The following is a 288,358-nucleotide window of genomic DNA, read 5'->3' on the forward strand; positions in this document are numbered from 1 at the left end:
CAGTTGACAACAGGTTTGTCCAGCCACAACCATGAAGAGTTGGAGTTTCCAGAACTCTTTCCATTGGAGGACCATGATCTTTTTCATAAAGATTCTAAGACATCTAAGTCAAGGAGACAAAGCAGACAGGACAAATACACCTGTGCTGCTAATTTAGAGGCAGCCAGGGAGGAGGATTCGGAGTTGGAGGGAGAACAACCACCCACCCAGATGCCTTATCTGGCCCCTTGTAGTGGGAAACCGGTGTTGATCCGGAAAACTTTAGGCAGGATCAGAGGGAAGATGAATCAATTAAGTGGTTGCAAAAGCATATACAAAGGGTGGATGGAAAGGTAGTCCTGGGAGCACAGTTACTTCTGTTTCAGCTTTGGTCCTGATATACCTGGATCCATCACCAACATTTGTGATAGACACAGATACTTCCAGGTTGGTGCTGTGCTGTGCTGTCACAATGTCAAGGAACCTGTGGTCTGCATTATCCCTATGCCTATTACTCATGGAAATTCTCTCCAACTTAGTAAAACTGTGATATGTGGGACTAGGAGCAGCTGGTGATTAAGGTGACTTTCAGGCAAAGGTGCCATCTATTACAAGGCACATATTTCCCACTACAAGTTTTAATGCCCATGGAAACTTGGAATATCAAATGATTCTTTAATCCCAGGCAAATTTTATGATTGTTGCTCTTTCAGTTTGATTTCACGATGTCTTACCATCCATATTTACAAAATGGGAAGGCAGATGCTCTGTCTCAGAAGGATGAGGAAGACTAAGTGGACAGTTCTCCTCTAAGCTCAGTACTCAGACCACCATCTATTTGGTGTTGATTACACATAGGAAGATATCTAAGCCAGACTACTTTGTGCCTTAAAAAAGTACAGTTATTATTGAATTCCAGTGCAAATAGGGACACCTGCCTGCACCCCAAGGATCACTTGTACATCCCAAGAGGTCCCTTAGATTGGAGGTTTTTCAAATTTGCCAACCATTTTGAGATTTAAAAAACAGCTAGCTTCATCAACCAGTTTTCTAGTGTCCAGGATTGAGTACAGATGTTAAACAAATATGTACTGTCCTGTGAAACCTGTACTTGTTCCAAGGTACCATGAACCAAACCTCATGTACTGTTAATGCCATTGCCAGTTCTGTCTTGTACTTTGTAGGTTTTTAAAATGGATTTCAACATGGAATAATCTTATCACAGGGGAGTGCCACAATATTTGTCACCATGGATCTTATCGCCAAAATGGCACACTTCATTCTGGCCTCAGGTCTTCCTTCAGCAAAGATGATGGCTTGCTGTTCATGAATGATTTTGTACAATTTCATGGACTTCCAAAGGACATTGTTTCATATGAGGGATCTCAGTTTGCTTCCAAGTTTTGGTATGAACTAATGACACTCCTGAAGGTACGTCTGCATTTTTCCATAGTTTATTAGTCACTGGAAAATAGCAGAGAGCAGATGAAATGAGAAGTGAATAGCAGTTTTCATTAGGTAGCTCATTTTCCCCTATGGGGTATGAATGTGGTGGCTACATTTTACGGGTTTATCATTAGTGGCAGATGGCCTAGATGTATATGAAGATATAAGTGCCAGCATGGTAGCCATGTCTGAACAGAGTCCTGAAGGGTAGATACGGCAGAGATAGATGCCTCGTGTAGGGCTGATGAGAATCCCTTTTCTTCTTCCATTTGCCTCAGCTTTGTTATCTTTGGTTATTGTTATGAGCTGTCAGGCCATAAAAGCAGTGCTGGATTTTGGGCAAATGGTGCTCTGAATGAACAGCGCCCATTCCCCCATCTGATGTCACCCTCCCATGGCCTCTCTTTGGCCATGGCAGGATGGCATTTGCTGCAGCCACTGGACCTCTTTTGGCTCCTGTAGGATGGGATCCACCATGGTCATGCAGCCATGGGATGGATAATGACGGTGACCAGGGTGCCCCCAGCTCTCGGAGCCCTGGGCCACTGCCCTGCTCACCTGCCTCAAAATATGGCCTTGCATAAAAGCATAGTAAGGGTTGTCTAATGAAAGTTCTCAAAGTGAAAGATATAGTTTGCCACCTGAGCAGCCAGGCATGCATCTTTGAGTAGGGACATGGTTAAGCAATAAAGGAATGCAAAAAGGCAGATGTCCCTCAAATGAAATTTAAAACCCCCCACCAAAAAACAGGATATAAAAAAAATTTGTATTTATCACAAATTCATAAAAAGATTTTTTCATAGAAAAGACTGAAACCTATCAAAGAGAACACGACATCAGAAGTAAATGGTATCAATCGGTGTACATCCACTGCCTATCGCCACGCAATGGGCTCTAAGCGGTATCAGCTTACAACACCTGAAATTTCATTACTTTGCTGGTTCTGTTAACTTATTCTACTCTAAAACATCATTCAAGACTCATATACTGTTTGAAACAAAATATGTATAAAAAATGCATTCAGCCCCACAAAAGATGAAAAGAAATTACTTATCTGACAATATCAATGGAACTTGGAAGCAACTCAAACACAGCAATTGTTCCTTTCAATTGGCTATTCAAGAGCTCAAAATGCCCGACATGAGCCCATGTTTTGGCGGACTACACCACCTGCTTCATGGGGCAAAGTGAACAGGAACAAATGTTTAAAATGCCCTGAAAAGTGGGTCAACAATCTGTAAGAAAAGAAAATGAAACACAATTAGAATGTATCTGTAAATCTCAAGAACCAACACTTACACAAAAGAGATCCACCTTCAAACAGTCAGGAGCTGTGTATCACAATGCAATAAAAATGGCGAAAAAAAGCTCAACCCACATCAAGAAAAATAACATCATTTAGGGGGTCATTTTCTAACCATATTGCATGCAAAAAGTCCCTTTTCGGTGCGATAGCTTGATAGGGGCGGAGTCGGGGCGGACTTCGCTGGCGGAAGCTTCACTGGCAGCGATAAGGTAAGACCTGTTATTGCCGCCAGTAGCGCATCCAATAGCACCACCTTTCACGGTGGCGCTATTGCGTGAGAAAGCCGGCAGCGATTACACTGCGGTAGTGTGATCGCTGTCGGCTTTCGCAGGCCTGCCCCCCACTTCACCCTTCCGCCCCCCGTTATCGCGCGATTCAAAGAGCTCTGCAACATTAGAAAATTCAGCCCTTAATTAGAAAACATTTAAATCCAGCTAGTCAATCAAATCAAAAGGAAAAGAACTAAAAAGAAAATAAAAATGGACATGAAAGGAAACTACTCATAAAAAATTAGACCCTGTGAAAGTAACAAGCCAATAAAAACGGAGGCAGAAAAAAACACAACTAATTCTGTGGATGCGAAAGAGAACTAAAGGAGCACGGGAACTATCATTTCTCCCACACTATTTCATTATTGTGACCACGTGGATGAAACCGGTCTGTATCCAAACAGTAAATTCATCATTGTTCTTTATGAGTGAGAATTAAAGCAAGGTCCCTTCTGTGGGTCCCACCCTCTAGAGCCTCCAGAACTGCAAAGGTAAAATCTGTAAAAAATATGTCCTTTTTCCAAACAATGAACAACCAATGGAGCCTCAAGATGTTTAAGTTTGATGGTACTACAGTGCTCAATCATAAGGGTATGCACAGGGTGTGTGGTTTTACCCATATAAATCAGTAAACAAGTATACCACATAATATAAACCATGTAAGACGATGCTCATGATGCAGTTGATTTAAATGTAAAATTTGATAGACATTCCAGTGGTAAAGAATCTTTAATAACTGAGTGCTCCCACAAGGATAATGGCCAAAACGTTCTTGAGGCCCTTTTCAAAATCTGAGTTAAGCCACTATTGACATTGTTTCTTTGTATATCAACGTCGCACAGAAAGAAGCTTTATATATCATCAAGGCTACCTTAGCCACAAGTACTATATGTGACCGTGTCTTCCGTTCTTTTGTTCTAGATTTGGCTGCTATAGCTATGCAAGAACATTTTTTTCTTTTCAATGGCCAAATTTATAAACAAATTAAAGGGATGGCCATAGGGATGACTATGGCTTTGGATGTCGCCAATTTGTATGTTGGGGACTTTGAGTCCCATTGGTTAAGGGTTAATATCTTTTGCTTTCATGTTGTGATATGGCGCAGATTCATTCATGACATTTTGGTAATTTGCCAAGGTAGCCAAGAGGAATTTAGCTCTTTCATGGAGTGGTTGAACAGTTTGGACAGCAATTTACAATTTACTTATTCTTTTGATTCTCATAGTGTATCTTACTTGGACATTAAAATTTCCCTTACTTCTGAGGGTTTCTGTTTTTCACTTTTCAGGAAACCAACTGATTGTAATATGCTGTTGCATTATCATAGTTGTCACCCTCAGCATCTCTGTGACAACTTGCCAAAGGGACAATTTCTCAGACTGCAGAGGCTTTGTCCGTGCCTCTCTGACTTTAAAGAGCCTGCTTAAGGCATGAGTTTATGTTTTTTGAGATGCGGATAAAACCTTTCAGTTGTGTGGTGGGCTTATAAAAGAGCTAGATGAGCCAATAGAGACTTGTTCCTACTCTCTCATTTACGTGAATCCATCTCTAGTGTTGAATGTGTTTTACCTTACTCCCCATATATTCACAAAGTTCAATGCATCATTAAGCGGCACTGGCGAGTTTTATGTGTACTTCCCCTTTTTCAAAAAAGCAGTGTTTGCCTTGAGAAGGGGCAGAAACATTAGAGATATGGTGGTTAGCTTGGAGTATGTAAGTGCTAAGAAATTGACCATCCGGCCTCAGAAAGGTTTTGGCCATTATCCTTGTGTTCATTGCTCCATGTGTGAGCAATCATTTAGTGGAGTTTCTTTAACACTGGACTGTCCATCAAATTTTATATTTAAATCAGTTACATTGTGTGCATCGTTTACGTGGTTTACATTATCATACCCGTATGATTGAGCACCATAGTGCCATCAAACTTAAATGTCTTGAGGCTCCATTGGTTGTTTATGGTTTGGAAAAATGACATACTTACACAGGTTTTATCTTTGTGGTTCTGGAGATTCTAGAGAGTGGGACCCGTTGAAGGGACCTTGATTTAATTCTCTCTCATAAAGAACAACGATGGATTTACCATTTGGATACGGTTCATCCATGTGATCTCAATAAGGAAATAGAGTGGAACAAATGCTAGTTTCCATGCTCCTTTAGTTCTCTCTCACGTCCGCACAATTGGTTGTGTTTTTTTTCTGCGTCTGTTTTTATTGGTTTGTTACTTTCACAAGGTCTAATTTTTTTTATGAGTAGTTTCCTTTCATATCCATTTTGATTTTCATTTTCGTTCTGCCTTCTTTTCCTTTTGATTTGATTGGCTATCTGGATTTAAATGTTTTCTAATTAAATGGTGTTCTTTTTTTTGATGGTGGTTGAGTGGTTTTTTGCCATTTTTATTGCATTGTGATACACAGCCCCTGACTGTTTGTTGGTGGGTCTCTTTTGTGAAAGTGCTGGTTCTTGAGATTTACTGATACATTCTAATTGTGTTTCATTTTCTTTTCTTACAGATTGTTGACCCTCTTTTCAGGGCGTTTTAAACATTTGTTCCTGTTCACTTTGCCCCTTGAGGCAGGCGGTGTAGTCCGCTGAAACATGGGCTCATGTCGGGTATTTTGAGCTCTTGAATAGCCAATTGAAAGGAACAATTGCTGTGTTTGAGTTGCTTCCGGGTTCCATTGATATTGACAGATAAGTCATTTCTTTGCATGTTATGGGGGGCTGAATGCGTTTTTATAATATTTTGTTTTATTGTTAGTGGTGGATGACATATTTTGGTTTAAAAAATATGTAATGAGTCTTCAATGTAGTTTTAGAGTAGGTAACAGGACTGGCAAATGAATGAAATTTCAGGTGTTGTAAGCTGATACCGCTTGGGGCCCATTGCGTGGCGAGAGGCAGTGGATGTACACCGATTGACATCATTTTCTTCTGATGCCTTGTTCTCTTTGATAGGTTCAGTCTTTTTTTTTTTTAATCTTTTTATGAATTTGTTATAAATACAAAAATTTTTGTTTATATCCTGTTTTTTTGGGTGTTTTTTTGGGTAAGCAATAAAGGAGACAGGAGAGTACAGATAAAAGAAAACTTTTTGGGGTTTGGATAGATTTATTTTCCTTGGCTGCAGTTTTGAATTCCTTCCTAAGTGAATGAAAATGTTTTTTTTATATATCTTTTCCAGTTGGTTGTTAACTCATTGTTTCCTATGGTGTAGGACCAATGTGTTTGAGAGTTTTGCTTTGCTTAAGTGAGTCAGAACTATAACCCAATGCTTGCAGTGGGGAAAAACCAGGACTGGCTCAGTCTGTTTGGGTAAGTTGGCAACCCTAGTAAGGTCCATATTCTGCTAGCAGCCACTGTCCAGGTAACTTTGTCTGGATATTCAGCTCAAATCCATATTGGCTGAGTAACTGAATAACCATTGATCTCATGGACAAAGTTAGCTGGTAATTTTAGGACAGCCATTTACCTGGAGAGAGTCACCTGGGTAACTCTGGGCAGTGCTGAATATCAGTGCTGCCTGCAGAAAGTAAAACCACATCCCAGGAATGCCCCCTGCACCTTCTCTTTTTGTCTGGATATATCCTTTAAATATGGATTTTTGTGTGTTTAAGAAAAGGAGTCTGTGTGTGTGTCCTTACTGATTTCCGTCTGTATACTTTTTCATCACATGCATGTAACTTTCCAATACATTTTACATGCATAAGTTCAATGGTACAGGAAACATATGTGCTTTAGAGTAACCTTCTCAAGGCTGGGTATATAGTCTATAAATTAATTAAATAAACAAACATTGTGAACTTGGGTACGGGAATGGATACTATCTTGCTACATCTGAGATAATTGACATGTGCATCTATTTTTCTGATGCCATGGAATTTATATATGTAAATTTTGCTGGCAATAGAAAGTTATGTGCACAAGTTGAAAAAGGACATTGACTGAAATCATCATTGCTATAAGGCGTTCTCCAACATGTCTTGTAAAGAATACCTAAAGTGATGCACCTGGGGCCCAACAACATATGATAGCCATAAATACTCTAAATGTAACAGCAGTATGACTATGAGCTTTTTATCTTTCTTAATCAGTTTTAGTGTGCAACTATTGAGTGAAATATCTAATTGTTAATTTATGAGTGGAGTACTACTAGAAAGTTGGGAAAAAGCCAATGCTAAATATTACTTACTGATATTAAAAAAGGGACCAGGGAAGGATGCCGGAAATTATAAACCTGCAGTTTTAACCTTAGTGGCAGGAAAGAGTGTGGAGTCTGTAATTAAGGGCTGAGTAATGGAACAAGAAAGGTATATACTGATAAGTTACAATCCAACCAGGGTTCATAAAAAGAATGTCTCATTAATGGGAATTCCTGCTTGAGCAATGGACAAACAAAATGAGAAGAGAAGTGAACATTAGTTTTTTGGATTTCACAAAGGCATGAAACCAATATTCTATAGTCTATTGTCTGGTCAGGAAGCCTGGAGGTTAAATATAGAAACATTGCTGTGTTCTGGTCTGGACTGCTTAATGGATTTGGGTTTGATTGCTGACTTGGGATCTTATTCCATAGACTTGTGAGAGATAGGAGAACTGCTGAAATCATTTATTTGGACTATGCAATAAATGGAAGGAGACACAGCAATGATATTCGGGCAAGGCAGTATGACTCCCTAGTAAGAACTAAAGGAGAAGGAGTATGGAAAAAGCTGCTATAGGAGAACATTAAAAGAGAACATATTTGCACCTACTCACATGAGAGTTAGAGGTATAACATTATAGATGGTTATAAACTAATTATTTAGTTATGGTAAGGCCCCATCATAAAGAGTCTGCCATGCAGTCTGAAGAGGAACAGTGAACTGCTTTATTATTGCCCAGAGCAAGCTCTGCTGATTCACCTTTGCTAAAAAATTTTAACATAGAAGTTGATATTTTGAAGTTAGCTAGGCAAAAGTCAAGATTTGAATTCCGCCCCCTCCACCAACCAGCTATATTTTGTGGGCCCAATATTAGCAACGGTAACATGGAATAGACTTAGTTTTTGGGTACTTGCCAGGTTCTTATGGCCTGGATTGGCCTGGGTTGGCCACTGTTGGAAACAGGATGCTGGGCTTGATGGACCCTTGGTCTGACCCAGTATGGCATTTTCTTATGTTCTTATGTTCTTATTCAAAACTAAAAGTTTATTTAAGTTAGCTGGATAAGATTTATCTGAATATCCACACTTATCTGGTTAAGATAACCAGATAAGTAACCCCGCCCCGATCTGCCCTTTGCCCTCTTCCAACCTATCAGGTCAATACAGTACAGTGTGCTCCGGCGGCGTGCACTGTTAACCTGCGTTTGGACGTGCTAGCTTTAACCCTTATTCAGTAAAGGGTAATAGCGCGTCCAAAACGCGCATCCAACCCCCCCCGAACCTAATAGCGCCCGCAACATGCAAATGCATGTTGATGGCCCTATTAGGTATTCCCGCGCGATACAGAAAGTAAAATGTGCAGCCAAGCCGCACATTTTACTTTCAGAAATTAGCGCCTACCTAAAGGTAGGCGCTAATTTCTCCGAGCACCGGGAAAGTGCACAGAAAAGCAGTAAAAACTGCTTTTTTGTGCACCCTCTGACTTAATATCATGGCGATATTAAGTCAGAGGTCCCAAAAGTTAAAAAAAAGTAAAAAAAAAAAAGAAAAAAAAAATTGAAATAGGCCTGCAGCTCACGGGTTGAAAACCGGATGCTCAATTTTGCCGGCGTCCGGTTTCCGAACCCGTGGCTGTCAGCGGGCTCAAGAACCGACGCCAGCAAAATTGAGTGTCGGCTGTCAAACCCGCTGACAGCTGCTGCTCCTGTCAAAAAAGAGGCGCGCCGGGAGAGTGGGCCCGCTTTCCCGCGATTTTACTGTATCGGCCCATATCTGGCTAAGTGGTGGTCACCGAACATAGCTGGATATTCAGCGACCACCAATTAACTGAACAAGTTGCTCCTTATTATCGACTTCCTCATGAACAATTCATGTACACAAAAGAGGTAGTATTGGAGGCATGGACTGCTGTCCATCTAAATTTATGAGTGTAAGTCTGGTTGGAGAAATAGCTGTCCTAAAGTTTTCTGGGTAAAAATATGTATGCAAATTTATTTGGGCATATTCGGCAGCAGACGTATCTGGCTATGACCCAGTGGATATGCAGATAAAGTTAAATGCATAACTGTACCTGGATAACTTACCCTCTCACTGGTTCTCTGAATCTCAGCCTCATACCTTTATCAGAACATTACACTTGCTGAACTACTTGAACATTATACTCCATATCATATCATCCCCCTTTTCTATCATGAACACTTTCACATACTTAAAAACAAATGAGCGTTTCTGAACAACTGTAGGGACAATGAGTAGACTGTCATATACCCTTGTAGTGAATGGGGGATTATTCTGCCCTTAGCTGTCTGCATTCAGACTATAAATTGAGTCTGGATTAGGCCTCATTATTTGGCTTGATCTAGTGGTCACAAAATTTTATGGATTACTGGTCCATTTAATTTGGAGGGTCTGGTACAGTCTCTTGGACAAATGCAAAATTTGCTTCTTGAGTAATGAGCTGAATATGCTGTCAATTATGCCTGGCCAATGATCCATCTGAGGTCTGGAGTACATACAAAGGCAATGTTTCATGCAGCCCTGTAACCATAGCTGTCTTGTCCAAAATCTTCTTGTCATCTGTCTTGAGGTGATCCAGGCCTCCTGGAGTGAGAATTGGTAGCATTTTCACTGTATAATATTTTTCATGATAGTGAAATCAGGCCATTGCGGCACAATTGTGGTTAGTAGAGAAGTAAGGTTAGTGGATGCTCCCTCATTGATTCTGTTGGCGTTATGTAGTTGCTGAAAAAGGCAGTGTAAGGGTCTGGTTAACACAGGAACATTTTTGCAGTAGCTACCTTTCGTTTCAGGAAATCCATTTTTTTTTTTTTTTAGGAAAACACAAACTCTTCATCATATGGTAGACATTATATTGAGCTGAAAAGTCTGAAAATGATTGGACTTTGAATTGTGGTCCATTGTCAGTTTCTGGGGTCTTAGATGAACCAAATTGGGTGAAGAGGCTCTTCAGTATTTTGGTTACTGCTGGACTGTTAAGAATGGGTAAGTGCAGGATCTTGATCCAGTAAGAGAAATAGTCAACAACCACTAGGTACATTTTATCTTTAATCTTATATTGGTCAGCTGCCATCTTCTGCCAAGAGAGGATGGACACCTTGGATGTGAGGAGAGGCTCCTTGCCTTTTCTAGGCCTATGAATGAAGAAGAGAAAGCATTCTCTTTTAGCTGGTGTCCAGTGCCTGGCCATTAAATGGTTTCTTTGTACATCTCCCTGCATTTGGTAAATAGTGCAGAAAATATATCTTGGCTATCTCAGCTCTTAATCTTTTGAAGACTAATACCCAGTCATCATATGTCAAAACCCCATCTGACTGACTGAAATGTTCCCTGGATGAATGATATTCTTTTGCTATATTCAGTATATTTTCATTTCATTTCATTTAATATTTATATACCACCCTTACCAATCTTACAAAGCAGACCAAGCGGTTTACAACAAATAAACAGGATAAAATACATTAAAACATATGAAACATTTGAAAACACCCTATATAACCCATATCCACCCATTCCTCTTCCTCCCTCCTCTCCCCAAACACTTTACCACTTATCCCATACCAAATCCCACCATCTACTTAACCCAACATTTTGAACACAATCTGGCTAGCCCTTGTCTAGGTACTTTTGGACAGTCCAGAGCTCATCGTCAGTTTGTGTCACTGCCATGGGACGACCATTAGTGCACTCCTTACTGGTCTTTGATTTCCTGGACATTGACTGAAACTTCCTGGTCCAGTTCTTATGGGTCAGTGTTGTGGTTCTGCTACTAGCAAATCCTTCCCAGACATGTACTCTGCCACTGGGTCGAATTTCCTCAGTAAGATGAGAAATCTTTAACATCATAAAGGTATTTTATCCTGGTCTTTGCTATTGATGAGTCTGACTAGTGGCTTATGGTCAGTCACTAGTCTATAATCCTATAAAGTGCAGATCTATAGGATTTCAAGCTACAACGATACTGATAGAATCTTTCAGAAGCCCAGACATTTGCCAAATATTCTTTTTCTATTTAGGCATATCACCTCTCTGCCTTTATAAGAGTGTGGGAATAATGATACTGGTTTAAAGATGCTATTGTTCTAGGGGTGTGTTCAGAAAAAATTCTCAGTTATGTTCAGACTTTTGGTTTAGTTCCTGTTTTGTCTGATTTAGCTGGTTTGGATCAAAAGCTCATCAATTTCATTCAGGTCATTTGTTTCATTTGTTTCCATTAAAATCAATGGGGGAAGCAACACATCTATTTTTGACTCTAACTTTGGGGTTTTGAATCCGATGTTTATGAAACTTGCTGGCAGGCATCATCATCAGAGGCAACAGCACACAAAAACATTAAGAATGGCAAGAACATCCCATGGCAACAAAAGAGGGGCAAAGATCATCAACAGTACAAGCTACCACGAGAGGGGCAAACCAGTACAAAGAGTGGAATGTACACTTGAAGGCATAAAGTGAAGGATATGGTAGGGCGCTCACTGACATAAAGACCCCAAGGCATAGCGTGAGGGATATGGCAGGAAGAAGAGTGGCATGAATACCCCAAAGAATAAAGTCAGGTGTATAGCAGCAAGCACAGAGGCACCAACCATCTTAGGCATGTATACTAAAAACTTAGAGTTAACATTTGCCCCTTCTATGTAAGGTAGGAATTCATGTTCTTATGTTGTTGTTATCTTTTAACTATTTTATTTCTCAGGTTCCATTAAGGATTATTTTGTTTTATTATAGAGTTCATCCCTCCTGATGCAGCTGGATTATAAATATAGTCCATTTCGGGGGATTGTTTCTTATATTATTACAGTGTTGAATTTTAATGCTATAAAACAGGAGTGCTGAAACCAGTCCTCGCATCCACCCCCCCACCCCCCACCAAGCAATCAGGTTTTCAGGATATCCCTAATGAATATGCATGATAAATATTTGCATACATTGGAGGCAGTGCATGCAAATAAACCTCAGGAATATTTATTTATTTACTTACTCAAATTTATATCCCGCACATTACATTAGGGATATCTTGAAAGCCTGATGGGGTGGGGGTGGGGACCCAACAACCGGTTTGAGCACCCCTGCTATATAATAAAGAAGTTTTGATAATTTTTTTAAAAAACGTTTTCCGATCGGGACTTTGTTTTGTATACTTCCCCACTTGTTTTTTGTAGTTTTACTTTGATTGTGGGGTTCTTTTTTCTCCTTTTTTTTGTATACTCCATTAAGAATTTAGTACAGGAGTTATGCACAGAAGAATTAGCACATTGGCACAGTGACACTGCCTCTTCTACATCAGTCACTAGCCATTCTGAACAAGTTGCAAGAGAATACCAATCTCTCTCTCTTTATGTTTCTTATGGACAGTTGTATTTACTACCTGTCTGCTGTAAAAGAGAGGTGCAGTCTTAATCTTCTGAAAGATTATAATTTCTTCTCCTACTAGCAGCACAGCTAGGACAAGTAATAGTTGTTATACTAGCACACTTGCTTTATCCTCTAAATTTAAAGCATTATATAAATAGAGACACCTCTGCATTGTCTTTCATAATGGAGATCCCAGGTGGAATTCTTATAATATATGATATATATAATATATAATGCTTCAGAGGCTAGTAAAGCAATAGTCAGTAGAGATGTGAATCGGAATCGGTTCGGATTCTGGTTCCGATTCACATGTGGGTTTTTTTCCATTGGGCCCGATCACGGTTTTGTTTATTGGCTGCGCCCGAGCCGATAAACAAAAAACCCACCCCGACCCTTTAAAATTAATCCCTTTGCTTCCCCCACCCTCCCGACCCCCCCAAAAACATTTTACAGGTACCTGGTGGTCCAGTGGGGTCCCGGGAGTGATCTCCCGCTCTCGGGCCATCGGCTGCCACTAATAAAAATGGCGCCAAAGGCCTTTGCCCTTACCATGTGACAGGGTATCTGTGCCATTGGCTGGCCCCTGTCACATGGAGGGAGCACTGGATGGCCGGCACCATCTTTAAAAATGGCGCGGGCCATCCAGTGCTCCTACAATGTGAAAGGGGCCGGCCAATGGCACGGATACCCTGTCACATGGTAAGTCTAACTTCAGTTAGTCAGCCAGAGTGACTCACTGCTCTCTTGATTAACAAATGTTGGTCCCTATTCAAACCCAATCACACTACCTCAACACCTTTCCAAGGTGAGTAACTGAGCTGAACTATTCAACTTTTTTACTTAGGTATACATTGCTCCTAGCTTATTTCTAGCTTCTGGCTACTTTTTGGGGGGTTATTTTTTTTGTGGTTTTTTTATTCTCAATACAAGCACTCAGTTCTGCAGACTTTTAAAAATAAACACTGCTTACTAGCTACCTTAAAAATAAACACTGCTTACTAGCTACCTTATTGACTGATTATTTAAAAATACAAACAGTCTAACTTGTTTATTCACTGCCTTTCTGACTATTAAAGGTACAAAGACACAAACACACTAAATAATATTCCCAAATAGTTAACTTTGCCCCAATACTTTTAAAAAAGACAATGTCCCAAGCAAAAACTTACCGATTCCTTTCAGCCACCAGCAAGGTGATCCTCTCCTCTCAGTGTGCAAGTTGCTGCTGCTCCAGCGGTGCATCTGAGTGCATCATAGGACATAAAGTCGATTGGGGCAGGTTTGTTATATTACGGTATGCTTCACTGACTATTTAAAAATTACGTCATTGATATAAAAAGTTTTGCTTGAGGTCAGGGGAGAAATTATTCCAGAAGGGCTCACTCATAGCATATAGGAAGGAAGCTTAAAGCCAATCTTATGATTTCCCAGTTTTTCAAGATTATTTGCTCTGCTCTGACAGGTTTAATAGTGGTTGTTGACACTATCAGTGCAAACAATAGAAGTTTGGAATGCTGCAGACCTTTTCCCCTATCATATTCACCTCACCAAGTTTATAGGGAAACTTTGTTTTTTTGACTTAGATTTTGTGTTTTACAACCAGACAGTACAGACTGCGATGCGTGGAAAGATAATAGGGGAAAATAGAAGATTTCAAAAGGAAAAGACATAAAAAAAAAAAAGAAATAATGTAAGATGCTAGAAATAAAAAATGCCATCATAGCCATGATAAATCTCATGCATGACTCTATTTAGAGAGCATGTTTGATTTTCCAGTCACTTGCAAGATAAAAATATGCAGTCTGGACTGGGAGCATTCACAGACACCATGAGTAAATGATTGATGTGGGACCAATGAAAAGATAAAACTGATGTTTTAAATTAACTTGAAAAATTGGCTTTAAGCTCCTGTTTACAGAGGCACTTTTATAATTAAGAGGGTATGATTCAGTTCTGGTTCTCTGAGCACTTCAAAAGGTAAATCAACCAAGTTTCAAATTAAAACATTTAAGTATAATTGGCTGTTCTGTGATGCTCTCAGCTTTACACTCAGTTCTTGTAAAGATCGGGCATTCATACAGTATCAATTTTTACCTGAAAAAAAAGCAACTTGCTTGCATTTCTCACTGCACATTCTAATTTGTGGACCAGTTGTGATATGTCAGGACTATGAGAAAGATTTTAAGAGACCTCTGCAGAAAAGATACATAGAATTCACTCTCTTTCTCTCTCTTTCATTATCATCTTACTTTATTATCTGGTTCTTTTCAATTTCTGTTTTACATTTCTGGGAATGCTGTGCAGTCCCACAGATATCAATGTTGTTTTTTAAGAAACCAGCGGTCCAGTGAGTTGAGAAAGTTACCCAGATATTTAGTGGTACTTATCTGGATAAGTTTGCCACTATACCCGGCTAAAATTATAAAGATGACTTTAAGCCAGGTATATTTCTGACCACACTTAATGCAATATGGCCGCGCTAAAAATGTGCATCCAAACGCATGCACGCACAAATGCCTCTCCCAGGCACCCGATGCAATATGCAAATGAATTGCCATGCTAAAAAGGACGCGTTAGTGAATTGTGCATCCCTAGCGAATCCATGGCATGAGGCGCCCAGGAGAAGTGGCTGTGTGCATCTGTTTTTTTCCCATGGCAGCTATTTTTACAGCACAATATGCACACACAATATACACAGCCAGAGCGTGTATATTGTTCGTGTATATTGTGTGCCCTGAAAATTTTCTTTCTTTACGTCAAGACTTTTTTTTTGCAAGGTGCTGCTTTCTTCCTACTTAGTATCCTGACGACAAGTGACGATACTAAGTAGGAGAAACCACAGAAAAGCAGGGATTTTGTTGCACTTGGAGGTGGACCCTTGCCCTGGAGCAGTGTGGCATGGCTTCCTGGAAGGGACCAGGAAGCACCTGCCCCCAGGGGGCAGAGCACAGGAGGAGACAGAGGCTAGGATGAGCTTCACCACTGGAAGCCTTCGGTCCTCCCAGGTGGAGCCCGTAGGGACCCGGGCTACTTGGACTTAGGTGGGCCTCGCAGGGTCTCCTGGAGAGGTAGTAGAGAGGCGTGCCCACGAGCAGCAAGGGAGCACGGTCGGTCACTAGGCTGTAGGCCTGGAGAAGCAAGGAAAGCCAATACAGCATAGGCAATGACAAGGCAAGGGACAAAGCCAGTATCAGAGATGTGGTCAATGGCAGCTGGGTTCAGGTTCCGAGGATCAGCCCGAGGAATAGTCAATGAAACAAGGGTCAGGGTTCCAGAGGTCAGAGAGGTCACAAGACAGGCAGAGGTCAAGATCCAGGCAGCGAGCAGAATGGTCAAGGAACAGGCAGAGGTCAGTACCAGAGAGTCAGTCCGGAGGTACTACCTGGGGAGACAGACAGACACTGGAGCAGAAGGAAGCTGGAACAATAGGACGCTGGAACAATAGGACGCTGGAACAATAGGACGCTGGAACAGTAGGACGCTGGAACAATAGGACGCTGGAACAGTAGGACGCTGGAACAAGACTGTGAATGCGGAGGCAAACTAGTACACTTGCAGTGCCGACCTGATTGCCAAGGCAAGGAAGTGCAGGCAGCAACTTCCTATATCGTACGTTCAATCAGGGCGTGCTGTGGAGCTAGGACCCACCCCTGGCCCTACAAGAGGTCGGGCGGTCCGCGCGTGCATGTGTAGGGGCATTGCCAACGCCACTGGGGACACCAAACTCTGGCGTGAGGCCTGGTGCACAGTGGAAGGCCCGGCGACTGCCGCCGCAGGATGCCGAGGCCTGGAGGAGCTCGCGGCTGCCGCTGGGGAGGCCGACCCGTGACCTGCAAAGGAGTTAGCGAGGTGAGCAGGCCCGTGCGTGGGCCGGGTGCGGACGGGGCGCACAACAGTTTTTTTGTTTTTGAGTTGAGTCCTTGACATGTGGGAAAACGTTACGCCTACTCCAAGGTGCACGGGGATTTTTTTGCATTGCGGGGTAATAACAGTCTCATCTACATGGCATTTACATGTGATGAGCACTATTAGCTATGCTTTTGTTTGGACGAGCATTTTGGACGCGCTGATCTCCTTATTGCATCGGGGGTTATGGACATGCATCCAAAACTTGCGTCAAGCTGTGTGCTAGGCTGTGGGCACTTTATTGCATGGGCCTGTAACCTGGCTATCAGCACTCACCAGCTAAAACATAACCATGCCCTTGGAATGCCCCATCACTGCCTCATTTTATTCGGGTGAAGCGGGTGCAGGTAATGAGTTACCTGGATAAACTTTAGCCAGGGAGTGGGGGAAAGGGAATTTTTCAAATCTTGACTTTTGTCAGGGTAATTCTGGAAATTACCTAGGCAAAGCCTTTGGCTATCAACCTCTTTGAATTCTAGCTCACTTCAAAATTGGTGCCATGTTCCCTTACTCCAAACATGCCCCGAGTCCAGCTTGGGAATCCATCTTCTCAGTGTGCATTTTAAGAACATATTAGACAGCATAAATCAAGTCACACAGGAAGACAGAACTATGAACCTTTACTTGGTAGCATGCTATGAGAAAGATTCCTTATACAAGCAGGTGCTGTCAGAGCTTGAGTGTGCTATGCTTACTGTATGAAGATCTTTCAGTCTCTGCATGTATTTATGACATCTTCGGTTTGTAAGAACTTGTCCCATTGGTTCAGACATAATCACATGAGCAACAGAAAATGAAGTATTGCCCCCTAAGGCTATCAGTAATTCATATACCCAGAGATAATTATCATGATAACTACAGATGGTTTGAAAAATTCACCCACCTATAATCCAGGGACTTTCCTCTGAGCAAGGTTTATCCTATGATCTATAGATTGTGATGATAAAATCCCTGAGAACTGAGGGAAAAATGGCAGATGTCTTGTTCACATCATCATGCTTCCTTTTGCTGCAGTTTTTACACAAGTATTGTAAAACAAACATAGGGGGCTGATGTATCAAAGTAAGTTAACATTTGGCCACTGATGTGTGGAAATGTGGTGCTCATTGCATGTATTAATGGCCCATGTTAATGAGATGCAAATGAGAAACATATTGCCACAGGCACGCAAGTATGCACATATATGTGGATGGTATTGCAAAAGCTCCCAGGGTTGTGGTCAACTGTTTTGAGTTAATGCCCCTGTGAAACAAACTGCACACAAATCTTTTCAATGAGCTGATAGGTAATGAGTTACTTTGCACAGTTTTACATTTTATTACCTTTTTAGCATACATTTCCCATTAACACTATTGCAAGCTGATTTTTGTGTGCTAACAGTGCTGTCAATGTGTGTTAACCATTTGCTATAGCATTTAACGCAAGTTAATACTTTAGTATATTGGCCCAATAATATGCCATTTCCACTAATAATAAAAAAAAAGTGTTAGCCCCCAAGAAGAAGCTGGTGATTTTGAAAAACAATATTATTTAATATAAATTTAGTTTGGTGTAGGTTACTATTTTTCCATCTGGCCCAATATTTGCATTATTGACAGATCTGGCATATTGATGAATGAGCTGTCAAAAGATGTAACTTCACTTAATGTGGTGTAAGATGACATAATGCCCTGCCCTTGTTTATATGTATAATATTGCATGAGAGGCCTCCTCATCATTGCCTTGTTGCCTATTGTTTTAAAATACAATAAAAATGAATACAAAAAATCTCAGCTTCCAGCACTACTATTGCATTTTTCAAACTCCATAGAAGTGTAACACTGAGACCTTGTTCTTGAGCTGTTTTCTTGCAAACAGATTTTTCCCATCATCTGCAGTCTGTCATCCTTCCTCCAGTGCTGGTAAGCTCTGCTTACCTGTTTCATCCCTTCAAAAATATTGGGGGTTCCTCCTTCTTTTATGCTCTCTCTTAATCTTATCTGATGTGCCCTCTTGTCAGGCAAACACGTTTTGTTACAATTTATAGCACATTCTTTAAATCTGCCATGAAGGGAGAGTAATTTTGTAACATCACAGATGAATAATGCGGCAGCTGCACACAAAAAATTATGTCAATTTTCAAAGCATAAATTATGTCAATGTTATATGCATACGTTTGTTTGGAAAATTACGCAAACGTGCGCAGCAGAAACTCAGCCGCACAAAGTTACATCTGCTCCTTGCAACACTGGACTTATGTGTGTGGATTTACAGGCATACATTTTAAAATAAAAGAGATGCCTTTAAATCCAAGATACACCCCAACTCCGATTCCCCCAACCCCTGGAATGCGTCTTTTATGTTGTGCGTGAAAGTATGCATGAAATCAGGTTTCACGCTTACTTTTTACATGCAGAAACCCCAAGCAATTTTATAAAAAGCCATTTACATGTATAAAGTAATGTTTTATGCGTGGAGATGCCTTTGGAAATTCACCCCTAAATGTATCAATGAAAAGCGGATGAGAGGAAAAGATAGCCCAATAGTCAGTTACTTATAGGCAGCAAACGTGACATATTTCAAATCCAAGCAGGTAAGCAACTCCAGCACGTAGACTCAGGTGCACTGCAGTGTTGCAACCTCAATCGGCACCGCCCTCTCATTAGATTTTCCCTTGAAGGGGTTCCTTCTTTAAAGAGGGAAATTCCTGAACTTCAGCAAAAAAAATAAAAGCTCCAAGGGGCTGGGCAAAAGATAAAAAAAGACCTTGACAAAATCTCAGCTGAACTCCACCTCTTCACAATTGACTTCTCATTTAAATGTCTGGAAACTGGCTCTTGTGTTTTTTTTCCCCTTCTGGTTGTCAGTAGTGGATTATTCTTTAGGGATGGGTGCATTGCATTTCTTACAAAAATCAGCCAAAGCAGGGAAAGCAATATTGTAGGTCCTTCTTTTCCTGTTTTTCTTAAAAGATTTGGATATTTGTTTCTCTGGTGTCTTTAAACATAACAGTTCACGAATGAATTATAATAGGTCGAAGAGGGGACGAGGAAAGATGTATTAGATCAGCCCTGTAGTTATAGTGCAATATAGATGTAAAATTAAGAGGTGAAAAAAAGAGCCTTTAACTACAAGAATCAACTTGACAAGGAATTTTCTGAGCAGTAGTTGAAGTTTGGAGCTTCTTAGTGTGCAGCTGTGGCGTTCTGGACTGCTGGATGAGTTATCTGGAGATATCTGGAGGGTTTTCTCTGAGAGGTTTTCCCATCACCTTGAGGACATCCAAAGCAAACGATGTGATTCTCAGATCTGGTTTGCCTCCTGAAAAGAAACATGAAGCATTGGACAAAGTTTCCGAGTAGTATGTTGCAGGTCTGGCATTTGGAAAGGTAAGGACAGGAAGGGTTCCTGCCTGTGGATGGACCAGTCTGAGAGTGTCCCCTGATGTCGGCTTTGCTTCTGACCTGCGTCCTGCTCCTGCACTCATGGATTGACACCTGTCTTGCTCGAGGATGGAGATCATGGAAGCCTTGCACAGGTACAATGACAGTGACAGTATTTGCTAGACAATTCAGTAAAGTGCTCGCTTAAAAAGCATTGATTCCCCTTTTTAAAATTAAGATTTGTATTGTAGGTCTGGTGACATATTGGTATTTAATATAATGGGTTGCGCAGTTGTTTTAATATGACGGAAATAATGACATTTCTTGTTTCATTGTATGTTGTTTCCCATCTGAAACACAAAAAAACAATGAAGTCTTGTTTTGTTTTTTTTTAATTTTAGCAAGTGCTAAATTAATTTAGCACACACTAAAATGACTGCAAACAAATTAAATGGGAATAAAACAAAATAAATGGAAAACAGAATGAAAAGTGAAACAAAACGAAAAATGTTTTACTATTGAATAACTTTGGAAGCTGATTGTGAATGTAAGAAAATTGGGGCACTGCCGTGCTGGTCCTTTTCAGGACCCCCAGGCAGGCATGATGCATATGATGTATGATGCTAAACATAAGTCTAAAAAAAGTCCAATAAAATGAAGCAAAGGGAATAAAAAAAGGAGACCTAAGAATAAAACCAAAAGAGGAATCAGACACACAAATATTCTGAAGATACCACAGTATGGTCCCTTAATAGATTCTTCCTAACACCTCAGAAAAATGAACTGTTATTCAGGAAAAAATAACATTTTACCAGGTTAACAATAGTCTGTGACACTAAAAAAATGACTGATCTTACTAGGTCAGGTATAACATTTAGACCATGATAAAAGGTAATGTACAGTTAACAATATCTCAGTATATTCTGCATTCTAAAATGTTTACCTTCTTAAAAATTTGCGGCTTTTAAAGTAAATACTGAAAGGTGCTCTTAGCTCTCTTAAACATTAGCCTTTCAGAGCAAACATTATTAAAGCAGGTAAGGGTACAATTGATCTGTATTACAATGTCTGATTTGTGAGTGTAATTTCTAACTAGTTGATGTGGCTAAGGTTAATAATGTAGCACTTTTATAATAGAGAGGACAAATAATTGAAAAGGTTTTTTAAAAAAATAGCTTTTCTCATTCAGAATAGCTTCTCTCATCAGAGAGCTTGCTAAGTACCTATAAGAACTGGGACTCTTTTCCTCCCCCCCTCCACCCCCCAGTAAGACTGTTTTCACCTCCCCCTAACAACTCCCTCCTCCCATTGGCACGATCCTCTCCCCCCCCCTTCCTTCCACTGGCAGAAGGACAGAGCTGATTCCTACCTGTGTCTGCTTCCTCCTCTGCCGGCTTCGACCTGAAACCTGAACGTGCAGTGCTGTGTCAGGTCCTGTGAGACTCTTGGGGGCCCCCACACATTTCAGACTTCAGATGGAAGCCAGCAGAGGAGGAGGTGAGCCGCAGATAAGAAGAGAGGCTCTCTTCCTGCTGGTGGCAGGGAACATTAGGAGAGGACTGTGCCTGGGGAGAGAGACAATTAGAGGAGGAGCATGCCAAAGGAATTTTCCTTACTCTAGGGACAGTCCTGGATTCGGGGCTGTGTCAAACAGAATCAGAGTGCGGTCTCCATGTGCCAGTGATTTGAAGAAGTTTGTCACTTTAATATTTATTTTTATTTATTTATTTTAAGCATTTTATATACCGAGATACATTGGGAACATCATCTCGGTTTACAGGTAACTCAACGTAGCAACAAGCTTCACAGAGGAACAGTCAAAGATAAAATGGGTATAAACAAGAAACCATTCAAATAACATAGGGTAATAAACAAGCAACCGTTAAATAGGATGACAACAGTAACTAGGATAGAGGGAGGGTAGGGGGAAGTATTTACTAATTTACTAGTAATTTACTAGTATTTACTAATATAATGTGCAAGAGAGCTCCATTTCTAAAAGGGCAGGCTGGGCCAGTCTTGGATTTACCCTGTGGCATGTATGGACCTCTTTTTCTTAGAATTGAATGAGGTTAAACCCCAGAGTTGGCTCAGTCTTTTCCACAGGACATGAATCTAGTCATCCCATGCTAAAAGCTAATCTATTAAATGCCAGGTTGGACAGAGTCAAAGTATCAATAAAACCTGACACCTTGCAATTTACAGCCTACCTTGTGCATCAAAGAACACACGCTTGACTTACATTGAAGGAAATCAACACATTCTCAGAGCTATAGTATAATAAGTCCTAAGAAGCAGTATTTCTATCATGAAAATAAGTTCCTTTGCCGGGTGCACAAATGGATGTTCGTGTGAGTAGTATTTTCATAATGAGAACTCACTCATTGAAATTGGATTTCAGAGAGGCATTCTTGGGCCTTAAGTAGGCAAAATTAATTCAGCAGGAAGGGGCATGTTGCAAACATAGAGGTGTGCTCATAAGGGGGATTGTTGCATGGATGCTGTGTTTCTGTTGTCTTTGAATACACACACTTTTAAGAGTTAAATCTTCTAGGACTATCCCAATGGCTCAGGTGGTAAGTCTTGTGTCTTGCTATATGAAAAATCCCTGGTTCAATATCTAGGTTGGATCTTGTCCCTGATTCAATACCTAGGTTAGGTCTTCTGCTCTCTGGGTTGGCTGAACCTGTAAATGCTAAAAGTGAACATTATTTCCCAAAAATAAAATCCCCAAACCAACAAAATCTTCAAAACTGAAAACTTCTGCCTGCACATATACTCCATACAACTAGCACTAATAAAGATAAGAACATAAGAATTACCATACTGGGTCAGACCAAGGGTCCATCAAGCCTACTACCCTGTTTCCAACAGTAGCCAATCCAGGTCACGAGTACCTGGTAGGATTCCAAACAGTAGATAGATCCCATGCTTCTAACACCTAGGGATTAGTAGGGCTCTCCTAAGTCTATTTGGTTAATAACAGTTTATGGTCTTCTCCAGGAATTTGTCCAAGCCTTTTAAAATCCATCTTTTATCACATCCTCCAGCAATGAATTCCAGAGTCACTGAGTGAAAAAAGAATTTTCTCTTATTTGTTTTGAATGTGTTTCTAAATTCATCTCTAGTTTTTGAATTTTTTGAAAGAGTAAATAATTGATTCATATTTACACATTCTATTCCACCCATGATTTTATAGACTGCTTTCATATTTATACCCTCTCATCCTTCTCTTCTCCAAACTGAACAATTCTAACCTCTTTAGCCTTTTCATATAGTGGAGCCATTTAATCCCCTTTCTCATTTTGGTCACCCTTCTCTGTACCTTTTCCAGTTCAACTATATATTTTTTAGAGAAGTAACCTCAGAGCCATGGTTACTTCTGTTAATACTCTTATTCAACCTTAAGGGGTTCTAAGTTCACATTTTTATCTTTCAGTTGTTTGCTAACTCCGAATTCCTAAAACTCAGGGGGGCACTCAGGGGGCACTCAGGGGGGCACTTCACTCACATCTCTAGGTTCATAGCAATTTTATATGCCTTCCAAGACATTATCAGGGGTGTCACCTTCCCAGTCTGGAGTCTGTGGTAGCCCTGCCAGGACGTTAATCAGGAGTGACCCTGTCCATGCTGATTAATCCCTTCCCCTCTCTGCAGGCTTCCTCTTGTCCTCTCTCTGAGGAAAGATTATGGATCCTTCTCTCAGACTACCAGTTCCACCATGGACCCAATGTCAAGGGGTCTTCTGTCTATGGTGCTCCTCAGTATAGCATTACTTAGCTATAGTGTTGCGGTGCCGGCCGCGCTCTTCGCGACCGGCTCCTTACCTTCTCCCGGCTCTTCTTCGGGGGAACAAGCCAGCCCCACAAGGCCGCCGCTGCGGCCTACCCGCGGCGCTCCCACGAGGGAGACGCCGTCGGGAATCACCAGCCCCACCTCTAGGGCTCTAGGGGATTTAAACCCGGCGTCTGATGTCCTTCCCTGCCTTGCAACGTGGTCGCTCTGCCGAGTATCTAGTTGCTGTTCCTGCCTGCTCGTCCCGGATCCCTGCCAGCCTGCCTGCTTACCTGCCCGTCCTGCTGTTCCTGCCTGCTCGTCCCGGATCTCTACCTGCCCGCCCGCCTGCCTGCCAGCCTTGATTCCGGTCCGTCTCTTCGTATCTGATTCCTGCTGCCTGCCTTGACTCCGGTCCGTCTCTTCATATCTGTTTCCTGCTGCTTGCCTGATCCCAGCCTGTCCAGATCCATGGTCCGCTCCAGGTCCCCTTCCCACCGGACTTTCTCCTAAGTCCCAGCGGTCCGGGTCCCTATGGGCTCCTCCTGGGGGGACCGCGGACTTCCAGGGCGAAGACACCTAAGTCCTAGCAACCCGGGCTTCAACAGCTCCTCTGCGGAGGTCACGGGTTTCCAGGTGAAGTCTCGGGACCATCAGTGTGTGTTTGCCTCCCGACCGTCCTCATTCTTCGGTTGGCCCAAGGATCCACTTCCGGACTACAACATATAGAGCTATATATACATGTTTTAAGCTATTGACAAACAAATATCAGGGCTAGGGAGCTCACACCTTGGTACCCAGTTAGCCCCTTCTAAGATCCTCTTCGAAAAGGGTTAGAGGGATGTCCACTCATTTGCATCCAGGTGCCAGCACTTTAAAAATGTTGCCATCTGCATGGAGGATTGCACCACAGATGATCCCAGTATAGCCAGCACCATTTTGATGTATGGATGTTACAAATGTATGACCATACATCAAAATGGCATCAATCATATCAGAGGAAGGCGCCAAAGTGACATCAGGCAGATGATGTCGCCAGGCACATGGTACCATTTGTAAAGCACTGAGACCAGGTTGGAAGCAAATGAATATTGCTCCTACCCTTTTTGAAAAGAATCCAGGAAGGGCATAAGTGGGGGCCAGGATGGGAGCTCCCTGGCCCCTGCACTTTTAAAGAGGTGGAAGGAACTTGCCCCGGTGCCAGGCCAAGTCAGTCTTTTTGGCCTGGAAAGCAAAGCTATGGTCACCAGAGGCCCGTTTTCTTTCTTTTTAATCATTTTTTTGTTTTATTTTCATGTTTAATATTGTTTTGCAAATGAACAAAACATTAAACAAATGGAAAAAATGAATCTCTGAAACGAAAAAACAAACCGAAATAAAATTGGTGGCTACACATCCCTATGTTGCATGCATATTTAAGATTATTTATATCTGCAGGCTGACATAGTCATGTTGTGTGGATAAAAATGTATGCTACATGGAGTTCCCTGGAAACATGATATTGGCCTTTGATACAAAATTGTTTCAAAACACGGGCATATTCCGAAATGTCCTCTATCCAGTTTCCCCACTGAAATTGATGCATCTGTGTGGATTAGCTCACATTACATAAGAACATAAGAAATTGCCATTTCCCGCCTCCTTTCACATGCTCTACTGCTTTTAGAATATAAGAGCACAAGAAATTTGTTACGAGCGCGAGAAGCGTGGTCGCCTCTAGAGCAGGTAGAGTGAGCCCTTGGGCCACGGCAAGATTCAGGGAGGAGCCCCAAGCCACATCGTGGGAGGTGAGCCGATGCAGGCATGGAGGGCCAGGCAGGTACTGAAGCAGGAATAAGGAACAGAGTCTGACCCTCAGCCGGACTTGCACGCCCATGGCAACCAACAACGCAATGTTGATTGATGAATGGTCCTCCGACTGTTCCAAGCCCTTTCGGACCTGCTACTGGGTAACGGCATTGGGCAGCAGGCCGGACAGAGGACGAGGGCAGACAGAGTCCTTAGAACACTGAAGACATCATAGATGAGGGCTGAAGACATCATAGATGAGGGCTGAAGCAAGACATCATAGACATGGGCTGAAGCAAGACATCAAGGACGAGGGCTGAAGCAAGACATCATAGACGAGACAGGAACGTGGGCAAAGGACATTGTCACTGTCTCTCAGGGCGCCCTACACAGCCAGCACGGCTGGACTGGTCACGGACCACCCTGTCCTACAAACACAGGAGCGGGATGAGCACAGGGAAGAGGAAGCGGTGGGTTACTGCACTCCCGGCAGTCTAGGGCAGGTTGCTGCTCTTCTGGCAGTCTAGGGCAGGTTGCTGCGCTCCTGGCAGTCTAAAGCAGGTTGCTTCACTCCTGGCAGTCTAAAGCAGGTAGGAACAGGAACTGGATCAGGAACAAACATCAGGAACAAACATCAAGGCAACAGGCAGAGACAGGACACGGAGCTGTCAAGACAAGCGAGACCACGGAGGACCTGGACTGGTTTGAAGACACAGACAACTGTGAACCCCAATCCGAAGGCACCCAGGAACTGAAGTGAGAGTCCTTTTTATACTGCTGTATGCGGGCAACTCCCTGGGAGGAGTTTACCTGGACTGCCCCTCGCTGGCCCTAAAACTGAGGTGGAGAGCTGCGGGCCAGCCCCTAGGGAGAAGGGCATGGCCGAACCAGGAAGTCCAAGCAGAGCCAAGCAAGCCACATGCAGGCCTCAGGAACAGCTAGGTCTCCCAGGCCCTGGAGCAAATCCTGGATGGAACACAGGCGAGGCCCTGGCTTCGGAGTGGCCTCCAGAGGAAAAAGGTGAGATACCTCCTGTAGCGCAGCAACAGGGGGGATCGTAACAAAATTTCCATGCTTGGTCAGACCAAGGGTCCATTAAGCCCAGCATCCTGTTTCCAACAGAGGCCAAACCAGGCCACAAGAACCTGGCAATTACCCAAACACTAAGAAGATCCCATGCTACTGATGCAATTAATAGCAGAGGCTATTTCCTAAGTAAACTTGATTAATAGCCATTAATGGACTTCTCCTCCAAGAACTTATCCAAACCTTTTTTGAACCCAGCTACACTAAGTGCACTAACCACATTCTCTGGCAACAAATTCCAGAGCTTAATTGTACATTGAGTGAAACATAATTTTCTCCAATTAGTCTTAAATGTGCTACTTGCTAACTTCATGGAATGGCCCCTAGTCCTTCTATTATCCAAAAGTGTAAATAACTGCTTCACATCTACTCGTTCAAGACCTCTCATGATCTTAAAGACCTTTATCATATCCCCCCTCTGCCGTCTCTTCTCCAAGCTGAACACTGACAGCCCTAATCTCTTATCCTTTCCTCATAGGGGAGCTGTTCCATCCCATTTATCATTTTGGTTGGACTAACATCTTTTGTTTGCTACAGGGCATTAATCAGCTTTATGCTTAAGCCATTCGAACCCTTAAGGCTGTGTCTTTATGAACTTATGATTCTGTATATATGCTGCATAAAGCATGGTTAAAGACTCCCGCAGTTATGTGAACTCCTGTCCCATCTGTGCACAGCAAAACCCCCCAACTGGCTGTCCATGGAGATTTCTCCAACCTCTTCCGGCTCCCACCGAACCCTGGTCAAGCATCTCTACTGACTTCATTGTTGATCTGCCCCCATCTAAGGGTAACAGGGTCTTTGGGTTATTATTGAACGCTTTTCAAAAATGGCCCATTTTGTCCCACTACAGAGCCTTGCCTTGGCTCCTGAACTGGCGAAACTCTTCCTCAACAATGTCTTACATGGATTACCTAACGAGATAGTTTCTGATCATGGGCCACAATTCGCTGCCAAGTACTGGGAGTCACTCTGTCAAAATATTTGACATCACCCTGAATCTGACGTTGACCTACCACCCTCAAGCGAATGGCCAGGCCAAGAGGACAAACAGCTCCTTGAAGACATTCCTAAGATCTTACTTCAATGATCAGCAGGATAACTGGGCCGACCTCCTGCCATGGGCCGAGTTATGCCACAATACTCACCTCGCCTCTGCCACTGACTTCTCACCCTTCTCAGTGGTATTTGGTCACCAGCCACGCCTGCCTTTACCAGTGCCACTTTCCGTGCCCTTGCCTGCAGCCCAGTCTATGGCACAGATGATTCGCCATCTTTGGAAACAGGTCAAGGAGAGATGGGTCAAGCTGCCGAGAGAGCCAAAAGCTTCATGGACGTTCATTGTTGCACCGCACCCTTGATCTGGCCCGGCAAGAAAGTCTGGCTGAACACTAATGCTTTTTTCTATGTCTTTTTCTCTATGCATATAAAATAAGTAAAAAAGAATCACTTCCCTCCACAGAGATCACTTTTTATTCTTTATAATGGAGGAGTGATGATTAATACACATAACCAATGACAGATATCCCCAAATAATTACAAAAAATGTAAAAAAATGTGCAAATTTTATTACAGCATCATAGAAAAATAGAACAAAGCATATCCTGATGCATAAATATACATATAAATATGCGGTTACCTACCAACTGCAGCTTTGGCAACCACAACACATTCCATGTGTCCCTATTGAAGCCATTCATATTGTCCTGGCCCTCTCGAAGGCCTCCTGAACCTACACAGCTTACTGCTGAAACCAAGGACATCCTCCAAGTAAAAGAAATACTGGATGTCCGGCGCCATAGAGGCCATTGGGAGTATCTCCTGTCATGGGAGGGCTTCGAGCCGGAGGAGAACTCATGGGAGCCCTCCCACCACATCTACTACAAAGACCTCCTCGCTGACTTCCACTGGACCCATCCTGAGAAGCCCAGGCTGGTAAGGGGGAGGCCTAGAAAGGGGGTTACTGGTGCGCGTCCCAGCCGCGTCTGCTCCGCAGCCGGCCCTGCTCACCTTGCTCTCCTGTCCACGAGCTCCGGGCTCTCCTCCTCCACAGCCACAGCCAGTTCATGGCGTCCCCGGCTTTCCCGCTCTCAGTCTCCCATCCAGGCCTCAGGGTGGGGCTCAGCATCCTCCATAGCGTCGGCCCCGCCCCTAGACGTGCACGCGCAGACCTCCCAGCCTCTTAAAAGGCCAAGAGTGGCTCCCAGCTCTGCGGCGTACCCTGATTGACAGTGGGATATAAGGAAGTGGTCAGACACCACTTCCTTACCTTGGCAATCGGGTCGTATACTCCGGTGTCTCTAGTTCGCCTGTTCCAGCATCTCCTGTTCCAATGTCTCCTGTTCCAGCGTCTCCTGTTCCTTTGTCTCTCCATTCCTGGTAGTACCCTTCGGACTGATCTCACGGTACTGACCTTTGCTTGCTCCTGACCTCGTCTGACTGCTGCCTGGACCTGACCTCTGCCTGTCCACTGATTACTTCTGATAGCTGCCTGGAACTTGACCTCTGCTTGACCTGACTACTCCCGGATTGACTACAGGTACTGACCATTCTGGACTGATACTCTGGCCTTGATCCTCGCTATCCACTCGGACTCTCTGTTCTGGCCTCCTGTAACCTCTGGACATTCTTGCTTGGACATTGACTGCACACCCTTGTTCATGGTGGGCACTCCCCTGTGCTTCCTCTCTAGGAGACCCTGCGAGGCCCACCTAAGACTAGGCGACCCGGGTACCCAAGGGCTCAACCTGCGGAAAACCCGGGTTGCTATTGGTGAAGCTCCAGCTAGCCTCTGTCTCCTCGTGTGCTCCGCATCCTGACCAGAGGGCCGTACCAATCCTGCACCAGACCAAGGGTCCACCTCCAGTGCAACAATTGTCTTTGTTGGTTGGTATATAATGTTCATTTTTGGAATATTATTAATGCATTATAGGGTTGTAATGTAATCAATTTAAAAAATAGAAATACCCAGATTAGTCACCACAAAAGAGTTAATCTGTTCATCTTCATATGGTTGCTAAACAACTTTTTCCATGTGAGAGGGGAACAGATGCCGTTTCAGTGAAATAGAAACATAGAAACATAGAAATGACGGCAGAAGAAGACCAAATGGCCCATCCAGTCTGCCCAGCAAGCTTCCCTCTTTCTTCTCCCATACTTATCTGTTTCTCTTAGCTCTTGGTTCTAATTCCCTTCCACCCCTGCCATTAATGTAGATAGCGGTGGAGGAGCTGCATCCAAGTGAAATATCTAGCTTGATTAGTTAGAGGTAGTAGGGGTAGTAACCGCCGCAATAAGCAAGCTACACCCATGCTTATTTGTTTTTACCCAGATTATGTTATACAGCCCTTATTGGTTGTTTATCTTCTCCCCTGCCGTTGAAGCAGGGAGCTATGCTGGATATGCGTGAGGTATCAGTTTTTTTCTTCTCCCCTGCCGTTGAAGCAGAGAGCTATGCTGGATATGCATCGAAAGTGAAGTATCAGGCACATTTGGTTTGGGGTAGTAACCGCCGTGACAAGCCAGCTACTCCCCGCTTTGTGAGTGTGAATCCTTTTTTCTTCTCCCCTGCCGTTGAAGTTATGCTGGATATGCGTGAAGTATCAGTTTTTCTTTTCCCCTGCCGTTGAAGCAGAGAGCTATGCTGGATATGCGTCGAGAGTGAAGTATCAGGTACATTTGGTTTGGGGTAGTAACCGCCGTAACAAGCCAGCTACTCCCCGCTTTGTGAGTGCGAACCCTTTTTTCTTCTCCCCTGCCGTTTAAGCAGAGAGCTCTGCTGGATGTGTGAAGTAACAGTTTTTCTTTTCCCCTGCTGTTGAAGCAGAGAACTATGCTGGATATGCATTGAAAGTGAAGTATAAGAATGGAGTGATCAAGCTAGTTGAAAGGCATCAGGAATAGAGGAAGGTGGAGGTAGTAATTTGGATATTTGGTTTGGGGTAGTAACCGCCGTAACAAGCCAGCTACTCCCGTCTTTGTGAGTGCAAATCCTTTTTTCCACATTTCCTCTTGCTGTTGAATCTTAGAGTGATGTTGGAGTCACAGTAACCATGTGTATGTTTATTGACTAAGGGTATTGTCTCCAGGCAGTAGCCATCATTCTGGTGAGTCACCCACTCTTCATTGGCGGCCTCTTGACTTTATGGATCCACAGTGTTTATCCCACGCCCCTTTGAAGTCCTTCACAGTTCTGGTCTTCACCACTTCCTCCGGAAGGGCATTCCAGGCATCCACCACCCTCTCCGTGAAGAAATACTTCCTGACCTTGGTTCTGAATCTTCCTCCCTGGAGCTTCAAATCGTGACCCCTGGTTCTGCTGATTTTTTTCTTATGGTAAAGGTTTGTCGTTGCCTTTGGATCATTAAAACCTCTCAAGTATCTGAAAGTCTGTATCATATCACCTCTGCTCCTCCTTTCCTCCAGGGTGTACATATTTAGATTCTTCAATCTCTCCTCGTATGTCATGCGATGAAGATCCTCCACCTTCCTGGTCGCCCTTCTCTGTACCGCTTCCATCTTGTCTTTGTCTTTTTGTAGATACGGTCTCCAGAACTGAACACAGTACTCCAGGTGAGGCCTCACCAAGGACCTGTACAAGGGAATAATCACTTCCCTTTTCTTACTCGATATTCCTCTCTCTATGCAGCCCAGCATTCTTCTGGCTTTTGCTATCGCCTTGTCGCATTGTTTCGCAGACTTCATATCATTAGACACTATCACCCCAAGGTCCCTCTCCTGCTCCGTGCACGTCAGCCTTTCCCCCCCCATCGAATACAGTTCATTCGGATTTCCGCTCCCCATAATCATGACTTTGCACTTCTTGGCATTGAATCTCAGCTGCCATATCTTCGACCACTCTTCCAGTTTCCTTAGATCCCGTCTCATTCTCTCCACTCCTTCCGGCGTGTCCACTCTGTTGCAGATCTTAGTGTCATCCGCAAAAAGACAAACCTTACCTTCTATCCCGTCCGCAATGTCGCTCACAAAGATATTGAACAGGACCGGTCTCAACACCGATCCTTGCGGTACACCACTTAAAACCGCTCTCTCTTCAGAGAAGGTTCCGTTTACCATCACACATTGTCTTCTGTCCGTCAACCAATTTGCAATCCAGGTCACCACCTCGTCACTCACTCCCAAGCTTCTCGTTTTATTCACCAGTCTCCTGTGCGGAACCGTATCAAAAGCTTTGCTGAAATCCAAGTATATGACATCGAGCGCTCTTCCTTGGTCCAATTCCTTGGTTACCCAGTCAAAAAAGTCAATCAGATTTGTCTGACAGGATCTTCCCCTGGTGAATCCATGTTGCCTCTGGTCCATCAATTCTCCGGACTGTAGATAGTTCACTATTCTCTCTTTCAGCAGAGACTCCATTACTTTTCCCACCACCGAAGTGAGGCTAACCGGCCTGTAGTTGCCAGCCTCCTCCCTGTTCCCACTCTTGTGAAGCGGGACCACCACCGCTCTTCTCCAGTCTCTCGGCACCACTCCCGTTTCTAGGGATCTATTGAACAGGTCACACAGCGGACCCGCCAGAACATCTCTGAGCTCCCTCAATATCCTTGGATGAATCCCATCAGGCCCCATGGCTTTGTCCACTTTCAGGTTCTTTAGCTCTTCCCACACATTTTCTACTGTAAAAGGATTTTCATCTATTCCACTTCCCTCCAGTTTCTTGTTGTGTAGAGATGGTCCTTCTCCAGGGTCTTCTTTAGTGAACACAGAGCTGAAGTATTCGTTTAATATTTCTGCCATTTCTTCGTCTGTCTCCACACATTGATCATTACCACCTTTCAATTTCACTATACCACTTTGGACCTTTCTCTTTTCGCTGATGTATCTGAAAAATGTTTTGTCACCATTTTTTATCTCCTTGGCAATCCTCTCTTCTGCTTGATTTTTTGCCAACTTGATTGTTTTCTTCGTCTCCCTCAGTTGATACAAATATTCTTCTTTGTGCTCCTCCCTTTGGGATCCTTTATATTTCTTGAATGCTGTTCTTTTAGCTTTAATTTTGTCAGCCACCTCCTTTGAGAACCAGATAGGTTTCAATTTTCTTTTGCTTTTCTTTATGTTTCTAACATATAGAGCAGTTGCCTTGGTGATTGCTCCTTTTAGATTGGTCCACTGCTGATCTACATCTCTCTCGTTCTCCCATCCTTTAAGTTCTTCCTCCAGGTACTTTCCCATTTCCTCAAAGTCTGTGTTTTTGAACTGTAAAACTCGGGTCTTTGTGGTTCTTTTCCCTATTCTATTAGTGATATTAAACCATACCGTTCGATGATCACTGCTGCTGAGGTGGGCGCCCACCTGGACATCTGAGACATTATCTGCATTATTGAGCAATAAGTCGAGTATAGCACCTTCTCTCGTGGGTTCCAACACCATTTGTTTGAACAAAGATACTTGCATGGCATCCATTATTGCTCTACTATTTTAGTTTCTGCAGAGGGGATTTTCCAGTCTACATCTGGCATATTAAAGTCACCCACGATCACCACTTCTCCCTTCTTACCTATCTTATGGATGTCTTCAATCAGATCTCTGTCCAGCTCTTCCTTTTGATTTGGAGGCCTGTAAACCACTCCAATATAAATGGACACTCCGTCATCTTTTTTTAGGTCGACCCATAGAGCTTCTTCTTTACCCCAACTTCCTTGTAGCTCAGATGCTTGGATGTTGTTTCTGACATAAAGAGCCACACCTCCCCCTTTTCTATCCTCTCTGTCCTTCCTTAACAAGTTGTAGCCTGGTATTGTTGTATCCCATTCATGAGATTCTGTGAACCATGTTTCTGTGATAGCAACAATGTCCAATTCTGCCTCAGCCATTAGGGCCTGCAGATCTGGGATTTTATTTCCCAAACTATGAGCATTTGTGGTCATAGCCTTCCAGGTACTCTCTTTAAGGTTATTGCTTTTCCTGGACTCCTTATGAGATATTAGTTGAGATTTGTTATTCACTTTACTCTTTCTGTTTGTAGTTGTGCCACTGTTGACAGAGTTATCCATCTCAATTAGATTTTTCTTTTGGTTATGGATCTTGAAATACTGCATGCATTGTGTTTTTTCTCTCTTTTCTGGTAATACTGCAATGTTTTTCTCAAGAACTTCCTCAGTTTTTAATATAGAGAGGGCTTGTTCTTTTTGCATTTGGTACATTGTGTGTCTCCTTATCACAGGTCTAATTCTACCAGAGCCCACTGTAATCCTGGATTGTAAAGAATTTCTTAATGAGCTGTTTGAGTGGGAGGGTGTACCTGTTGGCTGCTCATCTGTCAAGAATGGATGACTTTGGGTCCTACCTGAGCGTAATGGATCTCCTTTTCTTGACTCCTGGTTTTTCCGTGATATTGGGGAATTATTATCTGTGTAATGCAATGTGGGTGTAATACTTTTAATTGAAGCTAATTGAGCTTTTATCTCAGTCAGCTCCATTTTCAAGGAAGAGAGTTGTGCACAAATTGGGCAAGCTCTAAGTTTCCAGATGCTTTCCCTCAGAATAAAGGCTCTACAGCAGTTACATTGGATAGTCCTCATCTTGGTAGTTTGTGATTTGTATTTCCTTGACTGTTACCAATGTACTAATTTATCTCGCTGCCAATGGGAAGTTAGGCAGTCTTTATTAGAAAACAAGCCCCAGGGGTGGGTGGGTAGAGGGGTAGGGAGAGAGTGAGTCAAACAGTTTAGCCTGGGACAAGCTGGGTAAAGTAGGGCACTTCTGGACTGTTGCCTTTGCTTTTGGTCAATTGTTTTAAAAAACAGTCTTTATGCCCCAATTTTTAGTTTGAACCGATTTTTTGTGCCAACTAACTCCAAGGGAGAGTTTAAAAGGTGTTTTAAAAGCTGGAGAGCTGTCTACTTGGAGGTTTCTTTTTTTTGGGTTTTTTTTTTTTTCCTTCTAGCTTTATTCAAACAGCAAATCAACTTACTAGATTAAAAACTTACTATAAAGAAATGAAACACAGACTATAAAGAAAATTAAAAACAGACAGGAATAATCACAGAACCTTTCTACAGTAATAGTAATTACTTTCTACAGTAATAGTAATAACTATAAAGAAATGAAACAGACTAAGAAAATTAAAACCCACAGGAATAATCACAGAACCTTGCAATAATCAAAAACCTTGCAATAATCAAAAAATATACTTAGCCACAATGCAGAGTTCACAATGTAATATACACGTCCACCAGGAGAAAAACCCTCCAACTTGTGCTCAGGAACACAATGGCTCCCCTCCTCTACGAATACCTTGCCCAAGTTCTGGGACACACCCAATTCAGTTAGATTACGCCACTTCTGGACTGTTGCCTTTGCTTTTGGTCAATTGTTTTAAAAAACAGTCTTTATGCCCCAATTTTTAGTTTGATGGAGTGATCAAATCATCACCAAGAGTGATCAAGTCATCACCAAGAAGAAAATGTGTATAGTCCTTTACAGCTGCAACTTTCAGCTTATAGATTCAGAGGTTTCTCCTGGCTTCCAATCTTGGAACCATGAAAGAAATTAATGAAAAGAAAAAACATTTGAAAATAAACCTGCAGAATACTTAACAAACAGGATCTGTTTGCCGCATGTTATAAAATAGCCGCGTCCATGTACGAGTGCTGAGAAGCGCACACATGTGTGGACTTTTGAAAACCATCCCCTATATGTATAATCGCTTCTAGGAAGGTATTCTGATGTATTAACAGATAAAAGAAATGGGTGCTACATTTTAGATGTTGAGATATAGTTTTTATGTCCTGAGTTTTAATGGTATGAATGGGAGTTGGTTTGTTGGGTTTTAGAGTGTTCACTGATGATAAATTAATATATAATAGTGTAATTATAAATAGATGAGAAATTATTGTGTAATAGGTTTATCATATATTGTGAGATTGCATCATTGCCTTTTAGTTATTTGTGTATATTTATGCATCAGGATATGCTTTGTTCTATTTTTCTATGATGCTGTAATAAAATTTGCACATTTTTTTACATTTTTTGTAATTATTTGGGGATATCTGTCATTGGTTATGTGTATTAATCATCACTCCTCCATTATAAAGAATAAAAAGTGATCTCTGTGGAGGGAAGTGATTCTTTTTTACTTATTTTATATGCATAGAGAAAAAGACATAGAAAAAAGCATTTGTGACCATAGACCAATAAGCATATGATTAATTAATCAGCTTTTAAGCTTACGGGTGTTATGATGGTCTTTCAACATCTCTGTGCTGTCGTTTGTGATTATGAAGATAATTAAAATGTTTTGGTGAATGCCGTTTTGTTGAGAAAATTGATAGCCATGGTCTTATTTGTCACATCTATGCAGATATCATCTAACTATATATCTCAGTTGGTGAAAACCAAGTACCAACAGTCTCCAAATTCAATGATTACTTGGATAGGATAGCAACCTGGCTCAATTCACAGATGTTATGACTTAATCCATCTAAAGTAGAAATTGGATTTCTGGGAGGATCAGAAACTTCTCAATTTTTCCCTCAGTGTTGAGCATGGAGTTAAAATCAAAGGAAGTTGTTCAGAGTCTCAGGTTTTATATAGACTCCAAGCTCTATCTGATACCACAAGTGTCATTGATAGCCATTCATGTTCCTAAGCTACATTAAACATTCAAGAGAGATGCAGTAGAGTACAAAGTCCTTGCATCTAGAATCAAGTGTAGATATACGTGTAGATATAAGCTTTATTTGGCATGGCAGCTCCGCTGTTTAATAGTAATAATAATGCTTCAAATGGGTTCCCCGACACGGACCCTATGTTTTGCCGAAAGGCTGCGTCGGGAGGGACACTTGTTCAGGGAGCTTACGTTAACATCTATTGAGATTTGAAACTTGCTGTACAATTGTCCCTCCCGACGCAGCCTTTCAGTGAATCACGGGGGTCCATGTTGGGGGACCCATTGAAGCATTACTGTTGCTAATAAACAGTGGAGCTGCCATGCCAAATAAAGCTTATATCTACACGTATATCTACACTTGATTTCTAGATGCAAGGACTTTGTACTCTAGTGCATCTCTCTTGAATGTTTAGTTGATCCTTGAGTGCAGCTTTACTGTCTGTTTCTGCTTGTGGATTTTTCCTAAGTTACATTAGATAACTATGCCCTTATCACTAAAAAAAGTTGATTACTGCAATTCTCTGGACTCTATTAGGCCAGTAAAATCTGTATTATATGCATAATGGAGAATTGTCCAGTAAGGGGAGGTTCTAGGAGGTGTGTAACTAGTGTTCAGTAATGGTTGGTCCCTTCCCCCAAAATGGGATGGGAGATTTATAAAAGTGCCTCTTAAGAGGCCAAAGGAGGATTTATGGAAGTCTACTTGTGAATCTTGAGTTGTCTTGAAACTGAGGAGTTTGCCTCTTGGAATTTAGCCTATGAGGACTTCAGGGCTAGAGAGCTGTTGAGGAAGTTTCTGGAGGATCAGTGGAGTATAGCTGTGGGTTTTGAAAGAGAATAAGGACCCCCAAGTCTGCAGGGACACCAGTTCTGCCTGAGGGAGCCTAAAGTTGGAGAAGTGCTGAAATGAGAGAAGGTTGCATGTTTGGTTCTGCAGTATGGTACCAAGGAAGATAGGTGAGGAGCTTGAGAAGGATCAGTATCTAGAGGATTTTTATTGCAGTAACTGAAAACAAACTCTAACAAATTTGAAAGGTTTTGTGACTGGACTGGGAATCTGTCATTGAACTCAAGTGCTGGACTGTGTTCTTCCAACTTTTCATTTACTTTTTTCTGATTTTCTGGACTTTGAAATTGGAACTTTGTAATAAATTCTATTTTTTGCAACAGCACTCTTTCTGTGGAACTTCTGTTTTTTGTGTTTGAGTCCCATAGAAATAGCTATTCCCCAGTGGTAAGAACCCTATGCTGGGGCTGCAGAAAATATTTCTCACCCCTGCAGTACTCGAGGGTGACCCCCGGTGAAGGAGGGGGGTGGTGGTGCTTATAATTCACTATATCAGGGCTTACCACAGAATGCTTTAAAATAGTTTCAGTCATACAGACTATGTTGGCAAGGGCTGTCACTGGTGCTAAGACCTATCCTGAAGGAATTGCGTTGGTTGCCATTGAGGTGGCAAATTCAATACTGTTCTTTGTTTTCCAGTTCCTCATCCAGATGGGACCAACCTATTTGATAGAATTACTAGTGCCTTATTCACTGAGTAGAACTCTCCATTCCTCACAACAGGGAGGAATGTCTGTTCTTTTACTTTTAAAGGCAAAACTGACCTCTACTTGACAGTCAGCATTCAGTTGTGTGGTTTCCATATTGTGGAACGCCATTCCAGTTGGTATCCCATCAGGAACCAAATTACCTATCCTTTAGAGAGCAGCTAAAATTCAAGTTTTGCCAGCAGTTATTCTCATGGCAATTACCAAAAAGTTGAATGAATCAATTTGAATAGGACTGTAGGAATCTTTTATTATTTATTAAATTTAATATAACACTTGTAAAACAAATATCCAAGCAGTTCACATAAAGCAACATGCATTCTCAGTTGAAAAATTAACATAAAATAAACCAAAATAGACTAGCACAAAACTAATAAACCATAACACATTAAACTAGACAGCAATATAAAATAACAAGAATGCTCGTAATGAACTACTCAGAAGTCGGTCCTACACAGGGTTCTAAATTGTTCAACCATGGGCATCTCCTTTCCTAGAAAGGAGTTCTTCTTTCTCTTATTTTTTTGGGCTTCCCGACCTAACCCCTCCCCTTTACATAATTTACATGTTTAAGTCGTGATGCGGCAGTTATTGCATGCATTAGGGCGTTATCGTGTGCTATAATGCCCTAACTTATGTGATAAGGCCACATCGCGATTTGATGAATGACCCCCAATCATTAGCTGCTTTACTTTCAAGAAGGATAAAGATTGTCTAAGAGAAAGTGAAGCAACCTTTTCCCCTTATTCTTCTCTTTTTATCTCTTACTGTGTAAGACATTCCCGATTTATTTATGTATTTTTTCTAGGGTATATATTGTATTGCTGAGCAATTTTAGGACTTAGGACTAGCACATTGTTCATATTTTTGTGTTTATGTATGAAATGCACTATTTGTCTCTGTTATATTTTATTTATAACTCACTTTGGGGTCCCTAGAAGATAGGCAAGGAATCAAGTTAAACCAATTGAAATAATGAATAAAATGAAAATTGTAACACATATGGAATATGAACTATCTAACAGCTCCTTAGCAGTACCTTTTCTGACCATACAAGATCAATAGCATGCCATAGCTGTGAGTACTGTAATATGTTGTTAACTGTTAAGACTGCTCAAGGAAAAAAGCAAGCTCTGAGACTATGATAAAGCCATCCGCTTACAAAACCCCTTCAGCACTATATCTCAAATCCTCTTAATTCCTGCAGAGTTTCTCCAATGCAAGTTAGTGAGGCCATAATTAAATTACTAGGCATGAAAAATGTAAAAAATGCCCAAAATGACAAGGTTTTTTTTAGGGTTATCTGTGATTGATGGGTAGAGCTTTGTAGGTTTATGCTAGTGTTTTATATTTTTTTTTTAAACTTTATTTTTGAATCACACAGACATTTCTAATTCACACTTATAGAAACATAGAATTGACGGCAGAAGAAGACCAATGGTCCATCTAGTCTGCCCAGCAAGCTTCATACTTATTTTTCTCATACTTATCTGTTACTCTGACCACTAAGGTCAGGGCCCTTATTGGTAACTTTTAGGTTCTAATTTCCTTCCACCCCCACCATTGATGTAGAGAGCAGTGCTGGAGCTCCATCAATGTGAAGTATCAAGCCTAATTGGTTAGGGGTAGTAGTAGTAGTAGTAACTGCCGCAATAAGCAAGCTACTCCCACGCTTATTTGTTTACCCAGCCTTTGCAATTCAGTCCTTGTTGGTTGTTGTCTGAATATAAATCCTCTTCTTCATTCCCTCCTGCCGTTGAAGCAGTGAGCTGCCCTGTATATGTATTCAAAGTGAAGTAGGCATGATTGGTTCAGGGTAGTAGCCGCCGCAAAAAGCAAGCTACTCCCATGTTTATTTGTTTTTCCCAGTCTGTGCAGTTTAGCCCTTGTTGGTTGTTTGAATATAAATCCTCTTTTCTTTAGTCCCCCTGCCATTGAAGCAGAGCGCTGCTTGGATATGCATTGAAAGTGAAGTATCAGGCTAATTTAAGTTGGGGTAGTAACTGCCGCAATAAGCAAGCTACTCCCTCGCTTATTTGTGAATACAGATCCTTTTCCCCACATTTCCTCTTGCCGTTGAAGCACAGAGCAATGTTGGAGTCACATTAACCGTGTGTATGTTTATTGAGTAAGGATAGTAGCCATCATTCCCGCAAGCAACCCCTATTGCCTCTTCTCTTCATTTCATTCACATCCTCAAGACTTTACTTCATTTCCCCCCTGCCATTGATGCAGAGAGCTATGCTGGATATGCGTGAAGTATCAGTTTTCCTCCCTTTGCTTGTTGAAGCAGAGAGCTAACTTGCATTGAAAGTGAAGTATCAGACTTCTCCCCTGCCGTCGAAGCAGAGAGCTATGCTAGATAGGCATTGAAAGTGAAGTATTGGCTTATTTGGTTAGGAGTAGTAACTGCCGTAACCAACAAGCTACTCCCCGCATTTTTTGTGACTGGGAATCTTTTTTTATTTTTTTCCCCACATTACCTCTTGCCGTTGAAGCTTAGAGTAATGTTGGAGATACATTAACTGTGTGTATGTTTATTGAATAAGGGTATTATCTCCAGGTAACAGCAGTCATTCCCGCGAGCCACCCATTCTTCATACACATCCGCTAGACTTTATAGATCCACAGTGTTTATCTCATGCCCCTTTGAAGTCCTTCACAGTTCTGGTCTTCACCATGTCCTTCAGAAGGGCATTCCAGGCATCCACCACCCTCTCCATGAAGAAATTCTTTCTGATATTGGTTCTGAATCTACCTCCCTGGAGCTTTAAATCATGACCCCTGGTTCTGCTGATTTTTTTCTGACAGAAAAGGTTTGTCATTATCTTTGGGTCATTAAAACCTTTCAAGTATCTGAAAGTCTGTATCATATCACCTCTGCTCCTCCTTTCCTCCAGGGTGTTCATATACATATACATATACACTTGTATAAGTATAGAAGACAGTATATCAATTGTAACATAATGAATGAACATCAGTGTTTCAAAACCTTGTTAATTACATATGGTAAATCTAATACACTTATGATGGCATTCTATGTTACAGTTTTATCTATTGATCATAAGATTTGCCATACTGGGTCAGACCAAAGATCCATTAAGCTCAGTATCCTTTTTCCAACGGTGACCAATTCGGGTCACAAGTATCTGGAAGGATTCCAAAAGGTCAATAAATTCCATACTACTTATCCCAGGGATAAGCAGTGGATTGTCCCAAATCTGCCTTAATAATTGTTTATGGACTTTTCTTCCAGGAACTTGTCCAAACCTTTTTTAAACCCAGCTATATCAACAGTTTTTAACATATCCTCCAACATCAAATTGCAGAGTTTAATTATGTGTTGAGTAAAAAAAAGTCTCCTATTTGTCTTAAATGTATTACCTAATAACTTCATTTACGTCCCCTAGTCTTTGTACGTTTTGATTCACGTTTACCCATTACTATCTACTCATTACTTTATAGACCTCCATCATATATCCCCTCAGCTATATCTTTTCCAAGCTGAAGCATCCTAACCTCTTTAAATTTTTCCTCATAGAGAAATCATTCCATCCCCTGTATCATGTTGGTTTCCCTTCTCTATGCCTTTTCTAATTCCTCTATATCTTTTTTTTAGATGCAGTGACCAGAATTATACTCTGATTCAACAGGTAGATCTTTTCCATGCCTAATAGGTACTCCCAACTTTCTCATCTTCCTCTTTTTTATCTTTTAAAACATATGAAATCCTTTCTAATAGTGTGATTTAATTCATAACATTATGACAAATTATTGTTCCAGCTTTGGAGATGTTTGTCAAAAATGTGCTATAGTTAGTCTTGTTGCATGCAAACATAATAAGAGATACCTTGTAACGTTACTCATAACATATTTGGAGTATTGAGGGGGTCATCATTTATACAGAATAAAAAGGTAGCTCTTATTAATAAGGATACTTTACAGCTTCCTAGAGAGAGTGGAGGACTGGAACTGACAAACTTCTATGAATATTATCTTGCAGTCAGTCTGGGGAATTTACTTGGATGGTTGGGTTCTGATGCAAACTAGGGATGAGGCTGAATTGGAAGAAGCTTAAGAACATGGATATAGTCTGACAGTAGTACTTCACTACTCAGCTGTCATAAACAGTATAAATAACATCTGTAGATCAAGTCCTAAAATTATACATACATTGAAAGTATGGCCTTTGACTAACAGATATGTGGGTAACAATAATGAGAGATACTTTCCAATCACTTCTCTAATAGCTAATGTTCACATATTGCCAGTAACTTTTCCCCCCAGTATGGCTAGTTGGCAAAAAGCTGGTCTGAAATATTTAGGGAACATTTAGAAGGGATCAGTCTTTAGCTCCTTTCAAGAACTAAGAATTGAATATAAATTATTTATACTAGCATGTCTTTTTACACTTTGATTTTATTAAACCAATTGATAATGATACACAATCCAAGATTATATTCATCCATACTATCAACACAATTTGGATAGTAAAGGCAACAGATTCTTGGTTTATATTCTTTAAAAAAAAAATCTTTTTAAATTAAATTTTAATGTACAACAAATCAACACTGTGCAACAATATTTCATATGGAGATCTCAATCTCACATTATGCCAACTTTGAGGGAGAAAGCCATTACACAATTTTATAGTACAAAAATCATTAAATCAAACTATTAAATCATACTCCCTCTTAATCACAAACCACAATTATTTGGTAGCACCATAAGAGCAAAAGAAAGAAAATTTACTCTTTATTGCCATTATGTTATTTGTTATGTTGTTTTGATATTTATGAGTATTTTCTCTGTACCTCTCATAAGTAAGTAATAGATCTTGTTACTTAGATGTTACTGTTCCTCTCGTTTCTCTCCTCCTACTTGTTGGGGTCTCCTTCCGACCCCCAGTTACTCTTAACCTCCCATCTCCCCCCCCCCCCCCCCCCCCCCCCCCCCCCGTTATTTGTAATTTCCATCTTTTTGTTATCATGTAAACTGACATGATGTGTATTTTAATGTCGGTATAGAAAAACTGTTAGATAAATAAATAAATAAATGTAACCCACCCTCCTTCCCATCCCTCCCTGGCTGCTAGTGTTATCTTAGTTTAATGATGGCACTTCAGTTTAAAAACGTGTGGTTGTTAATTAATGAGCCAAATAAATGTTCCTATTCTTGCTTAACCCTCACTTTTTCCTGGCATTTCATGGTAAAAAAAAATATGAAAATTTTAGCATGAAATACATATTTAAGAGCATTATTTTACTAATTCTGACTTCAGAATATTTGTTATTCTCCTAACTGCTATATCAAGTACCTATCTGACATTATTACCAAGGAATGATTATAAACACTAAGCAGAATATGCAACTCCTTTTGTAAAAAACTTCACCAAGCAGGAGCCAGGGATTAGCATTTAAATATGATTATTCCCCTATAGTATACGATCACGCCAATCCCTGCCTTAAACTGGCTACATGATGCTGTCAGTCAGAATCAAATGAAGCATTTATCTTACAAAGTTGTCACAACATCAGATATTCAGTAACAGATCCAATTTATTGTTTAGTGGTAGAAAAAGCTATTTTGAAAGTGCTTGTTCTTTTATTTTTTTGTGGCACTACCATTGTAATAATGATTACTTCTTAGTACAATAGCCGCAGTTGATTTTGGGAATAAACATCTCTACTAGTTTTGCGCATAGCATGACAGGCATGAACTTTACTCTTAAGTCTATGGAAGATGTATTTGTGTTTGTATTTGAGAATGCAGGAGTCATATTTATTGTCTCCTGTACTGGAAGTGCAAGTGAGTGAGTAATGCATGATTTCTAAATGGCCATGTTCAAGCATGGATTGAGGTCCCAAAATCTATATTTGGCCTACATGGCTTCTAGTAACCTTAACATGTGTTTGACAGAGTGTTTTTTCCAAGCCCCAGATGTGTACTTACAGGGGCAGATTAATTTGGTGTGCCATGAGAAACAATCTTTCGGTTGACAGCTGCATTCAAATCAGAGCTTGTGGTAACTGTTACTCATTAACACAGAGCTGCTTCAATAAAAACCCATTATGTGATAAAAAAAAACATGAATTCTTAAGTGGTAAGCATAATTACAAGCTAAATAGAATGTTCACTTCAATTCCAAACACCCTGATTGGTTGTAATACAGGGTTTTAATTCTCTAGAAGTGCCCTGTTTCACACACTTACAGAATAATTCCTGTGAATGTATGTCTGACTTATTCCTCTCTTGTAGTATTAAATTCTATTTTAAGCCTGAAAATAATAGTAGAACTGAATCATCAACTAAGTTGTGGTTGTGGTGGTTTAATCATAAAAAAAATCTAAGGAGGCTAATAATATTTCTGTAGGTACAATATATAGGCCACCATTACAGAAGGAAAAAGGGAGATAGGGACAATTGGACATAGTAGAAGTCATGCAAAAGACAGCGTACAAAAGGAAAGGTGCTGTTTAGTGGAGGACTTCAGCCTTCCAGATATCAATTAGTGAATACTAGTTGCATGATCAAATAGAAGTGGAAATGTATAGGACTCATTTCAGAGGACATTTCTCATACAACTTGTTGAGGATTCCACGTATAAAGAAATAACACTGGACCTGGTATTGGCAAATGAAGATATCACTGCAGTTATGGTAGGGGACAACCAGTGGTTCAGTAATCACGATACGTTGTGCTTCAATTTAAAAAAAAAAAAAATGGGCTTGAATGATAAAATACTAAGGCATGGATCCTGAATTTCAGAAAGACCAATGTCAAGAAAATGAATTGTTTTAAGGAAACTCTGCTAAGTGTGATTTAGGGTAATAATTCCCAACAGTGTAATCAAATATTTATTTATTTAAAAGATGTATATTCTGTTTAAATGGACCAGCCATTCTGAACAGATTACAAGATACATACCCAAGGCAAACAAGTACCACAATATAGCAAAACGTTATCAGACGTTAACACAATGTTATCAGTTTAAGCTACTTACAATATATAACAGGACTTTCAGAAACTAGACCACTTTAACTTAGCTTTTTGGAGGTTTCCTGTTTCAATCAGTCCATCTATCCATAGGCCATCAGAAAAGTGGGTTGTTTCTTAAATACATTTTTTCTTAAAATTTTCAATGCATTTAAAATCGCTTATCTTAAGCAGGAAAAAAAAGACCTCCCGACACTGGCCATATTTCAATATTTCTATGTCATGGAAGTCCTCTCTGGCAATACAACTAACAAAAATAGGCAGCCATCTTGATAAGATTTTACCAAAGCATTAGATAACTTGGGCCTAACTCCATTACTGGCACAAAACACCAAACATATGACTTTAAACTTTATCCTGTAAAGGACTGGAGCTAATTTATTATGGATAACATGAAAACCCGACTGCTGGATCAACATTGAGGAATAGGTTGTGAGCTATTTACTTAAGGGGTACAGAGGAACTATGGAAAGCAATTAAAAAAGGAATATTGAAATGGCTGCATAATTTTGTGTTAGGTAGGTTAATGAAGAATAGAGAACTATGGTTCAACAAAGAAGTAACACAAAACGTAAGAGCAAAAATCCAACATTCAAACAATAGATACTCAAAAGGTGGAGGATGTGAAGTTATTTGATGAACAGTATGAATGAACCATACAGTCTGGTACTTACACTTTCTAAAATATCAAAATAGTAGGAAAATAATCATTTCATCCGGCTCAATGTAACCAACGTAGCTTTGTATTGAATGTGGAGCTTCACCAAATCATTTTATGATGAATCTATGCACCCCTTGTCATCATATGCCAGTTTATAAATCAAGTGAAATTAAAATACTTGCAAAATTTGTGTATACTTTCTTTCATTTTAATATGCCATCCTGTCAGTCATATGGGTACTTTTAATAGTTCAAGATGCTTAGCTTATTCGAACAGTTTAAAAATTCCAAATTCCTTGAAGGAAGCTCAGTAGATCCTGACGTTGTTGTTTCATTATCACTTCACAACAGTCTCTCCTGAAGAAGTGATAACGAAACATTGATGTTGGGATCCATGGAGTTTCTCTTTGGAAATTTGAAATTTTGAAACTGTTCAAAAAAAACCACAAAAACTAAGTGCTTTGAACTGTTAAATGTTCCCATATGACTGACAGGGTGGTATCACTATAATGAAAAAAGTATCAAAAACCTTTGCAAGTATTTTTAATTGTACTTGATTTATGAACTGGCATATGATGACAAGAGGTACATAAGCTTCAACATAAATTGATCTGGTGAGGTTCCACATGTTACCACTACATCCAACCCACAACCTCCCGCTGTTCTTTCAAAGGCAACACCTAACAGATGCTACCAAGGTTTGCAGTTCACAGATACTGCCTACTATTCCTTAAAGATCCTTAAAAAGGAATAACTGTCTCTTAATTAGCTTCTGGAATCTCAAATAGTTCATCTCTAACAGCAACAGGAATTCCAAACCTGTGGCACTGGAGTAGTATAGACCTGGGTGTATTCTCATATCTTCTCAAGGCTTTCTTTTGGGTTCTGCCCCGGAGTACAGGTTTAAAATCAGTCATTGCTCCAAACTCCTCAGCTCAACGGCCTTTCTCCAGGAAAGGCCGTTGAGCTGAGGAGTTTGTGAGGACATCCCCTGATGTAATCCTGTCTTCTCTCTCCCTTCTCCTCCCCTCCCAGATGCAGACTTCTCTCCTCTCTCATCATGAGTTCCTGACTCTATTTAGCTGGTGGGCCCTGGAGAACCGTGCTAGCCATGCTGCTTTGGCTATCAGCTACTCCAGCCTGACCCTTTGTCCATCTGTTTTAATCTTATATGCATAATTTTCCTGTTACTGGAGTAGTATAGACCTGGGCGTGTTCTCATATCTTCTCAAGGCTTTCTTTTGGGTTCTGCCCCGGAGTACAGGTTTAAAACCAGTCATTGCTCCAAACAGGCTTTTGCAGCTGCAGTGCCACAGGTTTGGAATTCCTGTTGCTGTTAGAGATGAACTATTTGAGATTCCAGAAGCTAATTAAGACACAGTTATTCCTTTTTAAGGATCTTTAAGGAATAGTAGAGTTTGTGAGGACATCCTCTGATGAAGGCATCGTTGGATGCTGAAACATTGCCAAAGTTGGGATAGTGTTATTTGAGCACTTGAGTGTGGCAGGAGTGGATTACAAAGAATGCAAAGATAAGTAAAATATTAGTTAATTAGGAACAATATAGATTTTGAAATAAAGGTTAAAGAACAAGTTTGTTGGAAAAGGTATGTGTTGTGAATTCAGGTGCTTATCTTTATGATAATAGTTGAAGCCCATTTTGGGCAAGAGCCTGTAGATTAAAAATTTGCAAGCACGTTAAAATCTAATACCATTTCCTTTTCAAATTAAAATGTTTATAAAAAAAAATTTTCAGTAACTATTGTGTTCTCGAAAACATTTTTTGTTCTATAATAGTATTTGAGATTTTGATGCTCTGATTTTGTGGGGAGTTGTGACATTCTTCAGCTTCATATTTGCAGGGATATGAGCCCTACAAACACCACAACAAAATCTTCCCTGCTGCGGACATCCAACCACATTCAGGATTCCATTTCTTGAAACTTCAAAACATACTCCAGACAGACAAATACACACAATCACCGGCTGCCACACACACACACACACACACACATATACAGGATGTGCATGCACACACACACACACACACACACACACACAGGCTCCCACTCTCACACAGGCACTGCCAGACCCCCTTCTTCAGCCACCAGGGGATGGGGTCTGCAGCAGCCTTCTCCTTCATTGGCCACCAGGGGATGGGGTCTGCAGCAGCTTTCTCCCACTTTGGCCACCGTGAAATGAGAACCGTGGCGGCCATCCTGCAAGTCTCTTTCTTTGAGGTCGGGCAGCACCAGTTGCAGGAGCCTGTGCCCTAAGTGGGTGGGTCATGACCCACCCAGGCTCACCCATGGTTACCCCACTGTTGTGGATTGTGAACTGATTAAAAGACAGGAGACAGTAGGGATGTGAATCGTGTGATCGATCTTCTTAATGATCGATTTTGGCTGGGGGGGAGGGAAATCTGATCGTCATGTTTTGGTTTTTTTTAAAATCGTAAAAAATCGTAAATCGGGGGAGGGCGGGAAAACCGGCACACCAAAACAACCCTAAAACCCACCCCGACCCTTTAAAACAAATCCCCCACCCTCCTGAACCCCCCAAAATGTTTTAAATTACCTGGGGTCCAGTGGGGGGGTTTCAGCATGATCTCCCGCTCTCGGGCCACAGCTGCGTTAATAGAAATGGCGCCGGTGGCCCTTTGCCCTTACCATATGACAGGGCAAAGGTAGCGCCGGCGCCATTTTGGTTCCTGTCACCTGACGTCACGAGTGCAGGAGATCGCTCCCGGACCTCCGCTGGACCCCCAGGGACTTTTGGCCAGCTTGGGGGGGGGGGCCTCCTGACCCCCACAAGACTTGCCAAAAGCCCAGCAGGGGTCCGGGAGCGACCTCCTGCACTCGCGCCGTATTGCCAATATTCAAAATGGCGCCAGCGCTACTTTTGCCCTCACTATGTCATACGGGTCAGGAGGCCCCCCCAAGCTGGCCAAAAGTCCCTGGGGGTCCAGCGGGGGTCCGGGAGTTTGCAGGATAGCAAGGAGATAAACTTCATAGGCATTTTTGTATTTTATTCCTTATACTTACTGAGTTATGCACATAATGGTTTGTATTTATTTATTATTGGCAAGCTTATCACAGGATGTGTGCTTATACTAAACTTGGTAGAGATATTATTGTTCGTTTACTTACAGTCAATACAATTAGGTACACAGAGATACAGGTCCATTTTCAAACACCTGATCAGATGGAAAGATCATTTTACCTGGTTATCCTTAACCAGATTTTCAGCCAGACTTAACTAGCAAGGATTTTGGCTGAAAAGGTTTCTAAGTCTTGCCAGACAAAATTTGCCCTGCTAGATTTAGGCCTATCATTTTTCCACTTAGAGTTAACAGACAATTTAACCGAAGAGCACTTAAAATCAGCTAAATCCATCCCCTGACCTAGCCATGCCTCTGGTCCCACCACTCACTTGTAACTGGTTAAATTTAGGTGCTTTTCACCTTTAGCCAGTTAAACTTTGCTGGCCACAATGGGAAAGTTTTAAATTGATTAGGCTTAATCAGCTAGCTCCCAAAGTTAATTGGTTAAGCGTTTTAAAAGAATTGAAAAAGACCTTGGTATCTACCTCTGTTGTCCTATGTGGGTAAATTTATCCAGGAATATTCAATGAAAGGGATGAGTCCCAACCCATAAAGAGATTTTATATACTGAACCCATTACAGGTGCCTGCTTAGCCTGGTGCAAATAAGAAACAACTTCCGTAGTCCTCTTAGCTTTGTTGAAAGCGCAGAAATAGTTTTCCTCTGCCAGCTCTTTGGTCCCAGCAGTACTCTAGATCTACTACCAATTTGTGCTACTTGCAGTTTCTCATGCATTAGCACAGCTGGAGTCTCCCTGTACCTGTCTGCACCCTCCCATATCATTACAGCAGCAGCAGCAGAGCACAGTCTCTGTCTGACTGCAGCAATAGCTATCCCAGAAGTCACTGTTCCTTCCAAAAAATCAAAAGAACAGGGCCGGTGCTTCCATTAGGCAAACTAGGTGGTTGCCTAGAGCGCCAACATTTGGGGGCGGCAAAATCCCACCAGCACAAGGCCCAGAGGGGGAAAGCGAGTACTGCCAAAGAAGGGAGCGCCGTGCTGGAGCTCTCGCCAATAGGTAAAAGCTGGGTGAGGGGTGCATGACCAAAGCCTTGCCTCGGGCACCAAATACTCTTTCACCAGCTCTGCAAAAGAACCCACTGGGTGTACTTGACTCCTCCCACCAGCGGAACCCGTCTTCATATTGGTGGGGGCGGGGAGAAATTCAAACTGTCTGCATTGGGACAGGGTCCATAGATAAAAGTATTTATGGACTTTGTATCACTTTTCAAAGAGAAAGTCTGCATTTCCTTTCTCTTTGAAACTTCTCAAGCTATCGCTGACATTAGCACCAGCTTTTTGTAGGTAGATTTTCTTTGGAAAATAAGACATGCAGACTTGAAAATACAATCTTTATGCATGTCATTTTCTGATCCCTCCCAAAGTGTGTAATCCACGGATGCTCCCCCAAATATGGCTACAAATGCACACACAATGAAAAAAGTGCATACTTTCAGCCATATTGAGAGAGGGGAATGTTCAGACAGCCAATTTATGCCTGTAGATTGCTAGTTATCCAAATAAATGTCTTTGAAAATTGACTTGCCTATGTTTAGGGGCTCTAAGCTAGATTATTTTTCTATTTCAAGTAGTAAGGGACAATAGAACAATAGCTAAAATAGTAAGGGGCAATAGATAATAGCTCAAGAGAGACTGAAAACTGGGGTAGGGGAGCATGAATGGGTTTTATGCCTTTTTTAGAAATTTCCATGCAACCTATTCACTTTAGCATGTGGTTTATTTTTGCTAATACTGCCTGATACCACTACGAGTGCCTTGAAAGTACTGCTATAATTTTCCCTAGATTTTTATTTATTTTATTCTGAGTTTGTTGTTATTGCTACATTCTTTTTAAATGTAGTCATTACTATTGATTTATTTCAAGTTTAGCCTTTACCTGTACCTTATTCAGATTATAATTGTAAACCGTTGCTGACCTCTAATTGTATGCTACCAGTCTAATATTTGAGTAAATTTCCAATTCAACAGGGCAGGTAAAGAATCCAAATAATAAATAAATAATATTTCAGGCACAGTTCAAGAGGGGGGGAAAAAATCCTCTTGTCTGCTTGATATTGTGACCTCTCTAGTATACTGGTATGAACCTTTCTTTTGTGTCAGAAGGAGAATGCTTGTGTGTAAGAGGTGCACATTCTGCTGCCATTTTATAAGGGCTGAGGAGGAGATCCAAGAGATAAAAGAGAGCTCAGCTCCTCCTCCTTCACAGGTACCTCTTAGGCTCAGAGAAGCAGCAGGGCCTTCTTTTCAAAGACACCACAATTCAACAGACGAGCTATTGATGTTCCTTTTTACAAGGAGAATAAAAGGGTCCTAGGGAATGTATTGTCTGAAAAGCAAACACCGAAGGAAGAAAGAAAGAGGTTAACAATGCATCTAAGTGCAACGTGGGAAGTACAACATTTCTTACTGTGATTCAGTGCACACTGAGTGCAGTTCTGTCCCCAGAGAAGAGCAGCAAAGCCAAGGAGGCTTCTGGTGAAATGTCGCAGCAAGGTAAAGAAATTAGAGACAGGGACCAGGATCAAATGGAGGTCATGGGAAAAGGCTCCTTTTTGTAGCCTGAAAGCATTTGGCCTGACATGAGGGAGGGAGAGATAGTCCAGACCCCAAGTCCTGCTCTCATACCTCATTTCTGCGAGCCTTAAAGGTGATAGAGAAGATGTTTTGGTTTTAAATACTTCCCCCCCCCCCCCCTTAGCATTGATTTTCTGACTGGTATTATACAATAGGGGAGTGCAGGGAAACAACATTTCATTCACTTCAGACCTTTTTGTTTCAGCCCATTTCCAGCCAAATTTTGTTTTGGAGGGGTGGGGTTTTTTGTTTTGGTTTTTGGATTATTCATTTTGGCAAACAGAGCACATTATTTGTCTAAATGAATGATCCAAAAGTTTTTGGACATTTTCAGGTGACTCAATGTTTGTTTGCTTGTAACAAACTGAATCAAAAAATCAACTCATTCGATGAATTTTTGCACCCAGATCAGCCAAATGCACATCCCTAGTAAATGGTACTATATGGCCTTTTATAATAAATCAAGCTTTCTGTCTTTCTTTACTTCCCCTTCTGCTATTACTCTGAGTACTTCTCATCTGAATGACTCCAGGGGCAGGGCTGTTCATGGGAGAGGAGGTTCAGGGGGCAAGAAATTCCCCCATGATACCTGACAGAAAGTGAAAGGTTCAGTTGGCATAGCTAGCGAGCATAACATAATTTTTCTGTTTTATCTGCATGTCAGATTTTTATCAACTTGCACAGTAAAATTTTGTTGAATTCAGGTTTTATTGCGTACGCACTATAGCTTGTAGAGTCCTAATAGTTGTATTGATGCTAAAGAAAACTGGACTTCTAACAGGATGCAATAACTTTTATTGGCCCAACATGAAAATTATCCAGTGAAGATGATATATTTGTTTTCAAGACCATGCACGTTAGGTTTCTTCTTCAGCTTTAGCCTGGTCACATCTGAAGAAGGTAGTTGCATAGTTTGCAAAGCTCATGTGCAACAAGATATTTGGATAATAAGTAAGCAAATGATATAAACACATGATATGCATTTCCCTAGAGAATTGTTTTCTTTATAGAATGTGATATTTTCTATGGAGCCAATATAAAATTAGCCTAGATCAAAAAATAAAAAAAAATATATAAAAAACGGAGGGTGGCCTGGATAGCAGATGTAGTTGTAGTGTAATGCAAGGCTGGATTTAAAATTACAGCACCGATAGGCAAAGGACTTTCTGTGGGGGAAAGCTGGTGCTTGTGGCCCAGTTGGTCAGGTGACTCCCTTTTCTGTGTACAGCTATTTCTAGTGGTGGTGCTGTAGCAAAGATGAAAAATTCCTTTACTCTACACTGATCTAACTGCTAGGCCATAGTACTTAGTAAAGATCCCAGTGGGGGCCCTACATTCATATTGGACATTTTCTTCAGTGAAGTTTTATCTAGGAATACCATCTCAGTGTCCAGCTTTTTTATTGGCACACTGCAGAAGATAATATACATAACAATCAGGAGCTTGGAGATTTATCCTTATCCCTTGTAGAGGACCTGCATTTTGGGTTTAAAGAATGTGTCTAGGACTTAGCCATGGAATTGAGTGGGCCTGGTTAGGATTACATTTGTAGCAAGCTACTATATTCCAGGTTCCTGCCCTTACAGGCTTATCATGTGTTGGAGCCTGACAATGTGGACCAAGCAGCATCTGGGTCTGATTGATGTATTTTGGACCTGTCAAAAAGGGGCTTTCTACCCTGCAGAGACTGCAATCCACTGCAGCCAAGTTAAAGGAATATAAAAATATGTCAAAAACCTCTGCATGCTCTCCTATGAAATTCAAATGTTCTACAAGAACCAGCATCTAGCACTCACAGTGTTAAAAAACTGGATAAAGGTCTGTATTGTTTAGTCTGCCCAAAGAACAGCACTACATAGCCAGCAAAGGAGGAAGCCAAGGAATGCTGGAAGTCCATTCAAAGTAGTAAAGGTAATTTGGCTGGCTCTGTCTGTGTGTGCAGGGTGAGGACAGCCAGGATCTAGGAAGAGAGGAGTGTATCTGGCAGCTCTGAAATCAGTTCTTTTCCTTAAGAGCTAATTATCAAGAGGGAGAGACAGAAGTCTGTGCTCTGGGGAAATAGAGAGAAAGACAGCCGTTCTTGCTTCATAGCTGAGCTACATGTAAAATCCCAACAAGGATCAGAGGAGCCAGAAGCTGAGAGACTGAGAAGACTGCCTTTCCAGAGATATCCAGGCCCAGGAGCACATGGATGGATCACCCTCCTAAGAAAATGAGATAAGTAATCTATACTTTGCACAGAGAGCATCTTAGCAGATGAGAGAGAAGGTTTATTTCCTTGCCTTTTGTCACAAATTCAGTATCTTATCTTAACAGCCTCAGCTTTTCAGTCAAAGTTAAGCATAAACCCTAGCTGGCAGGTACAGGCACATGAGATAGCACTGGGAAAGGGAAGCTTATGGACCATGGTCTTTCTGTAAGAAACTGAAACCAGGCCTGCTTTCTGTTTAGTACAAAGTAAACCATTTGGGAAAGTTGCCTAGGAGAGAGAACTTTTACACACTACAGTGCTTATCTATTTGGTTTGTCATCTAGCCAGCTTCACCATCAAAAGGGACTTCTTCATTTTCTTGATTGTTTATTTTTTCCACATAATTTTGTGTTTAGGACAGGGTGCACCCTTTACAAACTGGTCACATTTGGGTGGATCTGTTTCTCCCCCTGACTTTTTTGAGTACTCAGGAGTAAAGACAATTTTTGAAAGCTGTGTACTTTTCTGCTTTTCCCCCCAGCTTTTCTTTATTAGTGTTCCTTACTTTACTTTACTGTCCATATGAGTATGTTGATTGCCCAGGCTAACAGGCCATACCCAGTGTTATTTTTGCATTGCTTGATTTAAAATAAGAAAGCTGCAGGTTTATATTATACTTTTGTAACTCTGTGTTTTAAAGTTGATATATTTTTCCAGGGCACACAAGGAATTTATATATGTCTCTGGAGCTGATTTCCTCTGCCACTGATCCCCTCAGGGATGGATTGTCCTTCTGGGGCTTCAGGCATGCTCTGGTGGGCCGGTCAGGTCATTCACGTGACTGGTGTTGATCACAGTGGCCCCATGCCTGCAGAGCTGCTGCGATCAATATCAGGCCCTGTAGTAGTTCATTTGGTAGAACGGGAGCCTCCCCTGAGGCTCTCCGCTCAGTTCCTTAATTTTGTTTTTTTTTGTACAGCTAGAGCCACGTCTCCATGGGTTTGCACCTCTTTTTTAAATTTTTTTTCACCACACCCATGGTTACATGGGCCTGCCGTTTTTCTAAACCCATGACATCGCTGATGTATTATGCAATTGATTCCGTCATCACCACAGTGGTGGGAAATCATCCCGCCGCCTCCCTTCACACCATCTGCGGGAGGCCTCTCCATGATCTCTGCTGCTGCCGTGGCTGGGCACCCCTTACACTGGGGCTGTGGCAAAACATTATAACCTTTCCTCAACTACCTCCTTGCATTGGGGCCTTCCTGTCCACCTCTTCCCATTCCAGGCCCATCAGCAGGTATCCCTGCCTAGATTCCCCCTGAGCTCCAACGTAAGTTAAAATGTTTTGTTATTTATTTAGAGGTTGCATGGGTGGAGAGTGAATGAGTGTATGTCAGTGAGTGAATGTGTGCGTGTGTTTGCGCATGTGCTTTTGTGAGTGAGAGGACCATGTGTGCATGGGAGCATGTGTATCAGCATCAGTGTGTGTGAGGGAGCATGTGTGTGTGTGTGCGTGTCAGCAGCATATGTGAGGGAATGTGCATGTGTATCAGTATGCGCGATGGAAGCGTGCATATGTCAGCATGTGTGAGGGAGTGTGTGTATGTATTTGAAATGGGTATGTGTCAGCGTGCGCAAAGGAGCATGTGTGTGTCTGAGACCCTGAGGAAGCATGTGTATACCAGAGCATACATGTCAGAGACTCTGAGGGAGCATGCGAATGTCAAAGACTGTATGTGAGGATGAAGAAAGTTTGTGCACCCCGTATCTCCAATAATCCACAACAATCTCAAAATGACTGGAAATTAAGTTCCCAAGTATATAAAGTAGGGGAGTTGAATTGTTATTGGTTCTAATTATTGGGAGTTAGTTGACGTGTTCGCTGTTTTAAAACATTTTATTGGTGTTTGGCAAAATTTAAAAAAAGGTTTGTTTTTAATTATAGGATGTTCTATTCATCATCTGTTTTGAAATATTTATTCTTTTTATTATTATGGTTTCACTTTTACTGATAATTTTTATTTCTTGATTTCATTGTTTGATGTTTTATAAGAAGTGGTGATGTTTTTATTTTTCCATTGTTGCACTGCATATAGAGTCTTACTTGTTGAGGTTTCCAGCTCAGTTTTTGTCTGCACATTTCTGTTTATATTTTCTTGTCTCTTTATTCTATATTTAGTGAGGGTCTATCTGTGTTTTGCACATGTGATCAAAGTGAGATATTCTGCTTAGAATGGCATTTCTATATAGGGATTTATAATAACCTAGCTTGTTCTCTTTCCCAAATAGGAGGTGCATTAGTGTTTTAGGGTCTGGTGTAATATTTGCAGTGTTGCCTTTACATATGTAAGTTTATCACTGTTTGAATTCTGGCATTTAGTGCTGTTTTGGTATAGTAGGTTTACTATATTGTAATTGTAATTCAGTTTACCCAAGAATGTGTGAGAGCCAAGCTCACACCCAACATGTTACAATAGGCCTAATGCAAGTTTTTTTGTTTGTTTTTTTTTGCAGAGCTTTCTGGTTGGCACTATAGCAGTGCATGTAAAAATAATGTATATGTTATAAATGATATGTTTACCTCATAAGACTGTACTTTGAATGTTCTTTTGATGTAAAATCTGTTGTTATAAATGCATAATATTAAATTGTGTGTGGGGAGGGAGGGGCTGGGAGGTACAAGGCTGTAAGGTTCACCTATGGCACTTAATAATCTGGTATCAGCCATGGCTGCACTGGCTCCTTGTGGGAAAGCAGGTTCTGGAGCTGTGCTGCTTTGGCTCTGTGGCTATTCCCAGTGTTGGCACAGGACTTAGTTTTTTCTCTTTTTTTTAACCCCTGGAGGAACAACATGAATCACTTCTGTTCTCCTCTCCCCAAGAGTAGGTGAGAAGTGCAGTGTCTAGGGAGCCATAAAAGCAGCCTCTGTACCACACAGTCAGTGGGAATGTGGTGAAGTGGAGTCAAGCAACAGTCCCAGAAAGGGATGGGGTGAGCCAAGCGGAAGTGCCTGTGTAGTTTTGGAGAGGCTCCTGGCAGCTGGCTGTGGAACCAGTGAGTCTCCTGGAGAGTGGGGTTGCCAAGAAGGGATGGGAATTAGAAAGGAACAGGTCTGCTACAGACTGAAGAAGAGCTGGCAACAAGCAAAATACCTAATGATGTAGTAGGCAGCACTGGAATGGGGGCACTCACTGTGTGAGCACAAGCAGCAGACACACACAATGACGGAATGCGTGTATCTGAGAGAATGTGTGTGGGGGGGTGCCTTTCTGACACAAAGACACCCACACACTCCTAATGTGTAGATTTGTTTTTCCTGTTTCACTGAGAGAGTTTTTGTGTGTGGATGGGTGTCTTTCTATGTCAGAGAAAAAGGCCCCCTCCCACACACACGCTTTCAGACACAAGTGGATATCTGAAAGAGTATGTGTGAGTGTAACTGTCAGTGGCTGGCAGTGTGGTTGTCTCATTACTTGGCAACTGGTTCAAGAGCTGCTTGGTTGGCAAAAGATTTTAATACTAGACCAGGAATCCAGGATATATACACTGTGATTATACTAGAGATGTGAATCGTGTGATCGATCGTCTTAACTATCGATTTCGGCTGGGGGGGGAGGGAATCGGATCGTCGCAGTTTTGTTTTTAAAATATCGTGTAAATCGTAAATCGGGGGAGGGCAGGAAAAACCGGCACACTAAAACATCCCTAAAACCCACCCCGACCCTTTAAAATAAATCCCCCACCCTCCAGAACCCCCCAAAATGTCTTAAATTACCTGGGTTCCAGTGGGGGGGTCCTGGTGTGATCTTCCACTCTCGGGCACACTAAACCCTAAAACCCACCCCGACCCTTTAAAATAAATCCCCCACCCTCCCGAACCCCCCCAAAATGTCTTAAATTACCTGGGGTCCAGTGGGGGGGTCCCGTGTGATGTTCCACTCTCGGGCCACGGGTGCATTTGATAGAAATGGCGCCGGCGCTACCTTTGCCCTGTCATATGACAGGGCAAAGGTAGCGCCGGCGCCATTTTGGTTCCTGTCCCCCGACGTCATGAGCGTAGGAGATCGCTCCCGGACCCCCGTGGACCCCCAGTGACTTTTGGCCAGCTTGGGGGGCCTCCTGACCCCCACAAGACTTGCCAAAAGTCCAGCGGGGTCCGGGAATGACCTCCTGCACTCAAATCGTGTTGCCGTAATGCAATATGGCCATACGGCCTGCGCCATTTTGCAATACTCATTGCAAAATGGCACCGCCCGTATGGCCATATTGCCGTACTGCAAAATGGTGCCGGCCGATTGGCCGTTTGGCCGGCGCCATTTTGCATTACAGCAACACAATTCGAGTGCAGGAGGTCGTTCCCAGACCCCCGCTGGACTTTTGGCAAGTCTTGTGGGGGTCTGGAGGCCCCCCAAGCTGGCCAAAAGTCCCTGGGGGTCCAGCGGGGGTCCGGGAGCGATCTCCTATGCTCGCAACATCGGGGGACAGGAACCAAAATAGCGCCGGCGCCATTTCTAGCAAATGCACCCGTGGCCCGAGAGTGGAACATCACACCGGGACCCCCCCCCACTGGACCCCAGGTAATTTAAGACATTTTGGGGGGGTTCGGGAGGGTGGGGGATTTATTTTTAAAGGGTCGGGGTGGGTTTTAGGGTTGTTTTAGTGTGCCGGTTTTCCCGCCCACCCCCTTCCCCTCCCCCTTCCCCCGATTTACGATTTTTGACGATAAATTGGGGGAATTCCTATTATATATCGCCTCTAATGATTTTTGACGATTTAAAATATATCGGATGATATTTTAAATCGTCAAAAAATGATTCACATCCCTAGTATATACTGTGAGAGATGTAACCAAACTGGAAGGAGGAAGGGCAGCAACTGATTTCTTGGAAGGAAGGGGGCCTGCAGCTGTGTTTGCTCGCTCCTGGTCTGGGGTATGCTCCACTACTTAGCTAGTTATTTAGAAAAATGTGAAATTTATGTTGGAGGTTTTTTTGGCTGAGTTCTGCCAGATCACATGATATACCTCTGAAGGGTCAGTTTGGCATGCTTTTGGGAACTGTTGAAACAGGGAACACAAAAGAGTCAGCTATTCCATGGGCTTGTTTTGAAAAAAAAAAATCCCCTGGGTTGATATTTTCCTGCAATCCACCCCTGGATCCCCTCCAATTTTATCACCCCAGGGTTGAGTCCTTTCTATGGAGAAAGCTGGTGCTTGTGGCCTAGGCAGTGAGATGTCTCCCTTTCCTCTGTGTAGCTGTGTAGTGTGGTGCTGATGCTGGATGGGACAAAAGAAATGTAGGACACAGGTCTGGGTGTTCAAAAAAATGACATTTACTGATTTCCTTAGAAAACAATAGAGATGTGAATCGTGTCCTCGATCGTCTTAACGATCGATTTCGGCTGTGGAGGGGGGAGGGAATCGTATTGTTGCCGTTTGGGGGGGTAAAATATCGTGAAAAATCGTGAAAAAATCGAAAAAAACGTAAAATCGCAAAACCGGCACATTAAACCCCCTAAAACCCACCCCCGACCCTTTAAATTAAATCCCCCACCCTCCCGAACCCCCCCCCAAATGACTTAAATAACCTGCGGGTCCAGTGGCGGTCCGGAACGGCAGCGGTCCGGAACGGGCTCCTGCTACTGAATCTTGTTGTCTTCAGCCGGCGCCATTTTCCAAAATTTATTTATTTTATTTAAATTTCTTATATACCGGCATTCGCGATGGGAGTCGCATCATGCCGGTTTACAAATAACAAGGTGTGACAACAGAATAAATACTTAATAACTTAAAAACATTAACAAGTGATAGAAGAATAAGGTAGCAGTTACAATAAAACAGGGATAAAATGCAACTTGGAATGAAGAGAAGGCAAAAGAGAGATTAACACTGAGATAACAAAATGGCGCCGAAAAATGGCGGCGGCCATAGACGAACATGATTGGACGGCAGGAGGTCCTTCCGGACCCCCGCTGGACTTTTGGCAAGTCTTGTGGGGGTCAGGAGGCCCCCCCCAAGCTGGCCAAAAGTTCCTGGAGGTCCAGCGGGGGTCAGGGAGCGATTTCCTGCCGCGAATCGTTTTCGTACGGAAAATGGCGCCGGCAGGAGATCAACTGCAGGAGGTCGTTCAGCGAGGCGCCGGAACCCTCGCTGAACGACCTCCTGCAGTCGATCTCCTGCCGGCGCCATTTTCCGTACGAAAACGATTTGCGGCGGGAAATCGCTCCCTGACCCCGCTGGACCTCCAGGAACTTTTGGCCAGCTTGGGGGGGGCCTCCTGACCCCCACAAGACTTGCCAAAAGTCCAGCGGGGGTCCGGAAGGACCTCCTGCCGTCCAATCGTGTTCATCTATGGCCGCCGCCATTTTTCGGCGCCATTTTGGAAAATGGCGCCGGCTGAAGACAACAAGATTCAGTAGCAGGAGCCCGTTCCGGACCGCTGCCGTTCCGGACCGCCGCTGGACCCGCAGGTTATTTAAGTCATTTGGGGGGGGGGGGTTGGGGGGGGGGGGGGATTTAATTTAAAGGGTCGGGGGGGGGTTTTAGGGGGTTTTAGTGTGCCGGCTCACGATTCTAACGATTTATAACGATAAATCGTTAGAATCTCTATTGTATTGTGTTCCATAACGGTTTAAGACGATATTAAAATTATCGGACGATAATTTTAATCGTCCTAAAACGATTCACATCCCTAGAAAACAATCAAGTTCAGGGTGAAATAGTTGGCTTTACAGATGAGTGTCCTTTTCCTCTCTGAATAAGTACTGTGACCCAGATTCCTGGGGTTTCCCAATTCTCTTGGAATGAGAACTTAGTGATCCCCACTCTACAGGGATCATATCCTGTGAGGGAAATCCCCTTAAAAAGTTTTTACCATCCTATCTGAACTCCAGCCATCTTCAAAATGATACCCAGCCTGCTCCTGTGTCCCAGGGGGAAGCTCCTGTGGAGGGTATTCTCTGCAGAACGTCTGTCTCCTCTCTTGTTTTATTGAACCGCTCAGAAGGAAAGGTCTTGATATGAAAAGATTAGGCTTCCTGCCCCATCTCCGAATGAGAGGAGGGGGTGACAAAAAGAGAATATTTTACCAAAATGTCCAAACCTTTCTGGGATAACACTGTCACTGCAGCTCGTTTCTGTTCTGGAAGATCTTCAGTGACCTGGCCTCTGGATCCAGGGGGTAACCTTCACCAAGAGCACCAGGCTGCAATCTAGCAAAACAATCCTTAAAGTAGTCAAAGATCCTAATACAGTCTCTTTCTCAAACTGGAGGCAGATCCAACCTGGCGAGGAGTGCACAGGAAGGAATATTCCCCTAATGAAGGCCTCACAAAAAAAAAGCCCCATCCAAAAGAGAGCTCCTCTCTCTTCCAAACTCCTACTCAAATGCTACGCCTGATCTAACCCTAGTCCCTAGTTATAAACAGGGTCCACCCATTCAGCTGCCTCTAGGGGAGGAGCTACCAAATGGTATTTTCTCTAGCTGGTTATCATCTGTAGGGACTAGGTAACATCTAGTGGTCAACTCATAGGAAGGCCACACTTCACTACTGTACTCTTCCTATTTAATGTTCTGGTTGGATTTACACAACATGAGTAAACAGGCTAATTCTTGTTTTTATTCTGGTGTAATGATTTTATCTGTTCTGTGGAATTCACTAGTGAGAGGTTGTTTTAGAAGGGCATAGAATTGTGGTTTCGGGGACCCTGTCTAATCTCCCACTCAAGCTATGAACATGAAGATAAATCATATTAGTAAATATAATTTCTCATGTGATACTCCCCATCGTAAGCAAAGGGGTAATTCATAGTCTGGTCCAAGAGGGGGGCCACACATTTTTCTCTCTGGATATAGAATCTGCTTTCTCCGTCACTGTTGCAGAGGCGTCTGAACAAGACTGTGTGGGATTCTGAAAGCTAATGAAAAATATTATCAATATTGAAAAGTGAATGAATTTTGGTCCAGTAAAAGATATAAAAAGCTCCAAAGTAAAAGCAACAAATGAGGGTACCAAAAGCTCCTTTTTGATAGTACAGTCAGGCCGTGGCACCACGACAAGCCTGATACAAGTTTCACAAGAAGAAGCATTTTTTTTTTTTTTTTTTTTGTGAAACACGAATCAGAATGTGTTACAGTGCTACTTCTTAATTCCATTGACTGACAGAAGCTCAGTCCAATAAAACGTTTTTACATTTTCCAAGTTTTGGTAGCCATATTTGTTGATTTTGCTGCAGTTGCTGTTCTGGTAGGGGCACTTTAGTTTCTTTCTTATTCATAGAGGGGCGGATTTTAAGAGCCCTGCTCGCCGGTGCGCCTATGTTCAATAGGCCTACTGGCGCGCGCAGAGCCCCGGGACTCGCGTAAGTCCCGGGGTTTTCCGAGGGGGGCGTGTCGGTGGCGGGGACGAGTGGCGCGCCGTTTTCGGGGCGGGCCCGGGGGCGTGATTTTGGCCCGGGGCGGTCCGGGGGCGTGGCCGCGCCCTCCGGAACCGCCCCCGGGTTGCGTCTAGGCACGCCAGCTGCCTGCTGGCGCGCGGGGATTTACTTCTCCCTCTGGGAGGCGTAAATCCCCCAACAAAGGTAGGGGGGGGGTTTAGACAGGGCTGGGGGGTGGGTTAGGTAGAGGAAGGGAGGGGAAGGTGAGGGGAGGGCGTTAGCGAATTCCCTCCGAGGCCGCTCCGATTTCGGAGCGGCCTTGGAGGGAACGGCGGCAGGCTGCGCGGCTCGGCATGCGCCGGCTACACGGAATAGGCAGCCTTGCGCGCGCCGATCCAGGATTTTAGCGGCTACGCGCATATCTACTAAAATCCCGTGTACTTTTGTTGGCGCCTGGAGCGCCAACAAAAGTACACGAACGCGCCGATTTTGAAAATCTACCCCAGAGTGTAGCTACATGCTCCAAAGTACCCAGTTTTACACATTAATGCCAAAGTATCCATGTGCAGAACCAAAGACATTTATTTATTTACTTATTATTTGAGAAGCAATGAAAATGTGTGCTGTGTACCATTCGCCCTGAAATGATATGCCATTTATTTTTCTCTACTTCTGCTTCGCCTGTTTCTTTAAAGTGAACTCCCAGAGATTCCTATGGTGATCATCCAGTATGATCCAGCACCACGTATGACAACCATGTTTACTCTCTTTGCCACAGATCTGCGCCCCTTGGATATTTTGTCCGAGGGAGTTCCTTCTAGTGGAGCACAGTGTGGGATACGAATGATCCAGGTTCAGGGGGCTCGTGGATTCCTTTTCTCCGCATCTGTCCACCCACTCAGTTTCCCATCGTCACAGCTTTTCATTAATTGCGGCCTCTTTCCAGAAGAATTTTCCATCGTCATTACTTTGAAAGTTACCAGCATTCCACCCAAGGTACTGTAAACAATTTCACTATTTATATGAAGTGCCACTGTTTAGCTGCTTGTGTTCAGTAGTGCACAGTTGGCTGAGCAAGGAATTCTGCTCTTTCATCAGGTCCCTGGTAACATAATTCCTTCTCTTATAACTCTGGCAAACTGTTATCTTGCATGAATGCGTTACATTGAAGAAAGATATGACACGCGAAAACTAACATAGGACTGTTGAAACTCTAAAATATCTGTACACCAAGTCCATCTTCTGTGATTATCGAGGCCCAGGGACTGAGTTTCACCTTGTGCACTCTTTGAGATCTTATTTGCCATACTGTAAGGACTAGAACCTTGTTTATGTTTTGTTTATATTGTAAGTTGTTTCAATCTTCACCTGTGAGACCATTCCATGTACTATTTTCAATCTGGTTATCATCAGGGAGTCATTATGCATTGTCTATATTTAAGGTTCATGTGTGCAGGACTCCAAAGCATACCAGTTAAATAAAGAATTAATACCAAAAAACTATCTTTAAAATGTCTTAAAATCTATCACAGAGTTCTGGTGACATGATTCCCCAGGAGATCAAAATTGAAGCCTTAATTTTAATCAGCTGTTGGGGTCCAGACCTGCTACTATGTAATATTTCTCTTGACCAATTAGTTATGGCCGTGTTTATAAACCTCTTCAGCTTGACAAGTGTATGTTGCCTCCCTCTTTGGTTCTTCTGCTGTATCAGTTGCTGTCTCAGTATTGAGACTCATTTCCAGAGTGTTTCAGGTCTAAGAAGGCTTCAGTACTCAGACCAGCTAATGACATTTGAAATGTAGAGTGCTCCACTCCATTCCATACTCTCTGTTTTTTCCCAGTTTTGTCAGTGTCTACTGTCCAGGGTAGAGTGCTACTAACTAAAAAAAGGAGGACATTTGTTGCACTGTTTCAGAAAAATGAATACATCTTTACCGTGATTGAAGATAAGAATGACAACGTGCTAGTGGGACTCAGGTATTCTATGAATAAACTTCACTTCCTGTTCTGGAGCAAAGACATATTTAATGGCTGGCAGGCCCGCGTGACTTTTCGAGGCATCGCTTTAGCAGATAACCGATGGCACACACTCATCATGGCTGTGTCTGGGCATTCCTTTTCGCTAACCATAGATTGCAGCATGCCCTTAGATGTGTAAGTATAAGAGATGCAATACAGTAGTTTTATTGTACAACATAAGTATATATATTTTGAATTACTTCAGTGGTCATTCTGAGGGCAATTTTCAAGACATTTATCTATAAATGGCTATTTACCCTGTCTGCAAATAAAAGACATGCATACTTATACCTAAATTTTTATGGAGGTATTCCCAGGGTGCAGTTAGGTTGGGGGAGGCAACATTGTTTGTACTTTCAAATTTTCAAAAACATGTGCACTGTTTTGGTAAAAAAAAAAAAAAAAAAAAAGCATCCATAGGTGCAAATTTCTGCAGGTATGTGTTCCTTGTGTAATTTTCAAAGAGAAAGTACACACATATCTTTTCTTTGAAAATTGGTGCAAAATTGGCACACTTTTCACCTGCCCAGAGTCTTGAAAATTGTCCCCTATACTTCTTGGGTGCCAAAGGTACTTAGCCTTGTCAAAAGTCCAGTTTGTCAATATATTTACAGTGAGAAAACTTTGTGTTCTGTATTACACATAAAAAATATTATTCAAAATAACTTAAAGCAAACAAACTTATCTTTATGTATATTCAGGTGCTGAGTCAGATGCCCACACACCTCTAAATCTCCCACCTACTAAGCATATAGTTGTCCAGCAAATTATTTATTTAAATACTTCTGGTTCTTTAGACATTTTACTGAGCTAGGGGGGTGTATTAGTGGCCTTTTAAAAGCAAGCTAGCCACCTAACTACAGAATTAGGCAGCTACATCAGTCCCTTTGAAAATCTAGCCCTAAAGATAAGATCCAACCTAATGATAGGTATCAACTATAGTTATTGCTAACTTAAGGCTAGATTCATCAAACTATTGCATGTGATAGGAAGAGGGGTGTGTTTTATGGTAATAGCCTATATATTGCAACATGTGCTATCTTAGGGCCTCATTTTCTAAAGTATCGCAAGCCTGCGATACTTTAGAAAATCGTGCTGGCGGGGGCTGAAGCGGGGGGGCGGTCCAGCAGCGATCGAACCACGATGCGATCGCTGCCGGCATCACGCCCAATAACTACACCATAGAAGGTGTAGTTATTGGGCGCAAAATAGCCAGTGAAAAGGGCCTTACCTTTCCGCTGTGCGCGCCGTCCTCGCGGAGTCGGCCCCGGTGATGCCCCCGACTCCTCCTCTTCCGGGGCTGACTCCGCCCCGATTTCAGTAGCGCAGGCCTGTGCTACTTTCGCTAGCTATCGCAGGCTTGGGCTAACAGCCCAAGCCTGCGATAGCTTTGGAAAATGAGGCCCTTAGTGCTTTGTATAGGTATTATCACAAAGTGTGTTAACTTTTTTGCAGTAATACCACAATTATTGCATTTCCTACCTGCAACCACTGGGGGGGGGGGGGGGGAGAGAGAGAGAGAGAGAAACTATCTATAAGGCCCTTGTAGTAGTTAGCTATTTATATTTCTATAGGAGGCCCATCTAGTAACTCGAGGTGAGGTTTAGGTAGTAGTGTAGGGGTTAGGGGCCATTTTGACATGCAGAGTGAGAAATGCGAACAGAACAGTAGAGAGTCCATCAAGCTAGGTTGAGAGAATATTGTACAAATCTCATCTTTGAGTGAGTTTCCTCACTCCGAAGGACATCAAATCTTCACAAGAGTGTACTGTTCTGTTCGTACGTCTCACTCTGCATGTCAAAGTGGCCCCTAACTCCTACACTACTACCTAAATCTCACCTCGAGTTACTATGTGGGCCTCCTATAGCAGCATAATAGCTGCTTACTATGGTCTCAGCCCAGAGGCTCTCTCTCTCTCTCTCTCTCTCTCTTTCTCTCACATCTCAGATCCCTCCCCAGCCCAAAAATTGCAATTTGCATTATGGGCATATCACACAGCTTAATGCCAATGAAAAAGGTGCAGTTAGCTTTGCGAAGCCAGCCCACTTTTACAAAAATCCTCCCCTTTTAAAAATTAGCATCACACCATGCGATATAGTGCTTTTTGCATGCGAAAACGCCATATCGTGAGTTGGAAAATAACCCCCTTAGTAAATGTAGCTATCAATTGGAGGCTAACTTAGCAGTCTAACTAGAAATGGGAGGCTAATTAAAGACAAGAAGCTAACTTAGAAGCTTTGTTAAAATAGAAAGCTTACTATAGAAAACCTTCTAACTAGCAGGCCAATACAGTACAGTGCGCTCCGACGGAGCGCACTGTACTGTATTGGCCTGCTAGTTAGAAGTCGGAGGGTGCACAGAAAAGCAGTAAAAACTGCTTTTCTGTGCACCCTCCGACTTAATATCATGGCGATATTAAGTTGGAGGTCCTGAAGGGTAAAAAAAGTAAAAAAAACAAAAAACAAAACAATTTAAAATGGGCCAGCGGCTGGCGGGCTGAAAACTGGACCCTCAATTTTGCCGGTGTCCAGTTTCCGAGCCCGTGGCTGTCAGTGGGCTCGAGAACAGACGCCGGCAAATTTGAGCGTCTGCTGTCAAACCCGCTGACAGCCGCCGCTCTGGGCTAAAAGCGCCTCTTTTTGACTGTTTCTACTGCACCACCTAATTTGAATACTGAATCGCGCGCACCGGTGAGTGGCTGGTGCGCGCGCCAGGAGAGCAGGCATTCGTCCGCTCTCCTGCGGACTTTACTGAATCAGCCTGTAGATGATTAGTTTGTGTTTGAAAATTTTCTTAAAGTAAGCCAGCTCTAAAATAGCCATCTCTATGTCTGCTGACTGCTTTCTGAAAATCTACCTCCTACTGTATTGATGGCTTTGCATAACCGACTGCCAGTAGAGAGTGCATATGTTTTGGCTCAACATGCTAGTTCATAGGCCCAGAGAATTTGCCTTCTTGTGAGGTCAAAACTTGGTAAGCATTCGTCTCTTGTCCCCAAGAAAATGGATATCTAGCATTAGGCCAGACAGAAAGATATTTTGTAAATACCTTACACCGTGTTATGTCTGGTTTGGCCGTTCAAGCAATGAGACCTAAGCTGAGGTGATTTGTCAAGCATGAATGCTGTGCAACATGACTCAGTGGTCCGACACTTAAGAAAAAGGTGCTGGTAATTACAGAGGTGCAGAACTGATCTGAATCTGTAGGCAGTAATTACAGGGCTGTGAATTCACAGGAAGTCAGTCATTTAAGCTTGTCTGTGTCCTGTAGGTTGTGTATACTCTTAACTGTAGCCAAGTTTTCTTCATTATTTGCTGCGCAGGTCACCAGAGGCAGGCAGAGCTCTGTAGTCTCAATGCGTGGATGAGACGATGGTGCAAGGAAGAGGGATTCAATTTTGTTAGGATCTAGGGAACCTTTTGGGGAAGGGGGGAGTCTCTTCCGAAGGGATGGGCTCCACCTTAACCAGGGTGGAACCAGACTGCTGGCGCTAACCTTTAAAAAGGAGATAGAGCAGCTTTTAAACTAGAACAAAGGGGAAAGCCGACAGTCGCTCAGCAGCGCATGGTTCGGATAGAGGTATCTTCAAAGGATATTAATGATGCATTAGAATTAGGGCATGCCGACAGTGAGGTTCCAATAATTAGAAAAGTAGTCCAAGTGCCAGTAACTAAAACCTCACCTGAGCTAAAAAATTCTAACTTATCCCTATCAATTAAAAAGCAGAATGAAAATACAAACAAAAAACAAACTTTGAAATGTTTGTATGCTAATGCCAGAAGTCTAAGAAGTAAGATGGGAGAATTAGAATGTATAGCAGTGAATGATGACATAGACTTAATTGGTATCTCAGAGACATGGTGGAAAGAGGATAACCAATGGGACAGTGCTATACAGGGGTACAAATTATATCGCAATGACAGAGAGGAGCATTCGGGAGGAGGTGTGGCGCTTTATGTCTGGGATAGCATAGAGTCCAACAGGATAAACATCCTGCATGAGACTAAATACAAAATTGAATCTTTATGGGTAGAAATCCCTTGTGTGTCAGGGAAGACTATAGTGATAGGGGTATACTACCGTCCACCTGGTCAAGATGATGAGACGGACAGTGAAATGCTAAGAGAAATTAGGGAAGCTAACCAAATTGGTAGTGCAGTAATAATGGGAAACTTCAATTACCCCAATATTGACTGGGTAAATATATCATCGGGACACGCTAGAGAGATAACGTTCCTAGATGGAATAAATGATAGCTTTATGGAGCAATTGGTTCAGGAACAGACGAGAGAGGGAACAATTTTAGATCTAATTCTCAGTGGAGCACAGGACTTGGTGAGAGAGGTAATGGTGGTGGGGCCGCTTGGCAATAGTGATCATAATATGATCAAATTTGATTTAATAACTGGAAGAGGAACAGTTTGCAAATCCAAGGCTCTCGTGCTAAACTTTCAAAAGGGAAACTTTGATAAAATGAGAAAAATTGTTAGAAAAAAAACTGAAAGGAGCAGCTACAAAAGTAAAAAATGTCCAAGAGGCGTGGTCATTGTTAAAAAATACCATTCTAGAAGCACAGTCCAGATGTATTCCACACATTAAGAAAGGTGGAAAGAAGGCAAAACGATTACTGGCATGGTTAAAAGGGGAGGTGAAAGAAGCTATTTTAGCCAAAAGATCTTCATTCAAAAATTGGAGAAGGATCCAACAGAAGAAAATAGGATAAAGCATAAATATTGGCATGTATGACATTGATAAGACAGCTAAGAGAGAATATGAAAAGAAGTTGGCTGTAGATGCAAAAACTCACAGTAAAAGCTATTTTAAATATATCTGAAGCAGAAAGCCTGTGAGGGAGTCAGTTGGACCGTTAGATGATCGAGGGGTTAAAGGGGCACTTAGAGAAGATAAGGCCATCGCGGAAAGATTAAATGATTTCTTTGCTTCGGTGTTTACTGAAGAGGATGTTTGGGGAGGTAACCCGTAATGGAGAAGGTTTTCATGGGTAATGATTCAGATGGACTGAATCAAATCACGGTGAACCTAGAAGATGTGGTAGGCCTGATTGACAAACTGAAGAGTAGTAAATCACCTGGACCGGATGGTATACACCCCAGAGTTCTGAAGGAACTAAAAAATGAAAATTCAAACCTATAAGTAAAAATTTGTAACCTATCATTAAAAGCATCCATTGTACCTGAAGACTGGAGGGATAGCAAATATAACCCAATATTTAAAAAAGGGCTCCAGGGGCTATCCGGGAAACTATAGACCGGTTAGCCTGACTTCAGTGCCAGGAAAAATAGTGGAAAAGTGTTCTAAACATCAAAATCACAGAACATATAGAAAGACATGGTTTAATGGAACAAAGTCAGCATGGCTTTACCCAGGGCAAGTCTTGCCTCACAAATCTGCTTCACTTTTTTGAAGGAGTTAATAAACATGTGGATAAAGGTGAACCGGTAGATATAGTATACTTGGATTTTCAGAAGGGCGTTTGACAAAGTTTCTCATGAGAGGCTTCTAGGAAAAATAAAAAGTCATGGGATAGGTGGCGATGTCCTTTCGTGGATTGCAAACTGGCTAAAAGACAGGAAACAGAGAGTAGGATTAAATGGACAATTTTCTCAGTGGAAGGGAGTGGACAGTGGAGTGCCTCAGGGATCTGTATTGGGACCCTTACTTTTCAATATATTTATAAATAATCTGGAAAGAAATACGACAAGTGAAATAATCAAATTTGCAGATGACACAAAACTGTTCAGAGTAGTTAAATCACAAGCAGATTGTGATAAATCGCAGGAAGACCTTGTGAGACTGGAAAATTGGGCATCCAAATGGCAGATGAAATTTAATGTGCATAAGTGCAAGGTGATGCATATAGGGAAAAATAACCCATGCTATAATTACACAATGTTGTGTTCCATATTAGGTGCTACAACCCAAGAAAGAGATCTAGGTGTCATAGTGGATAACACATTGAAATCGTCGGTTCAGTGTGCTGCGGCAGTCAAAAAAGCAAAAAGAATGTTGGGAATTATTAGAAAGGGAATGGTGAATAAAACGGAAAATGTCATAATGCCTCTGTATCGCTCCATGGTGAGACCGCACCTTGAATACTGTGTACAATTCTGGTCGCCGCATCTCAAAAAATATATAATTGCGATGGAGAACGTACAGAGAAGGGCTACCAAGATTATAAGGGGAATGGAACAGCTCCCCTATGAGGAAAGACTAAAGAGGTTAGGACTTTTCAGCTTGGAGAAGAGATGACTGAGGGGGGATATGATAGAGATGTTTAAAATCATGAGAGGTCTAGAACGGGTAGATGTGAATCGATTATTTACTCTTTCGGATAGTAGAAAGACTAGGGGGCACTCCATGAAGTTAGCATGGGGCACATTTAAAACTAATCGGAGAAAGTTCATTTTTACTCAACGCACAATTAAACTCTGGAATTTGTTGCCAGAGGATGTGGTTAGTGCAGTTAGTATAGCTGTGTTTAAAAAAGGATTGGATAAGTTCTTGGAGGAGAAGTCCATTACCTGCAATTAAGTTCACTTAGAGAATAGCCATGGTAACATGGAATAGATTTAGTTTTTGGGTACTTGCCAGGTTCTTATGGCCTGGATTGGCCACTGTTGGAAACAGGATGCTGGGCTTGATGGACCCTTGGTCTGACCCAGTATGGCATTTTCTTATGTTCTTATGTTCTTATGTAAGAAAGAACCATTCCCTGCATTAAGCGCATACTGCTGAGTATGTGCACTCTGATTTTCTGAAAGGCCAGAAACATTTGCATTCAGAAATTTAGAAGTTAAAGTTATGCTAATAGCACAGCTGGATAGGGAGAGTTTGGTTTTTTTTTAATTTTTGAATGCTAATGAAGTTTGCCTATATCCCAATAACAATGACAGCTTCCAAGCAATGTTTCAGAAAAATTAACAAAGTTTTAGTACAATTCAAAAAGAAACATTAAAGTTGATACCCTTGTATACGTCTCCCACCTTGAATACTACATTCAGTTCTGAAGGCCTTAAATTATAGGGACAACATGGAAGCAGTTAGAGAAGTTCTGCTAAAATGGACAGGACTTACAACACAAACCCTACATAAAAGCCGTAGAAACTCAAAATTACTGACTTGAAGAGAAGAGAAAAAGAAAATTTCTAATATTTAGTAGACTGGAGTAAAGTAGGAGAAAGCATTTTATTTATTTTTTTTTAATTAAAGAACAAGGGGTCATGATATGAAGCTGGAGGGCGGAAAGGTTCAGAGGAAATATTTTATTAATGAGAAGGCCGCAGACAACTGGAATAGCCTAGCCTACCCACAGAGTAGTAGTGACCAAAACAATAAGAGAATTTATGCACGCTTGAGACATACAGACACATAGAGAAGTCAGGGTTATGAGCAGCAAGCAAAAGAAATGGGAAAGGGGAGGTCTGGGAGTGGAACTGGTTATGGAAACAGATATGTTCAACCATGTGGCATGTTAGAGGCCAAAAGAAAGAGAAGACAAAGTCAACTTGCACGTTAGAGTGGTACAGATTTGGCAAGCTCCCAAGCAGAGGAGGCAAGGTCAACCGACATTAAATGGGAACAAGGCTTTGATACATTCTTAGATGAAATTGGGTGGAGGTGGCGAGTTTTCAGGCTGACAGTTGGGGGTTACCCTTATCTATTGATATCTACTATATTACTATATTATGCACTGTTTAGAATGAATATGGTACTTTGTACTAAATTTGCAGGGGTCAGCCTTCAACAGCTGGCATAGATACAATACACTTTTAACACATGGACATTGTAGCTAATATTCAAGGAGATGCTGCTCAGGTAGTATTATTTTATTTTAAATCTAGCTAATGTGAAGTACACATGCTGAAAGCTCCATATATTTTGGCAACCTGCTATTTTCGTAGGAGTTGATTTGGGGATAACATAGTGGTGTGTATTTGGGAAAATGGAACGTGTTTGCACTGTTTTCCTCTCCCTGACCTAAATGTCCCCGACTGCCAGCCAGGTCAATTCAGCAGGGTAAATTACTGGCTAAATGGTTTTGAAAACTGTTCTCCCCTGGACTGGAGGCTTACAAGATGATGTGCAGAAGAGTCGGGTGTGGTAACTTAGTGAATTAGGTAACTGATCTGCCTGAATGCAAATTCCTCTCCCCTCTCCAATGCCACTGAGTCCCTAAATTGAGGAGCCTATTTTTGTTCATTCCCTAAAAGGTGGGCGGGGACAGGGGTGGGATCAGATTGGGGGCAGGAAGTCAGGAGCTAGGTGCTGATTTTCCAGTGCCAGGAGCCTAATTTAGGTACCTAAGTGTAGGCAAATAATAGCAGGGCATACTGACCTCTAATTAGCTACAGATGAACTGAAAGGATGCTGTAACGTATGAAGACAAAATCTGAGGGACTGTTCTCTAAGAAGTCTGGTTTCTCTCCAAGGAGGATATCAATTTCAGGGCACCCTGGCAAACTGCAGTCACTAGCTGTTATACTGAGCAATAATGGGAGTGGTAAAAAATAAATAGTGGTGTAAACTTTTCAGTGCTGCAGATATTTGCTCTCTCTTCTTTAAGAACATAAGAAATTGCCATGCTGGGTCAGACCAAGGGTCCATCAAGCCCAGCATCCTGTTTCCAACAGAGGCCAAACCAGGCCACAAGAACCTGGCAATTACCCAAACACTAAGAAGATCCCATGCTACTGATGCCATTAATAGCAGTGGCTATTCTCTAAGTAAACTTGATTAATAGCCATTAATGGACTTCTCCTCCAAGAACTTATCCAAACCTTTTTTGAATCCAGCTACACTAACTGCACTAACCGCATCCTCTGGCAACAAATTCCAGAGCTTTATTGTGCATTGAGTGAAAAAGAACTTTCTCCGATTAGTTTTAAATGTGCTACTTGCTAACTTCATGGAATGCTCCCTAGTCCTTCTATTATCCAAAAGTGTAAATAAGCGATTCACATCTACTCGTTCAAGACCTCTCATGATCTTAAAGACCTCTATCATATTCCCCCTCAGCCATCTCTTCTCTAAGCTGAACAGCCCTAACCTCTTCAGCCTTTCCTCATAGGGGAGCTGATCCATTCCCTTTATCATTTTGGTTGCCCTTCTCTGAATCTTCTCCATCACAATATATCTTTTTTGAGATGCGGTGACCAGAATTGTACACAGTATTCAAGGTGTGGTCTCACCATGGAGCGATACAGAGGCATTATGACATTTTCTGTTTTATTAACCATTCCCTTCCTAATAATTCCTAACATTCTGTTTGCTTTTTTGACTGCTGCAGCACACTGAGCGGATGATTTTAAAGTATTATCCACTATGATGCCTAGATCTTTTTCCTGGGTGGTAGCTCCTAATATGGAACCTAACATCATGTAACTACAGCAAGGGTTATTTTCCCTATGTGCAACACCTTGCACTTGTCCACATTAAATTTCATTTGTCATAGCAACTAGGGTAAGAAAAAAAAAAATTCCAAATCCTCAGACCCTGTTACCTGGCAAGGAAGGGAAGATTAAATGGGGAAAAAAGCATGCACAGAGTTTAAAAAAGAGAAAACAAACTGAATTTGTGTCAGAGAAGTCAGTAAAAGAAGAAAACACGATAATCATTTTTTTAATTTTTATTTATTTTATTTATATTCCACTTTTCACAGCGCTTCAAAGTGGATTACTGTAGGTATCAGTGACCAGGATTATGCTTTTTTCTTTTAGTGAGTCATGAAAGGACTAAACTCAGGGAAATGTTTACAGAGTTTCCTGTGCTATAATCACCTTTTAAATTTTATTTATAGCTCAGCATCAAATGATGGCAGCTCTTCTCCCCTTTTCCACCTAAATTTCTATTCTCCCTTTCACTTCAATTAATATTATTCTGGTTTGAAACATGTCACAGTTAAAAACTGAGCATAAACTCTTTATTCATTTTAGTTTTAAAATAAGTAGTTATAATTTAGGATGTAAAGTTGCAGTGGGTTCTGGAACTTGTGACTTAGGCTGAGGACTATGGAAGTGTATCTTGCCTCTGGAGTACTTTCTGCTGGTGAAATAACAGGGTAAAATATTTTTGGTCATGTGACTGTTTGGGCTAATCACAGCGGGGCACCATTTTCCCCTTCAGCAAAAGTTAAGTGGAGCTAGTGGAGGTTCCTTCCTATTAGTGGAGTGTTATTATAGAAACGTCGTACAACTTTCATGCATGTTCTAATAAGGTGTGTTGGCTTATGTTTTTCTGTGGTTTTTGTTTTGAAATCTAGGATTGTGAGTACACCTTTCCCCACATCCTTGAACACTTATGGATCCAGATTTTACATTGGAAGCAGGAAGAGACAGAAAGGTGCTTTCACTGTAAGCAGAGGTTAATACCGCATTGGATTGAGGCTATTACCACCAGTCGTTATCATTTATCTACTGATGTCTACGATCCCCCTGCTATTGCTCTATCTCTAGTTTGATTCTCTAGATATTAAATTATAGCATTTAGCTCTTAAGTACAAATGTTCTTAGACTAGGAATAACAAAATATATGCATTTCTATAATTTTCTGGCTTTTATTGTATTTCTTTATTACATACAACTGGAGACATACAATACCATATAAGATATTGAAATAGCATAATATGCACGTGAATCACATGAATAATAATAGATAGATTAGATAAGCATGTCTAGGATATAAAAGGCTTGTTCTGTTCTCAATTAATCAGTGAGAAGTCCAGCTAATGCAAATCTGCAAAAGTGACGTTCTGTATAACAATCTCAAAGGAAGTCCAAGGTATCATGTGGTTCCATTAATTTAGTCTGTAGAAGACAAAGCTATGAACCCCATTGTTCAGGTTAGTGTTAGATAAGATTCATTGCACTTTTTAGCTATTACTAACATAAACAAAATCATCTCACCTCTCTGGTGGACACAGTCTGTTTTCATCCCGTACAAGTATCTTCTTCATTATCACAGAATTATTTCTTGTTAATGACCAGAGTCCTACAAAATTGCCCACTAACACAGGATCTATGGTCTGAACTCTCTATTTTTTCCTATCTTTTCAGGGCTTGCTAAGACAGCTAGTCCTATTACCAGGATCGGATGCTACCTCAGGAATATGCCCAAGTACCAATCCAAGACTAGCTGTGCTTTCCATCCCCCTAGTGCTACAGGAGCTTCCATTCAAGCCAGATAGCAACGAGGTGCTTGTGCACACATATCCTTATGGTCAGTAATATGTTGTGGAGTTTGGCATTAGAGTAAAGGGAATTGCTGTGATCAAACTAGATATCAATAAAGAAATCAGAATTATGATTGGACTATCATCTTAGTGAGTGTATTTCATATTTATATAGAATACAGACTGCTAGAAAGATATAGATCATCATGGATGATTCCATGGCTTTCTTTGGGGTTCCAGTATTTTAAACTGAGTCACTTATGGGTTTTTCCTGACTGGGCACTTTCACTTTCCTAATCTGTTCCCACTTTTGTGGGTATTTGATAGTCAACTTCTACATAATGGTGCAGTGAGTATGCTGAGACAATTGTAGCTGTTAAAAAACCATGGGCATGATGTAAAACATTTTTAACATAATACAAAATGAAAGTAGCTCAGTGCCTTAGGGCTCTGTGTTCAAAGACTCACCACTGCACACAGAACTGAAAGTTAGGCAATACATTTTTAGATATAGATTGATAAGGATTAACTCTAGATATAACAATAGATCTTTCAGAGCACCTTGGCCGCTTCTTCCCATACTACTCTGCGGATCAACGTTGGCCTGACCAAAAGCTAAGGCATAGGAATTGTTTCCTACAGCTTTCTGACTTAGATGCAATAGGCTAAAAAAGAATCATAGACTTATTGTAATAACCTTGTTGATTTGGGATAGAATAAGTCAGGAGCTTTTAGTTCTGTACTAGGGAGCCATGTTGTCCGTATATCATTGTTAACTATTTAAAATCAGGGTATTTACCCATTTTTCTGGTAATTGTAATTGAATCTTGTATTGTGCCCCTTCAGAAAATGATATTAAACGGTATATACCATGTGTTCTTGATTTTGTTCAGAAGCTGATATGAAGGTTATATTGGGAGTACGGCCTCCTTGCACAAAAGGCTGAAAAGTGCGCATTCTGGTTTGACAGTTCTAGAGGGGACTCTATCTATGTGATGGGTCTTCACTGGATTTCAGTACTAGAAGGTAAGGAACTGGAAGAAGTACACGGTAACTTATAACTTCTCTATGTGTTAACTGAGTGTTCATGAAATTGAGACTACAAATATTGAATTCATGAAGTCAAGGGGTATGCATATGTTTTTTTTTACATAAGTGTACCAGTGCCATTAAGGTTTTTAAAAAGGAGGAAAAACCTTTGACAATTACATAAGGTCTAAATACCTAGGTAACATTTTTAGAATTTGCCTCTCAATATCCTTATGATGGGATTAATTCACCAATATGGCTATCCTATTAAGCTTATTCTTTTCTGTATTTGGATATATGCAGCTTTTCATCTGCAGAAAAAATATTAAAATCTGTTAGCAAATTGTCCAAGATACAGAAATCCCATATCTCTTTGCAGTATCATTTATTCACAAAAAAAACCTTCTTTACTTGCAGGATGATAAAAAGTTTTTATATGATATTTTTCCTTTAAACATCATGGGCTTGATTTACTTAAGAGCTTTTTTGCTTCTGGAAGGTAAGTATTGTGAATAAATTGAATAGCAAGTATTATAAAACCATATATTTTTGAGATATTTAGTAAATAAAAAACATTTGCCATGGCTTGAATAAAGATATTTAGGGCATGCAGTATGAGGAGCCACCATAGATGATATTTTTTTCTACTCTGCCCTAAATACTCATTCACCTAAGGAACATATCCACCTGATATGTAGCTCTGGCAACTTTTACACCTAAATATATTATTTACTGCTGGTGTAAATTCTGGGATACTGCACTTATATAAAAAATTTAGCTGGAACAAACTCTCCATCCTTTATACCAAAATTATTCTAAAATTCTTGCACAATGGTTTTAACATAGTTTGGAAAGTATAGAAGGGTCACACATATGTCAAAGTCCTGGATGTCAAAAGTACCAACTTTCTTAAATGGGAGAGTAACTTAAGGAGGTGCTGACAGGGTGTCAAATTCTTTGTGAAGTGGAATAACCATGGGCTAAACTGAAAACAAACTATGGTAAGGGTAAGGGCAACAACCTTTACGTTAGGCAAGGTAAATGAAAGGAAAAAGGAGAGGGGAAAGAGGCAGGTACAGTTCTCAAAAGAGATCGGTGATGGAATAAGGGTAAAAATATTTGCACTTAAAAAAATACAAGAGATCTGGGAAAGAGGAGCACTAGGGAGGAATATCTGGTAAAACTGAGAGCAGCAGGGAAGGTTGTCATTCATATTGACAAAGACCTAGTTGAAAGAAGAAAGCTATGATGACAGACTTTTTCAGGTATATAAGTGATAGGATGAAGGGCATGTGCGTATATATGGGTCCATGCATGAGCAATGCGGATTTTAGAAAGCCACAAAGTACGCGCATATGTACAGGTGTGCACATCAAAAACAAGAGGACAGAAAAGGGGCAGGGAAAGGGCAGGACATGGGCATTCCAGAGTGGGGCCAACAGTTACACACGTAACTCCGTATTTTAAAACCATAGACCGCAGCGCGCATCGGCTTGTTATCCGCGTAAATTTACCTTCTGCTCCAGATGAGGAGCAAGTCTGTAGAGCTCAAGTTTTGGGGGTCTGGAAGACCTCACTATTAACTGGGCAAACTGGTGGACTAATTGGAAAAAACTGAGTTTGTCCCCCATGAGCATGCTTTAAAATTGGCCTATATACGTGCGTGTTAGCTGTGCTTGAGTAACCCTCTTAAAATTAGGAACATGCTTACCGCGGTTGGTATATTTTAAAATATGCATGCAAGTGCGTGTATGATTTAAAATTCTAGCATATCTATGCTATTATTATAAAAATACCCTGGCTGCAATCCCATTTCATCTATGCTGACGATGTCCAAATCTTCATCCCATATTACTGATACCCTACATACCTCACTAAAAATCTGGGACAAATGCATTAATGCAATTAATCAACTATTCATGAAACTTAACCTCTCACTCAATACTACCAAAACAGAACTCCCCATCAGCTCCCACAATCCCCTCACTACCCACACTCTCCCCAACACCGTGTCCCTGCCCTCTCCAATCAACTCAACATGTGAGTAATCTTGGTGTTACTTTTGACACCAACTAAACCTTCAAACCTACATTAAATCCAACCATGAAAGAATGTTTTTTCAAACTTCATGTCCAGAAAAAACTAAGACCCCCTTCTACACCTCAATGATTCCGCACAGTCCTACAAGCCTTAATCTTCTCAAAAATTGACTATTGCAATTCCCTTCTCCTTGCCTCTACCATCAAACCCCTCCAAATGCTACAGAATGCGGCATCCAGATCCTCACTAATACACATAGAAATGACCACATTACACCTATTCTAAGAGACCTCCATTGGCTCCCCATATCCAGCAGAATCCTTTACAAGACCTTCTCTCTTATACATAAGAACATAAGAACATAAGAAATTGCCATGCTGGGACAGACCAAGGGTCCATCAAGCCCAGCATCTGTTTCCACAGAGGCCAAAAACCAGGCCACAAGAACCTGGCAATTACCCAAACACTAAGAAGAATCCATGCTACTGATGCAATTAATAGCAGTGGCTATTCCCTAAGTATAATTGATTATAGCCATTAATGGACTTCTCCTCCAAGAACTGATCCAAACCTTTTTTGAACCCAGCTACACTAACTGCACTAGACTACCTCTCTGGCAACAAATTCCAGAGCTTTATTGTGCGTTGAGTGAAAAAAGAATTTTCCTCCAATTAGTCTTAAATGTGTTACTTGCTAACTTCATGGAATGCCCCTAGTCCCTTCTATTATTCGAAGTGTAAATAACCGAGTCACATCTACTCGTTCAAAGACCTCTCATGATCTTAAAGACCTCTATCATATCCCTTACACAACCAACACTTCCAATGGCTCAACAACTCACTTTACTTCCACTAACCAATAGACCCACCAGATCTGCCTACAAGCACCTCCATACACTCCATACACCATCCCCTAAACTCATGCACCTGTCCTCCACAAGAGATCGAGCCCTATCGATTGCAGGCCCCATAAACTGGAATTCAATGCTGCCTGATCTCCGCTTGGAACCATGTACTCAAAAATAAAAAAAACAAATTAAAAACATGGCTCTTCAACAGGCGTTCGCCTTAATGCCCCTCTTTACCTTTCCCCCTCCCCCCTCTTTCCCTCTCCCCTCTCCCCCCTCCCCGCCTCTCCCCCTCCCCTCCCCCTCCTTCTTAACCTCACCCTCTGATCACCTGTAAATATGATTGTATATATATATATATTATATATATATATTTAGCCTAGTATTAATATTTTATTATCCTATGTTAACCTTAGTATCGAGTTTTAATCATTTTTTTGCACTCCGTTCCATGTAAACATTCCCATCTTAATGTTCCATGTAAACCGATACGATGTGCAAATGGTTATCGGTATAAAAAAGCCTTAATAAATAAACAATAAACAATAAATGAAAGGGTGGCACCAAATTTAAAATGGGCGCACGCATGGGCAACATATCCCACTTCTACTGTGTTAAATTGGGGGATTTTAAAAAGGTGATTGCACCCATGCCATTCCCAGTTTGCCAATTTGTCCACCAGTTCGCCCAGTTAACTGCTAGTCCTCCAACCCCCCTGGTTTGATAGTCTACACTCCCCCCAGTTACCCCTACTCTTTAAAAACCCTTCAGAATATCTCAATCCTTTTATTTTATGACTTACACATCATCCATAGCAGAAGTAAAATTACGCAGCAAGGGATGTGGTAAGTATTTACTTGTCCATCTCTTGGCCAGGCCCCAAAACGTTCCCACTCTGCCCAGACCACACCTACGCCCTGCCCCTTTTTGGACATTTTTGAGATGTGCACACCATGGCATTTATGTTTGTATTTTTAAAATATGGTCGGCAGCATGTAAGCTTGACTTCTTTGCACATCCCCTAATTGATGCGCATGCTGGGCTTTTAAAATTCGTCTTTAAGGCATACACTTTTGCTGAAAATTCACTGAACAAAGGATTGGAAAAAATTACCAATTGTTGGCAAGGGTATGTATGGTAGAGGTGTAACTTTTATACCATTTGCTGAAGAGAGAGTTTGTATGGAACTAGCATAACTGAACATGCACAAAGCTACAGAGCTGAATAAGATACATCCTAAATATTAAGGAGCTCAGACAGGTTATGCAGGTTTGTTAAAGGATCTGTTCATAGATCTTTGGAGACAGGCATGGGTTCTTGAGAACCTGTGGGACATGGTGTTACCCCTCTTCATTTAAGTCATAATAGGGAACTGATTGGAAAGTACAAGCTGATTAGTCTGATTGCAGTGGTACAAAAATTAGTGGATACTCTATCAAAGAAAAGTATAATGATATATGTTTGACTATATTTATTAGATTTAAACAGCCAGGTACAAAAACACATGTAAATATTTCAACAAAATGAACAGAGCATATGCGAAGATACACCCAGAGTTTACCAACTCCCTGTGCTATCATGCAATGTATCTAGACCTCCCCCAATTTTTCATCAAATTTGCCAAGGTTCTACCAATCTTATTTCCGTGTTGAAAACAGTTCCTCTTATAATACATCAGTCCCTTTTTTGCCCTTTGGTGCAACAGCATATTTAAAGCAACTTCTATTTAAAAAAACTGAAATCGAGTACTTGCAGTCGGATTAAGGTTATACCTTTTTTTTTGCGTCATAGAGGAGCTTTTCCATAGAAAAAATTTCCAATGTTAAAGCTTTCCTCCTGATGGCCAGGTATGAAATGATATCCCTCCGAAACACCACCTTTACCATTTCCCAGAACAGCAATGACAAGAGTTGATGATGCCTATTAAACAATACATCCCATTTTTGCTGTAAGTAAACTTGAAAGTGTAAGTCATGATACAAAAATTTAGGAAAGCACCACTTATTTCGCACCTGGTCAGACCGAAACTCTTCTAGGTCAAACCAGATGGGCGCATGGTTGGATATTACCAGAGACCCAATCTACACTGCCACAGCCCTAGAGAAGGTTCCTCTATCTACTAGCAGATAATCTATCCTAGACTGGATACCATGTGCCCTAGAAACGTGTGTAAATTATCTGTCTAAAGGGTGTAGCAGCCGCCAAGCATCCACCAAATCCAATGCAGAACAAATATATGAGATCCCCTTATTTAAACCTTGAGATGATGCTGACGGCCGAGGGGGGATATGATATAGGTCTTTAAGATCATGAGAGGTCTTGAATGAGTAGATGTGAATCGCTTATTTACACTTTCGAATAATAGAGAAGGACTAGGGGCATTCCATGAATTTAGCAAGTACCACATTTAAGACTAATTGGAGAAAATTCTTTTTCACTCAATGCACAATGAAGCTCTGGAATTTGTTGCCAGAGGGATGTGGTTAGTGCAGTTAGTGTAGCTGGGTTCAAAAAAGGTTTGGATAAGTTCTTGGAGGAGAAGTCCATTAACAGCTAATAATCAAGTTTACTTAGGGAATAGCCACTGCTATTAATTGCATCAGTAGCATGGGATCTTCTTAGTGTTTGGGTAATTGCCAGGTTCTTGTGGCCTGGTTTGGCCTCTGTTGGAAACAGGATGCTGAGCTTGATGGACCCTTGGTCTGACCCAGCATGGCAATTTCTTATGTTCTTATGACTTGTCTAAGTTGTTGTCCATCACTCAATTAAAGTCCCCTCCCCCAGTACCATTGGAATATGCATAAGTGACACCATAAGTTTTACAAGATTCTGTAAAAACACATGGTCATATTATTGAAGGACATATATATTGCAAAGCACTATAGAGTACTCTCTATGGCTTCCCATAGAGAGTACCTTCCACAATGACATAAACGACCATCAACATTGATGGTGATCTGGGTCTCTTGAAAAGGATTCATCTTCCCAATTAAAATAGCTACCCCTGCTTTCTTAGTGCCTGATTGGGCCGAATATACCTTACCCACCCATTGCCTCTATAGTTTACTGTGCTTAGTGGCATCGAGATGCATTTCCTGCAACATTGCTATATGTATCCTCCATCTCTGTAAGGCTTGCAGTATTTTAAAAGGCTTAATCATGGATCCTATGCCACACACATTCCACGTGTGCATTGTGTGGCTGTAGCCATTCATATGCCTCCGTTTGAGCACCAGAGAAAATGAAACTGTTTGCGTAACATATGAAAAAGCCAGTCGAGGCCCCCCAGCCTAGGCTCCAGCCAGGCAATCTGCCCTGGCAGAATAATTACCGAGCGCACTGGAGTGTGCCGTAACAGCGGGACAGCCAAAACCATTAGTAGAACAACTCTCCCATCTCCCACCCCACTACCACCCCGCCCCCTTCTGCCCACACTCTCCACACTCCCCACCCGCCCCCATCTCTTCCCTCCGCATCCAACCCCCCATTAAATATAAACCTTAGCAGTAAAAATAAGCTCAACCATGAGCAACAGGGAGGCACCTGTACATTATAAGCTAGGGCCCCACTCCCCAATCAAGATAAGAAAAATCCAGAAAAAATGAACCCCCCTTTGCCTCCCTCCCTCTTCAAAACTAGCAACATTCCCATAAATGACATCCAGATAGGGAATTAGTTCTGTCCAGGCACCAATTTAACCAAAAAGTGGAGAAATTCATGAATAACAGTAATTAGTTTAAACTTAGATTGAAACTTGACCAGCAGCCAATGTAACTTCTTTAGTGTGGGTAGTATATGATCACTTTTTCGTAAACCTTTAAGCACACGTGCAGCAGCAGGCTGAAATAACTGTAATGAATATGAAAGTTTATCAGGTAAACCCACATTATAAGGTTCTGCAATAATTGAGCTGTCCAAGAACCAAAATCTGGAGAACCGTTCTAAAAATTTCAGCCAGGAAATATATTCAGACCTCCTACCCAAAAATTGCAGACAAGTCTGACATCACTTGTGCAATTAGCAGGTGCGAAATTGCGCAAATAAGTTAAATACATTTTATACGTGAATACCTCTTACAAAATAGCATCTTCCATGCATACCCCTTGACCCTGCCCCAGAATGCCCCCAAATTGCCCCATTTTACTACCAGTCAATGTGCATGTGAAGCCGAAGATACACGCGTGATTTTGATATTTATAACTCAGCATGTGTGCAAATACAGGCTACTTATGCACTTATATGCAAATTTTCCATGCGTAACCCCTTTAAAAATGTACCAAAAAAGTATTTAACTGCCCTGCTGTTGACCATTCCTTCAGCTTTCATAGATTGCTTCTTATCCCAACTGCTCCCACAAAGCTCCATAACATGAACATGATTTTTGTACTATTGGTGAAATACATTCCAAAGAAATGAAAAAGAGATGTCATGTCTTGAGGCTGTGTGAAATGCACTGAATGCAGAATCAGAGTTCTAGGTGTCTCCCACTGCACTGGGTATTTGTTGAAATTACAACAGGAAACAGTTGCACACTATTACTACGCAGTGTGAGTAACTTAGAACATTTATTTATTTTATGTATTTAAACAATTTTTATATACCGTTTTTTTTACTAGGAAGTAATCAAAACGGTTTACAATGGTAGACATACATAGTAATAAGGTATGCAATGCAAGTTAAGTGAAACAATCAGTAAATGACAGTTACCACAGCAAACACGTGGCTCAACAAGAGTCTGCTTATTAAAACAATGACCAACCAATTCAATTAATTCACATCTTTGCTCTTTTATCATTATATAGCTAAAAAGAGACTGGACTATGTAGAAGAATATCAGAATCTGGTTACTACCTCGGAAACGATGGGTGTGGAGACCTTTGTTATCCCACAGGTTGGACTCTTTGTGGCAACTGCCAACAGAAATACTCAGCCAGGTTCAGCCATTTATAAATGGACTGATGGGAAATTTGAGCCCTACCAATACATCACCACGTATCAAGCACAAGCCTGGAGATATTTCACAATAGGAAAAAAGGTAAGTCACCTATGACATCTACATTTTCCTAATGAATGTAGTGCTAAAGGTGCTGGATTGACTGCACTAGAAAGTAAAATCTTTCATGTGTCAGGGATTAGTAGTGCTCACTTCTCCACACTGCTCTACCACTGTGCCTCAACCCTAATCTGCTGATGGGTGAGAGGATAATTCAGTCTCCATATCTGTGCAACCTTTTTCCTCTCTGTTGCGACTGCCAGCAAGGACACCAATTAGTGCCTAATTGTGATGGTAGTTTTATTGATGTGAAGATGGATTCATTAGGACTAAGACAACCAACTTATTTCACGTAGACCACCAAACAGCTATCAGATGAAAATAGCATTTAGTTACTACCTATCTGTGTTGGATTTCACTTGGATATCTAAGGTAAAAGGCTCTTTAACCTTGTGCCAATTTATGTGTTACTGAGTGCTCCTGGATAAAACACTGAAACATAAAATAAGATGGCAGATAACAACATTAAGCACATATGGCTTCCCAATTTATTTCCTGCTGCAGTAACCATAGACCCCAGTTGATCTCCCCCTTTCCCTTCACTTCTTCACAACCAGAAATCCTCTGTGCTTGTCCTGCACTTTCATGAATTCTGCTACTGTTTTTTCCTCTAGTAGAAGGTTTGCCATCCATCCACCACTCTTTCTGTGGAAAAATATTTTCTTATGTTACTCTTGGGTCTACCTCCTTAAGAGTCGGCAGCCATTTTCATTACTGGCAAACGGCCGATTATTTATTTATTTATTTTATTTAGGTTTTTTTATATACCGGCATTCATGATAAAATCACATCATGCCGGTTTACATTTGAACAAGGGGTGCAGGATATGAAAACCGACGCCGAGTTTACCAGCATCAGTCTTCATAACTCGGCGGTCTGCCGAGTTATTTTATTTTATTTTTTTTACTTTAAAAAAGAAGTACAGAAAAGCAGTTTTTTCTGCTTTTCTGTACTTCTTTTCAATGCGCTCAGCTATTAATGCCTGCTCCAGGTGTCTGAGACGTACATTTATCTTTTTGCTTTTGGAGTGAATGAGTAATAGCCTCATTCACATGTATTTGCATGTGATGAGCACTAACTCGTTCACTCCGCATTGGATGTGCGTTTAAATAGGCGCTAATCCCCTATTACATTAGGGGGTGGATTAGTGCCTATTTAACACGCGTCTGATAGTGGGTTAAACAGTGCGCTCGGCTGAGCATACTGTATTGCAAGAGGGGAAGAATGAGCACGCTAGAGGTTAGCTGCCATAGTCCCAGGGATGGGATCTTCTAATTGGTGATAAATTATCCCTCAAATACCCTCCCCCTGGACATGATGGGGGCATGTTTTCATTGATAGCTGGGTCAGGGACTCTGCTCTTATGACAAAATCTGGATTGAAGCAATGGTAATAATCGACAAGGCACCACAAGGTCTTAATCTGTTTCTTAATGATGGATCTTGGTGTCAGATGGTATCTACATTTCCTATTTGGGGGTCTAATCTTCTGCATACCTAATTATTTTATTTTGACTCTTCTGAGAGTGTACGTCTTTTAATTTTCTTTCAGTCTGACTTGTTTAATGGTATCCAAGACAATATGGCGATGTCTCAGGTAGGAGTGTCATTCAGGGCTGTATACCCCTATGTCATGCAAATGTATGGCTGCATACTTCAAGTTGGGTTTTAGTAGGTGATCCAAATGCTGTAAGCTGGCAGATGCCTTGTATAAGATAAAAAGGCAAGACAGTGAATTGAAAAAGTCCCTCTGGGGTTTGCAAAAGCCATAGGGGCAGATTTTAAAAGGGTTACGCACGTAATATATGTGTGTAACCCTTTTAAAAGCCTTCTGTGCACGCTGAGCATATTTTGCATAGGCTCGGCAATGCGCTTATGTCCCAGGGCTTGAAAAAGGGGGCGGGGAGTGGGCGGGGCAGGGGCGGGGCTGGAGCCTCCAGGCACAGCGGCCATTTGTCACTGTGTCCGGGATCGCGGGCCGGCCGTTGCCAGCGCGCGTAACCTATGCCTGCCCGGAGGCAGGTGCAACTTCGCGAACAAAGGTAAGGGGGGGGTTTAGATAGGGCTGGGGGGCGGGTTAGGTAGGGGAAGAGAGGAAAAGGTGGGGGGTGGCGGAAAGAAAGTTCCCTCCGAGGCCGCTCCGATTTCGGAGCGGCCTCGGAGGGAACAGGGAAAGCCATTGGGGTTCCCCTAGGGCTCAGCGTGCGCAAGGAGCACAAGTGTGCACTCCCTTGTGCGCGCCGACCCCGGATTTTATAACATGTGCTTAATGTTAACATGCGTGCGCATGTTATAAAATTGGGCATAGATTTGTGCATGCCAGGTTGCACGCACAAATCTGCGCCTGCTCTTAAGTTTTAAAATCTGGCCCATATTATCTTTGACAGTGTCTGCTAAAGGAACCTGCCAATAGCCCTTAGTTAGATGCAATGTTAACATAAATGTTCCCTCCTCTAGTCTTTTTATGAGTTTGTCTGCCCTCGGCATGGGGTTGGCATCCAGTTTTGAGATGTCTGCTGAGTTACCAGTGGGCCTTCTAGTGGCCAGCTGCCATGATCTCCTGTACTGGATATTCCAGTTGGGTGATATATATATATATATATTAGGGCTTCCCAAATGTGCCCTGGTGACCCCACAGCCAATCCCCATAGCAAGATATTCATAATAAGTATGCATGACAGAAATTTGTATACATTGGAGATCAAGTATAAGTACATTTTTCTCAGGTGTATTCTTTGTAGATAGCCGGAAAACTTAACTGGCTATGGGATCACCAGGACAGGTTTGAGAAGCTCTGATTTATATGCTCCTGACAAATGGGATCCCATAAAGTTGCCAACAGTTCCCTTATTATTAGGAACATAGTAATTTTTGGTTAAAAAATTGCCTATTAATTTCAGTTCCTTATAGAACAGTCTCTTATTTCATTTGTGAGAAAGGCAACCCTAGGGTAGATTTTAAAAGGTGCACAAGTGCGTCCATGTACGCACGGTTCCTGGCACACACATGGACACGCGGATTTTATTACATGTGCATGCCGGTGCGTGCATGTTATAAAATGCATGGGCCGTGTGCAGGGGGTGGGGAATTTTACCAAATTATGCGCTGCGATGCAATTGGGCCTCCCCCAGTCCCCTCCCAGTCCACTCCAATTAAGGAGCGGGCTGGGAGGGAAGTTTCCTACCCCCCTGCCTAACCTTCCTACCCTTTCCCCTCTCCATCCCGACCCCTACCCCCTACCTCAGTAAAAGACATTGTTTAATTTTTTTTACTTACTGCTCCGTTGGAGCAGAGGCAACTTGTGTGCGCCGGCCGACTGCTGGCATGCGTTTTCCCGGGACTTTGGCCACTGTCCCGGCCAGCTCCCATCCCTCCCCACAAAGACCACACCTCCCCCAGCCCGCCCCTTTCTCAGGGACTGGCACTTGTGCACGCATCGGCAGTTGCGCGCGTAGCCGGGCCCTTTTGAAAATGAGCGTGGCGTGCACAGGGCCCAACCATGCGCCTATGTTTTAAAATTTGGCCGCTAGGCTTCTCTCCTTTTAGAAATGCTGCCACCATACTTTCATTCATCAGGGAAACGACTCCATTCCATTCCATTTATCTAAGAAACCCACCTTTTAGAACCCCGCTCTAGGGCTGGTCCAAACTGATAAAATGCATTTCACTGAGAATTCAACGAAAGGAACTATTTGTCTTTTCAACACAAGCTAAAGGGAATGCTTTTCTCAGAAACTTTCAGCCATTTAGCCATTAGATGAGAAACAGGAAGATTACTGTGGCCTTTGACCTAAAACAGGAGTCCCCAAACCTTTTAAGCAAAGGGCCACATGCAATGTTGTGAATCACTGAGAGGGCAAGGGGGAGAGGGCTTCCTTGCAGTTTTCCTGAGGGGGAGAGCTTCCCTTGGAGTCTAGCTATTTCAGAAATTTGAAATGCTGGGAAAGGGGGGAGACGGGGGCAGGATTCCCACAGGGTTGTGGCAGATAGGGTGTCAGTTAAAATATTTCTAGGAAGGTGACAACTTTGGCACACACTCCCAAGGAACTCTGCCATCAGTCTCTCCCACTTCTTCAGCATCTGCCCCAGGGGGAGTAAGAGGGATGAATGGTAGGGTGGTGTGTTCATGGTGCAGTCTCTCCCACTCACTACTCCCATACACGATTGCTCTCTTTACTTCTTTTCCCTTTCTTACCCTTTTCTCTACCCTTTTTCTCTTTTCCTCTCTTCTCTAATCTCCTTTCTTTCATTCTTCCTCTCTCCCCCTCTCTTCCCCTCCCTCATACTTCTTTCCTCTCCCCTCTCCTTTCTCACTCCCCAACCCTTCCTCTCATCCTCACCTTCCTCTCCCTCTTCTTTCCTCTCCCCCTCTCTTCCTCACAAACTGTGCTCTCCCATCCTCTCCTCACTCTTTCTTCCCTTGGCTCATCTTGCCTTCTGTTTCCTCCCACTCTCTTCTCCTCTGTACCTGTCCTATTTCCACTATGTATTTTTTGAGGTGGGGTGACCAGAATTGTACACAATAGTCAAAGGTGTCGTCATCCCATGGATCAATAAAGAGCCAATATGATATTTTCCATTTTATTCTCCATTCCTTTTCAGATCATTCCTAACATTCAATTTGATTTTTTGACTGTGGCCACTCACTGAGCTGAGGATTTCAAAGTATTGCCCATAAAAATTCCAAGGTCCTTTTTCTGGTGACTTCCAACACAGAACCAGAATTGTGGTCTTGTATTAGGGATTATTTTTCCCCTATGTGCATCATTTTGCACTTGTCCACATTAGGCATCTGAATGGTAGATGAACTTTAATCTCCTAGTCTCAAAAGGTCCCCTTGCAGTTGCTTGCAGTCTACTGCTCTTTTAACAAATTTGAATAATTTTGTGTCAATGCACATTTGAACACTTTACTTTTCGCTCCCTTTTTCAGATCATTTATGAATATATTGAACAACATAAGTCCCAGTACTGATCCCTATGATACTCTATTAATGACCTTTTCTCCATTTGGAAAACTGGCCATTTAGTCCTACCTTCTGAATCCTGTCTTCTAACTAGTTACCAAGCCACAATAGGACACTGCTGTGTATCTCTTGAATTTTAATTTCTTGTGAAGTCTCTAATGGATGACTTTGTTAAATGCTTTCTGAAAATCCAATGCACTACATCAAATGACTTATCTTTATCTACATGTTTACTTACACCTTCAAATAAATCTAAAAGATTGGCAAGCAAGACTTTCCTTTGCTAAAACCATGTTGACTCATCCCCATTAAGCCATATTCACCATTTTGTCCAGCACCAATGTCAGGATCACTGGTCTATAGTTTCCTGGATTTTTTTTTTTAAATTGGCATTACATTAGCCAACCTCCAGTCTTCAGGGAGTGTGGCTATTTTACATGATAGGTTATAGATTACTAGTAATAGAGTTGCAATTTCAGGTTTGAGTTCTTTTAAGACTATGAGGTAGATGCCATTTGGCCATGTTGATTTGTTTCTCTTATAACTTTGTCAATTACATCCTATTACATCCTTCATTTTCACGCATATTTGTTTTAGCTGCTCAGAATCATCATCATTAAAGAATATTTCAGATATGGGTATGTTCCCAAAATTCTTCTCAGTAAAGACCTAGGAAAAGAATTCATTCAATTTCTCTTCTATATTCTTGTCCTCCCTGAGCACCCATTTCACTCCTCAGTCTTCTAGCGGCCTGACTCCTTCATAAAGTTTTTGCTTCAAATGTGCTTGAAAAAAGTTTTAATTATTTGTTTTTGCTTAATACTGTTTTATATATAACTTGCCAGTGTTTATGCTCTTTCCTATTTTCTTCATTTGGGTATACTTTCTATTTTTTTGAATGATGACAATGTGGCTTTAAGTGTCTCTTTCATCTTACCATTAAACCATGCTGGCAGTTGTTTGGTCTTCCTTTAACCTTTTTTAATGCATGAAATATAAGAACATAAGAACATAAGAAAATGCCATACTGGGTCAGACCAAGGGTCCATCAAGCCCAGCATCCTGTTTCCAACAGTGGCCAATCCAGGCCATAAGAACCTGGCAAGTACCCAAAAACTAAGTCTATTCCATGTAACCATTGCTAATGGCAGTGGCTATTCACTAAGTGAACTTAATATATTTTATCTGGGCTTCCAAGATGGTATTTTTAAACAATATACTTGCCTCATGCAAATGTTTAGCCTTTGCAAGTGTACCTTTTAATTTTTTTTCTAATTTCCTCATTCTTTCATAGTCTCCATAAGAAAACTAAACATAAAAATTATAACTGCTTCCCACATTGCTATTGTATTTTTAAGTCTCTGTGATGTTGGTTTTCTGTATTTTTTAAATTTATGCATTCAATGTTATTGGATTTTTTTTACTGTTGCAATCCACACAGAGAAAGAATCTCTTGGTTCTGTGGAATATAAATATACAAGCCGTTAAGCCCGTTAAAACGGGCTACATCCCTCTGTCTCTCACCTCCCCCTCATTCTCTCTCCCCTACCTCCCTCATTCTCTCTCCCCTACCTCCCTCCCACCCACTCACCCACTCCTCCCCAGCCTCCCTCTCCTCTCACTCAGTCCCTCCCTCCCACTCAGTCTCACTCACTCCCTCCCCCTCTCTCCCTCTCACTCACACTCAGTCCCACTCACTCTCCCTCCCTCTCCCTCAGTCCCACTCACTCCCTCCCTCTCCCTCAGTCCCTCCCCCTCACTCAATTCCCTCCCCTCTCACTCACAGTCCACTCCCTCCCACCTCTCTCTTCGTCCCTCCCACTTAGTCCGTTCCGTCCCCTCCCTCCCTCTCTCTCTCTCCTCCCTCCCTCGCTACTGGCCGCTGCCGCTACCGCCGCCGCCCGCCACCGCCGCCACTTGCCGCCCGCCGCTACCGCCTCCGCTGCCGCCCGCTACCGCCGCCCGCCCCCGCTGCCGCTTACCGCCGTCCGCCCCGCTTACCGCTTACCGCCACCGCACCACCACCGCTGCCGCTACCGCCGCCGCTGCCCGCCCGCTACCGCTGCCCGCTGCCGCTGCTACCACCGCTGCCCGCCATGTTTTTTTGGTTTTTTTTTGACGCTGCCTAAGACTGACGTGCTCGCCCGCACATGCGCAGTAGAGCTGCTCTCTACTGCGCATTTGCGGGCACGTCGGTCAAGCTTCATTTATCTAGTTAGATATGCAAATAAATAAATAGCTCTTTTTTTCTCTTGATGTGCTGCCACTTGACCTAAGTCCTAGACACGACAAAAAATGCATACTTCCTAGAGAGCTGAAATTGGGTCCATTGCTCCACCACACTTCCTGCCCCTTTTCTCTGTCATTTTACCCCTCCTCTTACTTTCCTTTCTCTCTGTTCTCTTGTCCTTTGTAGCTCACGTATACCAATGGCAAGGGGTAATGGGGAATTGGATTCAAACAGCAACCGATGAGAACCCTGCCATTTACAATCTGGGAAACTGATAAACATGGGGGTAACCTGCACAGCACAGGAGATTCTACCATGGGTTTGCTGGGCAGACTGGATGGACCATTTGGTCCTTTTCTGTCGTCATTTCCTTGTTGCTGTGTTTCTATGGAAAGACAAATTAGCCTTCCTATAATGGCAAGACAGCAAATATGGAGATCCAAGATTCTAACTTATTAGAATAATACAAAATATATACCAATAGCTGTTTAGCCATGCTGAAACCAAAAATAATTAGAAATGTCTTATACAATAAGCATAAAAAAGGAAAGTTCCTTTAGTGGTGATTCAACCCTTTAACAAAAAACAGATTTAAAAGCTGCTACTTCCTCATATTCCTGGTGCAAACTAAACGGGTCATTCATCAAAATGTGTTAGGGTCCTAACGTCTGCGATAACACCATAATGCATGCGATAAACATCACATTGTGAAATGCATATGCACATTTTATTCAAGTGGGAGGAGTTTGGGCGGAGTAAATGGAGATGGGGGCTGCTTAACGTTGCGTGCGATAATGTAATGCACACTATTGTGGGATTTAACACCCGAAATAACTACACCTTTTTTCTTAGCATTGTGCCTGTGATAGCTGTGTATAAAGGCTGAAATGGGATTTACCGCAAATCCCATTTTGAGAGGGGAGTGGGGGAGGGAGCGAGAGAGATCCTCTGTGGAGGCCCACTGATTTTTGAGCTCTTTATACCAATGTAAGAGGGGCACTAGTAACTTGGGGTGAAGTTTGTGGGATGAGTTGGGTTTTAGGGGGCAATTTAACATGCACAGTCATACGTATGGACAGCACAGTTACCATCAGTGAAGATTTAATGTCATTTGGAGGGATGAGAGGTGAAAAATGAGTAGATTTGTATCATGTTCTCTTTACCTAGCTTGCTGCACTATCTATCTAGCTGCAATCAAGCAAGGTAAAGAGAGCATAGTACAAATCTACTCTTCCTTCTGTTGCATCAGAGGTGGACCCTTGGGCCAAGGTGGGGTTGACGAAACCCATAGGTAAGGACCTACGGGTCCCCACCATCGGCAGGTAGAGTGGGCTGATAGGCAGAGGCCACTGGAGCTTCACCTATACCAGCCCTCATTCCCCATGGCTTGAGCCTTTGGGTGCAGGGGCCGGCAGGACTTAGGTGGGCCTCGAGATAGAATAGCAAGAGAAGTTGGTTCAGCCCAGAGACAGCAGGCAAGGGATGGTATAGTCCTACTCTGGACTGGGTAAGGTTCTGGAAACATGGGCGCCAATGAAACAAAGGAAGACTGAGGGCACTTGAGCAAAGGTAGGCTGAAGTCTAATAAGTTGACGTCCAGGGAGTAGGCAGAAGAGGCATCCAGTGGTAGGCTTGAGTCCGGGCCGGCAGCAATCCAGGGGCTGTGGCTAGCGATGCTGAAGTCTGATCACGGAGATAGTCAATCGAAGCTGAGGTCTGATCACGGAGAAGTCATTAGCATAGTCAATCAAAGCTGAGGTCTGATCACGGAGAAGTCAATAGCATAGTCAATCAAAGCTGAGGTCTGATCACGGAGAAGTCAATAGCATAGTCGGACAAAGCGAAGGTCAGGGTCTGGAGATAGGCTGTAGCGTAGTCAGGCAAAGTGAAGTCAAAGTCTGGGTAATCAATCCGAAGCATAGGCAGGGCAGGAATGAAGAAACAGGAACCAGGAACAATGAGGATCAGGAACATAGAATAGAGATGAATCTCTTAGCAGCAATGAGTACTCGACCAGCGAGGAGACCTGTTGCAAAGGCAACACTATGGAGCGGGGCCTGAGCTTAAATACTATGAAGAGGTTGACGTCATCATCCGGGGCCGCAGCCAGGTTCCTGCCATGGTCCCTACACAAGGATCAGTGATGCGCGCTCGCGCACCTAGGGAGGGGCACGGCGTGGGTAGTGGCGTCTCTCGGCGGGCCATGCGGAGAGGCACGACAAGCAGTAGCATCATGACCTGGAATGCTGGGGACTGTGGTAGAGCCGGAGGCACTGGAGGAAACCCGGGGTCAGAGCTGGCGGCCCACCACCACTAGCGAGGAGAACCAGAGGCTGGAGTCCTTGTGGAAAGGTGAGGGGGGCTGTGCCATAGGTCTGCTGTGGATGGCACGCGTAACACTTTCACCTTTCATCCCTCCAAATCACATTACATCATTACTGATGGTAACTGTGCTATTCATACGTATGATTGTGCATGTAAAATTGCTCCCCAGAACCCACCCCACCCCATAAACCCTCACCCCCAAGTTACGAGTATCCCCTTTTACAGTGGTATAAATAGTTAACTTTTTGCAAGCCTCTACAGAGGCTCTCTCTCTCTCTCTTTCTCAAAGCCTATCCAGGCACTTCTCAGCTTGCAATGTAAAAATATTACAGGTGCAGTGGTTCCTGGAAAATTATCCTAACCACACCCCTTTTCTTTATCAGGGGTGGCTAATTTCTGCTATATTTATAGCAGTTTGATGAATCTAGGCCTAAGCAAGAAAGCACTCAGTTAATCCAGGTCAAAAAATAATAATGACTGTGGTCCTGATTACACATAGCTGAGTAATTTAAGAAAAAAAGGCTACCTATATCTAGAAAATTCTGATGGAGGTCAACAAACTAGTCTGTATAACTCTAGAGATAGCCAGGAAAATTATAACACAATGATAAGCAACTTTGATTCTCATGAGCCGCAAGCCAATCAGGTTTTCAAGATATCCACGCTGAATATGCATGAGATGTATTTGCACATACATACGGCTTCCACTGCATGCAGATGTATCTCATCCATATTCACTGTGGGTATCTTGAAAACCTGACCAACTTATTGAACTCAAGAACTGGAGTTGCCTGTTGACCAAGAATTGCATATATTTAATTAGAAAGATTTTTAAATGCTAAATCCTGATATAACTGTAATGCAAATTCTACTTAGACACTGAGCAGAAATGTTAACATTGCCAGGTAACTTGTAGGTCCATGGGTACTTTATCCTTGAATCTGACAGGAGTGCTACAGACTCAATATTAAGTTCGCAATAGATGTATGTATGTTTGATCTGAAGAATGGTGCAGAATCAATTGAGGATATGGGACATGGCTTAGTTTATTTTAGTTTATATTCGTAATCTCATTTTCTTACAATTGTAAATCAAAGCATTTCAATACAAGGTGTACTAACTAGGTTAACACTAACAACAGAGAAGCATAAAAGCAAGCAAATAAACTAAACAATAAAAAGGTAGGCAAAGCAATACATTTAAAAGCACATATATATGTATATCATAAAAATGGGCAACATTTTTTGAGTTTGCTTTTCATAGACTTATCACGCCATAGATGAGTTTAATACATTGTTTCCAAGGGATAAATGATGCTCGTGGGCTACAGGCATGTTTATTGCCAAAGCTTCCCTGTATCTGAAATCCCATTGAAGTTTCACTGAAAATTCTTTAACAAAAAAGGTGTGATTCTTTCATCCACTTCTTGGTTACTTCACTCTCCCTAGTTAAAATGAGTGAATGGGATGAAATAAAACATGGATATTTAAAGGGGAGAGAAGAAAGAAATGCTGAAATATATCTGGAATATGTGTTTCATTTTTTTAAGGACCACTTATTTAGTGTTAGATCACTGTTTTTAGACATATTAGAAGGAAGTAAATTGTTTAACTTAGGGAGGCAAGACCTGCGCTTGGCTCTATCTTGTCCCACTCGCAATAAACACAACACAACTTGATGGCTTTACAAAAGGCCGCAGTTTATTTATTCTTAACCCGAGCCCTCACAACTCCATTAATGATTATAACATCTCTAACAATACTCCCGCCCCCCCCCCCCCCCCCAATCTCTTTCCTTCCGCGCCTCTACCAGCACGTTACAGTGGTGAGGAATGGGATCACTCCCCCTCCATTCTTACCCCGCCTTGCCCAGCGAGGGTAAGCCGCGGCCTTGAGCTTTAGCCCCCTAGATCATTGGCCATCTCATGTAGCAGCCCCCCCCAACTACACGAGGTTCACCTCCTCCCAAATGCCCTTTTCAACAATGCAGTATTACAATCTCAACTTGGGCTCGGGTTTCCGCCTCCAACTGCGACAATCATTAACACCAGAAAAACACCACCCCCCCCTTCACCAATTCGTCCTCTGGGTGGGCAGGCGGGACAAAACGGCGAAGCGCGCCCTGCTCCGCAGCCGACCGTGTCTCTCTGGCAGGGAATCTGCCACGTCACCAGTCGGCTGACAGGCAAATCGCTGCAACCGCTGGCTGATGCGAGCCACCCCGACGTTCCTTCGCGCCTCTTCTCCCCCCCCCTTGGCTTCGCCGCCGCCACGCGCTTTTACCCTCGTTGTAATCGGTGGCGAAGGACAAGCCTGCACCGCCTTTCATTTATGAAAAATGTAGAGTGCGGGAAGAAAAAAATTGAACAGATTCCTCTTCTAGATATTGTGAATGTAATTGTCGGTGTCACATGTTTCTTCTAGGGCAAATATACAGTTCTTAAAGTTCTGGGAGGATTCATCTGCAGAAACTGCAAAGGGTTTAATGTATGTCGGCTGCTGATAGTAAAATGACGTTGTATAGAGAAACTATGTTGTACATTGTGACGGTAATATCCTGTTAGATGAGTTAATGTGGTTATGTTCAAATTGTATACAAAAAATGATTGTGAATTGAAGAAAAAGAGATGAACACATACCCAATACTTCTATTAAATAATATTGAAATAATGTTGTTTAGGGGAACAGAGTCAATTTAAAGAAAATAAATAAATAACCACCCTAAGGCTTCTAATCTTAACAGAAATCTCAAAATTCTTTCTTTTCTTTTAAAAAAATATTATCCTTAATTGAATAATCTGATAAATCTCCTGTCCCCAAATTTTACTTTCTAAATCCTTTATTTTAATTTTCACTTTCTGTAAGGTTGTGCCCTAATATTGAATCTTTTCCTGTAAATTTTCAACTTTCAATTGGAGATCATAAAATGTTCCTGTCGCCATACAATCAGTGCTGGTCATCATTTTCCACAGCATCTCTAATGTAATTTCAGCTGGAAGAATAAGTTCTTTAGATTTTGAATTAGTACCAAATGTTACCACAATAGATGCTTTGTTGGTCAAAGCGAAAGAGTCTAAATCACTTGACAAACTCTTTTGTTTGGACATTGAAGTCAAAGGTCTTTAAAGAAGAAAATACGTTCTCAAGTTCCACTTCAAGAAGAACTATTCCCGTATTCTCTGCAGCTCTAACCACAGCTTGCAGCCACGGACCTCCCACAAGTCTCAGAGGAGCCAAAGGGAAGTCAACATATGCTGATCCTCCACCAAAAACAGCATCAATGCCAAGTGTTCTCTCAAACCACACCACACACTCAGGAAGAACCCCAGAGCCACCAGGACATCTGCTGCCGCCTGTTCTCCTAGTGTACTGCTCATTGGCAAACAACAGAATTCTACTGTTCAAATAGCAGGAACTGAGAAGAAAGCCCTGTAGGCTGAAAGCCTCAAAATCTTTGATGGCTGAAGTAAGTTTGTGCTGAGTATCTGATGAGTTCAGAAGCCATAGTCATCAGAGGTTCTGACAGGTCAGAAGCAGTAGGCCTCAATGAAGAGTGTGACAACAAAATTCACTGGACTGGGTAAAGACAAACTTCTTTTCAGAATATATTCATATTTCATCTTTATCTTCCCCATTACAGGGTTTTAAAGAGCATACACCATGGCAGATAGACATATTTTGGTAAGAGCATAAACATAGCATGCCTTGCAATATTCATTCATCGTGGATTCACTTCTGGATGTTTTATTTAAGTTTATACCATTTTACAACCAATAAAACCTCTTTACTGAAAAACATCGATAGGAAACCCAATTGAATAACATAATCACAGAAATAATCAGTCTCATGCAATGCAATAGTAGCCACAATTTTTATGGGGGTAAGATTCAGTATTCTAGGAAATACAGAATTCCCATTAGATAATCTAATAAGAAAACAGACCAGAGGAGAGGTCCATTGTTGAAGGTAGAGTGGGAGAGCTATCCTTGGCTGGCGAAGAGGTTTCTCTCTCTCCTCCTGACTCCTTGCCGCTGTTCTCACGGGCTCAGTGTCTGGGCTCCAAGGCTCTGCCAGTGCATTCTGATGATGCTGAGATTATTAACCACATCCCTGTGGTCAGAGAATACAGTTGGAGGAGCACTCTCTCCGGTATTCATGGTGCTTCCAATGGAATCGAACCCTGCAAATGCTCCAGTTGTGATTACTGGGATTTCATCTGCAGCTTCAGCATGTGAGTTTTAGTGTCTGTTGTAAAACTTCCATTGGTGACCCTGGATGCTATTTGGAATGTTTTGGTTTGGCTGGACACTTCTTGGGCTGTCAAGAAGCAGAAATAAAGGAGATGAGAGAAAGAATCAGAGTATATGATAAAGAAACTCAAGTGATGAAACAGTTAAATTCCTCTTTGGTTTAAAGACAAGATGGCTGTTTATAGGTGACTAGAACAGATTGAAAATCAGATGTGGCAACTAAATCTATATTTTTTAAACTTTCCCAAATCAGCCACCTTTTCATCTTTGGAAATGTTTGAAAAATATATGAAAGTGTTAGGATTTGTAGATATGTGGGCCCTGGGCTGAGGTGAGAGATGGTACCGCCCACAGGGAGGAGCCCTGTGAGCCTCACCGTCGGGAGGCAAGGTCTCAGTGGACGTTAGACACAGCTATGGAATAGAGTCTTTATTAGAGAAAGAGAAAGGCACTGCCTGAGGAGCGGAGAGTGCAGGAGAAAGTCATAGAGTCTGTGTGGTGGGGTATACCCAAGGGGAATACCTCTGTAGTGGAGATACGGCAATGGTCCACAGAACGGGGTACACCGATGAGGATCCTCGGTAGAGATGCTACGGTAGTGATTCATGGAGCAGGGCACACCAGTGAGGGGTCCTCAGAAGAGATGATATGGTAGTGGTCTGCAGCGCGGCGTACACTGATGAGGGTTCCTCACTTAGAGATGATACGTAGTGGTCTGCAGTGCGGGGTACACCGATGAGGGTCCCTCACTAGAGATGGTACAGTAGTGGTCCGCAGTGCGGGGTACACCGATGAAGGTTCCACACTTGAGATGGTACAGTAGTGGTCTGCAGCGCAGGTTACACCAAAGAGGATTCCACACTAGAGATGGTATGGTAGTGGTCCGTAGAGCGGAGGTACTCACAGTAGCGAAGGTTCCAGAAGTCCCGGGAAATTGGGCAAGCAGTGGTCCAAGGCAAAAGGCCCTCCGAGGAATGGATAGTCAGAGACGAGGAAGGGTCCCCGAGGAGTAGTTACCCAGAGCGTCTCACGCCAAAGGAGCAGGAACTGGAATGGAAGTCTGTAATGAGCGAAGCGGATTCAGCAATGAGGGAGTTCATTTCCAAGTCGTAGGTAGGCAGGGCCAGCCGGCTTAAATGTCCTGGAAGGATGACATCATCCGGAAGGGACGCTCCCGAGGTTCCCGCCATGACGTGCTTAAGACTGGCCTGTGCGCCCATGTGCCTAGGGGATTCCAAGGGCAAGATGGTAGTCGGTCCACGGCGTCCAGGGAGGGGATGGTAGGCAGGCTGGCGACAGCTGACCGAGACGTCCAGGGAGGCTCGGGGACAGTAGGCAGGCCGGCGACAGCCTGCCAAGGCCGCAAGTCTTCCCAACGGAGTCAAAGCTGTAAAGAAGGAGGTGAGCAACAGTGGTCGCAGCCGTCTGTGACCGATGGGCGTAACAGAAAGATATTCTTTCATTGTCTGCAGATGAAATTCCTCCACTTAATAGAATTTGCTTCTTCCAATGAAGAGGCAGTCGTCATCCAATGAAGCGTCAATTGAAGTGTTATCTGGTGATGTTCCAACTGTGACTGATTCCTTGGAGAATTTAGTGTCCATCAGAGCCACTTTTGCTTGTTTTCTTTGTATTTAGGCAGGATTTAGATACCATTTTTTGTCTTTACTTTCAGAAAGCTACTGAGAACCTTTTGGGATAGCATATCTGGGTTTTCCCAGATGTGACTAAATCAACTGAAGAAAGAAAGAAGCGGTTTCTGTCCATGCAACAAGAGACTAGGTCTTTGGGAGCTTCTTTCATATTGCACTATCCCTGCAAACGCTTTGTCATGTATGCTAGTGTTAATTATCCTTTCTTTGCTCTGGAACAACTGTGCACTTTTCTAGACCTGAAAAAGAAAATAATTGAGAGTCATTTGGTGTAACGTTCAGGTTATTCGTTATTGCCTTTTTTGGTTTTATTTTCCTTAATTTCTTTCTTTACATTTTTTTCTTTTTCTCTTCCCCCTTTAATAGATTTATTTTGGACTTATTACTGGGATTTTATTCTTAGAAGTATCTTTCTTTTTTTTTTCTGTAAACAAAAGTATATTGTAATATTATTTGAAATGTAATAAATATAAAATAAAATAAAAAAACCAGACTGACACACAGAGTCCAAGAAGAACTTCACATCAAGAATTAATAGATGATTTGACAGTGGTCAATGAAATCACCACAGGCTCTGGACTCACTTTGGCACTGAGAAAGGGGGTAAAATGTGAAAGACCATAAAGAATATGTAAGATAGTGTTTATATCTGTCTTTACAAAAATGGCATGAGTGGCTTCAGCTGGTCTAAGTGCCCTCAGCGTGTGACAGAGCTCTTACTAGACCTTGCCCTAAGAGATGTCAGAGTAGTGTCAGTATGCCAGGGAGGTGCACCACTCCCAGTGGGAGGAGTTGTGAGACAGGATAAATCACTGCACCCATGTGATACAAAGGGTGGGGAGGAAGTTTGCAAAGCAAGAAAAGATTCCAAAAACTGGATTTATGCTGGGTTGTTATCTCTTCACAAAGTAGTGCCAGTGAGCCTATCCCTCCCCAGGGAAGGTTCAGGATAAGAATTTTTTCCTGCTCAGGCCTGGCCTGCTGAGAGGAGGGATTCCAGGAGAGGAGAAGTCCTGGGAGTTACAGAGAGATATTTATTTATTTATTTATTTATTTATTTAAGGTTTTTTTATACCGGCATTCATGAACTCGTTCACATCATGTCGGTTTACAGAAAACAGGGGTGCGAAGAATACAACCAAAAAACATAATAAAACGTGATGAAAAGAAGCAGTTACAATTAACAAGGGCTAATGAACTGGGATTGTAAGAAATAAAGAGAGATAGAGAGGGTTAATTATATACAAATATTATATAATTATATACAGATATGATGGAAGAAATGTTCCTAAGGAAAATCAGAATCTGAAGAGATCAAAGGGAAAAGGAGAATCCATCAGAGTTTGGATGAGTGTACCAGAGAGGTATCTGAGGAAAGATGACCTAACTGGGAAAATCCACAGAATTAGACTGACTCTAAATCAGTCAAAGACTCACCGAAGTAAGAGAAAGGAACAGAGAAGAGGATTCCATTACCCTGACAAGGTCGGGGGAGGGGGGACGGGGGACATGGTGGTGGTGGTTTCACAGGGAAGAAGGGTACCTGACCCTAAGAGCTTACCTGATTGGAAGAGAGTGTGAAAAGAGACTGTGCTTGTGTTTTACACTAATTTTGGACTTTGTATTGCTGGAGTGCACTGCTCTATAGTGTACTGCTTTGAATCTTGTTTTCCTGCCACCACAGTAAAGACTTTAATTTGAACAACAACTTTTGGAGTGAAGAGTGGTTTGTGGTGTGCTTGAACTCATGTGCAGAAGAGTCTCAGAGAGCCTACGGGCCTTGAAAAGCAAGACTTTATCCCCCTGTGTGGGAACCGCATGAGGACATGGAGACTCGCGTGGTCTGTGGCACTACTTGTGTGCCTCTATACCTAGGACCAGATCTGGATGGAGGCTACAAATAAAATATATCTAACAGAAATATATTTAACAACACATGTGTAAGGAAAATTAAGCCAAAAGACCTCCAATTTGCAAGACCCTTTGACTTAATAAAAGAAACTGGTTCCACATTTTCTCATAACCGCATAATCTTATTAAAATAAAAATAAACAGACATATACAATATATCTGTAAGGATACTTCATTCCCTTTCCATTTATTTTCATGTTCTCCATGTTAGGGAGACGTATTGGGCACTTTTTGGACCAGCCCTAACGTTTTTCACTGCCCAGGGTGCTTGGATTGGTCAGGCTACCCCAATATAAGCTGAGCTGAGCATGTGCAATGTGTGGTTGGTTATAGATTTTGGGTTTATAAGGGTGGAGTTGTGATGGTGGCTCCCCAAAGTCAGACCTCACAGCCAGTTCCAGAGGTGTAGGACTTTGCCCTACTTACCTGTGCCTTCACAGACCTGGAAGAGGAACTATTCTGTGTGAGGAGACGAGCAAAAGAGAGTTTTATATCTTTTGAAAGAGTTGGGTTTCTATTTGACCTACTCCTAGCTCAGGAGGGCTCTTATCCCCTGCCTGAGGGGACTGGGATAGGGTGCTACTTTGCCCTGTGTCCAATTGAAGTGGGAAATATAATTGCCAGAAGTAAGAACTGATTTGGAGAAGGTTTTCCTTTATTCTTGGATGGGCAGTAGTCTTTTACCACTACCTTCCTATCCACTTTTTCGAGAAGAGACTTTTCTTGTCACCAGGAAGGGACATTGACTCCGAGTTGGAGAGAGAGAGAGAGAAACAAAGGTACTTGGAGTTTCATGCCATCTGTATCAAGAGATTTTTACTTTTTGTAGTTTTGTGATTTTTCTATTTTATCTTTGAGTTTTTCTTACAGTAAATCTTTTCATTTGAACACCACGTCAAACGTTGTGCCTGCTCTAAATGAATGTAAGAACCAGCCTGCTAAGATCTACTGAAATGAGTATCCTTGTGAGAAAGATCATGTGGGACTGGAAAGACTGTGTATCGATCCCTAGCTATCAAGCATGTAGGGCCTCAGAAGCTTGATCTCCTCCCCACTGGTGGAACTCTAGTACCTCAGTGGCTACCAGTGCGGTGAGTGGGAGACGAGTTAGAGATCTGGGACAGTGAGATTGGCCCTGGAGACTGTGAGGCCCCTTTATTCTGGTACTACACCATAGAGGCGGTTACAGTTGGTGTTTGAACAGGAACACAAAGGTTGATGGGAGTGATACAGAAATGCCTATTTTTCAAGTTTTATGTGGTTTTGGCAGCTTTGGCAAAAGACTGTGAAGAAGCACCAAAATGGCAACCTTCCTACCACAGGAGAGGTCAGAGTACATAAGCGCACCAAAATTACAAGAAGGAGAAGGTTGTGTGCAGGACTCTGATGCTGAGTCACATATTACCAACCAGCCATTCAGGAGTTGCAGAATTGCACTAGTGAGTGGTGGTTTCAGTGCATCACGAGGAGAATGAGTGAAAGCTCATGCAGTGACCCCTTCAACTGAGAGAGAGATTGTGGAGTGCAGGAGAGTGGAAACTGAGATTTATTAAGTAGTTATTGACCAGCCTTTTTGAAAAACATGTTCTTACTTATGTTATATAAAAGGGCACAGAAACACCATTAGATAGACATTAGAAAAGAACAGAAGCTTTTCAGAAGCTGGAGAATGCTTCCTGATCATCATTTTGTTTTCCTAGTGCTCTTGTTCCTTCAAGCCTTTAAAATTTATTGTATGGAAGTGTAGGAGAGTTAGCTTTTAGAATTTAAGATACTGTCTTAGAATTAAAGCAGCAGGAAGGCTTTTAAATACCAAATAGGATAAACTAAAATAGTCATCTTGAATACACTATAATGTTGTTCACTCTCTAAAGACCCTTATCCACAGTACCCAGGGCTTCAGTTAGTCTTCGAATATGAAAAACCTTCTGGGCTAGTTACTTGCCTTAGTGCTAGTGTTGTGTGCTGCTGTGCAAAGTACTTGGGTCTGATTCACAAACCCAGCTTCTAATCCTTGGGCTGGTGGGAGAAGGGGATGCTATAGGGGCATTAATCACAGCCCTCTCACTCCCTCCATCTCCCCAGTGGAGGAATTCCCAACAATAACTCCTAATGGCTGATTAAGAGTGCACTTGTGTACTGGGTTTGAGGGAACTGTGGTTTGTATCCCTCCATGATTCCCGGGCTAGATAGATTGGGGTTAAAAAAAAAATAGGGGAAAAAACCACTCCATTGTTGTGAATGAAGGCTCGTGCCACTCTAGCCACAACAGGGGCCAGTTCTCGCAGTGCCGAAAGCCCAAGGGAGCAGAGGAAAACTTTAAGGCAAAAACGAGCAAAATAGTAGCATATTTCTAAAACAGGGTGAAAGTCTTTGAATTCCACATTTTTTTTCTTTATAATTCAGCATCTTATTATTTTGAGCTTCATAACTGTAAGACTATTTCCAAATTTACACATTATAAAAATATTTCTGTTTTGAAACGTAAAACTGCAGTCCAATGACTGGGATATTTGGGACTCCCTATTTTTTAGCTAAAGATAAACCTGCAGCCTGCGGTGAGATGCCATGCGGTACTTGAAGATCAGATAGCAAGTGAATGGCCTCCAGGCATATGTGGAAAACAGACCTTTGTTTCACAGGAAACAGCTGCTTGGAAACAAGTAATTTCTGAAAAATTTGTTTCACGCTAAAGCATTCGCAACCTTAAGGAAAGTACAGTCCAAGCCACTCACTTAAAAGTGGTGAGTGGCTAAGGACGTTTGTCAGCCGTCACAGCCCACCCTGTAAATGACTATCCCTTTTAAATGGCTGTCAATGTATTTCTGCTCTGCTAGAAGCCATTGTGGCAAAACAAGACATTTGAAATATGTGTACTATTTTAGTGTAACTGCTCTATCATTGGTTAGAGGTCCATAATTAAGCAGTATAAATCATTTTTATTCTGTACAGAGAAAGTGGCTTGTAAAAATCAAACTGTGTTTCTCTTATATCCTCTACAATAAATCCCCATTTGTGAATAGATTGAGTAACCCATTCTCTTTGCAAATACAGTAGTCCTACAGCACAAACACCCAAGAGAAACATAAGTTCTGTACCATCTTTTGTATCTATTGCAATGAATCTGCTCATGAATAGCAGTTGTGATTTGCCACACGTGATGGCGAGAAGTAGATATACAAAGCCATAAGCTCAATGGTATTTCCACAGTTTCCTTGTTCAGGATGATGTCACCCAGCAGTGACCAGCAGATGGTGTCATGTTAGAAAAAAGCAGTCTGAGCCTTACAACAGGATGTGACACTGAGGAAACACTTACCAGGGCATCAGGATACTTTCCAGCTGCTTCCTGCACAAGGGCTTTGATGGGAGTACAAGGATAATAATGTCCTTCATGATAAGATTTCATTGTCTTTACCCTGAAGGTTTCTTATTTTTAATGTTTTTAATTAAAAATAATAATAATAATCAGAATAATTATCATTTTTAACTGGAACCTGAAAGCAGTAGCACATGAATGAGCTTTGGCAGCAGTTAAACAGCAAAAGCATTTAAAGTAGAGGGATTAAAAGCAAAACTTTCCTGATGGCACCAACTTGAATTGCTTTTACTTGTTAATTACATAAAGTGTGATTGACACAGCTCTTGACAGCCAGCAACTGTAATTGGCACCCTCTATATCTATCTACTTGCTTTGGCTTGTTCAAGTTTTCCTTGATTAAGGTTGTTATTAACTCTTATACTTACCAACAAATAATTGAAAATACTATGCAAAGTTTCTCTAGTATGTTGCATTCAAGAAAATCACTTCACCTGTGGGTTGTATCTGTTTTGCCTTACCTGTAAATTCTTCATCATGTCTGTTTAGTAAACCAATTAAAAAATTATAGTTCTACTCTTTTACTAAATGGTTTGCAAAAATGGATCATTAAAGGGCCTATATTGTATTATACTATACTAGCTGACACCAGTGGAAATTTTCCGGAGGCCCCTATGATTTGCTTTCCCCTTCCCCACCACATCCCAGCCCCATCACAGGCTGGCCTCCCCCTCCCCTTACCAGAGCTTCAGAAGCAGTACAGCCTCCCCTCCCTCTCTCAGTCCCAGCACAAGCTACCCACCCCAGTCCCAAGAGGCAGCAGCAGCACCACAGCCACCAATGGAAATTTCCCAGAGGCACCTAGCTTTGAAGTGCCGAAAAGCAGAATATAAAAATTTAATAAAAATAAATAAAAATAAAATTTATTGCCCTCCTCCTCCAGCCCCAGCAGCCTGTCCTCCCCCTCCAGCCTCAGCATAGCCTGCACTCCATTAGCCCGATCTCCTCCAGCCTCAGCATAGCCTGCCCTCCATTAGCCCAATCTCTAGCCTCTAGAGATCAGGCTCATTGAGACCAGTAACTCTTTGCACCAGGTGCACCACATGTATGGTAGATAATCATACTTGTGGTACTCAGTGCAAAAGACTGGATAGCCTCCCCCCCTCTCACTGCTGGACTACTGTTTGCATCTTAATTTTGTTTGGTTGTTAGCGATTTAAAATGGAAGTAGGGATGTTCAAAATAATCTAAAGTACTTTTAATCTATTGGTTAATTTTATATTTATCAGTGATCCTCCAAAGACTACAATTAATCTACTTATAACTACCTGGTTACACAACTTATTGACTCTTGTTTTGAACTAATTCCCTGTTATTGTATCAAATAAATAAGTCTGTTGTTGAAAATTTATAGGAAGTAGTATTTTGGTGCATGCCTTTTGATTCTCTGCTGCTGAAAAAAAGATAAGGAATGTGGAAGCTAGGTCTATGCAAGTGCAATCCTAGATAATGCACATTGTCCTGTGGAATCCTTTGCTGGGGTTGTTGGGAGAAGTATTCAGATGAACCTTCTGGTTCTCTACTGCTGGAAAGAGTGTGGAGTTGTAGAAGCTGAATTCTAGATGGTTCATGGTATCCTCTGCTAGGAAAAGTATGCAGATGTGCCTTCAGGTTGTATGCTGCTGAAAAAAAGGTGCAGGAGCCTTTGAAGTTGAAACCTAGATGGCTTGCAGTGTGTCTTATGTTATGACAAGTATACAAATGAGCCTTCCAGTTCCCTGCTGCAGAAGCTGAGGAAGCTGAGCCTGGATAGTTTGTGATGTCCTCTGGACTGCTGGGACTTTTGTATACTTCTCCCAGCAGCTGGGGCTGCTGGGAGAAGTATACAAATGAGCTGTCTAATTCTCTTCTGAAAGAAAGAGTGTAGAAGCTGTGGAAGATGAAGCCTAGCTGACATGCAGTATCCTCTGCTGGGGCTGCTGGGAAAAACATACAGATGAACTTTCCAGTTCTCTGCTGTTAGAAAAAATGCAGGAGCCATGGAAGCCAAAACCTAGGTGGCTCATAATGTCCTCTGGAGTCTTCTGCTGGGACTAGTATGCAAATGAAACTTCCACTACGCCACTGCAGGAAAGAGTACAACAGCTATGGAAAATGAAGCCTAGATGGCTCACAGTGTCCTCTGCTGAGGCTGCTGGGAGAAGTATGCAGTTGAGCCTTCTGGCTTTCTCTCTTTTTTTTTAAAATTTATTCTTTATTGATTATAACAACAATTTGACAAGAAACAAAGCAAGTCAATAATAAAGATATTAACAACATCTAAGGGGAAACCAATATCCAAAAATAAATATGTAATATTAACACAATATTATGCTAATACAATATTTAATATCCTTGGTACTATGCAATAAGGGGAACCAAAATTCAAAAGAGCATTTACTAAACAGAGTTAAGGAATAAGGAGAGTGTCCCAGTTATTACCTCTATGCGATAACAACTTAGTTTACGGTGTTCCCAATTAACGCGTAGGCAGCTAGAAAGGACTTAAGATCCAAAGGTTCATAATATATATATTTAACATTATTAATTTTCATAATGCATTTGCAAGGATACTGAACAGTAATCTGGGCTCCTATTTGTCTAGCTTGTTGACAAAGAGCTAGAAATTCCTTCCTCCTTTGCTTCATAGATTTTACAATATCCGGGAAGATCCATAATTTCTGTCCATAATATAAAACCTGTCTATTTCATAGAAATAATTTGAGAACCATGTCTCTAACAGATGGAAAAATAAACTTGACTCTTCTCCCGAAGATTCCAATCAGCAATTGGGGGTTCTGATCCCTGTACATGGGGTAATATTTCATCTTTTTTATCAAAAGATATAAAGTAAATTTTTGCAAGGGGTGGCACAGCTTCAAGCGAAATTTTTAGGATTTCTTGAAGATATTTTTTAAACTGCTCACGAGAAAAGACATACTGGATATGAGGAAAATTCAACACTCTTAAATTTAAATACCTTACTTCATTCTCAATATTCTCAAGTTTCCTTGACTGTGTCAAATCACCCTGTATCAGGCCAACTTGAATCTTCTGCACTTGAGACACTTTCTGCTCCATTTCTTCCAATTTTGTAGTATGTAAAGCAACCTGTTGTTCTGAGTTTGTGTGCGATTATTTATATCAGCTACTAAGGAAATTAAAGAAGAAATTGACTTTTCCAAAGTCATTATCACTGTCTATACAGAAACCAGAGTAATAACTGAGGGTTTTACAATGGTCAATTCAGGAACAGAGCCAACCAAGTTCAAGCCATCAGGAATTACCACTTTACTGTGACCACTGACGGTTACTCCTTCCCCCCTTGGAGTCGACGCCATTACCAATTCTTGGCGTCCTAACTCTCTCCCCAAAGTATGTTGACTTACAAGGTGGAAAATGTTGTTAAGGTTCCCACTTACTTTGGGTTTCTCAGATGAGACTGAGGGATTCGCCTCATCAACCTCCAAGGAAGTCTGACCTTTCCTAGGCATTCCTCAGGCCGGTTTAATCCAAAGGTCATATCGCTGAAGGGGGGGAGGGTGTTATTGGCGCTCAAGGACTCAGTGAGTTGGACAAAGCAAGTGACGCCACCATTCGCTCTAAGGCGGGAGTCGCAGCTCGTCCAGGATCGGCGGTGAAGAAGCCCTCAATTCTCTGCCGAATCGGGCCCACTGGGGAAGGATTTGAGGCTACTTCCTGTAGTTTACCCTTGCATTTAGTATGCAGCATGCTTAATCGGCAGCCGTGAGTGAAAACAGGTAGGAACAAACAAGCAGAGCTGAGCTCCTCTGGAGCGTCTCTCCTTCAAAGCTGGGACTAGTAAGCAAATGAAGCTTCCACTACTCCACTGCAGGAAAGAGTACAACAGCTATGGAAAATGAAGCCTAGATGGCTCACAGTGTCCTCTGGTGGGCCTGCTGGGAGAAGTATGCAGTTGAGCTTATTGGCATTCTCTGTTGCTACAAATAGTGCAGGAGTTATGGAAGCCAAAACCTAGATGGCTCATAGTGTCCTCTGGCATCATCTGCTGGGACTGCTGAAAGCAATATGCAATTGAGACTTCCAGTACTCTATTACAGGAAAGAATACGGAAGCTATGGCCAATGAAGCCTAGATGGCTCACAGTGAACTCTGCTGGGGCTGCTGAGAGACGTATGAGATGAACCTTTTGGTCCTCTGCTGCCTAAAGATGGACACCACTGCCTCTTAAGCACATTATATATATATATATAGAAAGTTATATTAGAGAATGCTAGGGAGAAGCTGGCTGCCATGATACATATAGATACCAATGACATAGGAAAGGGTAGAAGGAAGGTTCTGGAGGTTAAATGTAGGGTTTTAGACAGGAAATTGAAATCCAGAACTCAGCTCAGTGTGCAGCAGAGGTCAAAAAAGCAAACAGAATGTTAGGAATGATCTGAAAGTGAATAGAGAATAAAATAGAAAATTGCCTCTGTATGGATCAGTGGTGCTACTACACCGAAGTATTGTGTGCAGTTCTGGTTGCCCCATTTTTGAAAAGGTATAGGAGAACAAAAGGTGAAGAGAAAGGCAACAACATGATAAAGGGGATGGACTGGCTCCCCTATGATGAGAGGTTGTGCAGGCTAGGGCTCTTCTGCTTGGAAAAGAGATAGCTGAGAGGGGACAGGATAGAGGAGACAAAAATGATGAGTGGGGTGGAACCGGTAAATAAAGGATGGTTATTTACTCTTTCAAATAAGACTATAACAAAAGGACACTCCATGAAACTAACAACCAGTAGATTTAAAACAAATTGAAAAATTTTTACTCAACGCACAATCAAGCTGTGGAATCTGTTGCCAGAGGACATGGTCAAGGCAACTAGCATAGTGAAGTGTAAATTGGTTTGGACAAGTTGCTAGAGGAAATGTTGTTAGCTAGTTAGACTAGAGGAAGCCATTGCTATCCCTGGGAATGAGTAACAAGAAACAGAATTACTTTTGGGGATCTACTGGGTACATATGATCCAGCCTGGCCAGTGCTGGAGACAGGTTTACCGGGCTTGATGAACCTTGATCTGATGCAGCATGGCATTTTGCTAAAGCTGTTTATCATGCACAAAAATTAGTATGTTATGTAGTAACAGCTCCATATTCAAAAACCCACCAAGGAGTCAATATTTAAATAGGCCTCCAACAGCTAACTTATCCAACTAAAGTTAGGAGGATAAATTAACCTGGATTTTGAGTGGGATAAACGTCCTGCTGAATATCCCTGAATAAAGTTATCTGGGAAAGCCAGATAACTTGCAACCTAACCGGCTAGATATGAATTTCACCGGTTAAATTGCAAAACTATCTGGGAATATGTTGCCGGATAATTTTAACTTTAAGCAGTTGTTAAAATAAAAGAAGCTCGTGTTAGAGCTTCACGGCCCAATCTTCCATCAAAAGATCACCAAGCCTCCCCAACCCAAGAAAAGCAAAATAAAATTGCAGAATTTTAGTCCAATAAGCCTTCCACTGCCTCCCCTCAAAGCAATTCTCTGACTCCAAGAGGGGGACATAAAGGGGGGTTACTGTTACACGTGCCACCTGCAGCAGACCTGCAGCTTGGCCCTCTCACCTTCTCACATGGACTCCAGCTCATGGTTCCTCCTTGCTGGCGGCAGTGGGCCATCAGCTCTGACCTTGGGCCATCCCCGGTGCCTCTGGCTCTGCCTTGGTCCCCAGTGCTGCAGCTCAGGATGCCATTGCTCATTGGGCCTCTCCACGTGGCCCACGGACAGACGCCACTACCCACGCTGCGCCTCTCCCATCCTTATGAAGGGCCCGCGGCAGGAACTTGGCCGCAGCCCGGATGATGACGTCAAACTCTTCAGTGGATTTAAGCTCAGGTGCCTTTTGCAACAGGTCTCCTCGCTATTCGAGTACTCATTGCTGCTAGAGAATCCTCTCTACTCTTCGTTCCTGTCCTCCGTTGTTCCCGGTTCCTGTCTTCGTTATTCCTGCCCTATGTATTGGACTGGCTCTATGGATATCGACTTTGCTTTGCCTGACTATGCTACAGCTTATCTCCAGACCCAGACCTCTGCTACGCCTGACTACCGCTATTGTCTTCTCCATGATCAGACCATTGCCTTGATTGACTACCGCTATTGTCTTCTCCATGATCAGACCATTGCCTGGATTGACTAATGCTATTGTCTTCTCCATGATCAGACCATTGCCTTGATTGACTAATGCTATTGACTTTCTCTGAGATCTGAACTCAGCATTGCTTGCCAATGACCTCCGCTTTGCCACCGGCCCTGATCCAAGCCTGTCATTGACGCCTCTCCTAGCCTACTCCCTGGACGTGGACTTACTAGGCTCTGGCCTACTTTTGCCCCCAGCTAATCTCTGTTCCATTGGCGCCCGAGTTCCAGTACCGAGCCCAGTCCAGGATAGGACTACATCACCTATCGTCTACTGTCTCTGGGCTGAACCAACCATTCTTGTTAACCAACCTGAAGGCCCATCTAAGACCTGCCAGCCCCGGCACCCAATGGCTTCAACCCACGGGGAATGAGGGCTGGTATAGTTGAAGCTCCAGTGGCCTCTACCTTCAGCCCACTCCACCTGCCGATGGTGGGGACCCGTAGGTCCTCACCTACGGTTTGCATCAACCCCACCTTGGCCCAAGAGTCCACCTCTGATGCAACATTAAATACCTTGGAGTGGGGAAGGAGCAGGTATAATGGAGTCATGGGAAATGAAGAGAGAAAGTGAAAGTGGAGTAAGTGAAATGTAATGAATCTTTCAGGACAAAGGACAGGTATCACTTTAAATGAGCAAAGGACTCCACCCTCCCAAGGCTTACATAAGAAAAACAAATAGCCATGAAACCCCAAAGGCTGAGGCAGGAGGAAGAATGGTACCAAAAGCCTGAGGAGTACTTCAGCAAGCATGCAAAGCAACAGATGGCCAGGGCAAAACAAGAATCGGCAGTATTGTAAAGGAAAGGGATATGGAAAACATCTTAAGACAGTTGGAGCAAAGGAAGAAGCAACCTAAGATAACAAGACTGGTGTAGAGTGGTGGCAGCAGCAATACCCCTGGTGATTAAAAGCAGAAATGATTAGGAGCAGAGCATCCACAGTGAGAAAGTAGCTAAAAACCCCCAAGGTGGACTTTGAGGACTGAGACTTGAGGAGGGAGGAATAATGGTATCAAAAGCCTGGGGTACCAGGAGTGACATGAAGGGGCTGAGGAATGAGGCAGCAGAAGTGCAAAGCATTGGATAGTCAGGGCAAGACCAAAAATTGACAAGTACCAAAGGGGAAGGGGATTTGGAAAGAACATCAAAGATAGCCAAAGCACAAGAGGAAGCAGCCTAAGCCACAAGACTGGCTTAGAGTGGTTGCACTGACAGTGATACTGGCAATTAAAAATTAGAAATAGTGGGATCCGAGCAGTGCAGGAAGAAGAGTAACTGAAAAACCACCAAGATGCATCTCGAGGGCTGGAGGAAGAAAACTCAGGGCACCAGGAGGAGCAAAACAGTACCAGGAATGGCATGAAAGGACCAAGGAGTGGTGCAGGAAGCATGCAAAGCAACATATGGACAGGGGAAGGCCAAGAATTGGTAAGTACTGTACGGGAAGGGAATTTGGAAAGTATAAAGAAGACAGCTCGAACAAGGACTAGGGATGTGAATCGTTTTTGACGATTTAAAACAATCGTCAGATATATTTTAAATTGTCAAAAATCATTAGAGCTGCGATACAATAACAATTCCCCTGATTTATCGTCAAAAATCGTAAATCAGGGGAGGGCGGGAAAACTGGCACACCAAAACAACCCTAAAACCCACCCCGACCCTTTAAAAGAAATCCTCCACCCTCCCGAACCCCCCCAAAATGTTTTAAATTACCTGGGGTCCAGTGGGGGGGGGGGGGGGGGTCCCGGCACGATCTCCCGCTCTCTGGCCACGGCTGCATTAAGAGAAATGGCGCCGGTGGCCCTTTGCCCTTATCATATGACAGGGCAAAGGTAGCGCCGGCGCCATTTTGGTTCCTGTGACCTGACATCACGAGTGCAGGAGATCGCTCCCGGACCCCCGCTGGACCCCCAGGGACTTTTGGCCAGCTTGGGGGGGCCTCCTGACCCCCACAAGACTTGCCAAAAGTCCAGCGGGGGTCAGGGAGCGACCTTCTGCACTCGGGCCGATTTGCCAATATTCAAAATGGTGCCGGCGCTACCTTTGCCCACCTTTGCCCTGTCATATGATAAGGGCAAAGGACCACCGGCACCATTTCTCATAACACAGCCGTGGCCAGAGAGCGGGAGATCGTGCCGGGACCCCCCCCCCCCCACTGGACCCCAGGTAATTTAAAACATTTTGGGGGGATTCGGGAGGGTGGAGGATTTATTTTAAAGGGTCAGGGTGGGTTTTAGGGTTGTTTTGGTGTGCCGGTTTTCCCGCCCTCCCCCCCCCCCGATAAAATGATTTTTTAACCTAAAAAACTAAGACGATCAGATTCCTCCCCCCCCCCCCCCGTCAGCCAAAATCGATCGTTAAGATGATCGATCACACAATTCACATCCCTAACAAGGACACCAACTGAAAACTGAAAATGGTTGCAGCAGAACATCAAAGAAAGGGTAGCTGAAAACCATCCGAATGGGGTACCTGGAAGGCTAGAAAGAATGGTACCAGAACTCTCATGGTAGTAATTCATAAGAACATAAGAACATAAGAAAATGCCATACTGGGTCAGACCAAGGGTCCATCAAGCCCAGCATCCTGTTTCCAACAGTGGCCAATCCAGGCCATTAGAACCTGGCAAGTACCCAAAAACTAAGTCTATTTCATGTAACCATTGCTAATGGCAGTGGCTATTCTCTAAGTGAACTTAATAGCAGGTAATGGACTTCTCCTCCAAGAATTTATCCAATCCTTTTTTAAACACAGCTATACTAACTGCACTAACCACATTCTCTGGCAACAAATTCCAGAGTTTAATTGTGCGTTGAGTAAAGAAGAACTTTCTCCGATTAGTTTTAAATGTGCCCCATGCTAACTTCATGGAGTGCCCCCTAGTCTTTCTACTATCCGAAAGAGTAAATAACCGATTCACATTTACCCGTTCTAGACCTCTCATGATTTTAAACACCTCTATCATATCCCCCCTCAGTCGTCTCTTCTCCAAGCTGAAAAGTCCTAGCCTCTTTAGTCTTTCCTCATAGGGGAGCTGTTCCATTCCCCTTATCATTTTGGTAGCCCTTCTCTGTACCTTCTCCATCGCAATTATATCTTTTTTGAGATGCGGTGACCAGAATTGTACACAGTATTCAAGGTGCGGTCTCACCATGGAGCGATACAGAGGCATTATGACATTTTCCATTTTATTCACCATTCCTTTTCTAATAATTCTCAACATTTTGTTTGCTTTTTTGACTGCCGCAGCACACTGTACTGACGATTTCAATGTGTTATCCACTATGACACCTAGATCTCTTTCTTGGGTTGTAGCACCTAATATGGCATGGCAGGTAGTCATATTAGCAGCATGATCCCTAAGGTAGTACATCTAGGGCAGGGGTCAGGAACCTTTTTGGCTGAGAGAGCCATAAACGCCACATATTTTAAAATGTAATTCCATGAGAGCCATACAATATGTTTAAAACTAAATACAAGTAAATGTGTGCATTTTATGTAAGATCACACTTTTAAAGTACAATAAGTCTCTGAAAATATTACACCAGGCCTTAAGACACCAATACATCTCCTATTAGGAAAACGGACCAAGTCAGGCTGCTATAGAGTCCTACACAGAAACTACACGCCAGCAGAAAACCTCACCTGAATCACGTGCTGTCCCTCACCTAACATAGAATAAAGAGACCAAAACGCATAACAAGAAGCATGCAGAAAAAACTGAATTGGAAACTGCAACAAGCCAGAGTCTCTGTATGCAGTGTAACAAAGGAAAAAAGAAACATCACCCATCCTTATAAAACAAATCAAGAATATAAAATCATCAGCAGTAAAACTGTACTAACAAAAAGAACATATTTCAAAACAGCTGATGAGTGGAATATCCAATAATTAAAAACTCATATAAAACATTTCCAGATACCAACAAAATATTTCAAAATAGCAGACACAAAGACCCAGTAATGAAAAATAATAAGGATACAAAATTTTTTTTGCTCTGCATACCTGGGAACGTTTGATATCCAGGTGTCCTGAGATTGTTCTGAATTAGCAGGAGGTGGGGTGGTTTGCTTGGAACTTTCTCCTCTCTCAGTCACATACCAGCGCTCTCTCTCACACTGGCTCTCAATGACACACCTATACACACATGCTCTCAGTACTCACATATACACATGTTTTTTCTCTGTCACTTATATAGGCTCTTGATTACACATTTACACACATGCTGTCTATCTTTTCACGCTTACACACACACAGGCTTTTAATCACATAAATACATGCTGTCTTTTTCTCTCACACACAGACTCTCATTCACATGCTTACAAACATGTCCTCTCTTTCTCTCATTTACACACAGGCTCTCAATCACATACTCACATGCTCCATCACCTAAACCAGCTCTCAATCACACACAGACACACATGATCTCTCTTACTTATACACACAGGTTCTTAATCATACATACACATGATCTCTCTCACACACAAAGGATCTCAATCTTACACACATACCCTTTCACACAAACAGGTTTTCAATCACAAACTTACACATACAGGTTCCCAATGGTAAACTTACATTCATGCTCTCTCTCACAGGCAGGCTCTCAATCACAGACATACTCTCTTTCACATGTACAGGCTCTCAATCATTCACATACATGCAATCTCTCACACACACACACACACACACACAGAGGCCCCCCCCCCCCGCGGCCCGGAAGAGGAAGTGGAGAGTATCAGGTGCGTGCGCGGCAGGAAGAGGCCACGCTAGTGCGCTCGGCATCGGTCCGAAGAAAAGAAGACTGCAGCGCGGCTCGGAGGAAAATGAAGAGGTTCAGCCGCGGCCGATGGGACTCCGCCTCCGCGAGGGCTGAAGATGAATTAGGTTAGCGTTGGGAGGAGGCTGCTGCTCCGCGAGTTCCCGCGGTGGGGGAGAGAGAGAGTGAATGAGCGAGCAAGCTGTGTTTGCTGCTCATTCACTCTCTCTCACGCCCACCCCCACCGCGGGAACTCGCGGAGCAGCAGCCTCCTCCCAACGCTAACCTCCTTCATCTTCAGCCCTCGCGGAGGCGGAGTCCCATCGGCCGCGGCTGAACCTCTTCATTTTCCTCCGAGCCGCGCTGCAGTCTTCTTTTCTTCGGACCGATGCCAAGCGCACTAGCGTGGCCTCTTCCTGCCGCGCACGCACCCGATACTCTCCACTTCCTCTTCCGGGCCGCGGATGGGGGGGGGCGGGAAGAAGAAAGCACGCCGGTGCCGCTGATTCCAGCTGTCCTGCCGCGTTCCGCCCGGGCTGACAGCATTTTAAGCCCGGGCGGAGGAGGACCGGGGAGCAGCTGGGTCAGCGGGAAAGTGTGGGGACACTTGTCTGCGAGCCAGATGCAGCCCTCAAAAGAGCCATATCTGGCTCGCGAGCCATGGGTTCCCGACCCCTGATCTAGGGCATGACAAGTAGGCAGAGTGGCAGCAAGGTCTTTTAAGATCCTTTCAGTTATCTTGCCAGTCTCATGGAAATTCTGCAAAAGCAGATAAGACCAGCTCACAATATCCTCTGCCATTGAGAAGACACATTCACTGGGCATGATGGTTGGTAGGCAGGAAAGTTGTTGATTTTTGTGTCCAACATGTCAGTGCTTCTGTGTCCATGTTCTCGATGTGCTCTATGAGATAGTCTCACAGAAATATATACTGTAGTCTCCTTTACTGAGGTGGGCTGAGGATCTCTCTTACCAGCTGCTTTAGCTTTGAACTGTGTCAGAGACAGTTATTTACAGGCAGTGTGACTTTGGCATATTGAGGTGGGGGAGGAAGTGGTAGCTGACAGGGTGCTGCTCCTGCTTGCACTAGTCTCGAAAGTGGCCTCTCTTTCCTGAGCTACATCCTCACTGTGTCTCTGCCTTTTGTGCCACAGAGAGTGTGCAGGGTTTAACATACAGCGGATGTATTGTGTAGGGTGAGGGTTTTCTCCTAAGGGAAGTCTGCTAAGTCTTCAACAGTGATTTTGGGAAGGTTCCAGTGAGAGAGATTCATTCTGAGTGCAGAGAGTGTGACAGGCAACTAGGTGACTGACAACCTGTTATAGTCCCTTTTGGGTATAATTAAGTAGAATGTTGTAAAACCCTGGTTCAGATTTGAGCTGGGGCTTCTCCAGAGTCACAGAGGAAGAAGAAGGATGTAGTTGTTGTTCTCTGCAGGAGTTACAGGGTGGGAGAAGCAGGAGTCAGACAGGGATACTCCCAAAGTGTCTCATAAGGCCTGAGAGGAGTAAGGAGAGAACTGAAGAACCAACTGTAGAGTTTTGCAGAGTAAAAGGAAATATAAGGAGGGTCAGCAGGACTAGAAGGAGACCTGTGCCTGTTTGGAGTCGCTGAACAGGCCTGGGATACTACAATCCATCTACAGAAGAAGGAATGAAGTTAGCATGGGGCACATTTAAAACTAATCGGAGAAAGTTCTTTTTTACTCAACGCATAATTAAACTCTGGAATTTGTTGCCAGAGGATGTGGTTAGTGCAGTTAGCTGTGTTTAAAAAAGGATTAGATAAGTTCTTGGAGGAGAAGTCCATTACCTGCTATTAAGTTCACTTAGAGAATAGCCACTGCCATTAGCAATGGTAACATGGAATAGACTTAGTTTTTGGGTACTTGCCAGGTTCTTATGGCCTGGATTGGCCACTGTTGGAAACAGGATGCTGGGCTTGATGGACCCTTGGTCTGACCCAGTATGGCATTTTCTTTTGTTCTTATGTTCTTAGTGAGAGGCAAGATGGGGGGAAATTTAAATCCACAACATCAGTGGCAAGAAACTGAAGTATTTTAGCTATAGATGTCCCAACTGTGGCTGTTTGGATGGGGAGAGCCCGTAGGGAATGTTTTAGAGTCAGGTTAGTCTTTTATCTACAAATTAAGCTACAAGTCCATGCTCAGCCATGCATACAGTATATTAGTAGGCTACATAAATCTTTTGAATATGAACTTCTGTTACGTTTGGCGGTCTGCAGGCTATTCCCACGAACCATCGCTCTTACCTCCAGGGCCAGTCCGGCCATAGCGACCCCAAAATGCAGCAAACAACACTCGTACTTCTCATGGCAGGATGCCACCTGTCTCAAATGCAATGCGCCTCTCCCTAGGCACATGTGCGTGCTGACACCTCTCCTCTTAAAGGGACCACAGCCCCTATTGGTGACGTCCTCAGTCCTGCCCTTTATAAGGGCAGCTCCCCAAACACAGCCTACCGCAGCAAGAGGTCCAGCTACATCCCACTAGTGTGTGTTGCTTTCCATCTGTTCCTGCCTTTGCCTCAACTCATCTCCAGTCTTCATCCCGCTTGTTCTTGCACTTGCCTGTCTGCCCTGTCTATTAGGGGTGTGCATTCGGATTGACCGCATTAGTAAAACGCAACTCATATTTTTTTTTTACTTAAAAAATTGATTCGACATAAACGATCGGATTTCCCACATATCGAACATAGATATGTTCGATATGTGGGAAATCGCGATTGTTGAGCCAAAATAAAAATTTAAACCCCCTCACCCTCCTTAATCCCCCCCCCAGACTTACCACAACTCCCTGGTGATCGAGCGAGGAGTGAGGACGCCATTTCTGCAATCCTTGGCGAGAAGCATGTGACGTCGGCGGCACGTCGAGTGACGCCGGCGTCACGTGATTCCCGGCTCGTTCGCGCCGGACGGCTCGTTCGGCCCAAAAAGAACTTTTGGCCAGCTTGGGGGGGTCAGGAGGCCCCCCCAAGCTGGCCAAAAGTTCTTTTTGGGCCGAACGAGCCGTCCGGCGCGAACTCGCCGGGAATCACGTGACGCCGCGTCACTCGACGTGCCACCGACATCACATGCTTCTCGCCAAGGATTGCAGAAATGACGTCCTCACTCCTCGCTCGATCACCAGGGAGTTGTGGTAAGTCTGGGGGGGGATTAAGGAGGGTGAGGGGGTTTAAATTTTTTTTTTGCACATATGTACATATACCCAACTCATTGGATTTTTTTTATGTCCATATTGGCCGCAAGTGGGACCCCCTTTCGGACATAAAAAATATGAACATAAAATTTTGCTCTGCACATCCCTACTGTCTATCCATTCCTCTTAAGAACATAAGACCATAAGAAATTGCCATGCTGGGTCAGACCAAGGGTTCAACAAGCCCAGCATCCTGTTTCCAATGGAGGCCAAACCAGGCCACAAGAACCTGGCAATTACCCAAACACTAAGAAGATCCCATGCTACTGATGCAATTAATAGCAGTGGCTATTCCCTAAGTCAACTTGATTAATAGCCATTAATGGACTTCTCCAAGAACTTATCCAAACCTTTTTTGAACCCAGCTACACTAACTGCACTAACCACATCCTCTGGCAACAAATTCCAGAGCTTTATTGTGCATTGAGTGAAAAATAATTTTCTCCGATTAGTCTTAAATGTGCTACTTGCCAACTTCATGGAATGCCCCCTAGTCCTTCTGTTATTCGAAAGTGTAAATAACTGATTCACATCTACTCTTTCAAGACCTCTCATGATCTTAAAGACCTCTATCATATCCCCCCTCATCCGTCTCTTTTCCAAGCTGAACAGCCCTAACCTCTTCAGCCTTTCCTCATAGGGGAGCTGTTCCATCCCCTTTATCATTTTGGTTGCCCTTCTCTGTACCTTCTCCATCGCAACTATATCTTTTTTGAGATGCGGCAACCAGAATTATACACAGTTTTCTCCTTCTTTGGATGGATACCTGGTTTTAATCTTGGCCAGGACCTTGGATATGCCTGACCTCTGATGGCTCCTGATGACTGCCTGGACCTAAGATACACCTGACTTTCACTAGCCCCTGACCACTGCCTGGACCTTGGATATGCCTTACTGTCGCCTGTCTCTGACCACTGCCTGGACCTTGGTTATGCCTGACTGTCACCTGTCTCTGACCACTGCCTGGACCTTGGATATGCCTGTCACCTGCCTACGACCCTAGCTAGTTACAAATCTTCTCCTCTGTCATTAGCAGAGACCCCACTTAAGTCCTGCTGGCCTCGGCACCAAAAAGCTCAATCTGAGGGGAATGTGAGCTGGTATAGTTGAGAGTCCTGACTGGTTTCTGCTTCGCCTGGGTCTTCCTGCCAATGGTAAGAACCTGCAGGGCTCCTCCCTACAGGTAGCTTCAATCACACCTTGGCCCAAGGGTCTACAAACATAACAACTTCTATATTCCTAGCATTTATGCTAAACTAGTTTCAGAATATGGTAGTGAATATATGCAAAAATTAGTTCCTACTCACATATAAATGAAAGAACATCATATGCAAACAAGGCTTCAGTTGGAGACATGGTAAATATCATGTTTTGCTAATGTTTTCCTCTACCTTCTGTTTAACATACACTTGTTAAGGCCTAAAATGTAACACTTGGCTTGGACCAGGTATTAACTCTTTAACTCCCATGTTATTTCAAGAGCTCAGCTGCCAGCATGCACTGTGGCTAAAAGATGAAAATGATAAAAAAAACAAACAAACTCTCAACAATGCAGAAGGCACAAAGATTTTACTGTGTGTAATAATTACACAAAGTCATATAGAGTGGCATAATTCTGATGATCATTGCTGGTATGGATATAGATAGTTCAATCAATGACCACTTCAGGTATTCTGAGTCTTGAGAAAGAACAGCAGTCAGGGTGATGACTGCTTCTTTGAAATCAACTATTCTTTTTGTTTGAATGCAGACATCTTTTCAGAGAGCTTCAAGGTTTTCCCAGGCTATTCCCATTTTAAGAATAAGAACATAAGAAATTGCCAAGCTGGGACAGACCAAGGGTCCATCAAGCCCAGCATCCTGTTTCCAACAGAGGCCAAACCAGGCCACAAGAACCTGGCAATTACCCAAACACTAAGAAGAACCCATGCTACTGATGCAATTAATAGCAGAGGCTATTCTCTAAGTATAATTGATTAATAGCCATTAATGGACTTCTCCTCCAAGAACTTATCCAAACCTTTTTTGAACCCAGCTACACTAATAAATAAACAAACACTGCTCCTACCACTCTGGGGATCTCATCCACCTGTTTCTTTGTTCTCATGGGGAAAACCCTCTTAACATTATAATCCCTGCAGAGGGAACTACCAGGACTAAGGCTAAGGCTGGCCCCAGCACTATAAGGTGCTCTTTGAGAGGGGATGGTTGGATGCTGGTGCCCTCCAGAATGAGGCCTGGAAGATTTCCTCCCTGTCATCAATGGGATGGATGTAGCAGGGCTGGGGTATATTGGAAGTTACAGGTGGAGGAGATGTGGCTGCTGCAAAAGGTGAATTTATGGGAAGTGTGGAATACAGGACAGAAGAGAGACAGAAAGAGAGAGAGAAAGTGATAGAGAGAGAGAAGGAGGCAACAGAGGAGAGATACTAATAAACCTGTAAGAATGACTAAGCCTCACTGTTTCTTAAAATGTGGAAAGTTCCAGCATTGGGAGTTTTCCTAAGTGTGCAGCTATAATTTTTATTGATTTCTCTGGTCCATATCCCAAAGGGTGGGTCTTTACTTATACTGTCTAAACATAGAAACAAAGAAACAGAAATGATGGCAGAAAAGGACCAATGGTCCATCCAGTCTGCCCAGCAAGCTTCCCATGGTAGTATCTACATGCAGGTTACCCCTTTGTATCAGTCAGTGCTGCTTGACATGCTATGCTTATGGACTTGGCCATAGAAGCAATCCTGTGTTTTTCTCCTTAATGTCTATGCATCAATACTCCAGACTGTAAAAAAAAGTCATGGTTCGTGCTGGTTGTCCCTGAATCCAAATTTCTCTTTCCCTCCACCCCCACCCCCTCCTTTAAAGCAGAGAACAATGTTGCAGTTGCATCAAAAGCATCAAGGCTTATTTGTTATGGGTAGTAATCCATGTCTTCTGTTAAGGGTAGTAATTGCTGCTCTATTCAGGTTACTCCCATGCCTATCAGTTTCCCAAACCCTAAAAGTCAGGGCCTTCGTTGGTTGCTGTCTAAATCCAATTCCCCTTTTCCCCTGTCATTGAAGCAGACAGCAAATGTTGGAGTTGCATCAAAAGTATCCAGGCTTATTGGTTAAGGGTAGTAACTGATGCACCAGCAAGTTACCCCCATGCATGCTTTCTTCGTTTCCTTTAGGACTTGGCCCTAGAAGCAGTCCTGTGCTTTTTCCCTTATGTCTGCATATCAGTATTACAGACCTTGGAAGTTAGGTCCCTCGGTTGTTTTCTGAATCCAATTTCTCTTTTCCACCGCTGTCTAAGTAGGGAGAAATGTTGAAGTTGCAGGAAAAGCATCAAAGCATTATGGTTAAGGGCAGCAATCTTCATGCCTTCTTCTAAGGGTAGTAACTGCTGTACCAGCAAGTTACCCTCCTGCATGCTTATCTCATTTTCATTCTCTTGTCTTTAGAGATCCACAATGTTTATCCCATGCCCCTTTGAATTCTTTGAGTGTTCTCTTCTTCACCACCTCCTCCAGAAGGGCATTCCAGGCCTCCATCCCCCTGTCTGTGAAGAAATAATTCCTTGACATTGGTTCTAAGTTATCCCCCTTGGAGTTTCATTTCTATTGTTTTTTTTTTCCAACGGAAAAGGTTCAAAGTCTATACATCATTGAAATCTTTTAGGTATCTGAAGGTTTTTATCATATCTCCTCTGCACCTCCTCTCTTCCAGGGTATACATATTCAGATCCTTCATCCACTTCTCATAGGTCTTTCGTTACAGACCCCATACCATTTTTGTTGCCCTTCTCTGGACTGCCTCCATCCTGTCTCTATGCTTTTGAGAAACGGGCTCCAGAACTGAACACAATAGTCCAGGTGAGGCCTTACCAAGGATTTGTACAAAGGCATCATCACCTCCTTTTTCTTATTGGTTATTCCTCTCTCTAGGAAGCTCAGCAATCTTCTGGCTTTAGCTATTGCCTTGTCACATTGCTTCACCATCTTCAGATCCCCAGACACTATCACCCCAAGATCTCTCTCTCTCTTGGTCCATGCACAACAGTCTTTCACTTCCCATCATATACAGCTCTTTTGGATAAAGAAATCTCCATGAGTGTTTAGAGAAAGTCATTTATGAAGGAAGCAAAGGAAAGGCATCAATGGTTGTGGGTCTCCTAGCTTATGTATGGGATTTTGCCTTTCCTGTCCAATGGGAGATGTGTTCACTTCCTAAAGTGATTGAAGGGATTCCAGTAAGGGTTCTATAGTCTACAGTGCTCTGAAAGGCATTTGTTTTTAGGTCTTAGGGGCAGGAAGGTTTGGGAGGCTAAAAACACCAACCAGGTATTTGACAAACTTTCTAAGAGGGAAAGGAGGTCTACTGATTTCTGAGAAGGGGATTGCAGGGAAAGGAACCTTAATGGGAGCAAAAGGAGATCTCAGATAAACAGGTGCAGGAAAGAAAATAGGGTCCCATTCAAAAGTGTATTTATTATATGTCCAAACAATCATATTTCATTCAATAAGGCAACTCCTTCAAGTGAACAAAGGGTATTGTTTATAAATGTCCCCCGACACGGTCCGTGTTTCGTGTTAACTGCATCAGGAGGGACCACGGCATATTATAATCTTTGTAGTTAATCACAGGAGCGCTCCTGTGATTAACTACAAAGATTATAATATGCCGTGGTCCCTCCTGATGCAGTTAACACGAAACACGGACCGTGTCGGGGGACATTTATAAACAATACCCTTTGTTCACTTGAAGGAGTTGCCTTATTGAATGAAATATGATTGTTTGGACATATAATAAATACACTTTTGAATTTTGAATGGGACCCTATTTTCTTTCCTGCACCTGTTTATCTGAGTACTTGCTTATGTGCAAGGTTTGCTTCTGCTGATTTTTGGATTTTGCAGCAAAAGGAGATCCCAATGCTACTACTCATTTACTCAATTAGAATGAAAACCTATATATATATTTTTTTGTTTGTGCTGATGGACCCACTGTTGAATTTTCAAATTGTCAAGTTTTTACTTGTATCTTCAATTAAAGTTATTCTTGTTTTGGAACTACACACAATTGTGGACATTCTGAGGTAGGCATTCAGCCACTATCTGGCTGAAAAAGTTAGCTAGATAAACTTACCTGGCTAATTTAGCCAGGATATTCATAGCACAGCCATGCCACTGAACATACCCAGCTATCTAAAAGTTAGCTGGATAAGTTTATCCATCTAACTTTAGACCTGCTTAATAATAGTAGATCTAACTTATCTGGCTAACTTAGCCAAGTAAGGCTGAATATTGGCAATTATCTGGCTAAGTTAATCTGATATGTAGTCATGCCCTGGAATGCCCTAGTTCCACCCATCACTTAGCTGGATAAATAGTTATCCGGTTAAGTGGCAGCCACTGAACACGGATGAATATTCAAACAATACCACTTAGCCAGATAAGTTACGTGGCATTGAATATCAACCTCATTGTTTTTTGAGAGACTATGTGAGCCATCCTCTTGAGCCTTACATCTTTAATCACCCACATGGAAGAATCCTGATCTGAAGTTGCAACTAGGTTATTCTCCCCTGAGTCAGGGAGTGCCCTGAAAAAGGAGAGTTACACACACTTGAGCACTGCAAAAAGATATCCGTATTTACACAGATAACACAATGCACATGAATTTCCAATCACAAGGTGATCTGAGGATAATATTTTTTCTATCATTGTTGTACACGTAAAAGATGTATTCAAATAGCTATCCCATAAACTCTTGTTCTTCACCAGGACTATGCAGAAATATTTCATTGCATGCATTCTGTGTCCTGTATAGCCTCAGTGGTTCAAACAATCTTCAATACAGGTATGGCAGTGGAGACAAGACAGTGGCAGGTGAGCAATAAGCCCTTCAAAGAAGGCACTGAGGAGGAGAGATGGTGAGAAGACAGTCTCTTTCTATCAAAACTTGGATGCTTCAATCCATCCACTTCTGGTCCATGATCAAGGTGCTGCAGTGTGACATGGATAGAGTGAAGGTGGTGTAAGAACTGGTGGTAGATTCAGCAGATGGAGTACATTGACGTGTTGTTGGTTGTCTGACGACTGATTGCTCTCATGTAGTGATATTCATTGCTGTCATTTTGGTTAGTAGTCGGGATAAAGACCACTGTAGTGTTCTGAGCCTGATCTTGAATAGTAGTTTGGACCTAGATACCTTCTTTGAATTTGCTAGTTCTTTGGGTTTGAATGCCTGGTCTATTTAAGATAGTAACCACTCCAAACGAAAAAGAAAAAATACTTATAGAGTTGTATATATATATATTTATTTCCTTTTAGAGTGGTATATATTTTTTAGAAAAAAAGGACCATCATAATAAACACTACCAGCAAAAATACCTTCATTGCTTTATATTTAATGATCGGTCCTACATTTCACTCTTTATAATATTTTGATGCAAGTAAAAATGTTTATAAATGATTTCTCAGAATCACTTATCATTATTTCACGCTTCTGCAGATCCTCTGTTCTTGGTATATCAGTCCATCATTAATCACCCAACACGTGTGTTTCGAATAATCAACTCTGCGTCAGGGGTTTCTTTTTATAATTTCTTCACATTTTCAAGCGCTTCAGAACAAAAGGACAGTTCTCTTATTATGATGGTCTCTAAGTATTTTTTTTCTTTTTCATTTGGAGTGGTTTGACCTTTTATTTTATATGACACAGTGGATTGAAGACTTCCATTTAACATAGTAAGATAATAGATGACAGAAAAAAAGGTCAGTCAGCTCATCCAGTCTTCCCATCTACACCAATCAGTTTCCATTTTCTCTCTCATTGATTCTCCACCATCCTAGATAGATTAGCATTAAGATCATATACTTAATCCAACACCCAGTCCCCCTATGCCTTGTAACAATCCCAAAAAGCCATCAAAACTAGCATGCTGTTGCCTGAACATTCAGCTTCCTAGGTTCCCATAGCCTCACTGGACAGTAAATATCTACTAGCAACCAGCTACAATGGTTGATGTTTGGGACATTGTAGCCTACTGGTACCAACCTGGGTACCCTATAGCCTGTAGTATCATTAGGTCATGTTTCCTTTATCTGCTCTTTGTTTTGATCTTATCAACTCTTCCCCTGCCTTTGTCCTAGAGGGAGTAAAGGGAAGAATGTTTTCAAAACTGCAACCTCCCAGCTCTGTTTCTACCACTAACATAAGAGAAGAACTATAATGCCTACCCAGTCCATTCCACCTCACTCTTGGAAGAATACCACTGTCTGACCCCAAAAGAAAATGAGAAAATGCCTTACTGGGTCAGACCAAGGGTCCATAATGCCCAGCATCCTGTTTCCAACAGTGGCCAATCCAGGCCATAAGAACCTGGCAAGTACCCAAAAACTAAGTCTATTCCATGTTACCATTGCTAGTAATAGCGCTGGTTATTATCTAAGGGCTAGATTTTAAAAGCCCTGCGCGCGTAAATCCTCCCGGATTCGTAAAAGGGGCGGGAGGGGGCGTGTCCGGGGGAATGGCGACGGTTCGTGGGCGGGCCGGGAGGAAGGTCCCGAGTCCCCCGGCACTGCGGCCTGTGCTGGGGGATGCGAGGTGGCGCGTGCAAGTTACGCCTGCTTCAAGCAGGTGTAACTTGCCCAACAAAGTGGGGGGGGGGGGGATTTAGGTAGGGTCGGGGAGTGGGTTAGGTAGGGGAAGGGAGGGGAAGGTGGGGGGACGATGAAGGAAAGTTGCGCGCGCCTTGTGCGTGCTGACCACGAATCTTTATAAGATACGCGTGACTACGTGCGTATCTTATAAAATCCGACGTACTTTTGTTCTCGCGCGCGTACTTTTTAAAGATCTACCTCTGCGTCAACTTAATTAATAGCAGGTAATGGACTTCTCCTCCAAGAACTTATCCAAACCTTTTTTAAACACAGCTATACTAACTGCACTAACCACATCCCCCAGTTTCCCCTTCATCTTCTCGCTAATAGAGATACTCAGTGTTTATCTCATGCTTTCTTGAATTCTTTACCATATTTGTTTCCTCAGCCATTGCCGGTGCAAGGGTCCATAGCACCCTAGGCAGACCAATGTAACACTGCCCCTTCCCCCCTTCTAAACCCACCCTGAGTTGAATGTGCTCCTCTGACAGTGGTAGATATATAGAGTTATGTTCTCTTTCTCTCTCTTTTTGCATTGGTTGATTTAAAATAAGAATACTGCAAATTTATGGTATACTTCACCTTGATGATTTTATCTGATCTGTTGTGCCACAAGTGAGAGGTTTTTTGGCAAGGCCACAGAATTGTGGTATCGGGGTGACCAGGACTCTGTCTCAACCCCCATTCAGGCTACGAACCTGAAAATAAATCACATTAGTAAATATAGTATAATTTCTCATGTGGTACTTCCCACCCCAAACATAGGGGTAATTAATAGCCCAGATCAAGGTGGGGCCACGTATGTAATTCATCCAAGTAGGCTAGGAAAAACAGATAAAGATGGAAACCAAGAAGGCTGGGTCAGAAGCAGGTCCATGAGATGTTAATCAATCTGAATGCACCAGGGTAACAAATGATTCTAAATTTCCAGGCATGCTTGTTCATCCATTATGTGGTTAGCCAGTTCTCCCTTGATGTAAGATTAGCATACTGGTTTATTCCAGGTGAGGTCTATGATTCATCTGGGAAATTTTGAGGTGTATTCAACCACTGTCTACTGTCCCTGCAGAGTTGTAGTTTGCTGGTTCTCCAAAGGCCTGAGACACTGCTGTTATAAACTGCCATAAATGATTCAAGAATGGGCTTTTCTGTTCTAAAAGAAGTATTACTCCAGTCAGAGCATCCTTAGTCAGTAGGTTGATTCCCAGGTCTAGTTTCTCTGAGTCCATGCTCTAGATATAGAGTTGTAAGAAGAATAGTAGGCAGCATTGATTTAGAAGTCCCCTAAACTCTATTCAAATGTCATCCAACTTGTTCAGGTGTGGCACACATAGTTCTGAGTAGAAGAGGCCTGCTAAGTGTAGTTCAGTTCCTACTGGGATAAGATTCTGTAGCGTGCACCTGTTATTGCAGGTGTTGGAGATGGATCTGCATAGCCTGGATGGAGGAGACCAAGTCTTTCATTATGTCTAAGTGATCAGTTGCACCCATTCCTGAATATTCCATACTGGTGCAATAATAGATAATGATTGGGGTGCGGTGGCCAACAGAGGACTAATTAATTGAGATATGAGCAAAAGTACTTGGAGGCAGGCTTAAATCCAATAGCATGAATGAAAACCGTATGAGAAAGTGAAACTGTGAGCTGGGGTCTGAGCCACATAAGCAGGGAAATAACAGGTAAAGGCAAGGAACCAGGATGAGTGGGTCAGAGGAAGGTCAAAGTAGACAGGAATGCAGTAATAAACAATGATCTAAGTATGCTGCAAACAGGAACAGAATAGCAAAAAGCAAGTTCCAGAAGGCTGCACAGTACTGAGCCAGTTTAGCAACTAGATTAAATAATGTTATCAGTCGGGCTGTTTCACTGCTAAATTAAGGGATGCAAGGTCAAAGTTCCTATGAGAGAGGATAAGTTATTACCAGATCTTCAGGCACCCAAGAACCTTTGGGTCAAAAGGTTCTGGTATGTGCTCTCTGATCCTGAGAGATGTCAGTTAAGATGCAACAAGTCTGACACACATCAGATGTCAGTTATTACATCTAAAATATAAAAGCTATCTAAAATACATATTAAATAACCTAAAACCTTTCAAAGTCATATACAATACATTTTTTTTTAAACTTTAGTCTTTTATTTTCCTGTCTCTCATTACCTCCCAGCCCTCTGTAGTTGTCTCACACCCTCTCCCAGCCATCTGTAGCTGTCTTTCACCCTCTTTTCAGCAAAGAAAAGCTGAACTGGGAATAGAAGCAGCAGTTTAGGTCACAGACTTCATTGAAACATAGCCCATTCTGTAGGGGTTTCATCAGTATCCTCAAATATCAGGAGAAAAAAAAAAGAAAAAGTAGTTCTGCTTTTCACAAGCTCAACCTTTGTCAAGTGGAAAGTGTACAGTTAGGGACTCTTAAGTAGAGTAAAACTTAGGAGCTGTTGCAGCAGAAAATTGCTACAGTTCGTTAGCTGCTTCCTTTTCCAGTGACTGCAGCTGCAGAGGAAAGAGAAGGAAAGCAGTCCTTGAAAGGATGGCTATTACTATTCTACACACTCTCTGTTACTAAATCCCTGGAAACAGTGCAGAGCTCCCAACTAAGTTACCACCTTTGAGTCCTGTCAGAGGTATAAGCATAAAGCCAGCCTAAAACATAAAAATAAACAAAGCCATGCTTAACAGCAATACTCGTTGTGGTTGTTTATTGGTACGTATGATAGATGTGAAGAAATTCTGAAGCGCCAGTGGTATTTTCAGTTTGTGTGGCTGGCAAGGCTTTTGGAGCTTTTGTGCAATGATGGAGAAAGAGAGTTAGCTCTTGCTAGTAGAATCGCAGAGGATCAAGGTGGCTGGGGCAGAGCAGCCAACATGGGGAGTCTCCTTGAAGATCCAGGAGACTTGGATTGTGTGTTGATGAAGGTCTCGGATGCATCTGTTGATGGAACCTTTTGTGCTCCCCTAAGATCTCATGTACAGCATTCTTTGGATAATTCTAATATTGGTCCAATGAAAAGTATTAAAACCTGGAAAGAATTCAGTCTAAGACTGAAATGTTGGGAAGATGATGAAAATCTCAGTCTAGAAACTGTGGTGGTAAATTTTAAAAAAAGAAAAAAACCAACCCTTTTAATTCTGACAATAGGAAGGTTTGAAAAAAAAAACAAACAAGATTTTTTTTTAAGCTGTCCTGTCATTGCAATTTAAAGCTCAGTCTTTTTTCTGCGTAGCATTTCTCTATGAAATTTACATGCATTATTTTTATTAGGAGGCTATAAGGATGATGGAAGGGATTTTGAGTATACTTCCTCTTGAATTCATAATGAGGGAATAGGGAAATACTTATAGTGTAAGTATAGTGAATGTAATCCACTTTGATGTACACTGTGAAATGCCAAAAAGTGGAATAAAAAAAATCTAAATAAATAAGTAAAACGATAGTCACTGTGGGTTTCCTATGTCTGGGCGATAGTAAGGCCAGGGATGCTTACACATAGCTGCAACTTTGGCATGGACAGCATTCTCTCCTGTACATACCAACAATCTCATCTGAGAAAGGGGTTCATAGAATATAAGTACAGTATGTCAATTAAAATCACACTTCCTATTATGGAACCAAGTCCAAGTATAAATAACAGTAGCTGGAAAATCGAAATGCATATTTTAATCGTGCCTCTGTATGCTACACACTTATGCTACAACATGCATGTTGTAGCATACTTCTTGAATTTTTTGACACCTATTTTGGAATCTATTCCTCAATTCCTTCTTTTAAACATTAAAGAGTAGATTTTAAAAGGCCCATGTGTGTAAATCCCGGGTTTACACACGTGGCCAGACCTTGCGCCAACCGGGCGAATTTTCGAAAGGGCCTGGCCACAGGCGTAAACCACGGTACACGCTTAAGTGCTGGGCCTCTTCGAAGGGGCGGGTTGGGGGGTGTTTTCCGGGCAGGGCGAGGGGCGGGCAGGCACAACGCCATTGGTCGCTGTCCCAAAGATTTGCACACCAGCAGCTGGCCAGCGCAGGCAATTTACTTCAGCTCAGGAGTTGAAGTAAGTTAGGAAACAAAAAAAAAAAAGGAAAGATAAGGTAGTGTTTAGGGGGTGGGGAGGAGAGGGGAAGAGGGAGGGAGTATAGGTAGGGGAGTAGGGAAGTTCCCTCCCAGTCCGCTCCTTAATTGGAGCGGATTGGAAGGGAATTGGGGAAGGCTGGAATGCGCCGCCACGCAGCAATTGCGAAAGTTCCCCCTTGCGCGCTCCGCCCACACATACGCGCATGGATTATAAAATCCGGCATGCATGTGGGCGTGGCCCACCGATTTTATAACATGCGTGTACCGGCGCGTGTTATAAAACCTACCCCTGAGGTGCCAATATTATACAAAAACTGAGCTCTTACATTTAGGTTCCTATATTAGTTTCCTTAATTATATTCCTAGTTTCAGCCAAACTTAGGGGGTTATTTTCTAAACCCTTATCGCGTGTTTTCGCTGTCGGCAGTAGCATGCCGAATAACTACACCTTTTATGGTGTCGCTATTTGGTGTCGCAGTGTTGCGAAGGCTGTGGGCTTTCGCAGGCCTGCCTCCCCTCTTCGCCCCCCCCCCGTTTTCGCAGGATTCACCATTCTGCGAAAGAAAGGTGAATCCAGGCCTTAGGAGACTAATGAGTACATTTTCAAAGGAGTTACACATGGAAAATTAGCATATATGCTTGTAAGTAGCCCATTTTCATGTACATGCTATTTTATAAAGATTGAAAGTATACACGCATTTTTGGTTTCACATGCCCATTTACCAACGCAAAAAAAGGGAAGTCTATGGGCATTCTGGAGCAGGATCAAAAGGTACGTAAGTTGTTATTTTATAAGAGATATTCACATAGAGATTAACTTATTCACACAATGCTACACCTGCTAATTGACGAGCACAATTGAAATGTGTTGTCTGCAGTTTTTGGGTGGGAGATCTGTGTAAATTAGTGCTAGAGGGTCTAGGAGGACTAGGTGAACTGGCAGAGGTATCGCCGAACTGGTGATTTCAAATATGCACGCAAAAAGTATATATGTGCATACATTTTAAAATCCCCATTTTTATGCATACATGCTCTATTTTTTTATGTACCTACAATATACGCATGTATGTTTATGAAACAGGTAGCAAAAGTAAGCACTTTCATTGCTTTGGAAATATATGTGTACTCTGAAATATATGTGTACTTTTGGATCATAAGAACGCATTATTTTATAAACTGTGCAGCTGCCACTATGCAGTTTATAAAATATTAGGATAAATCTCCCAGTGTCCACTTATGTGCACACATGCTGTAACATGAATAGCTTTGGAAGTTGTACTCCCCATTTTCAGCTGAAAATTCACATAAATTTAGTATTATTTTTTAATTTTTATTTATTTAAAATATTTTCTATACCGTCATTTAGTAATGTCCCATCACAACGGTTTACATAGAGGCACGTATATTTAGTTTAGACCAAAAGTTGGGTCCCTAAATTTAGGTCTGCTATTCATTTGCCTAGAGTTATGCTCCTAAGTTAGGTGCCTAGTTCTGAAAATAGGTGCTAACTCCTAACTTTATCTCCCTTCCTTAATTCCACCTCTGTAGCCATCCACATATCCCTAAATTTTTGGGCGCCTACTGAAACCAGGAACCTAAATTTAGCACTCAGAGCTAGTACATTTTCAGAATTTCCAATTTAAGGGCCTAAACCCTTCGAAACTTGGCCTCAACCTTTTTGAGGGGAAGATTTATTAAAAGCAAACAAACTCGCAGGGTCATTCTTTATTGTGCCAAATGCCGGTATCGTGTGCGATAAGGCCCTACCACACGCAATACCGGCTGCATTGTGGCGGTATTATTAAAATTAGGGGAAGGGATGGAGTGTGGGCGGGGTTTGGGCAGGTTTGCCCACTATCACCCCGCCCCCTTTTTTTTCCACGACACATGAATCTAGGGGTTGGAGAGCTCTATATTTAATGGATGGAAATTGAGACTTCCTGCTTTGTTTTCAGATCTTTCTGGTGGTGGCTAATTTCGAGCAGAATGAAAAGAGGCAGGAGCTGTCTGTGATTTACAAGTGGAGCCCCAAGAAGCAGAAATTTGTCGTGTACCAGAGGATCGCCACACACAGCGCTAGGGACTGGGAGGCATTTCAGATAGAGGGAGAGGCATTCCTCGTGGTCGCCAACCATAGAGAAGGTATCCCCACTTTATTCTTAACAGTGCGCCACAATGCAGGACACATTGTGTGGGGGGTGGGCAGAAAGGAATAGGCAATAGTCACTTCAGTGGACATGAAAATTCAAAGACAAGTCAAAGGGAAATTATTGTGTTTCATGTAAAGCTAGCATTTGTGGAAATGTTTGGTGGCAATTTTTATATTATAAAAATGTAGATTTCTAGTTGTGGTACATGAAATTCAGCCGCTTGGTTTTCTAATGCTAGTATGCTATCTATCCCATGTGGGAATACCTGTTCTGGTCATTGGAGCAGGGCTATGGTGTGAGGTAGACCCTTATTTACTAACAATTGAGACCACCCAATGCGGTCTAGACCACTTGAACGATTGTCCTAGAGCAAGGACTTGTGGCTCTGCTAACCGCATGTAAATGTGGACTTTGACTGCCACTGGAATAGTGAAGAGACAGAATTCTCTGCATCTCTATACAACTGGGCATGCATTTTGAAAAGGTTCACCTTTAATAACAGAATAGGTGACACCATATTTTTGCATCACACTTTGAATGGGTACCACTAAAAATATATTGCTCAACATTAAAAATAAAACTCATAATCTGCATCCCTGAATACTACAGTCCTCTTGTTTAAGATTGAATTGAAATGTATTTTAACTTTCTATTGTTTTATAAGCTTGAGTCTGCTGATAAACAAATCATACTAGATTTCATGCAGCCATATTTTCACTTTGTTGAAAATGTTCTGTTTAGGGTAATGAACACTTCCAAACAGCTTTCCTTTGTATTTAGAATAGTTAGTGAGAGTAATTATCTTTGTGTTACAGGAAAGACCTAGTATCTGTAAGGTAACTTTTATAAAAGCACACACCAGGAGAAATATCTTGATAAATCAGGGCAATCCCTGTTCAGAACTAAGGATGTGTAAAACTGTTACAATTAGGTGTTTTCGAGTATGGGGATTATTATATATTTATTAGGAAATAAATAATGCTGCAGTTTCTTGGCAATACGTCTGTCTCAGGGTTGCATGAAAGAAAAAAAATATGCTTTTTGAAAAATTCATTTTTTTGAAACTATTTGCCATCAACTTTAAAGGAAGAATTTACACATGGAAGGCAACAATATCCACATCAAGGAAAAAAAAGTGCGAAAGTAGAATTTGTTAATACTTTCTCCAAGGCAAAGAGCATTCCTGACTGCTTTAATTGCTGGAACCAGTTTACATCCTAAAAATCTGCTAGGGATTGTCACAACTCTGTCCAGCCTCACTCAGGAGCCTGGACTCCCTCCCCCTCCTTCCACTTACAACCAATCCCACTTTCCAACATACCCCACCTATCCTATTCCCCACCTCCTAAGAATTCAGTTCACAACCAATAATGACAAGAACCAATGACCAAACAGTGTTTGGTCATTGGACCAATGCAGTGTTGTTTTTATTAAGTTGCAGACCATTAACATAATGACAATCTATGTCCATCTGGGTTTCACATAAATTATAAATTCTGTAACTAGGTACAACAGTTATTATTGCAGACGCTATCTTTTGCTAGGAGTCACCAACCTACTCATCAAAGAGCACGGCAAGGTCTGACCTATCCCTAATAGTGGTGGCAATTTATTTAATTACATGTGATTATGTGCTTATCCTTTCAGCCCAGAGCCAGTTGCAATAGACATAGTCACCAAAAGGGTGAGCTATATCATAGTTCCAATTAAAAACTTTACAGTTATTACTTTACTCTTACAAATTTCTCCAACCCCAACCTATATCACCAGTTTAGTTTCTACTCCATCCCTCCCCCCTTGCATCAACCACCATCAAACTGTTACAGCTTTGTTCCTAATCTCTATTCCCTTAAATTATCAGTCAAAATAATTGTTCACATTTTCTGCATCACAAGCTTTACCATCGGCTAGTTAGAACCAAACTCCTATCTATGAACCTTCAAATACTTTTACAGAGAGCCATGATTTCACTTTCTTCCGAAAGTCAAATAATTTAATTCAACTCATCATTCTAGCAGCAATGAGTTCTAAAACCAAGGCTCAAAATAACAAAAATACTGGTCAATTTAACTTGTGTCAAACCAGGTACTACCAGTAGAGTCTGTTGTGAAAACCAAAGAGGTCATAAATGAACACAGTCTATCAACAAGTCATAGAATATAGGTAAGGCGACCCCTAACCAAGTCATAGCAGCAGGTGATGGCCAGACATTCCCCCAATGTTTGTTTTGTTCACTTCAGTGATGGACAAAGGTTGTTCCCTGGCTGTAGTATAATGTCAGTTGGATGCCCCTACTCTATGTCCACATGAGTGAACCTGAACCAAACTCTACTGTAATAACACAGAGTACATAGCCAAACATACTTTAACACAGCATATGTATGTAAGGATTTCTTGAATTTGCAAAGCCACAGCATGAAATGGTGCCCATTCTCCCCTCTCCCCCTCTCTATATTTTTGCCCCAATATCACCATAACCCCTTTTTTAGGCAGACTAAATTCAACTAATGGATAGGAACTCTATGCCCGAGGTGGGTTAGGTAACTAAGCTCATGAGCCGGGCAGCAAAAGAGGCCAAACCTGTCTCAGCTCAACTCCTTTATGCCCTCCACCGTTTGCCTCATCTCTACCAGCCATAGTCCCCATTTTGGAAACTAGTTATTATGATGGCCCAATCCCACTTGAAGCTTCACGATGCTCCTTGGTCGAGGGTAGAAGGTTAAGCCATCATGTGACCATGCCATGTGGCAGGGGCATATTATGCCTTTGGCTGCATGAGAATTGTGGCGACTCAGAGTCTGTTTTGCTTTGGAGGCAAAAGATTCTCACTTAGCCTTGAAATTAGCTATACAGTGAGATGTTTAAAGCCCACTATCTAGTAACAGTGACAGGCAAAGATCAGTATTTTAAAAAAACATAATACATGCATTCATTAATTCAGAAACATGCTGGTCAGTAATATTATAGTCTCATTCACTCAGGTGCTATGAGGAGACGTGACTCTTCATGCACTTCTTGTTCTTAGAGTACTTTAAGTAGCAAATGCTGTACAAGAGCCAGATTCCTTTTATTAAAATTTGAATGTACTCTTGGATGATGCCGTGAATGCAGTTGTCTTGGATACACTAATGTGACAACAGCATGTGGGTTGTTTATGAATAGAAAGAATATAGTTGGAGGCAGGATTAAGACAATGAGCACCAAAGGCTGTCAGAAACAGAGGGAAGACCTATTTCAGCCTAAGAATATTTCCATGACCTATCATTCTATGATGCTCTATGCCTGGTGTGAGAGGCCCATAATGAAGAATAATTGACAAATGGCACACACTGACTGACTGGCAGGCAGATATACACATGTAAAAACATACTCATTTCACTTTTGGTTCCTTTTTGGATTGTACCATTTTATGTGAAAAGGCAGAAAAGAAGGGTCAGCAAACCGAGGGTGATATCTTTTTATTGGATTCACTGAACATATTTGTGATTAGCTTTCAAAAGCTATTTTCCCTTCATTAAATCAGTGCAGAATGGGCTAGGGATAGGGCCACCAAATAGCTGTATGTCTAGCCGAACGAGCTGAGCAATTCCGAGTTTTACTCTGTTGCATGCATGCATTGCTTTTGTAGGGAACTCAACTAGGAAATCATTTATGCAATGGGGAAAAACCAGGACATGGTGCTATATTTGTCATCTTAGTTAGGAATGATATTGTATTTGCTTGTATATCCAGGTGAATTTCTCTTCTCAAACATAGTACCTGATTCACTAAGGCTTTTCCCATAGATTCAAAATGGGAGAAACGCCTGAATCTGGTCCATAGTTTCTAAATTTTAAACCTGGTTCAATTCTGGCCAACATGTGTCATTTTCTATTTTTGGGGTATCTGAATATTCTAATAGCCTATTTTAGGAAGACATTTGCAATTCAAGCAGATGCTCTCAGTATACTTACGGCAAAATAAATTGCTTTGGATTCTTTCAATACTACCCATGAGAGGTTCTTCATGCCCATAAAAGCGGTACGTTTTATTTTGGTAGCACAAAATAAGATTGGCAGCTCAAATTTGCATCTTTCCATGATCTGACTCTTATATGATTTTTTGTGTTTACTGCCATAGCACTTACCTTGGCCTAGATTTATCAAATGCTATAAATATAGCAAAAATAGCACCTGCGATATAAAAAGGGGCACGGTTAGGCTAATTACCCTGCTCCTGCATCACATAGGGAATTTCAGCAAGGTGTGATAAATTTAGCATCGCATAGGGAATTTCTGCAAGGTGTGATAAATTTAGCATCTCATAGGGAATTTCTGCAAGGTGGGATAAATTTATCACACCTGCACTATTTGGGAAAAGTTTTTATTGAGAGAGAGAGAGCACTTCTGTATAGAAATCAATATGTCACTCTCTTTCTATACCACTGTAAGAGGAGGTACATTTAACCTTGTGGTGTTTGGGGTGGGATAGGTTTGGTGGGGTGATTTTACATACATAGTCAGAGGTATGAACAGTGAAGTTGACTTTACTGAAGATTTTCTGTCGTTTGAATCGATGAAAGGTACAAGAGGAGCTGATTTGTACAATATACTCGAGTGCATGGTACAAATCATCTCCTCTTGTACCTTTCATCGATTCAAATGACAGAAAATCTTCAGTGATGTCAACTTTGCTGTTCGTACCTCTGACTGTGAATGTAACCCCTCCCTAAACCCCTCCCCTACCCCTTCAACCCCACACCGAGTTAAAAGTACCCTCTCTTACAGTGGTATAAATAGAGAATGTCCATGAGCGTTAAAGTCCTAACATGAAATGATAAATGACCCTGTTTATCTGTTTTCCTTACCAGGTGATAATCACAATATAAATAGCATCATTTACAAGTGGAATTCGAGAACTGCACTTTTTGAGATTAACCAGACTATTCCTACCTCAGGAGCTTATGATTGGGAGTTCTTCACTATTGGACCTTATTCATTCCTGGTTGTTGCAAACACCTTTAATGGTACATCCACAAAGATATACTCCCACATCTATATCTGGCTCAGCGGAGTGTTCCAACTATTCCAGTCAATTCTGGTAAGAAAAAGGAATGGAAGTCCCAATATACTGCACCATATATGTTGGTCTGTACTGGTCTATATATATAATATTGCTCTTATATGTATTCTGATATCTTTTTCATTACTGTCCTTTGAGATCATGTTTTTATCTTGAGGCATAATAATTTACATATTAAGGGGCGGATTTTAAAAGGGTTATGTGTGCCGAGCCTATTTTGCATAGGCCCAGCAACGCGTGCAAGCTCTGGGACATGCGTATGTCCCGGGACTTTGTGAAAGGGGTGGGGGCAGGACTGAGGCCTCCGGCACAGCGGCCGTGCCAGGGGATCATGCGCCGGCAGCCAGCCGGCGTGCGCAAGTAAAATAAAGGTGGGGGGGATTTAGGTAGGGCTGGGGGCGGGTTAGATAGGGGAAGGGAGGGGAAGGTCGGGGGGGGGGGGGGGGGCAGAAGGAAAGTTCCCTACGAGGCCGCTCCGATTTCGGAGTGGCCTCGGAGTGGCCCGGGTAGCACGCACAAATGTAGGCCACGCGCGCAGGTTTTAAAATCTGCCCCTAAGTGAACCAATTCCAGTGTTTATCAGTTTTATTGAACCGTAAGTAGACCAAACCAAAAAATAAACTCTAAAACACTTCATTGTCTTTACTAAGATGCATTGGCTTGGCAAGAGTGCATTTTTTAAATTAAGTTACATTTAATTAATTTATTAATCTGCCTTTCAGACTATAAGCAATCCCATCAAAGTGATGAACAATAGTATACAAAATGCAAAATCAACATAAACAGTACAACAATAAAACAGTACAAAAGCATTATATACAGCAAAGTTAAAAAATAATAAAACATAATTATAATAAACATTCCAAGTCCACTTTCCTAGAAATCAAAAATATATGTAGCAAAAATCATCAACCTATGTATTCAGGGTCATAAACCTGGGTACTGTATCCAATTTAATAAGTTATTACAGAGCTGTTGGCATATTTATTTATTTAAAATATTTCTTACTAGCCTTTCCAGCAAACACCACAACTTTTATAGTTAGTAACATTAACATAGTATGGGGTAGATTTTAAAAGAAGCGCGATCAGCCTACTTTTGCTTGCGCATCAGACTCAAGCAAAAGTACGCTGGATTTTAGTAGATACGCGTGGAGCCGCGCGTATCCACTAAAATCCTGGATCGGCGCGCGCAAGGCTATCGATTTTGTATAGCCTGCGCGCGCCGAGCCGCGCTGCCTCCCCCCGTTCCCTCCAAGGCCGCTCCGAAATCGGAGCGGCCTCGGAGGGAACTTTCCTTTGCCCTCCCCTCACCTTACCCTCCCTTCCCCTACCTAACCCACCCACCCGGCCCTGTCTACACCCCCCCCTTACCTTTGTCGGGGGATTTATGCCTCCCGGAGGGAGACGTAAATCCCCGCGCGCCAGCGGGCCTGCTGTGCGCCGGGCCGCGACCTGGGGGCGGGTACGGAGGGCGCGGCCACGCCCCCGGGCCGTAACCACGCCCCGTACCCGCCCCCAAAACGCTGCCGACACGCCCCCGCAACGCCGCGCGCTCCGGCCCCGCCCCCCGACACGCCCCCCTCCGAGAACCCCGGGACGTACGCGAGTCCCGGGGCTCTGCGCGCGCCGGGAGGCCTATGTAAAATAGGCTTCCCGGCGCGCAGGGCCCTGCTCGCGTAAATCCGCCCGGTTTTGGGCGGATTTACGCGAGCAGGGCTCTGAAAATCCGCCCCTATGTCAACAGATATTGACTCTTTGACTCACTTAGTCTGCCCAGTTAACCCTGTTTTCCAGAAAATGCCATCTCTGTGTGAAGCTGGGGGTTCTGCATGTAGAAGTATGTGTGAAACCCAAATTAGTGCGGACTGTTACCATCAGTTGAAGTAAGCGTTCTGGGAGGTAGAGTTCGGGTAGGGAAAGAACTGAAGTGTGGACTTTCGATTTTCAAAAGTGTACGGGTAAATCTACATGCACAAAGTTGCACCTGCTTGGAAGCAGGCAGAATTTGCTTCATAGATGCCCACATGCATATCTGGCGACCCCACAAATTTTCAATTTAGAATTATACGCATAAGTAATAAAATGATAAGCATGCACAGAATTTACTGTTTTGCCCAGTGTTCTAAAAGTACCTTCCCAGAGGGCAATTTTGAAAGCAAATTTCCACAAGTAAAATACTTTTTGTCTGTCCTCAATATGAATAAAAATGCATGTGGTGTGCTTCAATGTCTTCAAATTTACCCCAATGTCAGGAGGTCTTCCCAAGGGCCTCTTTGGGTAATAGATTGCACATTCAAATCTAAGCACATTAAAGCCCAGATTTTAAACATCCTGCACGTGAAAAATCTGGCCTTTACGCGTGTGGCCGGGCCTTATGCGTGCCGAGTCAATTTTTGAAGGGGTTCGGCCACGTGCGTAAAGCCCGGTACACGCACATGTGCCGGGCTTCTTCAAAGGGCTAGTAGTACCTTTGAAGATGTTTTAGAAGCAGTGCTGTAACTGGGGAAACTAAGATGATAATACCTGAAAGTCATAGAGCAACAGGCGTGTATAGGTTATTGTTACTTCAGCTTGGGAGCTGAAGTAAGTTGTGCAACAAAGAAAAAAGGACAAAGGTAGGGTTTAGGTGATGAGGAGGAGAGGGGAAGGGAACTGGGGAAGGCCGGAATGCGTTGTGGCGCAGAAATTGCAGAAGTCCCCCCTCCCCCCCTTACATGCACCGCCCGCACATATGTGCGTGGATTATAAAATCCAGCATGCGTATGCACGCGGCCCATTATTTTATAACATACACATGCCTGTGCACGCATGTTATAAAATCGGCACGTCCATGTGTGCGTGCGCACGCACTTTATAAAATCTATCCCTATATTTCTATAGATATTTGTCTTAATAAGTGAAATTCCCCAAGTCTTTTTTGCCCTCTATGTTTGTTTTGATTAGATTGTAAGCTCTACTGAACAGGGACTGGCTCTCACATGTTTTTTGTATATCACTGTCTTCATCGAGTAGTGCTACTGAAATGTTTAGTAGTAGTAGTAGTACCTTTGAAGATGTTTTAGGAGCAGTACTGTAACTAGGAAACCAAGATGATAATAATTGAAAGTCATAGAGCAACAGACGTGTATAGGTTATTGTGAAGTTCTTTTGGCAATAGTGGAAAAAAATGGAATAGTAAACCATAAAGCTTGTCTGGACTTACATAAAAGGGTTTTGATTAAGAAAATTAAGCCCCATTTCAGTGTAATAAGTACAATTATTTTGGAAGCACCTCAGTGGTGTTACCCCTCTAAGGGGCGGATTTTCAGAGCCCTGCTCGCGTAAATCCGCCCAAAACCGGGCGGATTTACGCGAGCAGGGCCCTGCGCGCCGGGAAGCCTATTTTACATAGGCCTCCCGGCGCGCGCAGAGCCCCGGGACTCGCGTACGTCCCGGGGTTCTCGGAGGGGGGCGTGTCGGGGGGGGCGGGGCCGGAGCGCGCGGCGTTGCGGGGGCTTGTCGGCAGCGTTTTGGGGCGGGTACGGGGCGTGGCTACGGCCCGGGGGCGTGGCCGCGCCCTCCGTACCCGCCCCCAGGTCGCGGCCCGGCGCGCAGCAGGCCCGCTGGCGCGCGGGGATTTACGTCTCCCTCCGGGAGGCGTAAATCCCCCGACAAAGGTAAGGGGGGGTGTAGACAGGGCCGGGTGGGTGGGTTAGGTAGGGGAAGGGAGGGTAAGGTGAGGGGAGGGCAAAGGAAAGTTCCCTCCGAGGCCGCTCCGATTTCGGAGCGGCCTTGGAGGGAACGGGGGGAGGCAGCGCGGCTCGGCGCGCGCAGGCTATACAAAATCGATAGCCTTGCGCGCGCCGATCCAGGATTTTAGTGGATACGCGCAGCTCCGCGCGTATCTACTAAAATCCAGCGTACTTTTGCTTGAGTCTGATGCGCAAGCAAAAGTAGGCTGATCGCGCTTCTTTTAAAATCTACCCCTAATAGTACAAATAGTCTGAACATCCTATCCTTGTGTGCTTTTATATAAATACTGTTATTACTTTCTTAGGATTTTAAACTATGTTATTCATAAGCAAGGCAGGGTTTCAGGGAAATTCCAAACTGATTGACCTCAGAAGTTTTATAAACTACCTCCAATTATGTAATCTTCTGTCTACATCATCTTTGGTTATGATTGACAAGTTGCCACTGGGCTTATATTACATGCTTTTTCTAGAAGGGCTTTTCCCATTTTGGGCTTGAATTTCAAATCATTTTATGTGCATAAAACCCTTGTATGTACATAAATTGTGCTTTGAAAATCAACCCATGGGTTCTGTGGAGAAAAGTATGCACGAAATCTGTTTTCATATCTACTTTTATCAACAGTAGTAAGAGGTGTTTGGTAGGAGTGTGGGAGAGTAGAGTTGGGATGGGGAAAGAATTTGCATGTATACTTTCAGTTTTGAATAATATGCAGTGAATTTTCAAAGGGGTTTTGTGTGCAAAAATAGCATATAGGCATGTTAAGTAGCAAGTATGCACAGAGTACAAATATGCACATTCTTGCAGAATGGCATGCACATTTTACCAAGCAAAAAAGGGGCTGTTTAGAAATGGGATTCAGAAGTACGCACACAAGTCACTAATTTGTAAGAGGGACATGTGCATATATTACTGAACTTGTCCAAACATTTTTATATCTGCTAATAGACTTGCGCGATTGAAATCTGGCTTTTTTTTTTTGTCTGCAGTTTTTGGATGGGAGGTTTATGTGAACTGATGGGGATTTAGGGTGAAGTGCTAGAGGTTCTAGGAGAACTGGGTGAACTGGTGAAGGTGATGCACACTGGTGAATCTGAGTATGTGCATAAATAATTTCAGAATGGTATGTGTGGAGACTTTACAAAATATCTGCCTTCTCATTTAAATCAGGGTTATTTGGTGGACATGTATATTTTTACGTTCCCAAAATATATGGAATATACACATTTATTACAATATGGGGCGGATTTTCAGAGCCCTGCTCGCGTAAATCCGCCCAAAACCGGGCGGATTTACGCGAGCAGGGCCCTGCGCGCCGGGAAGCCTATTTTACATAGGCCTCCCGGCGTGCGCAGAGCCCCGGGACTCGCGTAAGTCCCGGGGTTCTCGGAGGGGGGCGTGTCGGGGGGCGGGCCCGGTCGTCGCGGCGTTCCGGGGGCGTGTCGGCAGCGTTTTGGGGGCGGGTACGGGGGCGTGGCTACGGCCCGGGGGTGTGGCCGCGCCCTCCGTACCCGCCCCCAGGTCGCGGCCCGGCGCGCAGCAGGCCCGCTGGCGCTCGGGGATTTACGTCTCCCTCCGGGAGGCGTAAATCCCCCGACAAAGGTAAGGGGGGGGTGTAGACAGGGCCGGGTGGGCGGGTTAGGTAGGGGAAGGGAGGGTAAGGTGAGGGGAGGGCAAAGGAAAGTTCCCTCCGAGGCCGCTCCGATTTCGGAGCGGCCTTGGAGGGAACGGGGGGAGGCAGCGCGGCTCGGCGCGCGCAGGCTATACAAAATCGATAGCCTTGCGCGCGCCGATCCAGGATTTTAGTGGATACGCGCAGCTCCGCGCGTATCTACTAAAATCCAGCGTACTTTTGCTTGAGTCTGATGCGCAAGCAAAAGTAGGCTGATCGCGCTTCTTTTAAAATCTACCCCTATGTGCATACTTTTGGGGCAGAAATATGTGGTGTTTTATAAACTGGTGCAACATCTGCCATATAATTTATAAAATACCTGCACAAATCTCCATGTATCCACTTATGCGTATAAATTGTGTACTGCAGACGGTTTTGAAAATTGGGCTTGATGCGCAGGAGTAACTTTGTGTGTATACATCTGATTAACTTCAGTGCACAGTGGCTCTATAAATAACCACCCCTTATTGAATAAGGCTCTAAATTGGCAGAAGAAGATTTGATTGTTATACTTTTTCCTTTCTTTCAAGAGAGCTCCAAAATTAAAATTTGAAAAGAGCATTCATGCTGTCAAATATTTGCAGCTTTTGATTGAGAAACAATTCAAACATTCTGTTCTGAGGAATTTTACAAACTGGTCATTGTATATGTCCAGTTCCTGCAACTATCTTGCTCTGAATTTCCAGCAACCAATGGCTTCCCACTCATCTCCTGAGTGTTATGGTTTTGAGCTGTTGAAGTGGCTTCTTGGGTATTGCGGTGATGGCCACTCTCACGGGGAGGAACCCCGTGAGGAACCGCAGTACTAGGCTAGACTCTATACACACAGACATAGAGAATTTGTATTTATTATACAGCTTGATGGTACTGCCCAGGGAGCGGACAGCAATGAGGTAACCTAGTAGAAGTAGCCCAGGGGTCCTCCGCAGAGGAGACCAGTACCACACTCGAGTAGATGGTAGGCAACGCAGGGTAGCAGAGGAAGGTCCCGGATGGAGATTCTGAGCACTGCAGGTGAAGGTGAGACAGACTGACAAGGTTAGTACTCACTGAAGAAGATAGCTATATGATGGAGATCCTGGCAGGCAGAAGTAGTTCAGTAGTAGGCACCAGAGTAGGGAGAGCAGGCCCTCGAGGAGCAAGTACCCGATGTCCCAGATAGGTACCTGAAAGAAAGCATAAGGGCCCCTGAGGAGCGGGTACCCAGGTTAGCGATGAATTACTCCGAAGGGCAGAGAGAGAGCTTCCTGCGGCAGCTAGGAAGTGGCAGAGCAGCTTAGACCGGAGGCATTCAATGCAATCTCGATCCAATCCTGATCCAATTCCGATCCTTGCTAACTCAGTTTGTTAGCAAACGAAGGGCAGGCTAAATACCAGGATGTGATGATGTCTCTCGGAGGTAACGTCCTCGAGGTTCCCGCTATGATGTGGATAAAGACGTGGGTGGCGTGCGCGCGTGCACCCTAGGAGACCCTCAGGAAATCATGGTGAACACCATCGCCATTGCCGTTCTGAGGACACTGGAGAGAGCGGCATGAAGACGTGGCAGCAGCCATCTTCCCAAGGCTTGAGGAGAGAGAAGGAAGAAAGGTGAGGCACAGAGGTCAAAGCCGTCTGAGACCGATGGACGCAACAGTGAGCTAGGACCGGCACCAGTGGAGGCTATGCAAGTCGACTGCCTCAAGCTGACCACAGAAGCGAGGCCTGGTTCTAGGGCCTAGATTGGCTGGGAGAGGCCACCCCAGGTTTACCATGCACCTCTCTACAAATTCTAGCTCCAGTAATTCTCATGCTTGGGGACATCCTTGTTGACACTCTTGCATTCCTGGATACCGGCGCTGGCGGCATCTTCATTCATGAGATGTTGATCCAGCACTATAAGATCCCAACAGTTCCCTTGGATACTTCACTCTCAATCTCATCCATGTATGGAGATCCTTTGCCAGGATGTGTCACAAGGGCCACCGACCCAATAACCATGCAAACAAGTGCCCTGCATAAAGAGAAAATCAGCCTATATTTGTTGCCCAAGGTGGTCAATGCAGTCAACTTGGGTCTACCATGGTTCATGTTACATCAGTCCCATATCAATTGGATGACTCTTTTGCATCGAGTATGATATGTATGATTTTTTTATCCGCTGGTGAGAAATTGTACATGTGCATCAGATGCAAAGAACTCCTGTCTCTCAGAGAATGAGTCTGATCTCTGGAAGCTAGAGTGGCAGACCTGGAGAAGATGAGGCAGACAGAGAGGTATATAGATGAGACCTTCAGGGACATAGTAGTCAAGTCCCATCTCCAGTCTGGCAGCCCTGGTGCTGTCTTGGAGGAGGAAAGTCTCAGGATCAGAGAGCATTAACTTGGTGCTACAGGAAATGATCCTGTAGCAATAACGTGCTCTCCAGGTGGTGCATTGTCCTCTCACACCAAGGATGTATCTCCCAAGGCTACTTCCTAGGAGGGAAGGGTTAAGTTGTTTGTCATAGTTGGAGATTCAATTATTAGAAATTTAGACAGCTGGATGATTGGTGGGCATGAAGATCACCTGGTAACATGCTTCCTGGTGTGAAGGTGGCAGACCTCACGCATCACCTAGATAGGATTTTAGAGAGTGCTGGGAAGGAGCTGGATGTCATTGTACATGTGGGCACCAACGAATTAGAAAAATGTAGGAGGGAGGTTCTGGAAGTCAAATTTAGGCTCTTAGGTAGAAAGCTGAAATCCAGAACTTCCAGGGTAGCATTCTCTGAAATGCTCCCTGTTCCACGCGCAGGTCCTCAGAAGCAGGCAGGGCTCCGGAGTCTCAATGCGTGGATGAGACAATGGTGCAAGGACGAGGCATTCAGTTTTGTAAGTAATTGGGGAACATTTTGGGAAAAGGGGAGTCTTTTCCGAAGGGATGGACTTCACTTTAACTAGGGTGGAACCAGGCTACTGGCACTTACCTTTAAAAAGGAGATAGAGCAGCTTTTAAACTAAATCAAAGGGGAAAGCTGACAGTTGCTCAGCAGTGCATGGTTCAGAGGGCAGTATCTTCAAAGGATACTAATGAATAGGGCATCCCAATCGAGAGGTTCCAATAATAAGAAATGGAATCCAAGTGCCTATAATTAAAAACTCACCTGAGCTGAAAGATTCCAATTTATCCTTGAAACTGAAAAGCAGAATGTTAATGCAAACAAAAAACACACTTTGAAATGTTTGTATGCTACTGCCAGAAGTCTAAGAAGTAAGATGGGAGAATTAGAGTGTATAGCAGTGAATGATGACATAGAATTAATTGGCATCTCAGAGACATGGTGGAAAGAGGATAACCAATGGGATAGTGCTATACCAGGGTACAAATTATATCAAAACGACAGAGAGGAGCATCTTGGTGGTGGGGTGACACTTTATGTCCAGGATGGCATAAAGTCCAACAGGATAAAGATCTTGTAAGAGATTAAATGCATAATCAAATCTTTATGAGTAGAAATCCCTTGTGTGTTGGGTAAGAGTATAGTGATAGGAGTATACTACCATCCACCTGGCCAAGATGGTGAGACAGACAGTGAAATGCTAAGAGAAATTATGGAAGCTAACCAAATTGTTAGTGCAATAAAAATGGGAGATTTCAATTACCCAATGTATAAATGTATTAATTTGTCCAATGACCAAAGGTAACTTATAACAATCACTTTGTGTCATAGAATTTTATCTTATGTTGTTGTTAGTATCACGTATACTTTATATAACAAATTTTTATATAGTGAGTTTTGGGACCTTCATACCACCCACGGTTAAACAAGCTCAAACTTGTGTTGCCATCGTTACCGGTCTTTTTTAATCATCGGTCCAATCAACTTTTCTTGTGGTTAAAATTTCTTTCAATTTTTCTTATTATTTTGAAAACTTTTTCATAAAATTTCAAAGGACTGTATGGAACATTGCATAACATGAAGATAAAATACAATACAAATATAATAGTCATAACATGTAACCATAAAAAAAAAAATTTCAAAGGACTGTATTTCCCTTTTGCTAAAGCCGTTAAAGTTCCAGAGTCTGGAGTCCGTCGTGAACACGTTTTGCTAAGCCCCTGTCTCAGGGACTTCTCAGGACGACTTGTAAAGTGCTGCTCTGTGAACTCTCTGGAGGAAGGCCTCTGACGAATACCATATACTAAAATAGATACTAGCGGGCTACTCTAGATAGCCCTGACTATTCATTCAACTTAACCCTCTGTGTCCACAGCCCGTAATGCTTCAAACATAAAAATTAGGGGTGTGCATTCGGATTGACCGCATTAGTAAAACGCAACTCATATTTTTTTTTACTTAAAAAATTGATTCGACATAAACGATCGGATTTCCCACATATCGAACATAGATATGTTCGATATGTGGGAAATCGCGATTGTTGAGCCAAAATAAAAATATAAACCCCCTCACCCTCCTTAATCCCCCCCCGACTTACCACAACTCCCTGGTGATGGAGCGAGGAGTGAGGACGCCATTTCTGCAATCCTTGGCGAGAAGCATGTGACGTCGGCGGCACGTCGAGTGACGCCGGCGTCACGTGATTCCCGGCTCGTTCGCGCCGGACGGCTCGTTCGGCCCAAAAAGAACTTTTGGCCAGCTTGAGGGGGTCAGGAGGCCCCCCCAAGCTGGCCAAAAGTTCTTTTTGGGCCGAACGAGCCGTCCGGCGCGAACTTGCCGGGAATCACGTGACGTCGCGTCTGAGTGACGCGGCGCCACGTGATTCCCGGCGAGTTCGCGCCGGACGGCTCGTTCGGCCCAAAAAGAACTTTTGGCCAGCTTGGGGGGGTCAGGAGGCCCCCCCAAGCTGGCCAAAAGTTCTTTTTGGGCCGAACGAGCCGTCCGGCGCGAACTTGCCGGGAATCACGTGACGTCGCGTCTGAGTGACGCGGCGCCACGTGATTCCCGGCGAGTTCACGCCGGACGGCTCGTTCGGCCCAAAAGAACTTTTGGCCAGCTTGGGGGGGTCAGGAGGCCCCCCCAAGCTGGCCAAAAGTTCTTTTTGGGCCGAACGAGCCGTCCGGCGCGAACGAGCCGGGAATCACGTGACGCCGCGTCACTCGACGTGCCACCGACGTCACATGCTTCTCGCCAAGGATTGCAGAAATGACGTCCTCACTCCTCGCTCGATCACCAGGGAGTTGTGGTAAGTCTGGGGGGGGGATTAAGGAGGGTGAGGGGGTTTAAATTTTTTTTTTGCACATATGTACATATACCCAACTCATTGGATTTTTTTTATGTCCATATTGGCCGCAAGTGGGACCCCCTTTCGGACATAAAAAATATGAACATAAAATTTTGCTCTGCACATCCCTAATAAAAATACAATTTACCTGGTGAAAAGCTTCTTCTTCGACAAAGCTCAACAGCAAAGAGGGAAGTTGTCTCCACTTGCTAACCTCCATTGATGCGACAATCCTACGTATATTGTAGACCGAGATCCTCCTTTTAACAAAGCCTACTTGATCTTCCCCAATTAACATCAGAATCACTTTAGCTAGTCTATCTGACATTATTTTGCCAGTAATTTGACATCTATATTTAATAGAGAAATTGGTCTGGAGGAGCCCAGGGATTTAAGATCTCAATCTGATTTTGGTAGCACCATGTTAATGACTCATTTGGAGAGAAAGGACCCATCTAATTTTAATTTACACTACTCTCCCTCTCCTGTATCACTAACCCCTCCAAACCCACAGTCCTCTGCCATTTTTCTTTCCTTCCCTTTCCTCCCAACCCATGGCTAGCAAAGACCGTGGAACCTTCCTTGCTCCTCCAATTCCCCTTTACCCCACACCATGCAACCCCTCCCCCCTCAAAAACTATCTCTCCTTCAGATCCCCTCCTAGTACAGTAGCAATTCCCTCTCTGGCTAGTGGGCTGGCAGGAGAAAGTGAGTGGACTTCCAGTTGACTGACTATCCCATAAAAATATGATCATTGAGCTTTACACTTTGGCCCACACCTGGCTGCATATATTTATGGGAAGGGGAAGATTGCAGGGGAAGAGTCTCCCTGGTGTCTATGTCAAAACCACAGGGATAACAAGCTAGCACTGAACCTGTTTTGTAGGATAAGTGCAATAGTCCTTTATTATCATCCTGCTATGTGGAGCTAAATATAGGCCATTAAGTAGAATATGTTAAATCAAGCTCATTGTGGTACAGTTTAGTAAATAGGGGGATCATAGTTAATGAGCTCATTATCCCTCTGTTTGCATACTTAGCATATGTGGCCATATTCAAATTGAACATGGCTATAATCACTCAGTTTAGTGTAACCCATAACACCCATACTAAAACACTTACACTGGCTCCCCATCAGATCCAGAATCATTTTCAAAGTGCTAACTATAACACACAAGAACATCCATTCACAAACGTCGCTAGATCTAAGCCTTCCACTTCGCCTACACGAGTCTTCAAGACCAATCAGAAACAGATACTTAGGCACCTTACACGTACCTTCAGCCAAGTCCTCACTCAAGAAACGTGCATTCTCGACTGCCAGCCCCCTTCATTGGAATGCCCTCCCCACGGACATTCGCCTCGAAACGTGTACTCGAACATTCAAAAAGAAACTCAAGACCTGGCTCTTTACAAAAGCCTACACTTAAAGGTCTAGCTCAGAACCACATCCCAGAACTTGAATCATTCTCGCTTTTATAATCATATCAAACAACTCCTAATTTTTATCCTTGGTCTCACAATTCCAAATCATTAAATATTTGAGCATGCTACACCAATACCTCTTAATCCAGATGTAACCTCAGTTTTTGAAGTCTTCACTCCTATAGAAATAACCGCCAGTTCTTATTTACTTAACCCTATTCTGTAGACGTAAACTTTTCATGAAGACTGTAATCTGTAAACACCTGTATTTATTATAAGAATTTGTATTTACTATTTATATTTATTATTTAGCTATTAACATTGTTCTGTTACCACTTGGTACTATTTCTCTCCTTTACCTCAAACTCTAAGTTCCTACTAAGTTAGCCATGTTATTTATACCCAATTGTTGGATGTAATTGTATATTTGTTTAATTGTTCAATCTGTTTGATGTAATTTTCTGTTCCTTGTTCTGTGTAAACCGAAGTGGTATGCACAAGTGCATGAACTCCGGTATATAAAAGCCTTTAAATAAATAAATAAATAACCCCTTTTCTCAGGGCAAGGGACCACCTTTAAGTACTGCAGAGGAGGGAAAACTGGCTGTAGACCTGGAACAGGATTGTTCCAGTGGGGGACATCTCAATAACTCCCACAGTAATGTCTTTTGATATAAACTCATATTTGTTACCGAATTCTAATGGCACCACCCATGTAAATTATGAGATATATTTTCCTTTGATATAGGTGCCCTATTGTAAACCGTTATGATGGTGAATAACTTAATGACGGTATATAAAAACGTTTAAATAAATAAATAAAAACAGTACTCAGCCCTAGTAAATTTTCAAAAGGGCCAATTTAGGAGCCTCGGTTTGAATAAAATGGTCTAATCGTTGTATAACACGTGTAAAGAGGTTGCTCAGAATGGATAGTACCACTTTCAACAAACAAACAAGGTCACTTATAGTTTTTTTGGGAATCCGATTACTTTCAATTGTACAGATAACAGTTAACATTTACATCTTTGATCAGCACCTTTTCCCTGATTATGTGCTTATATATTTAGCAAAATAGATTATGGGTAGCCTACATTGTTTTTATCAACAACAAAAGTACATCCTTCCATACTACCATTCATTCCCATGAAATTCACTGTGCCTGTGATCCATCACTGTGGCTTCTGCAATTCTCTTTTCATCAAGAGGTCCATAATCAGTCACTGTCCGGATGACAAAATTAGCTGGATAAACTTGTCCAGATAACTTTGGAAGGATATTTCTTCGATCACCTTCGGGAAAACATCTGATGCATTGTTGCTTTTACCTCAGAAGGCAATGAGTCCAGTTCCACTTCCTTTTTATCTACAAATTAAGCCCTGGTTATTCCCCATTCATACCACTCATTCACTTCAAAGACAAGAACATAAACCTGAAAAAACAAAGGTGTCTCAGTCATTGAAGTCTTGCTCCACATCTGCTGTTCTATGCGATTCCTCCTTTCCTTTGCTCTAGAGGGGACCAGGTCCTGGGTCGGTGCGAGAATTAGGCAGGACTCGGTGGTCACCTAGGGCGCTGGAAGTATGCGAGATGCCGTCGGTGGACACGAGGGCACCATTTTTGAAATGCGCAAAGGAGGGATGAGAGCGGTCATAGCGCGCACGACGGAAGGAGGTGGCATGTGAGAGATGGAGGAACACGATTTCGGAGATTGAGAGAAAGAGCCAAGTAACACTGTGACATCACACCTAGGGAGGCAGGAGACCCTCACACCCGTGCTGGCCAGGAACCTCAATGTTTCCTGATATGGTAAACAAACAAAAGCCTTCACAATTATAGCCAAGTTTATGCCCTCTTCTGGCAGCTGACTTATATTTATGTTTCAAGTAATTCTTCTTTAGAGTAAGACTTTTCAGACTAAGAAACACTTCCATAAATATGATTCAGATTTCTAGGCATCAAACTAACTTTATTTTTTTTTTTGTCACTCACTGCTTTATTTCACTGCAGTCTGTAGTGTGTCTCTTGCAATTTGTGAGCAACTTGGGTGAATCTCAGTTCATGTCTTTCAGACTTTGAATTGTACAACATTTCCTGCAAGTCGCTTCTAAGGAGCAGATGTAAAGAGCTTGTGCTCTTTATTTTCAAGCTTTTTATCTCACAGTTCAGTTCTGTGCTTATTGCAGGAATAAAAGCTCACCCACCTTGTCATTCAGTGGTTCAATCCAATTGACTTTTTCAATTGTGTTAGGAAACTTTGTCTCCTTGTTGTTTTGTGGGTTCAGCTTAGGAGGAAACAAGAGCATGAATTATTTTCCTCTCAGCACAGTACAGTGCAAACTCCTTCCTGCGTGCCCCAGATTTTACTGAGAAGTCTTGAAATAATAGAATTCTTTCATCATGGAATACCAGTTGCGTGGTGTTCTGTGGGATGACATGCTACGTGCTTTGCACAGTAAGCTACTTGTGCCATTGCTGGGCGAGATCTTTTTGTGTTCCCTTTGGAGATCCCAGGCGAAGGAACCTGTTCACATCTCATCCATTCTTCATTTGAAATGAGGCCTTATGCTTTTGGTATCCATCAACTCTTTGTCTTTTACTGATTCAGGGATGCCGATTTATTTAATGTGATTCTGATTTTCTCTGTTCTCTTGGTCAACTGTTTTGTCTTCAAGCATTCCATTTAGCTTTTCCAATGTTTTGTGGCACTTGAGCAGTTTCTCTGCAGTGTTTTCCCTGTGTTTCTTGACTTTGCATTTCAAAGATTTATCTGCCTGATTTTCCATTGTACATTTCCTCTCTTCAAAGGCTGCTCGTGTCTTCTTAAAATTCTCACCTAGAACAGCTGCTACACTTTTCTGTTGCTAATTTTAGAAGCTCCTATTTCTCTACATTTGCTGCCTGAGCTCGATCTATTATTTTATTTTCTTGGCACTCTCTGTCAGGAAGAACTCTCATGTTTTTGGTTATCTTGCTTTGTATGTTTTCATGCAATCTCAAACATGTCCTGCCTTTGACTATAATATTATAAGGCTGCCAGGCCTGGATTTGTCAATAGGCACACTAGGCCTGTGCCCAGGGCAGCAAAATATGTAGGGGGCAGCAGGGTGGTAGAAGATTTGCTGCCTTTCAGCTGTGCTAAATCTCACTCAGCTGAGAACATTTCCTGATCCAGCCCCCCCGCCCCCCCTTCCAGGCAGCATATAGGGAACAGGAGAGGAAAGGGAACAAGCCTGTAGCAGAATGAGCAAAGGGGATCATTTTGGGGAGATTAGGAGGGGCTGAGTAGAGATACTTGTTGGTGGGAAGACGGGGGTCAGCTGGGGAGTGTATGCCTGTGTGTGTGGGAGAGAGGGAAAATGGTAGGAGGCAGTTTTAGAGTGTGTGAGGGAGAAGCAATTGGTGCCAAGTGTGTATATGTATATCATATTGGGTGGGATGTTAGAGAGGAGATGCAAGGAGGAGCAGGACCCGAGCATGGTAGGGATACCTCCCTCCTCTCCTCCCACTGTTGCGTCCGTCACTGCTCGACGCCCTCACTCCACCCTCTTTACCTCTGTGGCGACTCCCTCCGGGTCTGATGGACGGCTAGCTGCCACGGCGTCTTCTTGCTGTCTCCCTCCGGCGTCCCCGGACCGGCTCGATGCTGCGGATCCGCCATGTTGCTTGATGGCGTAGGGCATGCGCGTGCTCCGATTGATTTACCAGCAAGGGCGTGAACCTCGGGGGCGTCCCCCTGAGATGATGTCAACTGCTTCCAATATAAAAGGTCTCAGTATTTGCTAACGAATCGAGTTAGCAAGGGGATTGCTTCGGCTTTTCTCCCAAGCTACTCTGCCTCCTTGGACTTACCAGGGGTACCTGCTCCTCGGGGGCCTCGCTCTCTTTTCTTTATTTCAGATTACAGATAGGAACTGGTACTCGCTCCTCGAGGGCCCATGTTCCTGAACACTCTGAAGATTCTCTACTGCCTGGAAGCTATCGCAGAGACAGACGTTTGTGAGTTACCATTGTTCTCTCAGAGCTTTCCCTGGAACCAGGTACTCGCTCCTCGAGGGCCTAACCCTTTCCAGCTACTGAGCTTCCTTAAGACCTTATGTGAGTTTTGTCATCCAGTTCTGGCTATGAACACAGCATACCCTGTCTACTCACTATCTATAGTTTCTCTAAAGCTCAGCAACCCTGGGATCGCTATTCCAGTACCTGAGGGACTTCAGCCCTGCCAGGCATATCAGCTCACTACTGCCACCTTTGGTGGTTCTACTAACCTGTCTAATAAAAGAATTATCTGTGTTTGTCTCCATACTCAAGCCTAGCCGGTGGTCCCTCTCAGGATATCCTCCTGGGGGCGTAGTCATCTGCCATCGGCCTAAGGATTCACCTACCTACATTCCTTTACAGCTGCGTGCCCTCTCCAAGCACTCCGCTGGTAACAGATTGCTACTCCTTCCCCATCGGGAGTCTTCAGCAACAGATTCATAACAGATTGCTACTCAGTAGTCTAAAACCTAACAGACTGTTTACTACTCCCTCTACAGGAGCTGATCATAACAGATTGCTTACTCCTCCCTTCTTGAGGAGTAGAGCATAACAGATGCTAACTCTTCCCTCCACAGGAGCCGATTCATAACACCCACTCAGTCAATTCAAAATAAATCCTCCCTCCCTTGATCTTGTATTCTGTCCCCTAGATCCTGGAACTCACCCAACCCTTCCTACTCCCTCCTTTCCTTCCTCAGTACAAGAATATCCCTCTTTACCTCCTCTTCCCCATCCCAGATTCTTAGTCTTCCCCATCTCCCACCTCCCCATCCCTACCACGCTTTCCTCCTCACGCTCCTCCCCCTTTCTTCCTCACACCATTCTTATTTATTTATTTATTTTTTATTTATTTATTTAGCATTTGTTTATATACCGAGGTACAGCTGACAATGCCTTCACTCCGGTTTACATTACAATGAACCAGTTACATTTGAATTCATAACATTAAAAACAGAGATTGAAACAGAACATTAACTTAATAAAAGTTAATAAGTACATTGAATATTAGATAAGAATGTATGCAATGCTTGAGGTTGACGGTTGAAGCCGTTAATGAGAAGGAAGGTTTCTGCAAGTCGGGGCGAGTGTCAGAAGGATTGCTGGAATAAAAAGGAGCGAGAGGTGGATATGAAAAGGATTTATGCTCTGTTATCAATGGGTGCACAGTCATTGTAAGACTGTGAGAGTAGCCATTCTTTAAGTTCTTTTTTAAAAGATTTAAGATTTTCTTGTGAATTGAGGTGTAGAGGTAATGAGTTCCATAATTTTGGACCGACTATAGAGATGGCTCTATTTCTGGTGGAGGAAAGTTTGATCCCCCTCCTTACCTTTCTCCATCCCTGAGGTCTCCTCCCTGTAGTGATACTGGAGATCACTTTTCTTTACTAATAAAAATAAAATGAATTATACTAATAATTATGGTGTAAAACACATTTATTTTTATAATGTGATACAAATGATGGAAATGTTTGCCAATTTGCTTCAGAAGTTTTAAATTTTTGCCACAGAATCTATCTCTGAGCTGCCACAGGAAAAGCTAAATCCTTCTCTGAAGGCTGCTTGTAGTTTGCTGAAGTTCACCTTCAAAAAGCAATTTTAAAAGATTATCTTGGTTCCCCTCGATGTCCTTGATGTGCATCATATGATGTTTTGTTTTCTTGGGATTTATTTTGAGACCCCATACAACATAGGACCCAGGCTTTCTGGCCCTTTAAGAAGTCTTTAACCTACCTTGAGTAGAGTATAATAGTCTTCAGTGATTAGTGACAGGGTCTTGGATTTGCTTCTATTTCTATTTCTCTGGTAAGATCTCAGTAAATTAAGAAAGCTAACCTTAGTCCTTTATAAACAGTTTTGTGGTTTATACATCAACAAAATAAACTGATGATGGAACAGATGGATAAAAATATATATATGACTTTGTTAATTCAGTGTAATAGATGTTTAGGAGAAGATAGTCAGATTTGAATGATTTTCAAAGGGGGTAGGGATATAATAATCCCTATTATCATTTTCTACACTGACATACTGGGTGAAGCCCCTTTAAGAATTCCAGAAAACTCTAGAGCTGAGCATCCCAAACAAGTCAGGAAAACCATAATTAATATGCATGGGATAAATTAGCATATCTGGGTGCTCCAAAATATGCAAAATTATCTCAGCATGTTCATTGTGGATATCCTGAAAACTCCACTGGCTTTGGGGGTCACCAGAACAGGTTTGGGAAACCCTGTTCTAGAGGTCTCCTGCCCTCCTGATAAAAGATGAGCACCCCAATCCACCAGCATCTTAGGACAAACCTGGTGTTGAGAGAACTCTGAAGGAAGGATTGTAACCCTATTACTAGTTTGTAACAAGGTACACAGCTCACTATTTACTATGCTGCAAGTTAAAAATAAAATGGAATTGTATATAAGAACATGCCATACTGGGTCTGACCAAGGGTCCATCAAGCCCAGAATCCTGTTTCCAACAGTGGCCAATCCTAGGGATGTGAATCGTTTTTCAACGATTAAAATTATCGTCCGATAATGTTAATATCGTCTTAAATCGTTATAGAACACGATACAATAGAAATTCTAACGATTTATCGTTAAAAATCGTTAAATCGTGTTAGTGCGCACTAACGGGAGTTAGTGCGCACTAACTCCCCGTTAGTGCGCACTAACTCGATTTAGTGTGCACTAACTGAAAATGATACAAATAAACACTTTCCAGGTCACTGAAGGTCAGTTAGGAATGAATATGTGTTCCTATTGGCTGGCTGCCCTCTTATCTATTGATGTTACCAAGGTTACCACTGAGGTGATGGTTGGGGGGATGGGAAATGGAACTGGAAACTAACGAACACCAACAGAAAATGAAACAAAGTGTTCACACTTCCCAGGTCAGTAAAGGTCACTTAGGAATGAATATGTATGTATGTATTCCTATTGGCTGGCTGTGCTCTTATCTATTGATGTTACCAAGGCTAACACTGAGGTAATGGTTGGGGGGATGTGAAATGGAAACAGTTGGAAGCTTGACAAAAAAAGTAATGTAATGATCAGCACTCACGTGACTAGAACTTGTTTGTTTATTATTTTTGTTAGCAGGCACCTGAAATGCTAGTGCATGTTGAATTTGCCAATCACTGTGCATTTTAGAAAGGTGGTCCTGGCTGGAACTGTACACAGTTCAAATATATGTAATTGATTGTTGGTAAGTGTATTTTTTAAGTAGCCACACTGGCACAAGTATGTTTACTTTTCCTCCTACTTAACTCACTAGCTCAGCTTTGTAAGAAGGGCTTCTCTGCTTGTGTGTTGTTTTTGTTTGGTGTGAGGAGAGCAGAAACATCAGATCTTTATTCAATCTACTACAGTCATCTCTTACAGTGCCCTATCCCTATTAATACCAGGAGTGTTGTGATCTTCCTGCACACAGTGCCCTAACCCTGATACCAGTCTGAGACAGCTCCCTCCCTGCATTACTAGTGAGAGGCTGGCTTCACAGACAGGGGGGAGCTGCCTGACCCTCACTCCTGACTTCCCCCATGTCCCAGCTAGTGAATGGTGTGTGGGTGAGGGGGGGGGGAGGATGGTGAAGTCTGAGACAGCTCCCTCCCTGCATTACTAGTGAGAGGCTGGCTTCACAGACAGGGGGGAGCTGCCTGACCCTCACTCCTGACTTCCCCCATGTCCCAGCTAGTGAATGGTGTGTGGGTGAGGGGGGGGGGGGGGAGGATGGTGAAGTCTGAGACAGCTCCCTCCCTGCATTACTAGTGAGAGGCTGGCTTCACAGACAGGGGGGAGCTGCCTGACCCTCACTCCTGACTTCCCCCATGTCCCAGCTAGTGAATGGTGTGTGGGTGAGGGGGGGGGGGAGGATGGTGAAGTCTGAGACAGCTCCCTCCCTGCATTACTAGTGAGAGGCTGGCTTCACAGACAGGGGGGAGCTGCCTGACCCTCACTCCTGACTTCCCCCATGTCCCAGCTAGTGAATGGTGTGTGGGTGAGGGGGGGGGGGGGGAGGATGGTGAAGTCTGAGACAGCTCCCTCCCTGCATTACTAGTGAGAGGCTGGCTTCACAGACAGGGGGGAGCTGCCTGACCCTCACTCCTGACTTCCCCCATGTCCCAGCTAGTGAATGGTGTGTGGGTGAGGGGGGGGGGAGGATGGTGAAGTCTGAGACAGCTCCCTCCCTGCATTACTAGTGAGAGGCTGGCTTCACAGACAGGGGGGAGCTGCCTGACCCTCACTCCTGACTTCCCCCATGTCCCAGCTAGTGAATGGTGTGTGGGTGAGGGGGGGGGGGAGGATGGTGAAGTCTGAGACAGCTCCCTCCCTGCATTACTAGTGAGAGGCTGGCTTCACAGACAGGGGGGAGCTGCCTGACCCTCACTCCTGACTTCCCCCATGTCCCAGCTAGTGAATGGTGTGTGGGTGAGGGGGGGGGGGGGGGGGGAGGATGGTGAAGTCTGAGACAGCTCCCTCCCTGCATTACTAGTGAGAGGCTGGCTTCACAGACAGGGGGGAGCTGCCTGACCCTCACTCAAGCAGAGAAGCCCTTCTTACAAAGCTGAGCTAGTGAGTTAAGTAGGAGGAAAAGTAAACATACTTGTGCCAGTGTGGCTACTTAAAAAATACACTTACCAACAATCAATTACATATATTTGAACTGTGTACAGTTCCAGCCAGGACCACCTTTCTAAAATGCACAGTGATTGGCAAATTCAACATGCACGTGTCTGCTAACAAAAATAATAAACAAAGAAGTTCTAGTCACGTGAGTGCTGATCATCACATGTCAAGCTTCCAACTGTTTCCATTTCACATCCCCCCCAACCATTACCTCAGTGGTAACCTTGGTAACATCAATAGATAAGAGCACAGCCAGCCAATAGGAATACATATACATTCCTAAGTGACCTTTACTGACCTGGGAAGTGTGAACACTTTGTTTCATTTTCTGTTGGTGTTCATGAGTTTCCAGTTCCATTTCCCATCCCCCCAACCATCACCTCAGTGGTAACCTTGGTAACATCAATAGATAAGAGGGCTGGCAGCCAATAGGAACACATATTCATTCCTAACTGACCTTCAGTGACCTGGAAAGTGTCTATTTGTATCATTTTGAGTTAGTGCGCACTAACTCGAGTTAGTGCGCACTAATCGGAAAAAACGATTTTTAACGATTTTTCAACGAAATAATCGTGCCAAACACGATTTTCTTCTCCTGCCACACGATTTGTATCGTTAAGACGATATGGAAAACGATTCACATCTCTAGCCAATCCAGGCCTTAAAAACCTGGCAGGTACCCAAACACTAAGTCTATTCCATGCTACTGTGGCTAGTAATAGCAGTGGCTATTTTCTAAGTCAACTTAATTAATAGCAGGTAATGGACTTCTTCTCCAAGAACTTATCCAATCCTTTTCTAAACACAGCTACACCAACTGCACTAACCACATCCTCTGGCAACAAATTCCAGAGTTTAATTGTGCATTGAGTGAAAAAGAACTTTCTCCGATTATTTTAAATGTGCCACATGCTAACTTCATGGAGTGCCCCCTAGTCTTTCTATTATCTGAAAGAGTAAATAACTGTTTCACAAAAACCTATTCTAGACCTCTCATGATTTTAAACTCCTCTATCATATACCCCCCTCAGCCGTCTCTTCTCCAAGCTGAAAAGTCCTTACCTCTTTAGTCTTTCCTCATAGGGGAGCTGTTCCATTCCCTTTATCATTTTGGTCGCCCTTCTCTGTACCTTCTCCATTGCAACTATATCTTTTTTGAGAAGCGGCGACCATAATTGTACACAATATTCAAGGTGCGGTCTCACCATGGAGCGATACAGAGGCTTTCTTGACTGCCGCAGCACACTGAACCGACGATTTCAATGTGTTATCCACTATGACGCCCAGATCTCTTTCTTGGGTGGTAGCTCCTAATATGGAACCCAACATTGTGTAATTATAGCAAGGGTTATTTTTCCCTATATGCATCACCTTGCACTTATCCACATTAAATTTCATTTGCCATTTGGATGCCCATTTTTCAAGTCTCAGAAAGTCTTCCTGCAATTTATCACAATCTGCTTGTGATTTAACTACTCTGAACACTTTTGTATCATCTGCAAATCTGATTACCTTACTCATCATATTTCTTTCCTGATCATTTATAAATATATTGAAAAGTTTATGTTAGGGCAGACTTTCTAGAATCAGTGATGCCATCTCAATAACTTGAGAAACCTAATCTAATTCTTGAGCTAAAGATAACCTCCAGTTTCTGATTCCTGACTGTCTTTGTATTCGGAGCAGACCTCTTTCCAAACCTATAACTCTTGTATGTTCAGGCAAAGTCATTTTTTGATTCAACCTGCTCATTTCGCTTTCATCTTATGAAGGGAGTGCTGCTTTCTGAAATCTATGCAAGAAATGTATTGTTAGCCCAATAGAAAGGTATCACATTATGCATCTTTTGTTTATTGACAAAGCAAACATGGATTTAGCCAAGGGAAGTCTTGCTTCACAAATTTGCTAAATTTTTTTGAGGGAGTAAATAAATATGTGGATAAAGGTGAGCCAGTTGATAATAGTGTATCTGGATTTCCAGACAGCATTTGACAAAGTCCCTCATGAGAGACTTCTTCGGAAATTAAAAAGTCAGGGGATAGGGGGCAGTGTCCTATTGTGGATTACCAGCTGATTAAAAGATGGAACATAGAGAGTAGTGCTAAATGGTAAATTTTCCCAGTGGAAAAAGGTGTAGTGACTCAGGGATCTGTTCTGGGACCACTGCTTTTAATATATTTTATAAACAACCTGGAAATGGGAAAAAGTGAGGTGATCAAATTTGCTGTTGACACAAAATTATTCAAGGTTGTTAAATAACAAGAGAATTGTGAGAAATTGCAAGAGAACATTGTAAAACTGGGAGACTGGGTATGCAAATGGAAAAATGAAATTTAATGTGGACAAATGCAAAGGAAAGAATAGCCTAAATTATAGCTACAAAATGCAAGGTTCCACATTAGGAGTCACCACTCAGGAAAAGGATGTAGTTGGCATCTATGGTAATACGTTGAAATCTTCTGCTCAGTGTGAAGTAGCAGCCAGGAAAGCAAATAGAATTCTAGGGATTATTAGGAAAGGAATGGAGAATAAAACAAAGAATGTCATGATGCCTTTGTAATGCTCCATGATGTGACCTCTTCTTGAGTATTGTGTGCAATTCTGAATCCCACATCTCAAGAAAGATATAGCAGAATTAGCAAAAGGTACAGAGAAGGTAACCAAAATGATAAATGGGATGGAACAGTTCCCCTATGAAGAAAGGCTAAAGAGGTTAGGACTCAGCTTGGAGAAGAGCCAGCTGAGGGGGAGATATGATAAAGGTCTATAAAATAATGAATGGAATGGAATGAGTAAACATTAATCAGTTGTTTACTATTTTGAAATGGACAAAGTTCAGGGGACACATAATAAAGTTACTAGGTAATACATTTAAAATTAATAAGAGAAAATATTTTTTTACTCAACACATAATTAAGCTCTGGATGGTGTGGTGAAAGCTATTAATGTAGCTGCATTTAACAAAAAAAGGTTTGGATAAGTTCCTGGAGGAAAAGGTCATTAACCATTAGAGATGTGTATCGTGTGATCGATCGTCTTAACGATCGATTTCGGCTGGTGGGGGGAGGGAATTGGATCGTCACGGTTTTGTGTTTTTAAATATTGTGTAAATCGTAAATCGGGGGAGGGCGGGAAAACCGGCACACTAAAACATCCCTAAAACCCACCCCGACCCTTTAAAATAAATCCCCCACCCTCCCGAACCCCCCCAAAATGTCTTAAATTACCTGGGGTCCAGTGGGGGGGTCCCGTTGTGATCTTCCACTCTCGGGCATCGGGCGCGTTGATAGAAAATGGCTTAAAATGGCGCCGGCCATTTTGCTGTACAGCAAAATGGCGCCAGCCGTACGGCAACACGATTCGAGTGCAGGAGGTCGTTCCCGGACCCCCGCTGGACTTTTGGCAAGTCTTGTGGGGGTCAGGAGGCCCCCCCAAGCTGGCCAAAAGTCCCTGGGGGTCCAGCGGGGGTCCGGGAGCGATCTCCTACGCTCGTGACGTCGGGGAACAGGAACCAAAATGGCGCCGGCGCCATTTTCTATCAACGCGCCCGACGCCCAAGAGTGGAAGATCACAACGGGACCCCCCCACTGGACCCCAGGTAATTTAAGACATTTTGGGGGGGTTCGGGAGGGTGGGGGATTTATTTTAAAGGGTCGGGGTGGGTTTTAGGGATGTTTTAGTGTGCCGGTTTTCCCGCCCTCCCCCTTCCCCTCCCCCTTCCCTCGATTTACGATTTTTGACGATAAATCGGGGGAATTCCTATTAAATATCGCCTCTAACGATTTTTGACGATTTAAAATATATCGGATGATATTTTAAATCGTCAAAAAACAATTCACATCCCTATTAACCATTATTAAGGTAGAGCTGCAGAAATCCACTGCTTATTCTTGGGATAAGCAGCTTGGAATCTATCTACACCTTGGGATGTTTTGTGACCTTGCTTGGCTACCTTTGGAAACATGATACTGGGCTTGATGGACCTTTGGTCTGACCCAGTATAGCAAGTCTTATGTTCTTATTTCCACACATTAACAGCTGCTGTACAACACATGTTATTTGTAGTGCCTTAATTGGTGATTGCTAGGGAAGCCACCAGGGCTATTGAACTCCCTAGAGCAGCGGTTCTCAACCGGTGTGTCACGACACCCCAGTGTGTCGCCAAGCACCGGCAGGGGTGTCGCGTGGCTCCCGGTCCCTCCCGCTGCTTGTTCTTCCCTGCTGCCGTTGCCGCCGGGCTATCAGCACGTTCAAGCCCAGCGGGAACGGCAGCGGTGCAAAAAAAAAAAAAAAAGCTGTGGCATCCGCGGCTGGCCTTTTCTTCTTCCCGCGCCTGCATTTCCCCCCCCCCCGGACCCGGAACAGGAAGTGGTGCGCGGGAAGAAGAAAGGCCGTGCCGCGTGATAAACTAGCAGCGGCCGCTGCAGCATCGGCCCAGTGGCGTAGCCACGGGTGGGCCTGGGTGGGCAGGTGCCCACCCAACTGGCACCGGAACTGCAAGGCTGTCGTGGGATCCCATCCCCGCGACAGCGAACAAGAGAACCCATGCCTCGCGCGCCATCACCGCACACATGGGGAAGCGCTGCTGCGGCCGTATGGCCAACCAGTCTTCCTGTTGAGGGGGGGGGGAGCGGAAGCGCCGCGCGCAGCTTCCGCTTCCTCCCCCCAATGGAGGAAGATCAGTTGGCCTCTCCTGCTGCCACCCATTCTCCTGCTATCTTCGGGCCAAACGGCCCGCCGAACTTCCTGTTTGGGGGTGGGGGAGCGGAAGCGCCGCGCACAGCTTCTGCTTCCTCCCCCCAATGGAGGAAGATCAGCTGCCTCTCCTGCTGCCACCGGCCTCCTGCTATCTTCGGGCGTCGGGCCGTATGGCCCACTGATCTTCCTGCTTGGGGGGGGGGGGGGAGGGAGGAAGCGGACGTTGTGCGCTGCGCTTCCGCTCCCCCCCCCCCCGACAGAAAGTTCGGCTGGCCATACGGCCCGACACCCGAAGATAGCAGGAGTCCGGTGGCAGCAGGAGAGGCAGCTGATCTTCCTGCTTTGGGGGAGAAAGCGGAAGCTGTGCACATGCTTGAATGTGTATGTGTGGATGAGAATGGGAGTGTGTGTGGGTGAAAACTGGAGCCTGGGTGTGTATGTGGGTGAGAATGGAAGCTTGAATATGTGGGTGAATGGGAGCTCGAATGTGTGTATGTGTGGTTGAGAATGGGAGCCTGGGTTTGTGGGTGGGTGAGAATGGGAGCTTGAATGTGTGGATAAGAATGGGTGCTTGAATGTGTGTATGTGTGGGTGAGAATAGGACCTTAAATGTGTATATGTATGGATGAGAATGGGAGCTTGAATATGTGTGGGTGAGACTGGGAGCATGGGTGTGGGTGAGAATGGGAGTCTGGGTTTATGTGTGTGGGTGAGAATGGGTGCCTGGATGTGCGTCTGTGTGTGCATAAGAATATAAGCCTGGGGAGGGGTGAGAAAGTGAGAACTTGTATGTGTGTCTGCAGAGAATGTGAGCTTGTGGGGGGGGGGGAGAGCATATGAGAGTGAGAGCTTGAGTGTGTGAGAGGGAGTCTGTGAGAGAAAGCGTGTATGTGTGTGTGTGTGTGTGTGTGTGTGTGTGTGTGTGTAAGGGAAGAAGACAGTAATAGAAGAAAGACACTGAAAAGGAATTAGGAAATGAGCTATAAGGGAAAAAATGGGAAAAAGAGACCAGGACCAACTGATTAGAAAAATACAAAGATCAGACAACAAAGGTAAAAATATATATCTATGTTTTGAGATGTTAGCAATTTAAATATAAGCAACACAACCGCTCTCTCAAAATTTATGGACAGGTAGGAGCCGTGTATAAAATCGTAATAATAAGAAGGCTAAAGTACCACAAATCACCGTGAATTATGTTTGTATCATTAAGTAAACCTCATACTTAGGCGTAGATGTGAATGCTATGCTGCATAATTTGGCATTATTTATCAGTAAAAAAACAACTAGTAGACCTGCATGCCTACAGCCCACCCATGTTAACCTTGTGACCACCCAAAAAATCAATTCTGGCTACGCCACTGCATCGGCCCCCAAGCTATTGCAGCAGACGGTAATCGGGAAAGGAGAGAGCAGCATGAGCCTCCCGCGATCGATGGAATTCTTCCTTCTTGGCCTGCGGGGGCTGGAGGAGCAGCTACCGTTTGTGCTCGGGGGGGGGGGGGGGGGGAGAGGAAGTGAGTGACAGAAAGAGAGAGAAGCAGCCAGCCAGCCTGTGTATAAGTGAGAGAATGTGTGTGATTGAGAGCCTGTGTGTAAGTGAGAGAATGTATTTGATCGAGAGTATGTGTGTGATTGAGAGAAACTGGTCAGAGAGCTGATGTATGTGTATATGTGAGAGACAATGAAAGTGACTGCTCAAGGAGATGACTGATGTGTATGTGAGAGTGTGAGACAGTCAGGGATGTGTGTGTGTGTGTGAGAGAGAGAAAAAGCATGGAAGTGAGAAATCTGGGTATGTGAGAAAGCATGGGAGTAAGAAGCCTGGTGTTGTGGGGGTGTATGTGAAAGAAAGCATGGGAGTGAGAAGCCTGATTATGTGAGAGAGAGCATGGGAGTGGGAAGCCTGTGTGTGTGCATGTATATGAGAGAGACTGGTTGGTAAGGTGACGGTGTGATTGGTGTGTATGTGAATGTGAGAGAGAGAGAATGTGATTCAGGGAATGAGAAGCCTATGCACATGGAGAGCGAGCATGGAAATGAGAGAGAGACTGGGTGTGTGTGTGTGTGTGTGTGTGTAACAGAGAAAGTGATTATGGGAATGAGAAGCCTGTGCATGTGAAGAGAGTGAGCATGGGAGTGAGAACCTGGGTGTGTGTGAGACACAGCATGGGAGGGAGAAGCCTGTGTATGTAAGACAGAACATGGAAGTGGGAAGCCTGTGTGTGTGTGTATGCATGAGAGAGATCAGGTGACGGGTGTGTGTGAGAGAGAGAAAGAAAGTGATTATGGGAATAAGAAGCCTGTGCATGTGAAGAGTGAGCATGGGAGTGAGAAACCTGGGAGTGTGTGAGATACAGCATGGGAGTGAGAAGCCTGTATATCTGAAAGAGAACATGGGAGTGGGAAGCCTGTGTGTGTGTATGCATGAGAGAGATCAGGTGACTGGTGTGTGTATGTGTGAGAGAAAGAAAGTGATTATGGGAATGAGAAGCCTGTGCATGTGGAGAGAACAAGCATGGGAGTGAGAGACTGGTGAGTGTATGTGAGAAAGAGAAAGTGATTATGAGAGTGAGAAGCCCATATATGTAAGTGGAACATGGGAGTGGGAAGCCTGTGTGTGTGTGTATGGCATGAGAGAAACTGTTCAGTAAGGTGACTGGTGTGTTTGTCAAAGACTGGGAGATGATTGGTGTGTGAGAGACAGAAACTGGTCATGGGGGCATGACTGGTATGGTGTGTGTGTGTGAGAGACATGGGCCCTAAGGAAGAGGACCATGAGTATAGAGCTTAGCCACTACTGCTGCTTCTGGTGTGTGCTACAGCCTGCATGGAAGAGGAGTAGGAGAGCTGCTGGAGGGGGTAAGTAAAGGTGGCTTTTTAAGTTTATTTTTCTTGATTGACTGCCATTTTAATTATTTAATATTATGTGATGTGTCTGCTTTTTTTGAAATATTTTATTGGTGTTTGGAGAATTTTTAATAGTTTTTATGAGTTTTTAATTGTTGGATGTTATTCTGTTCATAGTTGTTGTGAAACATTTATTCTGCTTATTAGTATAGTTTTACAATTATTTCTGTGTGGGGATCTATAGCTGCTTGCTAGTTCTGTTTTCCTAATAAGAGGTATATTGGTTTTTAGGGCCTGATTTAATATTTGTAGTGTTGCCTTTTCATAGATAGGGTTGTTCCTGTTTGAGTGTATTCCATAATACAGGTGTAACTGTGTGTGGATTAGTTTATGTGCATTACTACAGATCCTGGGAGTATGTTAGGTCGGTTCTGTGTCTGTTACAGAGATATTTTACTAGCATGTAAGTGTTTTATCAGTCTTATTTGTTGCATTTTCTCAAGATGACATGCATTGGTGGTAAACTGCTGTCTTTTCATAAGTAGGGCTATTGAGCCTGAAAGTAGAAGGAGTTTGAGTTGCTGTTACTGAGATGACACCAGAACCAGAATATCTTTTTAGTAGAGTGAGTAGAATGGGGAATGTCATAATTCTGCTTTACATCCATTATTGTGGATCAGGGGGGTTCCCGTGGATGCAAACTGTACATTTACATCTAGCCCTGTGACGATCATGGGTCAGTGTGTCACGCATGTGAGAACCATCTGTCAGGTGTGTCCCGACAGAAAAAAGGTTGAGAACCACTGCGTTAGAGAATAGCCACTGCCATTAGCAATGGTAACATGGAATAGACTTAGTTTTTGAGTACTTGCCAGGTTCTTATGGCCTGGATTGGCCACTGTTGGAAACAGGATGCTGGGCTTGATGGACTCTTGGTCTGACCCGGTATGGCATTTTCTTATGTTCTTATGCTCTTCACGCCACACTTGTTGCTGCTTTGACACTCTTGACAGCTTTGGAGGTTCATGCCATTGTTGTTGATGTCCTTTGTCCTACTTTTGGAGCCTTGAGGTGTTTCAGCCACTCTTGATGCTATTTTGCTCCTCTGATGGTGCCCTGCAAAACTCCTGCCACTACTGATATTCCTTGCCTCATTGTGGGTTAGTGCATTCCTCATGCCACCTTTGGTGCAACATTGACATATTCTTGATGCAGATGATTGCCTTCACATTCTGATGAGGTATACTCACCAGTTTTATTAAAAATTATTAGAGAAACCCAATTTAGGAGCCAAAAATAGTCTGCATTGCTTCTTCCCCCATTGACGATAATGATAAACAAAGGAACAAATGATAAACAAATGATAAACTGAATGAATGACTATGATCTAGCAAACAAGTGAATGAACCAAAAATATTTTTGACTCTGCACATGCCAAGTAGGCATACACATTTTTTCATATTTTAACCTTTATGAATTTTAACCACAGATTACAGTACATATTATGCCATCTTCTAAAATAGTCATTACTACAGACAACCAAAAGACTGAAGTCAATATGCATCATTTGTTATCTTTTTTGTACACAGTCTTTCCAGTAAAGAAAGTCCTAATTCTGATGTCTGGACTTTGGTGTTCCATAACTCTAATTAGAAAGCATCAGTGGCTCATCTTGAATGTAGGCACATATGGGGCAAGTGATTCATTCATTTGAGACTGAATTTTCTCTCCAAAAAATAAAAATAGCTTCTGCAACTACATAATGAGAGATTTGTTTTGGTCATATGCTTGAATAGTTGGAGAGGTCATGGAATATGCAGAGAAGCCTTCTGTTAATGTCACTATACTCTTTTGTCTCTCCACAAGGCAGAATGGACAAAAAAAAAAAAGCTTCTGTACCATAGCCAACGCTCAAATGACTTTTTTAGTTAATTAAAATTATTTTAATAGGAAAATACTCACGAGACAAAGTCTTTCCAGAGACATCCTGTTGAGCTGTACAGAGATAAGAAACAATAGCACAGTATAGTTAAAATGTACCTTTAATAAGAGTAAAACATATTTACTGTACCTAAATGTAACTTGCCTTGAGCTATCAATAAAATGGTGTGAGCTAAACACACAAAGAAAAAAAAAATATAGGTTCTTATTTAGAGCTGTTTATTGCCAATGCTAAACCAATGAGTGAATTTGTATCTGGCGCTAGCTCTGTTAGTGCCAGAACACAAGACAGATTTAGAACAGGTTGCAAATTGCAACCTTGTTGCAGTTCACTTCTTAGCTCTGCATCTTTATTTAAATATGACATCAAGGTAGAGAAATGCTAAATAGTTAATGTAATATATTCTGATTGAGCTGCTGTATAGCCAATCTGTATCATGAAATTTACAAGCATATTATACTGCAAGTAAGGGTTGTTAGAGGTACTGAATCTGTTCGAGGTACTGAATTGCATTTTTAAAAAGCAGAGGCAAGTTGGGTGCACTGGAGCTGAATCAGGAAGCTGAGTCAAAAGCAGAGAGAGCAGAAGAGGTGGCTGCAATGATAGTGATTTTTTAGGATGGGTAAGAAAGATCACAGTGAACAAAGGAGAGACACAGAAGACATCATAAAAGTATTTTTGGATTGATGATGAATCATTTTGTCTGTGAGAGGAGAAAATGATTGAAGGGTACAGATTTGCCTCTCACTTATAGCCCTATTCACAAAGATACATAGGGATGGTAACTTTGAAACAGCCGTGCGGACACACATGTTCATGCATATGCCAGCTCGCGCCAAAGGACATGGTCATATTATAATATACGCACCTATATGCGTACATAGTATAAAATAGGCAGTACACACATACATGTGGGTACAATTTTATATGGATGCGTGCATGTGCGCGCAAATGCGCCTCTACCACATAAGTGGGGCATTTTGTAGACATGTGCTGATGCAATTACCAATTTCCCCTGTCCATTCCCAGTTCGCTCAGATGAAGGACAGGACTTCCTAACCCCACTAGGCTAATTAGCCTCCCTTTCATTCTGTGAGTCCCAACTCTTAAACTCCCGCTTACGTGTTCAGCTTTTTTTTGTTTTAGAACTTGCATGGCATCCATGGCAGAAGTAAAGTTACGTGCTAGGGGACCCCGGCGAGTGCTTGTGTGCATAAATGTTTATGCACTGGTTTCATTCATAAATCCTGGAACACCGATGCCCTGCCCAGACAACACCTACCCCGTCCCTTTCTTCAAGAAAAAAATTGTGTGTATGTACCAGGAGATACATGAGTATGCAGGCATCTTTTAAAATCCGGACGGCGCACACAGGCCCAGTTTCTGCACGTATCTCCCTGCTTTGACATGTACCGGGCTTTTAAAACTCATCACGAAGGGTTCATGCACTGACGTCCACATTATTAATGAACAGGCAACATTGAAAATAATGGAGTCTGCTGTCAATAAATCCACATTTTGGCATGTTAGTTCTTAGTGCACCTTTGTGAATAGGGGTGTTAATTCTGGAATTGTTAAATTAAAATTTACCTATAGCCTAGCACAAGTGAAACTGACATCTCAAAACTCTGGTGTCCCTTCTCGCATTTTGCCTAGAGTCCACAAACTTTTAAAAGATACTAAAAGAATGACTTTACTCTGCTTTTATAAATAGCACCACAGAAAAATTTAACAGCTGCAATTGTGCCTCAGCTACTTCCCATATAATTAATTTGCACCTGGTTTGTAAATAGTCTTGGTGTAAGTTTTAATACCAGGGCTCATTAAGGCACTGTGTTTAGTGCTATCTCAGGGCACTTTTACACTTGTCACTGTAAATGAGCCCCACAGTCTTAAATCTTACACATGGATTGCAAACATCTTTAGGAAGATTCTTAAACACTACTGAAAAGGGCCAAAAAAATCCACTTCACCTGTGATTTCACCATTACAGATGGCCTGTCCTTGACACAACTATATCCCTGGAAACAGCCACAGTCAGACACTTGCAGTAAAACAATTCATTTACTTTTTACATATAGCCTGTTCATCCACAGAAAGCAACACTGTTCCATTCCCTGCAATACCAGGTCTTTCAGGAAGTTCAATCAGAAGAGTCAGATACAGGTTGATCCAAATCCTAGGGGGAAAACATCTTTTCTATCACTGTCCAAGCTGTTAAGTTTACATGGATTGCCCCAGACTGTATACATGGTTGGCCTCCACCTAAGTGTTAGCCCTCAGATTATCGAGACCCTCCTCAATCAAGCCATTGCCTCTTATGACATCTTCCTAGTCCTCTGAAGGCTACCTCCTTGGCAGTCTGCTCCCTTGATCTATTGAGTCTAATCAGTTCTAGGCATGTACATTAGTTTAAAATGAAATAGAAAAATGAAACAGAAAGGGGCAAATTATTTTCTTTTTGGGGGCCCTGAAACAAATTGAGGGGGCCCCATGAATTAAATGAATCCTATTCATTTCATTCATTTGACATTCACTGATTTTTATTGGCCTTTATAATCAATGGACTCATAGAAATCATAGGAAGAGCAACAGGTATACAATTAGAAATTGATACAAAATGTAAAACAGGCAGTAAGGAGTCCTGAGTAGGATGGTCATATTGTCAAGGAGACAACAGGGATGATGTATCTCAGTAAAGCAAATTTCCAATTGGACCTCTTGCAGAGCATCAAATATAGTGACCTGATCTTGAAGACTGAACATGTCAGAGTTTTGCTGTGCATGTATTCTGAAAACACTGGGGCAGATTTTAAAAGCCTTATGCGCACCGAGCCTATTTTGCCTAGGCCCGGCGACACGCGCTTGAAAAAAGGGGTGGTGGTGTGGGCGGTCTGGGGCAGGGCAGAGGGTGTGGCCAGAGGCCTCCGTAGAGCCTCAGGCCAGGGGATCGCACGCCAGCACTTGGCCGGCGCGTGCAACCTACGCCTGCCCAGAGGCAGGCACAACTTGCCAAACATTGGGGGCGGGGTTAGGTAGAGCTGGGGGGTGGGTTAGGGAGGGGGAGGTGGAAGGAAAGTTCCCTCTGAGACCGCTCCTTTTGCAGCAATGAAGACACATCAGGCAGGATTCGTGGTGAAGCGTGCTCCCGGGAAGTTCACCTCCCCTCCTCCTTCCCTGGGGCTCCTTTTATTGTACATAATTCCATAGCATAGCATAGCATGCAGATTTGTCATCACATCATTGGTTCTTTGCAAATACATATATCATTCATTCGCAGTTACAGCGTCATACCATAAATGTCCTTCCTGGCCCTTTGCTGACTACGCGTAAGCTGGCAGGCCGGGAGGGGAAAGGTCATAAACTGGACATTGAAGCAGTTTAAGATGTGTTAAACTAGCTGACTAAGTGTAAGAGGAAGTAGGCAACAGTTTGAGCTCTATTCCTGGTGCAGGCATGTCTGGTGCAAGTAGATTGTCAGACAGATTTCCTGTCTCAGCTAGTGGCAGGCTAAAGCTTACACAATTCTGCTGCCTTCAATGTAGGCCCGAGAAAGGGGAAGTTGGATGTGTTGATAGAGTTTAACCCCTGACATACTCTTTCAGCTATCAGGAGCCAAGCTCACAATCCCACAGCTCCGATTTTGGAGCAGCCTCGGAGGGAACAGGGAAAGCCATCAGGACTCCCCTAGGGCTCGGCGCACGCAAGGTGCACAAGTGTGCACCCCCTAGGTTTACTTTCCCAATCAATTTTTTTTCTGCTGCCCATTTTACAGTCTGTCTCTGTGCCAGTCAGTCACACAAAAGTGGAAAGCAGTTAGGTAGCGCTGTGTCTGAAGCTGTGTTTCAGATCAGGCTTGTATTGCTTACTGATCCTTTTTATTTTGTTTTGTGGTAAATGGAAACAAACTGTTGAGTTGCTTGCAGAGCTGGTACTGATTTTGTCTCTGCCTGGGCAGTGGGTAGTAGACATTGCTGGCAGTGAGCACAAGGGGAGCATTGAGGGCAGAGTGGAGCCTGAATCATACCAGGCTGTATTGGGAACCTGTAAATGTTAGAGAACAAGTGCCAGCAGTGTGTCACTCAGTGCAGCAGTGTCTCTGTGTTGCCCACACACATACATCAGCATGGCACTGACATAGTCAGTGGGCATTGCAATATCATTTCAAAATATTGCATAATTTTAATCCTCACATCCCAGTGACAGAATCTATACTGTCAGGGATAGGGAAAGGAAAAACAGCAAGAACCGAAAAGTAGTGCTGAATTAGGATGCTATTGACACTTTGGGAGCCAGTTTGCCACTTGACATGCCAAGACATTGCTTGTGTCCTCTTTTGGAACCTTGTGGTGTTCTTCCCATACGTGCTTTCTTCTTGGTTTGTTGTACTGGGCTGTTTTGTCTCCAGAAAAAACATTTGGAAAAAGTCATTAAAAGACATTTGTTTCACTACCAGGGCACAGAGGTACCTGTAACTTCCATAGTTCTTCCTTTCCTCCTAAAATCTCAAGAAACAAATCGGAAGCCGATCAATAATGCCGAAAAGCAGGACAGACTGTAGTGATCGGTGTAATCAGGATTCTTTATTGGTGTTAGCCCGACTCTGGCTGAGTTTTGCTCACGCAGGAGCTGCCTCAGGGCTACTGTACCAATGGTTGCTTGAATGATCTTATATGAATAATATGAGAACTTCACATTATATCAATTGGAATTATGGTAAGTTGACTCAACGTAGAGACAGTAACTTTGCAAATCAGAGTGTGAATGATGTTTAAAAAAAATAAATAAATAAATGAACGCCACTCTTAATTGATATGTGAAGTTCTCATATTATTCATATAAGATCATTCAAGCAACCATTGGTACAGTAGCCCCTGAGGCAGCTCCTGCGTGAGCGAAACTCGGCCAGAGTCGGGCTAACACCAATAAAGAATCCTGATTACACCGATCACTACAGTTTGTCCTCCTAAAATCTCAGCCTGGTTCTCCTACCCCCCCCATTGAGAATGATTGATTATACTGGGGTATTTCTTTCCAAAAATCCCTTATTCTGCAGGACAAAATAGAAGCATAAGTTAAAAAAAATGCTCAAGATGAATCATTTTGCTGTTCTGAATGTGATAAGTTAGAGTAGTGTGAGATATTTCATGCAAAACCAGAAAATCAGGAGATGGAACAGCCTGAGGTCAGCTAAATAATGAGGGAAATGGTTTATAAATAAAGCAGTCCTCACCACTTTCTAGGGAAACCACACCACATTCATTAGATAAACCATTGCCTTGAATGTGATATAATTTTCATTTGCAAAGCACATTCTATAAGCAAATCTAAACTCCACCCTGCACCTTGGGGTCTTTATGCCACTCAGCTTTACTTCCATGCCCAGGCCTTAGAATTCTCTTTGCCACACTGCCTTGATGTCAGACCCCAGACCTAACACCATGCTAATTGGGGCGGGGGGGGGGGGGGGAAGGGGGGTCAGTGTTGCTTTGCACCTCTCATGGTGCTTTGGAATCTTCAAGCCATTTTTTTGTGCTGCTTGGCCCCTTTCTCAGTGCCTACATTGGAGGATTTACTGTCACCTTTTCTGCTCTGTTCCGCCTTCATGCTGCCTGAGGATACTAATGTCACTTTTGGTGCCAGATTGCTACTTGAGATGCCATCAAGCGGTCATGGCACTGTTGCTGGTAAACTCTTCAAGAGTCTTGGGGTATTCTTCACACTTTTTCTGCTTCTTTATTCTTTCACATGAATTTGATGAAATTCTGCCATGCTGGTACCCCTTTATTTATTTATTTTTATTTAACAACATTTCTATACCGGTATTCGTGTGAACATCATATCGGTTTACATAAAACAAAAGATAGAAATTACATCGAACAAGGTAGGGGGGAACTGGGACAGGGAGGGAAGATAACTAGGGGGTGAGGCAGAGAGAGGTTAAAGTTAACAACTAAGGCATAACAATGAGGTCAACAACAAATGCAAGGTAATTAAATAGTTAAATAGTAAACTGAGAGTGCGTTACAGATAGGTAGACAAGGCAAGGCAAGGTGATCATATCCGAGTCAAAGCAGAAGGGGGGGGGGTGGGGGGAGAGGCTGGAGTGGGTCCTATTCTGGGTATGCCTGTTTAAATAGCCAGGTCTTTAATTTTTTTTTTTTAATTTTTGGGGCAGGGCTCAAGACGGAGGTTTGGAGGTAGTTTGTTCCAACAGGTGGGGCCCGCAATAGACAAGGCTCTGTCTCTTGTTGAGGAAAGGTGTGCTTTTTTGAGCGAGGATATTTGGAGCATACCCAAACGATTGGTTCGAGTGGGGTGGCTAGGTTGAGCGAGAGTGAAAGGTTCGCCTAGCCAGTTAGAGTTATGTGAATAGATGGATTTGTGAATGATGGTCAGTGTTTTGTGGAGGATACGGGAGGGAATGGGGAGCCAGTGTAGGTCTTTAAGGATAGGGGTGATGTGGTCTGATTTGCATGCATGGGCAATGATTCTTGCTGCCGTGTTCTGCAGCATTTGTAGGGGTCTGATGGTAGTGTAGGGGAGGCCAAGGAGGAGGGAATTACAGTAGTCGAGTCTAGATATGAGGGTTGACTGAATGACAGTGCGAAGATCTTGGGAGTGGAGAAGGGGGTTTAAGCTTTTTCATGACATTGAGTTTAAAAAATCCTTCCTTCAGTACTTTGTTAATGTGTTTTTTAAAGTTTAGGGATTGGTCAATTTGGACTCCTAGGTCTCGTGCGCAGAGTTGAGTGGCAATGGAGTTGAAAGTGCCGGCTTCAGGGTTTGATAGTTGGTTATGAGTAGTAGCTCTGTTTTTGAGGAATTCAGGGCTAGTTGGAGGGTTGAGAGGAGGTTGTTTATCGAGTTGAGGCATTTGTCCCAGAAATTGAGGGTGTCTATTAAGGAGCTTTGTATAGGGATGATGATTTGTACGTCATCGGCGTAGTTGAAAAATTTGAGCCCCAGATTGGTTAGGAGGTGGCAGAGGGGAAGGAGGTAAATATTAAATAGAGTAGATGAGAGGGAAGAGCCTTGTGGGACTCCTTGAGAAAAGGGGTGGTGGGGGGACTCTGCATTGCCGATTTTAACAGAAAATTTTCTGTTGGCTAGGTATGAGGCGAACCAGAGCAGGGCTGTACCAGAGATGCCAATCTCGGCGAGGTGGGAAAGCATGAGGTTGTGACTGATGGCATTGAATGTGGCGGAGATGTCAAGGAGTGCCAGAATGTAGCTTTGTCCTTGGCCCATGCCTAAGAGAAGGGTGTCTGAGAGGGCAAGGAGGAGGATTTCCGTGTTTAGATTTTTTTGAAAGCCAAACTGGGATGGGTGGAGGATATTGTTATCATCAAGGTAGTCCATGAGTTGAGTATTAACCACTTTTTCCATAATTTTGGCGATAAATGGAAGATTGGAAATGGGGCGGTAGTTCAAAGGGTCTTGGGGGTCCAGAGAGGGTTTTTTGATGAGGGGTTTGACAATTGCATGTTTCAGAGAGTCTGGGACTAAGCCCGAGGTTAGGGAACAATTGATAATGTCAGCTAAAGGTTTCGCTATGGCGTTGGGAATAGATAAGAGCGTTCTTGTGGGGATGGTGTCAGTGGGGTGAGAAGCTGGTTTAAGTTTTTTTAGGATCGATTCTATTTCCTTTGAAGAGGTAAGGTCAAGGGAGCTAAGATTGGTGTTGGTAGTGGTGGAGGTGATGGGTACGGAAAGGGGGTTGTTGGGGAATCTACGAAGGATGTTTGCTATTTTATTGTGGAAAAATAAGGGAAGCTCTTCACTTTTTTGGGGGGCTTCCTTGTCAGGGATGCTGGGGGGTGTAGGTTTCGTAAGGTCAGAGACAAAGGAGAATAGAGCTTTGGGGTTGTACATGTAATTGTGTATTTTGGCTGCAAAGAAATCTCGTTTCGCATTGAGAGTGGCAAGTCTGTAGGTGTGTAGGGAGGATTTGTATATGGCCGCTAGATGCGGGGAGGGGTTTTTGCGCCAGTTTCTTTCTTTCATACAGAGATTGGTTTTCATAGTTTTGAGTTCAGGTGTGTTTCAAGGGGGGTTTTTTGGGGTACAATGTGTTTCTTGGCTGATAAGGAGACATAGTTCATTGGCTATGTTAAGGGTGAGATTGTTCCAGGAGCTGAGGGCAGCTTCTGGGGAGGAACAGTTGAGATTCGGGAGGGATATGGAGAGGGCTGTTATGAGGTCCTCAGAAGTGCAGGGTTTTCTGTAGGTGAAAGTATGTCTGGGGGCTGGTGTTTCTAGGTTTTAGGGTGTTTATGGATAGATGGGTGTTGATGAGGACATGATCTGACCATGGTACGGGGGTGCAGGCAGGTGAGTTAGGTGCGGAGATGCTAGAGTTGATGAATATGAGGTCTAGAATATGACTGGCTTTGTGAGTGGGGTTTGCAATGATTTGTCTAAAGCCAATGGCTTGGAGCAAGTTGAGGAAGGTGTCGCATGAGGGGAATAGGTGGGTGGAGTCTACATGGAGGTTAAAATCTTCGAGTATGACTGCTGGGATTTCAATGTTTATGTTTTCTGAAATGAATTCTATTTACATATAGCTTATAATATTGAATCATGTATCTGAATAACTGCGGCACCCTCTGGTTAAAGTACCATCCATTTTGAATTTATTTATGTGCCTATTTGTAAACCGTTGTGATGGTATATCACTAAATGACGGTATAGAAAAGTTTTTAAATAAATAAATAAATAAAGGTGATAGGTCGTGCTCTAGTAGGCCTCGGGGTGTGTAGACCAGACAGATTTGGATTTCGGGTGATTTGAAGAGGCCCAGTTCATCTTTGGGAGGGTTTTTTATACTTATGTGTCTGAGATTGAAGTGCTTTCTTGCAGCAAGGAGGATGCCTTCTTTACAAAGCTGTGGACTACTCATGCCTCTTTTTGTGCCACTATCCAGTCTCGTCAGTATTTCCAGATACCTTAGAGTTTTTATCCTCTTCTGTTGAACTTTTCTCACAAGTTTTAAGACAATTGATTAGAAAACTCCTATTCTGGAGCACTAGGGATGTGAATCGTGTGCCCGATCGTCTTAACGATCAAAATCATCTGGCAGGAGAAGAAAATTGTGTTTGGCACGATTTTTTAGTAAAAAATTCGGTTTTTCCGATTAGTGCGCACTAACGGGAGTTAGTACGCGCTAACAGGGAGTTAGTGCGCGCTAACAGGAAGTTAGTGCGCACTAACCATTGTTAGTGCGCACTAACAGAAAATGATACAATTTGACACTTTTCAGGGCAGTTAAGGTCAGTTTAGGAATGAATATGTATTCCTATTGGCTGCCCTCTTATTTATTGATGTTACCAAGGTTCCCACTGGCAATATATGGGGGATGGGAAATGGAAACGGTTGGTAGCTTGACAAAAAAGTAATGTGATCAGTCAATGTGACTAGAACTTGTGACCTATCCCTGATACCGGGAGTGTTGTGATCTTCCTGCATGCAGTGCCATATCCCTGATACCGGCAGTGTTGTGATCTTCCTGCAGGCAGTGCCCTATCCCTGATACCGGGTGTGTTGTGATCTTCCTGCACGCAGTGCCCTATCCCTGATACCGAGAGTGTTGTGATCTTCCTGCACGCAGTGCCCTATCCTGGTTACCGGGGGTGTTGTGATCTTCCTGCACGCAGTGCCCTATCCCTGTTACTGGGGCTGTTGTGATCTTCCTGCACACAGTACCCTATCCCTGATACCGGGAGTGTTGTGATCTTCCTGCATGCAGTGCCCTATCCCTGATACCGGGGGTGTTGTGATCTTCCTGCACTCAGTGCCATATCCCTGATACTGGGAGTGTTGTGATCTTCCTGCACACAGTGCCCTACCCTGATACCGGGAGTATTGTGATCTTCCTGCATGCAGTGCCCTAACCCTGATACCGGGGGTGTTGTGATCTTCCTGCATGCAGTGCCCTATCCCTGATACAGGGGGTGTTGTGATCTTCCTGCACGCAGTGCCGTATCCCTGATACTGGGAGTGTTGTGATCTTCCTGCACACAGTGCCCTATCCCTTATACCGGGGGTGTTGTGATCTTCCTGCATGCAGTGCCCTATCCCTGATACTGGGGGTGTTGTGATCTTCCTGCATGCAGTGCCCTATCCCTGATACTGGGAGTGTTGTGATCTTCCTGCATGCAGTGCCCTGTGCAGGATCTCGAGAGCTGTGATCTTCTTCCTTGCAATGCCCTATCCCTGATACCAGGAGTGTTGTGATCTTCCTGCATACAGTGCCCTATCCCTGATACCGGGAGTGATGTGATCTTCCTCTCTGCACTGCCCTGTGCAGGATCTCGAGAGCTGTGATCTTCTAACTTGCAATGCCCTATCCCTGATACCGGGAGTGTTGTGATCTTCCTGCATGCAGTGCCCTATCCCTGATACCCGTTAGTGCACGCTAACAAAAAAACCAATTTTTCACGATAAATCAGGGAAATTTCTATTGTATCGCACTCTTTACCAATTAATGACGATTTAAACCTTATCGGGACAATAATCTAAATCGTTGAAAAACGATTCACATCCCTAATGCTTTCTACTTGCTATACCTTAGTAGCCTCTTTAGTTAAGAAGTATATAAGAAGTATATAAACATGTTAACATTTCACGTGGTCTTCACTTCTTTTTTAACTCCACTAGGCTGAGTTGTAAGTTTGGATGTACAACATTAAGTTAAGTTTCGGAAAAGTTGCACACAACAAAATTTTTGCGCACATAGCATGTCAGAAATTAGAGGGAACATTGCTCCCAGCTGAGCGCGTTCCTTAAGTGCCAATCAGGGGATCCACTCAAACTTAAACCATGGGCCAGGATAGACTCTCCTGCAAGTCATCAGCTTCCCCTTCACATTAGGGCATGGCAGAAGGGACGTAGCGAGTTCAAGGACCTCTCTCCCTTTATGCAGCTGTTATTTCAAATATGGGAAAAGTGGAAAACTAGACTGGTAGGAGATAAAGGGGTATATCATTTAACATCCTTTCTGTATGACAAATCATTTCCACCGGGTACTGAACCAAGATAATTTGAAAAGAATTTGAAAAGAAGTTGGCTGTAGAGGCAAAAACTCACAGTAAAAACTTTTTTAAATATATCCGAAGCAGAAAGCCTGTGAGGGAGTCAGTTGGACCGTTAGATGATCGAGGGGTTAAAGGGGCACTTAGAGAAGATAAGGCCATCGCGGAAAGATTAAATGATTTCTTTGTTTCGGTGTTTACTGAAGAGGATGTTGGGGAGGTACCCGTAATGGTGAAGGTTTTCATGGGTAATGATTCAGATGGACTGAATCAAATCACGGTGAACCTAGAAGATGTGGTAGGCCTGATTGACAAACTGAAGAGTAGTAAATCACCTGGACCGGATGGTATACACCCCAGAGTTCTGAAGGAACTAAAAAATGAAATTTCAGACCTATTAGTAAAAATTTGTAACTTATCATTAAAATCATCCATTGTACCTGAAGACTGGAGGATAGCAAATGTAACCCCAATATTTAAAAAGGGCTCCAGGGGCGATCCGGGAAACTACAGACAGGTTAGCCTGAATTCAGTGCCAGGAAAAATAGTGGAAAGTGTTCTAAACATCAAAATCACAGAACAAATAGAAAGACATGGTTTAATGGAACAAAGTCAGCATGGCTTTACCCAGGGCAAGTCTTGCCTCACAAATCTGCTTCACTTTTTTGAAGGAGTTAATAAACATGTGGATAAAGGTGAACCGGTAGATAAAGTATACTTGGATTTTCAGAAGGCATTTGACAAAGTTCCTCATGAGAGGCTTCTAGGAAAAGTAAAAAGTCATGGGATAGGTGGCGATGTCCTTTCATGGATTGCAAACTGGCTAAAAGACAGGAAACAGAGAGTAGGATTAAATGGGCAATTTTCTCAGTGGAAGGGAGTGGATAGTGGAGTGCCTCAGGGATCTGTATTGGGACCCTTACTGTTCAATATATTTATAAATGATCTGGAAAGAAATACGACGAGTGAGATAATCAAATTTGCAGATGACACAAAATTGTTCAGAGTAGTTAAATCACAAGCAGATTGTGATAAATTGCAGGAAGACCTTGTGAGACTGTAAAATTGGGCATCCAAATGGCAGATGAAATTTAATGTGGATAAGTGCAAGGTGATGCATATAGGGAAAAATAACACATGCTATAATTACACAATGTTGGGTTCCATATTAGGTGCTACAACCCAATAAAGAGATCTAGGTGTCATAGTGGATAACACATTGAAATTGTCGGTGCAGTGTGCTGCGGCAGTCAAAAAAGCAAACAGAATGTTAGGAATTATTAGAAAAGGAATGGTGAATAAAACGGAAAATGTCATAATGCCTCTGTATCGCTCCATGGTGAGACCGCACCTTGAATACTGTGTACAATTCTGGTCGCCGCATCTCAAAAAAGATATAATTGCGATGGAGAAGGTACAGAGAAGAGCTACCAAAATGATAAGGGGAATGGAACAACTCCCCTATGAGGAAAGACTAAAGAGGTTAGGACTTTTCAGCTTGGAGAAGAGACGACTGAGGGGGGATATGATAGAGGTTTTTAAAATAATGAGAGGTCTAGAACGGGTAGATGTGAATCGGTTATTTACTCTTTCGAATAGTAGAAAGACTAGGGGGCATTCCATGAAGTTAGCATGGGGCACATTTAAAACTAATCGGAGAAAGTTCTTTTTTACTCAACGCACAATTAAACTCTGGAATTTGTTGCCAGAGAATGTGGTTAGTGCAGTTAGTATAGCTGTGTTTAAAAAAGGATTGGATAAGTTCTTGGAGGAGAAGTCCATTACCTGCTATTAAGTTCACTTAGAGAATAGCCACTGCCATTAGCAATGGTTACATGGAATAGACTTAGGGGCGGATTTTCAGAGCCCTGCTCGCCTAAATCCGTCCAAATCTGGACGGATTTAGGCGTGCAGGGCCCTGCGCGCCGGTGAGCCTATTTTACATAGGCCTACCGGCGCGCGCAGAGCCCCGGGACTCGCGTAAGTCCCGGGGTTCTCCGAGGGGGGCGTGTCGGGGGCGTGTCGGGGGCGGGCCCGGTCGTCGCGGAGTTTAGGGGGCGTGTCGGCAGCTTTTTGGGGGCGGGTATGGGGGCGTGGCTATGGCCCGGGGCGGTCCGGGGGTGTGGCCGCGCCCTCCGTACCCGCCCCCAGGTCGCGTCCCGGCGCGCAAGAGGCCCGCTGGCGCGCGGGGATTTACGCCTCCCTCTGGGAGGCGTAAATCCCCCGACAAAGGTAAGGGGGGGGTTTAGACAGGGCCGGGCGGGTGGGTTAGGTAGGGGAAGGTAGAGGAAGGTGAGGGGAGGGCAAAAGGAAGTTCCCTCCGAGGCTGCTCCGATTTCGGAGCGGCCTCAGAGGGAATGGGGGTATGCTGCGCGGCTCGGCGCGCGCCGGCTATACAAAATCAATAGCCTTGCGCGCGCCGATCCAGGTTTTTAGCAGATACGCGCGGCTCCGCGCGTATCTACTAAAATCCAGCTTACTTTTGCTTGCGCCTGATGCGCCAGCAAAAGTAGGCCAATTCGCGCTATTTGAAAATCTACCCCTTAGTTTTTGGGTACTTGCCAGGTTCTTATGGCCTGGATTGGCCACTGTTGGAAACAGGATGCTGGGCTTGATGGACCCTTGGTCTGACCCAGTATGGCATTTTCTTATGTTCTTATGTTCTTAAGTGTAGTTACCAGATGGGGAACTCAAGGCCTCTATAAATGGGAACAATTGTGGGATAGACAGAAACGTTTACCCTTTTCAGATTTACAGCGCCTCTACTGCTGGAAAGGGTGCGGACAAATTGGGACTTTCCTGCACATGTGGTGGGATTGTCCGAAGGTGTCAGAGTTGTGGGAGGATGTCCGAGACTTTATTCACCAGGCGGCAGGATTAACTATACCTGCAGATCCAAAGTATGTTTATTACTAGCTCTAAACCTGTGTTAAGATGGATACAACAGGTCTTCTCTGCTGCCACATGCCAAATTGCTCTCTGGTGGCGCAAGGCTGACGCGCCATCCTTGACCCACTTTCTGTCCTGGTTGGAAACAGTATTTTATATGGGGAGGTTAACAGCTATCGGATGTGACTGCTTTCATAGTTTTGAAAAAGTGTGGCAGCCTTACCTAACCTGGAAAGAGAGGGGCCAGTCAAACACCGTGGGCTAGAGATACGTAGCATGCCTTACCACGCTGCTCACCACTTCCCTCTGATCGTGGTTCCTCGGGACTTTATCTTTGAGGAAGCGGGGTCTCTGCACGTTGAGAAAGGGTTATCATTTGTTGTTGCGTTCTGGTAACACACAGCTCTTAATCTTATTCTTCTGTCCACCTTTAGTGGCGGGGTTTGCAGTTTAACGGGGGGGGGGGGGGGGGAGGAGGGGAAGAAATAGGGGGGAAAAATATTTGAACCCGGGTTGTAGACTAAATGGAAAAATTGACACAGCATCCCTTTTTTTTATCATACGCTACTTTATTGCATTCAGTTTTAGCAATCCACCTCCTCATTGTTGTAATGTACCGTACGTTCTTTTACACTTTGCTCTCACTCTTACTTATCGGTTATCCATGATGCACGACAGGTTTACATGCAGGACATGTATTATGTTAATACTATTTGCTGATTATATCAGGTTGTCTTATCAATAAAGGACAAAGGGAAGGGCATCCTGGATGGAAGTGGCCTGGGAGCGGGACAGACACGTGAGAAAGTGAATAGGGAGCATCTTTCATGGGAATGGGAGGTTAGAGCAGAAGGGGTGAAAGTGAGGGAAGGCTCACATGGAGACAGGGGCAAGAGGAAGTATGGGAGGGGTAAGAGGAGTGGGGGCAGGGGAGCCGAGGGATCAGCACATGGAAGGGAACAGGGTGTTGTTAAGTGGAGGAGGAGAACGCTTGGGATAGGAGGGGGTTACAAATGAGGGAGGGAAAGGGGTGAGGTCACTCAGTCCTCTTGATGGCTCATTTCTTAATTTGATCTGTTAAAGAAAGGTTCAGACTTTAAAATGTGTAAGGCCCCAATGCACATCGCCATTTTATACAGTTAGGACAATAATGAAAGCCATTTCCGGGGGTAAAGCGCTCTTTTATCCACAGAAATGGGCTGTTTGATTATTGTCCATTCTCTACACCAGTAAAAGTAGGAGCATACAACAAGGCATGCTTTCCCTGTGTAATTTTGCAAATATTTCTGGTTTGGGGTTAGGATAGAGTAGGGAACTATATGCAGAGTAGGGATGTGAATCGTTTTTCGACGATTAAAATTATCGTCCGATAATTTTAATATCGTCTTAAACCGTTATGGAACACAATACAATAGAGATTCTAACGATTTATCCTTATAAATCGTTAGAATCGTGAGCCGGCACATTAAAACCTCCTAAAACCCACCCCCAACCCTTTAAATTAAATCTCCCACCCTCCCGAACCCCCCCAAAATGACTTAAATAACCTGGGTGTCCAGCGGCGGTCCAGAACGGCAGCGGTCCGGAACGGGCTCCTGCTATTGAATCTTGTTGTCTTCAGCCGGCGCCATTTTCCAAAATGGCGCCGAAAAATGGCGGCGGCCATAGAACAACACGATTCCACGGCAGGAGGTCCTTCCGGACCCCCGCTGGACTTTTGGCAAGTCTTGTGGGGGTCAGGAGGCCCCCCCAAGCTGGCCAAAAGTTCCTGGAGGTCCAGCGGGGGTCAGGGAACGATTTCCCACCGTGAATCGTTTTCCGTACGGAAAATGGCGCCGGCAGGAGATCGACTGCAGGAGGTCGTTCAGCGAGGGTTCCGGCGCCTCGCTGGGAGGTCATGTTGACAAGCAAGAGGAGATGGACGTCCTTGGGGCCTGCTTCAACCTTTGCCAGTACCAGATGAGCCCTAGACTCACATTGCAACAGATTTTGTGGTGGACTTGCCACTTTCTGGAGGTAACAATACCATCTGGGTTACAGTGGATCGATTTTCGAAGATGGCTCACTTCGTTGCCACTTATCTGGATAAGTTCAAATGTATCCATATAAGTAGCAGCAAAGGTGGTTCTTAGCTAAAAAATTTGTAATTTAGCTGGATAAGTGTGTGCATGTGATATACATGTGTATTTGAACATCTAATTTTAAATGGCTACACAAACAGATTATACACTCATTATTTGGGTACATTTACCCCCATAAATCGGCTTTTACACAAATAAATCAGGGGATTTTATAACATGCATGCAGCAATGAAATTATCAGCATCACCTATTATTCTACCAGTTCACCCAGTCAAACTTCAGGTCATAAAGACCTTCCTGGCTTTTCAGCCAGACCTTGCATATAGTCATTTTTTCACTTACACCAGATAGATACTGGGGTAGATTTTAAAAGATGTGCGGTTTCCAGTGAGTGCAAATGGATGCGATGATTTTAGGCTTGAACTTCAGAATATACGCAGATAATATCCAGTTTTTGTTCCCAATTAAAGCATCGATAATTTAAGCTCTTTAAGAACTAGAAATGTATACAGACGCTATCCAGAAATGGCTTTCTCATAATAGGGTAGCTTTAAATATTAAAAAGACTAAAACCATTCTGATATGCAGACATACAGTTATGGAGAAAATTCCTAGTTTTCATTTAGATAGCCAAGAGACTGAACTTTCCTCCATTGTAAGAGACGTGGGTGTCTTACTTGATACGAGATTCTTAATGAAAAATCACATCCACAATTTAAAATTGGATAGTATAAACTTAGAATTCTGCAAAAGCTGAAACCTTTCCTTGATATGGATGACTTTAGGTTGGTTTTGCAACTATCTTTTTGCAGGCTTAGATTACTGCAATTCACACTGGGCTGGATTTTAATAGCTATGTGCGGGCATAGATTTGTGCGTGCAACCCGGCGCGCACAAATCTACGCCCGATTTTATAACATGCGTGTGCAGCTGCGCTCATGTTATAAAATCCGGGGTTGGCACGCGCAAGGGGTTCACACTTGTGCACGCCGAGCCCTAGGGGAGCCCCGATGGCTTTCCCCATTCCCTCCGCTCCCCCCACCTTCCCCTCCCTTCCCCTATCTAACCCACTCCCCAGCCCTACCTAAATCTCCCCCTACCTTTCTTTTGCTATTCTTGCGCACGCTGGCCGGCTGCCGGCAAGCGATCCTCTGACACGGCCGCTGTGCCAGAGGCCTTGGTCCCGCCCCTAGACCAGCGCCCCGCCTCCCCCTTCCTGCCCCTTTTTCAAAGCCCTGGGACATACGCGTGCCCCAGGGCTTGTGCTCATCGCCGGACCTATGCAAAATAGGCTCAGCGAGCGTAACCCCCCTGCGCGTAAATCCAGCCAGATTTACGTGCGCAGGGCTTTTAAAATCTGCCCCTATGTCTTGGAGTACTAGTGACTACAATCAGTTCTCTCCAGTTACTGCAGAACTCGGCTGTGAGAGTCCTTACAGCAGACGTATGATCATATAACCCCTGTATTGGCTGAATTGCATTGACTACCTATGCCTTACAGAATACAGTACAATAGTTCATGTTTTCATAATATTTCCAGTAATTCATTTTCCTGGTTAAGTAAAAGATTGCATGTACATACTCCACAAAGTAATCTGCATTCACCTAACAAAGGACTGTTAGATGTTCCTACAATTCAACAAGCATATCCGGGTGAGGTGAGGGACAGAGCTGTTTCAGTAGCGCAGGATTTATCTTATTGAACTCCATGACTGAAACATAAAGGGGTAGAGTTTCAAAAATATGCGTGGGCATACGTGTGTGCACGCTACCCGGTGCGCACATATGTACGCCCGATTTCATAACATATGCGCAAGCACGCACATGTTGTAAAATTGGGGGTCAGAGCACGCAAGGGGGTGCACAATTGTGTACACTGTACACGCTGATGTCCACGGGCTTCCCCCGTTCCCTCCCCCCTAAACTAACCTTTCCACCCCTTCCCCTAACCTATCCCCCCCAGCCCTATCCTAATACCCCCAAAATTTTAATTCACCTTTTGCGCCTGCCTAGAGGCAAGCGCAGGTTGCGTGCGCTGGAAGCCTGCCGGCACGCGATCCTCCGACACAGTGGCAAATGGCCGCTGTGCCAGATGCCTCTGGCCCCGCCCCCTCCCCACCCTCGGTCCACCCCTTTTGTAAAGCCCCGGGACTTAGATGCGTCCTGGAGCTTTACGTGCGTCACCGAGCCTTTATAAAATAGGCCTAACACGCGTAACCCCCCCTACGCGCTTAAATCCCCTGGATTTACCTGCGTAGGGCTTTTAAAATCAGCCCCAAAGGCTTGTACCTGATATAAAATCATTTATGAAAGAATTAAAAACCTGATTATTTCATCAGGCTTTTAAAAATTTAATCATGGGAACTTAAGTCTATATATAGCAAGATATGACTCTTGATTAACATATTTCCCAAAGGCACTATTGTACTGTTGATATAATGTTTTTATATTCTTTCATGTTTGTTGTATTTTAACTATAATTTTGTATATGTTTTAATTGTAAACCATCTTAGTCTATACTTAGGCAGTACATAAGTATGGTAATTTCAAAGTCAAATTAAATAAATAGATAGATACCTTGGTAATTTGGACTTTTATAACATGGCAACCTGGATTGGTCAATCTGCTATTATTTACTGTGCTACTATGCTTTTACTATATTGTTTTTCACCTTCAGGACTTACGTTCATGTTCTCAGTAATATTATTTCCTCTTCACTTGGTTCTAGACATTTGGTGCTGCAGACTGGGAAGTTTTTCAGATTGGAGATAGAATTTTTCTTGCTGTTGCCAACAGTCACAGCTATGATCCTGGGACTTTACTGCTGAACAACTCCTACGCTATCAACTCAACCATCTATGAACTGAATATTACAGCTCAAATGTTTGTCAAGTTCCAGGATGTCCTCACCTTCAGGTACCATCCACATCTTATGCTTTACAATAAGCTGAGAATCCAAAATTCACTTGTAATGTAAATGTTCTGACAATTCTAAATGTGATAAAAAGGGACATATCATTCAATTTTTCCATCAAGTGTTTTCTCATAATTCACCAAAAGATTAAAACAATATGTAGGGCCTATGTCATCAAGGTCTTTTTCCACAGACAAGGAATGGGAGAAAAGCCTTAGTGAATCAGGCTCTTAATTTGGAATTATTACTCTCTTGTATTTTTCCCCATTCCTAAAGTTAAATAACTGAAGACTTTTAAATATTCCTCTTACATAGCCATTCTTTTCATTCTGGATCAAATCAAAGGAAGGCACTGATGTGGTGACCACTGTGTGAAGTCTGTGCTGTATTCAGCAGGCTGTCAGGTTGATGCAATATCGACATGCGTTAAATGGGTGCTCATGATTGATCACCCGCTCCCTTAATGTGCGCCGATCCACTTCTTCTGAGTGCCTGATTTAATATTTAAATTGGGTACCGTGGTAAAAAGGATGCGCTAGGGGAAATTGTGTGCTCCAGTGCCTCCTCAGCAGCAGGCACCTGGGAGAGGTGGCGATAGCCAGTTAGCAAAATGGACGCTCAATTTTATGAGCATCCGTTTTCCTAGCCTGTGCACAGCCATCGGTTAGGAAAATGGATGGTCGTTAATTGAGCGTCCCTTTTCCTAAGCTGACCGCCGGCACATTTTTTTTTTTTTGATAAATTCTCCTAATTTTGGTTCTATCTCAACAATATTAAGGTATCTTAATACCTTAATATTGGTATCTCCAAGCTATATATATATATCTATATATCTTGGAGATATATATAAGGTATCTCCAAGCTACCTTATTTTCAAAAATCGATTACTGCAACTCCCTCCTACTAGGCTCCCCGCTTCCACCACGAGACCATTACAGATGCTCCAGAACGCCGCCGCAAGGATACTAACCAACTCTAAACGAGGAGATCACATCACCCCCATCCTACAGAATCTGCATTGGCTTCCCATTAATTTCAGAATCCTTCACAAAGCCCTCACCATCATACACAAATCCATCCATAACCAGTCCTCACTGGTACTAGATATCCCACTTCGTCTACACACTTCCACAAGACCTATCAGAGCAGTGTACAAAGATACCCTTCAAGCTCCACCCACCAAGTCCTCTCACCACGCTTCCACAAGGAAATGTGTTTTCTCCACAGCTGGTCCTTCACAATGGAATGCACTACCCCCAGACCTACGCCAAGAACAATGCCCACTGACTTTCAAGAAAAAACTTAAGACTTGGCTTTTTAAGCAAGCTTTTCCCAAAAATGACTATATAATTGTAGTTTGTCACTTTCCCGCTACCCCCCCCCCCCCTTTCCATCCTCCCTACCCTCCTGTCAACCCCCTTACACTGTCTTATTGCTATTGTGGTTACATCGTTTCATATTGCTTTATATTGCTATAATATATTGTTATATTTTTTATTCTGCCCTCATCCCTCGGTCCCAAGTAGCCCTTCTCGCCTGTTCCCCTGTTCCCCTCTTCTTCTCCCCACCCTAGTCTTCGGTTCATAACGCTCTAAATGGTTCGGCAAAAATGCTAATACCTTGTTACCGTCCAAGTTTTTACCCCCTGTTCAATGTACTTCTCCTATGTTTGATGTAAACCGATGTGATATGACTGGTCATGAACGTCGGTATAGAAAAAGAATAAATAAATAAATAAATAATATTAAGTCAGAGGAATCTAAATAAAATAGAACAGTAAAGCAGTATTTTCTGCTTTTCTGCAATTTTTTTGGGCTTCTCAAGAATTAATGCCTGCTCTAGGCAGGCATACATTTTTGCAGGTTAAAATGTGTGCGTCAGCTGCACATTTTTTTTGCATCGGGGAAAATAGGTAATAGCCTGTAAAAATAGGTAATAGCCTGTAAAAAGCAGTAGGAGCTGGAAGCCCATGAATTTTATATACTTCTGGACATGCTTACCAATTAGGAAACTCATATTTTTTTTCTGAAGGATATTGATAAAGGTTGGAATTACATCATTATTCTATAGTATACCATATGAAATTAAATGGAAGTTAAAGATATGCAGTCAGGTAAAATTACTACAATGCTGGCTCTTTAAGAATTCTGTCAATCCTGAATTTAAATGAGTTAAACCAGTCACAGGTTGCAATGGGACATCATAGATTGAAAGGGATCTTAAAGGGCAAACACAGTAATCTGCTGCATCCCATAATATCTCATAATTGCTATGGCAATTGGCAGCTGGGCTTTTCTGAAATACCGCAGCATGATAATAGATTGCTGGAACACTTTTTTATTTTCTGACTATGGGGAATGTAGCATGCACACACGTATGTTTAAAAATCTACCCCTAAGCGAGATCATATTACCCCAATTTTGTCCATGTTGCACTGGATCCCGATAAGATGGAGAGTATAATATAAAGGTGTTTGTATGGTGCACAGCCTAATTTATGGAGAAACATATTGTTGGAGAAATACTGTTCTTCAAATTTGTAAGCCAACAAAACCTCTGAGATCAGCAAATAGAAACTTGCTTGAGGTTCCCATCAGTAAGATTGGTTCATTTGGAAATCTCAAGGCAGAAGGCTTCGTCGGTGGCTGGGTCCTTATTGTGAATGTTGCGTCCGTCGGTTGCAGGCGGCTGCGACCGCTCTGCCTTACCTCTTTTTCTCCCCTTTCCCTCTCTTTGGGCAAGATGGCTGTCTCCGGTGCCGAGTGCCGCGGGCCTCGGTGTTCTCAGACCAGCATGGGCGTCCCCATTCGCCATGCTTACTCCCGTGGCCTCCTAGGGGGCGAGTGCGCACAGCTCCTCACGCTCAAGTACACGTCATGGTGGGAACCTCAGGGGCATTGAGCGTATTGGCACCTTGTGGATCAGTGCCTTACCTTCCTGCATTATCATCTATTTACAGCAGTACAATAAAGACTCGATCCATTCTGTGTCTGCTGTGTCAGCCTATCGCAGTAGGTTCCCCACAGGGCTCCTCCCCGTGGGTGGAGTCATCTCCACTGTGACCAAGGGTCCATAATGCCTCAAACACAACAGTGAAATTCTCTTCCAGACCAACTGCAGGCTAGAATCTGTTTAAAATCCTTCAAGAAAGCACTAAAAACCCACTTATTTACTCAGGCTTTTGAACACATGGTTTTACCGTAGACCCTTTCAGTTTTTAAGGAAGCCTACGATAGTTATAGTGTGTTTATTAGTTCTTGTTTGATTTTGTCTGGCTTTCTGTTATAATTTTTAGTTGTTTCTAAATGTTTACATTATTTAATATATTTTTTGTCTAATTTTTGTTTTTATATGTTTACATTTTTTATGTATGTGTATTGCTGGTCTCTGCCTTGAACAATATTGGATGTGTGTGGAATACAAATTGTCTTAAAGAAATAAATTCTGAGTCAGACCAAGAGTCCATTGAGCCCAGTATCCTGTTTCCAACAGTGTCCAATTCTGGTCACAAGTACCTGGCAGGATCCCTTTTTCCCCTATCTGCTAAAATACCACAGCCCTGTACCTATCCTGTGGCCTTCCTACTGCTTTTGTCTCATTACTTTTTATATTCAAGTACTGTTTTGGCCCCATCATCTCCACTGCTGTTCTATGCTTTCACCATCCTTTCTGTGAATACTTTTTCAAGTTATTTATGAGTCTAACCCCTCTAGCTTTATGCCATGAACCCTTGCACTGGAACTTCTTTTTCACTGAAAAATGGCCGGATCATCAGATGATATACTTTACAAAATGAGCAACAAAGCCTCCTGATAGTGCATTTCAATGCCTTCAGTAATAACACTGGAAATACTTGGCCTAGTTAAAAAGTCGATATTATTATTATTGAAAGTCATCAACAGAAAGTGTCATTCTTGGTTCTTCTTCCTGGTTTGGTTTGTAATTAGATGTAAGATTTATTTGGAATACTGTTATTAGTGTTATTATACAGGACATTGTTATGTGAGGTGAAAAAATATAATATTTACGGTGAACGTTATGAATTCAGTTTTCTTCCAGGGACGTTTGGTAAAAACAGTGACACATGAGACAGAGCAGCATACCAGCATTTATAGAATAACCACACATCTAATGGCATGGGATGATTCACAACTTCTTCAGGCTACTTTTTCCAGTTTACAGATCTCCCTGTCCTGATTTTATGCTCTAACTAATCCTTCTCTGAATTATGGTATGCAACCAATTATGTAAGCAGGCTTACCAAGTGTTTGACATTTCTGCCTTCATCTAGGGCGGTGACTGCTTGATCAGCAACATCATTCCTTCTAGTTAGTTTTCTAGCACACCAAGGCTTCTGTTGAATGCAAAGTGCCCCACTCAGTCATCAACAAAATGGTTACAGTACCTGGGTTTGTTCATTTTCCCTGGGAGGCTAGCAACCAGTAATTTCAAATCATTAAAATAAAAAGCCCCTTCTCTCAAGAAGGCATTAAATAGGCTCACATGTGGCTTCTCTGCTGCCAAGATAAGTACTTCACTAAGTGTTTGTCCCTGCAAATGTCCACAAGCCCATGCAATCTATTTCCAAAGCAGTGCCTATCAAGCTAGTGCTTTTTGGCTTTGTATTAATGCTGAATATATCTCAGGAAATAAATAAAATCCTGAAAGAAAAATATATGCACAGATGTATTCCTTTTTTATTTTGTACAAAAAAATGAGATACAATATATGGTCAGTTCAAGTATCACATGTACTACAATGCATGATTCTGTAGAGTCTATTTGCATAGAAGTTATAGTGTATAGGGACAGTATGGCATATAACTGCATGCAATTCTATTCATAAAGAATTCATTTATTTCTTGATATTGGTATGAAGATCATCCAAGTTAGTTAACAAAATTAACATAAACATTGTATCAAAAAATAATAAAACATAAGATAATAGCATAAGCACATAATTGTGGGCAGCACATCAGCTGTGCCACAAGTAATAATATACTAAAGAAGCTCCAACCAAAATGCAGGCACAACTTTTTACAGGGCAGAGGAGAATACACAGGTTTTTCCCGTCTTTCTGAAGGATCGATTCACTTTCTGCCTGATCTCAATAGCGGGCCGATACAGTAAAAAACACGGGAGAGCGGGCGCTCACCTGCTCTCCCGGTGTGCACACAGGCTACTCTCCTGTGCGCGATACAGTATTTTAATTTATTAAAATTAGGGCCGGCGGTAAAAAGAGGTGCTAGGGACACTAGCGAGTCCCTAGCGCCTCTTTTCGGACAGGAGCGGCGGCTGTCAGCGGGTTTGACAGCTGATGCTCAATTTTGCCAGCATTGGTTCTCGAGCCTGCTGACAGCCATGAGTTCGGAAACTGGACGCCGGCAAAATTGAGCATCCGGTTTTCGACCCGCGAGCCATGGGCCTATTTCAATTTATTTGTTTTCTATTTTTTTTAACTTTCGGGACCTCCGACTTAATATCGCCATGATATTAAGTCAGAGGTTGCACAGAAAAGCAGTTTTCACTGCTTTTCTGTGCACTTTCCCGGTGCCCGGAGAAATTAGCGCCTACCTTTGGGTAGGCAATAAAATGTGCGGCTTGGCTGCACATTTTATTTTCTGTATCGCGCGGGAATACCTAATAGGGCCATCAACATGCATTTGCATGTTGCGGGTGCTATTAGGTTCGGGGGGGTTGGACGCGCATTTTGGACGCACTATTACCCCTTACTGAATAAGGGGTAAAGCTAGCGGTTCCAAAACGCGTGTCCAATCGCGGGTTAACAGTGCGCTCCGCTGGAGTGCACTGTACTGTATCGGCCTGTAAGTAAGTTGTTCCATTAAGAAGGAACTGCGATGGAAAACAAGTTATTTCTAAGCCAAGACTCCTCACCTTGTGGAGAGAAGGGGCTGTCAACAAACTCCCCTGGCTTGATCTAAGCTCCTGACCCGGCCAGTAGCGATCCAGTTTGCCACACGGATGTGAGAGACTATTATTCCTCAAAACATAGAAAGCCAGGGTATGGAGCTTAAGTTTAATTCTTGCCATCTTAACCAACGCAGCCTCTGGAGCAGTGGTGATGCACTTGTCCTCTAGAACAAGCCAAGAAAACTCTTCATGCAGTATTCTGTATGATTTGTAACCTGCACAAAGCTTTTGCTGGTAGACCGACATACTGAACATTGCTGTAGTGTAATTGGGCAATAACAAGTAAATATACAGATTACAGAGCAGTTCTTATTTAATGTTTCCTCAAATGAGTTTGAAATTTAGTCCATTAAAGTTCCAAAGACAGAAGCTGTTTAAAGTATAATACCTAACAATGATACCCTGGGTACTGTAAGTATGCATGCAGTAGTGTAGATCTATAAAGTATTGTACATAGTGCTGAATTACAGGTTTTCTCCCATTCACTAGTGACACCATAGTAATGTCATATTATTTGTTCTAGATCTCTAAAAGAACCACAACTTATAGGATCTTGTGAAGATACCAAACAAGAAAAAATTAAATGAATTGTTTATGAGACAGTCATGTATAATGGGCAAGGACCAAAATCACTTTAATTGAAGAAAAGTGATATTATCCCACTTACACAGCCTTTTACTTGACTGGTGCCCAATCAGTTTTGTAATCATGGGCCTCTTACTATGTTTTTACGTCCATTTTTTTTTTCTTTTTCTTTATATGCTACCTTATTTTGTAAACATCATGAAAAACAGTGAATAATATAGAATTTTATTGTAGGCTTTTAATTCTCTTCAACAAGATTTCTGGAACGGCTTTATCACCGGTGCAATTAAGAACCTTTTAAAAAAGCAATGGCAATATAATTGTCGTCGATAAAATTCTGTATTATTCACTGTTTTTCATGATGTTTACAAAATAAGGTAGCATATAAAGAAAAAGAAAAAAAAATGGACGCTGACAGCCACGGGTTTGGAAACCGGATGCCGCCCATGATTACAAAACTGATTGGGCACCAGTCAAGTAAAAGGGCTGTGTAAGTGGGATAATATCACTTTACCTCAATAAAAGTGATTTGGTCCTTGCCCATTATACTGACGGTCTTATAAACAATTATTTTAATTTTTTCTTGTTTGGTATCTTCACAAGTTCCTATAAGTTGTGGTTCTTTTAGAGATATAGATTGGGGGATACCACATTTTTTCAGTATTCTTTCAACATATTATTTGTTCTGACTTGATCAGTGGAGGCTTTGTTGGTTGTGATACCTTTTGAAAGACAAACAAAGAGCATGTCATAGTACGTGAACTTCCGGGGCTTCTTCAGATTCTTTCATGATGGCGCCTGACAATTTTTGCACTCTTGTTTGCTCTAGGATAGGATTATTCCAAATGTAATCCCGTTCTGCATTTTTATCTAGTTTAGTCCTGTTGTTGATTTAGATCACGTTTAGTCCTTACTGAAGTCTCCTTCAGACTGGTATTGCTAAGCTGCTAGACCACAGGATTTCTGACTGTATGTTACTTTTCTAAAATGTTATACCCTGCCTTGGGTTAAATTCTTATGCAAAAAAGTGGATAATAAATCCAAATAAATAAATAGGATAGCCACATTAGATTGGTTTTTCTCTAGATGAGTTTGCCATTCCAGATTTTTCTTATTATTACCTTAGTAAGAAATGCATAATGTACAACATATTCATTTTTACATTTACAAAAGCATTTCCAGAGCATTTAGCCAATTAAGCTTCCCGACTGACTGAACCCCCCACCTGTTTCATAAGGAGATGCTGACGTGCTCTGTAGGAGGTGACTCTTTCTGGTGTGTGAGGATTCTGGAACATTTAGGACACTGAGGGGGTCATTTTCAATAGCTTTCGCACGCGAAAAGGGTGATCGGGGCAGAGTCGGCCCCGGAAGAGGAGGAGTTGGGATGGCACTGGGGCCGACGCTGCAGAGACATTGCTGGCGGCGAAAGGTAAGGACCCTTATCGCTGCCTATTTCGCGGTGGTGCGATGGCTGCCGGCTTTCGCAGGCCCGCCCCCCGCTTCACCCCCCCCCCCCACCCCCCGGTAGCGTGCGATTCACTATTCTCTGCGAGAATAGTGACCCCAGGCCTGAGAGGGCAATGTAATAAGTCCCGTTGCAATTCATGACAACGTATGAAAAAAAAGTAAATAGCATGCCATTTGTGCATGTAATTTAGCAAATATGTTCTGCAATGCAAAATTTATACAAAACATGGGAATAAGCTGAAAAATTATGCAAACCACTTCATTACCTATGTTTACAAAGTTATATTTCATGTGTTAAAATGTGCAAAATTTAACAAGGCGCCATTTAAACACAAAACAACTATCTCAGAGAAGTATTACTAAGTATTTTTATGAAAAAATCCATAATTTCAAGCAAACTTTACCACAAAATATAAACAAAGTAAACTTGTCTTGATGTCCTTATTATGCAAATTACCTGGTATCACGAGAAAAACATTTTCCGTTACTGGGTCATTCCTGCAGACCCCTGCATGGAATAGTGCAGTGGCCTCTAAGATAAAGATGAGCATTCTTCTGTTAAAGGATCTCCAGAAGGCACCATTTTGGCAGCAAGATGAGTGGCTTCTCCCAATTGTACACTTTCTTATTAGGCAATAGAAAATGGTGGATTAACGAAACTAATAAAAGTCATATTCATAACAAAGCAATAACATGAAACAAATGAAAAAAAAAGAAGGCATTCTGATTTATTTGAATTTTGTGTTCATAATGTCATAGCCTCTGCGGGGACTTTTTTGCAATTGAAAATGTATGTAACTCCACTGACATTACATCCCAGTGCAGACCTACAGAATCATACTGTCTCCCAGGAAAAAATGGATTTGGAATTTTCACAAAATGGAGAAGGTGGGTTGACTAACAATACATTGCTAAAGCCAGAAAAGTCAAAGAGAGATTCCTTTTGGCTCCTTTGGGCCTTCAGTTGGAACTGAGATTGGGATGCAATGCCATCAGCCTTCATTCATAACTGCTGGGAGATCTTTTTCCCTATTTTATATACTCTTCAAGTACCCAATTCATTGCAATGATAGTCTTCAACCAGGGGCAATGTACCATGGCTCCTTCTAGAACCTTGCAGTTATGGGTCCTAAATCTGGCCACTAAGTATCAATGTTACATGATGAGTGAGACTCCTTCCCCAAAGAAGCTGTGAATGCAGTTCACCCGGGAAATGAAAGACCCGAGAATCAAACCCAACTCCTCCACATAACAGTGCTCAGTGCTATCAAAGAGCCAGTGGACTAGCCTAAGAGCTGATACTTTTGTTAGGCTAGAGAGTGATTACAGATGTAAGCTTTCAGGACTACTAAAGACCCTTTCTTGGGCAATTCAGGAAGGCCTTTATGCTGTGAGATTTAGAAGTATGAAAAAAACTTTACGCATCGAAGCAAATGTCCATATTACAGAGTCCAATATCCTCCTACCCCTGTCAGCCAGAATATAGCATAAGACAAATTGGGTAAGGCAAATATTTCTGGATATTTGTCCATTTATGTTACGTTGGAACTTTGCAGACTAAAGGCCATGCTCCCTTCATACAAATAAACAAAGTTGCCAAGTGGCTCCAGATGCTCAGGACAGGCTGATCTCTTCCTGGTTTCACCTCACTACCTGCATGGACTTATAGTCTTACATGCAGGGCAGTGGGACAAAACCTGGACTGGAGAGAGCTGTCTTGAAAAAAGGAGTTAATTGACAACCTTATGAACAATGGGGCAGATTTTCAAAGCCTACGCGCACCAGGCCTATTTTTAAAAGGCCAGGTGGCGCGTGCAAAGCCCCGGGACGTGTGTATGCCCCGGGGCTCAAAAAAGGGGCGGGGCAGGGCATGGGTGTGGTCGGAGCACATTGGCCGGCGCGCGCAACCTACGCCTGTCTGGAGGCAGGCGCAACTTATAAAATAAAGATAGGGGGGGGGGGGCTTAGGTAGGGCTGGGGGGCGGGTTAGATAGGGGAAGGGAGGGGAAGGTGGGAGGCCAAAGGAAAGTTCCTTCCGAGACTGCTCCGATTTCGGAACGACCTCAGAGGGAATGGGGAAAGCCATCGGGGCTCCCCTAGGGCTCGGCGCTTGCAAGGTGCACTAGTGTGCACCCCCTTGCGCATGCCGACCCTGGACTTTATAACATGCGAGTGGCTGTGCGCACGTTAGAAAATCGGGTGTAGATTTGTGCGCGCCAGGTTGCACGCACAAATCTATGCCCGCGCCTACCTCTTAAAATCCGGCCCAATACAACCAAAGCTGTTTAATAATGCTATTTGAAAAAAAACAGATTTTCGACAGGTAGACTCTGCTGCTTGTGGAGAATGGTTAAAGCTAGTGGCCATGCGATGTTATCTCCATTGCTGCTTTGGCTGGTGGCCCTAATAAGCCCTTGCACTTTGTTTTCCTTGCAGTGCTGTGGACTGGGAGTTCTTTTCAGTGGGTGAAGACAATTTCCTGGTTGTGGCAAACTCTTTTGATGGTGTCTCCTTTTCTGTAAACAGTGTTATATACAGGTGAGCAGACTAGTTTCTAATTCTGCAGGGCTGTTGCACAGGAACATTGCTGACTGACAGAGTCAGTTCAAGAGTATTTGGTGCTCTAGGTGAACCTTTGGTCATGCATCCCCTTTTCCCAGCTTACCTATTGGTGGCAGCTTTAGCACAATGCTCTCTTCTACCAGCAGCAGAGGCTTCAGTACAGTGCTTCTTTCTTTGTTATTGACTCTAGCACAGCACTTCTCTGAGGCTTATGCTTGTGGAATTTTTTACACCTAAATTTTGGTGCTCTAAGTGACTGCCGAGTTTGCCTAATGGAAGCACTGGCCCTGCTGACTGAGAAACCCAGTAGTGGAAGAAAAGACAAATATTAGAAAAACTTAAATAAGAGTGTACTTGTTGGGTTAAGAAAGAAGGTGCAAAACACATATTTTTCGATTAGCAAATCACTTTGTAAGAAATTGCCACCCTTTTCCTTATCTGAAAATATTTTTGCCGTAAGGTTACTGTAAAATCACATGAAAAGGGGAAAAATGGTACATTGGCATGAAATGCTGGAAATGTCCCTTATTTCCTTTCAAAAAGAAGCTGATTAGAATAAAACTGCCAGCCAGATCCCTGATTTCTGTCTCTAGGAGCAACTTTTAAAGAAGTAGAGCGACCTAACCAAGAAAATCTGACATGAAAGCAAAACTTCCTCTTTTATATAGTTTTATTGCAAAATGTACAGCTCTAATAGTAAATTCTAGAAATTCAGTTACTCTGCAGACATTCTACACAGGCAGCTCATCATATACTTTTCATTAATCAGTACATTATTCTTTGATTACCCATTTCCTTGCATCATATTCTCATGACATCATCACCTCTTGGAAGTAATCATGGATGGGGTTTATTCTTTCATCCAAAGATATACTGATTAGTAATTAGTATAATGTAAGCTATAATACTCCTCTCTCTGTCATCTTAAAACTTATCCACCATTTTAGATCCAAGGACAAAATGTCCTTTAGTCCTCTGTCTTAAATGAAACATCATGTGATTTTTTTCACTCTTTCAACTGGAAAACATATTTGTCTCCTACAAAAAAGGGAACAATTGCTGTTTCATTTATGATCTAATACTCTAGTTGCGGCCTTAAGAAGTTTTTTTTTTCAGAAAGTTATGACTTAATTGTTCATTTCTTATCAGATCATAAGACTTTAGACAAATGCAAAAACAAAATGCTTAGTTCTGCTTTTCTAATCTACAGCATTACACTCTGCAGGACTGGCTAAGTAATGGAGACCCTAAGAAATCCAGAGGGTCTTTTATATTCTGATTCCACGGAAGCTGATGGCAATTGTAGTATAGGGTTATGTATGTACATTTACAAATTGTGAAATATAATATTTTGAATATAATTTGCAAATACAAAATTATCACTTTCACCTATTTGTTTTTTGGTATTGAAAAGACCAGACTAGAGCTGAATGGTTGCCAAATTTATGTGCTAACATTTTATGTTTATACACAGGGTAATCAATGTACAACTCTCTATAGTCTTGTCATGAATTCACACAAATATAAGAGAGCCAAACTGTATATATAAAACATACAAAATTTATTCAAAAATATCACACATGTAAACCTACATAGACAATAAAACTAAGCTAGCACACTCACACATTCATACCCCACAAGTTAAAAAATATGTTTTTTTGAGATACAAATTTTAAACATTAGCATAAATTCTTATTGTAAATTAATTTCACAAATGCTCATAGATTAATCAATTAATAATTGCATATGTCACATATTTTCGTGACCAGGATCATTTGTTCGTTCATATATCCGACAAAAGATGATACAAGATCTCTTCGTTTCACTCCTATCGTTAGGGGCTTCCTCAGGGACTGATGTTATTCATATATTTTAAATATGCTGATACACCAAAGATAGAAAACTTGTCATATATATGACTCAAAACGTCCTTTAAAGTACATCCAACACAGCGTTCCCTTCTGTTTACTGAACACGTTTTTCAAACACCTGAAAAACGTGTTCAGTAAACAGAAGGGAACGCTGTGTTGGATGTACTTTAAAGGACGTTTTGAGTCATATATATGACAAGTTTTCTATCTTTGGTGTATCAGCATATTTAAAATATATGAATAACATCAGTCCCTGAGGAAGCCCCTAACGATAGGGGTGAAACGAAGAGATCTTGTATCATCTTTGGTCGGACATATGAACGAACAAATGATCCTGGTCACGAAAATATGTGACATATGCAATTATTAATTGATTAATCTATGAGCATTTGTGAAATTAATTTACAATAAGAATTTATGCTAATGTTTAAAATTTGTATCTCAAAAAAACATATTTTTTAACTTGTGGGTATGAATGTGTGAGTGTGCTAGCTTAGTTTTATTGTCTATGTAGGTTTACATGTGTGATATTTTTGAATATATTTTGTATGTTTTATATATACAGTTTGGCTCTCTTATATTTGTGTGAATTCCTAACATTTTATGTAGCAGTAAACGCATGTTTAATTTATATTCTTTTCACATATAAACCCTTCTACCACTGGATCAGTTAATCCAACAGTAATCTGTTTTGGAATAAAGCAGAGGTGATTACCTGTAAAAGGTGTTCTCTGAGGACAGCAGGATATTAGTCCTCATTCATGGGTGACATCATCCCAAGGAACCCGGCATGGAAAGCTTATGTCTAAGATCTAGAAACTTTGACTGAACCTCTCTGAGAATGTTCTGGCATGCATTATATCACGCATCCACTCAGGATTCTCTCAGTCTTATAAAACACAAATAAGAAGAAAATAAAGAAAAAAGCCCTCAACAGCTGTCAATGGTCAGCAGGTACCGAGTGCACTGTCACTTAGGTGGATTGACTAAGAGAGAAAATTTACCATAAATTCCAAAGACCTATTTAAGATGAGAGCCTGGGGGACCCTGCATCAACTGCATGATCCTGACACACAAAAAATCAGCCAGAAACAACTGAAAAACTCCAGAAGGAAAAAGTAGAAAGAAAGAGAGATAAACTTTGCCACAAGACTATGGGTTCTGCAGAAGAGACAGAGAGGATGCTCAGAGAGGCTCTGTCAATGTTCTAGAAACTTTGATACAAGTTTTCTGTGTTGGGCTCCATCAAAAGATGTCACCCATGTGTGAGGACTGCCATCCTCCTTGTCCTTGGAGAAACTGGCTTCACCACTTATTCTAGTTATTCTTGGAAAATTCCTCCTGTTAATATATAAGGATTATTATTTCATCGTGTTCATGTTCATTAGGGATATGCAAATGTATTTGACATGATGAACCAAGATTTTTGCTTGGTTCAGTTCTGCAGCTGCAGATTTTGTTGAGATCTGTGGTAAAAAATCCTTCATATTTTGTTTTTATGGCATGGCTGAGGCAAATTCCATGGTGAAGTAGTAGCTTTTTGCAGCAGATGTCAGCAAAATCTAATTTTTGATGATTTGTTGCAGATTTTGTGACAACAGTACAATTTAAAAGGATTTGCATTAAATCTAAAGCTTGTAGATTTTATGCAAAATCTATACATTCATTCATGAATTTATTTTTCCAAGGCTTGCACATCTCCAGTAGTTAATACTGAGACTGACCCCAAAACTGCACACACATGTGTGTGTTGAATTAAAAAAAACCAACAGATCCTGGAGCCACATTTCCCTTGGATGGGATTAGATACATGAGGATTAATGTTAACATGTTTTCCAATATTATTCTATTGTGAACATAAACAGGAGCATGTCAATAACAAACATGTGTTTAAAAAAGGATTGGATAAGTTCTTGGAGGAGAAGTCCATTACCTGCTATTAATTAAGTTGACTTAGAAAATAGCCACTGCTATTACTAGAAACAGTAACATGGAAGAGACTTAGTTTTTGGGTACTTGGCAAGTTCTTATGGCCTGGATTGGCCACTGTTGGAAACAGGATGCTGGGCTTGATGGACCCTTGGTCTGAACCAGCATGGCATGTTCTTATGTTCTTATACAATCGGTAATAAATTAAATTGTCATGTTGATATGGGTAAGCGCAACTTTGATTTAGGGTTCAGGAGTGTTGCACAGATGACATGTTTGAGCCCAGGGAGGAAAAGAAGATGGCTGCTAACACTATATCGCCTCGTACTGGCCATCCTACCATACTGAAGGATAGTCTGAGAAGGGACTTTTGTCCACCCCTTGGAACTAGCAAGGGTATCTGTGCTGTTCAGTCATGCTATCTGGGGTGGAGGTTTGAAATAGCGAGGAAACATGGGAAGGGGGGAAAATGGTACTTTGTTGAAAATCTTTAAAAAAGACTGCAGCACAAGCAAGATTTATTACGATAAAGCCTACCATGAAGTTCCACAGTATAGGGATTAAACCCTTTGTTTTGCATATTAGAACACTTCCTCCTCAACAGTCTTTTAAAGATTTTCAATACAAGCTCCTCGTTTTTTAAAGAGTGGAATGTCTACAGATATTTTCTTTCCTTATCTTTGAGCTTTTTTTTTTTTGTTGACCTTACTTGGAAGAAACCTAGCTTTCAGAAACTTGCTCCATTTGGAGTCTGCCAGGAAAGTGAGAGCATGGACTGTAGTGGACTGGGGTGAGTGTTTCAGTGCCAGAGAACTGGGGAAAGTGCACCTATAACAGAAGACCAGGGGAAACACATTTCAGACACAGGCTTAGGAGAGCATATCCAATGAGTGGGTTCAAGAGGAGTGCTGTTACAGTAGAGAACTGGGGAGACTATTCTTGTAGTAGAGAAGAACATTTCTACCATGGAGGTATAGGGAGAATACTTTGGTCTTGGAGGTACAGGGACATTAGAATTGATAAGATTGCCTGCATCACAGCAGGTTGGGGAGAGTCTGTCCCCTATGATCAGAAATAATGTTGCCCTTGCAGAGAGATCCCACCACTGAGAACTGAAAAGAGAACTTTCAGTGGAAAGGACTGAGGAGAGTGATTCAGTCACATCAGTCACCATTAGGAAAGATAGGAGAAGATGCACACACATGGAAGTCAGAGAAGAGGGCTCCTGCAGACAAGGGTTAAAGAAGCCACATGCACATATGAAAAGTAAAAACATAAGAACATAAGAAATTGCCATGCTGGGTCAAACCAAGGGTCCATCAAGCCCAGCATCCTGTTTCCAACAGAGGCCAAAACCAGGCCACAAGAACCTGGCAATTACCCAAACACTAAGAAGATCCCATGCTACTGATGCAATTAATAGCAGTGGCTATTCCCTAAGTAAAATTGATTAATAGCCATTAATGGACTTCTCCTCCAAGAACTTATCCAAACCTTTTTTGAACCCAGCTACACTAACTGCACTAACCACATCCTCTGGCAACAAATTCCAGAGCTTTATTGTGCATTGAGTGAAAAAGAATTTTCTCCGATTAGTCTTAAATGTGCTACTTGCTAACTTCATGGAATGCCCCCTAGTCCTTCTATTATTCGAAAGTGAAAATAACCGAGTCACATCTACTCATTCAAGACCTCTCATGATCTTAAAGACCTCTATCATATCCCCCCTCAGCCGTCTCTTCTCCAAGCTGAACAGCCCTAACCTCTTCAGCCTTTCCTCATAGGGGAGCTGTTCCATCCCCTTTATCATTTTGGTTGCCCTTCTCTGTACCTTCTCCATCGCAACTATATCTTCATCAACATCCATTTTTTAGGATTAGCAATGGATAAGTAATTTGCAGCAATGAACTGAGAGGCTATTAATAAGCTTTTGAGGACAGAGGCCACTTGATCATATGCATCTGATGACATGGACCCTGTCTTTGAAAGCTCATGCCTCAATAAATTGGTTACTCTGTAAGGTGCCACCTGCCTCTTGTCATTTTTGCTACACCAGAGTAACATGACTTCTCTCTGAAGATTTTCACCTGATAAATCAAAGGAATTTCTCTTGCTCTGTGTCTGGAAAAATGCTTGTTGAATTGGGCTGTAAGAGATTTATGTAGATTGTTGACTTCTTTACACTGGCAGCATGATGCAAATATGCCAGTGGTTGCTGCAACTAACCACAATGGTACCATTAACTTCAATGGTGGACAACTTTTAGGTTGCTCCTGTGCAAACTGTGCGTCTATGGGAAAAATCTTAATACATCTTACACTGAAATGACCCTGCTAATAACTGATAAAAGAGCCCTGTGCACATTGGTACTGACTTGCCATCCCTTGCTTTACAGGTGGCAAGGATATGAAGGCTTTGTAGCAGTTCACCATCTCCCAACATTTGGCTGTAGAGATTGGGAAGCTTTTCATACCGCAGCAGGCTCTTACCTCATCTACTCAAGTGCAAAGGAGCCCATATCCAAGGTGCTGAAACTTAAAACCTATTGACATAAACCTAAAATAAGGTCACTGCAAAGATGTGACTCTGCCCTCCTTGGTGGAGTTATAATGAAACTCGACGTTCTGGAGTAAATCTTTTCAACTAACTCTCCATAGAACAAGAAGGTCCAGGGTACAGATCATGAACAGGCCAGAACAAAGTGCTGCAGTTCTTACTTTAAGATATTCTGGAGAAGATACAAATGTTTTAATTGACTTCACACATTTTCAAGATGAAACACTTGAATTGACAAACTTCTGCATGCTGCATATTTATGGTATTGTTCTTTTTTTTTTTTTTTTTTAAAGTAATGCTATCTTAGAAGATGACACATCTGTTACAAAAGGTGCTTTGGCTGTGTAACTATTCTGCTAGAGATCAGAGAAACTGGGCAGGTAGTAGAGGAATATTTCTTAACTCAGCCATCAATTTACAAGTTCCAATTATTGTCCATATGATTTCCCTTAAAAAAAAAAAAAAGGATCTTGCAGTTAAAAGGTAGCAGACTGGCAGCACTGACTAACCATGATTGCCTCACTGATGATTTTCAGGTAGTGCTTACTTTTTATTTGAGACATCCCAGTTTCATATTTCTTGATGTAGTTAAAAATAGACAGAAAGCTGGTGCATGTGGTTCATGTTTGGTGTCACTTTCAATATTCTAGCATTGGTTCTAACTCTGGTTTTCTGTCCTCTGATAAACATGATACGAAAAGAAAAGAAGTTTAGCCAAAGCAGAGAGCCATGTATTATGCCTCTGAACTGCAGACTTGCCAATCAATCCACAGCTTTCAAGCAATTTGCAGCAGTAAAAGTATTTTCTGTTTCTGACAAAACTAAAATTCGTAGCAAGTAGAATGGCAAACTGTAAGGTTTTTGCTTGTTTGTTTTTAAAGTAGGGCCACTGTAAGAAACAAATGATGATGACAATTATTCTTCATTGATCTGCCCCCAAACTGACAGAAGAAAATGGTGTTGAGATACTATAGGAACACCGTAAGTCTCAGCAAGTGCTCAGGTGTGTAGTTCTGCCCATTGGATGGAACGATAAATCATTGGCTGTCACCTGTGGTTTTTCTTCATCATATCCCAGCTCAGCCAGACCCTTTGACTTCCCACTCAGGTTTTAAATCTAAATTTCCTTTCTTGTGTACAATTGATTATATATGAATCTGTTTTTGTAGTTTTTGTTGCTGTAAGTACTAGAGCATAATTTGATGGTCAGCCTTTGATAGTGATGAAAGTCAATAGCTCAGCAAGAACTTGGCCATCCAAATGGCAAATGGAATTTAATTTAGACAAGTGATGCATGTTGGTAGAACAAATCCAAATGACTAGTATATGCTGCTAGGTACACTCTTTAAAGCTGCTATCAAGAGAGGGATATTAGGATTACATTGAACCACATGCTGAAAGCAATGGTGCAGAGTGCAGCAGCAGCCAAAAAAAGCCAAGCTAATGTAAGAATAATTTGGAAAAGTGTCAATGATAAATTTGAAGATATTATCATGCCTCTGATAGAGCTCTGGTGTGACCTCGCCTGGAGTATTGTGTACAGTTCTGGTCTCCCCTATCTCAAAAAAGATGTGGCAGAGCTTGAGAAGGTACAGAGAAGGCCAACTAGAATGGTGAGAGGATTGGGGTATATCTCATATGAAGAAAGGCTATAACACTTAGTGCTTTTTAGCTTGGTAAAAAGAATATTTAGGAGGGACCATGGTAGAGGACTACAAGATCATGAATGGAAAAGAACAAACCACAAGAATGAGGTGGTTTACACTGTCCAAAAATATTAAGACCAGGGGGTATCCAATGAAACTGTATATTAACACAAGAAAGTATTTCTTTAGTCAGCGGGTAGTTAAACTGTGGAATCATTTGCCACCAAATGTAGTCACAGCAAGCAGCATAGCAGGGTTCAAGAGGGACCTGGATGCATTCCTGGAAGACAATGACATAAACGGATACAAAAGGATGATCACTCAAAATGTTGAGAGGGTCTGGCTAAGTGCCAATCTCTCTCTGTTTAGGATTCAGTAATGTGTGCCAAGCAGATGGTGTAGTGCAGGGATACTCAAACTGGTCCTTGGGGCACTCCCCCCCCCCCCTCCCAGCCAAGATATCCCTAATGAATATTCATGAGAAATATCTGCATACATAGAAGGTAGTACATATAAATAAGTCTCATACATATTTATTAGACATATCCTAAAAGCCTGACTGGCTGAGGGGCTACAAGGACCAGTTTGAGTATTCCTGGTATAGTGGAGCCAGGCTAGAGGCAGAATGGGCAGTATACACTTTTCTTAAACTGGAACAGGGACATCAACCCCGGGTCACCCTTCTGTGAACCCTGCCCCTCTCTATCTCTGTGGTTTTTGCTGATTGACAATATACCCCCCAATAAAGACCCAAACCAAGTTATATTTCCAAACAATGAAACTTTTATTTCTGGGGTTACCAGTAATCCTTTACTGCTAGAGGGTAGTAAAGGATTACTGAATTTATTAGAGTTGGTTTCACAGCCAAGATTAAGTTTTCATAAATCAACAGTTTCAACAAGTTCAAAGAAAATTTCCACTTTCAAGAAGGTTTACAGTATTTCTTCATCATATTCCAACAGAAATGTTATTCACATTTCTGTAACATTTCACAAATCCCAAACTCACAATATTCCACCTCCCCATCAGTAAGATATCCTAAAATCCTATCTACACATCAACTTTAGTTTCTTTCTGTGTCAGATGCTCACACAGTGGTCTAACAGAGTCCCCCCCTTTCCCTAAGTGTAGTACCTCTGTTTCCTGACAGTGTTCACAGACTTCCCAGGTGTCCTTGGTACACTCCTCCCTGTGAGGTCCTGTCTATTCTATTACCTTTTTTTCAGGATAGGGCCAACTTTTCTTGGTCCCTCCTCCTTTGGGCAAACCCAGATGAGACCCCCTTGTAATTCTTCATGAGAGGAATTCCTCTTCAGTCTCAGGCCTCAACCCTTGAGGGAGAAAGTCCCTGTAGGGGATCTCTGGACTCATCAGCCTTGGCTGGCTGCTCCCTTACTCCTCGTCCATAGTTGAGTCTCCTCAGCCAGTCTACCACCAAACCTTGAATCACGATGATATACTCCTCCCCCCCTGCTCCCAGCAGAAAATCTTCTTTCCAACCCTCTTAAAGGAACCAAAGTCTATTTTTTCCTTAATGACACCTCATCTAAAATCTCTCTCAGATCCTACTCCAAGATGTGGACCTAATCCGAGGGCCCTGTTATACAGATATTAGAGATTGGGTGGAGGCCAAGTGACTTCACACTTTTATAGATCTACTGGGAGCACTTAGATGATCTCTAGTGCTCAACTGATTTGGGGCCTCTGTCGGAAAGAGGACACTGGGCTAGATGGACCATTGGTTTAACCCAACTTGGCCATTCTTATGTTCATTTTATAGATAGGAACAGAAGCTCTTTCTGTTTCAATATAAAAAAAGTGCCTTATTAGTCCTGTAGAAAATTGGAGTTTTTGTAGTTTGTGCTACCTTTTCTAAAAAAGCAACAGAAAAGATCTTGGAGTCCATGAATTTTCAAGACCTGATCCAATGTAGAGGCCTGTGAGGTCTTGAAAGCTCAGATAACACAAGATATTTTTCAGTAATCCTTTAAAGGGTATCACAACTTACAAAAGCTACAATATGAAAAAAAAAAATAAGTAAAGCATAAAATTGGCTTCTACACATGGGATCCCATGGTCAGGAAACAGAAAGTTATGCAAGTAGAGTACCAGAGTGTGCTAAAGGAAGTCTCTGCGGTCAGAGCTATTCAATCAAAGTACGTAACTAATTAAATAATTGAATATAGTTGTTAGAAAGAAAGCCCATTTCTTTCCATAGTCTGCCAAGACTCTCAAATGATGTGCTGTTTGGTCTGCGTATGCAGTGAACCCTATTTAAAATGCAAATATATGCTCATGTTCCCAACAGATCCTCTGAAGGGCCCATTGTTGGGCCTGATTCATCAAGGACTCTTCATGTAGCTATAGAATGGGAAAAAAGCCATAATGAATCAGGTATTTTGTGTCTCTGGGAAAAATGCATACTAAATAAATAAATAAACATGACCCTAAAGACTTTATTAAATAAATATTTTCTCCATAGGCACCAGAATAGGAAAAAGTCCTTTTTAGATGTACTGTATGCAAGGAAATGCCTCATGTCATGGTTATTGTCCATATGTCTGCCTGTAACTTCCTGTGTTACAGTACTCCAGGATGAGGCATGCAGGGTGCTGGCAAACACATCAAAAGCAGCTGGGGGCACTTGCTGGGACACAGCCTTCTGTACAATCCAGGAGACCAGGCACCAGGCGCTGCTGTGGTAGGAGAAAATGGGTGTTGCCACCCAGTGCTGTGGAGCCAGCATTTAGCCCAGGGGTCAGGAACCTTTTTGGCTGAGAGAGCCATAAACGCCACATATTTTAAAATGTAATTCCATGAGAGCCATACAATATGTTTAAAACTAGATACAAGTAAATGTGTGCATTTTATGTAAGATCACACTTTTAAAGTACAACAAGTCTCTGAAAATATTACACCAGGCCTTAAAACACCAATACATCTCCTATTAGGAAAACGGACCAAGTCAGGCTGCTATAGAGTCCTACACAGAAACTACACGCCAGCAGAAAACCTCACCTGAATCACGTGCTGTCCCTCACCTAACATAGAATAAAGAGACCAAAACGCATAACAAGAAGCATGCAGAAAAAACTGAATTGGAAACTGCAACAAGCCAGAGTCTCTGTATGCAGTGTAACAAAGGAAAAAAGAAACATCACCCATCCTTATAAAACAAATCAAATATAAAATCATCAGCAGTAAAACTGTACTAACAAAAAGAACATATTTCGAAACAGCTGATGAGTGGAATATCCAATAATTAAAAACTCATATAAAACATTTCCAGATACCAACAAAATATTTCAAAATAGCAGACACAAAGACCCAGTAATGAAAAATAATAAGAATACAAAATTTTTTTTGCTCTGCATACCTGGGAACGTTTGATATCCAGGTGTCCTGAGATTGTTCTGAATTAGCAGGAGGTGGGGTGGTTTGCTTGGAACTTTCTCCTCTCTCAGTCACATACCAGCGCTCTCTCTCACACTGGCTCTCAATTACACACCTATACACACATGCTCTCAGTACTCACATATACACATGTTTTTTCTCTCTCACTTATATAGGCTCTTAATTACACATTTACACACATGCTGTCTATCTTTTCACGCTTATACACACACACACAGGCTTTCAATCACATAAATACATGCTGTCTTTTTCTCTCACACACAGACTCTCATTCACATGCTTACAAACATGTCCTCTCTTTCTCTCATTTACACACAGGCTCTCAATCACATACTCACATGCTCCCTCACCTAAATCAGCTCTCAATCACACACAGACACACATGCTCTCTCTCTCTTATTTAAACACAGGCTCTCAATCACATACTCACATGCTCCATCACCTAAACCAGCTCTCAATCACACACAGACACACATGATCTCTCTCTTACTTATACACACAGGCTCTTAATCATACATACACATGATTTCTCTCACACACAAAGGATCTCAATCATACACACATACTCTTTCACACAAACAGGTTTTCAATCACAAACTTACACATACAGGTTCCCAATGGTAAACTTACATTCATATTCTCTCTCTCTCTCTCTCACAGGCAGGCTCTCAATCACAGACATACTCTCTTTCACATGTACAGGCTCTCAATCATTCACATACATGCAATCTCTCACTCACTCACACACACACACACACAGGCCCCCCGCAGCCCGGAAGAGGAAGTGGAGAGTATCGGGTGCGTGCGCGGCAAGAAGAGGCCACGCTAGTGCGTTCGGCATCGGCCCGAAGAAAAGAAGACTGCAGCACGGCTCGGAGGAAAATGAAGAGGTTCAACCGCGGCCGATGGGACTGCGCCTCCGCGAGGGCTGAAAATGAAGGAGGTTAGCGTTGGGAGGAGGCTGCTGCTGTCGCGAGTTCCCGGGGTGGGGGTGGGGGAGAGAGAGTGAATGAGCGAGCAAACACACATGCTTGCTCGCTCATTCACTCTCTCTCTCCCTCACCCCGGGAACTCGCGACAGCAGCAGCCTCCTCCCAACGCTAACCTCCTTCATTTTCAGCTCTCGCGGAGGCGGAGTCCCATCAGCCGCGGTTGAACCTCTTCATTTTCCTCCGAGCAGCGCTGCAGTCTTCTTTTCTTCGGGCCGATGCCGAACGCACTAGCGTGGCCTCTTCTTGCCGCGCACGCACCCGATACTCTCCACTTCCTCTTCTGGGCCGCGGGGGGCGGGAAGAAGAGAGTCTGCCGGTGCCGCTGACTCTAGCTGTCCTGCCGCGTTCCGCCCGGGCTGACAGCATTTTAAGCCCGGGCGGAGGAGGACCGGGGAGCAGCTGGGTCAGCGGGAAAGTGTGGTGACACTTGTCTGCGAGCCAGATGCAGCCCTCAAAAGAGCCATATCTGGCTCGTGAGCCATGGGTTCCCGACCCCTGATTTAGCCTCATGTGTCTGGCAGTCTGGGATTGTGACTTCTGGAGGGCACTATGGCAAAGAACAGTAGGTGACAACAGCCAAAGCATTTGGATGCACTGATGTCACTGGTCCAGAGCGGGCAGTCGCACCGCACAACAACCAGGAGCCCAGGCACGCATGGGACAAAGTGTGCAGGTGACATTGAAAAGAGGGAGAAGACTCTGCCACACTTTGCAGCAAGGTTGCAAAAGCAAGAGAATGCCAATTTCATCCTTACACTCTGCCTCCTCCCCCTCCCCCCTCCAGGGTGTATATCCTTTCCCACTTGTTCAATAAGGCCGCAAATCTATTTTATGTGTTTTGCATGCTGTGTGACATTGCACAGCGGAAGATGCATTTATAAACTAGAGGCTTCTGTACTCTCTTTGGTCTTAAACATACAGGGGTAAATTTTCAAATAGATGCTGGGTTCCTGACATAGCCAATGAAATTTTAGCCGGCTAAGTGCAGCTAACTTTCAGCTGCAGCCTAGCCAGATAGGTTGAAACGGAAAACTAACCTAAATCTAATCTGTTCAAGTTTAGCAGGCTAGATTTAGGTCAGCTGTTTGTACACTTGGGCTTAGGCACTTACATTTACCTGGCTAGAGCTGAAAACCAGCGCCAACTGGCTTAACTCCATCCCTGACCCTGGAGATGCTTCTGGGACGCCCACTTTTTGCACAGTTAAATCTAGCCACCTAGAGAAACTAAGCATTTGGATTTAGCCACTAAACTATATTATCGATGGACAGCAGGCATAAGTTAGCGGACAATGCAACACACAAAGCAACAATGTAGCACAAAAGCTGTCCTCGCAAAATTATTTTGTTTAATACTGCCGAGTTGCAGAAAGGCCATTTTACTGCTTCACATGTATACAGTGGCTGCAAAAGAAAAAAAAACAGATTTTTTTCTGCAATGTTTACTGGAAAACAGACACTTTATTCATGGTACAGGATAAAACAATATTTCTTATGGATCTCTTCATCTCCAGTGATTTGCACAGGACCCCTTTCTCAGTTCTTCTGTAGTTTTTCTTCTATCTACTTTTTTATTTTATTATTTATTTATTAAAGGCTTGTCTTTCCCGCTCATTTTGCCATTCTAATCATGTTCTCAGCCTTGGATCTCCTGAACCATCATATCAGTTCCCAAGGATATTTCATTTATTGAATATAAGGTTACAAGGGCTATTGTACGAGAAATCTGTAAACGTTATTACAGGTAATAGCTTAGTTGTTTTAAGTGATGTCTTTGACAGTGTATTTGTATGTGACAACATTGCAGAAATCACTCACAGCACTTAGAAGCGTAGAAATAATTGTTTCATAGATGCTTCAGCCATGAAACCATAAGTTCCCTGTTTCATTGCTACTATATTGAATATAACATAGCACAACTGTAATGTGCCATATCAAATCCAGCATTTAATAGAAATGTATTTTCGTCTGTAATAATAACTATAATGTCTTTGACATTCTTTCCATAAATGCCGTGTTTATATTTTATATCTCAATAGACATATATTTTATCATAATATTTTAAAAAGTAGATGTAACCATTTTTATGTTATTTGTCAAATGCTTAAATATATTTATAATTCAGTCTCTAGCGAGATGTCAACCTTGTAAATGTTATTCTGCGTTGACTTTAATTAATTTCATATATTTACAACAAATTGTGACTGGTTATTGTTTCTGAATACAATTGTCATTGAATACATGAACCCTACACCAAGAGGCTCAAAACATTATAAATGTACTTCTGGAGAGAAAGAAAAAGAAAGGGGAGATATGATGTAGTTACATGATGTTAGATTTCATGTTAGGAATTACCACCCAGGGAAAAGTTCTAGGCATCATATACAAACATAGAAACATAGAAATGATGGCAGAAAAGGACTAAATTGTCCATCCAGTCTGCCCAGCAAGCTTATGGTAGTATCTGCTGTGTCATGCAAGTTACCCCCATGCTTATCAGTTTCCCAAACCATAAAACTCAGGTCCCTTGTTGGTTACTGTCTGAATCCAATTCCCCTTTTCCCCTGCCATTGAAGCAGAAAGTGATGATGGATATGTAATAACAGTATGTAGGTTTATTGGTTAAGGTTGTAACTGTCACACCAGCAAGTTACCCCCATTTCCATCCTCTAGGTTTTAGGGATCCTCTAGTTTTTAGGGATCCACAGTGTTTATCCCATGCCGCTTTGAATTCTTTCACTGTTTTCATCTTCATCCCCTCCTCCAGATGGGTATTCCAAGCATCCAATATCCTCTTCTTGAAGAAATATTTCCTGACAGTTCTGAGTCATCCTCCCTGAAGTTTCATTTTGTGACCCATAGTTCTACTGATTTCTTTCCAAAGGAAATGGTTTGACAATTGTGCATCATTAAAATGTTTTAGTTATCTGAAGGTCTGTATCATATCTCCCCTGCACAACCTCTCTTCCAGAGTACACATTCAGATTCTTCAGCCTCTCTTCATAGGTCTTCTGATACACACCCCACATCATTTTGGTCACTCTTCTCTGGTCCGCCTCCATCCTGTCTATATCCCGCTTTAGATACAGACTCTAGAACTGAACACAGTACTCCAAATGAGGCCTCACCAAGGACCTGTACAAGGGCATTATTACCTTCTTTTTGTTACTGGTTATTCCTTTCCCTATGCAGCCCAGCATTCTTCTCACTTTTTGTATTGCCTTGTCACATTGTTTGATCATCTTCAGATCTCCAGACACTATTACCTCAGGATCTCTCTCTTAATCCATACACATCAGTCTTACATCCCCCAATCCATACAGCTCTTTTGGATTACCGCACCCCAGATGCATGACTCTGCACTTCTTGGCATTCAATCCCAGCTGCCAAATCTTCGACCACTTTCTAGCTTTCTTAAATCTCTTTTCATTCTCTTTACTTCTTCAAGGGCATCCACTCTATTGAAGATCTTAGAATCATCTGCAAATAGGCAATTTTTACCTTCTATCCCTTCTGTAATGTCACTCACAAAGATATTGAACAGAACTGGTCCCAACACTGATCACTGTGGCACTCCTCTTAACACAGTTCTTTCTTTCAGAGTAGGTTCCATTTACCATTACATCTGTCTCCTATCAGTCAACCAGTTTGTAATCCATGCCACCAGCTTGGTGCTCACTCTCAAACTTCTTTTTTTATTCACAAGCCTCCTATGTGGGACTGTATCAAAAGCTTTGCTGAAATCCAAGTAGATTACATCTAGCGCTCTTCCTTGATCCAATTGTTTAGTCACCCAATCAAGAAAATCAATCAGGTTTGTCTGAAAGGACCTTCCTCTGCTGAATCCATGCTGCCTTGGGTCCAGCAACCCACCAGATTGTAGGTAGTTCACTATCCTTTCCTTCAACAGAGTCTCCATTAATTTTCTCACCATCAAGATGAGGCTAACTGGCCTATAGTTTCCGGCCTCCTCTCTGCTACCCCTCTTGTGAAGCGGGACCACCAACGCTTTTCTCCAATCCCCTGGCACCACTCCCATTTCCAGGGATCTATTCAACAGATACTTCAGCGGACCCACCAGCACATCTCTGAACTCTCTCAGTATCCTGGGGTGAATCTCATACGGCCCTATGGCCTTGTCCACTTTCAGTTTGCCTAGCTCCTCCCATACATTCTCTTCTGTAAACGGAGTTTCGTCTACTCCATCCCCATCTACAGTCTTGTTAATCAGCAACGGGCCTTCTCCAGGATCTTCTTTAGTGAATACCAAACTGAAGTATTTGTTTAATATTTCTGCCATTTCTTCATTACTTTCCACATACTGTTCCTTGTCACCTTTCAATTTCACTATTCCACTTCTAACCTCCCTTCTTTCACTGATATATCTGAAAAATGTTTTGTCTCCTCGCTTTACCTCTTTGGCCATCCTTTCTTACCTTGACCTTTTGCTTTCCTTAATTCTTTCTTCATCTCCCTCAGTTTTAACAGATATTCTTCCCTATGTTCCTTTTTTTGAGATCCTTTATTCTTCTTGAAACTGTTCTTTTTGCCTTTATTTTTTCAGCCACTTCCTTAGAGAACCAGATTGGTTTCTTTTTCCTCTTACTCTTGTTTACTATTCTAACTTATAGAGTTGTTCCCTTTTAATAGCTCCTTTTAACTTGGCCCACTGATTTTCTATCTCACTCATTTTTTCCCACTCTTCTAGTTCTTCTTCCAGGTACATCTCCATTTCAACAAAGTCTGTAATTTTGAAATTCAGAACTTGGGTCTTCGTGTGTCTTCTCTGTATCTTATTTGCAAAATCGAAGCATACCATCTGATGATCACTGGTGTGCAGGTGAGCACCTACATGAACATTAGAGATATTACCACCATTAGTAAGCACTAGATCGAGTATCACACCCTCTCTCAAGGGTTCCATTACCATTTGTTTGAGCATAGCCCATTGAAAGGCATCCACTATCTTTCTACTTATTTATTTATTTATTTATTTTTTATTTTTATATACCGATGTTCTTGTAAAGAATACATATCGCACCTGTTTACAAGGAACTGAACAGTCACCTCCAGGGCGGAAATACATTAAAACAGTCGCCTCAAGGCAGAATACATTAACACAAGTATACAGGAAAACTATTAAAGAGAACTTTCATAAACTCAATTAAATGTAACTGGGAACCATATTCTTGTAGATTTCACAAAAGTGATACTCCAATTCACATCCGGCAGATTAAAATCTCCAACGAGCAATATTTTGCTTCTTTCCCACCTTTTGGATGTCTTCTATGAGTTCTCTGTCTAGTTCTTCTGTTTGTGTTGGTGGCCTGTAGATCACACCAGTAAAAATGGATGTAGATGCACTGGAGAAGATACAGAGAAGGGTGACCAAAATGAGAAAGGGGATGGAATGGCTCGCCTATGAAGAAAGGCTAAAAAGATAAGGGCAGTTCAGCTTGGAGATGAGACGGCTGAGGTGGGATATGATGGAGGTTTACAAAATAATGAAATGACTAAAATGGGTAAATGTGAATCAGTTGTTTATATTTTCAGATAATAGAAGGACTATGGGGGCACTCCATGAAATCAGAGAAAATTCTTTTCCCCTCAATCCACAATTAAGCTCTGGAATTCATGGCCAGAAAATGTGGTTAAGGCAGTTAACTTAGCAGGATTTAAAAAAAAGTTTGAACAAGTTCCTGGAGGAGAAGTCCATAAACTGCTATTAGTCAAGTTGACTTAGGGAATAACCACTGTTTATTACTAGCATTAGTAGCATTGGATCTACTAATATTTGGGTACTTGCCAGGTACTTGTATCCTGGATTGGCCACTGTTAGAAACAGGATGCTGGCATGATGGACCCTCGGTCTGACCCAATATGGCAACTACTTATGTTCTTATGATAGAAAGATTCAAATATTTACTAGGCAGGAAGATAAAATATCCATAGAAAAAGAAATTCAAGATCAAGAAGTCCTACTATGAAGCTGAAGGGAGGGAGGCTCAGTGGAAAAATGAGGAGATTTTTCTGTTACATTACAATAATATCGATCATATGCTTTTACATTCTTACTCCTCCAAACATCTCCAGGAGGTGAAGGTCAGAGAGCCAGGGAAAGAAGTAGAGCTCTGGAGGTTAAGAATACACATTGTTAGTTCATGAATGTGCAAAATAAAGTTCTGAGTGATCTGACTGATATTGACAATAAAACAAAGTGTTTACTAATAGGGAGGTCGATGCCTGGAGTAGTCTACCGGCAGAGGAGGTAAAGGCCAGTCCTGTGGCAGAGTCTGAACACACCTGGGATAGATTTAGAAACCAGTTGTGAGATAAAGAGTTAAAAGGCTAGGTGAAAGACATAGCAGGGGTGGCAGAGGCCTAGATGTTGATTTAAGTACGGGAACTTCTATGCTTTGTGCACCCAGAATGGCAGAAGACCGATTGATCTAAGTATGGTATTCTGTATGTGCATCTACTCAGAATGATAGCAGTCTAACTAGAGAAAACAATAAAATGGGCTTGAATAAGGAGCAATATCCTACAAGCAGTTAAGACTGTATAGCCTACAGAATATATCTTTAGATAGAGCAGTGTAGATGGGAAAAAATAGACAAAATTAGTAGGACAATTGGTCCTTATCTGCTGTCATCTACTTTGTATATTACTTTGATGATCTTGATTTTTTGTAGCTACATATTTGTGTTAACTTGGGAACTACTTGGCCCAACAATGTTTATTTTCGGTATAACAAAACCAGCTTCCAACAAGATCTGCAGTGCTCTGCCTAGCTCCCCCTAGCTAGTCTGCACATGCAAAGCGGCTGTATTCTGATCTCTGAAAGGAGAACTATTAACCCTTGAATGCCAGCTTACAGGCTGCATAATCCCTTTGCATTCTTTGATTTGGGCACCTGATTGTTTCTGACTGGCAAGAGAACATCCTCTATAGGGATAATCTCACCACTGAGTATCTTAAATTTTACTTTTACCTGCATTATACCCTCAGAACAAGTGAAAGGTTTTTCAGACCCAAGTGAAGAGTCCACATCAAGTAAAGGGAGTGTAATCTTGGAACTTGACAAACCTGGAAGCCTTCTGTCTGCAATTGTTGGTGGCTGCATAACTAGTGTAGAACTGTCTAACTTGGAAATTTCATCATGTGCCCCAGACGAGTCCCTAACATTCAGTATAGTAAGTCCATTAACTGACACCAGGCTTATCGAACTGGCAGTCAGGTTAAATGTCTAAGCAATTTCCTTTGCCTTCACTTCTCACCTTAAAAGCTGGAGGTAATCCACATCAACCTTGCAGTGTCCACCAGTATCCAGATAAATCACATGTTAAGGGACCCAGCGAGTGGGTGATCATGCTATGGGCCCACCACAACATGAAACCAACAGGAAGAAGGCAAACCCACACTTGAGTCCCAGAGGACCACCTTGAGGAAGATTGTGAAGGGGAGTTGTGATGGAAGGCAAAATTTGTTGTTGCAAATAGTGCAAGTAGCAATGCATCTGCTCCCCAGGAAAACTTCTCCAAAAGTCTGACTAGTCTTTGAGAAAGTAGTAGTTCAATATAAGAAAAGGAATTCCAACAAAAAAGTCATTTTGGTTGAGAGTGGAGCACCCAACTAATCTCCAAGCAGCATTAAAAGACTATACCATTTGTTCTGCACTCCTGGATGATAAAGAGGTGACATAAAGTAATGGATCCCATTTGAGTACAGAAAGTCTTTCTGGTCTTTAGACATAAACAGAGAATCATTATTTATTTATTTATTTATTTAACATTTTTTATATACCGAAATTCTAGCAACGATGTTGCTAATCATTTCGGTTTACATATAACATTGGAGTGATTTAACATGCGAGTCTTACATGGAACAGGAAAATGAACTTGGAGAAAATTGAATAAATACTAATAACAAATAACATTAAAAACAACAGTAGTAATAGACATGTTATATACAGGCGATTTAAAAGAATCAGTATGAATAAGATATCTGCAAAATAGACTAGATGGATTGGAAAATTAATTCTTTAGTTGTTGAGCTAAGAGGTATTATATGGCATAGACCTGGAGGAGGGATTTGTGGATATACTCAATCGTAGGCTTGAGAGAAAAGCCAAGTTTTAAGTCTTTTTTTAAAAGTGAGGGGGCATTGTTCAAGCCTAAGATCCGATGGTAGAGAGTTCCAGTGGATCGGACCTGCAGTGGAGAAGGCTCTTTTGTTTGACGAAATCTTAAGTGGAGGGATTTTCAGAGAGCCTTTTTGCGCAGTTCTCAGTGGACGGGAGGAAGTATGTAGCTGGAATGGGATCCTGAGATCTAGGTATGAGGCTTTGTAAATGGATTTATGAATGGATGAAAGGGTTTTGTAGGTGATTCTGTGTTTTATAGGGAGCCAATGGAGATTTTTTAATATTGGTGTTATGTGGTCCCTTTTTTTTGCTTTAGTTAAGATCCTGGCAGTGGCATTTTGGAGCATTTGTAGCGGTTTCAGGGAGATATCAGGGAGTCCAAGTAAAAGGGAGTTGCAGTAATCAATTTTAGAAAATATGATTGCTTGCAGAACTGATCTGAAATCATGGGGGTGCAATAAAGGTCTGAGTCTTTTTAGAACCTGGAGTTTGAAGAAGCATTCTTTCACTGTGTTACTGATAAAACTTTTGAAATTCAGTAGGTTATCCATGGTAACTCCTAGGTTTCTAACCTGAGTAGAGAGAGAAGAAAGAGGAGGTGGTGCTGACGAGCGAGTGTTGGAGAGTTGGTAGTTGCCTTCTTGGGTGATTAGGAGGTATTCTGTTTTGTTGGTATTCAGTACTAGACATAGATCAGCAAGGAGATTGGATATAGAGAGGAAGCATGAATTCCAAAAGTGAAGTGTTTCTTGCAAGGATTTGGTGATAGGAATAAGTATTTGGACATCGTCCGCATAAAGGTAGTAGGTTAGATTAAGCTTAGAAAGTAGGTTACAGAGTGGGAGCAGGTAAATGTTGAATAAGGTCGGGGATAAAGATGATCCTTGAGGGACGCCAAGGTTAGAACTGATCGGTTGAGATTCATAGTTGTTTATCTTAACTTTATAGAACCTGTCTTGTAGGAAGGATTTAAACCAGTTGAGTGCTGTGTTTTTGATACCAATCTCTGCTAGACGGTCTAAGAGGATCTTGTGGTTGACCGTGTCAAACGCCGCTGAGAGGTCAAGGAGGATCAATAGGCAAGGGTGTTTTTTCTCTTGGTTTAAGAGAATATTGTCGGTTAGAGAAATGAGAAGGGATTCAGTGCTTCAGGATTTGCGGAATCCAAATTGTGTTGTGGCGAGAATGTTGTTATCGTCCAGAAATTCGCAGAGTTGATGGTTGACTAATCTTTCTAGGATTTTAGCTATAAATGAGAGATTGGCTATAGGCCAAAAGTTGGCTGGATTTTCCGGAGAGAGGTTGGGCTTTTTTAGGAGGGGTTTTAGTATAGCGAGTTTGAGTGGGGTTGGCACTAAGCCCTGTGTGAGGGAGGCATTAATGATTTGAGCAATGGGCTTAGAAATAGCTTTGGCGCCAGCAATGAGCATATTAGCAGGAATCGAATCAAGCGGGTGGGATGCAGGTTTAAGTTTTTTTAGGATATTTTCAATCTCAATAGTGGATGCTGGCTCGAAGGCTTCAAGGCTTGAAATTTGAAGAGGATTGGAAGTTGAGAGAGGAGGTTGGGGGGAAGTTTTTTTCTGATCCAGGAGTGGTTTAAGTAGGTTATATACTTTCTCTTTGAAGAAGATAGCGAGTTCTTCGGCTTTGCTTGCAGATTTTTCATCTGGAATGATGAATGTGGGTGGTTTAGTGAGGGATGAGACCAGGGAGAAAAGAGCTTTAGGATCATAGATGAAGTGGTGGATTTTTCGAGAGTGGAAATCTTTTTTTTTCTGTAGGATAGCGATCCTGTATTGGTGCATGATGGTTTTGAAGGCTGAGTTGTTTTCCAAAGTCGGATTTTTTCTCCAGATGAGTTCTTTATTTCTAAGTTCCCGCTTTAAATGTCTAAGTTCGGGGGTATACCACGGCTTTTTCTTTTCTTTGTTAGAGTTGATGGTTTTGGAGATAAGAGGGCATGTCTGATCTGCAACTTTTTTGGTTATAGAGGACCAGGATGAGAGGGCTGAGTCAGCGTCCGAGATGTTTATGTGTTTTAGTTCTTCCAATAGATGTGTGATAAGGGTTTCCTGATTGCATAGTTTTCTGAATTGAATCGAGGTTTTTAATGAGGTAGTAGTGCTTGTGTGACAACCTCATGGGATGTCACCCACTCTTTCACACTGTGTAGTACTGAGGCTGCTGTTCCATCCCACAGCCAGGCTATTTCTGGCTAGAGAGAAAAAGTATCCCAGAGTACCAGAAATGCAATCCCTCAGTTTCACATATAAGCGTTCCCAGGGAACTTCGCTTGGGACAAGAGTGTGAGGCAAGCTTTGGGGTGGTGGATTTTGATGAAGCATACACCTGGTGCAACAAGCCTTGACTGACTCAGTATCTGCCTCCAGACTTAGCCACTAGGTAAAACTCAGGTCAGGGACTTCATTTTGGGAACCCCCAATGTGCTGCATGTAAAGTAGATTGGTTAAAAGCTGCTTACAAAGCCCCATGGTGATCACAACACATGAGCCCCATAATAAAGACCTTTATGTCTCCTTGGTTTGAGATAACCTTCAAACCAGTGCACCCAGAAATATGCACTGATCTCTTTAGGCTTCCAAGCAGGCCATCTTTTCTGAACTCAAATACCTACTTGGTATAGCTATGGGTCCCATTGTGTGTGTTTGTACACTTCCCAGTTATCTACTGGAGAAAATGCAATCCCTCCCAGGTGAGAAGCTGTCTGCCACAGACAGTGACAATTGCAGGCTCAAGAGGGCAACTGCATTAGACTTCTCTGCAGACCTTTGCTATTACAAGTCATAGTGACAGATTGCCCACAGAGGGTCCTAGAGCTGCAGGCATGCTGCTATCAAAGAGGCATCTTTTGGGTCCAAAACTCACAGGAGAAATTTATGATCTGTGCATGAAGAGTGGGACACTCTAATGGGGAGCTGAATGTAGGGTGCTGCGAAAACCCCAGACCTATCTGTCTCTCACATGCAAAAATCATAGCTGCTGGGGTGCCAAGGCTCCTCCAGTGGAGAGGAGGTTTACATTTCTGAAGCCCCTGGTACAGAAGTGGGACAACACACTCAGTCCAATGTTCATTCTTATGAGTCACTGGGTACTTAAAGTGGTCGATTTGTGTGGGAGGATGATGCACTCTTGAAATAAAGGATGGAAACCAGTAACGGTGTTCAACTATAAAAATGTTTACTTCAACTAAACAATATAATTCACGATAGTACAGCAAAAACCAGGAATAACCAAATAAAAAACATCACAAGGAAGGCAGTGGTTTCTTTGTCCATGGTGCATCTTCTAGCCACCTTCCTCCAACTTACCCAGTCTCCACAGTCTCCATTATTCCTTCCCCTTAGAGGGTGGAATAATTGCCCTCATCCACATAAACTGGGAGTAACCTTAAAAAAAAAAACCCTGGTTGGGTTCAAAAATGGATGTTGCACAAAAATTATTTTCTCAATACACATCTCCATGTCTTCTCTTTTGTTGTTAACTGGACGCAAAAAGGGAAGAACCCCAAGAACTCAATCCTTCCAGAGATGAGGATTTGCCCTTCTATCAGGAACTGGTCCACAGGGAACAATAATCAGACTCCTCATGTCTCCAAAATCTTCTCAGCTCCTATAAAAAAAATCCTCTCCTTTCACAGCAGGAAGGAGAAAGGAGCAGGTTACTGGAGCAATGGTCTCTTAGATAAGTCATTTTCTCCAGCGAGGACCTGGCTAAGCAGCGGGTTGAATTTGTGGGATGATGGTCAGTAAAGTGGCTGCTCTTCCCCCACTACAGGACACTCAGGGCTTGAAATCCCTGAGTGTCCTGTAGCACAGTAAAGCTGTGAGACTGCCCCTTTAAGGAACTTGGAAAAGAAGGGGAAAAGCTGAGAGGAAAAGAGAGCCGTGCTAGTAGTGTGCAGCTTATGATCCTCGGTGGTGACTTAAGCCTAAAGAAGCAGCATTTCTTGCAGCACTCCCCTGGCGTTTTTGCAGGTATGGATCAAGGGAGAAAATGTGGAGGGTGTGGGATTCCACACATCATGACTGTGGTTAGCTCTGTTTATAGGAGCTGCGATACCCCAGAGGCAAACGCACCAATGAAGAGGGAGAGGCTCACAATTAAGGCAGCTACCACTGAACCCCAGGGCTCCTCAGAGGCGTTCCCAGTATTGCTACATCTGGGAAACTGCTGCAAGCACTCGTTAGCTGCCTCAGACTTGTTGCTGGCAGACTCAAAACAGGGACAGGAGGTACTGGGTTCAGAAGGGGAAGAACAAATCCTCACCTCTGAATTTGTTATGGTTATGCAAAATTAAAGGTAAGAGAAAGCAGCAAGAAAAAGTTGGCAATGTCTCTAGGGACCAGGAGAGATCAAAACTGCAAGTAGAGCAGTATTTACCCCTGAAAGAGGACTCCCTGTTAGAGAAAGAGGAAGTAGAATCCCTGACGGATTCCCAGCAACCGCAGCATGAAGAAATGGCAGAACAGTCAACCGATGTGGCAATTAGACTGTTTAGAAGCAAGGAACTAGCATAACTGGTTGCCAAGGAATTCCATTCATTAATGTTGGAGAAAGAGTAGCCTACATAGGAAGGACTAAAGGGCATACAGAAGCCCTCTAAAGCACTCAGCAATAATGGAAATGCTGGGTGTAGAATGAGAATGCCCACATGAAACATTTATCCAAAAGGGTCATGGAAAAATTGTATCCCATACAGCAGCAACAGAAGGACTGTCTTCCTAGGGTGGACGCCAGGGTAGCAGCGGTGACCTAGAGAACCACAATCTCGATCAAAGGTGGAGTAGTGTTTAAGGATTCATAGGATAGAAAGGTAGAGTCTGCTTTGAAAAGATCATTTGAAATAGCTAGCCCCTCTGCAGACAGCCATTTGCAGGAATATGTGGCAAGAGAATTGCTTAGATCAGGGGTAGGCAACCTTTTTGAAGTTATCTGCCAAGATTTAAATAGGGTGTAGGTAATGTTGGTCCTTGAGTGCCACAAGCTGGTCAACATCCTGATCTGCCAGATTCCTTTCACACAACATTTGAATATTTTAATTGGCATACATTTTCAGTTAAAATTGTAAGATTTGTGGACCCTTGAGCTCGGCAAGATTGGCTGAACCTACAGGGAAGGCCCCATAGGTCCTCACCGACAGCTGGCAGATATAAGCTAGGAAGAGATGGATCAGGAGCTTCACTATACCAACCCCTTTCTTCTCAGGTTGAGCCCTTGGGTTCGGGGGACCGACAGGTCTTAGGCGAGAGTCTCTATGGAATAGGCATAAGCGTAGGTCCAGTTTCAGGCTAGGGTCAGAGGAAGATGGAAAACTAGGAGGGTCTGTACCGAGGCAAAGGACAATGGCGGGTGGCAGACGACAGTGGTCAAAATCCAGGCACGGGTCAAAGACAAGTGGCAGGCAAGAGTAGTCAAAGTCAAGGCAAAGGTCAGATCAAGAAGTCGGTCTGAGAGCAGGTAAGAGGAGACAAGGAGAAAGACCAATACAGAAAGCAGGGAAGAAGACAGGAACAGGACTGAAGGATGAGGCAGGCTGGAACAGGAATGCATAAACAGCAATTCTCACTACACACGGGATAGTCGACCTGTTGCTGAGGCATTTGCTTGTTGCGCAGCTGGGGTTTAAATAGCCAGCCACATGATGTCATCTTGACATGCTGATGGCCAAGATTCCGGCCGCAGAGTCTTTAAGAACAGGCTCGTTTCATGTGCAAGCGCCTAAGGAGTCTATGTGCAGCATGGCAGCGGTGTTCCCTTTGCCGTGAAGAGCAGAGAGGTGTTGGTGGGTCCTAGGGTGAGTGTGCCAGCTCTCAGAGCCATCCCATGAGCCAGCAAATGTAACAAAAATGTTCAAGAGTAATGTAAAAATGATTGAAACTGATATATTTGTTTCTCATGTAAAAACAAAATTATAAAAAGGAGAAGAGAAAAATGTCTCTCACTTCCTCTTCCTTAATACATCCCCTATTAGGAAAGTGGAACAGGCCAGGCTGCTATATATCCATACACAAAAACTATAAACCAGTTAGCAGAATACCTCACCCCAGTCACACATGCAGAACCTTACCAAATACAGAAAAAAGTGACCATAATAAAGTATAAATACAAACATGCTCTCACCTACACCCACAGGCTCAAATATACACCCTCAGGACTTGGGCCACTGGTTCCTCTCTTCAATTCCACCACTGTGGGATGGGCTCCATGGCAGCCTGCCAGGCCTGTTTTAATCTTCAGCCACCAGCAGGATGAAATCCACTGGTGGCCACCATGTGCTTCCTCTCTCTTCAGATGCCACAGGAATACATTGCTGGCCGAGTCATGAGGTAGGTGACTTAGCGGACACTCTTGCTGCTGCTGCTGTTCCGATGTAAGCAAGAAGCCCCAAGCTGGTGATACACCCCCTCCCTCATGCTGATAGTAGGAGTTGTGTTTAATCCAATGTCATCTCCTGCTGCTATGGGGCCACTGGAGATGATTGGTGAAATGTGAGTCCTGCTGTCAGCACAAGGGAGGGGATGCATTGCCAGCTAGGGGTTTCCTGCTTGCAACAGAGCAGCAGTGGTGGCTGGAGTACCCACTAAGCTTCTATTCAGCATTACGGCTAAAGCTGTGCCACTGAAAATGGCCTCACATGCCACTGATGGCACACATGCCATAGGTTGCCCACCCTTGCCTTAGATGAATGGAACAGCCTCCATCGAGTGAGGACTCAGAGACATCACAGTAAAATAACATGCACATAGCATAGCTAGAGTCAACAGCAGCTTTCATAGCAGACACTCTGGATGATTTAGTAAAGTCCTCGACCAAACACATAGCAACAACTGGCCAGGCAGCCAGAGACTCCAAGGCCAGACTGGGAGATTCTTATTCAAGGGTCCTTTCCCTTGGTCAAAAGCTGGGAAGAATCAAAGCCTCAGATATTGCCAGAGGACAAGGCAGGACTAGTTTTAAAGGAACCTCTCTTAGGACTAGTCTGTAGGAGCACAGGCAATAGAAGCCAGGTAGGCTGCTAGCCCAACAGAAGCCTAGACCTCTAGGTATACAACCCTTACGATGTAGCAGTAGAAGAGACATAGACAAGGACGGCAAGGGGCTCACAGCAAGTAGAGATGCCTAGTGATGGTGCCTAGGGCGACTCCTTGTTCCCACCAGTAGGAGGATATCTGCAACAATTTTACGAGAAGTGGGCCCGAGTTTCAGGGGATTCGTGGACTCTAGAGGTGAGCTGTGGGATTATATATTTGAATTGAAAGCCCCCCAGTAAAAGAAGCATTCATTCAGTTCCCAAGCACAGGACACAAAAACCAGTACAGTCAACAATGAACAGGTTGCTGTACTTACAGGCAATAGTACCAATCCCAATATAGGAAAGTGGGAAAGGCAAGTACACAATTTAGTTTGTTGCTGCAAAGAAAGCGGGAATTTTTTGACTGGTACTAGACCTAAAAGGGTTAAAACAATCACTTCTTGTACTCTATTCCCATATGGAAACTTTGTAGACAGTGATTATGGCAGTAAGAAAAGTAGAATTTCTATCAGTAATAGATCTCTCCGGCCTACCTTCATATAATAATAAGGAAACATCATCAGTAGTAGTTGCAATTCACAGTATTAGGAGACCTTTACCAGTTCAAGGTCTTACTGTTTGGCCTAGCAACAGCACCCAGAACATTTATCAAAGTAATGGTAGTAGTCACGGCCTCCCTGCACAGGGAGGAAATAAGGGTTTACCTGTATCTGGACGACTGCTTATTAAGGGTTGACCCGGTGCAGGAAGGGCACCAAGTGATGGTCAGAGTGATACAGAAGTTGGAGAGATTAGAATGGGTGGTGAACAAGGTCAAAAGCCACTTGGAACCATCACAGCAGCTGATCCACCTGGGTGTCCAGTTTGACACAAGGACAGGAAAGGTATTCTTACCAGACAAGACAATTATCAAGTTACACATCCATATCAGAGGTATGCTAACCAAGGTAACCCTGAGAGCATATGATTACCTCCAGTTTTTAGGCTCAATGACAGCCATGATTAAAGAGGTACCTTGGGTAATAGCCCATTTATAGGCCTTAGAACAGAACCTATTGTACAGTGGTCACCACATGCCCAGGAATTTCACAGGAAAGTGCATCTGACTATATAGGTCAGGGAGAACTTACAGTGGCATCTCACCAGGGACAATCTGATAAAAGGAATCAGTCTGGAATCACCAGGGTGGGTGATGTGACCACAGACATGAGCAGGACAGGTGGGGGAGGCACACTGAGAAGGAATGATGGCCCAAGGACATTGGTCGAGCAAGGAAGAGATGTTCACAACAAATCATTTAGAGTCCTGAGCAATCAGGCTAGCACTGTAGAGCTTCCTACCAACGGTCAAGAGAAAAGCTGTAAGGATACTACTGTCAGACAATGTAACAGCTGTAGTTTAAATAAACAGGCAAAGGGGAACAAGGAGACTATAGGTGACACTGGAAGCAAAATGCCTCATAAGATGGGCAGAACAATAATTTCTGGATATACAGTATCAGCTACACATACAGCAAGCACACTCAACGCAAAGGCAGACTTCATTAGTTGCCAGAGACTTGACCTAGAGGAATGGGAACTAGCAGAAAAAGCCTTCAACAAAATAGTGTCCAGATGGGGGTTCTACTATTGGGATCTAATGGTGACCAAAGTTGAATACTTCTGTGACCCCCCTCCTTGGTCCGGACTATGAATTTCCCCTGTGCTTGGGGTGTGGAGTACCACATGAGAAATTATATTTACTAATATGATGAATCTTTGGATTCATAGCCTGAGTGGGGGATGAGACAGAGTCCCGGTTATGAGGTGTTGGAGTGGATTCTTGGGTACTGCGGAGATGGCCACTCCCACGGGGAGGAGCCCCATGAGGAACCGCAGTACTAGGCTAGACTCTATACACGCAGACACAGAGAAGTTGTATTTATTGTACAGCTTGATGGTACTGCCCGGGGAGTGGGCAGCAGTGAAGGTAACCCAGTGAAATAGTCCAGAGGTCCTCAGCAGAGGAGACCAGTCTCACACTTGAGTAGGTGATAGGCAGTGCAGCATAGCAGGGACAGGTCCCAGATGTAGACACAGAGCGCTGAAGCTGAAGATGAGACAGACTGAAAGGGTTAGTACTCACTGAAGCAGAAAGCTATATTGTTGAAGGTCCTGGCAGGCAGAAGTTGTTCAGTGGCAGGCACCAGATTAGGGAGAGCAGGCCCTCGAGGAGCGAGTACCCGGTATCCCAAGATAGGTACCTGAAGTAGAGCAGAAGGGCCCCCGAGGAGTGGGTACCCAGGTTAGTGAAGAATTACCCCAAAGGGCAGAGACAGCTTCCTGTGGCAACTGGGAAGCGGTAGAGCAGAGTAGACCGGAGGCAATCCAATCCTCGCTAACTCAGTTTGTTAGCAAACGAAGGGCAGGCTAAATACCAGGATGTGATGACGTCACTCAGAGGGGACGCCCCCGAGGTACCTGCCATGACATGGATGAAGATGTGGATGGTGTGCGCATGCGCACCCAGGAGGCCCTCAGGAAAATCATGGTGAACACCGTCACCTTTGCTGATCTGGGGACAGTGGAGAGAGCGGCATGAAGACGCGGCAGCAGCCATCTTCTCAAGGCTTGAGGAGAGAAAAGGAAGAAAAGTAAGGCACAGAGGTTGAAGCCATCTGAGACCCATGGACGCAACAAATTCTGTGACCTTCCCACACACCTCTCACTTGTGGCATCAGAGACCAGATAAAATCATCACACCAGAATAAAACAATGATTAATCCTTTTACTAGTAATGTGTAAATAGACAGTAAATCCAACCAGAGCATTAAATGGGAAAGGTATAGTAGGGAAGTATAATATAAACTTGCAGTTTTCTTATTTTAAATCAAGCAATGCAAAAATAACACTGGGTATGGCCTGTTAGCCAGGGCAACAAACATACTCATATGGAGAGTAAAAAAACATAAGGAAGGCTAATAGAGAAAGATTGGGGGGAAAGCAGTGAAGTGCACAGTTTTCAAAAATTGTCTTTACTCCTGAGTACTCAAAAATGGAGAGGGGGACAGATCCACACCAAGGACACCGGTTTGTAAAGTCTGTACCCTGTTCAAACACAAAAGTGTGGGAAAAAAACAATCAAGAAAAGAAGAAATCCCTTTTGATGGTGGAGCTGACTAGATGACAAACTAAACAGATGAGCACTACAGTGTGTAAAAGGTCTCTCTCTCTCCTCAGGAGCTTTCCCAAAAGGTTTTCTTGGTACTAAACAAAAAGTGGGCCTGGTTTCAGTCTCAAGATCATAGTCCATCAGCTTCTCTTTCTCTACCCTACCTCATGTGGCTGTGGCAAGGATGTATGCTTGACTTCAGTTGAAAGGCTGAAGCAGTTAAGATACGATACTGGATTTGTGACAAAAGTCAAGGAAATAAACCTCTCTCTTCTGCTAAGATACTCTCTGATTACTTAAATCAGTCTTTTAGGAGGGTGATCCAGCCATATGCTCCTGGGCCAGGATATCTCTGGAAAGGAAGTCTTTCAGCTCCTGGGTCCTCTCACCCTTTTTTGGATTTTCCATGCAGCTTGGCTATGTCTCTCTATTTCCTCAGTACGCAGACATCTGTCTCTTACTCTTGATAATTAGCTCTTCAGGAGAAGAACTGATTACAGGGCTGCCAGATGCACTCCTCTCTTCCTGGCTCCTGGCTCCAACTCCTGGCCAAACCCCCCCCCCCACCGAAACCCCACACACATATACAGAGCTAGCCAAACTGTGTCTTTTCTACCTTTAATGATCTCCCAGCATTCCTTTGGCATCCTCCTCTTCTGGCTATGTAATACTGTTTTCTGGGCAGGCCAAACAATACATCTCTTTCCCCAATTTGTTAACAATGTGAGTGCTAGATGCTGGTTCTTGCAGAACAGTTGCCATTCATAGGAGAGCACACAGGGGATTTTGACATATTTTAATATTTCTTCACCTTGGCTATAGTGGCTTGCATTCTCTGCAGGGTTAGAAACATTTTTTTAGGGGTCCATAACACATTACTCAGATCCAGATGCAAATCAGTCCACATTCTAAGGCTCCAACACTTGATAAGCTCGTGGGGACAGGAACCTGATTTTTAGTAGCTTGAGACACTTCTCTGAGACTACTCTTCCTGTTATGAACACTAACGGTCACAGTGGATTATAAATTTAAGTTTACCCCTGAGGAAGCTTTTCTCAGCGAAACACTGGCCTGCTGTTGGGTTTGCTCTATAACATTTATGACTGTTTATATTTTTTATCTGCTTCTTTTTGAAGGTGGATGATTGAACAGTCCAGGTGGTCTTAGCATTTTTTATGCATGACACGCAGTCAGGCTTCCTGACACCTTTCTTTAATTTTGTTGCTTTAAAGTTTTATATATTTGACCGGATTTCATTGAAATTGGTATATTTAGTCCCCATTTTTCTTTTGTTTCATAATAGCTTGCTGCATCTAGATGACATTTCATAACAGTTCTGTTGAGATACAGGGAAAAGCTCATTATTCATTTTGGGCAAAGAGACTACTCCCTGCTGCACCAGGCTATCCAGGGAGCGGCCTAAGAGCAAACCAGCTTGCATTCTGTCTCCATTTGCTACTAGACAGGACAAATCTCGCTTGTCTGGATTGGTCTGTCAGAACTCAAGGGAAAATAATTAGCAGGTAAGATCTAATTGAACCTTCTCATTGTGAATACAATTTCCAGTGCTTCCTTTCAAGCTGTGTGTGCTTGCTCTCAACCTTTGAGCGAGTGCAGTAAGTGATGGCAAGCGAGTGTATATTCCCATTTTTAACTCTGTTTGAATTTGTTTCTGTATTTAACTTTTGTTTGTAATTTACATCGCTTAGATTACTATACGTAAGATTTGTGATTGATAAAATATGTAAACTAAATACATAAAAAAATGTCTATCATAACATAGTGCTTACCCAACAGGTAAGGCATCACATTCCACCAAAAGAGTAACTTTGATTCAAAGAGGGTTAAAAAAAAATGTAAATCCACTAAAATGGCTTTGGTCTCTTCCTAAGCAGAATGACACATCTATGAAATCAGACCCAAGACACTTCTTTCCTCTGTAATTAGTTAAGTACACATATCAGGGTTGCTATATCTGGCACAAATTTGATGTACTAAGCCAATATAACACAAAAGATTTGAGCTTAGTTACATTTTTAGGTACCAGGGTCTACACAAGGTCATATCTTTGTCTGGTTCGGGTGCCAACCCTTTGTTAGATATGATATGACCCAAGTATTTCACTTGTGACAGGAAAAAAGACACACTTCTTTTTGTTACAGTTGCAGCCCAGCTTCCTGTGGCTGGCTGAACACCCCCTGCATGTTATTCACATGTATGCTATCATACTTCCTGGTATTTTCCCAAGGTATCATCATCCATGGGCAAAGAACAAGCAAAAGCCAATTAAGTTGCAGTGCTTACAGCCAATTCCTTCCCAAGAGGACCAGCCCTCCCTGGCAGCTGATCATAATGGACAAATGCCGAGAGACCAAGATGGCTGCCGCATGAGAAAGCAGTGTGAGAGTCCTCTCTAATTCTGACACTTTCTTCAAAATGTCCTCAATTCTGATGCCTCATACCAAGCGTAAGGTTAAGGTAAGGGAGATTGTACCTAGTTCTCCCTTACCGGATTAACATCAGCCATGGATTGAGGGGTTCCTCACAGTATGCCGACTTTTGTTCTGGGAGTGAGAGCCATTGTGAGTTGTGTTAAGGAGTGGATGCTGAACCCGCTGGATGAGGAGATCTCTTTGAGCCCCGGCGTGCCGATTACACCTTTTCCTCCCTTTCAGGAGCTGACGGACCATCTAGAGCAGAGCTTTCCAAACTTTTCATGTTGGTGACACACTTTTTAGACAAACATAATTTCGGGACACAGTAATTCAGTCTACTAGCAAACCAGAGGTTAAAAGTTAAACGAACGAAACATATTTCGACAATTTATGTATGTTTCCTTAAATATATACATAAATAAAATGTTTCACGACACAACCTATCTCATGAAAACCTTTCATTTATATTAAAAATATATAATATTCCAAGGTTCATGTTATTGTTATAATTTATGAGTACAATAATAAAACAAATTGTCTGGCCCCCCACACTCATCTCTCTCCCCCCCAGCACGTCTGTCCCCCACACACTCATTTCTCTCCCCCCAGCACGTCTGTCCCCCACACACTCATATTTCCCCCCCCAGTACATGTCTGTCCCCCCACACACTCATTTCTCTCTCCCCAGTACATGCCTCGCCCCCACACTCATGTACCTCTTCTTTTTGATTGTTGCCAGTTAAGTGCTTCACTCCCTCGATGCTTGTTTACCCAGACTGCACAGATCAATGTCTTGCTAGATGTTGTCTGAATGTAAATCCTCTTTTCCACATTTCCCCCTGCCATTGAAGCAGAGAGCAACACTGTATATGCATTCAATGTGAAGTATCAGGCTTAATTGTTTTAGGGTGTAACTGCCACAATAAGCAAGCTACCCCCATGCTTATTTGTTTACCCAGACTGTGTAGTTCAGTCCTTGTTGGTTGTTGTCTGAATACAAATCCTTTTTTCTGCATTTCCCCTTGCTGTTGAAGCAGAGAGCAATATTGGAGTTGCATTAACCGTGTGAAGGCTCATTGAGTAAGGGTAGAAATCACCAGGAAGTAGTCACCATTCCAGTAAGCCATCCCTATGGCTCTTTCCATCATTCCCATCCTCTAGCCTTTATGGATCCACAGTGTTTATTAGGGATGTGAATAGTTTTTGAACGATTAAAATTATCATCAGATAATTTTAAAATCGTCCAAAATCGTTAGAGTGCACGATACAATACAAATGCCCCCGATTTCCCTCCCCCCCAGCCAAAATCGATCGTTAAGATGATCGATCACACGATTCACACCCCTAGTGTTTATCTCATGCTCCTTTGAAATCCTTTACAGTTTTAGTCTTCACCACTTCCTCCGGAAGGGCATTCCAGGCATCCCCACCCTCTCCATGAAGAAATACTTCCTGACATTGGTTCTTCCTCCCTGGAGTTTCAAATTGTGACCCCAACGGAAAAGGTTTGTTGTTGACCATGGATCATTAAAACCTTTCAAGTATCTGAAAGTCTGTATCATATCACCCCTGCTCCTCCTCTCCTCCAGGGTATACATATTTAGGTTCTTCAATCTTTCCTCATAAGTCATTTTATGAAGACTATCCACCTTTTTGGTTGCCCTTCTCTGGACCGACTCCATCCTGTCTCTGCCCCTTTGGAGATACAGTCTCCAGAACTGAACACAGTACTCCAGGTGAGGCCTCACCAAGGCCCTGTACAAGGGGATCATCACTTCCTTTCTCTTACTAGATATTCCTTTCTCTAAGCAGCCCAGCATTCTTCTGGCTTTAGCTACCGACTTGTCACATTGTTTCACTGACTTCAGATTGTTAGACACTATCACCCCAAGGTCTCTCTCCTGCTCCATGCACATCAGCCCTTCATCCCCCATCAAATACAGTTCTTTCGGATTTCCACACCCCATATACATAACTCTGCACTTCTTGGCATTGAATCTCAGCTGCCATATCTTCAACCAGTCTTCCAGCTTCCTTAAATCCTGTCTCATTCTCTCCACTCCTTCCGGCGTGTCCACTCTGTTGCAGATCTTAGTATCATCTGCAAAAAGACAAACCTTACCTTCTATCATGTCCGCAATGTCACTCATAAAGATATTGAACAGGACCGGTCCCAACACCGATCCTTGCAGCACTCCGCTTAACACCACTCTCTCTTCAGAGTAAGTTCCATTTACCATCACACATTGTCTTCTGTCCGTCAACAAGTTTGCAATCCAGGCCACTACCTTGGCACTCACTCCTAAGCTTCTCATTTTATTCACAAGCCTCCTGTGTGGGACCGTATCAAAAGCTTTGCTGAAATCCAAGTAGATGACATTGAGTTCTCTTCCCTGATCCAATTCCCTAGTCACCCAATCAAAAAAGTCAATCAGATTTGTCTGACAGGACCTTCCCCATGTGAATTCATGCTGCCTCTGGTCCATCAATTCTTCTGACTGTAGATAGTTCGCTATTCTTTCACAACGACGCCATTACTTTTCCCACCACTGAGGTGAGGCTAACCGGCCTGTAGTTTCCAGCCTCCTCTCTGCTCCCACTCTTGTGAAGCGGGACCAACACTGCTCTTTTCAAATCACTCGGCACCACTCCCATTGCTATGGATCTATTGAACAGGTCACGCAGCGGACCTGCCAGCACATCTCTGAGCTCCCTCAGTATCCTGGGATGAACCTCATTAGGCCCCATGACTTTGTCCATTTTCAGTTTTCCTAGCTCTTCCCATACATTCTCTTCTGTAAATGGAGTATCATCTACTCCACTCCCCTCTAGTTTCTTGTTAACTAGAGACAGTCCTTCTCCAGGGTCCATGGGGGAGGTCTCTGTCCTTTTCCAGTGGGAGAGATGTGAGTGCCAAAAAAAATACTCTGGACACTCAGGTTGGGTGTCCAGAACAAAACTTTACTGCAGCAATGGTTCAAACCTGTAGTGGCACTTTATACTACAGCTCCTTGCAGAAATACAGAATGTTATCACAGTTCTCCAACTTTCTTTATTTGTGTATGTCTCTCTCAGTAAGGGCCAGGGAACACACTCACCCTCTAGGGCTTGGCAAAGCAATGCTTCCCAGGTAGTTAGTAGTATCCTGTCTGGATACTGATGGACAAAAATACAGGGTCTTAAGTCTCGTCACAAACTCCCACTTGTACCTCTTCTTCCCAGGGTGAAGACTCCAAATATAAACAAAAGATCTTACTCACAGTTCTGTTTCTTCAAAGGACACAAAGGAACTTTCAAATGAAAGATCCAGGCAGCAGGGAACAAAACAGCTCTTCTGAATTTTTCCACGTCAGGGTAGGAAAGTGATGGCAAAACTTCCCAAACATAAGGAAAAATCTTTATAAAAAGGCAAAAACTGGAACTCTTCTGCAATGATTCACCCCTGATCCATGGGTATGAGATGGAGAACAGCGGAATCTCCTCTACTCCTGATCTTCCTAAGAAAGGACTCCCTGAAATCCTCTGACCTAGGCAATCAGACCAGGGCTATCACAGAAAAATCTCCAAAAATAAATCCAAAAATCCCTTAAGCAACCACTGGGGCACCCTTACTGGACAGGTTGTGTGCCAGCAAGGTAAACTTGTCCCCTTCCTATTCAGTGCAGAATGCCAAGCCATGAAGCCTAGTATACCAGAATAGAGTAACAAAATCAAATCAGAGAAACTGCTCCTTCACCTCTGACTGCTAACCAAAAATGCCACACCTAGATTGTTGCAACTCAGCAAGGGATTAGCCATTCCAGCGACCTCTCGGAGAAGCTGTTCTAAGAATAGAACACCTTCCCTCTATTACTTATCTCCTATTCCTAGCTCAAAAAAGATTTAGGAACTAGGGCCATATAGTGGTGATCCCAAAGGGTCATCATATAACAATCAGGGTAGATCTTTCCCCACAATATGCCATCTGATACTACAAGATGAAATACTCAGCCTTCCCTTGAACATCAATTAGATCTTCCCCCCGCCCCCCTTACCAAATAACTTAATGGAATATATGGAATGCATTCTTTACAGTTCCATGTATCCAAATTCTCCCAATTTTAGGTACACATTCTTTCACATCTCAGTTCTCCCCAACACATGGGGCAGGTACAACCTCCCTTCAAATACTAGACTCACATCCATAGGGGACATGAAAATTACAGCTTCAGGGTCTACTCACAGCTCCTAGGTCACCCAACCTTCCACTCAAGTTTCTCCACTTCTCCCATCCAGCAATGTGCAGGCCTCCCTGGTATCTTCCATGTCATGGACTTTTATGGTATACTCCTCATGTCAGAACAACCCCTTTCTCCTTCCTTCTGGCTATTTCCTTGAGGAGAGGAAGCACTCTTTCTCTACCCTTCATTCCTGGACATTTCCTCATGGGGAGGAAACTCCTTTTCTACTCCATGGCATTGGGTCTCTTCCCTTGAGGGAAGAGCCCCTACAGGGCCTCACTTCATATTGGGGTGGTCCCTGAGCCCACCAGGCTACTTCAGGCCACTACATCCTAGAGGCTCCTCTCATTTAGACTCTAACCTAAGAAAGGGCAAACCCCTTCCAAATCCTCCCAAATATATACCTCCCATAGAGCACATCTTCCCCGAATCATGTGAACCCACACTCTTAAGGGAACCAACATATCATCCCTTATTCACAACATTAAGACATTCTATAGACCCTCTCAACAATAAATGCCATCCTATAGTCATTCAGTGGTATTACACATTCAACAGTTAAAACATTTTAGAGTAACTTTAACCAATGAAAATCATGAAGTCGCCCCTTCCCAAAATATCTTGAGCAACTAGAACAAAAAAGTTATCCCAAATTTGGGAGTCTCCCCACACTATCTTGGAGCTACGTGGCCAGTGCTCCAACAATGTTTATCCACAGTACAACACAACCAACTTCTAGCAAGGTCTGCAGTGCTCTCCCTAGCTCTCCTGCACATGCAGATCAGCTACACTTTGACCTCTGAGAAGAGAAACTATTAATCTTGTAGGCTGCATAACCACTCTATAATTTGGAAAAGCACATCAGTGTAACTCAACCTGAAAAAACTATGGTGTTTCTGTTTTTCACTCAGTTGATAAAAGTTCTATTTTTGAAGCCTTACTTCAGGTTTCTGCCAGGACATAGATCCCAAAATTGCATTCTCATCTTAATACAGAGCAGAATTTAGCATTTGCCAGCACCGTCAAAAGGGAGATTAGTAGAGCTTGTGTCACTTGGACACTATTTCAAAGTACATCCTCTAGGACTGATGAATAAATTTACATCATGTCATAAGCATAGATGAACTGACTCAAACTATCAATGTGGTCTATATGTTACCACATAGCTTGGCAAGACCTTATTACAATAATATACTACAGTATATTACATTGACTCCTAGACAGCGATTGTTGCATGAGTGCTAAAAAACACAGATGATAGATAACAAAGAAAGAGCCACCTCTCCCTCTGCAACACCACCCATTTCTCTCTCTCTCTCCCCCCCCCCCCCCCCCCCCCCCCCACTCCTTAAATAAATGATATCCTACCTCATTCATTGCCTTTTGGGTAACTGGAACTTCCACAACTTATTAGATTCTGAAATGAATACAGCAGTCAACACAACATGGATAATGCCACCAAACATTTTTGTACAGTAACAATGCAGTTTTAGTGACTGTACTGGTCCTAAAGAAAACTAGACTTAGTAGGTTGTGATACCTTTTAAAAGAAACAAAAGTAGCAGAAAGATAAAAGATGCAAATTCAAAGGGCAGAAAGTGATATTTTAACAAATCATGTAATAAGAGAAATCTATGACTAATACTTAATTAAAAACCATGAAAGGATCAAAAAGCTTTAATATAATAACCATAAAAGTGAAAAAATTCCAATATAAATTGTTAAGTCAAGTATATCACTTTCTGACCTGTGATTTTGTTTCTTTTATCCTTCCACCACTTTTTCCCCCTTTCTGTTGTGTGCTGGTTGTGCCCCTATTTCTTTGGCATACCTTTTAAAGACTCAGTCACATTCACCGAAGGGATCTTTGTGCTCTCAAAAGCTCAGGTAACTGACATCATTTTTGTTGATCCATTAACAAATATCAAAACCTACAAATTTTGCAGTCATAGAAAAATCAGCAGAAAGTAGCAAGTAATTTTTAAGGGGATAATTTTCCAAAGGTTTCCGGTTGTAAAATTGGAAGCTCTGTGTTTAATTAGCATGCACGTACATAAGAAGTATTATGCAAAAACATGCAGTACTCGCATATTAGTAGTGTTACGTGTAAATGTTAAAGGGGAGAAAAGGAATTGGTTTACAGGCATTGTGGGGCAAGGTTAGGAGATTCACACATAAGTTTGTGTGAAGGGTAGTGGGTGTGTGAGTCTTTTATGCTGCTGTTTAGTTGACGCAACCTCAAAGGCAAACCCATGAGGCCCTCTTGATGTTCAGAGGTCAGAGTGTGGAAGTGCACTACGTACTCTCCCACTGACTGGGAGCCTTGCCTAATCTGTAGGAGTTCAGATGCCTTGGAAGGTGTGCAACCGGGCTCATCAAATATTTGCCAGAACTCTTGCAGGATGCACACCAGGTCCTCCAAGGGTATATTATTCCTTTCCCAAAAGAATGATGCCCAAGCCAGCACAGTGCCGCCAACAAGAAAAGAATATAAGTAACTTTGACTCGGTCTGTTAGAAGAAAGGATGCATGCATTTCAAATTGCATCTGACATTGGTTGAGGAAGCTTCTACATCTTGGTGGATCCTCACTGTACCTCAGAGGTGGAGGCAGGTGGAGCGTGGGAGTACTAGGCTGCATGAGCCGGAGCAGGCAGAACCACAATGCCTTGAAGATCTCCAGCCATAGTGTTGAGCTGATCCTGCTGCTGTTGGAGCTGGAGTGCTAGGACAGCGATAGCAGAGGCTGGAGGCAAGTCCACCAAGCTAATGGCCTCAGCAAACTGTGCAGGGGTGTAAGCTCTTTGTTCTGCCTTGAAGTTGATGCGACCTCAAGGGTGAACCCATGAGGCTATGCCAGCAGCTGGGGAATGCACCCTGTAGTGGGACAGTCTGGAATCTCACCTTTACCAGCCGTCTTCCCCGCAGGTTGAGCCCTTGGGTTCTTGATGCTGGCAGGACTTAGGCGGGTCCCTAGGGTAGTGAAGATAAAGAAAATCCAAAGGCACACTGGGTCAGGGTAGGCAGCAGACTAATGGAATCAGAGACAGGCCAAGGTCAGGGCAGGGAGCAAGAGTGGTCAGGACTAAGCAAGGGGTCAGGTTCGGGTGGCAGGCAATTGTGGTCAGGTCCAGGCAAGGAATCAGGTCCAGACAGCAGACAATTGTGGTCAGCTCCAAGCAAGAGGTCAAGATCCTGAGAGTCAGCCAAAAGGTGGACAAAGGCACATAGAAGACACTGGACAAGACAAACAGGACAAGGCAAGGCTGGACGAGGAAAACTGGAGAAGTCATGGCTGGATGAGGTAAGGCTGGAAAGTAAGGCTGGATGAGGTAGGAACTAGGAATACAGGTTACCAGGAACTGGAGCAACATGGACTGCAAGAAGAACTCTTGCTGAGGCAAGATTGAGAGCATGACTGCAGCTTATGTACCCAGCTGTATAATATCATTAAGGCGCGCTGGCAGGAATGATTCCATCCCCTTTATCATTTTGGTCGCCCTTCTCTGTACCTTCTCCAGTGCAACTATATCTTTTTTGAGATGCAGCGACCAGAAATGCACACAGTATTCAAGGTTCGGTCTCACCATGGAGCAATAGAGAGGCATCATGACATTCACCATTTTATTCGCCATTCCCTGCCTAATAATTCCTAACATTCTGTTTGCTTTTTTGACCAATACAGCAAACTAAGCCAAACATTTTCAATATTATTCTCCACCAAGAAGCCTAGATTGCTTTCCTGGTTGCTAACTCCTAATGTAGAGCCTAGCAGCATGTAACCACACAAGGGATATTTTTCCCTGTATGCATCACCTTGCACTTGTCCACATTAAATTTCATCTGCTATTTGGACACCCAATCTTCCAGTCTCACAAGGTCCTCCTGCAATTTATCAAAATCTGCTTGAGATTTAACTACTCTGCATAATTTTGTGTCATCTGCAAATTTAAGCACCTCACTCGTCATGCTCCTTTCCAGATCATTTATAAATATATTTAAAAACACCAGTCCTAGTACAGATCCCTGAAGCATGCCACTGTTTTCCTTTTTCCACTGTGAAACAGACCATTTAAGCCTTCTCTCTGTTGCCTGTCTTTTAACCAGTTTGCAATCCACAAAAGGATATTGCCTCCTATCCCATGACTTTTTAGTTTTCTAAGAAGCCTCTCATGAGGGACTTTGTCGAACACCTTCTGAAAATCCAAATACACTACATCTACTGGTTCACCTTTGTCCTCATGTTTCTTTACCTCTTCATAAAAATTTAGATTTTTGAGGCAAGACTTCCCTTGGGTAAATCCATGCTGGCTGTGTCCCATTAAACCATGTCTATCTAAATATTCTGTGATTTTATTCTTTATAACAGTTTCCACAATTTTTCCCAGCACTGAAGTCAAGCTCACCAATCTATAGTTTCCTGGATTTTCCCTGGAGACCGTTTAAAATATTGGGGTTACATTGGCCACCCTCCAATCTTCAGGTACAATGGATGATTTTAATAATAGGTTACAAATTTGTATTACTAGGTCTGAAATTTCATTTTTGAGTTCTTTCAGAACCCTGGGGTGTGTACCATCCGGTCCAGATGATTTACTACTCTTCAATTTATCAATCTGGCTTACTAAATCTTCCAGGTTCACCATAATTTGGTTAAGTTCATTTGAATCATCACTCTTGAAAACCATCTCCAGAACGGGTATCTCCCCAAAATCCTCTTCAGTAAACACCGAAGCAAAGAATTTGTTTAGTCTTTCCATGATGGCCTTACCTTCCCTAAGTGCCCTTTTAACCCCTCAATCATTTACCAGTCCAACCGACTCCCTTGCAAACTTTCTGCTTTGGATATATTTTAAAACCTTTTTATTAACTTTCTTTTCAAATTCTCTCTTAGTCTGTCTTATCAATGTCTTATATTTAGCTTACAAATCCAAAAACAAAATACTTTACACACATTTAAATGCCATAATACATTAATATATATCTCACAAGATATTTCTTCAAGGAGGAAAAAGATCTCAGAACTAGAGATGTGATTCGACTGAACTTTTTGGTTCGGCCTTCGTTATCGGCCCGCCACGGGAAATTTTGTTTCCCGTGATTCGGGCCAATTTTTTTTTGGCTGTCCTGAACCAAAAAAACCTCAAACCATCCAACCCTTCAGATTTAATTAATTACAACCCCCCCACCCTCCTGACCCCCCAAAAAACTTGCCTAAAGTCCCTGGTGGTCCTGTAGGTTCCCAGGAGCGATCTCTCCCTCTCGGGCCGTCGGCTGCCACTACTCAAAATGGCGCCAATGGCTCTTTGCCCTTACCATGTGACAGGGGCTATCGGTGCCATTGGCCGGCCCCTGTCACATGGTAGGAGCAATGGATGGCTGGCGCCATCTTTGCCAATGATTAGTGGCAGACTACAGCCTGAGAGGGGGACATCGCTCCTGGGACCCCGCTGGACCACCATGGACTTTTGGTAAGTCTTGGGGGGGGGGGGATCAGGCAAGTCGGGAGGGTGGGGAGTTGCAATTAATTAAATTTGAAGGGTTGGGGTGGGTTTGGGTTTTTTTTATGTGCCCTTTCTCCCCCCCCAAAACAATAAGAAAACCACATGAAATTTCATGGGTTTTCCTATCATTTCGGTGACCCCCCGAAATGTGACAAATTAGGAAATATCGTCTATATTTCCTATTTTGTCGCTAACAAATGCACATCCCTACTCAGAACATCAATGCAAGTTCTATAAAAAACATATATGCATGTTACCAGGTAAGTCAATCATTGGTCTTAAAAAACCTCCAAAAAATTTTTTTTATTAAAAAAAACGTTTTTATTTAAATCTTCAGTTGGTTATCTACTATTTAATTTTATAGATTTTTCTTTTTCAATGTGTATATTAAAGAATCTTTTAATGGACAATTACATTTCTAAAGCCATTAAAGTTATTTTATTGTGGAGTGTGTTAATCCCATACTCTCTATCTCTAAGGATGGTACACAGCAGCATAAATTTTAAACTATGTCCAATATAGAATTGAAATTTTCAAGACTTGTTTCAAATCAATTTTAAACCAAAACAAAAAATTTTTTTATGTAGTTCTGTTGTTCACCGACCTTTGTGCTTCCTGGCCACGTACTCTCCTATTATGTTTTGGATCCTACATATATTCATAGATTTTTTTTGTATCTATTAGTACATATGTCACAGTTATGTTCTGTACCATTTGATTTTTCTGAATAAACAGATTTATACTAAAAAAAAAAAAAAAAGAATATGCCCCAATAGTTTACTTTTCGCCAAATCTGTGTAAGTTCTAAAATTTCCCAAAGCAGTACAGTGGTCCCTTGAATTTACGAACTTAATTTGTTCCAGAGGGCTGGTTGTAACTCAAGTTGGTTGTAAGTCAAGACTATTTTATCCATAGGAAATAATGGAAATACCCATAATGAGTTCCAAACCTCCCAAAAGCACCCCTTACCTAACCATTTCTATAATAAAAAATGGTTGTATAATGTCTGTAATTACCAGAAACACCAATAATTTCCTAGTGTACTCACCAAAAAGTTATAAAATGTGCCTAGCCTACCAGAAACAACAATTTCACCTCCTCCACAGTTCCTTTATGATATCTGCATATGGACTCTCTACCTGGGTAACATCAAGCTAGGTTGAGAGAACATTGCACAAATCTCATCTTCACAAGAGTGCACTGTTCTGTTTGTACACCACACTCTGCATGTCAAAGTGGCCCCTAACCCCTACACTAATATCTACACCTCACCTCGAGTAACTAGGTGGGCCTCATATAGGGGTATAAATACCTACCTAATATGAGGGCATTATGGTTAGTTAGTCTCTCTCTCTCTCTCTCTCTTTCTCCACATGATTAAACCCTTCCTGCATCTTCTGATCCATCTCTTCAAATATCCCCTGTCCAGAGCCAGCAACAATGTTTTCCTTTGGGCCCTGGACCAAATGTGGGAGGCCTTGACAGGGGCAATATTTTTCTCTTGTGGTGAGGGAGGTTAGAGAAGCAGTGACAATCTCCACTAACTCATATACACTTAGCTCTCCCCTCCCCTTATAGCTAGTCCTTAGCCCAATAGTGATCTGCAAGCAGCCGTAGCATTAGTAATGAAAGTCAGCATGGGGCCTGCAAGCTAGTGGAAGTTCACAGACCCTGCAGTGGCCTCAATCTCTCCTCACACAGGGCTTCCTGTTACCACAGAAAATCTTGCAAGGACAGTACTACAGCAGAGTGTGTTAGTATATGTTGGCTCAATATCCCAGGCTAAATTCCACTTCTAATGCTGTTAGCATCTGAAGAGTGCTGCTGTTTGGGGCACTTGTGACTCCAGCTGAAGGTTTTGTGACCCCATTTGGGGTCCTGACCAACAATTTGGGAAGCCCTGCTATAGAGCAATTACTTAAAAAGGCTTCCAACCAGGCATGCACCCCTGAACATTTAAGGTGCTGAGAGGAGGGGGGATAATTATTACATGCCAAAAGTAAGCAAAAATAAATCTACACTGCCACATATCACTCTATCCTAATTCCCCCCCCCCCCCCCCACCTTGTGAACCATTATGCACATTCATGGGGTTCACCCCCAACACAAAGTGGTTTTGGTGTACCCCACCTCCCTAATATCAAAATTAAAGTGCCCAGCAGCCCCTAATCCCCTCTAACAGCAAGATTAAATAACCCTCAGTAGCCCTCCTAACATCAAAATCAAGATGTCTTTATGATCTGATATCCTCCAGCTCATCTCCCTCTTCCCCCATGTGCCCCCTGCCACTTAATTCTACTGATGCCATAAAGAAGATAAGGACAGGGTAGAGCATGACTTTCTACTGCCTCACTGCTGCTGAGATCCAAAATAGTTCTGATAGACCTCACATGCTTCTATGTCCAAAGGATGTGCAGGGAAAGGACTGCAAGAGGTTAGAGAGTGCTGTTTGGATCTTCTGCACTTATCTTCTTTTTGCCTGGTAGAAGGAAAGGAAGTAAAGCAATACTGAGCATTGAAAATATATGTGAATTTCTTGTTAGATAGACCATCATAAGGCATAATAACAAAGACCGTCATAACACCCGGAATGTTGGAGCAAGTATTTCAGCTTCCACATATGAGACGGGTCATGTATAATCATCGGTCTGCAAAACAATTATAGTCCCAAAGGTTTTGGAATTTTATAATGCAAATAAAAGCAGTCACTTCCCATGTTAGAGTTGCGCCAACTTCAATGAAAAAAACAAACCCAACAAAATGTTATGTTTCGAGACGAGAGAGGCTCTGCATTAGGGGTTCCAAACTGTCATGATGTCCAGCATTTAGCTAAGAACAGCTAAAAAAGGAACAGGTTAGCTATATAAGCACAAATGGAGACAAAACAACTCTCAAGATGCAAATACAGCTTACTGGCAATTGTTAACTTTCGTTAATAAATTCTTATAGCACAGAGAAAAGTGCTGCGAGGCGCCACTGAAGAGAGGCATTTTATAAAGGAGTGTGCATAGTAGGCGTGAAACCATGTTGACGCAGACACGTACACCAATCTTATTTGACAGGTGTCAGCTGTCATGAGTAGAATTAGGCTGATGACAGCTGTCATGGAGAGTTAAAGACAAAAATAAATCAAAAACAATGGTTATAAAATCCGATGGCCGCGCACACATGCACGCCGGATTTTAAAATCCATGCATGCATGTGCAGGGGGGGCAAAATTTTTGCTAAATACAGGCGGCAACACAATTGGGCCTTTCCCAGTTCCCTCCTAGTCCGCTCCAATTAAGGAGTGGACTGGGAAGGAACTTCCCTACCCCCCTACCTATCCTTCCTCCCTCTTCCCCTCTCCTTCCTGTCCCCTAAACCTAAGCTATCGCTAATTTTTTTATTTTACTACTTACTGCTCCTCTGGAGCACAAATAGTTTCCATGCGCTGGCTGGATGCCGGCACACGCTTCACTGGGACAGCGGCTAATGGAGACTGTCCTGGACGGCATCCATCCCACCCTACCTCGCCCCTCCCCACCCAGACCATGCCGCCCGGCCCGCCCCTTTTTCAGGGCCTGGCACTTCTACGCATAACAGGGGTTACGCATTTGGCCAGGCCCTTCTGAAAATGTGCATGGCGCACGCAAGGCCAAGCCACACACATAGCCTCCATTATGTGCCCGGCTATTTGAAAATTTGCTTGTACTTTTGCACATTCAGTAAAAGGGCTAAATTTTAGTGGATGCACTAAAACATTTGCGTATCACATATTAAGAGCTGTTTTCATGTGTACACTAAAATTATTGGCAAGGGGACCCAAAGATTCTGCTCCTTGCTAGTAGTATTGGCCTCAACAGACCTGGTATGCAGTAGTATTGGAGTGTGTTAGTAGTATTGACAGTCCCCAGTTGGAAAGGTTTTAGTCTTAACAAAACTGATGGGAGACTGGGCATGCAGATGGCAAATGAAATTTAATGTTGACAAGTGCAGAGTGGTGCTCTTAGGGAAGAGTAACCCAAATTATAGCTACAAAATGCAAGGTTCCACATTAGGAGTCACCACTCAGGAAAAGGAACTAAGTGTCATCATTGAAAATACATTGATATCTTCTGCTCAGTGTGCAGCAGCAACCAAGAAAGCAAACAGAATGTTAGGGGAGTATTAGGAAAGGAATGGAGAATAAAACAGGGAATATCATAATGCCTGTGTATCGCTGCATGGTACAAGCTCATCTTGAGTATTGTGTTCAGTTCTGGTCACTACATCTCAAGAAAGATATAACAAAATTAGAAAAGGTACAGAGAAGGGCGACCAAGATGATAAAGGGGATGTAATAATTCCACTATGAAGAAAGGATAAAGAGGTTAGGTCTCTTCAGCTTGGAGAAGGGTCGACTGAGGAGAGATATGATAGAGGTCTATAAAATAATGAGTGGAATGGAATGAGTAAACATTAATCAGTTGTTTACTCTTTCAAAAAGTACAAAGACCAGGGGACACATAATGAAGTTACTGGGTAATACAGTTAAAACTAATAAGAGAAAATATTTTTTTACTCAATGCATAATTAAGCTCTGGAATTCATTGCCAGAGGATGTGGTGAAAGCTATTAGTACAGTAGTGTTTAAAAATGTTTGGACAAGTTCCTGGAGGAAAAGCTCATTAACCTTTATTAAGGGAGAGTTACAAAAATCCACTGCTTATTCTTGGGATAAGCAGCTTGGAATCTATCTACCCCTTGGGATCCTGCCAGGTACTTGTGTCTTGGCTTGGCCACTGTTGAAAACAGAATATTGGGCTTGATGGACTCTTGATCTGACCCAGTATGACAAGCCTTATGTTCTTATGTGAGGCAGCAATAGGCTGAGGGAGAAAGCAGCAGGGTTCCTGGGAGACTGGAATCAGAAGTCAGTCTTTAGCTTGTAATCTGAGAATGCCAGTAGGGGTACCCCTATGGCCTGTTCCTGCACTAGGAAGGTCAAAGGGAGTGCTTTCTCCCAACAGAGGAATTCTGAGAAGCTAAATGTTTCCTGTTTTGAGAGAATGGCTTGTGCCCAAGTCCAGAGTGCTTAAGCTTTCAAGAAATATGATGAAGAATAAGAGATCCTATGCAGAAAAGATAGCTAGGGGTCAAATTAGTGTACCTATATCCTTGGCTGAAAGGAAGAATTATTGTGCAAAGAGATCAACCAATGTTCCTGAGAGAATTATTGGAGAGGTGTGTGCTGGAGAGGACTGTCTTTGGCGGGAGCTTGCAAGTAGAAGGGCTACCACCATAATAAGGAAGGTTCCCAAAGAGGTTCTTGACTCTCAGAAGAGTCAGCCAGTAGCTTGTCAGAAAGAAAGAGAAGCCAGAGAGATGTAAGGAACATAAGAACATGCCATACTGGGTCAGACCAAGGGTCCATCAAGCCCAGCATCCTGTCTCCAACAGTGGCCAATCCAGACCATAAGAACCTGGAAAGTTCCCAAAAACTAAGTCTATCCCATGTTACTGTTGCTAGTAATAGCAGTGGCCATTCAACTTAATTAATAGCAGGTAATGGACTTCTCCTCCACGAACTTATCCAATCCTTTTTTAAACACAGCTACACTAACTGCACTAACCATATCCTCTGGCAACAAATTCCAGAGTTTAATTGTGCGTTGAGTAAAAAAGAACTTTCTCCGATTAGTTTTAAATGTGCCACATGCTAAGTTCATGGAGTGCCCCCTAATCTTTCTATTATCCGAAAGAGTAAATAACCGATTCACATCTACCCGTTCTAGACCTCTCATGATTTTAAACACCTCTATCATATCCCCCCTCAGCTGTCGCTTCTCTAAGCTGAAAAGTCCTAACCTCTTTAGTCTTTCCTCATAGGGGATCTGTTCCATCCCCTTTAGCATTTTGGTCACCTTCTCTGTACCTTCTCCATCGCAATTATATCTTTTTTGAGATGTGGCTACCAGAATTGTACACAGTATTCAAGGTGCGGTCTCACCATGGAGTGATACAGAGGCATTATGACATTTTCCATTTTATTCACTATTCCCTTTCTAATAATTCCCAACATTCTGTTTGCTTTTTTGACTTCCACAGCACACTGAACTGACAATTTAATGTGTTATCCACTATGACGCCTAGATCTCTTTCTTGGATGGTAGTTCCTAATATGGAACCTAATATCGTGTAACTACAGCAAGGGTTATTTTTCCCTATATGCATCACCTTGCAGTTATCCACATTGAATTTCATCTGCCATTTGGATGCCCAATTTTCCAGTCTCACAAGGTCTTCCTGTAATTTATCACAATCTGTGGTATACTCTCTGTACCTGGGGATACCTGAGGGAGGAGTGGGTTCCTGCCCCATAGAGGTGCCTGTGAGTGCAGCAGAGTGCTTTTGAAAGAGAGTAAGGTTAGATTTCTGAATATTTTGGACTTTGTTTTACCCACTCATTGGTACCAATAAAGTATTTTTATTTAGAACAATAATCTGGGAGTCTGATTAGTAGTTTTAATATCTGGAATGGACTGATGAGTGGAAAAGCCCCAGAGAGGCAAAACCCTAAGGCCCTTGGAGAGTTCTCCCCCACCCTTCCCCATGTAGGGACCCTGAGAAGGTCATGGGACATATCCTTGATCATGACCCTCTCAGTGAGCCCGTGTGCCTGGCACTGGATTAGGACAGGGGTTACATATTTTAACATGGATTTTAGTGCATAGGACCTTATCTGGGTCCTGAAGCAATCAGAAAAGGAAGTCTGCATGAGTATTGCCACGGTCCTTATTGCAGTCTGATTCACCCCCTTGGGGTTCAGGCTGAAAAATGGCAAACGATTTGGGGAATTTTAACCATTTCTGGTTCTTGTCAATATTCGTGTTTGATCTATGAAAGAAAAATTGAGAGTGCCAGTGCCTCTGTCAGGCCTATGCGTCTGAATTTTCTGCCACTTTTCATCTCTGGATAGAATGATATACCCAGCATTGTAGCAATCATAAGAAGAGGCCCTTGTCCTGTTTCATTAGTCACGACCACAGATGCGTAGATAGCATTAGATGAATAGTGCAAAGGACTGCTCACACAGTACTTGAATCTAGCAGAAAAAGAAGTTGCTTCATTTTTCTTGCTTTGTAACAATTGTAATTTTTTTAATCCCATCTGCTCTTGCAATTCTCGTTACTTTTTAAGAAGAAAGTTGAAAGAAAAGAATAGGATAATTATTCACTATGAGATCAAATATTCTCGGGGCACACAGCAAGGATTCTCAAATGAGTACATTTCTCAGAAATACTTTAAGCTAATCACAACATACAGAGTTTCTAAGTATTTCCTTTCACATCTGCACCACTAGAAAATATTTTAATTATTACACAGGAAATTGTGCTATAAATAAGTGCATTATTTTCAGGTTTATTTTGCATTGAATCTTCTCTCAGTATCCCCGTGTGCTCCTTATGGCCAGCAGCCTCTACTAGGGTTAAAGAGGAAGACACGACATGGCTTGTATTAAGCATTTGGCCAGTCAGTCTGACCTGGGCACATACATTCACTCTGGACTTGATTTCCCACTGCTAGTAATTGCAACAAAAATTTCAGCAAAATTGATTTTCAGTGAGAGGCAGATAAAAAATATATTTGCCTCCTAAGTTTGGAAGAGGCTGCCAGTAAACTGTATTCATCTCAGAAAAGCTGAATAAACCTCCTTTATTTGGGGATTTAGGCCTTGCATCACTCTCAAGTGCATAATACATAATTAGCTAGTGTATTTGTTGAGGCTCATTATCCTTTGTTGAATATGTAAAGAAATGCTTCTAAAATCAGCAAAATCTGGAATCGGGAGTAAGAAGTGCACCATGCATGTTTAAGATGTGACATCAGTGTGATGAAAGGACAAGGAGCTAAAAACACTTCTATACTTCCATCCTATTCTGCTTCATTTAAATGTGCTCTTAAATACATACTCATCCCTGTTGCATAGGAAACAATGGTGAAAAAAGTGCAGTGAAAAACACCCGGAGAGCATGTTTTCACTCATCAGAAAATACACTCCTATGCCTTAGAAAGGTACAAAGCATGATGAACTACAGCAATGGAAAGCTAATATAGCCAAACAGAAAACGAGATTTCTGTGAATACATTGCCTCCTCAATTGCATCACATAAAAGGTACAACACTGGCTTCTCTGAAAACAAAAGATACCTTTCTTTTACCAAACAGAAGCAATGTTCCACTTCTCCAATGCTAGATGGGTCTGACAGCTCAGAAAGGCAAAATACATCAGAAAAGTAGAGAGAGTGTGAAAAGGAACCTTATTGGCTGGTTAAAAGGAACCTTATTGGCTGGTTAAAAGACAGGAAGCAGGGGCGGAGGCAAGATGGCTGCCTGATACCAGCGCGTCTCAGAGCTCCCATTTAGTTTCCTCATTGTGAGCTTTTTTGGTGTTGAAAATGCCCCCGAAACGAAAGGGGAAGGTGAGGGTCTTTCCCTCAGTACCCTCACTTCCAGGGGGACAATGGACCATCATTGAGAGCCGGAAGGAGTAACATCAAGGCTTGGAGATGATACAGTTTGAAGTATGGCTGCAAATCTGTGTTATAACTGATAGACTTCTACTTTGTTTAAACCTATATTGTGTTAGTTTGTTTTAACCTTATGTATGTATATTTGTAAACTGCCTAGACGGACATGTAAATGTCTTATTGTTTGCGGTATATAAAAACTTTTAAATAAAAACAAATAAATAAATAAATAAAAATCTGGGAACTGTTCAACATGGTAGCAGTAAGACAGTTCCTAATTCTGATATGAATGCTGACTTGATTTCTTCATTGCAAGAGAGTCGACTAGAAACAGTGTTAAAAACTTAAGAAATGCCATGCTGGGTCAGACCAAGGGTCCATCAAGCCCAGCATCCTGTTTCCAACAGAGGCAAAACCAGGCCACAAGAACCTGGCAATTACCCAAACACCAAGAAGATCCCATGCTACTGATGCAATTAATAGCAGTGGCTATTCCCTAAGTAAACTTGATTAATAGCCGTTAATGGACTTCTCCAAGAACTTATCCAAACCTTTTTTGAACCCAGCTACACTAATTGCACTAACCACATCCTCTGGCAACAAATTCCAGAGCTTAACTGTGCGTTGAGTGAAAAAGAATTTTCTCCGATTAGTCTTAAATGTGCTACTTGCTAACTTCATGGAATGCCCCCTAGTCCTTCTATTATCCGAAAGTGTAAATAACCAATTGACATCTACTCGTTTAAGACCTCTCATGATCTTAAAGACCTCTATCATATCCCCCCTCAGCTGTCTCTTCTCCAAGCTGAACAGCCCTAACCTCTTCAGCCTTTCCTCATAGGGAAGCTGTTCCATCCCCTTTATCATTTTGGTTGCCCTTCTCTGTATCTTCTGCATCACAACTATATCTTTTTGAGATGCAGCGACCAGAATGGTACAAAATACTCAAGGTGCAGTCTCACCATGGAGCGATACAGAAGCATTATGACATTTTCCATTGTATTAACCATTCTCTTCCTAATAATTCCTAACATTCTGTTTGCTTTTTTGACTGCCGCAGCACACTGAGCCGATGATTTTGGTAGTAGCTCCTAATATGGAACCTAACATCGTGTAACTACAGCAACAGTTATTTTTCCCTATATGCAACACCTTGCACTTGTCCACATTAAATTTCATCTGCCATTTGAATGTCCAATCTTCCAGTCTTTCAAGGTCCTCCTGTAATGTATCACAATCCACTTGTGATTTAACTACTCTGAATAATTTTGTATCGTCCGCAAATTTGATAACCTCACTCGTTGTGTTCCTTTCCAGATCATTTATATATATATTGAAAAGCACCGGTCCAATTACAGATCCCTGAGGCACTCCACTATTTACCCCTTTCCACTGAGAAAATGGACTATTTAATCCTACTCTCTGTTTCCTGTCTTTTAACCAGTTTGTAATCCATGAAAGAACATCGCCTCCTATCCCATGACATTTTAGTTTTCTTAGAAGCCTCTCATGAGGGACTTTGTCAAACGCTTTCTGAAAATTCAAATACACTACATCTACCAGTTCACTTTTTCCACATGTTTATTAACCCCTTCAAAAAAATGAAGCAGATTTGTTAGGCAAGACTTCCCTTGAGTAAATCCTTGTTGACTGTGTTCCATTAAACCATGTCTTTCTATATGCTCTACTATTTTGATCTTTAGAATAGTTTCCACTATTTTTCCCGGCACTGAAGTCAGGCTCACTGGTCTATAGTTTCCTGGATCACCCCTGGAGCCCTTTTTAAATATTGGGGTTACATTGGCCACCCTCCAGTCTTCAGGTACAATGGATAATTTTAATGATAGGTTACAAATTTTAACTAATAGATCAGAAATTTCATTTTTGAGTTCCTTCAGTACCCTAGGATGCATACTGTTGCGTTCGTGCCTCTTCTCGCCCCTCGCTCCACCCTCTCTACCTTGGGAGCGACTCCCTTCAGCTCTGACGGACAGATGCAGCTGCGGCTTCTCCCTGCCTCTTGGTCCCGGTGTCCCCGGGTTGGCTTGATGCTAAGGATTTGCCATGTTCCTGATGACGTAAGGGCGCGCGCGCGCTCCAGACTTTGTACCAGCAAGGGCGTGAACCTCGGGGGCGTCCCCCTGTAGTGACATTATCCATTTCCACTTTAAAAGGTTTTTGTTTGCTAACCTCTAACGAGTTAGCAAGGAACTCCAACAGGACTTGCTTTGGCAGTCCACGATACTTGCACCATGATCCGAGTCAGCAAGGGGAAGCCGTCCCCACTGCTCGGCCTTTTCAAACTTACCAGGAGTACCCGCTCCACGGGGGCTCCGCTCTCTCTTCTTGATTTCAGATTGCCAAGACAGGATCCGGTACTCACTCCTCAAGGGCCTACGTCCCTGAATACTCAGAAGACTCCTCATTGCCTGGAAGTGGTTGCAGACATGAACACAGTGAGTTCTATTGAAGATAGGAATCGGTACTCATTCCACGAGGGCCTACATTCCTATAGCTCTGAAGACTCCCTTCCATCCAGACGTTATCACAGGTACGGAGATCGAGAGTTACATTGGCAAGATCACAGATAGGAACCGGTACTCGCTCCACGAGGGCCCATGCTCCTAGAATCCTTTACAGACTCTTCTACTCTAGAAGCCATTTCATATACAGCTATTGTGAGTTCTTATTACAGACTGTTTGTGGGAACCAGTGCTCACCTAGGGCTCCTGTTCCTGAACATACTGAAGACTCTCTATGGCATAGAGATCATTGCAGACATCTACTATTGTGAGTGTACCATCTTGTATCCAGTATACCCTGTCTACTCACTACTTCTAGTCTCTCTTTACAGCTCAGCGACCCAGAGATTATTATTCCAGTATCAGAAGGACTTCAGCCCTGCTGAACACATCGATTCACTACTGCCACCACTGGCAGTCCAGCTTCCAGCATAATAAAGAACTATTGTGTTTATCTCATATTCTAGCCTAGCTGGTGGTTCCTCTCAGGATCTCCTCCTGGGGGCGTTGTCATCTGCCATTGGCCCAGGGATTCACCATTTCCTCCAAGTGGTCATTCCTTACACTACTGTCACCCTGTGGGGGCTAACTACTACCGACCACTAACACCGCTCACGGAAGTATTATATAGATAGATACCTTCTCTTTCTATGGGACTTGCCAGCAGCCTATATATATATAACAGATTGCTACTCCATAGCAGAAGCATGATAGATTGCTATCTCTGTAGCGAAGTACAATATACCTATTGTTAGCTCCTCTCCTCAGAAGAGTATTATTGAACAGAAGTCAACTCCTCTTCCATGGGGATTTGGTCCATAACAGATTGCTACCTCCTTTCTTACAGGAGCATCTACAGCAGTTTGCTAACAGATTACTATCTCCGCTCTCCTGGTGGGGTAAGCACTACAGATAGCTAACTCCTCCCCTCTGGAAGAGCAGATCATGAACAACTGCTAACTCCTTCCCTCTGGAGGAGAAGAACATTACAGATTACTAACTCTGCCTTCCTGGCAGCGTGAGTGATGACAGATTGCTAACTCCCTAGCAAGGTCGGTAACAGATTGCTAACTCCGCCCTCCTGGTGGAGTGAGCGATAACACATACCATCCAGTCCAAGTGATTTGCTACTCTTTAGTTTGTCAATCTGGCCTACTACATCTTCCAGGTTCACAGTGATTTGGTTCAGTTCGTCTGACTCATCACCCTTGTAAACCATCTCCGGAACTGGTATCTCCCCAACATCCTCATTAGTAAACACGGAAGCAAAGAATTCATTTAGTCTTTCTGCAATGGCCTTATCTTCCCTAAGAGCCCCTTTAACCCCTCAGTCATCTAATGGTCCAACTGACTCCCTCACAGGTTTCTTGCTTCAGATATATTGTAAAAAAATTTTATTATGAGTTTTTGCCTCTATGGCCAACTTCGTTTCAAATTCACCTGTCTTATCAGTGTTTTACACTTAACTTGACAATGCTTATGTTTTATCCTATTTTCTTCAGATGGATCCTTCTTCCAATTTTTGAAGGATGTTTGTTTTGCTAAAATAATCTTTCACCTCACCATTTAACCATGACAGTAATTGTTTTTCCTTCCTTCCACCTTTCTTAATGCGTGGAATACATCTGGACTGTGCCTCTAAGATTATATTTTTAAACAATGTCCATGCCTGTTGAACACTTTTAACCTTTGCAGCTGCACCTTTCAGTTTTTTTCTATTTTCCTCATTTTATCAAAGTTTCCCTTTTGAAAGTTTAGTGTTAGAGCTGTAGATTTACTTATTGTCCTCCTTCCAGTTATTAGTTTAAATGTGATCATGTTATGATCACTATTGCCAAGTGGCTCCACCACCATTACCTCTCTCACCAAATCCTGCGTTCCACTAAGAATTAAATTTAAAATACCATTCAAGCTGCCTGTGGTTACATTGGACTCGATTTGGGAATTAAATGCCCAGCAGAATGTAGCCCTCCAGGCCTGTATGGCACAGATTACTCAAATTTCCTCTAGAATGGACATAGTGACCCAAGAACACAACAGTAAATTAAATGAACAAGGAAATAAAATACAGATTATTGAGAACCAGCTCAAAGACATTCAAACAATACAGTCTTCTATGACTCAAGATTTTATTAACCTTAATAGAAAAACTGAGCTATTGGAAAATCGCCTTGGAAGACTCAATTTAAGACTGCTAAATTTCCCTAAGATTATAGGAGAGTTACCAAGGGTCACTCTCAGGAGATATCTGAGCAAGGTTCTATGTATTTCCTCTGAAGATATACCGGCCTTTAACAAAGTGTATTTTTTACCTTTTCTATGCTTGAGAGATAACAGGATCAATAGCCTAACTGATCTGGGGAATTTGACAGACTTTTTAGAATCTTCATCTACTGGGATTGTGGAACGGGCCATTTGTTAATTTTCTACATTTATGAGAATGATGTGGGGTTAATCATGAGAAGTTACTTTCAAAATATGGGGGTCCACTTCATGGGGCATTTTGATCTGGCCAAAGCCACGTAGGAGAGGAGGAGAGGTTTTTTAGTATTAAGGCAGGAAATAAGAGCATTAGGGGCTAATTTCCAGCTCAGATACCCATGCAGATGTATTATAAAATTTAACAACAATACTTATATTTTCCTGATACCGGAACATCTTAAGACGTGGCTTAATTTTCAAAGAAGGATGATGAATGTTTCATCACCCTTGGTTAGTCCTATTAATTAGCATGTTATAAGGGGTAAAGATGTTCAGGCTTTGGCTTGTTTCTTTTTTGTTATTGCTGGTTTGAATTCGGATTCCTATATGTTCCTACTCCACCCCAAATTTTATTTTGTGGACTAATATAAGATTAAGTTTCCTCTGAATTATTATGTAATTTTGATTTCTGATAATTTCTGTACAAAGAATATAAAATGCTTTATAATTATTTGAAAATTTAATAAAAAGAAAATTAAAAAAAAAAGACAGGAAACAGAGTAGGATTAAATGGTCAATTTTCTCAGTGGAAAAGGGTAAACCGTGGAGTGCCTCAGGGATCTGTACTTGGGCCGGTGCTTTTCAATATATTTATAAATGATCTGGAAAGGAATACGACAAGTGAGGTTATCAAATTTGCGGGCGATACAAAAATTATTCAGAGTAGATAAATCACAAGCGGATTGTGATACATTACAGGAGGACCTTGCAAGACTGGAAGATTGGGCATCCAAATGGCAGATGAAATTTAATGTGGACAAGTGCAAGGTGATGCATATAGGGAAAAATAACCCATGCTGTAGTTACATGATGTTAGGTTCCATATTAGAAGCTACCACCCAAGAAAAAGATCTAGGCATCATAGTGGATAATACTTGAAATCGTCGGCTCTGTGTGCTGTAGCAGTCAAAAAAGCAAACAGAATGTTAGGAATTATTAGGAAGGGAATGGTTAATAAAATGGAAAATGTCATAATGCCTCTGTATCGCTCCATGGTGAGACCGCACCTTGAACACCACCGGTAGCCCCTGTCACATGGTAGGGGCTGAAGGCCTCCGGCGCCATTTTGGTTAGTGGCAGCCGAGGCCTCAGGAACAGCAGATCACTCCCGGGCCTTCTGCTGGACCACCAGGGGGGCGTCCGGAGGGTGGCACTGGGGGGGGAGGCAGGGCAAGTCGGGTGCTGGCTGCCTGCTGCAGCACCCCCTAAGTCTTGGCGCCTGGTCTCCATCTGCACCGATCTTCCTTTCTTTGGCCACGTGATCAGCTAGACCGGCTGCACCGATCTTTCTGTGTGTGTGTATGTGAGAAAGGGATGGTGCTTCTGTGTGTGTGCATGTGATATGTATGTGAGAAAGGAATCTGCCAGTTTAAAATAATGAAGTGTGATAATACATATACATCAATTTTTGTGCTGGTGGTGCAACTTTTGAAAAGTTGGATGAAAGATGAAATTATTAAATTTTAAGCATCCCTCTTCTGGAAAATAAAATTTAACAAAGTGGGTAGAGACAAATACTAAAGCAAAAAAAAATTAAAGTATTTAAAATGTTCATCTCAGCAAAATCACAAATTTAAGATACTGATGCCAGGTGGGAATTGTTTGGGTTTTTTTTTAAGCATAATCAAGCATGAAGACTAGAATAGTTCCAATCTGAAACTGTTTTGCTTTTTTTTTTTTTAAGCCTTTAGAAAATGTATATTTTTAAATGACTAAGACTGGAATCTTCCCATTTAAAAGGGAAGCTGACTAAGGATGTCTTTCTGTTCCATATCTGCCACATGAATAATCATATGACTGATAGTTTGAAGAAAGACACTTGCTTTATTGCCTGAAAGTGTAAAACAAGATAAGCTGTACGTTGTGGGTGGCTGTCCCTTGGGAGGACAGAACCTGAAGGAAGGGTGTCATTTCGCCTTCTGATAGGAATGTGGTTTTCTTATTTAACAGTTGGGAGCATCACTTTCACTTTTAGTAAAAGTGAAAAATGCTACAAGTCTGAAAACAAGGTGCTTCTGTGAGAGTGTAATGTGTATGTGAGACAGGGTGGGTGCTTCTGTATGTGTGTGGTGTATATGTGAGTCAGGGAGGGTGCTTGTGTGTGTCAATGTATGTGTGTGAGAGAGATGGAGCATGTTTTTGGCTAGCTTGTGGCTGTGAGAGAGGGCATGTGTGTGATTGAGCCTGTTTGTAAGTGAGATAGAACATGTGGTGATTGAGAGCTTGTGTGTAAGTGAAATAGAGAGAGCATGAGATCAGCATCGTAAGAGGAGAAGCTGAAGGAGCTGAATATGTGCACCCTGGAAGAGAGGAGGCGCAGGGGAGATAGGATACAGACCTTCAGCTACCTGAAAGGTTTTAATGATGCAAAATTGTCAAACATTTCCAATGGAAAAAAATCAGCGGAACTAGGGGTCACATAATGAAATTCCAGGGAGGATAACTCAGAACCAACGTCAGGAAACATTTCTTCATGGAGAGGGTGGTGAATGCCTGGAATACCCTTCCGGAGGAGGTGGTGAAGATGAAAAAAGTGAAGGAATTCAAAGGGGCATGTGATAAACACTATGGATCCCTAAAGGCTAGAGGATGGAAATGAGGAAAAGAGTGCAGTGGGGTAACTGGAGGTAACTTGCTGGTGTAGCAGTTGCTACCTTTAACAAATAATCCTTGATACTGAGCAGGGATACGGCACTGCATGCAGGAAGATCACAACACTCCCGGTATCAGGGTTAGGGCACTGTGTGCAGAAAGATCACAACACTCCCAGTATCAGGAATATGGCACTGCGTGCAGGAAGATCACGACACTCCCGGTATCAGGGATAGGGCACTGAGTGCAGGAAGATCACAACACCCCCGGTATCAGGGATAGGGCACTGCATGCAGGAAGATCACAACACTCCCGGTATCAGGGATACGGCACTGCATGCAGGAAGATCACAACACTCCCGGTATCAGGGATAGGGCACTGAGTGCAGGAAGATCACGACACTCCCGGTATCAGGGTTAGGGCATTGCATGCAGGAAGATCACAACACTCCCAGTATCAGGGTTAGGGCACTGCATGCAGGAAGATCACAACACTCCCAGTATCAGGGATATGGCACTGAGTGCAGGAAGATCACAACACCCCTGGTATCAGGGATAGGGCACTGTGTGCAGGAAGATCACAACACTCCCGGTATCAGGGTTAGGGTACTGTGTGCAGGAAGATCACTACACTCCTGCTATCAGGGATAGGGCACTGCATGCAGGAAGATCACAACACTCCCAGTATCAGGGATAGGGCACAAGTTCTAGTCACATTGATCACATTACTTTTTTTTGTCAAGCTACCAACTGTTTCCATTTCCCATCCCCCATATATTGTCAGTGGGAACCTTGGTAACATGAATAAATAAGAGGGCAGCCAATAGGAATACATATTCATTCCTAAACTGACCTTAACTGACCTGAAAAGTGTCAAATTGTATAATTTTCTGTTAGCGCGCACTAACAATGGTTAGTGCGCACTAACTTCCTGTTAGCGCGCACTGCCTCCCTTTAGTGCGCACTAATCGGAAAAAACAATTTTTTAACTAAAAAATCGTGCCAAACACGATTTTCTTCTCCTGCCAGACTATTTCGATCATTAAGACAATCGGGCACACGATTCACATCCCTACAATGCATAGATGAGAAGATGGTGCAGAGAAGAGGATTTTAGGTTTCTTAGGAACTAGAGATGTGAATCGTGTGCCAGATCGTCTTAACGATCAGATTCGGCTGGTGGTGGGGGGGGGGGGAAATCTGATTGTTAAGATATGTGAATTGGAATCATTTCCGATTCCAATTCACATCGCTAATTTTTTTTTTAGGGAGGCCCGCGCCGCTAAAAAAAAAACAAACACCCGACCCTTTAAATCGACCCCACCCTCCCGACCTCCCCCAAAACCTTTTAAAATTACCTGGTGGTCCAGGGGGGCTGGCGCCGGCCATCCAGTGCTCCTACCATGTGACAGGGGCCGGCCAATGGCACGGATACCCTGTCACATGGTAAGGGCAAAGGGGCATCGGCGCCATTTTTTTTTTTTAGAACAGCTGATGCCTGGGAACGGGAAATCTCTCCCCGAGGCCCCCCTGGATCTCTCCCCGAGGCCCCCCTGGACCACCAGGTAATTTTAAAAGGTTTTTGGGGGGGTTAGGAGGGGTCGGGAGGGTGGGGTCGATTTAAAAGGTCGGGTGGGTTTTTTTTTTAGCGGCGCGGGCCTCCCTAAAAAAAAAAAGGGTCAGGAGGGTGGGGGAGGCTAAGGGGGTCGATTTAAAGGGTCTGGTGGGTTGTTTTTTTTTATCGGGCCATCGGCGCCATTTTAATTAGTGGCAGCCAAAATGGCGCCGATGGCCCGAGAGCGGGAGATCGCGCCGGGACCCCCCCCCCACTGGACCACCAGGTAATTTAACATTTTGGGGGGTTCCGGAGGGTGGGGGAGGGTAAGGAATTGGTTTTAAAGGGTCGGGGTGGGTTTAGGGGTTGTTTTGGTGTGCCGGTTTTCCCGCCCTCCCCCAAATAATTCCCGTGCCCTATTTAACGATACAATACAAATGCCCCTGACGATAAATCGGGGGCATTTGTATTGTATCGTGCACTCTAACGATTTAGGACGATTTTAAAGTAATCTGATGATAATTTTAATCGTTCAAAAACGATTCACATCCCTATTAGGAACTGGTTTCATTTTGGGGAAGGGGGGCCTTTTCCGAAAGGATGGATTCCACTTTAACCAGAGCAGAACCAAGCTGCTGGCATTAACTTTTAAAAAGGAGATAGCACAGCTTTTAAATTAGATGATGGGGAAAGCGGACAGGTGCTCAGATGTGCATGGTTCAGAATGATGTATCTTTGAAGGATACTGAGGGGTAGATTTTAAAACATGTATGCAGTTCCCGGCACGTACATGAACGTTCCAATTTTATAACATGTGAGCCAGTTGATATAGTGTATCTGTATTTCTAGAAAGCATTTGACAAAATCCTTCATGATAGACTTCTTAAGAAATTAAAAAGTCATGGGATAGGGGTCAGTGTCCTATTGTGGAATGCCAACTGGTTAAAAAATAGAAAACAAAGAGTAGGGCTAAATGGTAGATTTTCCCAATAGAAAAAGGGGAATAGGGGAGTGTCCCAGGGATCTGTTCTGGGACCACTGCTTTTTAATTTATTTATAAATGACATGGAAATGGGAACAATAAGTGAGGTGATCAAATCTGCAGATGGCACAAAATTATTCAAAGCTGTAAATCACAAGAGGATTTTGAGAAATTGTAAAAGGACATTGCAAAGCTGGGAGACTGGGCATGCAAATGGCAAATGAAATTGAATGCGGACAAGAGCAAAGTCATGCGCTTAGGGAAGAATAACCCAAATTATAACTACAAAAAACAAGGTTCCACTTTAGGAGTCACCACTCAGGAAAAGGATCTAGGTGTCATCCTTGAAAATATGTTGAAATCTTCTACTCAGTGTACAACAGCAGTCAAGAAAGCAAATATAATGCTAGGGATTATTAGGAAAGAAATAGAGAATAAAACAGAGAATATCATAATGCCTCTGTATTGCTCCATATTGCAGCCTCATCTTGAGTTTTGAGTGACGTTCTTGTCACCACATCTCAAAAAAGATATAGCAGAATTAGAAAAGATACAGAGAAGGGTGACCAAAATGATAAAGTGGATGGAACAATTCCCCTGTGAGGAAAGGCTAAAGAGGTTAGGACTCAGCTTGGAGAAGAGACGACTGAGGGAAGATATGATAGAGGTCTATAAAATAATGAGAGGAATGGAATGAATAAATGTTATTCTTAAGAAATGTACAAAGACCACAGGACACACAATGAAGTTACTAGGTAATTCATTTAAAACTAATAAGAGAAAATATTTTTTTACTCAACACATAATTATCATACATACTCGTGTATAAGTCGAGAAATGTATGCCAAAAAATTGGCATAACTTTGGTGGCTCGACTTATATATGCATACTATACACGTGCTGTGCAAAGCCCCCACCCTCCTGACCCCCAGAGATTCACCAAAGTCACTGGTGGTCCAGCGGGAGGCCTGGGAGTAATCTCCTGCTCTGGGGCCGTTGGCTGCCAGCAATCAAAATGGCACCGTCGGCCCTTTGCCCTTACCATGTGACAGAGGCTACCGGTGCCATTGGACGGCCCCTGTCACATGGTAGGTGTGACAGGGCAATTTTTAATCAGAGAGTTTGCAGTTTTCATATCCGCAGACCTGAGACATGTGCCAGTGCCCTTAAGGTAATGGACTTGCTTTAGCACAGGAGCAAAGTCCATGCAGTCAAGTCCTCATGGGGATTTGAGAATGAGATCTCCATAAGCACTTTCCCTTCTCTAACCCCACCCCTTTCTGCCAGCATCTAAAACTACTCACACTGTTAAAGTGTGAGCTGGGGGGTGGGCAGTTCCCCCTCAGCAGGATTTGCCAGGGTAACTCCTTTGATAACTGCCATCCCTGTTCAATCCGTTCCTCCCTCCCGACCCCCCCAGACCCAACAAAGTTGCCGGTGATCCAGTGAGGGGCGTGGGAGTGATATCCCGCTCTGGGGTCATCGGCTGCCAGCAATCAAAATGGCACTGGCGGCCCTTTGCCCTTACCATGTGACAGGGGCTACCAGTGCCATTGGTCGGCCCCTGTCAATGATAGGTATGATGGACCTTTTGTCTGACCCAATATGGCAAGTCTTATGTTCTTATATATCAATAATGTGTGTGCTACCCAAGTAGGCTAAAATACTGATTTTGAAAACTATTCTGATTTTTTTGGAAATCAGTGGGAAATAGCCACATCTGAATAAGCCTGGCACCCTGTTAAGAGCTCCTGTTGCATGCGTATTAATAGGGATGTGCATTTACTGAAAACAAAGCAGGATATTTAAATGAAATGTCCCTTTTTTATTAAATTTTATTTTAAAACTGAAACAAAAGAAAAATTAATGAAATTTTGTTAAAAAAAAACCCAAAAAGTAATCACAACTGTGAACCCCCTCCTCCCCAGTCCTGGGCTCTTCTCGAATAAGAACATAAGAATTGCCATACTGGGTCAGACCAAGGGTCCATCAAGCCAAGTATCCTGTTTCCAACAGGGCCAATCCAGGCCATAAGAACCTGGCAAGTACCCAAACATTAAATAAATCTCAAGCTACTATTGCTTAATAATTAAAAGCGGTTTATGGATTTTTCCTCTAGGAACTTATCCAAACCTTTTTTAACCACATCCTCTGGCAATGAATTCCAGAGCTTAACTATGCGCTGACTGAAAAAGAATTTTCTTTGATTTGTTTTAAATGAGCCTCTTGCTAACTTCATGGCATGCCCCCGTGTCCTTCTATTATCTGAGAGAGTAAATACCCGATTTACAATAACTTGTTCAAGTCCTGTCATGATTTTGTGGACTTCTATCGTATCCCCCTCAGTTGTCTCTTCTCCAAACTGAACAGCCCTAACTTCCTTAGCCTTACCTCATAGGGCAGCCGTTCCATGCCCCTTATCATTTGCAAAATTGTTTTTAGAATTGTTTTAGAATTTTTAACATTTTGTAAAATTGATCAAAAGAACTTATCTTTTGATGTCTTAAAAAATCCTCCCCAGTTTCTCCTCCCACCCCACCACAAGCCCAGCCCCAGACCCTCTTACCCTTTTCTTGAACCTTTTTCACAGTGCATCAGCGATGCCCGGTCACTTCTGCCCCACAGCTGCCGCTACTGCAATTAAAGGCAGCAGAACCAGGCTGGTGCTATTGTAAATTTTTGACATCCAAAATGGTGCCAGCTAGGCCCAGTCCCAGGCTGTAGCCATTTTGTACAGCATAAATAATATATGGCCGTGCCAGCCTCGGTTTCTAGCATCATTCATTATGATTAGAATTCATTACCCACCTATTTGCAATAGTGGCAGCCTGGGGGCAGAAGTGACTGGGGATCAACTCCTGCCCTGTGAAGACATTTTCAACAAGTGGATAAGAGAGTCCAGGGGAGATCAGTGGAATTTGGCTGCGACCCTCACCATTTTATTTTTATTTTTACTTTCATGTTTTTAATATCATTTTCATTTTTTTTTTTCATCTATATAAATAAAAATGTTAAATAGTTTGGACAAAATCGCTAATCTCAGAAACCACTGAACCGATTGCTTTCAAATTTGGACACAACCTTCATTTCGCATACAGGAAGGTTCTTCTGTACTTACATTACAGCTATGTCACACCTGTGACAGGTAAAATAGGTTTAAAGATTTTTTTTTAGAAAACAGCAACATCTGCTGCACGTAAGCGCCATCTGTTACACCTTACACTAACACACGCTACACTAATCTTTTCGCCAGTCCAGGTCCACGTTTCACTTCCATTTTAACACATTTGCACACTTTTTTTCACCAGAAGATAACTATTTCCTTTACAGATAAAATACACCCACCACCCTCCTCACACCCCCCACACACATGCCAAATTGATTTACTTCCCACAGCCTCCCAACACACACAAAATCACCCTCCTCACACGCCCCCCCCCCCCCCCCACACACATGCCAAATTTATTTACTTCCCAGGCCCTCACAACACACACAAAACCTGACAGAAGTCTGGGAGGCTCCAGCAGGGGGCCAAGACCAGTCTGGGGCACATCTCCTGCACTACGGCCGTCGGCTGCCAGCAATTAACATGGCGCCGATGGCCCTTTCCCTTACTATGCCACTCGGGGACACCAATGGTGGCAGTAGCCCATGTGACATAGTAAAGGCGAGGGCCCCTCGGCGCATTTTCAGGACTGGCAGCCGGCGGACCTTTGCCCTTACTATGTCAGAGGACCTACCGCTGCCATTGCTCCACCCCACTGACATAGTAAGGGCAAAGGGCCATCGGAACCCGCTTCAGTGCTCGCAGCCGACGGACCAACGCCAATACATTGCTCCTGGACAGCCCCTGAACACCCGCTCCACCGACTGACATTTTTATCAGGTCTCAGGGGGTCTGGAGGGTGGGGGTGGTAATGAATTTATTGCAAACATCTTGGGGAGGGGTCACGAGGGGGGGCAGGTTTCATTCATTCAGCAACTCTGGGGGGGCAGGGGGTGGGCTACTGTTTTTCGCATGGCTGGGGGAGGGAGGCAGGAGAGTGTGGGGTGGTTAGTTTAAGAGAACGTTTCTCATAGGGTTGTTTTTTGGGGGAAGGGGGAGGTTTACACACAAATACATACACTAAACTTGCATGATCTCGGGAACACACCAAAATAGCCCTACCCAGACCACAAAACAAATTTGGAAGTGCAAATTTGGTTAGGCACTCCCCTATTTGGCTACATAACGCGCACAGACGCCCAGGGACAGACCACATGTAGCACCAACAATTTTAATTTCCCAGGTCTTGGGAGGGGGCAGGAGGGTGGGGGGTTATTATTTGATTTAAAGGGTTGGGATTAGAGTTTTTTTGGGGGGTGGGAGGTTCCCACAGAAATAGAAAGACAAAGGTTTTCTGATCTGAAGGGTAGGCAGTAGGCAGGGGGAGGTGACAGTGAGGGGAGGGAGAATGAGGGGGGAGGTGAGTGTCAGGGGAGGGAGAATGAGGGGAGAAGTGAGTGTGAGGGGAGAGAATTGGAGTGGGGACAGGGGAGGGAAGGGGGGGTGAGTGACCAAGGGGGAGGAGGATGAGTGACTGAGGTAAATGAGCAAGGGGAAGGGGGAGGGGGGGTAAAGAACCTGACTCTGCCACTGCAACGCTAGTTTTAAATAAATGAAATGAAACAACAAATAAAACAAAAAACAGGGAAGAAAAAAAAACATCTGTAAACACCAGTAGTCATTAATCCATGCTCAGTGTAGCAAGCAGAGATCAAGTCTGATTCCTTTCACCCACAGGCACCAGAGCTGTTTTGTTTTTGTTTTTTTATCAAAGCAACCTTGTTACATAAAGATGTACATTATTTTTTATCTGGACTATACCTTACACTTATTGACATTCTAATCGGCCTTTGCTGAGCTGCTTGGAAATCTGACCTAATCTCTGGGCTCTTCTCAATGGCACAGCTCATTGCTAGGCAACGCTGCTCGATAACAACCAACCATTGCTCTATGCCTGCACTTCCTTTCCTATGTTGCTCTTTTCCATTCTGTGAGGAAAAGGTCTCTAGTTTTTTTCCCCAATTTAACTAAGTGGCAGTTAAAATCTAATAGCAAAGCATTTAGTAAATATTTTCAGTTATTCTCATTTGTGAAAAGTCAAGTATTTTGCCTAGTAATGTAAGGTACATGTTACAAAGAAAGTATTTATAATGACAAGAATAGATGTGAAAATCAAAATCCCAAAAGCCTGGGATTAAATCAGCAGTACTAGTAACTTATAATAATTAAAAATGGGCAGATAAAAAGAATTAGGATCAGTAAGATCCTATTTTTTTTGTTTTGAATTTTATTTCATTCCTGAGGCAGCATTAAAACTGTGCAAGTGTCTTCTGTGCCGGTAGGCCCACTATTACTGATAGCTGGGCAGATCCTCACTACAACCTCACCCAGGCATCACAGTGTTAAATACAAAGTACAAACACAGTATGGATCATTGAAGAGTAGACACAGGAAGAGAGAAAATTCAAATAGAAGTGATGGCCATAATAAGAAGTGGACTTTTATTATTATTTAAAAACATAAAGGGGGAGCTCGAGGAGAGAGTGTGAGAGAGAGAAGCACCCAACCCTGCCAGCACTCGGTGAGAAAAAAGACCACGGAATATACCTGAACACTGGAACAGCACTGAGCCCAGCTGTGGTGCTCTGAAAGGGCGGGTCCTGAGTGACGTCATCGAGGAGCATCTGCCGCTTTAAAATCAAGAGGCAGACACTGTGATTTGGGGAGCTCGAGGAGAGAGTGTGAGAGAGAGAAGCACCCAACCCTACCAGCACTCGGTGAGAAAAAAGACCCTGGAACATACCTGAACCTCTGAACAGCACTGAGCCCAGCTGTGACGCACTGAAAGGGCGGGTCCCGATTGACGTCATCAAGGAGCATCTGCTGCTTTAAAATCGAGCGCAGACAGCGTACTGCCACCGTCGGCGCGCAGCCTAAGCCGCGCGCTCCGTAAGGAGTGCGTGGCTTGGTCCGGCTTAGGCCGGCAAAGGCTGGAAGGCTGATATTCTTGACTCTCTTCCTCAAAAATTGTCTCTACTCTAATCTCCCCCCTCAATACTTAAATTTTGGAAAATAAGAGGTGTTTGAGAAAATTCCAGTGTTGTTATTTTACTTTATTACTTTGTTCAGTTTATTGGTTTGGTGTCCTTTATAAAGGTATGGGTTGATAAAACAAGGAGGCAGGCGATTTAAGAAAGCCGTGAGGAAAATACACACAATAGATGCCTAAAAATGTCTCTTGAAAAGCTTTATTAAGGAGACTTACAGGTCCAATGCACAATATGCCCTACTCAGGTCGAGTTTTGCTCCCCTCTCGGGGGCTGCCTCAGGGGCTACAATAAATAAATGTCAATTATTGACAAAACAATACAAAAATCACATGACTCACACAAATAATAAAAACAAATAAATACTTAAAAGGTAACGATGGATATAAAACATGTATAAACATTAAAAATGGAACATGGTCCTTAATCAATATGGGATGGATGTAACAATGGAACAAGTGTAACAATGCAAAAAATATATAACTCACATAAATAATAGAACCAAATAAATATGTAAAAGATAACAAATAAATATGAGACATATTTAAACATTAAAATTGAATATGTTCATTGATCTAATGTTTACTGGTCTTATAATTTAAAACAATAACGTGATATAAGTATAGATGATTTTATCTGTGTAAAATAATCTTTGATGCGTATATGGATGATCTTACTACCATTAGATTTTCTTCTGAAAAAGTATGACTGTATAAGAATTATATAAACAGACTGTGAACTGTGTGCAAACTAACAACACATATATATTAGAAATAAGTGAAAACCTGGATAAGGTGAGGAAAAAGAAGTGGAAATATTGACAAATAGAAAATTACATGAAATGAGAGTGACTATGTAAAAACATGAGAACAAAAAAGGTGAAACAAAAATGAAAAACGCTTAAGAGAGTAAATAGATAATTGCATATGTCAAAAACCAGCATTATGGGATATTAAAAAACAGAGAATTGTGTGTAAGAACATCATTGCATAGATAAGACAGAAACAACTAAATAAACTTGAGATGAACGAACCAAAATGACTTCAATGTCTATAGCTGTCATAATAAATCCAAAAAATGCTTACTTCAAATATCACACTTAGTAAAATAAATATGGGCTTCCACACGAAGTGTAATGAAGACAGTGAATGTCACTGTACTTATTGTGGACTCCAAAGTTGACTGGTTATTTAGGCAGCAAATGACCAACTAAAACATAATAAACAAAAAGAAGCCGGAGAAGTATTAAGGTAAAATTTGTGAAGCGATGTATTGACACACTTAAATGGACACTAGCTCAACGCGCATAAGACCGCTCAAAGGATGTGGAACTAGCGATTATCACCTGAACTAATAGTGGAAAAAAACTGCTGCTGCTAAATTTATAATAGATTCAAAAGTAAAACTGAAAAAAATATATCTACATGTGGGATCCTGAAATAACTACAACTTACATTATCAAACCACTTCCTTTACTTCACGTCCCAAACCAAAACCAGTGACGGTCTCATGCACAATGTGTTATGCTGTAGATCAAAAACGTAATATGAGAACCGGGATAGGTGTAAATAAAACTAAAAAGAACAAAAGTTGATTATCGAAGACAACCTATACTACCAAACAGATGAAATCGGAGTGGAAAAAGATTAAGCTCAGGACCGCGAAACTACTGACCAGGGCATACAAAATGAGGTAGTGCAAACAAACTAGAATCGGGACCACAAGCCGCAATAAAATATAAATTACACAACGTGAAATACAAGATCTATCAAGAAGAACTTACTCTTGAACTTTGTGACAGGCAGCGCGTCAGTCTCCTTCTCAATGGAATGAAAGCTTGAGCTAAGTGAGTCGATCTTAAAACGCTGAGAATCGTGCCAAAATTACTGCCAATCATTCTAGTGGGCGCCTACCTCTTTATAAAGGTATGCCACATACCAAATGGAAGGGAAAAGTCAGGCAGGAAGCCTAGACCCCTGTAAGACCTTTGTCCATACAAACAACATTGACTGGTTTCTACTCATCAGCAGAGAATACAACCCCGGAGACTCCCGTTATAGTAGCAGATGGAGAGCACACATCTACACTATTGGGAGAAGTGAGTCTTAGGGCCTCATTTTCCAATATCGCATGCAATACCAAAAAGGGGTGTACCTTATGCTAATAAGCATGTGTATTACAAATTCAGCTATGTGAAAGGCTGTTATTGCAAGTTGCACTATTACCCCAGTTTGGGCTACATTGCAGTTTATGATGTCTCCTGACAGGCCTGTTTGAGAGAGAGAGAGAGAGAGAGAGAGAGAGAGAGAGAGAGAGTTGTCATAGTGCCTCCTCCCTAGACAGGTATTTGTATCCCTATGTTGTTACCCAGGTAGAGAGTCCATCAAGCTAGGTTGAGAGAACATTGCACAAATCTCATCTTGGAGTGAGTTTCCTCACTCCGTAGGTCATCAAATCTTCACAAGAGACCACTGTTCTGTTCATACGTCTCACGTTGAATGTGAAAGTGGCCCCTAACCCCCTACACTAATACTTAAACCTCACCTCGAGTTACTAGGTGGGCCTCCCATAGGGATACAAATACCTGTCTAGGGAGGAGGCACTATGATGAGTCTTTCTCTCTCTCTCCACACAATAAATCCTCCCTACTTTACATTTGCTCCGCCCCCTGAATACAAAATTAAAAATTTGCATTCGCAAATTGCGTTAACTGCTGTTAACGCGATTTGCGGAATTATCACATGCGGTAACTCCTTGGAAAATGAGGCCCTTAGTCCCGGGGCTCCAACAATACCTGCCCCACCTAAGAGCATTGTAATTGCCAGTGAACCAGGCTCTTCACCACGACAAATTTTGTTTTTGGAGTCGAGCCCGTCCGAGGAGGTACATGGCATGGGTTCATCAATGCTAGAAAAGGTAAGAGGAGTGGAGTCTCCTCCCTTGCAGGTGGGGCCCTTCTTGGTGAAGACCGAGTTAGTACCGGTGGAAGAACTGTGATAGCCGGAGGAAGTGAGTTCACCCATCCTCTGAGGGATGATGATAGGCAAAAACTCTCTAATTTACATTCTTTAACTGATATCTCTAGTTTATCCTTAGGAAAGCCTGTTAATGTGACTATGGAAATGTTATGGCAAGCAATAGTTTCATTGCAAACAAATATTGTGAATTTAAATTCTAATATTAAGGAAATGCAAACAGCTTTGTTTAATCTGAATCCTTTGGTAACTAATAATGGGGTGGCCTTGGCAAAAGTGGAGGAAGATATAATCCAAATTTAAAAAGTCCAGACATCTATTATAACAAGGTGAAACAATTCTCTCTAGAAAAGTGGAAATTATAGAAAATAGGTAATATGCTCTACTCTAATTTAGGGCTTGTTAATTTTCCTAAATGTAACTAGTTTCCCCGAAAGAACAGCTGAAGAATTATTTCCTCGAGGTATTATCATTACCTCTGGAAAATACTCCCTCAATTATTAGTGCATAGTTTATAAGTTGGAAAACCGACAGAACAGCATCAAATCAAGTAGTAGAGGAAACCTCATTAAATGTAACAGATTTAATAGAGACGTCCTTCAGTTCCCAGAGTGAAAAGAGGGGAACTCTCTTGGTTAAATTTTCCCTTTCTTCGGATAGGGAAAAAATTTTGAAATTATATTTGATAAATAGAACCTCTTTATATATGGGACAAAAGGTATGGATCTATCAGGATGTTGCTAAGGAAACCCAATTAAGGCGTAAAAATGTTTTAACTTTAGCTAATCATGCAAGAACTTTTGGAATTTATATTGTGATAAGATTTCCCTGTAAATGCATAATGCTATAGAAGGAACGAGATATGTATATTATAAACCAGAACATCTAGAGAGGTTTTTAGAGGAATATCGGAATCAGAGGGAGGGGGATAGACCTCAAGTCCAAGCACAGTTGGAATGAAAGTTAGATAATCTGTTACACCTTTTAAGTATTGGTTTAGATTTTTTTGAAATGTTCTTGCTCTAGTATATGAACTCCCCCTTATTGTTTTGTAATACGGAAATAAGAATTATCTGTGCATGATTTACATGATTGAAATGTAATTAGAACTTATTTAAATTTCAATGTAATGTTGAAAAATGTAACAATGAAAATTTTGAAAAAATAAAATTCAAAATATATATATATATATATTTAGAGAAAAAAAAAAATAGAGACAGAAAAAAGGACCCAAAGAGGAAGGAAAGGGTAAATAAACAACAGCAGCAAAGTGTTGATTGAAGTAATCTTATCAATACTGCTACTTTTTGAAGTATATCTTTGAAACAGATATTAGTCAGGCACTGAAATACTGAATTACAAGAATAAACATTAACACATAATTATTTTCTAATCTAAGAATTGCAGTATGTTTCTTCAAAACTCACTTTTCTCTATTTTATATATCTTTTTGAGTATCCATTATTTTAAGTATTCATCCCTTTGAGATCAAATTACTAGTGAAAATATGATTAGAATAATAGACAAAAGTACATATCTGGCTCCCACTAAATCCCTAAATAGCTAGCTGTGTGAAGGCGCAGCTTCATTTAAAATCTGTTAAATGCATTGTTGTATGCAAATTGCTAAAATATTCATTTCAATCAATAAAGTAAAGACATTTCAAAACTAAATAATACATTAATTTATTTTGGGGGTTTTATAACATTTTCTAATCAGCTGATCAAAGTGGTGCACACAACTAACCAAAATTATTAACCATAACAAGATTTAGAAAAAGATAAAAACAAAAATACAAACCAATAACTACATCAAATGCATAATCCTCATAACTTTAATGATCATAACTGTCTAGACAAAATAATATTTTCAGAACATATCATAAATGCATAAAAGATGCTGAATTAAAGAAGAATCAAAGTGCAAAGGCTTGCTTTAAAAAACACATTTTTGTGGCTCTTCTATACAACTTATTTCTATATTCAAGACATATTTATTGTGAGTGAGCTGTTTAGTGGACCCTTGGGCTGACCTGTGAGAGACTGGGGAGAGGTGTACTATAGTCTCTAATGAGTGACAGGTCGGGGGGCGGATACCAGGCAGGATCTGGACGTGAGCTTCACCCTGGAAGCCGGTACTCCCCCGGGAGGAGCCCGTAGGAGCCCGGCCGCTGGGACTTAGGAGATCACGGAAGCTGGTACTGGAGCGGGCAGGCAGGCATCAGCGGTCAGGCAGGAACTGAAGCAGACTGGGACCGAAGCAAGCAGGAACTGAAGCAGGACTGGCTACTGGAAACAGACAGGAACTGAAGCAGGACTGGCTACTGGAACCAGACAGGAGCTGAAGCAGGACTGGCTACTGGAGCTAGACAGGAGCTGAAGCAGGACTGGCTACTGGAACCAGACAGGAACTGAAGCAGGACTGGCTACTGGAACCAGACAGGAACTGAAGCAGGACTGGCTACTGGAACCAGACAGGAGCTGAAGCAGGACTGGCTACTGGAGCTAGACAGGAGCTGAAGCAGGACTGGCTACTGGAACCAGACAGGAACTGAAGCAGGACTGGCTACTGGAGCTAGACAGGAGCTGAAGCAGGACTGGCTACTGGAACCAGGCAGGAGCTGAAGCAGGACTGGCTACTGGAACCAGGCAGGAGCTGAAGCAGGACTGGCTACTGGAACCAGGCAGGAGCTGAAGCAGGACTGGCTACTGGAACCAAGCTGGAACTGAATCAGAACAGGTTACTGCAAGCAAGCCAGACAGAAGCAAGACTTGGGCACGGAGTGAAACAAGTCTCAGGCAGGAACGGAGTTGCTAACGCAATAGCACACTCCGGGGCACGGCGCAACAGAGAACCGCAAGGAACCCCGTTGCAAGGCAAAGTCCTGGGCTCTGCGGCGGCCTTACATAGGCCGCGGCGTCTGATGTCACGGATAAGGAGGAGCCTTCAGTGGCGGGAAACGGCCTTCATAAGCACAGCTTGCGCGTGCGCGCGCCTTGGGAGAAGGCGTCCAGGCAGGGCTTCTCGGTGGTGTCCCCCCCGCGGGGATGCCACAAAACAGGCCGCAGACCCTCGGAGACGGGCCAGGACCAAGGAGGCAAGGGCCTAGTCGCGGCTGCCGCGACTGGGACCTCAACAGTACCTCCCCTCTTACGCCCCCTCTTAGCAGGGGGCATAAGAGGGGGCGTAATGCTGATCCCACACCATTTTGGTCCCCCACCCTTTGGCTTGAAGCCCTTCTCAAGCTTGATCTCTCTCTTCCCTTTCCCCCAGCTTATTCTCTCTTTCCCTCTTCTTCTCCCCCCCAGCTGTCTTTTGCTGGACATCCCTCCCAGATTTCTCTATGTGCCCCATCCCCATTCCCTATTCACTCTCGCCTCTCACCTTCCTGCAAGACCCCCCAATCTCTCCGTGCTCTCCCCTCTTCCAGTTGTCTCTTTCCCCACATCCTTCAGTAAGAACCACAGCTTTCTATCTCTCTCGTTCCCCCTTTCCCCCGTTTCATTGTGGGAGTACTGAGAGTGAGGCTGGTGATGTTCAGCGTGGAGAGTTATGCTCAGTTTGTGTAGAAACTGGAGTTTTCTTCTTTTCTTTGTTTACCTTTGTGGTTTATTTTTCAGGTGTTTGGAGGCAGTAATAACTGATTAAAATGAGTTCAGTGAGGAAATCTGGCTGGGATTGAGAGTTCAGAGGGAAAGTCACCTAGTGAAAATGGTGAGGTTTGAACTCCTAGACGCAGGATAATAATTCTGCCTTCTGACGTGCTTCTGTGGAGCACTGTGTGCTGGCAGTAGGCATTGGTTACAAGAACATAAGGTAAGCTTCTTGAATTAATTTTTGCCTCTTAAAAGATTCTTGTTTTATAGAATGCTTTGCATTTTTTTGGAATGAGTGGTCAAAAATAAAGGAAATATGCTTACCTTTAAGGCAAAGGTGGGATTTTGGCAAGATACAAATTAAATTATTTTGTCAACAGTATACAGAACAGGTGACACACAAGCCTAAATGAAAGCTAGAAGGAGCTGGAAGAAGAAAAAGATGAAATTCAAAAACCCCTTGCAAATAAGTTCAATGTGAGACTGTATGAGAACCTGAAATATAAGAAGAAATTATTAATGAATCTCTTAGGCCTGGATTTATCAAAATGCACTAAATATCACCTGCAATTGGAAAAGGGGTGTGTTTTATGGTAATAGCAGTTTATTGCAAAGTGCACTATTTTAGCACATCACATAGGTATTACTGCAATAACCTTTTTGGGCTTTGTGATAAGTGCCAGAATTGTATTTCCATTTTAAGCTGCTGGAGATCCAGCCTAGCTATCAGGGCCCTTCTACAAGGAGAGGGAGAGGGAGTGTGTGTGAGAGAGAGAGAGACTGAGACTGAGACTAGCCATAATGCCCTCATACTAGGTAGGTATTGATACCTCTATATGAGGCCTACCTAGTCACTTGAGGTGAGGTTTAGGTATTAGTGTAGGGGTTAGGGGCCACTTTGACATTCAAAGTGAGACATAACGAATAGAACAGTGCTCTCTTGTGAAGATTTGATGCCCTTCAGAATGAGGAAACTCACATAAAGATGAGATTTGTGCAATGTTCTCTCAACCTAGCTTGATGGACTCTCTACCTGGGTAACATCAAGCTAGGTTGAGAGAACATTGCACAAATCTCATCTTTGTGTGAGTTTCCTTACTGTTTTCGCATGCAAAAACACCATATAGAAGTTTGATAAATGACCCCCTTAGATAGCAAAGTTCAAGGGTGTATTAATGTAAGCATGTTTTTAAGGACTGGATGACATGCAAGCTCCTAGTCAATTCTTTGTTGGGCTGGAAAAGAAAGTTGCAGAACAAAAGATAAGCACAAACTTGACAACATCAATAAGGCAAGAACTTTCACAACCCGAGGAGATCTGGAGATTCACTGGAGGTTTTTATTCAGTGCTGTATGCAGTGGAGACTGTTAATACCTCTGAGAACTGGCAGTTCCTTCAGGATCTCTCAAAGATTTCATCAGAGGATTGAAGTGGAATTTGAAGACTTTCTCACCCATATAGAACTATTATGGATTAACAACAAAGCATCAGGCATTGATGGATTGCCAACAGAAGAATGAAGCAGGCTGAAAACCAGTGAAGCCAGGGTTCAAATCTCCCTGTAACTTGGGTAAGTTAATTTACCCTCCATTGTCTCAGGTACAACTTAAATTGTAATTCCTCTTGGACAGGGAAATAACTACAGTACCTGAATTGTAACTCACTTGTGCTTGAAATTGGAAAAGGTGAGTAATTAAATACAAATGCTAGAGTTTTAGAAGCATTTCTGATCAATACTGGGATAGGATCTTTTTTGAAGTTTGAACAGTGCATCCAAGTAAAATTTCTATTCAACAACTTAAAGGCAATTCTTTTATCACATTGCTGCTTTAAAAAGGAGATCTTGGCAACTGAAATCCAAATACATAACACTCTCCTCTAATCCAACTCTCTGGTCACCAAGTCAAAGAAATTGATCAGATATGTCTGACAAGACCTACCTCTGGTAAAATCATGCAGCCTCAGCTCTTGTAATCCATTGAATTCCAAAAACTGCATTATTCTTTCTTTTAACAGTGATTCCATGTGGCCTCCTGAATGTCCCTCCCAGATCTTCCTCTTTCCCTCTCATTGCCGGAGATCAACCAGTATCCTGCCACCTGTCTTCTTAGGTGGAGCCACAGTAGTAGTAATAACATTAAGGAAGCTTTGCATGGATCCAGCATGCACGTCAGAGGCCCTATGGCAGTCCTCTGCTTGGGGCGGGGCTACTGCAGAGTATTTGATGTGTGTATCGGCTCAAAGGAGGCAGGACTGTGGCAATGCTCCAGCACTTATCAAAATATGGTGCTGGAGACAGTTGCCTAGTTTGCCTATAATATATCCAGGCCTGAAGCATTGAAATAGTTTGGCAGCAGAACTGCCAGAACCCCTTTAAGTTTTCTTAATATCCTTAGGCCATCCAGCCCCATTACTTCATCTACTTTTGGTTTAGCGAAGCTCCTCAGAAACATAGTCTTCTGAAATCATTTGAGATTCATCTCATTTCCAATCTTATTTGTGTCCATTTTTCTGTGCTCCTGCTCTTGGACTTTATTCAGTAAACACCAGAAATATTTGTTAGGCAATTCTGCTTTTCCTCTTCAGCCTCTACATATTCCTTCCCTTCACCTGAGTCTCATAATGCCACTTTTGCACTTTCTCCTATCCCTAACAATTTTTTAAAAAAGTCTTGTCCTCCCTCTTACCATATTTGTTATTTTTTCCATTTGCATCTTTGCTCTTCTGACTTTAACAGCTTCTCTTAGCTTTTCTAGATATTGACACCTGTCTTCTTCTTTCTTTGATCTTTTGTAGTTTATGAACATTAGTCTTGTTTCCTTAACCTTTTTTAGCTACTTTAGAAAACTATAGTGGCCTCTTTTTCCTTTTACCGTTATTTACTTGTCTAAGAAAAGTGCTAGCTGCCCTTACAATATCTTCTTTCAATTTCTCTCACTGCTCTTCTTCTTTCTCTAGATTTTCCCATCCTTTTATGATTTCATTTAGTAATTCCTCCATTTTAACAACGCTTCCTGAAGTCTTAAGACCCTCACACTAATAGTGAATCACACAGTCCAATGATCACTGGATCCACTGAAATCTCAGAAACACTGTCCCCGTTGGTAAGCACCAGAGCCAGTAATTGCCCTCTCCCATGTGGGTTCCATTACCAGTTGATGGAACAATTGCCGAGAATCCAGGACATCCCTGCTTCTAGAGGACACCACAACTGAGATTTCTCAATCAACATCCAGCAGATTGAAATCCCCTAGCAATAGCACCTCCCCTTTCATAGCAATTTTGTGACTATCTTTCCAAGTTAACCCACAGTGCCTCATCCTTACCCCATAAGCCCTGCAGTTCTGTTACTTTAATATTATTTTTTATATATAACACCATTTTTCTTTCCACTTGTTGCACCCATCGGTCGCAGACGGCTGCGACCACTAATGATCACCTCTTTCTTTGCTGCCTTGTCATCTCTTGGAAGAATAGCGGTCTCCGCCAGCCACCGCCGACCAGCCTGGCATCCCCGGGATGGCGTGGGCGCTGCCGACCGCCATTTTCTTTCAGGAATTACCTAGTCGCGCGCGGGACACCTTTGTACATGTCATGGGGGAACCTCGGGGGCGTCCCCTCAGGATGACGTCATCCATCTATTGTACTTAAGCTGGCTGGCTCTTTGGTTAGACGAGTTAGCAAGGAGTTTCCTCGTTGCTGAATTCCGCTCCATCCTTGGACTTCCGGTTCCAGACTATACACTTCGCGTGAGACACTCTGGGTACCCGCTCCTCGGGGGCTCTTCCTTGTCTCTGGCTATCCGCTTCTCAGAGGGCCTTCCTGCCTTGGACTTCTATCTGTCCCGCTCCCGGGGACCTCTTCTGGAACTACCTCCTGTGAGTACCTTACTACTACAGACTTCACCATGGAGGATCCCACAAGCCTCATTGTGGGATCCTCCATGGTGTACCACATGCCTCGGGCCACTACCGCATCATCCCAGGAGGAAACACTCTGGTATACCCTGCACTGCAGGTCATTACTGCAGTGGTGCAGTAATGACCTGCAGCACAGGGTATACCAGAAGGTATACCAGAGGGTTCCTGCACCTCGGACTACCATCTCCTTACCACTACTGAGACACCTCTCCGGCATACCCCGCTCTGCGGGCTACTACTGGATCTGCATGTCTGAGGTATTTCTACACTACTGCGAGACATCCTGGCATACCCTGTTCTGCAAGCCACTACTGTATCTTCACATCGGAGGTATCACCCTTGGGTATACGCCTCTGCCTACAACTACACTTTTACTGCACCTCCCGCTCCACGGGCTGTGCTTTTCTCTTCTCTTAAAAAAGACTCTGTTGCACAGCTATGTCTGACACCACTGAGACCACGCCTACCAACGGTGAGGCTCACAGGGCTCCTCCCTGTGGGTGGAGACACCTCTCACCTCACCCATTCACACTCTTACAAGTCATAACACCACTCTGTCCTGAACAGACTGGAGCTTGAAATAACTATATCTCAGGCATAATTTTTCATGTATCACATCTCTGTGACAGCCAGTATTCCATGGCTGCCTTTAAATCTGGGACTTTATTTCCTATGCTATGGGCATTAGATAATATATTTCCAGATGCCACCCTTTTTTCCCCATTTGTAAACAAGTGTTTAATGTTTTACATACCTGAGGTCTTTTTCACCCATTTTCAACAATTCTAGTTTAGAGCCCTCCTCAGATTAATAAAGAGGTTGATGAGGGTGAACTAACTGTATTTTACCAACCTTTTTTAAATAAAAAAACACAAGAACATAAGGTATGCCAAACTGGGTCAGACCAAGGGTCCATCAAGCCCAGTATCCTGTTTCCAACAGTGGCCAATCCAAGTCACAAGTACCTGGCAAGTACCCAAACATTAGATGGATCAGAAGCTACTATTGCTTATTAATTACCATCACAGCAGTTTATAGATTTATCCTCTAGGAACTTATCCAAACCTTTTTTAAACCCAGTTACACTAACTGCTGTAACCACATCCTTTGGCAATGAATTCCAGAGTGTAACTATGGGGTAGATTTTTAAAAAGTACGCCCGTGCATACTTTTGTTAGCGCACCAGGCGCAAACAAGAGTATGCCGGATTTTAATAGATATGCGCGTAGCCGCGTGTATCCTTTAAAATCCGGGGTTGGCGCACGCAAGGCTGTGCAAAATTGGCAGCCTGCGAGCGCCGAGCCGCGCAGCCTGCCTCTGTTCCCTCCGAGGCCGCTCCGAAATCGGAGCGGCCTCGGAGGGAACTTTCTTTTCACCCCCCCCCCGCACCTTCCCCTCCCTTCCCCTACCTAACCCACCCCCCTACCTTTGTTTGAAAAGTTATGCCTGCCTGAGGCCCTGAAACAAATCAGGGGTCCCTGAATGAAGCAAACCTTATTTGTTCATTTCATTTTAAACTAATGCTTCGGGCCTCGGCCTAGGACCGAAACCGGGGCCTCACCTAAAGCACAGGCTGAGGGGACATAGCCTAGGCCCAAGCGCGATACCCATCTTCTATACCTGATATATCACAAATCATTCTAACCTCTAGCTTGAATAAATGTTGTTTTCCATACATTTAAAGAGAAGGCAAAATACCATGGTACCCATGACTATGGACAGCTGTAGCTCAGGTAGTATAGGAAATCCCATTACAAACAATTATTTGGTGGTCTAAATGACATGAACTGGTTTTCTAAGGCCAAAGAACTATTGAATATAATTTTCTGTGCTTTATTTTGACCTAATAATGGTTTTCAGGACGCCTGCACTATAAATCTCATGCAACATTATCTGACAAAGGGCTTATTCATGGGCTGTCCTCTCCATGCTGGTGTAATGACCCTTTGATTGATGTACTTCCCACTGTTGGAAGTGGCTGTGCACGAGATAACCATCCCATGGCTGTTGGTCTTAACAAAGGCCACCAAGAGTTACTAAGAATGTGTCCAAGCCCAAACAATGCCACAGGAGAGGATATCTGACCAAACACATTAAGAGGGTCATTTATCATTAGGAACTTAACTCTACATTTGTGATACAAGTGGGAGGAGTTTGGACAGGAGAGAGAGAGAGCAAGAAACTTTACATAGGTTGCACTATGTCATGCTCTATTTATACCACTGTAAGAGGGGGCACTTTTAACTCGAAGTGGGGTTTGGGGGGGTAGTTTTATTTGGGGGGGTTACATACACAGTGGGAGGTATGAACAGGAAAGTACACATCACTGAAGATTTTCTGTCATTTCAATTGATGAAAGGTACAAGAGGAGTGGATTTGTACTATGCACTCTCTACCTAGCTTGTTGCACTCTCTACCTAGCTTCCGGAATTACCTATACGATGCAAGAACAAGGAAATTAGCCTAACCATGCCCCAGGATGCTGGGCTTGATGGACCCTTGGTCTGACCCAGTATGGCATTTTCTTAAGTTTTTATGTTCTTTTTATTGCAGGTGCTTTTTCCACTATATTTATAGCATTTTGAAAAATCTAGGGGTAAGTTTGTCAGGGACATGATCCATGAGGTATGTGGCTTTCCACCTTATCAGAGGCACGCCATGGAGATGCTGAAAGTGTCTAAGAATATATGTGCTCTGAAGTTCATCAAGAACAGTGTTGTACCAAGAGAAAGAGAGAGGAGCTGAGCAATATACTGGCAAGCATGAAAAATACTGCTGCCAAGAAGACTAATAGAATTTGTTCATTTTCTCAATAAATGTATTCACCAAAAAAAAAAAAAAACGTGCAAACAGTTTTCAGCATTACATTGATTTTAAAATGCATATGGGAAGATTTATAAATCGTGGAACAATTATCTATCATATGAAGAACCCTTCATGATCCATAAGCCATCAAGTAATATCATGCTAAGTCAGATGCTATTAGCTGCATGTTTTCTCAGATAGTGATGGTTGCTCTGGGAAATCTGGTTTATACTGCATAGGAGCTGATGTAACTGTTATCAATAGGAACAGAATGGAAGAAACATCTTTATTAATCTGGCCCTGTGCCAGTTGTTACTACTGATGTAATGTTTTGAGGATTTGTTACTCTTTCTTCAAAAAAAGAAAAAATTAAAAACTCATTCGGGCAGAAGAAAATACACATCTGGCACCCTGATTCTCCATATGTAGTCCTTTAATAACAAAATGGTTTATTAACACTGGTATACAAATTTTTAGAAGTCATCTTCTTCAGCGATAAAATGTGCCATTTATTATTGAGGTGGTTGTGCCGAATTCAAATATGACAATTAAACCAGCTGATTGGCTACTGTTTCCATGATATTTAAGATTTTTATATTTTTCATCTATGTCTAAAGCGTAGATAGTAGAATTTTAATCATAAATAGTGAATGTAAGTCTTTTCATGTATTTATGGTTGTATAATATTTCACTGGTGCTGTTTTTGTAACACTTTAAAAAATAAATCAGAAAAAGGATTATAGAAATAAAATTTGCTATGATACAAAAGGCCAAAAACTATTATGCATATATATGTACATATTTTAGTCCTTATTCAGTAGCTGCTTGTCTTTTCTTGGCTCATTGCTGTATTCATTAAATGGAACATCTCTTGTCACTATCCAGCAATAGTCTGCAAGCATTAATGGGCTCCATTTGCCCTGGTACTGTTTTTCCATTGCTGCAATATCCTGGTGAAATTGCTCACCATGCTCATCGCTCATTGCTCTGCAGTTAGATCAAAAAAAAAATCTAGATGAGAGTGCAAGATATGTATCTTTAGTGACATGTTGCAGCCAAGGCTTTTGTATGGCTTGAGGAGGTTTTCCACCGACTTCCTGTAGTTGTCTGCAGTGGCATAGCCAGAACTGTTTTTTGGAGGGGCCCAAGGTTAACATGGGTGGGCAGTAGCCATACAAGTCTCAACATTAATAAATAATACCTTAGCGTGTACTTGACAATGGATGCCTAAATACCTGCGACATATGTCAGTCATCATGAGTGACACTAAAATATTTTAACTCAATTATTTCAAGCACATACCAACACTAAACTATATACACACTAATAGAAACAATCCAGCTAAGTTTAAAGGTGTCTCAAGAAACAATATCCCAAAACTTAATTTAAAGTTGACAGACACAAGTGTCTTATAAAGACAATCATCTCAACACATATGTTGATATCCTGCAAAGTATTCTAAAACTCCACCTGATGTTATGACAAAAGAATGATATTAGTTTAGCATATATCCTTCAACGCCAAACAGAATAGCATTACTTCTTTCTTTAAATTTTAATACTAATAAAAAGAATAAATATTTTTAAAAGGCTGATAAAACAGCCAATAATTTAAAACTCATACACATTTTTTAAATTTTCCCAAGCATCGATATAATATTTCAAAACATTACACACCAAATAACACGCAATAATTAAAACTAATAAGGATTAGTCCCACCTATCACTCCAAATGCTAGCCAATCTCCTATCAACTCCAAAGACATCACTTCGCAGCAAGTAAGAGACCTGGGAGTACTCCTAGATAACAGACTCAGCCTCAACAAGTTCATAAACAACACGACAAAAGAGTGCTTTTTTAAATTGCATGTATTAAAAAAATTAAAACCTCTACTACGCTACAGAGATTTCCGCCTGGTTCTACAAGCCATCATATTACCGAAACTAGACTATTGCAACTCGCTCCTCCTCGGCCTCCCCGCTTGCACCACCAAACCGCTTCAGATGGTCATGAACGCAACGGCCAGAATTCTTACAAACACCAAAAAAAGGGACCATATCACCCCCATTCTCCAGCACCTACATTGGCTACCTATCAAATACAGAATTCACTTCAAAACCATTATGATGATTCACAAGGCCCTACATAACATCGCTCCTCTCAATTTAACTTTTCAACTGCAGCTTCACACCTCCAAGAGACCGACAAGAAGTGTGTACAGAAATATGCTACGCGCCCAGCCAGCAAAATCCTCCCTGAGGAAACGCGCACTATCCACAGCTGGCCCCATACTCTGGAACGCGCTCCCTCTAGACCTTCGCCTCGAATCGTGCCACATTACTTTCAAAAAGAAACTAAAGACTTGGTTTTTTGCACAAGCTTTCCCAGGAATCTAAAAGCCGGAAGAAAACAATATCAGCCTGGCCTCTGACCCAACCCACCTTATGTACATTGTTTACTGTATTTTGTATATTTAGTTACCTCTATTTAGCTATTTATGCTTAATCTCTGTATCCTTTGCCAAGTTCCGCTGCCCCCCCATATTATCTGTTATCTTGTTATCTTGTTGCAATGTAAACTGCCCACTGAGGCGTCAGTTTGAGTTCCTTGTAAACCGGTGTGATATGTATATTATACAGGAACATCGGTATATAAAAACTAAAAATAAATAAATAAATAAATAAATAAATATTTCCCTACTCTCTATACCTGGGAATACTCTCAGGCTCATATACATGCTCATTGACTCATGAGTCTCTTTCAGGCTCACATATATGCTCATTCACACACACACATATGCTCTCTCTCGTGCTCACACATGCTCACTGCTGTACAACATATTACACCTTTGTCCTAGAAGGTACAGATTGAAAAAAAAAAAAAAAAGAGAAATCTGAATGGCTACAAATCCTGACTCAGAAACTACCTCAGTCCCATGTGCGAAACATGAATAGACCTTCACCAAAATCAAGATTAATTGACCACAAATTAAAAAAAGAAACATGAGACAAATGCTGAACTGGAAACCTCAAAAGTCAGACTCTTCCTGTAGTATAACACCAGAGAAATAAAAGCTGTAAGAAATAGAAATATTCAAATGCACATTTCTCAAAATGACACACAGAAAATAAAATTATTCCTGTCTTAGAGAAACAGAAGCAATATTAGTCTCATTCTCCTCATTCTGATCCCTAGCCCTCTCTCTCCTTCCAGTCCCCAAGTCTTGCTTTCCAGCCTCCTCCCCTTTCAGCCAGACTCATAGCCAGTGCAATAATGCAAAAACAGAAACATCATTCCTCATAAAATAAAATCAAGAAATATAAATCAGTCATAATAGTAAATCTTACTAATACAAATATTTCAAAACAAATGAACAGAATACTTAATAAATAAAAAGAATAAGAATAAAAAAAACTTTACATATTTTCCAAATTTCAAGTAAATATTTCAAAACAGCAGACATATCAAATAACACCCAATAATTAAAACTAATACGAATAACAATGTTTCCCCAAACTTTCTGTGCTATCTCATACTATATCCAGTAAACTTTCTGTGCTATCTCATATATATATTTGTAATGCAAGAATATCACTCTTCTACACTCTCTTCTTCTTCCTCACTCCCCCTTCCTCTACCTCACCTCTCAGTCACTCATCCTCTTCCCCCACTCTCACCTCCCTTCCCTCTCATTCACTGTCTTCCCTCCCCATCCCCAGTCATTCAAACCCCTTTATCTCCCTATAACTCACCCCCTTCCTCCCACTGCCTCCCTCCCCACCCCTTCCCTCTCAGGTCACTCAAGCCCCCTTACCTCACTCTCACCTCCCTTCCCTTTCAGTCATTAACGCCCTCATTCTCCCTCCCACTCCCTCCCCTTCCCTTCTCTCTTAGTCACTCACAACCCTCTTACCTTCCCATCCCTCACTCTTTTCCCCTCCCCTTCCCTTTCTGTCACACCGCCATATGACTCGCCTCTTCCCCAAGGTGGTCCTCCTTCCTGCCAGCGAGATGCATGAAGCCCACTGATAGGACACCACTGAGTATTGAGTGCTCCTATGCTGGAGGACTCTAATCTCTGGCAGGGGGTGGGAACCCCCATCATTATGTCACAAAGCGGTGCCACATAAGGCCTGTAATCATTAGCTGTGGGAACCCCCACCAGTACATCACTATCCAGTGCCACTGTGCACAGATCTGATCACTGGCAGGGGGTAGAAATCCTGACAGCGCGGCACAACACGACACCTACTACTTGCGGCTGGAAAAAAAAAAGTAGAAGCCTTGACTGAGTGCCAGTTTTCAGCTCAGTACATATTGGCCAGCCCCTTAATCCATCCCTGCTCTCATTGCTCCTACTTGACTCCCAATTGGGTGGGCCTGAGCCCAAAGTGGGTGGAGCAGGGCCCACCCAAGTCTACCCATAGCTATACCTCTGGTTGTCTGCCTTGTTGTTTCTGAGAAAAGTTCCACTAACTGGAAGGCTTTCCATGCCATCTTTTCCTTGCCATACAATGCATAGTTAAATGCATTATCTTGAAGAAGTTCACTAATCTGAGGGCCAACAAAGACACCTTCCTTTATCTTAGCTTTATGTAACCTTCGAAATTTACCACTGAGGTATTTGAAGGCTGCCTTAGTTTTATCCTTGGCCTTGACAAAGTTCTTTATCAGATCCGGCTTGATGTGTAAGAGTGGTAATCTTCCATGATTCAACAAGTGCTGGATGCTGAACACTTTTCCTCCCAGGCTCCAATGGGTGTCAGAATAACAATGGAATTCATATCATATATGATGCAATATGAGCTTCATTCACTGCATAATTCATTGTACCTCAAAAAAAAAAGTATTATCCAAACCCAGTCACAGATTTATTCATAGATACAGTCAAAGATGTATATTAGTCATTTCTGGTTTAATTTGAGATCCTTTCCTTTCTTAACTCACTTTCATAATTCCAAGTCAAATGTAGTATATACCGATTCAGTGGCATATCTTAAAAACCAAAGCCAATCTACATTTTTAAGCGTTATTTTTGTTCTCTGTGATCAAGATTTAGTAAAGTTTGACTATATTCATTTTGGAAGCAGTTGGGCTGTAGTCCAGAGATAAGAACTCAACCAAGAAAATGGACATGGTACATTGTGGTCATTCTTCACAGAACGGTACTAACAGTATCAAAGTCTTTAGTAATAATCTGTGTGCTTGGCAGAGATTTAAGGTATTCCAAATGCCTCCTGGCATCTTCCTGATTGTGCCGAACATAATACACTACATAGGTAATAACCATGGTGAACCAACCAAACATTGTTATGAACATGGCCACATCAGTTGTTTTGTGAAGGATATTGCAGAAATTGACGCCTGCATCAAGAACCTGGATAAGAGGCTTTCCTGCGTATTCCTCCTCCACAGATGTTTGGCATATGATCTCATTCACCGTCTCAGGATCCAGCTTCAGTTCCTGCAAGACATCTTGGAAAGCACAATCACAATTCCAGGGGTTATTAGCGAGCCGGATTTTAGCTCTGAGTTTAGCTAGGGCTCCCTCAGGAATATTGTTAATGTGATTATTTGACAGGTCCAGCAGCCTCAGTCCTTCTGTGATCCCGGTGAAGGAAGCAATTTCTATTTTTTCAATAGCATTTTTGGATAAGTCCAGTTCTTGCAAGTAGTCCAAATGTCTGAAAACATTATTAGGGATCTGGGAAATTTTATTAGCATCCAGTTTTAAAAGTACAGTCTCCATTGGGATATCGTTTGGAATGCCTTCCAGGTTTCTTGAACTGCAGTGAACAACCATCACCCCAGTGTTGTCTGAGCAATGGCACTGACTGGGGCAAAAGGTACCCGTGTGGAAACACAAGAGCAGCAAGAAAATTCCCCATCTCAAGAACAAATTTGCAAACCTGTAAACCTTCCTAATCAGAAACATTCTGATGAGTTGGCACAAAATTTAGAAATATGTTTTCCTGTAGTTACTGAGTGCAATTAGCAGAGTTTCAATTTTTGAAAGGAGTCATCTGCCAGGTGAGTAAAAAAGTAGTAAGAACTCCAAGGAAAGTTCTGGAAACAAAAGGGAGGAAACTATTATCTTGGCATTTATATAGCATCACATCCCCCCCCCCCCTCCAAAAAAAAAAAAAGTAATCCAAATGACTTGCTGTTTTCTTGTTTTGCATGAATAGCACTATTGGTTTAGAATATTATCAAAAGCACCCTCAGGATTATCACATTTAGTCCAATCTAGAATAATTTTTAAGATACACAACTTTTAATAAAGAATAATTTTTGAAATATGTAATTAAGCAAGACAAACTGAAAAACAATTTTGGGGAGTTGCTACGTTAAACCATATATTAACTATTCATGACAATAACTACTAACTTGGGGGACTTCAGTTTATAAGATATTTTATCTTTTCACAAGTTTTAAGCACATTAAATAGGAAACATCCTCTGTGTACCACAGGATAAGGCAGGATACTCAAAGTGAAAATTAAGCTAAGAATTTTAAACTCATTTCTCATCTACAGCTGCAGGAGATTTTATCTGGATGATCAGGAAAGTTAAACAAAGGGCAGTGATTTGAAAGAAAAAGATTTATTTAAATATCTTTAAAAGACTGTGAATAGGAGAGTAAGGATCAGTCTTAATTAATGTTCAGTACATGAACCATCTCTTGTGTACAAAAACTGCCAAAGAGACACACAGGTCCATGTCACACTATTGCAGAGCTAAAAGTGATTTCTCCTGCCCCAGAAAAGTCTCTTAATGCAAGCAAATATAACAAAAAGACACAGTTTTCACGATAAATGCTGCTTCAGTCTCTCTGTCTCATTACAGCCTCTTTAGTATTCTTTTATTTTAATCCTAGGAGAGAGTCTCCTCTCTTAAGAGGCTCAGTCCAGAAAATTAGAACACTTTACAAATAACAGCGCTTCAGAGCTTACGGACATGAAGCAAACACTGTAAAAAAAGAGATTTGCTGGTATCCTTTATAGCTTTTATATCTATCTATTTCAACATTTCTGACAAGTCTTTAAGGAATAAATAAAAGTTTTCCAGGTATACATTCACCAGTTTAAACTATTTTGAATCTAAAATAAGTTACCTTAGAAGGGATAAAGTTGTCCTCCATGCTGTCCTCCATCTGGTTGATACTTAATTCACATATTATCCTTCCCCCTTCTTTGTGGTTTGTACAAAATGTGCTCAGTCTGTCACAATACATCTACCGTAGCAAGTTTTGCTAGTAAACCAGACTCACCACTTGTTGCTAATTCAGTTCTCATTGCCCGTCTCTTTCCCACTGACACCAGTGCATGGTACACAAAGACCAATCACAAGGCACAAGTACTGTAATTGGATTATTTCTCCCTGACAGCAGTAACCTGTTGAAACATCCTGCGATTTTTAAAGCAGCAGTACTTACTAGGCTCCTCAAAATATCAAGTTGACTTTCCTGTAGCCCTTTTTAGTTTTTTTTCCCCAGAGCTCTATTTCTTTCCTAATATATTTTATTCTTTATACTTTTTTTTCTGATTTGGAATAAAATGTAAAAACCTTGTATTATCAACATGCTCTTTTTAAATTTTTTCCTTAGAGCAGAAGAAATCCATGATCATCTGACTTCTGTTCTGAGTCCCACTTTGTTGTACTTTTGCTCCATCTAGCAGGGAACAACTGGAATGTGATAACCTAAGAGGATGTTTGTGTGGAGCATGCAGCAGAGGCACTCACAATCATAGTCACCTTCTGAAAGGAGTAATGAAAGGCACCACCAGAGCACTTCAAACATGTGATGCAACATTTTAACACTCCAAATGTGCACCGAGTGTCAGAGCAAGCGGAAGTCTGGGCCGCGTATCTCTTCTTTGCCAATCTTCAGGGGAAAGGTGCAGAAATGGGGAGCCAGGGTCAAACTCCATAATCATTTATTTTATTTATTTATTTATTTATTTATTTAAGGTTTTTATATACCGGCAATCATGAGCACATATCTTGCTGGTTTCATGCATCACCTTTGAAGATGGAATAGGATGGTGAAATCCCAGAAAAGAAAGAACCCTAGTCAGTCTGAGCCTGCTCTGCAGCAGATGTGCCTGTGAGCATTGTAGGGGGTTATAGTTGTTCTTATCCCACCGAGCATGCTTAATGGATGTCAGTGCTAAATAGGTGGCCTTGTATAGGGGTGGCTCTCGCAAGACAGGTTTCCTTTGGGATGTTTTTGTAGCTGGCATGTGTGCAGTTCAAAGTTGGTCTAAAGGGGGAGTACTCATCAAGCAACCAGCCTCTGTCTATTAGCCCCTGTTGGAAGAGGGCAGGGTGATGCAGGAGAACCAGGTAGATGGCAATCACATTCAGAATTATCATGTGCGGGTCACCCACCACCTGCACATTCAGGCAGTGATGGTAATTTCTGTCACAAAAGATCCCCCCCCCCCCCCCCCCCCCATTTCATGAGGTGGCATCAGCGCAACATGAGTGCAATTAATAGCATGCATTATTCATGTCAGCTATGGCGAAGAAATCCCCTTTTAGATTCTGTCATGATGGTCTCTGAAATGCAATATAATTACTAAATCGTATTTGTGTGGCTTGGTGAATTTGTCACAAACATCTGGAGAATGAACTTTAGCCCTCTTTGCCATCTTACAGCCACAATGATTTGAAAAAAAAAACAACCTGATTTTTTTCTAGAAGGAAATGTGCTGGTATTCAGACAGGACCCAAGGTAAACATGGGTGAGCACTAGACAGGAAAGGGAGGGTTGAGAAACTGTCTCTCCCCACCACGCTCCAGTCCAGTCTCAGTACTCTCCCCAAATCTGATCCTCCTTTCCTTTCTTTGACCCCTCCCTTCCTCTCCTTTTCCCAGCTTTCTCCTTCTCACCTCTCCCTTACCCCAGCATTTTCCTCCTCCTCTTTCTTCCCCTTTCTGTTTCCAGCACTCTCCTTTCTTCTCCATTCTCTGACACCAGCACCTTTTCTTTCCTTGAAACCAGCATTCTCTCCTTCCCCAGCAACAGCACCTGACCCCCAACTCTCTCCCCTTCTCTCCTCTCCACTCCCCTTATCCTCGCACACTCAACACCCCTTGCAGGCCTGACTCTAGCATTCCTCTCTGTCCCATTCTTGACCGCAGCACACTCTCCCCATTCCCCAGTTTTCCAGCACTCTCCCTTCCCTCATCCAAGCAAACTATCCCCCCTCCCCAGTCCAATGTCATCACTGCATGGGCCACATAGTGGTTTCTTCCTTCCTCAGGCCCAGGAGCCTCCGCCTCCTTTCCGCTCAGGGGATAGTTGGGAGAAGGCCTCAGCAAGAGAATGATCCAAGGCTTGGCCTGCCCAATGTTTGGTTTCTTTTTTAATGCTTGAGTTGACAGCACAACAGCTGGGAGAGGAGAGGAGGAGAGAACTGCCCCCCCCCCCCCCCCCGGAAATCATCTGTCCTGGGCTGAGTTGCAGTGGAAGAAGGAGAAAAGCAGTGGCCAGCCCCAACTACAATTAGCTGTGTTGGGCTGCTGCACTACTAAAAAAAAAACTACAAAATATGCATCAGCAGTTTCTTGCTGGCCAGAAAGCAACAGTATCGCTCAGGCAAGCTTTTCTAGCCTCAGCGGGAGCAGAAAGTGCTGTGGGAGTGCGATTAGAAAAAAAAAAATCCTTCTTCTGGGCCCCGCAGTTGCTGCTTCTCTCTCTGCTGAGGAAAAAGGCCCTGGCACTACCAATATTTAAAAAAAAAGCCCAGGAAAAGGCCAAGAGGAAAGAAAATGTTAGGCGCTCTTGAACTTGACAAACCATGGTATGGCATGAAACCTGGCTTTCTGAGGATCAAGGTCACCCTTTAAAACCTCATTAGGGATCTTTGTTTTCAATTTTCATTTTATTTTTCTGGAAATTTCAATGTGAAAAACTGTTATAATACACGGGAAAAAAAAATCAGTGGAAAAGTCATTTTTTCACAGCTTTTTTTGTTATAGCATTGAAATTTCCAGGAAAAATAAAATATAAACTGAAAACAAAGGTCCCTAATCCTCATATAAGATCATATTTATATATACTTATATATACTTTATATATCACATTCTGGACAATGCCAATCAAAGACGTGTACAAATAATTAAATCTTACAATGAAATCATAATAAACATACAATAAAACAAATTTAAACAGAAATCAAAACTGAAACATACAACATTAGGGGTGTGAATCGTGTGATCGATCGTCTTAACGATCGATTTTGGCTGGGGGGGAGAGAAATCTGATCGTTGTGTGTTTTTTTTTTTTTTTTAAATCGT

The 288,358-nt window shown here is 42.6% G+C and overlaps 2 protein-coding genes across 2 annotated transcripts; one reads left to right on the forward strand and one right to left on the reverse strand.

Moving 5' to 3' along the window:
• The first annotated feature begins 19,296 nt into the window (after window positions 1-19,296).
• On the forward strand, window positions 19,297-207,209 carry TSPEAR (thrombospondin type laminin G domain and EAR repeats). Its single transcript, XM_029606177.1, is given in 13 exon segments — window positions 19,297-19,937; window positions 62,319-62,536; window positions 63,459-63,697; window positions 73,842-73,932; window positions 74,635-74,797; window positions 75,644-75,687; window positions 75,689-75,776; window positions 83,469-83,701; window positions 132,221-132,407; window positions 137,265-137,494; window positions 186,396-186,583; window positions 197,001-197,102; window positions 203,322-207,209. Coding segments are annotated over 13 exon segments (2,031 nt in total). The 5' UTR covers window positions 19,297-19,843; the 3' UTR covers window positions 203,476-207,209.
• A 75,438-nt stretch (window positions 207,210-282,647) lies between these two features.
• On the reverse strand, window positions 282,648-285,311 carry LOC115093240 (leucine-rich repeat-containing protein 3-like). The gene is made up of 2 exons (XM_029604915.1): window positions 285,168-285,311; window positions 282,648-284,120 (listed from the first exon to the last, which is right to left on the reverse strand). Exon 2 carries the CDS (start codon window positions 283,987-283,989, stop codon window positions 283,210-283,212), a length of 780 nt encoding a protein of 259 aa, XP_029460775.1. The 5' UTR covers window positions 283,990-284,120; window positions 285,168-285,311; the 3' UTR covers window positions 282,648-283,209.
• Window positions 285,312-288,358: the final 3,047 nt, after the last annotated feature.

This window comes from Rhinatrema bivittatum, chromosome 6 (genome assembly GCF_901001135.1).
Source record: "Rhinatrema bivittatum chromosome 6, aRhiBiv1.1, whole genome shotgun sequence".
Taxonomy (NCBI): domain Eukaryota; kingdom Metazoa; phylum Chordata; class Amphibia; order Gymnophiona; family Rhinatrematidae; genus Rhinatrema; species Rhinatrema bivittatum.

What these genes read in the sequence shown, in the direction of transcription:
- LOC115093240 (XM_029604915.1), bottom strand. Translation starts at nt 283,989, where the DNA reads ATGTTTCTGATTAGGAAGGTTTACAGGTTTGCAAATTTGTTCTTGAGA.